Source organism: Coloeus monedula (assembly GCF_965178545.1).
Source record: "Coloeus monedula genome assembly, chromosome: 2".
In the NCBI taxonomy this organism is placed as follows: domain Eukaryota; kingdom Metazoa; phylum Chordata; class Aves; order Passeriformes; family Corvidae; genus Coloeus; species Coloeus monedula.
The window spans coordinates 56,805,166-57,045,939 of NC_138782.1; the positions used below are offsets into that span (position 1 = coordinate 56,805,166).

The 240,774-nt window shown below is 41.7% G+C and overlaps 1 protein-coding gene across 3 annotated transcripts; it reads right to left on the minus strand.

Moving 5' to 3' along the window:
- Positions 1-80,130: 80,130 nt before the first annotated feature.
- On the minus strand, positions 80,131-217,355 carry HIVEP2 (HIVEP zinc finger 2). Of its 3 annotated transcripts, XM_082303476.1 has the most exons (11): positions 216,948-217,355; positions 185,223-185,328; positions 155,787-155,848; positions 131,919-132,016; positions 105,671-105,715; positions 98,784-104,406; positions 97,874-98,028; positions 92,603-92,778; positions 89,907-90,008; positions 88,460-89,370; positions 80,131-81,741 (listed from the first exon to the last, which is right to left on the minus strand). In XM_082303476.1, exons 6-11 carry the CDS (start codon positions 104,193-104,195, stop codon positions 80,923-80,925), a joined length of 7,575 nt encoding a protein of 2,524 aa, XP_082159602.1. In that variant the 5' UTR covers positions 104,196-104,406; positions 105,671-105,715; positions 131,919-132,016; positions 155,787-155,848; positions 185,223-185,328; positions 216,948-217,355; the 3' UTR covers positions 80,131-80,922. The 3 variants fall into 3 exon arrangements, with proteins under 3 accessions (XP_082159602.1, XP_082159601.1, XP_082159603.1); XM_082303475.1 differs by lacking the exon at positions 155,787-155,848; XM_082303477.1 differs by lacking the exons at positions 155,787-155,848; positions 185,223-185,328; positions 216,948-217,355 and adding an exon at positions 165,045-165,089.
- Between the last annotated feature and the right edge of the window lie 23,419 nt (positions 217,356-240,774).

Consider the following 240,774-nt stretch of genomic DNA (forward strand, 5'->3'; position numbering starts at 1 on the left):
ATTCTCCAGCACCTTTTTTCAATTTAAAACAAAAACTGTATATACAAAAAGCCTTCAGACACTGACAGATGTTTTCCTTTTACATATTTATGTTTCTAAAAAGAAAGCCACTGTGGGAAATAGTGGTCAGAACAACTTTTTGGTTTTTGTCAGAAATCACTTTTTGTTCCACACTGGTTTCAAGCCTGTGCTTTCCTGAGTTCAGAGGAGCCCATCTGTGCCTGAGCAGTGCCACCTGACTGCAAGCAGTGCTGAGGATAACACATTTTCCTGTTCTGGAAATTTTTCCTGCTTAATAGAGGGAAAATCCATTGCAATGAGAATTTCCAGCAGAGGATCTAATAACTTAAGGCACTAGCATAAATTTTTTCTGAACTCACCCAGTGGAGAGATCCAACAATTGAGGACGTTGCAGGCTGGGGTGTATGGCTTAATTTAAAATAGTTTTACTGTCCTTTGAGTGGACAAGTAAGGCTGCAGTAGTCAGTTTCAGAGCTGCCTCTACCTCCTGCCATCCCCTCAGGCAGCTTCCTGAGCAGTCTTATCTATTTTATAGGGTTTCATATGGCTCTTTTCATGTATGAATATTGTCTCACCTAGTATCAGCAGAGTTACTGAGTTACATGTTGTACATGCAAAACTCGATTCCCAACACATCTGCAAAACCACTGCCTGCATCCAACTTCCACACAGCATTAGGGTTGCAGGGAAGACACCTAGCATCTGTAGCAGTGTGACCTGCAAGTCACTCTTCAAACTTGTCACTCCAAAGTACCCTTTGACTTGTAGGCCATTCCTTGGGGCACTATTCTTTGGTGTTGAGGGGGTGAGTCAACTCTCTAGATGCTACCTCCTGTTGGATTCAGAAAAATTGGAACATCCTCAAGAAAAAGCAGGGAAAAAAAGAAATCCATGTGGTGGAACTGAATAATAAACAGCTGCAGCAGAAATGCCTCTTTAGTTGCAACTGTGAGGTCCCCCAGTTCTGGAGCACCTGGCCATGAACTGAACGGGCCTATAGCTACCTCAGAGTCAGTATGGGGCTTTTTTTTTTTTTTCAATTCTCCAATAATATTAGGCAAATAAGAAGTTTTAGATGTCTTTGTGATGTTATCACTCATCTGTAACAATTTTTGCCATTTCACTGACTGTTTTTTTACATTTGCATTGGTGTCTGGGGCTTTTTAGCGTGCCAGGTAGACTGCTCTGTGAAGACAGGTTTCCCATGATAGCATGGTACACAGAGATGCAGAGCAAAGCTGCTGTACTCCCCACCTCCCATCCAAGCTCTTCACTGAGTTCACCCTCCTTCAGGTTTACATTCTTTGAAAAGGATGAGAAAATAATTGCTTCTCCTCCTTAATAGTAGTTATCAACAGCATTCTCATTTCAAGTTCAAAACACAGCACTGTAATAGCTACTGAAAAGAAATTAACTCTACCATATCTCAAACCAGGACAGGAGCCCAGAAAAAACATCCCTAGGAAATAGACATTTGTTATAGTCTGACTCAGCAGCAAAAGCAGTAACTCACTGAACGCTGGCAGAGCACCACCTAAGACAAGCCATAGAAGTAAGAAAAGGTTTGGTTGACTGCACGTGCTGCTTCTTGCTCTGTATCTGGCTGGTGAATGGTGAATTCAGACTCTGGTATGGCCAAACCAGCACATAATACAGTGCATTCTAAATTGCTTGGAAAAAACATCCTCCTGAAAATAATTAAAAGTTTGCAACTAATTTCAATGTGGTCACGCATTTAAGTTATTTTCTTTTTGGCCATTTGGTCCAAAGAGGTTTCAAATGTTTGGTGTCAAATTCTGAGAAATACATTTGCAAATTCTAGAGTCAAAAATTCCTGGGTATTTGTACAGGATGCAACCAATTAATTTCTCCAGATAAGGACAGCATAATTCATGTACTACATTCACTAGATCTGCTTCTGTCAAACTGGCCTAATTTTTATGCTAAAGATTGCTTACCTTAAGTGATGTTTGCTGCCTTTTGACACTGTTTGAAAGATGCACCAAAAAAATGAGGGGAAAGTAGCATTATACAAAACTCCAATCAAATTCTCAAAATAGTCTGATCAAAAATAGGAATAATTTTCTCTAAGTACCACAAGATTAAATAATAATACCACTAGGTTGTCTTATAATTGCATTCTGCTTCTTTGAACAATTAGATGCACTACACTTTCAAGCACTTCTCTGCAAACATGAGGGTTAGAAATTAATGCTTTACTTTTTAAATGCAATTAAGACAGGCAAACAAACAATCTCAGCTTCAGCTGGCATAAACCAGCATAGTCACACTGGTGGAATTACATTCTATGCTGAAGTGTTTCAGTTAATAATCACAGGTTCTTCCCATACATCTTTCTGCCACTTCATTTATCTCGCATGCTGCTTCTTTCCCAGTCCTGTAATGAATTCTAAAGAATTAAGATATGAATTGTTGCAAAGCAACATGTTTCTGTTGGGACAGCCTGAACCCTTTGTTTTGAACAATAACTGATGCAGCTACAGGCCAGAACATTTGTCCCTGCAAGAAGTCTTCTCTTAGTGTCTATAACTACTTCTAGTAAACATTCACAAAAGCTTGAGCGGTTAACTTAGGGTCTCTCTGCGGTCTTGCAACGTGCCACAACCAATTGCAGCATAACAGTAGTGCCATAAGACCTCAGATTAGGTCAGGCTCCAGTGACCTGATATGCACCTACATGGGGAAACCAACACAGCTGTAGAAGTGCAAGCACATCTATTTCTACCTCTCTGCTAATTCTGCCTTGGTTTCGGTTGTCTTGCTCTTCTTGCTACTTTTCTTTTATGGGTCACTTAGGAGGTCAAGGTGGGAGGTGGGGACAGTGCTGGATCCCAGCCTGGGAAAGCTGCTGTTCCTTTCGTGTATACTTGTTTGGACCCACTGGTTCCCAACAGGCTTTGAGGGCTCTGTGTGCTCTTTTCTTGCTGGAATCCAGACCTATTTATTCCTTCTTCTCTCAGAATAAAAAAAACCAGCCCAGACCCAAGATTGGAAGAACTGAAGATAAATTGAAGAGTCACAGATTTTTGTGGCCTTGGCACTCTGTTTTCCCCCATTTTAGGGAGCTTGTTCTTGTTTTCCTTTCTCTATCACCATTCTTGGGGCAGGAGCAAGTCTAAGTGGCATAAGAAGACTCCTCAAGAGGTTTGATTTCTCAGCTTTTTAGTCCTGTAACATGACTTTGCTCATAGCATTTTATAGCCACAAATAATGTATTTTGGTGCCTGGTTGCCAAAGCAGCAAAGAAGTGCTAAGTGAAAGGCCTATTTTACATTAGCCATAATCCCTTTTAAACTGAGTGCTTCAATTTGTGATTTCCTGCCCTAAACTACTGGTGTTTCTTTTTGTTTAACTTCTATGTTGAAAATACCTCATTTCAGATATTTTAACACAGTAATGTTTCTACGTAAGTTTAAAAATTCCAATTATAATATAATTTTAGAGTCCAAAACTGTTTTATGGGCTGGCTCACTGCATCTTTTTTTTCTTCTTTTATTCTTTTATAAAAAGTAAATTCCAGTTGTGAGTTCATGAGCTGTAATAGAAAGAACATGCATATCTGGGCTCAATAGACTACAAGTACAATCTACAGTTTATGAAGGGGAATTCTTTCCATAGACTTTTTTTCCTAGTTCACCAGACAGAAACAATTTTCTGGTTTATTCTTCACGCCTTTCCAGAGGTTCTGTTTCAGCAATAGACCAGGTTCCACTCACTGCCACACAAGGATTGCAAAATGCTGGCAACCCTTGAGCTTATGATAATGCTTCTCAAACGTGTGCAGCCCATTCCAGCATAGAACTGATGGCATTCAGGGGAAGAGCACAGAGGAGAAACAAAAATCAAGAAACAGGAGAGAAGCTGATGCTCACCTCATGGTGCTTCCAGCCAGACTAAACAGTATCTGTTCCACTGTGGCTTTTCACATGCAGAGAGTGGTCTAGGGAGAACCTAGAATTTCTCTGTCTCTGAGAGTAAATACCACTCTTTGATGTCACCCTTCCACCCAGTGCTGTGCATGGACTACAACAGAGGGAAAGGGAAAGCTAGGACTTTTGTAGAAGACAGCCTGAGTGAGGACTGAGGTCCTGGAGTGGCCAGTCCCTCCCACACTCCTGCTCCTTTCACCGTCAGTGTTGGTGCATAAAGGCCACAGCCAGATGGGGTTTGGTGTATGACAGATTGACAGCATCAGACTGAAAGGCCCTGAACAAGTCACTGATGATGATGTTTTTCACTCTTGCTATCCAGAGAACCTTGATCCTTCTCAAATAGCACAGAAAGGAACCCCTTAAAGCAGCAGGGGAATATAAAAATGGCAAGTTCAATATAGCTTCTTCAGAGGAACACATAAGAGTACTCTAAGGAAAAAAATAAAGACAAAGAAAAAAGGTTAAAACTTTATTTGCATAAATAGAATATAATTATCCATGCTAGATTTAGCCATGCCAGTATTAAAATTAATTTCTTGTACAAAGCATAATATTTTGCCTATGTTTCACAAGTTCAGAAGTGAATTCTCAGGAGATTTAAACCTTTTTTTTGTCTTACATAAAACAGAAGCATTCAAGTATTTATATATACTTGAATCTTATTATCTTTGCAACACATCTGAGTTTCCTCTGTTTTTTGATTGCATGATGAGAATGACACAATTTATATGTATTGGCCTGTAAGTCTGTCTTCTGTCATTATTACAGTAGCAATGGTTCAAATATTTTAAGATAAAATTCATCATTGCAGAGAGATTAAGAAAGCAGAAGACATCTAAAGTAGATTCATGAATTCTGCATCTCTTCCCAATATTTCCATTAAAATTTCTAACCACAACAAAATGCCACATTGGTTCAGACTGACAATTCATCCATCCGTTTTCTGGCCAACAGAAGATATGTACAGGTACTTTGGGAAAAAGTATAAAAAACAAGCCATATCTGAAGTGAGTGCTGGTATCCCCCCTCCTCCCCACACCCTGTGTGCAGTACTCTACATTACATTTCCTCTATAATTTTATTCCTCTGTTGCCTCATACTATCACACTCCAGTTTCTTACTGTCATCTTTCCCCCGAGTATCCCAAATCACCTTCAGGCTTCACCACCTCTCTGTTCTGCTCACAAATTGTGCATGGGTTTATTTAACAGTACAGCCTGCAGTAATGTCTCTCTCATGGGGCTGCATTAGTAACCTCATTCCATTGCTAAAAGTTTTCATTCTCTATCTTTTAGCAGTTATTTGCTCCAAAGGGGATTCTTTCCTAGTCTGAGGGGGGTTTAAGAGTTTTTAGGGTTTTTAAGACCTCTGGCTAATGATCTTGCTGAAAGCTTGTAGAAGGTCCATATATACTACACGGATCCACATACATTACTTACTAAAAACTCTGTGAGGCATAACTGCCTTGATAATATCCATATTGTCTACTCCTTTTTGTAATGTATTATTCAATATCTGTTTGTTCTACTCTTTAGGAAGCTGTTTTACAGATTTTCCAGAATGAAAAATTAGACCAACTTGTCTACGTATTCCAAGACCACTCTTCAGTGACTGAAGTCATCTTTGTCAGCTTTCCCTTTCATGGTATTGCTGAAGGTTTAAACTGTATGCTATTCCCATGTGCAATAGTTTAGTAATTTTATGTTTGAGATTCTTAAGAACTCATGGCACCATTACTATCTAGTCCTGGTGATCTGTAAAGTTTGTCCTTCACCACCCAAAAGCCTGAAATGGAAATACCTGTAAGAAATTCTGTTATGGTTTGTAGGGTAGCCTGACCTGAAAAATATGTGGGGTTTTCTGCTTTGACAAAGTCTTTCTTATCGTTTATGAGTAATGCATTCTCCTGCCAATAAAAGGAAAAGGCACCATGTCTTTTTCTGGGATCCTCCCTTCCTTCGGGCTGTGCCTCCATACACAGACAGCATCACCCAGGCAGCAGCTGGCTACAAGTGATGCACAGCAGCAGTTCACCTCTGGGCCCCTCACAGAGCCTGGCCAGCCTTCTCTCAGTGGCTGTTACCTCATGGCACCAGGAGAAAAATGGTTTAATGACCTTCTCTATTCATCTAATTGCTTTTTGTTTGTGGCTACTAGGTACCCCAGGCAGAGTCAGCCATTTAGCATTACACCCCTAAAAATCTATATATAATCTATAAATGCTGCCACTCCAGCCTCAGCATTAACTGTAATGTCAAGAAAGTCAGTGCCCATTGAGGTCTGGTACTGCTGCTGCCCCACAGGTGTCTCACAGCTAATTGGGTACTGAAGGAATCTTGCAAGAGCTTATCAGAAAAAAACGTGATTTAGGCGTGTTTTATGGAGTATTTAAGGTATGAGACATAAAAAATTAAGACATTTGAGGAGCAGGAGAAAAAACAATTCATTTTTAAATGACAAAGGAGAAGGGAGCATTCTGCTGGAGCTGAGCTATGCATTCTGATGCAATAAATATCCACTTCTTAGCAGTTAAGCCTGGATTCCCACTTTCCATTATTATGATTCCTAAAAAGCAAGAGGAAGTAATAACCTCATAGATATGAATTTAAGTGGGGCTAGATGAGTCACTAGAAATGTCATGAGAGAGCCTTCCTGGAGTGATAAGTCTGAATTAGATGGATTAACAGGATCTTTCTAGCTCCAACTTCCATGCTAAGATTTTTCATAGTTTATGAAGAGTGCTAATTCACATCTTTCCCCCACATGCACACTTTTCTTTAGAAAATCTAATATTGGCTATGTCAGGAGAATGGATATACATTTTCCCAAGTCTTTGTCCTCATCCAGGTTCATCCACTCCCTCTTCCTCAGAGGTGTGTAGAGCAGTCCGTAGCTTGACTATAGATGACAAATGTGCATGATTTTTAACAACACAGGGGAGCTAATTTCTCAGCTCTTTCAGTATTTTCCTCAACTTTCTTATCATTCCCACTCCACGATAATTTGGTTTTATTTTTAATTGCCCTGAAAACCCCCTTACTCGAGGAGAAGAAATAATATGGCTGGTACCTTCCTCAGTGCCTTTGCCAATCAAAACATAGAGCTTGCCTTTTCCTGGCAGCATGGTTATCATGATTCAAGCCACTTGGCTCTTCGGTTAGCTCTCTGGCATGTAAAGGAAAATTCACACCAATGAAGAAGAGAACCATCGAGCCATTAAATATATTTATTTGAATATTTAGGTCTTTGGCTGCAGAGAAGCGTCTAGGGAGAGCTCCATATTTAACAAGGGGGTTTACTGAAACCACGCCCACAGACAGGACTTCTGCAATTTGCTGACACCTTTGCTGAACACCCCTCTGTAAAAGAAAGGGGCAAATCTGTATTGCAAGAGACACTAAGAGATAAAACCAATCCTTTCTAATGCAGGACTGCAAGGTGTTACTGCTAGAACAGGAAATCCAATTCCCAGCAATACCACATGTATTATATATAATGAGGAAATTATTCTCCTCTTAGAGAGACTCCAGGTAATAAGCCGGAAGTCAAATACAACAATCCAGGGAAGTCTCACACATCAAGCACTTCCAGACTTAGACAACCCATCCTCTTTGGAATCTTTAGGCTTGAGCTGAACCTTGCCATTGCTAAAGAAACTGTTTGGAGCACAGGCTAAGAAGCTGAAAGACCACTTGGCCACAGTGTTGAAAGAGTTGTAGCACAAACTAGGAGCTCTACTTGTCACAGGTGCTGCGTGGGAACATGGTCCCTCCTCATTCCTGTAACTGCAATGGGCCAAGGCACCATCCCTTAGGTACCCTTTCCTGTCATTAAACAGAAGAAACCTTACAGGTCTATAAATGAGATTAAAATGAGAAAGACAAAATCAAGATCATCCATAAGACATGCAGAGCAAAGAAAACTTTTTTTTTTTTTCTTCTTCTTCTTCTTCTTCTTCTTCTTCTTCCAAATGAAATCTGTTGTACCAATAATAGAATTACTGCAACATTAAAAAGAGAACTTAGATAAAATCAAAACACAGACAGGAAAGACAATAGAGGAATAATTTTTGATCCTTCCAAATGATTTCGCTTTGGATGACGTTTTAAACACAAAAGGGCAGGCAAAACCCCAACAATTTTACAGTTGTAATTTTTTTAGCAAATCAAATGGACAAAACTCCTAAAAATAATATGTTCCTAAGGGATGATGAAATAAATCTGTCAAATGTCTGGGAAAGGAGGTAGTTTATTAAGAATTGGGAAAGTCCTCTCAGGAAGACTCCACTGGACTGTCTAGATGAGAAAGAAAAGTACTGTGATGACATAAAATCCTTTCTTTTTTCCTTCTGTACACATGTAATTTCCGAGGGAAAATGTGTTTCTTCCATGACAATGTTTATAAATTTGTCTATACAAATCTGAACTGGCATGAGTGACAGCTGTCAAGGTTCAAATCCATTTTCCTAATGAGGCTTATTAATCACAAGGAAGCAAGTCTAACAGGAGAGACCCATTCCCTAAAACAATCTATCACAACTGGTTAAAGTGCTCAGCTGTTCTTAGAAAATTAATCCTGATTTTCTAAGAAAATACACAAGATGTTGGTCACTGACACCACTGAGTTCTTGGTCTCCGAGCTCACATTGCCCACAGGAATTGTCACCTTTGTGCTAGACTAACTGGTAAAAAAAACCCCAAATGCACTATGTTCAAGGACTCATCACCCACACACTTTTTCATATTTATAAAGCCATCTGTGTACTAATGGAAATAATGCCTTTTGAAAACTAAGTTAAAAGTAAAATATCCCTAACTCAACAGAAGAAATACTATTTATTTATTTGTTTTATCATTGGCCAAGGTCTAGCCTTTAGCAGGCCAGCAAATAAGTAAGTTTATGTAAGTAAAATAAGCTTCCAGGATCTACCTATTTTCTTCATCATTAAAGGGCAAAACATATTAAATTTGGAAATATTCCCCCATGCCCTAAAACACAGACTTGTATTTGTGTTGACATCTTTTTCTTTTCCCTCCAAAGAAAGGAAGTTGGCTAAGCAGAACATCTGCCTAGAGCCAATCTTTTCCCCTAAGCAATCTGGTGCTTGTTTGAGTGAGATGAAACTACCAGTTTCCAACAAATATTTGTGAGAGGGGAATAGGAAAAAAAGCATTAAAAAGAATTGCTTGGTCAATTTAAACTTGCAGAAGCAGAACTTCTCTTTCTCCAAAATGGCAATAATAATAACTGTAGGCCTCTTGATAGCAAATCTTTCTCCTTGATGCCTCACAATTCAGTCTAGGGCTACAAATATATTTATTATATGTTCAACATATGTCATGAAAAACTCCATTGCTGAAAAGAATTTTCAGACACTGAGGGACCCAACTTGAAGAAAATGAGAAAAATAGATAGGAAGGAGACATATTTGTGTCATTTCTGTTACCCATTCACATGAAAGAGAAGTAAACTCAGTTGGGGAAGGGAAGGCTTATGATGGACGACTGTATAATGGCATCTAGCTGATTTGAAGGACCAAACCTGCTTTGTGACTTAGAATCCTAAACCTTACGGTATTCTTCTGTAATGTGTTTTTAGAGTTAATAAAAGAATATAAAGTAAAAAATTTAGATAAGAACAAATCAGGAATATGATACGTCCATTTTTGTGCAGGAAAACGCTAAACAGTCAATTAAAAATCTTTTTCAGTTGCTCCTTTGAGAAAAGATAGGAAGTATTTGCAGGTAGCACTGAGCACAGGTGAGAGACATAGAGAAACATAGGCTCTGTCTGTCATTCTGCATTTCTTAGCTTTTGCCAGTTACCACCACAGCCTCTAAGTATTTGCCTCTGGGTAATTCCATGCTTCCCAAGCCTTGGTCATATTGAGCTTCCCAGCACCCACCTCATCCCCAAGCCTTCTAGGGTCCACAAAAGGCTGACTCTGGCCATGCAAGCAAATTCAGTTTGGCAGTTCAAGCACATGGGAAACATGGGCTTCAAGGTCCTCTTGGCTTGGACAAAGCGAAGACCATTTCTCTTCATCTGAATTCAGGCCCCATGTGAGCTGTCCTCCTGTTGGCCCAGGCTGGGAAGTCTGAGGGTTCTGTACCTGTTCCTACACCCTCCCCATCCGACCTATTAAACTGGTTCATGTGCCACTGCCTCCCTCCTTTTTTCTTTTTCTCAAATCTGTTCCCTTGCTCCATTTGTCTTTTCTCAGTCTCTGGCTATTGTCATGGGTTGCAGCTCCACTCATGACCACTGGTTTAGTTTCAGCATAGAGAGCTGAGGAGTGACAGGGGATGAGGAGGGACAGAGATGTTCTCTGCTGCTGCTGTCAGCAGTCCAGTCCGTGCTTTCTTCTCACTCTGCCCTACCATTGTCACCTCCATTCCTTCAGGCCTTGCCCTGGAAATCCACTCTAATGGAATGACTATGAGGGAGCTGACATGGTATTCAGGCTGTCACTTACAAACCGAGGGCCCCATGAACATCTTGTATTTAAACGTTTTGCCTGCAGACCTTCTGAAGACTGATGTACAGAGGATTCGGTGAGGTTTGCCTACTGTGTAAAGTGAGAGCAACCAGCACTAGTCAGATACCAGAATTTTGAAAACAAGCACATCTCTGGCCACTAATAAGCCTACTGGGAAGTTCCCCTCCACATTTCAATAAAAAGCTCATCATTTCTATGGCTAAGGCTTTGAACAACATTATGCTACCTTTTTAATTTGGTAACACAGGGGCCACCCCACTGCTTTGGGACCTGAGGAGGCTCACCATGGCATTGCTCAGACCAAAGGAGGTTAGTCTCACTGAAGAGATCCACAGTAGTGAACAAAAATTGTTTCAGACATAAATGAGCTGTCCTACCCACAATCCAAAAGACATCTATATTTTTTGTCTTTTCAAGGCCATATCCATTTTGTTATGCAGGGAGCGTTATCACTTCTGGTGTGGTTTGACTGAGAGGAGATGTATGAAGTGATCATAGATAGCTGAAGGAAACCTGAAGGCACACAGTTGTACCTTGCACTTCAGAGCTGCTCTGGTATTTGAATACTCATGTCTGTCTCTCTAGGGCACTCACCAGAACCATTATTCCTGTCAGGGAATACATCCAGACATCTCTCTAGACAGGCAAGCCGTCAAGGCAAAAGTATGAGTGGGTCAGTGCTCAGATAACTGTTCCACCATGTGGTTTCATACCCTGATCATTAATCCTGCATGAGTAAAGGTTTGCTGAGCTGTATGTGCAGCATATGACCTTGCCAGTGTCAGCTGAGATGAGATTTCCATCCTTATGATCCAGAGCAGGTGAAAAGTGGCTGCTTTTCTGGCTGTGTTTTAAGCCAGGTTTGCTCTTCTATTTGGACAACTTTCTTACTTCAGAATTGAACACTGACCATACTTGCCTGTGCATTCCTTCATGTCTTTAAGTAGCACCTCTTCTAACCTCCCAGGATGCACGACAACTTTGTTGGGTTCAGACCATAAGTGCAAATAATGTCATCATGTGATCTTTTTTGGGCCAAGTTGAAATACAGAAAAATCCACTGAAAAATAAGAAAATCTTGGGTTTTACTGTGTGGCTGTCAGAACATGGGAAGACACCCAGAGAGGTTGTGGCATTTTCACCCTTGTGGAAACTCAAAATGCAACTGATCATGGCCCTGAGCTCCCTGCTCCAGCTGACCCTGCTCTGAGCAGGGAGGTTCAACTAGATTGTCTCCAGAGGTCCCTTCCCACCTCAGCTGTTCTGAGATTCTGTTTTGCATGAGCCATTTCACATACATAGGAGACAAGAAAACCTTGTGATAGCCTCTCACACTCTATGATGGTCATTAAGAGTCCCAGTGAAGGCTTTACCTCATGCTTGGTGTTGGAAATGAGGTCTCAGCTGGAGTTAGATGCCAGAAAAAGCTTCTCAAGGGGCAGTGAGGGAGGGCTGTGTGACAGAATTGTAATGAAAACTTTAAAAGATGTGATGTAATGATTTTGAAGTCTCAAATGCATCAGAATGCAAAGCATATGTCAAAGAAGTTTCAAATTAAAAAAACTTACAGATATTCAGTACTTTAAAAAAAGCTTGATTTGTTTTTTTCCAGACAAAAAAATGTTTTCCCTACTGCCATCAGTGAAGAACACGTTAATGAAAACAAATTTCCAATGGACCTTTGATGTCATCTGAAAGTAAGATGAGAAATTTCTGTTCCCATTTAGACTTCAGTTTTCATGACGCAAGATATCGCTAGCAATGATGTCATACCACCACTTCCACGGTCTATATTTATCCAGCACTCATATCCTGACTGGGTTGTAAAATCTGATTGATTCCTTCTGCATCCCCCACTAAAATGTCAGCATCACTTCCATTATGAGGACACAATGATGATTTCTTGCACATTGAAGTCAAGTCAGGTTTCAAAAAGACATTTGTAAGTAATTTATATAAGTTCATGCTCATCGCAGTAGCATAAAAGTTGAGAAAAACTGATAAAATATACTTTGATAAATAATCACCTTATTTTCCCACAGCTGTATTTTTTATTCTTACCTACTATTTTTAATGGCTCTGGAAAATATTTCCCTTCGCTATTTATTTGCATCCTCAACTGTAAACCAGAATTGCTGATGATATCAGGATAGACTTTGGAACAAAGCTCATTAAATATTGTTAGCCTAATTCTGCAGTCCCTAAACGGCTAAAGTTTCTTTTAAAATTAATGTGAGGTTGCTCTGTAAGAGAACTTAGCATTATTATTGTACTGCACTATGCTTCATTGTTCCAGACATCATTAAGTACAGTGCACAAACATATGGTGAAAAACTCACATGAGGAGCAAGTGCTGGAAAGCCACAAAAACACTTATTGCTAGCAATGCATAACTATACAACACTAATAATCATTATAATGATAAGTACTTGTTAGAAATTTTGGGTTATGGTTTTTATTGCTAGATTTAGCACACATGTAATGAAGAGCAATTTCTCCTTCTTAAAGGAAATAATTACAAAAACAAAAGTAAAAAAGAAATGCTATGATTTTAGCTACAGAGAGAAATAGTCCTTTGCCTCACCATAGCAGAAAGGTGGCATTGACGAGACTGACCCTGCAGAGTGCTGTTACAAGTTGAAAATATGGAAGTATGAAGGGCGTGGATATGTCTTTACCTGGAGTGCTCACAGCCTGCAGCCTGCCTTCTCCAGCAAAGCAGAAACAGATCTTTTGGTAGGCTTCTAGAGATAAGATGCAGACATTTACACAAACAGCCTGTGCAGTGCCTTAGATAGGATAAGCTTTAAGATCAGACAGTCCTGATGTGCCAAGGTTTAAATTGTTTGGATGCTATTTAGGCCTGGAGAATCTGGGCCACTTTAGCCAGCCATATGTTACATGATAAGCAGTGCATAATAAGAAACCAGAATTATTTATGAGAAGAACAACTTGAAGTTTGTTTTATTTCATGGTGCTTTTATAAAATGTCAGGTTTTCATGTTTTAAATAACTAGAAGTATTTCAGGTAAAGAAATTACAGGACTTACTTATTCAATAAATAATCCTGGAACTTCTCTTCTAAAATGAGGATGGGTTGAAAACATCTCTAATCTAGAGTGGGCCTGTCAGTTCCTGGCATTGTGCATTAAAAACTAATTCTAAACCAAAGGAATTTGTATCCCCATTCATAAACTAAATTTCCACCTTATGATTGCACAGCTCTGGAGTTCCTGAATGCCAGACTTTGAGCTACACAGAAACATGAGTTTCTGAGTCACAATCTTAATTGACTGTGAGGTATCACAGTGTCACAAAATGTCATATCATAATTAAACTTGGTTTATCTCAATATATTCTTTTAAATGTAAAAGTCTAAAGAATCAATAGACATAGGAATCCACGCCAGTTTTGATAAGAAAATACTCTATGTTAAGAATATTGGCTTTTTAAATTACTAGTTGTCATATGTACCACCACTAAACAGAGATATCTTCCAGTGACTTGTGTATCAAATTTTATCTGGAAAACAATGTTATTTTGTCCTGATTGCCTACATCCTTTATATTCTACTGATTAATTAACATTAATTATATAATAAAAACAAAGGGTGGGGTTGTTTCTAGAATTATATTTGCCATGGAATATGGCTGATTCAATAGGTTTAGTATTCAGTAAAAAATCTCAGAAATCTGCACCAAAGTAATCCTTAAAAGTAATCCTCAAACAAGGATAATTTAAGGATAAAATCTTTAAACTTACATAATCCTTAAACTAAAGTCAAGAAAGACAAATAACTTTCTGGTTAATCATTTGAGCTTCTGCTTAGTTCAACATTATCATAGGTGCTGCTTTACAGTATATGTCACGATGGGTTTCAAGCCCTGTTGGAAAGTATTAAAGGTTTATTCTGAAATGTCCTACTGACATAAAGGGTCCAAGATACAAGACAGGAATTTAGCATTCAATATTTTCCCAAGTAAAAGTTTTTGGAGATGACCCAGAGTTGGTGAAGGCATTTTATGTTCTTCCTCTGACTGCATAGGAGATTGGATCAGCTTTTAAGAGTGTCTTAGAGGTCCTCAGAGCTAAGATTTCTTTCAACTGAAAAATAACAGACTATGTATTTAAAAGCCTACAATAATTTGACTCTGTTGGGATTTTTTAAATATTGAAATAGGAAAATGCTATTAATAAATTTTTGGTTTTGCATCATATTTTTGCATAATATTCGATTTCTATAATTTTTTTCACTTGAAAATTTCAAACTGCTAGGAATATATTAATCAATATTAAAGAATAAATAATACAGAATCTCACTGTCTGAACTGAAGCCAAATATCTGATTGCAAAAATGGAGAGAAAGAGTTGTAAGTAATTTTCTTCCAAGTTCTCGAACAGATCTCTATCACATTTTGGACATTGACATTACAATTTTGAAAAGGTTTGAGGTTATGGTTACATAAGTATGTTAAAAGAAAAGAAAATGCCCACTCTGCTTAAAAAGGCTGTAGACAGATTGAAAAATTGGATGGAAAGTTGCCAAATAATAAAGCCTTGGTCCTTTTCTGGTTTACAAGCTCACACATAATGTAAATTGATTTTTATCTGTTTGGAACAATTTTAGTTATTATCGGTTTTAACGGTCACCTTACTACACAGATCAATTTACCAATACCAAAAGCCACTCGTGTTTGTGCATAGAGCATTTACTTGACCTCACTTTCAAAGATCTTCTAAGAAGACACTAATGAAAGTCATCATATTATGCAGGTACCCCACAGCTGGACCTGACAGCAAAAGAAAGTGAATTTCCAGGCCCTGTGGCACTAGGATAACCAGCAGCACCAGGGCTCCTGGGCACTCTGCCATGAAGATAGGTACCTGCAAGCCCACAGAGCTTCCTGCTAGCTGGAAAATCCACATTTGGAAAAAAACAACCTTCTCCTTTTGGCCAACTACTTAAAATAAAGATTGGCCACAAGAGAAATTATTCTGGAGGAAATTTCTCTCTAGAGGAACGAAGTTTTAGCAGGAAGAGTGAAAAGGATGAGGTGTAAAGACCCAGAAAAACACACTTGATCCATCCCTTCAAACTTAGAAAATATGATCTTACATCTTTACCCGTCCATGTATTTGGTCTTGTACATCACAATCTGCCATGTGATTTCTGATCTGTGGTTTGAGAAAAATAGATTTGATAAAAAACAAAGCATATGATTCAGTGGTTTCAGGGTGGTCTTGGTTTTTTGTTGTTTTTTTTTTTTTAAGTGATTGCTGCTGGCAAGATATCAATGCCTATTTGGAGAAACTGTTTTGAATATTCTTTAGGAAATCTAACACTTCCAAGATAATGGATCCCCATGTATCTCTTTTCTTCACAGAAAATAAGAGACTGGTAAGGAGTGATATGAAAATTATTGATTAGCCAGCAATAGCAGAATCAAATGACCCAGTCGTAGAAGCCATATGGGACACATAAGGGTGATAAAATAATATTTAACAACCATGTGCTACTGCAATTTCCCTCCAAACAACTTTCTCAGTGAGCTGGCTCACTGGAAAAGAATGCAAAAAGAACTGGGCACAGGTTTCCAAAGAAAAACTTGCTGTTGCCAGTGGAAAACCTGGCTGGTGGGAGCTTTCCCTGGCTGAACCTCTCTGGGTGTACTCTGGCAAAGAGTATCTCCAGAAACCAGAACTTCCTGTGTAACTTCAGTGTGTAATATCCCACTCACTACAAAATGCCTCTTCTGATTTCCCTGGAGTTACTGCAGATTTTAAAAAATGTAAATGCTATGAGAAGCCATCTGAGCCTACTGGCATGGTGCTTCAGAGAGATAATTTTGTGGTTTAAGATGTTTGTTCCAGGAGGAAAATGTGTATGAAAAATTGTTTAGCATTTTAATCTCCTGAGCAATTTCCATGAGATTATTGATTGCTGTGTCTCACTGAGCATTGTAAAAAGAAAAAAAAAAAAAAAAAAAAAAAAACAAACAACAAACCAAAAGGAAGTGGAAATTGCCCTGAGAAAACATAATGCAGACCCAGGGATGATTAGAAAATACACCTGGGTTCTAATATCTGTCAAAAGCAAGTGAAATGTAAGTAACAGGTGATTCTTCAGTCTTCCAGCAGATGTAAATGTTGAGTGTTGAGTCAGAGAAAGGAAAATAGAAATGCATTTTCTACTGCTTCATCTGTAATAATTAGAGTGGCAGCCTGGATCATTAAATAACTCAACATTATGAGAATTTATGCAACGGGCAGTTAAAGTGGGTCTTGAACAGTCACTGCAGCAAGTAATGTGTTTTGAGCCAGAACAAAACAAACTGTTCTCAAGCGTTTTCTTGTGTTCACCTGCCACAATTTCCTATTACCTTTTCCCTACTCCAGGCAAGTTTCCCAATAGATTCATTGCATAAATATAGATACTAGTGGTAGAATTCTGTCTATCAAATGCAAACAAAGTTTTACCCTTCACTTCAAAGTAATTGAGATTTTCTCCTAGAAGTGATGTTTGGATTACTGCTGAAGTTTGCATTTTTGGGTTGACCTGAGATGGCTGCTCCTTTATTTTGTCTGCCCAGGGAAAATATTTGCATTTAAAAATGCTTTCATTTTTATTGAAAGTACATCCTGCATTATTGCCTCCTAAAGTAGGTCTTAACTTGAAAAAGTGCACTAGCAAACTGAGCTGCAGAAAACCACACTGGCAATGCAGCACTTTGATCTGGCCCATGATAATACACACAGCAGGTCACTGTGCAGATGCTGAACTGAATGGGGCAAGAAAACTCCACACATTCACAAGGCAATTATTTGTGCCTGACTGATTTCAGCTGACTACAAAGTGCCTCTGTCAAGCTCTCTGTCAAGACTGAGTACTGGTGCTGAAAAATAAAGGATGAAATGTGAATAATGACAAGAAGCTTGATTAAGAAGAATAAACACAGAAATAAGAGATGAAAACTCCTAATTCCCATTTGGCCTTGAATTTCTGTATCACTTTTGGCAGATTTCTTCAGTCCAGGCCTTGACTTCTCTAACTGCAATGCAGAGGTAACATTTTGCACCTATTCTATTCCCCTATTTGTCCCAAGGAACACTTGATGCTTGTATCACACTTGGGAAGCATACTTGTTTTCTTTATCCTTTTCTTTTTCTAATAAATTTTATGCCCAGCCACACTGTGCAGTACAGAATTTTTGAGAACCTTCTTGCCATAACACCAAATACATAGACAAGACATCAGACAGCCCCCAGAAATCGGCCCAAATTTGGTCATAACATCAGCTCTCGAGAACCAACTGCACTACGTGGGAGGCAGCCTGAAAGGGACTTACCATGTTGCACTGCAAAGCTGCACAAAGTGAATGGGCCCCTCCTCCCAGGGTGTCCCAGTTTCTGTGGCTCAGAGAATGCTATGGGAACTGCACAAGAAGATTGGTGCCTCTGCCTTGCACAGGACTTATGTGATGATCACAGCACACATCTTAAAAATCTTATAAATGCACTTACCTGACTGCATGTCTGACTGTGTGCCTGTATGGCAAGAGAGAGCATCGATCAGTGTTTCTGAGGCACTAATTTTCTTAAGCACACGGAGCAAAAATCTACCAGGAAATGTATAGTCCTACATTAAGGTTGTGTCTTCACGAGCTTTGCACACACTCTAAAGAAGGAGAACAATCTTAGATACTTACTAGGATACCACTGCTGAACATATCCATGGAAAAATCTTATCTGAACTTCTGGCAGCCTTCTAATGCAATCATAACATGGCAGATATTAGAGGACTTGAACTGAAGCAGAATGGTTCATCTTAGTTCTACCATTTCCTAAATTTTGCATGCTTGGCATGGCAGTCTTAGTGTTTCTAAAGAAGTTTTCTTGTTTGAAATGAATTATTTGCTTAGATAATGTTATCTAGATGATTCATAGCAACAGAGCCATCATCCACATTTGCACTCAACATGTTGCCACAAGCGCTAGTTACAGGCAGCCCTCAATGCCTTAGACTCTTACTTAAAGGTCAGAACAGAAGGAAGAGCATTATAATGGTCTTGCTGGCTGAAGCCAGATTTTATACTTTGCAGCTTCATTAGCTGGAATTACATCACAGGATACAGACAAGCAAAGCCCAAATTGATCCTACTTGACTGAATTCTAAATGAATGGAAAATGACTGCATGGTTTGCTAAGGAGCAGCAATAATGGCATAAGAAAGTTATGATTTCTATGAAGATTTATATCTTTATAGCACTTCTTTTCAGTTTATGTGTTTCAGCTGTGGTCATGGGACTTGAAAAATGAAGACCCTTTTGCAAGATGTTTTTCAAGCAAATGAAAAAAATGTATTGATTTTTCAGTGTGTAATTTTAGAGTTCTTTCATTTCACTTAAAGCATCTTGCCGTATCCCAAGCACGGAACCCTCGTGATATTTTGGAAGCTTATTTCATTGCATTGATTACTAGTTACCAAAACATCCTCATCTATCCCCCTCCTGAAAGAGATTGGAGCAGAAAAATAAATGGGCCTATATGCTGTAGGAATGTATCTAGAGGTGACAAATCCTTTAATGAGCTGATATTCAGTACAAAGGGTTGGTAATCTGGTTTTGTGGACTTTTCTTCACAGTGATTTTGAGGAGTTCATCCCACCTCACTGGTTTTACACTTCCTCAGAAATTCTCGTAAGGAGGATACACTTACAAAAACGTCTTCAGAAAACCAAACAAACCAGTTTATTCCAAGGATGTAGAGAAAATACGACATCTCCATCTCTTCCATTTTCTGCCATGTTATAGTAGGCAGATTCTGATCACACAGACTGAAAACAGTGTCCTGAATGAAACCAGTTTCATTAAACACCCTAACTGGGATGTTCACTTGCAGAGAGTCATCTAAATACCATCTCAAACCAAGACAACAGGTCGCACTACAGAAGGGCAAAATTACTCTCTCTTTTGACAAGACTCATTCCCAGATAAAATCCCATCTTTTTCTCTCAAAGCAAAGAATAATTCATTTATGAATTCAGGAAGCAATACTTGTCAACCACTTGCCATGGCAGAGGATGGTTTGGTAAGAATAAGGTGTTAAGGAACTCTTCCGTTGCCAAGATGAGTGTGCTTTCACATGCTGGGATTTGAAGCTCTACATTTTCTTTGCTGGTCTCTCTTAAAATATGTTTTGATTGGACAGGGTGAAAAGAAGGAACAAAATGTCATTTTGTCATGTCCTGTGGGTGTGTTGTGAGTACTGTAGGGTTTTAGAAAGTTTATGTTATGTCCTGTATTAAACTTTCCTATTTTTTCTATTTAAGATTTGTCCATCTCCAGAGCATTACTCAATTATCCAGACAAGTCTAAGCAGATTAAGTAAGAATCTGAATCCACAGATCTGACTCTGACTTACAAAGTTTGTGTCCAAGAGTATGGAAGAGTAGGAGTTACATATTAGTAGGGGTTCACACAAGGATGAAGGAATAGGCAGAGTAATTTTGATTAAAAAGCAGATTGCAAATTTCAGACTGATTGTATTAATTATTTTGGCCATCTTTTTCAGCACTCTTCTGGTATTATAATTCAATTACATGCATTACCAGAGCCTATTTCTGTGGCATTTGGCTGGCTGTTTGTCAAAATGCATCTGCAGCAAAGAAGTCTTGAAAGGTTTGGGGACTGGATTTGCTTCAAGCAACCATCCAAACAGCTGAAAGATTATCCAATTTTTCTGCATATTTCATTTCTTGAAAAAGAGAAAAAGACACTGGAAATTTCACAAAAACAACCCTTTACTGAGATTTCTACCACTTCTGATTCTACTCTCAAATGAAAAACTGGAGGAAGAAACATTCATGTCAAACACATCAGAAATATATAAAAGTTTGTTTCTTTACTTTTTCTGTATTAATTCAAGTGGATGTATTTTCAGTATTGAAGACATGAGCAGATGAAATAGAAAAAACAACTGTAATAATGAGGCTGGGCTCTTTGCTGTTCTTCCTCCACTGACAGCAAAGAAGCTCTGCCTCATAAAGACTACTCTGCTAAACCATTTCCTGATAGAGAAGTCTCTGGCCACCCCTTCCCCTCCTCCTCCTTTCATAAGCGATTCCTCTGTGTTCCCTATCCCTACTCAGAACCTCCTTTCCACTTTCTGAATATACCTCAAACCCTGATTACCAGACATCCCCTTTCACTCCACTGCATAGATACCAGATGGGCCTCTGGACGTCATCATGCTGACATCCAGGTATCCCACTGATCTCCTTTATTTCTGTCCAGCCTCTCTATAACCTATCTTCTACAGCCATTTATTTTTTTAAAAATCTTTGTGTAATATCTTTTTTCTATGTCTGAGTCTGGGATGAAAAAAATCCTTGGCTGTTTGTCCATAAGAAACATTTCTCCTGAGATGCCCTATAATGCCCCACAGGGTATTAAGCACGCATCCCTTCAGTGAGTTCCTGCAAAGCCCAGGGAAACAAGGAATGGGGTGAACAGAGAGTCTGCACCTCAACCTCTGTTACCATGTACTCTGCATCTTCTTATGAAATCATGTGCCCTTTCCTTCTGCAGGATGCAAAACTCTTGTCTCTAAACACAAAGATGCAGCACAACGCAGCACAAGGCAAGAGTCCTTATGGAGTACTAAAAATATCTGGCATTACATGGTGAGTCTGTATGATACCTGAACTAGTTTTTTTACCTATTTCATTTCTGATTCTATAGTGATGTCAAATCTAAGAGTTAGTCTTTTGGGAATTTTCATCTAAAACATCTTTTTTTTTTTTAAGACAGTGTTTCCTTGACAGTGACCAGGACTCCTGCCAGAATAAACATGGACTTTCTTTTTCACTGAACCATCTGTATGTGATTCAGGGAAATTGATGCTGTAGTCCAGAGAGATGTTTAATACTTCAGCTATTGTGCTTCTGGCATTTTATTATTCTTTCAAAAGAAGCAACCTCAGACTTAGTAGGCTATGGCCTAATTGCAAATTCTGGGCAGAGAATAATGCAGAAATTTCTTGCCGATTTTTGAAAGAATTTTTTAAGTTACAAGTCCTTCAATTCTACAGGAAATAAGAAATATTGAGTACAAACAAGTGTCAGCTTCAAAGGCAGGTGGCTCAAGGTACTTCCAGTTCCATCCATCTCAAAATGTTCTGGTGATTCTGGTGCAATAAGATTCACAGAGCTCAGTTTGGTAAAAGACTGTCTACAGAATGTGTAACAACAGCGAAGTCGATATATTAATATTCAATATTGATTGATTCAATGATTACTGCATCTTTCCTGTTCAGGGCAGAAAAAAAAAAAAATATATATATATATACACACACACACTGCAAATTCAAAACCTCTGCTATGACACAGAACTAACCACATTATCTGGTAGGAATACAGTCAGGGACTTTTTCACTGAGCAAAATGTAGTAAATATAGACCAAAAGAATTACTAAGGGAATGCATCTGGAAAATAAAACCAACAGGGGTGCAGGAGGGGGCATTAAGGAAACCATTTATTGAAACCTAACCCAATCCATATAGGTTAAGAAGAGGTTTACTCTTCCCATGCTTTACAGAGCTTATTGATTCACTGATTCAGGTCAGAAAATATATTGTTAAAATTCTTCTTCTTTGTTTTGTATCTCAATAAAGAGCATGCATGTATTTCTTCTACCTACCACGTTTATTTGAGCAGAGATTTTTCTGTCACATTAATTTATGAACAAAGCTCCCATTCAATTTACAAACAAAGCACTTATGTTAATTGGCTTAACTTCATCTTTGTGTGGCATTTGAGCTTATCAAGGATTTTTAAAAAAATTAACAACCTTTCTTTGGATTAGTCAGAGATGATTTATGCATTTTGCACTTTTACACATCTGTTTTTAAAATTTGCCAGACAAATACTAATTATGAAGATCTCTGTGTGTCCTGGGTTCAGCTGGGATAGATTTAATTCTTTCTCATAGTAGATGGTACAGTGCTGTGTATTTAGAATGAAAATAATGTGGATAACACGCTGAAGCTTTGGTTTTTGCCAAGTTCAGTTTTTCCTAAGTCAAGGAGTATTTTTTTTTATGTCTCATGCTCATGACAGTGAGGAGGTACACAAAATCAAAAAATTTGGAGAGCCCATAGCCAGGACAGGTGGCGCAAACTGGCCAAAGGGATTATTTCGTATCACAGAATGTCATGCCCAGTACACAAACTGGGGGAGTTACCTGGAAGAGGGATTGGTCTGGGTTTTGGAATGGGACATGGCATTGGTCAGAGGATGGTGAGCAATTGTATGGTTTTTTATAATAATACTATTATTATTATCATTATTATATTTTACTTTGTTTTCAATTATTAAAATTTTCCTATCTCAACCTACAAATTTTACTTTTGATTCTCCACCCCATTCCACCAGAGTGGGGGGGAGAGGGGAGCTTTGAGGCTGCATGGCTCTTAGTTGAGAGCTGGGCTTAAACCACGACAATGTGTCTGATACTTCAGTACTTCTCCATGCAAGATGAGCAAATGAGATTAGCTCCTTTTTATAATGTGCTATAAACAAGTATGGATATAAACATATACATATATATGCTGAGCTTGCTCCGTTTCAGTTACTAACAATCTGTAAGTCCAGCGAAAGACTTGCCAATATATACTTAATGGGTTATGGACTTCAGGGACAATCAATAATGCAACTGAACTTCACAAGGTTAATTTTCTGGGGTTTTCTTCATATTAGAAATAACAGCCCATGTTACCGTGATCATCCGACCATGGCATATTCAGGTTGTAAAAGGTTTTCCAGCTGAGGGACAGAGACATCTTCCTGAATTTAAAAAAATTATTTTAAAAACTTTAAAAATATTTTAAACACTATTATAATAGAAGGCAAATTTATCACCTGCCTTGATAAACCATCCAAAAGTTTAATCATCTCCATTGATGGGACACATATCTTATTTCAAGACCAAGTGGTTTTTTGGATGACGATCATTGTATGTCACTAACAGTTTATGGTGACAGTGATACCCAAGGGAAACTCATCCATCTCCCAAACTCAGAGCTGTTGTCTATGAATAAAGTTTCAAAGCTTCTTTTTCAGTTTTCATGCAAAAAAGTATATTGTCACCCATGGCTTCAACACAGTGATTAAATTAAACCAAGAACAGGATGGTGACATACAAACACAGATCCAGAGTCTGGAACTCAGCACCCTCTTCAGTGTTTCATTTTTCTGCCTGTAAAATAGAGAAAGAATTTTACAACTGATCATTACCTGTAAGGTAAGATCCACTACAGAGCATTAGTTGTTCAGTACTACAACAGAAGCAGTCATTTAAATATTCAGAGAGTAAAAGAGAAAAAGCAGCAGAATAATTATATTGACTGAGGGGGCATTGTTCCAGCACAAAGATTTGTATAATCATGCAAACCAAGAGACTGGATGAAAACCGAACATGTTGAGCTGCTCTGCAGTGAGGTAGACCCATATCATCCCATAGCTAAAGCAGCTATGACAGATTTGGTGCACAGTTTTAGATGCTCCCAGGTACATATAGCTCAGAACTCATTTGAATAGCCATAGTTTAATTGTAACTTAATACAACTACTGGAGAGAACAAATGTTTTTGCATTTACCCAGGAACCTATGTCAACTGCTACAACTTTGTCCTGCTAAACCATTTCACCATGAATATGCACAAAAAGAAGTAGAGTTTATTTCAAAGGACTCAGCAGTCAGCCAAAGTGACATCTCTCTAGCTGGTGACACATTCCTGCTGGCAGGTTTAGGAAATTTAATATAGTGCGTAAAATATTGTTTGATAGTTATGTAATGTTCACAGCTCCTAAGGGAAAGACTAGAATATCACGCAGAAGGAAAAGTTCTTGTACACATTAAATAAGCCAATATTCAGATTCTGTCAATATAAATGAATTAGTGTCTGTTTCTTATTCTGTTGTAGGAAAGAAAAATTATGCACATAGCCTCTCCTCTGTCATTTCTAGCCCCCGCTTTTCAGCCAGTCAGCAAACCAGTACCATACGCAGTGACCTGGACTAATTATTTATTTATGGCAGTTTGTTAATGTATTAAGCAACCAGAATGTTTAAATGGCAAGGTTGCTTCTTTTCACAACGTATTTACCATCTGAATTAACTGGATTGTAAAGTGAAAAGATAGGAAAAAAAAAAAAAGTAAGCTTACATAATTTCCCCATAACGCTCTGATTCTGAAAAGGCATTTAAGCGTCTAACTCCCAGTGAAGGAAGTGTCTTCCACTATCTACAGATACAGACCAAAGTTTTGGTGCCAGAATCCACACATACCTTTTTGTTCCCTCAGAATAGCTTGCTTTTTAATGTTTTAGTCAATGGCAACAGAGCAGAAGAATTCTGAAGAGCAGTTTGGATGAATCAAAGAGGGATGTTGGTTAAAATACGCTCAGCAGTTCCTGCTGGAGAAAAGCAAGAATTAATAGATTCAAACATTATGTCTTAAAAAATGCCTTCCATATATGATCAAATGTTTTCCTTAAGCTCCAGTTTGTTTCCCATTTCTCACTTCAGCATGGACATGGGATCACTGACTGCTGTCAGGAGGAAGACCTAGAGCTCAGTTTGCTTGTTATTGCAGCTATGGCTTCAAGCATATGATTGAGGGCGCGCTAAGCCAGGAAACAAGAAGCCCAGAGGTCTGGCTGCACCCTCTAAACCCGTGGCTCTCCACACAAAAGGGAGGGGAGCGTGAGCTCCTCACCCAAAGGAGCTTATCCTGAGCTGAGCTGTCGGGGTGCGCAGGTGGAGGCAAAGAAAGAAGGAGGGAACTCTTCGTGTGGGTTCCACTAGCACGTTTACCACAATGAAAATTCTGGGGATGAAGAGCAGGTTTATCAGAGGGTCCAGGGATTTTATACTCTGGGAAAGTAGGGCGGAGTTGAGGTGAACAGCCAATAAGAAAAAGCAAAGGGGGTGGGAACAGCAACAGAGCGACCAATGGGAGTAACATGTAGGAGGGGTTAACAACAGGAGGCCAATGGGATGTCGAGTAGGGGAGAACTTTCTAGAACTGATACATATTTAACTAAGGAAAATTAATATTCACAAACACATAAAACAGGGAGGGAAGAACAAGAACCAACCAGCGTAGAATAGGTAAATCACTAAACCGAGGGGTGATGGGACCAGTGAGGCAGCCTCTAAATACTGGTGCCTGACCATCAAAGGGTGGATTTTGGTGTTCCCTCCGGGGTCAGGATGGCTGTAGCCACTTGCAGTGCCACATAGGTTCAGCATGAAAGGCGGCGTAACTGCTCAGAAATGGTGGCTGACTTGCAGAGTAAGTCACCAAGGTTCAGCTGGGTTCTGGTAGCTAGGAAATCAGAGAGGTCACCCTGGAAAGAACAGTAGCCTGTGTCTTTATTTTCCTAGTCATGTTAGATGTTTTCCATCTATCCAGGCACCACAGTGGTGCTAGATTTCTTAGCATCTCACTAAATGAATCCTAGAATCATCAGGGTTGGAAGAGAACTTTAAAATCAAGTCCAAACATCCACCCAGCGCTGCCGCTGTAGTCCCTAAACCATTAAACCATATCACCCAGTGCCAGATGCGGACACGTCTTGAACGCTTCCAGGGATGGTGTCTCTACCACCTCCCTGAGCAACCTGTTCCAGTGCTTGACCACCTCAACAGTGAATAAAATTTTCCTAATATCTAATTTGAATCTTCTCTGTCTCAGTTTAAGGCCATTTTCTCCAGTCCTCTCACTGCAGGCACAGCAGGAGAGACCAGCCCCCACCTGGCTAAAAGCTCTTTTCAGGGAGTCATAGAGTGATGAGATCACTCATCACCCCAAGCCTCCTCTTCTAGAGATTAAACAAGCCCAACTCCCTCGGACATGTTTTCTAGTCCTTTCACACAGATGCACAGCCAGTTCAGCCCAGCCTGAAGACTGCTGACCAGGACAGTAGGCTAGCTGGTGGGACTGGGATCATCCAGGGCTCAAACTGCACAGATTTCATCTGTGAGAAATACACTGAATTTACAAAGAGTGGTTCTCCAGATCAAAATAATGAGTTCTTAGGCAGGACTAAAGACTGCAATTTTCAGTGATCAAACCAAGCAAAAAAATAAGAGAATCATAGAAAGTAGAGATGTCTGGGTCACTTAGTTCATCCCGTTGACACCCCAGGACATCCGGAACAGAACTGTTGATGTCAATCTCACAATATATTGGAATTAACTCAATACAGGGCAGGCAGATAAGCAGAGAACCAGACTTGGAAGAGTTAAACCTCAGGAACAGCCAGGCACTCAGAAGATTTGCTGTAGGTGGAATTTCATTACACTGAGAAACTCATGGCTAGAATAAGCTGCCAAAGGAAACAACAGAAGCTACTACCTTACTTTAAAGACTTAAGAAAATATTTAAAAGAAATAAATATTTGGTAGTACATCTGCCATCTCAAAGGATACCTATCCTACTTTCATCCCTGCAGCATTCTATGTTCCAGCTGCACTATATTTTCCTCATTGCACAACTAATTTTCTTTTTTTTTTTTTAAGGCTTAAAAGCAGCATCTGCTACATTTTAAGCTAGTTCTCTCTGCTCACCCAAGCTACTGTCATCCCTATCTCAGCAGAATGAATATAAAAGCAGCTTTATTCTGCCTTTTGGCCTCTCCTCAGCTTGAGGACAAAGAAAATGGCTGTGTCACTCCTCAAGTTATATCCCAGCCAGCTCAGAGCTTCTCTACTCACTGCCAGGAAGCTATGGAATATAGGGCACCCCAACATCTGCTCCAGGTTGGATAATACTTGAACACTTAGCCATTTCTTTCTGCTTGCAATTTGACCTGTAACACTGGAGTCTGGCTTATTAGTTCTGCTGATAGGCAGCACATAAGGCACTTCATGGGACCTTGAGGGAAGACTCTCTAAATCTCTAATCTCAGTTGCAACAGCAAAATGAGAGTTTAAAAAAAAAAAAAAGTTCTGAATTTGGAAGTTATGATTAATTTCTGAGTGGGGAAGGAGAATTATATATGTATTAGTTTCACCATGTGAGGAACATATTTTTGCCATTACCGAAGTAATGAAGCTCCAAGGAAAGGAACTTAGAAGCCCTATTTTTCCCATTTTAATCCAGCTGCAGCGGGGGTCGGTGCCTCCTATGTTAGCTTGTTATAATGACGAGTTACAAAGAGGTTTTTCTGCTTGTCAGCTTTCTGACAACTCTTGAATGTGGTAAAGGTGGGCTAGGAGATGATTAGTCACCACCTGCCTCTAACAAACAAGTTCTCTTGAGTAACTCATGTGAAATGTTTAACTGTGAATAAACTCATTTAAAGCAACAGCTCTTTCAATGATCATCTGATGGCCATCAGGCCCTGTTCCTCTTCCCAGGAGGTGTCTTGAGCACTGTCCAACACTACAGCTCCACAGCCACAGCTCCAGTCCTGAGTTCCTCTGGGTGTCCATGGGGAGAAAGCTGGGGAAGAAGCACATAGAGCAGTTTATGCTTCGTGTGTAAAAAGCATTTTGCATTTTGCTCCGTGTCTCACTAGGCATATTTAGACAATACAAGAGCATTAGGTGTAAGGTCCTACACACCGTTCCTTGGCCCGCAGCTGCTTCCCCTGCGAGGGCAGTGTGTGCGCCCTGACAGCAATGCGACAGCCACAGCTGGGACACTGCCTGTGTCTATCAGTTGGTACATCTTGCTCTTTTAATGGTGCAAGAAGCTTCAAGTGCCCTCTCTGCATGTTTTGCCATGATACGTGCCAGATACGTTTCATATATACATACTCTGAATAGGAACAACAAACATAATAATACGTATTGTTCTATTACTCACTGATTCCATTTTACTCACCCTCTCTTCTATCATTTTAATTGAGTTCCCAACCTTGTGCTTTGAATCCGCTACACTTCTTACCTTCTTTCTCCCATCTCCTTTATTTAGGGTCTCCAGCCCCACTGCATGTGGCACGTATATTCTCCCCAAACCCTAACATTAAAGTCATAGTGCACCTGCTCATGTACCCTCTCTTTCACTCACACACAAAACCGTGGAAAGACATAACAAAAAGAAATCTTATGTCTGAAGAAGTCAATGCATGTCTTTAGACTTCACACTGTTTTGGCAGAAAATGGTTTCCTAATTTGTTACAATACTTGTCTAATAGTAGCACACAGTCCAAAAGCCAACCCACACAAATCACCACAGTCTGAGCTGTTGGTACCTGAACTAATCCTTTAGCATTTTGTGCCTTGGGCTGTATTCAAAACAAGTTTGGCATCATCCTTTTGTCATTTAATTTGGAGTGTCTCATTCCTTTTCTCTGCTGGACTTCTAAAACACTTCATAAATACCAAGGGAAAGTTGGCAATATTCATTCAAAAGGCCTGCTTGGAGGGAGAGTGGAAGATGATAATTGATACCTATGTAAGATGATGTAAAAAAGGCTTGAAGAACAAACATGATGATAAGCAGAGGAGTAAATGGACCTAGATGAGGATGCTGAGCAGAAAATCATCTTAGAGGTGCTCATTTCACAGTTCCCAAGGATCACATGGTTCCATTTAGATAAAAAGGCGAGGTGATTTTAAAAGGACAAGCAAGTACAAAACATGACCATGGCACCAATGCCAATTTCTTTTGAAGCATAAAATTCCACAGCTGCTGTTCTAAGTTTTCACACCTGCTCCAGGCTGGGAGAGTGTTCTCAGATCATAAAGGCAAGTGAAACAGCTAAAGAAGAGTAAGTTACATCCTTTGGCAAAGACTACAGGTGCAGGGTGGGTGGAAGCGGGGGCAAGGAGCAAAAAGTGCCATACAAATTTCATTATCAAGCCTGGGGAGATGCCTGTTCCTCTGCCAGACCAGTTCCTGGAACACTTCCCTATGAAACACAGTTTGCCATCCATTTTCTGAGGAGCACACTTCTTTGATTCCTACCAAAGTGTATGCTAAAACCTTGATGATATAATTGTGCCTTTGTGTAAATTGTTATCTCTCCATATAAAAAATATTTTCAGTATTTTCTATATTCAGTTCTACTGTGGAGTGAGGTTCCCAGACTTTGCTGTCAATGTTTTAATTCTGCAGGATGATTTATTTGTGAATAATCCATGTTGCATCTGTTTTATGACATGTGGGGGCAGTTATTCATTTAAAAGTCTTTGGTTCCAGTTTTTCTCCCAGATAAGCAGACACAGATGCCATTGAACTGTAAGAGCACAGGAAAATCAAATGATCCTTACACCTAGTCCCCTGTAATCCATCCCCCATTATCCAATACAGGACAGTCAAATAAGTGCTGAGTCTGCTCTGAGATTATTGCATTCTTGTTCTAATAGGCAGAATAGCCCAAGTAGCTTTTTCCTGAGACTGGACTTTGTATTGTCTCAAACAAACAAAACAAAAACCACCACCACCAACAACAAAAAAATCCATTCTGTTCATAGGAAGTGGATCAAAGAGATAAAGAAATCTTCTTTGCATTGAGTAGAGAAGAAAACTTCATTGCACTGATTAAAACCCTTTAATCTTCTGATTATTTGAAAGATTCACAGATATGCTAGATAACATCCAGGGTCATAGTAAGGGTCTACAGAAACATCTCTGAAAAGATGCATTAAACAAAAAAATGAGGAACTTCCAGTGCAGGTGAGGGGGGAATTATTTTTGCTTCTGAAAGCATGAATAGCTTGCAGAGTGGATGAAAAGGGCAAAGACAGGAAAGAAGAAGTAAATCAAGAAAATCTCATCTACTCTGAATCCACAAATACTGTGCAGTTTATGGACATGTGATGATTGCTACAGAACTTAAAATTATATTCCCTTACCAATGATGCTTTCAACTGTAAAGCCCTCACCTTAGTCCTGGTGTCAGTCCTGTCTCTTTATGACAGAAGGCAAAGAATTTGTTCAGCACAAATATAAACCATCACATTTCCTTTTCCACCAATACTTTCAAGGAAAAGAAGATAACCGAACAATCTGGATAATGTCTTTGCTCTCCTCTGTCACCAAAAGTGGAAACCTTATGGAAGATGTGCAGGTTCTCGACCCCCACAGGTCCTCCTCAGATGGAGGAGAAAGTCCTCGCCAGGAGTAAGAGACAAATGGGGCTTTTGGATCTTCTCGGTCTTCGGATTGTTTGTTTTATCTTATCAGCAATTTACATGACACCCACATAGCATGAAGCAGAGAAAGTACCAAAAGACATGATACAGGAAACTCAAGGCCCTTTTAAAGGTAAATCACCCAATTGTCGCCAAGAACGTACATTATTTTTACTTTTCTACCAATGCCTAATGAACTATTCATTCACGTAGCCTGTACTGCAGCATTTCCAACCAATCATTCTGTGCTACCAACACTGCAGAAAATGGAGTAGAAGAAGAAGGAAGAGACCTGAAAAATTACAGGGATCCTCCATCTTGCCTTCATCTACTCACCATACTGATAAACCTAACGCTCTAAATTTTTCACCCTGTAACAAACTATGTATTATACTACTACCTAACTCACACCCTTGTGATTCTAATTCATCCCAAAGCCTTGGCAGCCCTCTCCATGGACGAAGGTTAAAAATAGTGTTTCCCTGGGAGGATGGGCCCCTCAGGACAGGCAGAGAAACATTCCCTGCACTTTGGGTTCCAACGGAAGACATAACAACTCTTCAGGAAAGTTTGAGAAAGAAATAAAATTTAGAATTTGGGAAGAGAAATGCCATCAGTCCAAATGTCCTCCCCTTCCTCCTTCTTCCCTACACTTTATATACTGAACATGATGTCATATAGTATGGCGTGTTCCTTTGGTCAGTTGGGGTCAGATATCCCAGCTGTGTCTGCTTTCAACTTCCCATGCACCTCCAGCCTCCTCACAATTGTGGCAGTACTAAAAAAAGAAAAGGCCTTGGAGCTGTTGAAGCCCTGCTCTGCAGTAACAAAAACATCCCTGTATTATCAACCCTGTGTTCAGCACAAATCCAGAACACAGCCTCCTACCTGCCACTGGGAAGAAACTTTACTCTACCCCAGCCAAAATCAGCACAGTATTCCATATATAAATTGAACTAGCTGAAGAATAAGAAAAGAGTTGCTTTTATTGAAGGTAAAGGAAGGAAAATGTCTTGCTCTAAGGTAATTATACAGTATAGATTTGAAGTAATTTTCTGATGACCTAAAGTAATTTTGATGTTTCTGACCTAAATTCATACATCTCATCTGGTTGACTGAAACCAATACTACCTCAAACAGAGCCAAAATCTACTATTATTGCTGTTGTTAATTGCCAACTGTTTGTTTAAAAAAGTATGAAATATATTTTCTCCCTTTCTTTACAATTAGAATATCCAAGGGGATTTCTTGCTTCCATTAGAAATTTAATTACCTTCAAATGCTTTTCGTGTCTTAAAAAGTATTGCTGGAATGTAAGAGTAGTCACTAGGTGAGTCCAGGTGTCACAGCTGATATCTGTGAGGAAAACCCAAAGCCACAGACTTCAGCTATTTTCACATCAGGCTGTATTAAAGGACAGATCAGAACTCTAATTTAAACTAAAAGCTAAAGTTCAATGAATGTAACTGCCTCTACAGTCTTACATGCAGGCTTGTGTTGCCATACTTAAAAAAGAAATATAAACAACAATAAGTATACTAGAATTCAAATGTCTCTTTTGTCTTCATGCCGCATGCTGAATGCAGTACACAAAGGTGATGAATCCCTGGTCCTTGATGCTGAGTGTTTTCCCAGCATACTCTTGTGGTTTAGGAATGGTACTCCCCAGTTTAGGGTTCCCACAGAGATGCTCCAAACCATGTGCCGCTCACTCGCACCCCCCTCTGCCCTCACCCTCCCCCTGAGGTAGGATGGAAAGAGGAACTGGAGTCACAAAAGGTAAGGATCACAGGTTGCAAAAAGAACAATTTGCTGGAAAGAGCAATGAGATTAAAAAACCCAACAGTAACAGCAAAAATACTAATAAAAGAATGTACAAGAAAAGACCGATTCACACACAAGTTCTCACCCCTGACAATACCTGACCGCTCTCATCACCATCCTCTGTGACCAGGAAGGAACCCCTTCTCCCAGGAACAGACTTCCTTTCTTCCATCCCCCAAAAATGAAGTGAGGGGGTATAGAATAACCTCTGAGTCCTGGCCATGACCCCTCCTGGCTAGTGCAAAACTAACCATGTCCTGGTTGGGACCGGGACACGTGCCTGCATTAAAAGTGTGCTATTCACCTCAGCACTTCCGAAAATTGCCATAAAAGTGCCCAAAGGCAACAAACACGTAAATGAGTTCATTTTATTTCTTTTCCCAGAAAATCCCTGTGAAGTTGATTCAAAGTGATGTTCTCCACAGGGCCAGCTTGCACAATGAAGTGATCCAAATTATGTGCGGTGGAATTCCTAAAGTTTACACATTTCAAAAAAAGTTACTTTCCGCCTTTTCTGCAGGTATGTGCAGGACGGTGAGGGAAAGATTTCGTGTGCTAGGGGTAAGTAGCTCTGAGGTACAAGCTGATGTGTCTCTGCTGTGGTAAGACATTTCCATGGTATCTCTTTCACTAAGGAAAAAGGAAGATAGATTATTTTTCATTAAAAATCAAAGTGTCCAATCCAAGCCGGGTAAGTAGTGATTGACCAAGTGACAAGTTCTAGGTGGCTTTAAAATAAGTTCAGTTCATTCTTGTGGACACAGCCAATGCAACTGTAGCAAGAGAGGCATTGTCAGATCAAAAGCCAGTTTAATGACCCACAAGGGAAACTCTTTTAGAGGTGAGTTGCTGGCTGGAGGGAACTGGGGAAAGGGGATTAGCAGAGACATCTGTTCTTCCTTCTTCCTTGCTATAACTGTTTTGTGGATCAGTGGAAAACCTGTTTCCAGTTCTGTCAGTTTGTAATTTTTCAACCTAAGGAAACAGATCATTTGAAGAAACGTCATTGCATCGCAGGAGCCCAGGACTCATTCTGTTCTGCTAGCTCTCTCCAATGCCAAGATTAACACCTGCGGTAGGAAAAGTAACATAACCACTAACGCTGTGTGTTGGCATTCTCACCAGACCAGAACAGGCTTTCACTTGGTATAGCCAAGTGCTCTTTCTTTCCCCTCATCTCCTTCCCCCCAGGAAGGAGAGATTTTTGAAGATTCGGAGATAGATAAAGACCTTCAGCTAAGTGCAAACTGGTGCAGCTTCTCTGACTACGTAAGAAGCTGGTGCCAGGAGCAAAGAATTGTTTTATGTAGGGAAGCAGGACAATATCAATGTAATCCTCACACTGTATTCCACTGAAGCTGGCATGAGCAGCCACTGCTGAGTGACTGCTGTTTATATGTCCCACTTCCAGCTGGTTTTATGAGCATATGTTATATCTACAGGAGATATGTGTAGGGAGCGGAAACAAAGATACTATGAAGGAATCTGTCTTCATCGATTGGAGAAATGCTTAAAAAAAGGACTTTTTACACATGAAATCAGAACTGTGCCAGTGCTGAAGAATGAGTTTTACAGGCAAATTTGAAGACCAAGGGGACACCACTAGCTGTGAAACCAGAGCAGTTCTGCTCAGGGTGATATAGCGAAACAGGGATGTCCCAGCTCTGGTCTGTCAGGAGCGTAGGTCCTTCCACGGAAATGTCCTCCCCATCACTTCACTGAAGGCAGAAAGGACCTGGAAGCATGCAGGAGACCTTGAAAGTGCAGGGTCTGCCAGGGGGGAGAGCAGTCTCACCCTGCAGCTTGCTGTGGGAGTGTGCTGCTCCCAGAGCCCATGCAAGCACCAGAGCTCAGACAGTGGCTCTAAGCAACCTCCCCACAGTGCTGCAGATGAGCCTGGAACAAAAAGAAGTTTCACAGTCTCTGGGGTTGTGAGCAGCCAGCAAAGAGGAAGGTATTCTGCCTCTTTCCAATGTCAAAGCTTGTCTGCAGAAAAATCTTAGTCAGACCAACCCTCACAAATCATAACAATCTTTTTTTTTTTTTTCCCCAAGCATTTTGTTAACCTTGCTATTAACAAGATCATTCAAGATTTCAAAATGTTTCATGGAGAAAAAGAACCCTTACGTTTTCAGTTATTTGTCATCTGGCAAGCAGTTACTCTTTACAAAGAGCCTTTGATTTATATTGCGACATCATGAAGCAGTTGATGGAAAATAAGTGACTCACTCAGGATAGTTCATTTTAGATACAAGAGATCCTGCATACCTTGATAAACCCACATCAGCAGTTTCCATATTTCTTTGGTTCTTACTCCCATAAATCAGCTTCACAGGGACACAGAGATAAAGCTTGAAGCAGAAAATTGTATTTATGTTGCATTCAAACAGTGGAAGACCACCACTGTGAAGCTTTACTAAAATAAGGGCTAAATCCTGCTATCTGATATCCAGCAGAATTTAGGAAGAAGCTTAGCTGAACTTACTGACCCAATGAGCAGCTTTAACATTTTTGAGCGGGCACATAAAGCGCATTTTCACCTCTTCTTATCCTCCCTGCCCCCACTAGTGCAAATGCTTTCAAATCTTTTCTCACACTGAGCTAATTCAAGATTTTGAGGAGAGCTAGTGAAATTATTCATTGGGCAAAAACTCAAATGTAAATGCCTTAGTTTAGGACAGATTTACAAATGCAGCCAGGCAACAGCATCCAAATTCCCAAATCAGTGCAGGAAAAGAGTGCAAGGCAAGGAAAAGAAGCAGTTTCTTCTTTCCGACCTTGTTTTCCACTTAGGTAAAAAAAAAATCAATGCTTCTAAAAGACACAGAGCTCCCACTCTCTAGTCAAACAATTAACATAACAACAGTTCTGACATATGTAGAGAAAACTTGCCAGATTTATCTTCTATACCTTACTAGTAACTGCTTCCAGCTATGTAGCATGGCTGCAGTATCTGGTAAGTTAAGTCAAAAGTAACTCTCAATTCAGCAAAAAGTATTCTCTATTTAAAATGGCTTGTTACAGAATCCTCTTGCAGGAAGATTCACATGTCATTTAGTATCAACTCAGATAACTGAAAACCCTGATCCAGGACTTGAAATCCTATAGTCAGGCCCTTTCAGTCTGAAATACATTCCCATATTCAGCGTATTTTCCTTCTTCATAGGAACAACTGTAGTATTTCTGTCTATGCCTACAATTAACTGAAATAAAGTTCAACATGGAAAACTCACCTAGGGGGGAACTATGTGTTTAAAATATTTAACTTATGTCATTGCCAAATTTATGTTCTCTAGTATAATTATATAGTCACAGGGGATAAGACTTTTAAACTACTTTTAGGTATTTACAGATCAAAAGATATGTTGGTAAACATCATTTGGCATCCAAATGCCTCTGAAACTGAATTCTGGAATCTACTTTTCTGTGAGCATGGAGGTGATGCTTTTGCATAGGAGGTGGAGTAAGTGTTATCCAAGATCTTGATTTTCTAGTGCACATGACTGACTTTTTCCAATGAAATCCATCTGAGCCAGAGATTTGCAGTGGCAAAAACCACCTATCAGCCTCTGATACATCAGCATTAGACTGCAGCTCAGAAGAGCTTAACTCTGAAAGACTATACATCTGTTAAACATCTTGGCATTTCTGAAAAGCTGGCTGAGATTGCATTCCTTGAATCCATTTCTAGGGACTTGTCTTGAAGCTCATTTAACCCAATCTCGGCAGTGCTCTGAATACAGCAAATCTTAGTAAGATATGCTCAGATATTCAGGAACCTGATGGCAAGATGTGGGCCAAAAAAAATAACTGAACCTGCATTTCTCAGTAATTTCCAGGAGGGAAAATGAAATACATTTGAACTCTAGTGTTCATGTGCTTCCATTTTGTTGCTTTTTCACATAAAACTTGCATGCAAAAGTGTCATTCCCTAAGCTTCAGGATATGAATCACCTGCTGATAGACTTGGAAAGTTTCTCTAACAGTTATATGTAAATAATCTCTGTCAGGTTCCTTGTGCTGTGATTTGAATGGTCTTGTTAAAAACAGGTGAAGGGAAAACTTCCTGCTGGCAGGACTGGTGCTGGTGCAAGTGTATATCGGTAGGTGATGGATCAGCAGCTAGATATTGGCTGGTGATCGATCTTTGCAGACCCCTTGTAGATCCACTTGTGCTGGTAGGACTCTTTTCAATGCATTGCTCATCAAATCTTTAAGCACAAACTTGTGGTTTATTCTCCTTGAGAGAGAAAATAAAAGTTCCCCAGTAGATGGACACAGGGCTTGTTCAGTTTCACATCTCACATCTTGCTGCTCAGCTGGTAACCCTCTGACCCAGCAATGCCCTTCTTTGCACCCCCTTCCACACTCTGATGGAAAACCAGTTTTGCTCAGTCTTTGTGAAGCTGTCTATATTGAAACCTTACTCCATTCCAAGTATTCTTCTGGTGCTTATTTAAAGCAATAACTGGAAAAAGCTTTCTGGATGAAAAATATGGGAAACTCAATAGGTTATAACTGTCAGCCTTTTCAATTTTCCAGGTATAAAATACTCTGTTGTTCATTTCTCCAGAACAGAACTTGAGTTGAAAGCCCTTGAACAAGCAACTTGCAGAAAACAGGTGGAATTGTTGTCCTGTAACCTAAGCAGGACTTCCCTGTCAGGGTAGCTGGAAAGTTACCTTTTATCTCAGCTTCTATAAAGCCACCAGTCAACAAGTCCTTTTTTTCACTCTGTATTGGAGATTTTTAGCCTGATTTTCAGTACTGTGCCTTTAAAATTCAGGGCAGAAAATTATAGAGCGTTAACTAAGGGGAATTTACACTACAATAAAGACTCTGTACTTCCCAATGTCACTGCTCTCAGACCTGTCCTAGGAAGAATTAAATACCACCTAATCACATATCTTCAGTCTGTTGAAAAGGCCAAGAACCACAGAGGTATGTGTCAAGGAAACTGCACTAACACCATAAAGGGAGGTACTTAGGTTCAGTCAGTAGGAAGCACCAGGCAAGCCTGCTGGTGGAGTTTAGAATATCTGAATATGGCCTAAGCTAGAAGTTGCCTAATTGACCTTCAAAGGGAGTAAACAAGGGTAGGTCTCCCTTGTCTAGGTCTGACTCTGATTCACAGATCAGCTTGCTCATTTGAATTTTGTGACAGAAACAGGCCCTCAGCCTTTGAGAGCTGGGACTAGTGAAAGCTCTGTTACCCACATAGTCACTCTCAACACCTGTCTGCCACATCTGCTCTGGAACTGTGCAGAAGAGGCAGCAAGCAGGCTGTTAGGTCTGTCCCCAGTAGAACTACTGCTGGTGCACTGCACATGCTTTTCAGAGGCAACAAAAACATGGATAGGTTGAAGAGGTGTTAAAGATACTCTTAAACACGAATGTATAAACCAAAATTGGAAGACTCATAGGTGTTTCAAACTAAGTATTTCAAAGCTTTGGAGAAGGCCATCCACTAAGCATCTCCTGTGCACAAAAGGGTAATTTTGGTTGAATCCTTTGCATAGAACTAACATCTTAAGCCTATCACTTACAACTCCTACTGGTGTGCTGGTTGATGCTTGCCTTGTCCGTACCTCCTTCGCAGAACCAGACACCTGCCTTGCAGTTAATGGTCTTGCCTGGTTGGAGGGAGAGCATGCTGTGCAATAACACTTGTACTACGCAGTGACTGCCTTGCCATACAGGGACACTGGATTAGCAACTGGGGAGCTGAACTAATAAACTGTGGCTAATGTTCCCCCATAGGCCTACTAATTTGAGTTAAAAATACCACTTTGTTCTCATTAAGGGGCTTGTGTGCAGGAGGGATTTGCGATGGTATCAACACACAGGTTATAAACAGCAAGAAACTCTCTGACAGTTATTATGACCTTTGAAGCTCTGAGATAAAAAATCTATTAATAAATTAAATAAGCCTATAAAATTACCTGAAGTGAAAGAGATGATGGGGTACACTTTTCTGTGTCACTCAGAATCAAGGAGAACAAAGGAGAAAATGTCTTCATGCTCTTGTTAGACCTCTCCAGATAAGCTCTCTTCTTGGGAAAGAAAGGGAACTTTGTAACCTCTCTCAGAGAAGCACCAGCCCATCTGTACCAGCCTTTCTGTCCCAAACACTGCAGAACCATGGTGACAGCCACTACCTCCTTCTTACGTGCCTCAGACATGAGAAGCCTGAAGATGAGAGCCACAGGATTACCCTTTTGGTCTTTTCCTGCCCTAGAAACTCCACACTCATACACAACCACAAAGAGGCTTTTTCAAAAGCCTGTTTCAAGGCTTTTGAATTGATGCCAACTGAGTCCGCAACAGAAGCAAGCAGGATACCTGTGGAGGCCAGCCCCACTCCCCCTCTGACAGCACAATGCTGCACTAGCACAGCAGCTTCTAACCAACCTGGCAGTGACCTTTGGGCCAGGATCAGGATGCAAAGAGTGCGAAAGGTTCAAAGGATGCAAAGGGTGCAAAGGATGCAGGATCAAGCCCACTGTTTAGGTCACTTTTGGAAGAACTTTACCAGAAATGTTCCTAAATATTCCTGTTTTTTTCTTCAGATACTGTATCTTGCTACACCTGGAATTGATACTGCATCTGTTTGCAATTAGAAGATACTGTGCAAAACTACAGTTTTTATAGAATTAGGCCATGTAGGGAAAGTGTTTATGATCTTGAGTGAGGCATATGTTGTTTCTAGATTGTGATTAAAGCACAGAACTGTTTAAGAACAGGAGAAAGGCCAGCTATCTTGGTATGTCTATCCTTCTTTTGCTAAATTTCTCTTTCTCTTTCTTGCTTTTCACCATAACCCTCACCTCATATTTTGTTCATAAATAAACCAAGGTGATTCTTAAGATATTTGTGCTCTGTGCTTCAATTTCCTTTCTTGGCAATTTATTCCAAATGACAATTGAAATTTTTGAAGTTTCTCAGCTTTTTGAGACAGTTTATAAAATTCAGATGTGGCCACAGTAGTAGAAGTCTCATCTGAAAAGGGAAAGCAGGATTTGACAGAACCCCAAATTATGATTTTTAATTTGACCTCTTTCCCTTTTGTTCTCCAATATATGAAACTTTTTCAATAGCTATTGTCTAGGATGGGCCTATAGCTTTTTCTAAAGCCTCCTGACTGGTCAGATGGAAAAACAATTTGGTAGTGAGACCAAGTGGTCTCCATGTGGAGACCAAGCTCACATTTTTCATTGCAGACAGTCTTGGGATACTGTTCATGCTTCCCAGAGTAAAATGTAGGTGCTACTACCACTTTCTCATGAAACTGTTGTCAAATCAATGTTATTTAGAGGCAGCTTCCTCTAAAGGGAATGTAAGATTAGGATTTGAAGATCTTTTAACTTTCCATTCCTCCAGGTCTAATCTCTTAAAGTTGACTCTTGGGTTCTCAATACAGCTAATCCAAGTATTTTCAGTGATATTTTTATTTCCAGAATTGACATTCTTCCAAACACAGAATATTTTGTGAATCAGAAAGATTTCCTAGAGCCTATCACAGAAGAATGCAGAATAGCTGAAAGTGTAATTTATAAAGTCTTCACCTTACCAGGAGATGTACCAGCTGTTGTTTTCCCACATGTCAGGTTAATGCCAGATTCATCTTTTTGCTGTTTTCTCTCTCCTGATTCTTCCCTGAGCAATTCGTTATTCCTAAAAAAACTCTGAAATTCCAATTTTCATTCCACCACATGTGGACCAAAATCAAATTTCAAAACCTCAGAAGTACTCACCAAAAGAAAATGCTGTTTTCTGGCTGGGGTAATCAACACTTAACTACAAATAAGCTTAGCACAATAACCCAGTAGGAAAGAAGGGGAACGCTCACATTGAGCGTAAATGATCTGATGCTTGCAAAACAGTCCCAAATGTATTTTCAAATATATTCCTTCGTCATTGCTCAGGATGCTGCCTAATGAGTTGACAGTAAGCCAGTGACAGTCTAGCACAGCAAAAGTTTAGTGCTTCCTTTTTTGTAGATTCGAGTATTCCCTATTGTTTTGAAACTGTTAGCAGTGCTGCTGCTTTGCCTTTGCCATCAAACAAGCCCTTCTCCAGCAGTGACTCATTCAGGTTCTGGCACTGCGTAAGATAAAGGAGAAGTGTTAATAGAAAATGCTTGGTGACATAGATAGGAGGAGAAGGGGAGGAAATATGCAAAGCAGAGTTCTGGCTCTGTCATGTTTTCTCTAATTTGCAGAGTTTTCCACTCTTTTTGGAAACTGCATGCTGGGGGTCACCACACTGCATTCCCTGGATATGCAGAATGCTGAAATCCCAAGGAGCATAAGTTAGTGAACACCACATGATTCCATGCTGTTCCTATTAAAAACATCATTTATTTCAATGGTCTGTGTTACTTTTGTTCTCCACAATGCATGTTGGGTTACTTTGCTGTCTCCTGAAGCTTCCCAGCTATGGAACACTGTGGCTCCTAAGTAACACTGCTCTTCCAGGGATCTATCAGTTAGTAGACTGTGATTGGGATGGGCAAGAACAAGAACATTATTCTTCAAATGAGACATGACCATAGCACGCCATAGCATCTACACTTTGCATATATCTTCTCACACAAGAAGCAAGAGATAACTCCTGCTGCCTTCATCTGTGCCAGTATTTAACTCCAAAAATGTTATTTCTTTAGAACTTCATGGAGTAACTGTCCTCTGCAATTTCAGAGCCTTCAGCAAGATAAAGGGGTATGACTAGGAACACAAACTGACTTTGGGTGTTTACCTTCTTTTCTTCTCCTCTCATTTTCACTATGTCATTTTAGAATTTAGCCCATCATCTTCTGTTCCCATTTAAATTTCATGCAGGACTAACAGTTCTGTGTTACAGAGATACCTCTAATCTGCACATTGAAGGAGTTCCCAAAATGCTAGTAGGGCAGAATTCTTCAGGTAACATGGACATAGTTCTCCTTCTTGATGGAGTGCCGACATTTTAATGGAGTTCTGTAGCTAATGGAGTACTGTAACCCTGACATTGCCAATATAAAATTGATGCAAGAGGAGAGTCAGGGTCTATTTTTTATTAGCTCTTAAAAGTAAAACAGTAAAAGAGAAGAGGTGAAGAGTTGATCTCCTTCTGAGAGGAAACTAAGTTCAGTTTATTTGCAATGTATTTCTTGACTATATGTCACCTTGAACTCTTATGAAAAGCATGCTTTTCTGTACTGTTGTACTTTTCTCATTTCGGCTTTACGGTCGCTTGGGACACCCACTAAAAGCATGCCAAAGGGGTGGTAGAAGGGTGGGGACTTAAATATTTTAAATCTATTAAATAAAATGACACTTTTGAAATACCCAAAAACATATGAAAATGTGTTTCCCCTCATGTGGGAATTCAGCTGTTCCCAGGAACAGCCTGGGTGTCAGGAGACCAGAGCAGCATATGAGGAATGTATTAAACAAATGATGGAAGAAGGACTGAATAGCTTGGGGAGCTGGAAAAATAATACATAACTTTTCATCTTGAGTCTACCCTGGACTGACAGAGCAAATGAAAATCATTACACTCTGAAGACGGTTTGGTGGTCCATGTGGAATCACTTGGTGGTTTCTCTGGAGTTACTAATAGACAGCTTTCTACATCACAGAAACTTCCATACATTTATCACCCTTTTCAGCAGTCCTAGTGGAAGCCAAGAATAAGGGTTTAAGAGAGAAAAACATTTAAGCATATGCTTAAAATTAGGCACCTGCTCAAGTACTTTTCTGGATGAGAACCTTAAAAACTGCACTGTTAATATATGTGGTAAAAATATGAAGAGCAGAAAGGAAAAGGGGCTGTTCATATGGTACCTGTTCTGGAAAAGATTTTATTTTCATTAAATAGCTTTTAGCAACACCACATTGTACTTTAAAAAAAGGAAAAAAAGAAAAATACTCAAGGCTGTATTTCAAAGGCCATCTCTAATGGACAATCAGAAAGGAGCAAGTGTATCAGTATTCTGTGCTCTCTCACCAGAGGCTGAGAATGTTAAGTCCTCTCACGTGCTCGCATTTCAGTGTGGAATTAATTAACAGATGCCATCATATTTTCCATTTCTCTGCACTAGAAAATGTTAGAAATACTGAAGCAACTTCCAGGTAAGTCAGTAGAAGTACCCAGCAAAGTGCAATACCAAAAATCTCACTGGAGCCCTACCAATCTACACAGTTGTGTTAGTACAGTTTAGGCACATCCATGTTGCTTCCGGGTTTGAAGCCAGCTGATGGATCCCAGATTAGTGCGGCATTGCATGGGACCAACAGCCTTCCTCAGCTCAGTGCAGGCAGTGAAGCATAGGAGGTGACTGTGCAGGGCCTCCCCATAAGTGACAGAAGCAGAGTCTCATTTTACAGACACACCTTTTTCCATTTGTTTATCACATAAATGTAAGGGAGGCTGAATGCACCAATCCATTCTCAACAGGTTGATCGGACCTGCTTCCAGTGCAGAATTTACTCTAATACCAAGCTGAGAAAAAAATCCTAACAATAAATCAAAATGAAAAGTTTTGTCCTTCTTATCTTGTGCAAAGACTACACTTGATTACACTCCTGAAATAAAACTGAAGAAAAAGAATTAATTGGCTCATGATTATTTTTGACTGCAATGAAGCTGCATCAGGAATATTTGAAAAATATAAAAACTGTTTTGTAGTAATATGGTTTTAATTTTGCAATTAGATGCAAACTTCGTACTAGCAATGTTCATTGTGGCAGACCATTCCCCTGCCTGAACTCTCTTCTTGCTACAAATTAACTAGAAACTGAGGAGGTATATTTGCTTCCACATGACCAGCAAGTTCATACACTACACTACACAGGTAAATACACTTGTGATAAGACAACTTTGGATCACCTTTCCTTTCTTTACCTGACAAAAGGATTTAAAAGTCACAGGAGCCACCACATTTTATCATTGTGAAATGCATGGAAATACTGAAGCATGTCTGGATCGACTTTTTATCTGTGCCAGCTGCTAGAGATTTCAATAAGAAAAAAATATCTCCTACAATTTAAAAATTATTTAAGAATGGTAAAAATTGGTAAGATAAAGCAAGAGAGCACATTTAACTTTATTCAATAATGTGCTATTTCTATATTATATCTTTCTAAAATTAATCTATACTCAAATATTTTCTGAAATTTATAGACTCATGGATTCATTACATGGCAGATTAAGGAACTGATGACAAATTCTTTGGCCATAAAATGTGATTTTTACTTAAAAATACATCATGACAAAGCAGAAAAAAAATACACAAATTTGTTTCCATATATCATGGCTCACCTTCCTGAGTTCACTTTTCAGCCTACCTAGAAAAGTTATTCTACACCATTTCGGCAAAATTCTCAAAAAATTCACGAAAGAAGCTGAAAGCATGCTCTTGCATCTTCTCTCAAAGAACAGGTCTGAGAAGTATTTGCAGACAGTGGTGGAGTCAACACACAGCCCTCTTGGGTCTCATTCCAGCTCTGGAGGCTAGACCACACTTGGGCACGTGCATGGTTTTCTGTCTCTGTTCCATCCCAGTACAAAGTCCTTCAACTTTTTCCTCCTGCTCTGTTTCCTGACCCCTTTCCTGACCAGTGCCATGATCCACTTGCCAGGTTTCTAGACCCTGTCCTCTTCCCAAACCTGAGACAAGCCCAACCCCAGAATAAGACTTTCTCTCTGGTCCCCATCTAATCTCAGCCTCTCCACACCCTCTCTTCCTGGCTTCATCTCCCAGTTTCTTTGCCAAGTCCACATGTCCCGCCCCCACCCCTCCATCCCCAATGACATTCCTCAGTCCTTAGGTCAGCTTCCCACTTCCCCTGATTCCAACTACTCATTTCATTACTCTGTGTCCTTATCTGCTCCCTTCCTCTCAACTTAAATCACACGAATCCCTCCTGTCCTACTGCCCAGACTGACCACAGCAGGGGAATACAGGGGCAAAGGGCCAATGCTCAGGGTAATTCAGTGCAGCCTCCTTGGCAGGGAGCCGTGGGAAGCCGCCTTCCAGAGGAAAGCCCAGTTTCTTTGCTCAGCTGCAGGCGAGGCCTTTCCCGGCTGCACTGTGCAGCCACGACGTGAGCAGCCACAGGCACGGAGAGGCTCACACCTGCTTCCTGCAGCTGCGCTTTTCAAAGCGCTTGCTTGAATTGTGGAGGTCTGTAATGATCAGGCGTACAGAATATTTCTTCCCCCAAACCTGTAACTTCTTTGGTTTTCAAGGGCAATGCCATTTTTTCACTTGGCATTGGGAATGAGCACATTGTGAGAGGTTATGCACTGCTGACATGAGAGTCGTGTAACAGGAGGTGATGCTACTGCTAACCCATGGCTGTTCCAGGTTGGCTGGTTATACTCTGCTTTAAAAATGTTTCCTAAGTCTAGAGGAACTCTATCAACCTGTCTCCTGCTACATGGTTCCATGTGTCCAAGTGTTCACATAGGTATACAGCCCCAGTCCTTGTCATTCTGCAATCAAGGAGATACCTAGAATGAAAATTGTGAGACCATCATCATCATTTTCCACAAACACTGCAACAGAGGCATTATAGATTCAATTATAAAGCCTGAAACAAACCAAACAAAGCTTAGCCATTGCAGAATATTGTGGAGGGGCAAGCTGAAAATGGGAAGTTGCAAATTTAGTGTAGCATTAGAAAAAGTGTAAGAAATCTAAAAAACACCTTCATTATCAACCCTCAATTCTCTTGATTCACTGAAATTACTGCCCATTTATGCATGGCAGGAACAATGGAGCAGGCAACTGTGCTACCAACCTAGCAAGAGACCCATAAATTTGCAGCACTGCCCTCTGTGCTACAGGTCCTCTATGCATGTGATCAACAGGTCTTCCATCTCCAAGGGTTAATAGATATCATAAACCATGCTGATAATACATTCTTTTATTTTAGGATTTTGTTCAGTACAGGGAGGTATATATCCCAACTTCTACCTTCTCCGTTCTCCCTCTGTTTGATGTTAATCTTTGCTGACCTGAACCCGCAGACCTTTCTCAAAGTGGACTAGAGTTCTCAGGAGGAAGATATTGAAACAATAGGGAAAAGATTTTTGTTTACAGGCAGATGTTTAGAGCACTTTAACTGATAGTCATACCAGTTAGCCTACCCTTTCTTTCCTTGCTCCAGGTTTTGCCTAAGGGAACAAAGAGGCAGGGCAAGACCCAGGTGCATCAGTTGTGAATACCTTCTACCAATCTGACATTTTCCTCAAGGACAGCAGTCCTAGTACGGATTAGTAGCTTCTGCAGGGAGCTAATGAGGAAGCTGAGAACCTGGTCTCCCCAGCCCCATACCCCTTCCCCACCTCCCTGAGCAAACCAAAGCCCCCTTCGACCCCAGAGTTTCAGCAGCAAAAAGACACATTCTGAGAAATGCAGCCCGGGCTTCAGAGAAATACAGGATGGTAATTACAGGCCATTCAGGAAAGGATTAAACACCAAATACAAGAGTGCCCCTACTTTCAGCCAGGACACTTGTGATTTTATCACAGTCTTCTCTGAAAGCTGACAGGCTGCATGCCAAGCACTTTTTGATTTGATTTTATTTTTGTTTTACTTTCTCACACACAGAAACTGTCCTCAAAACCTCTTACTTTTAAGCTAAGTGCCAAAAAATGCTCGAGTGCCAGCCAATGACTCATCTTTTAAAAGCCTGGCTTTTGGAAGGTGGTTTTCATTTCAGGAACTTAGGATTGCTTCCTGGATACTAAACATTGTGGGATCAATAATTAGACTAGAAAAATGTTGAAAAAGAAGGATTTTAAATATTTAAACATCACTCATCTTTGGGGGTTCTGTTAACTAGAGATACGTGGGAGTTCCAAGCGAAGGAGAAACCAGGAAGGTCAAGAGTTTGGCTGATGACTCAAAATGGCCAACATCCACCTCTTTTTTTTTAATACTGAAATGTATTTTAAATCATTTTAATCTTTTTTTAATAATGGAACCAGACACATACATCACATTGCTTTGGAAAGCATAGAAACACTATCCCTTTTTTCTTTTTTTTCACATGGGTGCAAATGGAAAGCATATGATGACATTCCATCTATTCCTCCCCTGTGCTGTGTTTCACCCATTTCTCAACACACAAGGTAGACATGCAGCCCTTATTAGTGCTGTAGTTACGTGTCATCATTTTGCCATCATGCAAGCCAAACTTCTGAAGTGCTCTTTTGCTTCTAGGGATTTCCTTGTTTACACAACACATAAAACCTTGCTTGCACCACAGTAAAGGCATGTGGGAACACAGAAGCCTGTACACAGGTGAGGGCATCTAGCAGGAGTCAGGGTGGAGGAAGGGCACAGATCTTCCCTTAAGCCTGGCTCGTTCCTGTTTGGAGGCAATAGTGTTTATCAGCTCCAGCAAGATAGTGACTGGATGATTCAAACAGCTATTTGCCTAGAGGGAATAAACAAAGTGATAAAAGAAAAACTAGAAAGCTGAGAAAAAAAATGAGATATTTATTATGTCCAAAACTAAGCATGAACTACCTCTTCCTATGCTTGATGCAGGCTCCAGCACAGTTATTCAGGGTAACTGTCTTTTTCTTAATTCTGCTGAGATCATTTGTTCTTTATATATCAAGGCTAGCAACTATGACTCTCAAAACTTGCACATAAACACACTTCACATCTTACGGGTAGGACAATCTGTCAGTGTGCAGATGCCCTTGTCCATGGGTGTTGGGTGAAATACATAAATAAGTATATATCTATAGCTATCTGGTTATTCTGGGATTGGTAATATCCTGGATTGACATTGCAGTCTGTTAAGAAGCAGTTTTGAACAAGTCTAATGAGATGGTATAGATTTTCTGGGAGCGTCAAAGGCTATCAAAATTTTCTGCCACCTATTATGACCTTCTGAATGTTTCAAAGGTCAAGCATCCTTGGTTTAGCCTTTAGTCCACTAGTTACACCAGTAACTGGCACTAGAGAAAAGTATTTCTAACCACTCAGCTGAAGCATATATATGTTTACAAATTAGACAGCTCACCACAACTTTGGGCCCTTTCTTAGCCATTGGCATGTTTTGGAGTATTAATGGAAACAAAAAATATTTTCTCCTTACACAAATCAGCCACAAACCAGAAATTTCTCTGTCCTCTTGAAAACAAACAAACAAAACAAATCAAAAAACAAAACCATCCCTCCGACTTTACCCAATATCCACTTACGGTTATAGTCACAGAACAGTTTTAGTCACAGAAATGAAGACTCAAACCACTTTACTAAGTGTCAGAATGCAAACATCCCATGCTATCTTTATCTTCCTAGCACGCTGAGAGCTGCAAGTTAGGTAACCTTACTCTGTTTCAGTTAAAACATAAAAATACAAGCTGCACCATTCTCTCTAAAACTTTGAGTGTGTCACAATGCAAACACAGCCAAGCAGCAAGCATCACTTGCTGCCGTGCTACTGGAAGCAGGTTTTTACCCGCATCGGTGGGATGGTTTATACAGTGGCAGACTTCTGATCCTCACTTAATTTCCTGCTTAATCACCCTTGCTTGCGGAGCCCAGCCTGGCTGGACGAGCAGGTCGTGGAGTTGCTGCCAAGAGCAGGGAGCTGCTCAGCTTCCTACACTAGGTGGCATGGAAGGACCAAGTTTCGCCACCCCCACCACTGTCCCATGGCGAAAGACGCTGCTGTTCCGTGTCTTGCAATCTCTTTTCCTTGTGCTCTGCAGAAATATTTATTTATTAATTTAATCACCTGGAAGAATTTTATCCGGATAAATGCTGAAGTTCTTCTTGGAGGGGTTCGCTTGTGGTTTTTCCATTCCAACAGACTGGGAGCTCTTCGATGTCCTTGGTGACTTTCCCTCTCAACTTTCCCATACGGACTTTCAGCACTTTTATACACCCTAACTCTGTACCTTACTCAGTTAAGACTCGGGTTTCCCATTAGTTCTTCTCATGTCCCCATTACTCTGGGGAAAAAAGCAGCACTTTGAAATTTTGCAATTCACAGGGCAGGAACTTGGCGCCCTATGTCTAAAAACATATTTTTAGCTCTGCAGACCACTTTGATGTCTGAAATAATCAGGATTCTCGAAGAGGTCAGTTTGATTCTTACCTTGCTCAACTTCTGAAATGATTACTGTCAGTTATTGACCCTGTAGAACAACCAAGCTGGATCCATCAGTGCTGTCACTGGGAAAGGTAGCATTGCTCAACACTGGGATTGCACTAACAGCACAGCATGTGCAGCTACAGTCCTGCTGCAGCCCTCCTAATCCTTACTCCTATCCCACCACGGATACAGATGTGCAATGAAGAACATCCCAGTCAGCTCAGGATGCCTACATGGCCCTAAATCATGTGGATGAGAACACTTAGAGCATAGTCATTAACCTGTATTATTGCCTCTCCACTGTGACCACAAAGTACCTCATTTCTACCTGGCAGTTTCCAATACTGCCTGGATGAAACACCATTCCCATTACCTCACCATTCTCCCAGCACGTTACTTAACAGCTTTCCAGCAAATAAACCCTGCCCATGCACCCATCTCCCCACGCCCCAGCCCATATATGTAATTTGCCTTCCACTGCCTGGGGCAACAACAGGGGGTATCTTATCTCTTGAGGTGTTTTCCAGCTCTGTTTTCTGTGATTCCCTGGGGACAGGCTTATCTCTAAAGTAACATCTTGCAGGATTCCAGGGATACACTGATGAACGTGTTAAGGCCAGAAACAGGGAGGGAGATTCGTGGTATTAGTGGCAGAGACATGGCTTTTCAAAGTGGAAGATTTTCCCATTATGTGAATGAGGCTGACTAAGTCAGAGTTTTTTCAGCTTGAGATTCAGAGGTTAGGTCTCAAGATTATTTACTATATTTTTTCAATCTGATTCTGCAGAGCTATTTAACTCTGTCTTGCTCTGCTTCCTGCTCTCATGTCCTTACTGAGGTGACTTTTCTGCCCTCTTCCTCCCTGATGTACTGAGCTGGCACCCTCCCCCTTCTTCTCTGCCTGTCCTGATCCTCCATGGCCCTTGCCAAGATACCAGGAGAACCAGAGAGACCACCTGTATCAGGAGTAGAAAAAGAAAATACTAAAAAACACCCAGAAGCAGATTGAAAGGAAGGTTAGGGACAGCCACAAAGCTCAAAAGTATGTTTAAACCTAGTTTTGGTTCAAGGAGATGTCCAAAAAATATACCCTCTGGCCATTACAAACATCTGTATTTCATCCCTTGTCATACAGCGGTAAGCACCACAGATACATTTCAGTTTCCATGGCATCTACAAAGTATACTGACTGGAGGATAAGAGTTCCTATGAGGAGCTATAGACTACAGCACTGTCAGTACTTGTGCACTGTGCAACACGAAAGGAAGAAGGCAATACTACCACACAGTTCCCTCTGGGCTCCATACCTCCCTGTGTTTCAAAATAACATATAAAACCTCCAAGTAGCTTCAAGGAAGACCCATGAACGAACTAAATGAAATCATGCCTTTTGGGTGACTGTACAGCAACATGTACTGTCCTCAGTTTCACCAGTGCAGGTGTAAACAAGAGATAAAAATTACACACAGGGCACAAACACATGACAATGTGAAACACTATAAAGTTTTAATTGCCACTTATTTGGTTAAGCCTTTCACAGCTTTCTGCTGGTGAGTCTTGAGCAATGTGGTCATTCCATTCTCAGGCTCATAAAAATTTACTGCACGCCTTCACGTGTTCTCCCTATATAGCTCCACTTTATTTCACTGGCAAAATACGGCCAGCTGGAGCTGCAGCTCTGATTAGCTGAATGCTTGGGATGCAGAATGCAGTCCCCAGAATACATCATATTCATGGTAATATTCTGACTGTAAAAAAGGCTTGACTTTTTAAGCTTCTCCAGAGATGCAGATAAATGTAATGTGTCAGAAATAGAGACCACCTACACATCAGATCACACTTACAAGGATAATGTATGCAGGCATATAAAATTGCCAAGGAACACGAAGCCACACAGAAAGGGGTACTTCCCCAGGCTACTGACTGGTTTATTCCACATTTCACTGATTTTATAAGGCAGCTGAGTGACATTTGGTATCATCAGAACCACCTGAAGGGATGAAATTGCACTGTTCTTGGACAGTCAGCACCAGGGACATTATGATTTTAAAATATGCCAAAAGACAAAGTCACAAGCAAACAGCATTGCACATTCATACCTGCTTATTTCCAAATCATAATCGAAACTAGTGAATGTAAGTTTCCTAGTAGAGACACTGAAACAGCTCCATTAATTGTTAAGATGTCAGTTCTTAATATTGCCAAAGCACTTGTAGAGGGAAGAATTTGAAACATTTTTCTAAAGGGAAAGAAAAGAAGGAAGAAATGCAGCTCTGTGACTCAGAGGTGCAATTGAAATAAAAATCTAAACACTGTCACAAGTGGCATCGCTGAAGCCCAAAGCAAAACACTACATCTTGGAAATTTCCAGAGGATCCTGGGAAAATTCAGGGCTTTTAAACAAAGAGCCACAAAGTGAAAAGAAAGTCAAAAAAAGAACTTGAAGATGAAAAAAATCGAGTAGTTAAAGCTAAACCATTACTATTTCTACAGCCCAGAGAGCACCAAAAATTGACTGACACACAGCTCGGTGTTGCAAACTTTTATTTCACTCTTACTGCACTTATTCTACACAGATAAAGAGCAGAAGAGCAGAACAGTGTGGGGCTTCCCATCATTAATGTGCCTGGAAATTTCTCACTTTCCTCAATAGACCTTAACAAGGTTCTTGTTTGGGTTCCCAGAGTTCATCTGAAGAGCCCTCAAACAAAAGTAGCCAGCTTTGCTTAATCCTGATATGATCCTGTTGTAAGCCTTTGGAAAAAGCAGGAACAGAAAAGGTGTAGTGGCACCCCAGCTCCCACCTCAGACACATTTGTCCACAACCATGGACTGTTCTGTTCAGATGCACCACATTCCCAAGTTATTATGGTGACTGAAACCTTGGGCAGTACAAGGTCAAGCTTCAGCCCTGCCTGCACTGCAGTGTGCCTGCACATCCCAGGTGAGTGCTGCAGTCCCCTGGGCATTACTCTCAGTCCTGTTCTCAGTACCCAGTACCTGGCGGTGCTTCAAGGTGCTGCCTACGGCACAGGGTTGCCTAGTGGCTTGGACTCTGCTGGGGAGCACTGGGTGGCCACTCAAAGCTCTGGTGCATCCTTTATAGGCAGATTGACCTTGCAGATGAATGTCCTATAAATTCCTATCCTGTTCTTGAGTCTCCTTAGGTATTCCATTTAAAGCCATTCTACTTGGAATAAAATACTTTTAACAGGAGCTGAAGCAGAAAACAAATCTGAAAATGATTCATGCTTCTGGGAAGTGGCTGTCTGGCTTCTAGAGCATGTGGCAGTGAATGTAAAATGCTGCACACAGAGTGGCTTTCTCATCAGGAGAGACCAAGGAGCAGTGCTTCAAGCCTTGCACATGCACAACCAGTTTGCAGGCTGCTAGTGAAAACACTGTCCTGTTGTTCTCAAGTTTCTTTAGAGATGGAAACTGAACTAGCTCTCCTAAAGCTTGATGCATGCTCAAGGCTACAGGGTAATATATCCTCCCATTGCAGCTTTTGTGAATCTAGCATTTCTTTTTCTTGGTCTGCAAGAACCTCCATCAAAATCTTTTGAATGCTTTAGATGTTCTGAGATTTTCCTTCACCAAGACACAAAGTTTTTTACAATTTTTTAAAAGTTTTTTTTGTCTTAGAATGAGGGCGTGAGTTGGCATCTGAGCCAAAAAAATCAGTGAAATGCACAGCTCTTCTGGTGGCAGATTGTTCCCTGTAGGAGGTCTCTGGTTGTTCTTCACATCTTATGAGTGTTACAGAAGTAGTTCTCAGGGAACTATAAAAAAGGAGAAAGGAAGGTTGTTTGGCATATTCAGAATAGAGTGTTCATGTAATCAGAAGAAGATATTGCATTGAGTTCTGTGAATGGTACACAGATACTATGGGCAATTGGAGCCTTATCCATTTATGTAACTTGTAATTAATTAATTCAATTATTCAAAGAAAATTACTTCACACCCCCACAAAGTACCCTGTATCTTACTAAAGAGACAGATATGCCTGGTTTTACACTCAAGTAATGTCACTTCCAGCAGAAGCTCATTTATTAAAATACCAGAATACTGCTGTATGATGCCTATCGTAACACCCACCTCCCACACACACAGGGCAGCATGCATCTTATAACAAAGGAGGCATTCATAGCTATTATCTTGAAAGGTAGTAGGGGCGATGAATGCATTAAAGGGACCAGAGAAAGGTTCACTTCACCAAAGAAAAGCTGAATAGCTTAGGGGTGTTTTCAGTGGAAGTTGTGGTGCCTCCATGCTTGCTATCCCAGGACCAACTTTCCCTCTCATTGCCAAGAACTTCATTGAGCTTGGAACTTCTTGATCTTTGCAGATACCGAGAACTCCGAACCCAAACACTGCACTCTGTGCTTTCAAAAGGTCCAAAACTAAATTTGGATCTCACCTCTTTGTCTAGGGTCCTTTGGCTAAATTTCTTTGGAGCTTCAGCTGGACTAGTTACCCTTGGGACATTTGCTGCTGGTTTGAGCTCTGTTGCAGGCAGGAGCAGGAGAGGGCTCCTGAGAGCCCCTTTGGTTTGGGTTAGACAGGTTTGGTGACTGGATTGCCTGCCCCTCTGCAGCAGGGTGCTAGCTGCATGGCATTTTTGTTTTATTATCACTACAGCAGCCCTGAATCTATTAATACGTATTTTGTGCAAAAAAGAGTCTGGCACTTTAAAAAAGGAAAAGGTGGTAATGAAGAGGCTCTTAAGCTTCTAAACACACTCCAAACTATTACAAAAATTATACTGAGAGCTGCAAATTCTTGAGACAGAATTAAATAAAAAAATGAAAAAGCAAAATCAACCTGAGTACTGTCAGGTCACCCTAGCCAAAGTGAAATCTCCAATTTTACCATTTTCTATTGCTTCTGTTGAATATTTTTAAAAGATTTTCATTGAAGCAACCTGACAAGTTATGCTTTGGTTTAGGGGTCAGGTCTCCACAGTGGCCACCTGAAGTTGGCAACAACCTGTTTGCCCAGCTGGTAGCAGAGGGTGCTCAACAGGTTTGGCTGCAAAGGGGACAGCTCTGCTTTCTTAGCTCTGACAGTGCTATTTAGAGCAACCGGCCCTGCCTCTGGTGTTGAAACTCACTAGGGCCCCTGGGAGCCAGCCCGGGCGCAAGTGGTTTCCAAGCCGGAACAGCCAGATTGGGGGTTTTTGCATTAGTCACAGGACAGAGATCAGCGGCCATGGGGTTTGTGTAGGTTACACCTTCACCTTCCTTTCCGTGAGTTTAACTCCTGAAGCACAGCAGACGCTTGCTTCGTCTTAACGCCTTGTCCCTAGCAGTGCTTGAAGGAAGCAGGAAAACTTAACGCATGCTATATAAAGCAGCAGAAAGACACACATTGTGTAACAGATGTCTGTTGAAAGGAGATAAAGAGACAGCCTGATTTCTTTCCTTTTTTTTTTTTTTTTTTTTTGTTTGCCTGTGTCCTCATTCCCCTCCGCCTGCCCGCCTTGCTGTCTGGGGGAGGTTTCAGATTGCATTAGTGTTACCTCCCATGCCTTGGCCGGCCGTCACGGAGGCTTCTCTGCCAAGCCACTGCCGCTGGCTGCCTGGCAGCTGGTGCAGGGCCAGCCTCCAACAGGCAGGACAGGGACCTCTCAGTGACAGACCCTGAGCCTGAGGGGTGGCAAAGTGTCTAGAGCCAGATCTGCTGCGGAGCAGAGCAGCTACACAGCGTCACAGCTCTTCCTATCTCTACCTGCCACTTACAGCTGCCATAGGTAGGGTAGCTTTAATAGCTCTCAAAGCCTACTGTTTTAACACTGATTACCCCCAGTTAGACCTCAATTCTCAGCAGGGAAAAGGTATCCTTCTTTTTTTTTTTCCCTCAGGGAACTTCACCGTACTGCGCAATGCCTCTGGTATCTAACCTCATTAAAGGAGCTCATCTAATTCCACCACACTGAGGAAACTCTCACCTCCCTCAAAGGCAATGACTCAAGATACTAATCAGTGCAATGAGGATGTCTGAGGGTTTTTCTATCTACTACTTCAGTCTGGGCTATACTTTTCCTTCCCCCTTTACTGTAGCCACAAACACTCTGCTCGCCTTGCAGAGTAAAGCATCCAGTCTCTTCTTGCATACAATGCCTCGGGTATACTTAAATTTAAGCCTAGTGCCAAATAATTAAAAGGGGCCCTGAGCACACCCAGAAGAGACTATTTTCTGCTTTTCCATGCTCTTCCTTCTTTACTGCTCTCTGTTAGTGCTTTCTCTGGTTTCTGTCATCATTTTCCTCTGCAGCCTTTTGGGGTCTGGGCAGAGGAAGACACCTCTTCTGAAGAAGAACCTTACAAGAGATACATTTGGCCCTGAGTCACAGATGCTGACCATCATGTCTTCATGCCTGGCTGTTGAAGGGATGAGATAGGATCACCCTCAAGATTCAGGGTATGTCTTAATAAGGTCTGACCTAACAATACCACGCTGGCTAAAGTCACTCTGTTCACATCTCTGGAGATAAAGTAAGGAAGCTCAGATCTTCCTGAAATTATGAGTCATGAAAGGACTGACAGTAACCACACACAGAACATGGAGATTTTCTGAAAAACTGAGGACACTCCCACTCCCACTTACTTTCCCTGATGGTGCCTGTCCCAGTCCTTCAGGCTGGTACAGCAAACCCTTGTCAAGACCAGTGAAAGGTCTGGAGAGTAAGTCCTATGAAAAGTGGCTGAGGGAGCTGGGATTGTTTATCCTGGGCTCAGGGGAGACCTTATCACTCTCTACACCTGCCTGAAAGGAGGGTATAGCCAGGTGGATGTTGGTCTCTTCTCCCAGTCAACCAGAGACAGGATGAGACAAAATGGCCTCAAGAGGCTCTAGGGGAACTTCAAGTTGGACATCAAGAAGATCCTTCACTGGAAGGGTGGTGAGGTATTGGAATGGGCTGCCCAGGAAGGTTGTGGAGTCACCGTCCCTGGAGGTGTTCAAGAAGCAGCTGGTCACGGCACTGAGTGCTGTGGTTTAGTTGACATGGTGGTGTTTGGTCAAAGATTGGACTTGATGATCCTGAAGGTCTTTTCCAGCCTAATGATTCTATGATTCTATGACTTACTGCTAACAACACTGAACCACCTCCAAAAGGTTATTATTAAAAGTCATTCATTACATTAATTTGCAACCCTCATTTAACGTCAGCAGACCTTTATCTTTCAGCCTAGGGGGTTATGCTAGCTCCTGCAAGCCAAAGCCCAATCATAACAAGTGTTTCAGGTTGTAATTACACGGTGATTTCCAATGATACCAACTGCCTATTTTGCCTCCATACATTTTCAAGTCCAAAGGTTACTTCACTATTTCAATTCCTGTATGTCTGCACAGGGAAAAAAAGTCTAATAAACAGATAAATTAATGGAAAGAAAATAATAAATTTTGAATAATAAACTGAACAGCTTGTGTCTGTACTCAATGCAAAGGAAGAAATAGGGGCTGGCTGAGATGGGCCCAGAGAGTGCTCTTGACAGCAGCAGGATGTTCTCTCTTTTGTTAGGAGGGGAAAGGAGCAGCACAGTTTCAGACTTCATTCCTCATTTCTTTGAGGCTGATAAGTTGAATTCAGTTCATATTCCTCCCACATTTCTCCTCCTCCACGGTGTGTTAAACTTTCTTGACTCAAAAAATTATGCCTGCTACTCCCCCGGCTCCATCCAGCACCCTTCAGAGGAGGGGGAAGACAGCTCAGTGAGCCACTTAGGCAGAGGCTTAAAGCTAAATAAGCAGCTAAGTGCTTGGCTGGGTCAGGGACCTCTTAGCTTTGATAAACATGCTTTTGCAAGGGTTGTTTTAAAAGATATGGGATACTGTCTTGACCAAGTTCCTCCATAATTCCTGAGAACAGAGCTAGAATCTCTGAAAATACCATTATTAGGTTCTTTTTTTATTGTTATTTCTAAAAATAAATCGTGGTGAAATTATATTTCAAGAAGCAAGCAGAGGAACTAAGATATATTTATATTCTTATTTACACAACAGTTAATGAGAAGCAACATAATGAAATCCTAGGTTAATGGAGGAGGGCACCGTGGTGAATATAAGCGCTGCTGAAATATTTTTTATGTATGTTTTCTGATCAGTATGAACAGTTACATTTAACCCAAGACAAATTTCAGGAATGAAATAATTTCCATTGAAAATAGCATTGTGCTTCACATTATTTTTTTAATAGTTATGTAATTTTTTGACAAATACACTGTTGAAGGACTACCAGAAAGACAATGTTATACCTAGAGGAGGGTTGACCCTAAGCAACCACAAGAGACAATGAATTATTATGTCAGAGAATAATTACTTTTCTTGGCTATATACTAAGAAATATTATTTTTTCTAAAACCTGTCACATATGTTCCTGTATTCATATCAACTACAAGATAAATAACTAATTTTTTTTAACCCAAGCTCTAAGGAAAAAATTAAATTGCCTAGAAAGTGGAAATAATTGCAAGAAATTTTAGTTAACTATAGGCATAAGGAATGTGGTCAGATGTAGGAAACACATCCGACAAGACGGTCCCAGCCTATTTAAAGGTTGTGGAATGCATCTCTCCCTTAGAGAAACTGTTGACAAGCTGCCAAAACTCTGAATTGCAAATCCTCCAGCCATGAATAAATCAAAGGAAATTCCAAGAAATAACTTAAGGCAGCTTAAATGACTTATTTTGCTATAGTAACTGCAAATTCTTTATGAAGATATATGGGATCTGCCACAAGTCAAAGGCATTTAAGCCACCCTCGGTGGGTATTACGGCTCTGCTGGTAAAAACATGTTGTATTGAAACCAAGTATGTCTGCATGGATCTGATGAGGTTCCCGCTGGAGACTGAGTTTTGCTGGAGACTCAACGAGCTAATTAGAGTGAAATGGCCAGTAGGCTGCACTGTTGATCTGGGAACACCAGGTAATTTTATTTCAGGGGAATTTATGTGGCTGGGGAAAATCTTTTCCTCCTAGGGAAGGGGCCTTGGGAGTGCATTGAAGGAAATGCATTCCTTGGAGTAGCACACCCATTAAGCAGGCTTTAGCAAGCCAACCTAACCACTACAACCTTGGAGGGGCTCTGCTTTGCTCTGAGCAGTTAGTGCCTGAAGCCATGCAGGGAGCTTCGGCTAGGAGGGCTGGCTGGTAAAAGCCAAGTGTTTCCTGAGCACTGACTGTTTCATTTACAAAGAAGGTGCAAAGATCTGTTTAACCGAATGGGGAGAGAGCAGTCTGGAAAGCCTTGTAACTTATGAGAAGAAGTGGGATATGCCCAGTCCCAAAATCACAGTGGTTCACTCTGAAGATAGACAGGCTTCAATGAACTCTGCCCCCATCCCATGAGATGCTGCAGTGGGTGGGTTGCCTAGTCCTTGTAAACTCATGGAATAACTGTAGGTTCAAAACCGTCTCTGAAAATGCCTTTGTCAGATCTGGTCAAAAATTTTATTACTCTCAGAGTCTCTTGTCTCCTTCATGGAAAAGCTTCCAACCATTTTGTAAGTAGTTGGCTGCTGACAGCAAATATTGATTGCCTACTTCTGCCTCGAGCACAGGTTTACACACATCAAAACTAAACCAAAACAAAGCAAAACCATGATCCATTGATGGTCCCATGAGATACGACTGCACGCGGGCCACTCTTGTCTTACACATATCCTTTTCTGTAACACAAACACCACTTCTTCTGTGCCAATGCTCTTTACCCTGTCTGCATTTTACACAGTTCTTTATGTGATGGCAAATCACTAAGTGACTGCATTGAGTTTGTGGTTGTTGGGGTCTTTTTAACCAGAATGCTGAGGGAAGCTGAGGGGCAGGGTGAAGTTAGGCCACTTCCTATTTTGAAGGGAGACATTTTCATCTCTTTGAACTTTGTGGCTGTCTTATAACTGGTGATCTATGAAATCTACTGACTGTCTTTTTCTTTTGGGCTTGTCATAGTTGTCTTTTATAAAACACATAAAATGTTTGTGTGGATCAAAGATATTGCAGAAACAAGTAGGAATCCATAAACAGTGAGACCCTCTGATAGTTAAAATTTAAAATTCATCCTAACCTGGACTTCAAAATCAGATTCAGTTGATGACTGCTTTTTTCTTTTTCCACTCTTTGTTAGAACGTTATTTCAGTATACAGTTAATTATATCTTCTGCTTTGTGAGGCAAAGCCACTTTACCACAGCAGCCCATTTGCCTACAAACTATTTACTTAATGTTTTCACATAGAAGTCCTATTTTCTGCCATTTATGACATAAATCAACAGCAAAGGAATCTGCTGTCCCAGTTATTTAGAGATTATTTTTCAAACTTCAAAACTCCACTTTCTAAATTTCTATAATTTCCACAGATCTGAACAGCTGCACAACTCCATGTGACATTCTGCACCTAAGACTAATATGAGGCTTATTCTGGGTCTCTTATCTTCTAGTATTGCTCTGCATGACATTTGTCACTATAGTTATATCACAGGTGAGCCAGTACTCATATTCCTGTGCAATTCCCAGGAGTTACAACTGCATTTCAGCCCTCAAATTCTCATTCTCAGAGTGTCTCACATCTTCCTTCTTTGCCCATTGTATTGGGGTACAATTCCCTCAAGTGGCCTTCACTAAGCTTTTGGGATGTTCTGTTGCAAACATCCTCAACCTTGTGGAAGTCCTTTCATGATCTTTTTGTTTCCTCATCCTCCCAATTGTTCCCCTTGCTTCAAGTTTCTGAAGCATTGCCAGTTTCCATGGGTTTACTGAGCAAATATAGATTCAAAAATAAAGTCTTCACAATATGACAGCTCAATTTTACATCCTTCTTTCCCTCATGTTTATTTGATAGAAAGTTGCCCTTGCCAAGTTTGCAATGACGAGCTGCTGTCTGACCAGGGGCTCCTTCCACTTCCCCTGGGCTGCTGTGGGGATCCATTGGAGCATTGCACATACTCACAGCAACTCCATTCATCCCATTCTCACTGCCTTTGCTCTGAAAGGCAAAATCTAGCTCAATACCTGATAATTGTCCAGAGTCTGTTTATCCTGCAAATCACTGCTAAAATGGATAATATTCCACCTAATACAGTTTCATGAGAAGTGAGACCCACAGGAAAACTGCCTGTTCCTGGGTCCAGACAGACCTCACAGAGTTTCACTTTCCCAGAGTTTTAGGGGAGAAGCAAGCATTCTGGTTTATGTATTAACTCTTCAAGAACACAAATATGGTGTGTAACCAAGCATGCAAAAATTAGCAGATACATACACATAATTTTCCTGGGTTTTTTTTTTACCTTTTTTTTCTTAAGCTTCAACTGAATTCCAAGGACAAACATCTTCACTAAACAGCTTTTGTCTCTAGCCTCTTGTCTCATCCACTCTCTTGGGTCTCCTTGGTAATTCATGTGCATTTAACAGTGCTGGGATTTCCCAGTCTTAAGGATTTCCTCCTGCAGGCTGTTCCTCAACTGTATGAGCTGATCGAGTCTTAACATGATTCAAGAGGGTAAATTCTCCATCCTTTGTCAGTTCAGTTTTTGATTCACCACGTTTGATGACAACAGTCCCTTGCCAGGTGACAGCATTGCCAAACTGAGTTATGCAGCGATGAACCAGTTTGACTCGCCATTGCTCAGCATGTGTGCATTGCAAAGCATCACTAATTATCAGTGCAAGCCCTGGGCCAGCTCCTCCTAGGAACGTTAGCTAGTCCGAGTCAGAGGGTGAAAGGTAGTAGCAACACAAAGATCAGCCTTCTGATAAACAGAGTTTTCCATATCACACAAATTTACAAAATCCATAACTCGTAAACTTTTCTCAGACAAACCCCCCAAATCATCACATCTGCCACTGATACCTGCTGCCTCCAGCATAACAAAATATTACAGTACTTAATCTCTTGTATGTCCTGACTAATATACCTCACTTGGCTCACTAGAGTGCACTGGATATTAATGTGCCACAAGTACAATGCAGAGAAGAATCCAGCAAAATAAATATTCAGTACCATGGAAGCAACCTATCCTCCCATGATATCAAGAATTCCATGGGAGAGCAAAGACTTACACCTGTTACCCATGACATGGATACTTTAGGATATTCTTTTAAATGAATTCATCTTCTCACTCAGAATACATAAAACTAAAGGCTGAATTTTCTATTTTTCTCCTGTTTCACATATCTCATTTTATCCCTGAAATTTGAATTCTTCCCCTAGTGAGTTAGTCTTAAATTAAACATTCTAAACAAAGGCTTGGAAGTTTTCTTGCTTTTGAGCAGTTGAGTTCTTTCAGGAATATTCAATATACCCAAAGATTCCAAAAAGAAATTCACTAGAAGTCAGAAGTTGGTTTCAAATGTTCTACCTGGCCTCATTCTCAGCAGCAGCCAGCTGCTCACATACAGATTTTTGTTAAAATATCTCTTCACAAGTTTGAATATTTGAACTTGGTCTCCACATAGACCTGCTGTAATTTCGCTGTTCCAAGGATGGACAGATACCTGAATGGGAACATCACAAAATGATAATAGGAATAGGAAGTGTAACCTGCTATATGAAAAGATACTTCCAGCCCTTTCAGGGCTTTGTGCTGTTTCCTTTTACTGTTATCTTTCCCTCTTTTGGTTATCAATTTGCACTTTAAAAGACCAGTGTCCTACCCCTTACTCTAGGAAACGATGAACTTTGTCCTTTTTTCAAGCCTTCCTCCAGCCCGGGCATTAGTTGCCTGGGGCTTTGTCCCCCCAGGCCACCCGGAACGGCCTGCAGATTTCTGTGCTGATGGGAACAAACATGCCAAAGCTGGTGGATTTTCCTTGTATGTTACTGTCAGCTGTCAGTAAGCTGTCACTAGGCTGGTGATGAAGGGCAACCATGAAAAACTGTACCACTAAGACAACAGGGAACTGTTTAAAAAGCTTATGCTTGCTGTGGCACCAGAGTTTGCAGCACTGAGGGTTATGATAGCAACCATAATCATGATTTTATATTCAGTGGGGGGGAACAAATAGATTTCTAAATACAACTGTCTACGGTTTGGTGTAGCCACGTGTAGTCTAAGGATGTAAATATTCGGTCCGCAAAAGTACATCTCTGGTTTTGATTGCTATTAATACATTTTGTACTCACCTGGAAACCTCAGAAAGTCAAAGCAAAACTCAGCTCCAGGCATTTCTTTTTCCATCCAGCTGCTCATGAAAATCAGGCAAAATTAAAAGCCAAATCCTCTGTAGAATTAAAGCAGGGTGTCTCTGTTATTGGATCTACACCAGCAGAGATGAGGCACTCTAGAGGGCTGCCTGTGTACTAGGGACAGGCTCAGTCTCCCCAGGGGCCAGGACACATGCTCCAGGAGGAATTTTGGCCTCCAGTGCATGCTGAAGGGTTATCTAACCCTCGAGCATGGAAAAACTGCTGGGTTTCCTGTGCTTAAGAAATAGGGTTACCCATTACACTGCCACAAGTGTTGTGCTTGGAAGGATGCTCTGTCTGAAACAAAATCTTGGCCAAAGAGGCAGACAAAATCTGTGACTAAAAGAGCTTACAAGTTAAGGCACAGACCATACAATGATTTTAAATGTATTTAATCAATGGGGCCTCTCTGGGTGTGTTAAGCACATACCTCTCTCCTGGTAGGACCAACCCCCTTGCAATTTCTCTCTGTGGGAGTTTGCTTCAGAGACAGACTTTTTCCATTCTCTTGGTCTTTTCTTCTTATGGAGCATTTGCACACAAACCTCCCACAGTTCTTCCTGAGGTAGGAAGCCTTTGGAGGGTATGCTGGAGAGCTCAGTTTTTCCTTCACAATGAGCAAGACTAATACAATTAATGCACAGAAAGTAAAGCCTTCCCCCCCCCAGGAGCTGGAAGCTCCTTTGCTGGCACTCCCAGCTCTTCTTAGCAAGCACCAAGAATTAGTCATGAACATGAACTCCCAAACCCCCAGCCCAAGTGGGGTGCATTTAATGCTACATAGCACAGCTCTTATTCATGTTTAATAAACACCCATTCACTTAAGTAATCCCATTGATGTCATCAGCATGAGAAAGAGTTGCAAAATCTATCTGCTTTTAAGTAGTATTGTGTGTCATGAGGTTGGTTTTAGCGTGGGTATAAATTTTGATCCATTCAGCTTACACAGCCTGTCTCGTTGTCCAGCTGAACTCTGGGTTCCCAACCAAGGTGACAGATTCTTGTTCTTCCCAGAGGCCAGTGCAGTCTTCTGAAATTCCCTCTACCTTCCCAGAGGATTTCTTTGCATACAAAGCAGCAGTTTTACTAGTAATTCTCTCCTTAGCTTCAGTCCCTGATATCACTTTAAAAATGATTGACACCCAGCTCTCCTCCATCATGATCCCAGACACCAGCAGAAACCAGGTACAAAAGAAGGAAATAGTATTTCCAACTCAGATATGCAATCTGAATTCCTAAAATGCAAAGGCTTGCACATATGCTGTAATGCAAACACTGGGAGGTAATGCTTGCCTGTAGTTTGACTTTTTACTAAGATAAGAGGGAGCAAGCACACACCTAAGTTATGAGTTGAGCCAGTTCCCCCCCCTTTAGCTCACCCAGCCTGCTCATATGTCAGATTATGCTGTAGCTGGGCAGTAGCTTGTACTGCAGGGAGAGAGGCTGGACTGTGACTGGACATTTTGGGCAGGCTATAGGCACACACACTGACTCCAAATGCATTTCCACTCAGAGAAGCAGGTGACTCACCAACCTTGCAGATCAAATAAGGTGAGATGCTGTGGTATCAGATAGCCACTTAGTCAATACAATAGTCTTTTTTTCTCAGGATGAAGAATGCCTGCCAAGAAAAGGGCAGTGGTTCAAGCTGTGGTTTAAGCACTGAGTTTTCCAGGTGGGGGACATAGGCAGATCTTGTACATCCTGCTGGAAGAGACCACACACAAAGCAGGTGCTTCACAAGCTCTTCAGGGGCCTTGTCCACCACCGTGCAGGACTACACATCTGAAGTGACTTGTCAGAGCTGAGCCATAGGACATCCCTGTGTTGCCCTGTTGTTACAGGGACTGTGCCAACAGGCCCACATTGGAGGAGCATTGGCAGGGGGATGCAGGATGAGCCGGGGCTGGGAGAACACATGCAACAGGACAACATGTTCCAGTGGGGTGTTCGCTGTTTACTCATCATCTGGTGTCCACCACTGAGTGAAGGAGATTGATTTATAGCTATACTAGTTTGAAAACAAACCAGTGGGAGGCACCAAGTCAGAATAACAATTTAATGGGGAAGTTTAAAGAAAAGGAAAGAAAAAAAAAACAACTAAAAGAAAACACTGGTTCAAACTGACAGAGTCAAGATACAACCTGAGTCCCTGTTAGGCAGGGTGGTGGTAGCAGTCTGCTAGAATTATGGCTGCAGTCCTCTGAAGCGGTGATCCTGTAGAAAAGGGTCTGCTCTTCCTCAGAAGGTCCGGTGGCTGTGTAGCTCCTGTCCTCTGGAAATCCAGTGGAAAGGTCCCCTCTCTGGTTTTCAACCTCAGCTTATATCCACGCTGGGATGCTTGGTTCCTCCCTCTGGGTGGAGCATCTCACAATGGGGTAATGAGTCATAAGGCCAGGTGTTGATTGGGCTCATTAACAGATGATAGTCCAGAGGGAGTTATCTATGAGTCATGCGGCAGGACAATGATGGGCCATTAACAGCAAGATAGTCTGGGGGGAGGAGGCAAGGAAACACTGCCCCACCTGATTTCAACGGCTGATGGGGATGGTAATAGAATACACTGCAACCCAGGACATTATCCACCCCTTATTCTATTACCATCTACATCATCCCAAATCAATACCTTCTTTAAACTCTACACATACATATGTGTGTATATATATATATATATATATATATATATACACACAATGAAACCCTACGCACCGTTCTCACCTAAGATTAGGTCTCCTTGCGGTACACAATGGGTTTCCCCATCTTTTTGCATTACCCACCAAGTGCAACCAGGTCCTTGAGCAAAGACAATCCCACGGATGGGTTTGCCTTTGCCTGAGGTGGGATTGATCCAAACAGTCTTTCCTAAAATACCCCTCAGGTGTACCGCAGGGACTCTATCTCCATCCACTGTGTGCAAGGGTTCAGACTCGGCGGGACCAGCTCGATTGATGGACCCTCGGGTATTGACCATCCAGGTGGCCTTTGCTAAGTTCACTTCCCAATTTTTGAAGGTCCCCCCACCAAGTGCCTTTAGGGTGGTTTTAAGTAGTCCATTGCAGCGTTCAACTTTTCCGGCAGCTGGTGCATGATAAGGAATATGATATATCCATTCAATACCGTGTTCTCTGGCCCAGGTGTTGATGAGGCTGTTCTTAAAATGAGTCCCGTTGTCCGACTCGATCCTGTCAGGGGTGCCATGTCTCCACAGGACTTGCTTTTCCAGGCCCAGGATGGTGTTCCGGGCTGTAGCATGAGGCACAGGGTAGGTCTCCAGCCATCCAGTTGTCGCTTCAACCATGGTCAACACGTAGCGCTTGCCTTGGCGGGTTTGGGGAAGGGTGATGTAATCAACCTGCCAGGCTTCCCCATACCTGTACTTTGACCATCGTCCACCGTACCACAGAGGCTTCACCCGCTTGGCCTGTTTGATTGCAGCACAGGTCTCACAACTGTGGATGACCTGTGAGATGCTGTCCATGGAAAGGTCCACCCCTCGGTCACGGGCCCATCGGTATGTTGCATCTCTCCCCTGATGACCAGAGGCATCATGGGCCCAACGAGCTAGGAATAATTCTCCCTTGTGCTGCCAGTCCAGATCCACCTGAGATACTTTCACCTTAGCAGCTCGGTCCACCTGCTCGTTGTTGCGATGCTCTTCATTAGCCCGACTCTTGGGTACGTGCGCATCCACGTGTCGAACCTTCACGGTCAGCTTCTCTACTCGGGTGGCGATGTCCTGCCAAATCTCAGCGGCCCAGATGGGTTTCCCTCTGCGCTGCCAGTTGGCCTTTCTCCAGCGATCCAGCCATCCCCACAGAGCATTAGCTACCATCCACGAGTCGGTGTAGAGATAGAGCCTCGGCCACTTCTCTCGTTCAGCAATATCCAAAGCCAGCTGGACGGCTTTAAGCTCTGCAACCTGACTCGATCCACCTTGTCCCTCGGTAGCTTGTGCAACTCGTCGTGTGGGGCTCCATACTGCAGCTTTCCACTTTCGGTTAGCGCCTACAATTCGGCAGGAACCATCAGTGAAGAGGGCATAACGTCTTTCAGTCTCCGGTAGCTCATTATATGGTGGGGCTTCCTCAGCACGAGTCACTTGCTCTTCCTCTTCTTCAGAAGATAATCCAAAAGTCTCACCTTCAGGCCAGTTTGTTATAATTTCTAGAATCCCAGGGCGATTCGGGTTTCCAATACGGGCACGCTGTGTGATGAGGGCGATCCATTTGCTCCATGTGGTGTCGGTGGCGTGATGCGTGGAAGGAACCTTTCCCTTGAACATCCAACCCAGCACCGGTAGTCGGGGTGCCAGAAGCAACTGTGCTTCAGTGCCAATTACCTCAGAGGCAGCTTGGACTCCTTCATAGGCTGCCAAGATTTCCTTCTCTGTGGGAGTGTAGTTGGCTTCAGACCCTCTGTAGCTTCGGCTCCAGAATCCCAGTGGTCGGCCACGAGTCTCACCAGGCACCTTCTGCCAGAGGCTCCAGGACAGACCATTGTTCCCGGCTGCAGAGTAGAGCACGTTCTTCACCTCTGGTCCTGTCCTGACTGGGCCAAGGGCTACCGCATGAGCGATTTCCTGCTTGATCTGGGCGAAGGCTTGCTGCTGTTCAGGGCCCCAGTGGAAATCGTTCTTCTTGCGGGTAACCAGGTAGAGAGGACTCACGATCTGGCTGTACTCGGGAATGTGCATCCTCCAGAAACCTATGGCGCCTAGGAAAGCTTGTGTTTCCTTCTTGTTGGTCGGTGGAGACATCGCAGTGATCTTATTGATGACCTCAGTGGGAATCTGACGCCGTCCATCTTGCCACTTTACTCCCAGGAACTGGATCTCTTGAGCAGGTCCCTTGACTTTGCTCCTTTTGATGGCAAAGCCAGCTTCCAGGAGAATCTGGATGATTTTCTCTCCTTTCTCAAACACTTCCTTTGCTGTGTTTCCCCACACAATGATGTCATCGATGTATTGCAGATGTTCTGGAGCCTCACCCTTTTCCAATGCAGTCTGGATCAGTCCGTGGCAAATGGTGGGACTGTGCTTCCACCCCTGGGGCAGTCGATTCCAGGTGTATTGCACACCCTTCCAGGTAAAAGCAAACTGGGGCCTGCATTCTGCTGCCAAAGGAATGGAGAAGAAGGCATTGGCAATGTCAATAGTAGAGTACCACTTCGCTGCTTTGGACTCCAGCTCGTACTGAAGTTCCAACATGTCCGGCACAGCGGCGCTCAATGGTGGCGTGACCTCATTCAGGCCACGGTAATCCACCGTCAGCCTCCATTCTCCACTGGACTTACGCACTGGCCATATAGGGCTGTTGAAAGGTGAATGGGCCTTGCTGACCACCCCTTGGCTCTCCAGTTTGCGAATCATCTCATGGATGGGAACCACAGAGTCTCTGTCGGTGCGGTATTGCCGACGGTGCACTGTTGCTGTGGCGATTGGCACCTGTTGTTCTTCAACTCTCAGCAGTCCCACAGCAGAGGGGTCATCTGAGAGGCCAGGCAGTGTACTCAGTTGTCTGATATCTTCTGTCTCCACAGCGGCTATCCCAAAAGCCCAACGATGTCCTTTTGGGTCCTTGAAATACCCATTTCTGAGATAGTCTATGCCGAGAATGCACGGGGCCTCCGGGCCAGTCACGATGGGGTGTTTCTGCCACTCATTCCCAGTTAAACTCACTTCAGCTTCCAGTACAGTCAGCTGCTGGGATCCTCCTGTCACTCCGGAAATAGAAATGGGTTCTGCTCCCACATACCTTGATGGCATCAGAGTACATTGAGCACCGGTGTCAACCAAAGCCGTGTATTTTTGTGGGTCAGATGTGCCAGGCCATCGGACCCACACAGTCCAAAAGACCCGATTCTCCCTTTCCTCTACCTGGCTAGAGGCAGGGCCCCTCTATTCCTGGTCATGTTGCATGTTGCTCCCTTCCGGTGAATACGTTCCTGAGGTCCCTTCAAGAGGATCGGTCATATTATCATTCCGGTACCGTCTGGAGTTCTGTGTGCGAGAGACCGGAGCAATATTGACTCTAGATGCGCTTCTTGTGGTAGTTGTCCCTCTTTTTAGTTCACGTACCCGAGCTGCTAAGGAGGAGGTGGGTTTTCCATCCCACTTACTCATGTCTTCTCCATGTTCCTGAAGGAAAAACCAGAGGTTACCTCGTGGGGTGTATCCTCTCTCCCTGGTTGGGGGACGCCGGCTCCTAATGGCAGAGACTCTTGTTGGTTCTGGCGAGATCGGGTAAATCTCTTCCTTAAGTTCCTTTTTCAGTTTCTGATGGCCTTCTTCAATCAAGCTCCGGACTTGCTCAGCCAAAAGACTTGTTTCCACGGATGAGACATGGGTGCGAAACGGGGCTGTGACGGTGTCCTCGTAAATCCTCAGCTTGTTCACCAAGACGCCCACCCTGTCCTCGCCTTCCCTCCATTGCAGCGTTGCCAGGTAACGGGAGTATATCTCTGGTCCAAGGCGTGCGAACCTCAACCACATCTGTGACGTGCACTGGACACCATCTGGGCTCTTAGGAAATCTCTCGTCTTCTGAGAAAATGATCTCCAGCACAGCCAATTCCCTCAGGCACCGGATACCTTGTTCCATTGTGCTCCATTTCCCTTGGTGCACCTGGAGGTCTTCTTTACAAAGGTACCTGTCCCTTACACTTGTAAGCAGTCGCCGCCAGAGGCTGAGAGCTTCTTGGGTTCTCCCGATCCCCTGGTCAATGACCACATCCCGGGACAGAGATCCCAGCTGCCTGGCCTCACTTCCGTCCAGAATGGTGTCATTGGCTGCAGCGTCCCAGATGCGGAGCAGCCAGGTCAGGATAGACTCGTTCGTCTGGCGGGTGAATTCCCTCCGCAGGTCACGCAGCTCACCCAGGGATAGCGACCGAGTGATGATCTCTGGCTCTGCCTCTTCTGCTGGGTGCGAAGGTCCTGCTGCATCCTCGTCAGTCACAATGCGGGCTGATTTGCTTTTTGATTTCTTCTTCTGAACGGGGGCAACTGCAATTGGTTTAGGCTGTTCTGGTTCGGTGACGGTTTGCATGGGGACACTGAGAGTGCTTTTGGTTCCCTTCTCCTCGGTGTCAGTCTGCGTGGACATGGACGCTGTTGTCTTGCATCTGGGTCCTTTCTCCTCGGTGTCAGTCTGCGTAGACATGGACGCTGTTGCTTTGCATTTGGTTTCTTTCTCCTCTGTGTCAGTCTGCGTAGACATGGACGCTGTTGCTTTGCATTTGGTTCCCTTCTCCTCGGTGTCAGTCTGCGTAGACATGGACGCCGTTGTCTTGCATCTGAGTTCTTTCTCCTCGGTGACAGTCTGAGTAGACATGGACGCTGTTGCTTTGCATTTGGTTCCTTTCTCCTCTGTGTCAGTCTGCGTAGGCATGATGTTTGTTGCTCTGCTCTTTTTCCCTCCCTCATCCTGAGGATGCTGTGCCATGGCTCTGATCCTAAGCATGGTGTACATGGTGCAGGCTGTACAGAGAAGACAAAGCAGAACTGACAGCAAGTTTATGCCGTCTTTGACATCCAGAGGGAATTCAATATTTTCAAAAACTGCTGTGCCTGGCCTGAAAGGCTGGAAGAAACCACTCTCTACTCCTCCCACCAGGGGCTGGGTGCGATTGTTGAGGAGATCCCAGACATAGGAGCCCAGACTAGGACAGCCAAACAAAACTGAGTATATACTCCGAATGGTATTCATCGCCTCGCAGGTTATCATGCTGTAGACATAATAAACCATTAAAGCAATTCTCATACCATTCCCTGGTTTTAACAGGAGTAATACTACAGGCAGGTAGTTCCCCATGTGAGGAAAAATATAGAGAGCAAGATACAGTACCCACGTAGACAAGCTGAGCACCATGGTGAATAGGTTTCTGTTAACACAAAATTGTAATTCTGACTTTCTCTCAGAGCTGCCCCACGTTGGGCGCCAAATTATATACTAGTTTGAAAACAAACCAGTGGGAGGCACCAAGTCAGAATAACAATTTAATGGGGAAGTTTAAAGAAAAGGAAAGAAAAAAAAACAACTAAAAGAAAACACTGGTTCAAACTGACAGAGTCAAGATACAACCTGAGTCCCTGTTAGGCAGGGTGGTGGTAGCAGTCTGCTAGAATTATGGCTGCAGTCCTCTGAAGCGGTGATCCTGTAGAAAAGGGTCTGCTCTTCCTCAGAAGGTCCGGTGGCTGTGTAGCTCCTGTCCTCTGGAAATCCAGTGGAAAGGTCCCCTCTCTGGTTTTCAACCTCAGCTTATATCCACGCTGGGATGCTTGGTTCCTCCCTCTGGGTGGAGCATCTCACAATGGGGTAATGAGTCATAAGGCCAGGTGTTGATTGGGCTCATTAACAGATGATAGTCCAGAGGGAGTTATCTATGAGTCATGCGGCAGGACAATGATGGGCCATTAACAGCAAGATAGTCTGGGGGGAGGAGGCAAGGAAACACTGCCCCACCTGATTTCAACGGCTGATGGGGATGGTAATAGAATACACTGCAACCCAGGACAATAGCCTACCCAATCACCTGTTGTTTGCACCTGCACTGTTTGCACCATGTGGATTGTGTCACTGTTCTGGGGTACATGACCATTTTCTTCTACAGGACTTGAGCATGTAAGACATTACTTCCTTTTAGACCAGGGCTAGTTAGGCTTTGCCCAGCAAGGAGACACAGAGAATCTGTTTTACCTGTAGCATGAGAGGATTTTGTGTGGGAAGGAAGGGGATCTTGATGAGTTAAACTTGGACAAAGTTCTTGACATCCTTCATGGGAAATGTAGAGTGAAGGGCTGGAGAAATTAGGAGAAAAACAACAGGAACATGGTGCAATATGACTCTGGCAAAAAGAAAATGGTATCTAGGGCCCAAGAGTCAAACTCTTGGGCCCCTGTGCTAGAGGCACACCTATGCTCTGGGTAGGCAACACAGCAGTGGGTGCACAGACAGGTAGTTCTTTATGGTTGCAGAGAGTCCTTGACAGCACTCCTACACCAGCAGCTGTCAGGCAAAGCTGGGGGCCCTACTAATGGTACCAAGATGCACCCAGGCTGCTCACCCCATCATCACTGCTCTGGTTGTCCCCATGTTTACCTGCTGCCTTGCTGCAGGCAGCCAAAGCTGTTGGCAGAAGACAGCCCCTGATGGCTCCCCTCCCCTGTTGGTTGTCATTTTCTTGGCACTTGGGTTGGCTCTGTGTGTGCAGGCATATGCACACACGCCCTCCCCGCAGATATGCACAGGGTGTGGTTACAAAGCATCCGTAGGGTTTCTTCCTAAGCAAGGACATACTTCTATTAGCCTGTATTTACACAGGACTTGGAGAACAAACTAAAGGCCAACCCTGCATATGTTAAGAAACACCCTGAAACCAGGAGAAGAAACAAACAGTACTGGGAAACGTGTTCTAATAGCTTGCAAGAAGAAAACAGCTTGTGTAAGGTATGAAGTAGCTGCATGAGCAGAGCGGGTGGACCTACACCACTGAAGAGCTTTGAAACAGGCAGCAGTCCACGCTGAAAAAAAAAATTGTTCACCAATATGCATGCAAAAATTTTTCACAATGAGGTGGAAACATCAGAAATAACAATAGCAGCATCTGTCTGAGGACAGTTGCTACCTTCTTATAACTTCTTTTTTTTTTTTTTTTTTTTTGCATCTGGTTCCATTTATGACTCATACTTCCCAAACAAGCCATATGTTGCTGCAGAAGGCCTTTAACTTTGCTTGATTTGTATTGAGCTGTATTCCTGGCTGTCAGCCAAGTGAATGTAATAAAACCACTTTTTCCATCAAAAAATAAAAATGAAATCCCATTTGCAGTGAGATTTAATTAGCAGCCAGTAAGTCATTTTGGTGTTGAAAGCATGCACACTCATGTTTTGTTATAGCCTGATTTGCACCTTCAAACCCCATTGTAGCATTTTATTTGTTATAATACAAAAAGGTTTCCTCTTCCCCTGCCTCAGCCTTCATTCCAACTGCAGGAACTATAAGATTTGAATGATGGCAATTTTTTGAAAAATGTTGCACCCTCTGAGCTCTTCTCTTCAGATGTCACATTGTGCATCATCTGTTTAGAACACTGGGGCATGTATTGGATCTACAAGGCAAGGTTTTGGTAGCAGGAGGGGCTACAGGGCTGTCTTCTGTGAGAAGCTGACAGAAGCTTCCCCTATGCCCAATGGAGCCAATGCCATCTGGCTAGAAGATGGACGTGCTGCTGGTCATGACTGAACCCATCAGCAGCAGTGGTAGTGCCTCTGGAATACCAGATTTAAGAAGTGGGGGGAAAAAGTCTCTGGGATAACAGATTTAAGAAGGAGGAGAAAAAATATGTGCATCTAAAGCTGGAGAAGAGCAATAGAATATGTGAGAGAAACATCTCTGCAGACACCAAGATCAGTGGAGAAGGAGGGGCAGGATGTGCTCCAGGTGCCTGAGCTGGGATTCATCTGCAGCCCGCGGTGCAGACCATGGTGAGGCAGCTGTGCTCTTGCAGCCCATGGAGGTCCAGGGTGGAGCAGAGATCCACCTGCAGCCTGTGGAGGACCCCACACTGGAGCAGGTGGATGCCTGAAGGTGGCTGTGACCCTCTGGGAAGCCAGCACTGGAGCAGGCTCCTGGCAGGACCTGTGGCCCCAAGGACAGAGGAGCTCACACTGGAGCAGGTTTGCTGGCAGGAACTGTGATCCCACAGGGCACGAGCACTGGAGCAGCCTATTCCTGAGGGACTGCACCCTGTGGAAGGGACCCACATTGGAGCAGGGGAAGAGCGTGAGGAGTCCTCCCCATGAGGAGGAAGGAGCAGCACAGACAGTGTGTGATGAACTGATCACAGCCCCCATTTCCCATCCCCCTGCACCACTGGGGGAGAGGAGGGAAAATAGGGAGTAAAATTAAGCCTAGGGAGAAGAGAGAGGTAGGGAGAGGTGTTTTTAAGATCTGATTTTATTTTTCAGTATCTTACTCTGATTTGATTGGTAATAAAAACAATTTCCCCAAGTCAAGTCTGTTTTGCCCATAACTGGTGAGTGATCTCTCCCTGTCCTTATCTCAACCCATGAGCCTTCCATCATAGTTTTTCTCCCCTGCCTGGCTAAGGAGGGGGGTGACAGAGTGGCTTTGGTGGGCACCTGGTGTCCAGCCAGGGTCGACCCACCTCATGACACTGATAATTTTAAGACCCCGAGCACCAAAAAGAAAACAGTAATTTCTGCTGAAATAGGCAGTTGATCATAAAAACTTGTGCATAAAATCAGGAGCTGGCATCCCATTAAAACATGCAGAATACAGATGACTGAATCAGCATCACTGCTGATGTTTCTGGAGCTAACTGACTAAAGTTAGAGAAGGAAAGAAACTCTATCCTATCTATTTAAAACAGTCAGGACATTTCTTATTCACTGCTCTTTTTAATTTGATGAAATTCTTAGGTAGTGTGCATTGTGACAACATATTTTTGGTTCCTGTCTCATATTCCCTCAGGGAGGAGCAATGTTTGACACCATCAGCATTATTTTGAATACCTTAATTTTAAAAAAAACAGAAACCAAACCATTGGAGGGTTTAGCTTCTCCCCTTTCCTGGAAAATCAAGACTGCAGGAGCCAGGAAACTTTGTAAGCTCTAGTATACAGAATTTCCAAGTGCTTTTTGGGAGCTCCTGGGACACTGACCAGCCAGAGCAGCCTCAAGCAGAGCATACTCCAAGGCCAGCAGCTCTGGAGCCTCCACCAGCTCCCTGGCCTGCCCCACTCAACTGAGGCCCCCAGGCAGCCCTGCGCCACCAGTGGCTTTCATAGCAGTGGCCAAGGCAGCCCACGGCTGTGCAGTAGCAGCTAGAGAGCAAACCAAGCCAAAGTTTAGCCTGCGTAACCCAGCATTAACTCTCACTTGGATTTCTGCACGCACAAAAATCCAGCAGGTTAGTGCAAGGCAAAGCTCTAGACAGTGGCTGATCCTTTGCTCCCACAGTCTGGCAGGAATCCAGTTCTGCAGAGAGCCAGCAAAAACGTTTCACAGGATCCTCCAGAACAGAGGCAACACCACAGGGGCATTATCCCCCTCAGCTTCTTCCCACTGCCTGTGTTAATTGATGGACCAGGCAGCAGGACTCAGCTTATAATATCAGCCAGTTCCCTTCACCCCCCACCCTCACAGATCAGCTGGATCTAAATCCCTTTTGCTCATAGTAAGGCCAGAGGAAATGCAGATGGAAAAAACTATTAGACTACTTAGCTCATCTTCTGCCAGAGAAGGTCTGCTCCCTGCAGAACTCCATCTCTTTGCCTTTCTGATTTTTCTTTTTTTTCCTCCAGAGTTAAAAGACCCCCTCTCTTCTGTCTGTCCAAGGAAAATTTCTGAAAGATTAAAAATTAGTCCAAGATGTCTCTTTATGCCAGCCCCATGTGTTAAAATGTCATCAAGAAATATGAAATGGAGAGGAAAAATTTTGTCACAAAACTGGTCAAAGCCTCTGCTTTATCATTTACATTTTTCCTGGCAGTAAAAAAGAACAGGGTATTTCAGCCATGAATATTGGCTCATTGTTTAATTCATTTTGTTTTTTCCTCCTTTTCTTTTGGCTAAATAAAGATGTTGTGGAAGAAAGAAAGGTTGTGGAAAATAACAAATGGAGGTGAAGTGCCAGACTTCGTTAAGTTAGTCATTAAGTTTTTAAGGGCCCAGAATTCACATGTGCCCAGAATCCAGCAGTTTCTGCTGATAACAAATGCTCAGCACTTCTGAAAACTCTGACCACTTCATCTAAGTGCCTCAGTCAAAGTCCAGCTCTTCAGAAAACCTGGCTTTTCTAAGAGTCACTCTTTCAAAGTAACCATTTAGAGGTTTTAAGTGTATACCTGTTTAGGAAGAATAAGCACACGAGTTCTTCCCAAGCCTTCCTTTGCCTTGCAGACTACTGCTAATGGGCTAATGTGCTCAGAGGATTCAGGGCATTTATACCACAAACAAGGACATTCAGGGACCACCTCCTCCCATGGCCCACAGCTGCCCCCCAAGGCCCTGGCAGAGCACAGCTGAACCCGGCAAAGACCTTTGATTCTCTAGGAACAGATGGGAGCGAAAGAGGCTGAAACGGCAAAATGCCAAGTACTCTGACATTCCTCTGCAACTTTAGCAGCAAGATTTCTCATCACCTCATGGAAACAAGCCTTCAGAGACTACACCTCCTGCTGTTAAAATGAATGTGGAAACTCCATTAATTTCTATGGCAGAGTGTCAGCCTCTCCTTATATTCTGGCAGGAGAGGGGGAAAAGAAATGCTGTTCTTCAGTACAGAGCTGGATCTGCCTCCAGTGGCTTTCTCCAGCTCACTGGGTGCTCGTGGGGCTGTGTGCTGCCATGCATATTCATCCCGGCTCTTTTGCTTTGCAGCGCTCCTGTCAGTTCAGAGATGTCACTCATCAGGAAGGTATGCGAAAAGGCAGTTTATATAGTAATATTGTTTGGCTTTTTTTTTATTAAGCCTCCTGCTGACCAAGCTCCCCTCGACATGTCAGCTTCAAAATGAATATTCATACAATGCAGAAAAGCAAGGAAACTCACTAGAGCAGAACATTTTTCTGGTTTTCAGAAAGCTGTTGTTTTCTTCTACCACTGCTCCCACCAGCCTGCAGTCCAGCCTGCAAGCATCCATGGTCTCGTAGGCTGTTTGTATGCTTCAACAGACCTTGGAGGTGTTAAGCTCCCAGAGTCCCTTGGCTGCCCTACAGCAGAGGTGCACCAGTGCCTGATGTGCCATGGGTGAGAAGCTTGCCTGTAGGACGTGATTTTGCAACCTATACAGCAATGCACAGTGCAATAGAAGACCATCCATATTTCTTAAAGCGCAGGGAAAATGACACCAAGACACCTTGTGCAGACATTTGCCAGCATGGAGAGACAGCAGTCCTGAATGCCAGTTCATCCTTTAGAGGGAGTCTTGTGGTTCATGGTTTTTGCTCCCAAAGGTGAGTTTCATTCAGTTCTGCCTCCACTTATGATCATCTTGTATGAAAAGTTAGAGACATTTCCTTAATTTCTATCATATGCCTACTAAAGCCCTTCACATATGTACAGGCCACCTCTACACTCACAAATTAAAGAAACTCTTAGAAAGAGTTTTTGTCACCAAGCACAATCATTTGGAAAAGACTTATGTACACACAACAAATCAGCTTATTATATCTCATGTAGGCATCATCACAGGGGCAAAAGCCAAACATTTTGCAATGAAAACTGTCTCCCACATTCCTGGTGCTATGAGTGGTTCCGAAGCCAGTTAAAAGCGGGCATATTAAAGATAGTTGCAAACACACGTGACAGATGTAGCATATGTAAAAACCCCAAGAATAATTGCAGAACAAGTCAAACCATCCAGCATTTTCCTCTTTAATTGACCTTACAGTAAGCATATGTTCTGGGTCTGTGTTTAGTGTGCGTAATCTGCATTTGAGAAAAGGGCACAGTAACATTGTCACTGTAATAAACTCAATTAGTACACAGACTGCTGATTTTTTCATGTAGGCTTTTTAACTGAAAAAAAAAAAAAAAAAAACCCACCACCAAAATAGTCACTAGACTAAAATATATGATGTGCTGTGCAGGTTTTGCATTGAATATCCTGGATTTACTTTAAGGACATTTTTTAGAGAATATTGATTGAGATTTTCAGGGGTGGCTAAATTGCTTAAAAGGATAACTCCCATTGACTTGTTCCACTGGACAATGAAATAAATCAATAAGGCTTGTTCTCCCTAAGCTATTTAGGGCAAAACCCAATAAAGGATTCATGCAATGTAACACCTAACTTTTGGTATTTGTTCCTCACTCTGAAGCCCAGAATTTTAAGTCTTGGCCTGCCTCCATTGGACATAGGAGAGTCAGCCACCTCAGAAAGCAGCTGGATGCTAAGTATGAAGCATGTTTGGAAACTGTGCTCTCCAAGCTGTCTAGAAGACTTCAGGCAAGGAGCTGCTTGAACTCAGTCCTTGTCCTTCTAAGTGTCTGTCACACCACTCTACTCACCAGCCTCCCAGGCAGCTCTGTTCCTGCTGAGCAGGACACATCCAAACAGCTTGGGGACAACAGGCTACTGTATTGATGACCCAATGTATCTTGAATATTTTGTTTCACAGTGGCAGAACTTCAGTGGGAAAGAAAAAACTTCTACTTCTCATGGGGCACTTTAGGGCACTCTCCTAGGAGACTGGAGATGTTGATCTATCCAGTTTAAACATAGATTTGGTTTTGGGGGCTTTTTTAGGTACCCAGAAATGGGGACAAAATCATTAAAATAATCTGTAAGAGGTGACAGCACTCGCCAAAAGTATAATGCAAGAGGGAAGCACATTTCATCATATGTCGGGTATTTTCAAAGACCCACTCAGTAGGGCAGGTCCCTTGGAGGATCTAGAGCAAGAAATACATACTTTCTGGTCTCCAGGTCAGTGTGGGAGTGGACGAGGCATGAAGCAGTTCCAAGAAGAGAAGTTCAACTCATGCCCAAAAGCAGGAAACAGCTTCAAACAAGGCGGGGCACCTTGTAAACTGAGGTGCCACTAGGGTTAAATGGGAGTTGACTGCAGCATTCCTGAATTGAAATTTTTGTACTTAAGTCCCTTGACTCCGTTTGGGTCTGTTATAACTAATGATGCCCTTTATTGGTGCTAATTTTTATCCGCTGCTTGCAGTGTGTCCTGTAGTGGGGAAGTCCACATAGAAGTATTTAACCTGCAGTGGAGTTACTACCCTGAATCAGAATCTAAAGCTTCGTGAGAGGATTGTGCAGGCAGTTACATGAGACTGATACACCCTCTGTCTTGCTGACACGAGTAAGTCCTGAAGTGACTCTGGTGACAGTATTCTGAGAGAAGGAAATAAAGAGAGCTTGCCAGAGCATCTGTATTTCCCTTGTACTTTACAGAAAAGACATATGGATCTTCATAGAAAATTATAACCTCCTTGAACAATATAATAGGCAATTATATTCCTGACGTAGAATTTTTTTAGCACATTGCATATAAGGATCCTTGTTCGGTTCTGCAGTTTTCTAGATCACCCTGTTAAATCTTTTCTTTTCATCCCTTTTAAAAACACAGAACGTTTACATCAGGGAGCTCAGGGTTACACTTTTTGGTCCTAACAGACCTCCGTGCATCCATTGCCCTGAGTATTGTGGAGGAACCCCCTCCCGTCACCCTCAGAGGGGGTGTCTCACACAGGCAACTCCGGTCTTGCCCGGAGACCAACATTCCCGGCAGGGAGCCGTGCAGCTGCATTCCCGCAGCACGGAGGCTGAGCCCGTGGGCTCATCACAGCGGGGCACAAACAGCCCCACACAGTCATCTCCGCAGGCAGCTTGGAGGGCGCTGCACTGGGAAGAGTAGGCAGAGCACTCATGGAATTATTTGCCCCCCAGTCCCAGTTGCTGTGCTTGCTATGTTGATTCTGAAAATTGCTCATGCCTGGGAAAATTTTGTCAGACATGTTTGCCATCCCTCCCCCACACCCTTTCCAAAGCATGAAAAGTCACCATTGATGCCTAGGCTTTGTATAAGGATATGGTTTTTTTCAAAGCACTGTATACACATTAGCTCATTAAGAAAACACAATTAAGACTGTAAGTACCTGAAACCTCTTCAGCATTGCTCCATTGTAACCCAAAAATATCACATGCAATTTCAGAGATATTGCTCACCGATTATAAAAAAACATGCCCCAAGGCTGAGAAGGTGGATGGCAAATTGCAGCTGCAAATTAATTAAAATAATCAAACAAGCCAGAGGTAACTCCCACAGTAAGAGGTTGCTTACAAAGGCAATGTTAATAGAGCATTTACCATCAGGGGTTGCCTGGTTCCCCTTTAATGAAATATCTATGATTACCTGATTAGCTGATCATTGTGCACAGCATTTTGTTCTCAATACAGCCATGAAGCCCAGGAGGAGAGAGGCTTTTATCAGATGGAGCTTGTTTATTTAAAATGTATAATTGAGTCCTCCTTTTTTTATGGAAGCATGATCCAACAGGCTGCTCATCTCCTACTACATATACTGCTTCTCCTCTCTCCAGTCTGAGATGAGCCAGTTTTCTGGCACATGCTTATCTTGGCAAGGGTATCGCAATGATCTGGAATAAAGTCAGAACATTGCAATGGGTATGAGAAGCTAACCTTTAATGTTTAGAAGTGGTCATGGTTCATTATGGTATTACACTAGTTATATGCCATCATGCTAGAATTATGACAATATGCCACCTGTGGCTCTCTCCCCACACAGTATTACTGGAGAAATAAACTGGTTTAGTTTGATAATATGCGAGAAAGCCAAAATATGATCCACATTTTTCACTACCACTCACATTTTTAAGGGTGCTTCTTGTGCAGGATGCTGAACACCAAGAAACTTGGAAAACTCGAAGAACATATGAAAACTAGACACCTCATGCATGTAACTGTATATTTATTTCTTTTTAAAGAACACTCCTTAGATGTATTTTCAATATACAAACTTGTTTTCACAGATTTATAATCCACTAAATAGCACAAAATATAATCCAGGTCGTTGGTTTCTTTCATCTGTGCGTATGCATGCGTGTGTTTGAGTGTGTGTGTGTGTGCGTGCGTGCGTGCACGCATGCTGCTGGTGGTAGTGGTAACCCACCACACGTCTTCAAACACAAGCCCGGGCTCCTCCTCCCTTCCCTCTGGAGCAAACCTTGCCCAGATGGAGACCCTACACTGGAAGACTGTGACTTTCTTGCCCATGAAACCCATTTCAGAAGAGGCTGGGGTGGTGGTGCTCTCTGCCTCACCGGCAGGGCCACACACCTCTGTCCACAGGACAGGACAGAACAGGACAGAACGGGAGCCTCCCCGAAGCTGACACAGGTATTGCAGTAGGGAGTGGCCAGCTGTGGAGTTCAAGTGCAAGGAAACACCTTTTTCTCCTCTTCAAACCCCTCTCTGACACTTCAGAGCACTTCTTCATGACACCTATGCCTCTTGCTCAGCCCTCAGGAGCAGGGGACTGCCAGGCTCGGCAGGGCGCCGTGTGTGCAGCCAGCAGGCCAGCTCCTCGCCCAGCCCCATGCGGCCATAGGGGCCTTGCCACCCTGCGGCTGGAGGCCAGGGAGTGGGTCAGGACGCTGCTCGGCTCTGCCTCCCGGCAGTCAGCAGTGCCCCAGTCCCGCTCCGGGAAGCACCAGCATAGCAAATCCTGCCGGTCCCGGTGAGCTACACAGATGGCACCAGGGATGCACGTATTTACATGGGGTGGAATGTTTTCCCATAGCTTTTTAAGGAGTGTATAGATCAACATGTTCACATAAGACCAAATACTTTTAATATATTTATAACTGTTTTATAAAGCTTTGAAAAAACTCACAATAGCACATTGTTTTACTTTAATGCTTTACGGTACTATCAGTTTAAAATCACAATCAGCACTTAAGTTATAGTCAATCCGGCAAACAAGAGACAAAAAAAAATTACAAGAGTTAAGAACTGACTGATACATCTTTTATCTTTTTTTTTTTAACTAATGCATAAGTGCAGAATAAGATAAGATACTCTAGTTTAAATATCTTGTTTTACAATATACATTTTGTTCTAATTACGCAACAGTAAATCCCATGCTTCACATAGAAAAGCAATCCACAACATTAAGAAAAAAATTTACAATTTATGAAACAAAGTAAATAAATATTAGTATTACAGAATCAGAGCTGTACATAAAAGCTGTTCAGTTTTAATCATATAAAAATATGTTTTAGTGCAACCTCACATATATTGATGCTGTTCTGTTTTACATCATTTAGATCCAAGTGTCCAAAAAAGGAAAGAAATTACATTTATTACAAAGCAGATACACAAATTCTAAAATATGTACAAATTACTGCTAAAAAAATGCTTATAAGAATATAAGCAAAGTAAAGAAAAGGCACAAACATCTGTACAATTTAAAAGTACCAGACCCAATAAGAATTTCAAATTTAGTTTTGGTCAGGCTCATGATGACTTGTTACTTTATCTAATTCTTTTGATATAACAAAAGTATATATAATAGCAAACTACTGTAACTTAGAACAGGCATGCTGTAAAGTTGAATACTTTTTCTATCTCTAGAAAAAAAAAAAAAAAGTGGGGTAAATGTATGGGTTAAAGTCTCCATGCATCTCAGATCAATGTGGCTTGCTCTTCTCAGATGACGGATCTTTCCTTTCCTGTGTGCTTGATGGGGGGTCGCTCCTGCTGTGAAAGCCCAGCTGCTGGACACCCACAAAGCTCTTGCTGTAAAAGGTGGGATGGGCTAGCGCAGTCTGTGATGTACCAAAACTGTCCTGTTCACCACCGTGCAAGTCCGGATGGGTGGCTGAGGCACAGGGCTGGCCCGGCTCAGATCCACTAAAGTGTTTAATGCTAAAATGTGCACTTTCTAAGGGTTTCTGGTGAGGCTCAGAAGGCCTCTGCAGCTGCTCCGCCCCGTGCAGAACGGCTTCTTCTGTGGCGATTCGCAGAGAGGCTATGGCTTTTGTACAAGTCTGTATGTTCTCCTCCTGCTCCCTCTCAGTAGCCACGACACTGTCCTCGGATGTGCTCTGCGCCAGCAACAGCAGCGGCGAGGAGGGGGCGCTGGGGGGAGCAGCGGGGTGCAAGCTGTGCGGAGAGGTACGTTTCTCATGGTGCTTAGAAATACTATACGATTCTTTTGTAAGGGTTTCCGCAGTTCCTCTTTGCTTCTCCTCAGAGAGCTCCCTCTGTAGGGCCAGAGTGGACGGAGAATGTAAACCTGAAAGGGCCACGGGGACTGAATGGACCATCTGGATACCCCCAATAGGCATCATGGGGATAGGTGCTCGGATCTGTTGCTGGGAGTGTAGTGGAAGATGACTGAAGACGTAGTCGCTCGGACCTTCGGGGAACAGACTAGACCTGCGGTGCTCCATGCCTCCTTTTTCTCCATATATGTTGAAGTAAGGTGCCTGAGACAACCCCCTTCTCTGTAAGCAAAAGAAAAAAAGAGATGTCAGTGCTGCTACTAGCAGAATTCTTGTCCGGCTGCCAAACCACCTATCTGCTTTCCTGTCTAACTCAACCTCCCATTCACGAAGCACCTTTCATCCAGATGGATCCCAAAGCATTTGGAAAACTCCACTAATTGCATATCCAAACAACCGAGGAGGTTCTGCTTAGCTCAGCCCTAGAGGGCTCATGCCTCTGAGGGGAAAGGCAGTGGCTAGTTAAGAGAGTTCAGCAACACAACGCAGCAATTTAGGTCAGGAAGTGGATGATATTATATTCAACTGAAACTTTGAACAGAATTTGGGGTAGATAGATTTTCATTCCTCAGGAGAAATTTACCCTCTCTTTTGGAAAACTACGCTGGTATTTGGACTTTGTTGCAGAGAAATACACATCTGAACATCGCCTGCTCACCACCACTGCTTGGTGTAACAGGGAATATCTGACAGCATGTATGATTTTCTGCCTTCTGAAAAATCGGCTCTTGAGCCCCAGAGAAGACACTTGCTCCCTGGGAGCTTTACCCAATCCTTCGTGAAAGCAGATGGGTATTTCCATGCAAGTTTAAGTGTCTCTCTGCAATGAAGACACAAATTTTTCTAGTCATTGAGACAATGGAACACCCCTCTGGCTTATCTGCAGTGTAAACAATAAATAATAACAAAAGCACAGGCATCAGCTGTGAGCAAAAGTGATGATTCTGTCCCAGGGAGACTCGCCCACTCATAATGGGATGGAGAAGAATGGGGGATTTTGTGACGGCTAATAAAAGCCAATCTCGCAATATTGACATTTTCATTGCCTTCCCATTAGTTCTCGCCTTAGAAGAATGAATAGCTCCATCTCCACTCAGTATTAAATATGCCCTGGGCTTTTGGTTCCTTTTTCTTTCATTCTTAAGTTTTAAAATTTGTTTGCTATCTGATGATTAAGTATCATTTACTGCTGACCAGAGGAGTAGTGATGACACAAGTACGGGATGACATTTTTATAATTATGTGTGGGATTTGGCCACACAACTCTCAGGGACTCTCATATGAAATTAAATGAATGAAAATGCTCATGTCTGCTCTGTAAATTGACCAAACACAGATCAATTGCCCCAGAGCTGTGGTGCTACCGCAGCCTTGGCGTGGCAGCCCGAGGACTGTGCTGCTAAATGCCAATGCATTGAAGTGGCAGCACTTCACTGCTGGGAAATCCTAGCTCTCAAGGCATTAAGCAACCTCTTGATCCCATCCCAGGGAGCTGGTTTAGGGGGCAATTAAAGATTCAGTTTCTGTGCTACCCAAGGGCTCAATCTCACTGTGCTCAGATGCTTTGTCCTGTTTAATATAAATCAATGTCGAGACACGAAAGGGTGACCCATGATCATCAGACTCGAACTTCAGAGATATTATTCAGAGACTAATCTATGTTGGGAATTTTCCTATTCAGAAAGTGAGACGCTTGAGTCTCATAAAAGAGAAACTGTCATAAGAAAGCACAGTGACAGCACATTATATTGCTGAATGGGGAAAACTTTACAAAATAAACTGCAATTGACAAGCCACAAGACAGTTCACCTACCCTGTCAGTCCTCCCTATTGCTAACCTCACCTCTGCACAGCTGCTTGCCCCCTATTTTTTTTTCCATCTTTGGTCTGTCAACCAGTTTCTCAGTCATATTGTGCTTTTGAATGTTTCCTACACCATGACATTTATCACTATTACATCTGATGTGAACTTGGGCTAAGGGAAATGGAGCAAAAAAAGAGTAGAACTCATCAAAGAATAAACCTAGTCACACACGTCTCTAACTGAGAAAGACACTGGCTTCATGTTTTACCCTGCCAGAGTTTCATAAGGGAATAGAGCAAGAGTCTGTCCTTGTCGGATAGAGGTGTCTAACATGACAGAAACTGCTATGTGCTTTAAGATTAGCAGCATCATCCAATATATGTCTCGTAGTCCCGATTTTAACATAGACAGTGACAGTGTGTGCATGTCACTGGATACCTTTCAAGCCTGGCTGGGCACATACTGGATTATTTTTCTCTAGCTCTGGCAGGTAAGTTTAGAAACAGATAATATAAATGGTTACAGTCACTAGTAACTGTTTCTTCCTCTTACCCTGCTTTTATTTCCTTTACCAATATCTAGCATTTTCATACCTACGAGCACACACACATATACATATTCATGGCAAAAAACTTTTTTCATCAAGCATCCTGAAAATCCAAAGACTTTATTCAGTTGACAGGGCAAGTATTAGATCACAGAGCACAGTGCAGGAAGTTACGGTATCTTTTTGCAGTGCAGTCAGAATGTGTTGCTGCCAGTGCTGCAAGATGAGCTCCTCTCTTTGTCAGGTGATGGGAATCCAGTTTGTTTCCCATTAATTCTCATTTGTTACGGTTTAGCATATTTCCCTTCAACTCCAGGTGACATATAATTTCCCGAGCAACAGTATTCTGTAGCAGCTTTTCACTAAATGCTTTGACCTGGTCACAAAGCTAGACTGCCACATCACACCCCTGAGCAAAGCTATATCCAGCTTCACAAGTCCCCCAGAATGCCTCAGGGATGAGATAGGGTTTACCCCGTATCTGGTACATCACCCAAATCAGGCTGTGGGAGATTAAGAGGAAGATCACATTTCAAAGCCAAGCACCCTTCACAGACATCCTCTGGGCAGCCTCAGACCACAGCTTGCAAAAAGATGTTGGGTGGAAAACAGTCTCTTTGATTACCATGTCACAATGTACTTAAGGTTTTTTAAAGTTAAAAACCAGACTACACTGAACTCTATAGTGAAATTCAGTAACAGAGCATATTACCAATGTGCTTTCTGAAAGGCATGATGTGTAGAAAAGTGATTATAACTCCGTGTGGCCTTAGGTTTCAGGATCAACTCAATTTGCAGCCCTACAGAGAATGCACCACAGCAGCCCACATACACCAGTGAACCTATTTACAGTTTACCTGGAGTTCAGAAGTTTCTGGCTCTCTGTACAAGAAAGCATTTCACTCAAGATGATAAAGTAGTGAGTGTTTGGGAAGGGATTTAATATCTGTGTCTGGGATGATCAAAGGACCTTAAGTCCCATCAACTTTCAAGCAGTCACAGAAGTGCCTAATTCCCTTCAGCCCTTCTGAATGTATCAAGACAGACTTCAGACTTCAAAATGAATGAGATGAGAAACAAAATGGCAACACAAGCAAAATCCACTACTGCCTAGAAGCTAAAATAGTAGTGAGAGACAAGTCTGTACCACTCACAGCAAGATACCTTCTCAATTTCATTGTGTCTATCCTGGGACTGGAAAGAAGAGACAAAGGTTCTGGTCTGCACTAGGAAGCAGCAGGGTGTACTAAGGGTTGGGACAAACAGGAACGGAGTGAAATTGTGCTGGATCCCATATTCACAATGCAAGTGTTGTGGGATTGGCAGGGAAGGTTGCTTCAGATTAGCCCTATGTTGTCTCTCTGGAGTCACTTGAATGGCCACTCACAGTTCAAGTGCATCCGGTGCCCTCCCGGTGCACATTTTTTCAGTTTAATTCCATCTGACAACAATCCAGGTCACTTACTCCAAGACTGATCTGAAAATGTGAGTCAAAGCACAAAAAATGTGACAACAGAGACATACGCCTGATCCAAACTAAAACGCTAAGGGAGATTCACTCAGGGTGAACAAATGAAGCCTTCCTATTCCTTCTCTTTCTCTCAGGACTGGCAGAAGATGACTGGGAAGAAGAATCTGAGCCCTTTGATAATGGCATCAGCCTCCTCAGAAAGGAAAGAAACCTCTGGCATTGACAGAAGAGAAGATGCCAAATGAATTTAGAGAGCAGAAGGTATCTGGCTTTAATTTTAAAGACACCAATTTAACTTGTCAAAGCCAAGGGGGACCCAGCACACACTAGAGACTTAGGCTACTTTGGAGAGTGTATTCTGTTGCAAGAGTGTATCCTGTTGTTAACAGCCAAAGGAAAAAAAAAGTGTGTATTTTTCTGTATTTTTATACAATCTAAAAAAATAGTTACTTTCACCATGCTCTTTTCCACTTCCTAAAGAAATAATTTCAATTGCTTTCTATATGGTGCTTTCAATGCCAGAGCACTTTACAGGCCCTTTGCACAAGATGACCAAAGTGCATGGACATTCAACAGGAAGCAACAATGAAGGGCAACTAGACCAGCACTGGCCAAAGAGACTAGAGCAAATACATCAATTTCAGTTAAGAAGAAAGAAAACTGGCCTCTTCTGCGAACTGCAGGCACTAGAAGCACAAAACTGCCCTTATTCCTGCGAGGACTGGGAAGCCAATGCAGCTGTTAAAGTATTTTAAGGATTGTAAGCTGACATGGGCATCACCAATGCAGCTGCTAATGATGTTCTGGTTTGCTGGATTTCACTAGTCTAAAAGTGAAAAACAACCTTTATTTCATTTTCTCCTCTGACAGCTTTAATTTATAGCAAGCTCAGGTGTTATTTGTCTTCCCATTTGCTGAGTATAATAACTTGTGTTTCACTTAAACTACTCTACTGTTTGGCTAAAGTACATCTTCCAGAAAGGTATCAAGAGAGGAGGAATCCATCTTTCCTTTCTTGCAGTCACTTGTTGTGATGGGCAATCATCCTCACTTGTCATTTTTTCATTTAAGTTTGCCTGGGCTCTGCTTCCAGTAATGCCTCCTGTACTCAGGTTGTAGTGAGTCTACTGAGGTCTGGCCTTCTCTCTCAAAACACTCAGCATGCCACCAAGTTACTGATGCCTTCTGTAAGACAACTGATATTTTACATTGTGTTTTTCACTGCCACATGCCTGACTCTAGCTCAGAAATAAGGTAAGCTTTAGAACTCCATCTGGCATGGTGGACTTTTCAAAAGAAGGAGCTAGCAGTGCTAAGAGAGTCCTTACAATGTGCTAAATGCCTTACTGGAAGGTCTGCATAACAAACAAGGAAAATACTACAGCAAGAACTGTCAGATGGCCAAGGATGACTGTTAACATATGCTTTTGGTAGCATCATTTTACATCCAAAATCTTTACTACAGGATGCCAGTGTGTCTCATGTGGGACACGAGGGACCAGGGCACCCTGCACAATGTCAGCTGTAGAATCCCATATGATCCCATTCATTTGATACTAAGACATCATGACTGGTTAAACTGGTGACTCTTCACCCACTTGTGATTCCTCACTTAGTCAGTAAAACCGCTGGTGGGATTTGTATCCTCTCTCAGCTGTGCAGTGATCATTCCTGTGAGAGTGCAGCAGAGTTTCAGCATGCCCTTTCTCAGGGACCATCTAATCAGCCACCCCTCTCTTCTGCTCTTCTCAACAACTTACCAGGCCATGGGGCCATGTCTGAGATGTAGGAGAAGTACCTGTGCTGCTCTTTCCTATAAATATGGCCACTCACATTGCAGCTTTCCCTTATACCCCTGAAATGCTGGGAAATCACTTTTGGATCTGCCAGGATGGCAGCATCTCAGCTCTTTTTGGTCCACTCCTGCTCCAGCCATCTTTGCCCAGGTGCATCCCTCACTTCATTCCTGGGAGCAGATAACACATCAGCCTGACTCTACAGAGAAAATCACACCAGAGCTCAGAAATGCTGACTGTATGAGCTCAGGGTTCAATTCTTCTCCTCCACAGAGGAACACCACAAAGACTACATGGAGAGCCAAGAAGACTGGGAATGGGGAACCAGGGAGAAGAGGCCAGCCAGGAGAAGAGCAGGGAGCAAGGAACTCTGAGGTAATCTGAGACTGCTACCACTTGCCCAGGTTGAACACACACACAGGCAGGCAGGGAGAGAGGGCAGCTACAACATCAACATGGCAAGGGAAGCATTGTAGATAAATAAGTGAATTCACACATAGCAAGGCCATTCCTTACCTCTGAAGACGTGATCTATTTGTGGAGGGAGTGCTTTGTGAATGCTAGGGCTGGTCAAAAGTGCCAATCTGGCAGTTTCTGAGAGCTGATTTACCAAAAGGAAAGAGCACAGACAGCAGCTGTGCAAGTTTTGCATATTTCCACACAGACGGCTGCATCCCTGCCGGAACAGCCAGTTGTAACAGCACTTTCTGTAGGGCAGACAGCTGCCTGCTCCTCTCACACAATAATGTCCTTTAAATTCCATCCACAGATTCTGATTTCAATGTGCACTCTGCTTTTCCAAGAGGTTCCATTATCTTAGCATTTTTATTCCATTAAACAATACTCAGTGATGGGCACCATACCTCAGGTACAGGCCTTTAAGCCTTAAGCTTGGCTTGATCCCATTTGACAGTCTGGGAATTAGGAGATTTTTTACACTGCAGAAGCAAGCCTCACATACCATGTAAGCTCCCTCAACCATTTAAAAAATTATATATATATATATAATACATATAAAATAAATGCAATGAATATGGAGGCAGAAAATGCAAACCAGCCTAATTTCATTGAAATTAATGGGACTACTCAGGGTTGTACCAAGTGAAGATTTGCCCTTCAGGCTGATTCTAGTGCATCTAACTGAATCAGCATCCTGACTTGGTCCCTGTCTATTCCAAATTTCTTGCATTTAATCCAGGACTTCCCTCTAAGGCTCAAAGTTTATGCTGCCTTCCACAAAGCTGCAAAGATTTTTGAAATGCACAGATTTAATAAGAGTACTGTTTTTGACAAAAGGAATGAAAATATTCTTTCATACTTACTGAGTGTCCCACTGGAATAGATTCAGACTGTAAATATTGACCCATGGACAATGCTGGATTATGGTACAAGCCCCTCCGGGGAGATGCCGCTCTAACGGAGGCCATGTATCTCCTCTCTCGCCTGGGAGACAAATCTCTTCGAACAGACACATCTTTCCCTGGTGACATTGGTCTCCTTGGCGATAGGTGACGTCTTGGTGACATGTCCCGTCTTGGTGATAACTCTCTCCTCAGCACAGCCTCCTTCCGCGGGGAAAGGTGCCTCATGGGTGAAATATCTCGGCGGGGTGACAGATGCCTTCTGGGTGACAAATCCCCTTTTGGCATTAAATACCTCTTTGGTGAGTTATCTCTGTAGGGTGAAGAATCGTAGCCAGGTGACGATTGTCGACTGGAAGGTGAGAGGTCCCTCGGAGAAGAACTGGGATCTAACGAAAGCGTGCAATCCTCATCCATGCAGCTGGGTATGTCCAATCTGTCTTTATCAGGCTCTGAATCTGTACTCTTACTCTGGAAAAACCTCTGGTATTCTGTCATTTGTGTGTCTTCACAGGAGTCACTTGGTGTTACCAGCTGAGTAACCTGAATGCTAGGTAAGGTGACCAAGTAACTGATGAGGGAAGTGTGTCCCACTGAAAGGGAGCCCTCGGGGGAAGCCCCCTGTGACGCTGAAGCTGAGTTCACTGAAAGGGAGGAGAATCGAGGGGGCTGCGGGCTGGTGCTTCTTGATCTGGTTTTTGGTGTCGAGTCTCCCTGAGTATCATCAAAATCATCCTCATCCTCATCATCATCATCATTGTCATCGCCATCCTCGCCATCCGATTCCTCCGCATCAGAAAACTGGTGCTCTGCTGACAGCCCTGCCAGGTTGCTGCTCTTCTCTGCCTCCTGCTGCATGTCCTCCATGTTTTCTGCAACAGCCACAGGAAGTCCAAATGGTGAGCACATACCCCGCCTCTCACGCCACATCCATTCCCCACCCAGCACACTCATTGCTGTCGCTGGACGCTCTTCATCCGGGATGGCTGCATAAAGCCATTCCTCACTGATAAAACCATATTTTTTTCAAAGTAATTCTTTAAAACTCTATACTTGAAGTAGGAAAGCAAATTCATCCTATGCTACCTTCACTAAATGTTGCCATCTCTCACATCTTAAGTGGAAAGATTGGGAACCTCGTACGAGACAGATGACAACAGGCCATACTTTTATTTCTAGCTCCTCTTTATGTAAAAAAATATTACTCAGACAACTGGATAGGATTTTCTTTTTACTTCCTGTTTATTAAAAAGTTAACTCCCAATTAAAAAATGCCCCAAATACTCTTACTATATTTTCCCATGCCCATCACTGTGCTAAAGTGCAATGAGTCATTTGCAGACTCCATACTTTCCATACTTTAGTTGGAATGAGGCCATTATGACTGAATTAAATCATTTTGACATACCTGCTTCTTCAGTTTCAGCATCATCTACAGATGTCATTGATACTCCAAGCTCCAAGCATTTTTTCATGTGTGCTTTAGACTTCATATGTTTTGTCAGATTTCCTATGGATCAGAGATTAATGTAATTAACGCACAACAACAAAGATCACTGTTCAAGTAAGGTTTTGGTGTATCTTAACTCCATTATGCGGCAGATGATGAGTTTCAGCTTTAAAAAACACCACAACAGACAGGGCTGACTCATCTAGACCATTGCCCTCAGAGCCTGTTTTAATGAGAGCGGGTTTTTATATCTTAAGAAAATAAAAAATTTGAATAAACTGAGGGCCTGAGAGGTACACAGGCATCTCTCCAATTTTCCACATGGCATTTAGGCACCCCTAAAAAACTCACTTTTGGATGTGATCTATTCCTGGACTCACTGTCCATGATACATACAGACTGCCTAGACATCGAAGTAAGTCCACTTCAGAGCAGCCATCCAGGGCTCATGCTCCTATTTACATTGTGGCACCTTCAAGATAAGGGCTCTCCCATTTACTTCACACATAATTTCCAAATGCTCCATGTATTTGAAACACTTTGAAGCAAAAGTACCCCACAAAAAACAGACAGTTATGGGAGACTTCTCTATGCAAGTTTACCATCTAGCTGCAGTCTCTGAACTGAGAGGAGCTGTATTTACAACACCCACCTGGGATGTGGGAAATCCAGGTTCAGCTCCCAGATTTAGAGTACAGATCTAAGCCAGATACAGCAGAGATTTGAAAGCAAATCTCCTATTCCCCTGAGGGAGAAATCTAACACTAGACTATTGACTTTCTGGAGTGCCTGTCTTGGTCTGTTTCTTCATAGATAAAAAAACTGGGTTGAGATTGGCCCCAAGAGACATTTCATGACAAAGAAACTTGAGCACAAAGCACAAACTGGAGAATATCGCTCTAATCCATTTGCCACTTCAGTCTCATTTGCAACACCCAAAAGGGAAAGCATGGCACAAGCAAACCCAACCCATGACCAAGACATGGTGTGTCTCAGCTCAAGGAAAGCCCTCTAGAAATGCATTTATGCTGCTTCCAGGACCCCAACCAGCATCTCCAGATGGTGTTGTGGCACATGCCATCTTGGGGCAGGAACACTGCACCCCTCTTCTGGATAGTGCAGGTGTGCTTAGAAACTCACAAGCCAAGCTCTTCTTCTCTGACTTTCAGTTCCAGCCAGTTCAAATAATTCCCTTCTCAGTAGGAGTTTCTTGTGCCTGTGCACTGCATGAAAAGGCTAACTTGGCCATTGATGCTTCTGGATGGCTAAGTACTCAGAAAAACTGAAAACCTAAGTACCTCTGAAAGTACTACTACTGCTCTCAGCAAAATACCAACAACAGCTATGAGGCTGACGACCGCTTATGATCAGTAATACACCAGTTAAGCACTTCTTGTACTTCAAAGGTTAACTTAGTTTCTTCTTACTGATGCCCTTCTTGTACAATAGCAAATCACGTCCTTCATGTTTCTTCTCCTCTGTCAGAAATGCCAGCCTCAGCAAGCAATTTCACTTTTTTTTTCCATGCCACCTCTTCCTCCTGGAATGTCCTCTCTGAACACAGCTGTAAAACCACAATACTGTCAAGTACTTCAAGTCCCTCCTCAAGACCCATTCCTACAGTAATGTCAAATGTAAGCAATGATACGAGAACAGATGGTCTACTGGGACTACAAACAAGCAGCTCCTTGTCTTTGTCTCTATATGCCCATTAAAGTTCTCATCTTAAATTAGGTTGATGGGTCTACTACCATCCATCAGCTATTCCCATCTTTGGCACAGGAAGAAGTGCTGGAGTCATGGAAACTATTACAGTCCTCAATCCTCAAAACAGCCATGAAGCTGCACTGGTATCTTGGGAGAAAATTTCTTCAGCTTCCTTTCTCCCCATTTGAGTTAAGTTCACTGCACTGGGACCAGAATCCATTTCTTTTGTCTGCCAAAGGGAAGCTAAGAAACTGAGAATGTAAGGCTCATTTGGGCTGTGCTACAAAGGAATGCTACCAAGGAGAGGATTTTTTTCTTTCGAGGAGATAGTTGCATCACAAATCTGAATTGCACAGAATATAATTATCTGTGGCCTCAGGGTGACAAATGGAAGCTTTTTTCTGTGCTGATAAATACATGTGAACAGAAGCTATCAGATCTCTATTCATAATTAATGCCACAGTGGATGGAGTGGCCCATCTTGGAGACATACATTATTTATAAACTTGAAACTGACCCACTATAGAGCTTGTGAAGGCATGTATTCCTCAGCAGCTGATGCTCTGCTTCTACATTATGTCATAAGAAGTGTAGTCTCCTGGTAGCATTTAAGTGTTGCTGCAATTAAAATTTGCACCATGTAACAATGTTAGCAGAGTATTATTTTTCAGGGTATTTCTTATGCTACTAGATCTTCTCTGCAGACAGAAGGACCAGCCAAAAGCCTATAGGTCTTAATGAAGCTATCCAAGGAGTCTGAGAGTCTTACAAAATCCCTGGATCAAACAGAAGAGAACAAACTCTCTTATACAGTCCTGTATACATAAAAACACAACAATTTTATTCTGAAGAAAATTGGCAATGTCCTTGATTGAAATGGGCGATTGGATCCCAGAGGGCAAAACAGCTCCAGAAGTGGCAAGAGCTCAGCAAAAAAGATCAAGTACCTTTAGTTTTGAAGGCAAAATTGCACAACTTGCATACGTAAGGCCGGACATCAGTGTGAGTGCGGATATGTTTTTTGAGCATGCTTGGCTTTTTGCAGCGAATGCCACATTCTTCACAAATGTACTTTCCTCGGCCACGACCTCTGACATAGACATAATCCTCATTTGATTTATACCTGTTGGAAGAGAGCAAGTATTTAAGTCATACAGACTCTAGGTCTCATACATGTACAAACATCACTTCTATGCATCTCATCCTCATCATCAAAGCAAACTCACAGAAGTCCAAAGGAACTACTGAATTCTCACTCTGGAACTCATAAAGTATTTGGCTTTCAGTTAATGTACTGGTCCCAGTGTATTTAAACAATATGAGACCAACAGGTTGCAGTATGAGAACAGTATAAACACCTTGTCAGGAAACCAATGAAAAACCATTCCTGTAGACACAACTCCAAATATAAGCCTGCAGGTTGGATTTATTTCAGCTCACTGTAGTCTCGTACAGCACAGACATTTACCAACCAGCGTTGTTTTGCAGCACGGTTCATTTAACTATTTTAGTGCATTTATCCCTTGGGATCAGATAAATCACATCCTGGAAATGCCTGCTTCTTCCCATTAAGTATAAAGGGAATGCAGATGACGAGCAAGGATGTATGCATTTACATCACAGATGCCTGACATTCCCAAAGATAAATCGTTCCCTAAAGAGACACTGAGTTGAGTTCACTCAGGTATGTGATGCTTTAGAAATAAAAGGGTAAACGTCACACGTGGATACTTTGAAGAAAGCTATTATGGGAATTTTTCTTAGCACAGACATAAGCTTTCCATGCTATTTTTGCTGATCACATAGTGTGTGGTTAGAAAATAAGTAAGATATGAAAATCTATGTAAAGCTGTACATTGCCTTTATTATTGTGCTAAATTGTTAATACTGAAATCTAAAAGAGTCCAGGGAATCTACTCAGGCTGTTCTGAGGTTTGAAGACTGCTGGGCATTCCTTTGGGGAAGAATTCCATCATCATTCATCCAAAGTAAAATCCAGGAAGTGCAAGAACTGAGAAATAATATTTTTTCTGCCCTCTGTCCTCCATTGCCCTCTTCCTGAGCAGAACAAAGTATTTTCAGTCACTCTGTGGATGCACAGCCCACAAAATATCGTTGCTACTGACATTCAGTACTTCAAATAAAAGAGGGACTGTGTGAAAGATTCTGTTAATATGATGATAACTCTACAAGAAAAAAGTGGCAATTTTTGGGTTACAGAGCTGAAACATTTTTCAAGTGTGCTTTTCTTAGATGAACACTTTCGCATATGTTTAGCTATATCATGGGCAATATAAATACTGAAGTTAATACCTTAGAAAAACATAAAACAGTGTCCTGTTCTCAAGTCCATCTTCTTATCTATTAAACACATCAGCTCCTCTTTCAAATGTGGATGCCTACATTCAGGTTTTTTCATCTAATTTTCAGCAAAGTTGTCCTTCTCCTATTTCTTTTGTTGTCCCTGGCAGCATGGGCAAAACTGCCATAGTCTAATGTAATTTAATATTTACTGATCTCTCTAGCAGGTTTTCTGTACAACATTTCTGGGATCTTGCTTGTCTGGCTGCCCCATTTCCCAGGTTCTCCTTCATATACACATGCCAATGACTGCTAGTCATTTCTCTATCCACTGCTTCATCAACTAACTCCAGGCTTTCTCCCACAGACAAAAAAAAATGCCCATTATTATTTAAAATACTGCCATTTTATCTTCTCTTCATCTCTCTTTACAGTCTGATTTTGCTGGGATGGAGTCTACCATATCACCCCTGATTGATACTGGTAAGATAAATGCTGTGCTATTACATGTGCTTTTCTGTTGCTCCATCTCTGCTCTTCTTCTGCTTGACCTCATTCCACTGGCTTCTGTCACCTGTCAGATCCCATTGGACACAAAGACAATGATAATACATGTGTCTCTTCATCATTCATATAGATGGTTTTTGGCCACAACTGACCTTGACTCTTTAAGTATGCTTCATCATAACAATGACTGTAAGAGAAATGACACACACAAACTTGACATTTAAAGACGGGCTGGTGCAAAAACTAAAAGACCAGAAGTCTGAGTCTATTGAGATTGCCTTTAAGACCCCAGGAATATTAGATCTAACTGCTAACTTGTGCGTCTCTCAAAGCTTTGAGTAATTTCCCCCTTCCTACTATGTAACATGCACTTAAGGACTTCAGTCACTGCCTCTCTGAGTTTGACTTGGATGGGACTCTTGAGTTAAAAGGCATTAACAAGTCTCAGAGTCCTGCAATTTCTACCCAAAATGTTATTTTATTTGGGTTTTTCAATTTGAGTCTATTACTGATAGATATAAAAGAATGAACATAAGCAAACTGTGAATTCTTGCTGTCGGCTGACAATGTCATTAAGCTAGGTGTCAGACAGGCAGGCATGCTTGTCCTGTCCTTCCTTTCTTTGCACACCATTAGTAACTAGCTGTACTGCAGCAAGTACTGAGCTTTAAATTACTGCTTTTCTTTGAGGAATACTGCTTCATATCCCATCAGCCACATCTGCAGTCACAGATGATGGAAAGCAGATTTTGTGACTTGGATAATTTCACTTGAATCAAACCACTTGCCAGTGGTAATAATGCAGTGGTAAGTTTCTTCCTTCCAAACTCCCTCTGCTATGATGCTTACAAAATGCTCTTGATGGGCTTTATGCAGCAAGGTGGTGATGTGCTCTGACATCTGGTTATACTGGCTGATGGTTGGACTTGATGATCTTAGAGCTCTTTTCCAACCATAACAACTCTATGATTCTATGATCTACTTTTTGCCTCAGTTCTGATTCTGTTCCTTCAGCTTCTCACTCATCCCCAGCCTCAGCTGGTTTTTGCCCAGCTGCCATACAAATGCCCCACCCCACTGGCACAAGGCAGCTCCAGAGCTGCACTTCCCTGCCAGGTGGACAGGTGTTCCCACAAACCAAAAGCAGACAACCACAGATCTTTCTCAGCTAATTACCTTCTTCACAGCTGTGAAACAAAAGCAATCACAAAGCCTAAGGAAACCCGTTCCCCATGACAACTGAAAACCAAATATCCTGCTGAAACAAGATATGACCATCCATGCTTGTCTGTCCAGGGGAGAAAATGTGACACGAAAACAACAGACATTTGCTATATCGTTCATTGCACTATGTGCTAAGAGGAGATGAAGATGTGCTTGAAGAAAGAAGAACAAAAAGCTCAATAAACAGCCAAGAACAAGCAAGCACAGAAACCCACCCATGTCAAAAACTAGCTTTCAGAATTCATAAACAATAACTCGAAGAGGACAAATTCAATAATGAGGACAGAAAGCAATGCAAGACATGACAATAATATCTAAAGTATTACATTGATTTAATAAATAGGCAAGTGAATGTCTAGAATGGAAAGAACGAATCTATTCTTCCACAAATAATTCTTGTAAAATGCAAAATAAAGTTACGATGCATGAGTAAAGAGTGAACCTACTAACACTGCATCATCTCATTTGTTGTAGTTTTGCAGGTTACATGTTTCTAATGAGGAAGCCCCAGTCTATTGCACAGACTTTGTTCTCCCCACTCCAGAAATTAATGTGCACATTTAATGTGCATTTATATAACACAAATTAATGTGTTTTGTTTCACTCAAAGGGTATCTAAACATAGCCAAATATTACTAGGAGACATTTCTAGGTGAAGTGTGAATTATATGATTTTACTCAAATAGTTTCATAAACCTTCCTGGTGTACAGGAAAACTTAAGGAAGTGCAAGTAACACACAAAATTTCCTAAAGAAAGTACTAGATAGTAGAGGCTTTTTATAGAGTGATCTGCTGCAGCTCACACTCAAATGAATCCTCCTTTGAGTTGCTTTTCTTAACACACTTTTACTTTTCTGACCTCTCATCATGAAGCTTACATCAAGGTAGACTGTCTTCAGCTGGGTCATCCAAATTCAGAAATGCTACATAGTGGGAAGCAGGAAAATTTTATACTTCAAAGTGGGTGTGAGTTGAAGCAACAGCTCTTTAAATTTCCTGTAAACTTGGGCTCACTGCTGAATTTGGGTCACTCTTGTAAAGCCAGCCTACTGGCTCAGGTACTAGGACAAGGTACAACTACAGAGAACAGACAGGACAAGGGTGTCTGGGCCAGCACACCTAAAAAAATCTCCAGAATAACTTTTTCAGTCTTTCAGGCAAGATGTAGGCTATACTCCTTCAGTGTTGCATACTACAGAGAAATGGTAATGGTAACTTCATGGAGACTATTCAATCTCAGACAAAAACATGAAGTCAGTGAAGGACAACTGTAATTTTAAAAGGAACAAACTGACAGGAGAAGGAAATGGATGTATGAATTTCTCACATCTCCCTCCTGACCTATTTAGTTACCCCAATAAAACAGTGCTGTGAGACCATCTGAATTTGGTAAGACTGAAAAACACATCTTGTTTAGCCACCTGACTATGCAGTACCAAAAACTGGCAAACTAATTGCATTGTGTCAGAATTCTGTAAAAGAAACAAAACAGTATCTTCCATTTTAGAGTGAACAGCAGAGACAAACAAGTGTCTATTTAATTTTCTTTTCTTAACAAATTTCGTAAGCCTCAAACCAGTTAATTGGCTTTCCCCGCTTTGTTATTTGTTTCTGTTATCACTTGAGTGATAGATTGCCACAGTAAAATTAAACATTATTTTATCAACCATACATGACAGATCTATGGATTAGGCTTAGATGCCATAGATTTCATTGGCATCTTATGTTTTATCTCCAAAATCCAACCTCGGTAAATAATACAATATTACAAGAATAAGACTAAGCATGCCTGGTCAATCCGTTTAACTGAGTGGAAGTACACAGTGCCTAAAAATGGAAAGACATCCTCATGGAAGTCACTAAATACAAAGAAATGGTACAGAAAATATCAAAATGGTAACAGTTCATCCATTTCCCTATGACTTAAAGAATTAAAGTAACAATTTTGAGTGAGTGCTCTCACACAGAATGGAAACAATTGTCTTAATAGCAAAGTAGAGCCCAAAGTGAGTATACAGGTACACTGCAGTGCATTTTAAGACTGACACAAAAAAGAAGAGACTTGGGAGCTACAAGACATGGCAAGAGTACAGGAGACTGTTCACATCCTAATTCATTCATACTCATTTTCAAATGTCTTTAAAATGACAGGCTGAGCTTGAAATTTCCAGTTATATTTTCTTACCCTCCTTCAAAGATTTTAATTCGTATCGGCTCAGTTTGTTTGGATGTAATGTCTTTATCTCCATGAATGTCTCCTTTTACTCTTTCTTTTATAATATTCCCCACTACTTTCTTTTCAAGCTTGCTGCCAAACAAGAAGAATGGCTCGTGTTTCATCTGTAGAACAAAGTCAAGGAAGGGTGTTACTGCTGGAGCACACAATAAACACACACTTCATTTCAAATACTTTTAACATACCAGGTCAAAACCAAACTCTCATTTTGGTGCAACTCTATACGGTGAATTAATCTGTCCCATTTAATTTGACAGAGAATAAGAGAGGAGGCAACACGGACAAATTTTTACGAGAGTCTCGACAGAAAAGACAATACTTATCTTTCCTCAGAAAAAAAAAAAAGTCATGGAAAATAGATATGGAAAAGCCTCATAAGGTAATTTAGTGCCATTACAGAATTTTCCCTGGCACCATTAGCAAATGCTTAATCTGTGAGGAAGAGTCAGTATGTAAAAGACATTAAATGGATCTGAAGATCCTTACTCAATTTTAGCTTAATCTTTTCTTACAAATGCATGCGGATGTTTGTGTCTGACACTGTTTAAATCAGGAAAAACCAAGGGCAAAATAAAAGGAGATAATGTATCAGGCTCTGGCACACATGAAAGGAGGGCTTTAAACCCCTCACTTTTTACATCTGATTTTGAAAATGGAGACAGAGAGAGAGACAGCAGAAGCAGCAGAGCTTGCAGAAGGATAAACTGAGTCTCAAAAGTTGTTTTGGGAAGATGTCACTGGCTGATTTCCCAATGGGGAATCTTTTAAAAAAAAAATCATTTAACTTGGATTTTATAGTTACTAGAAATTTGTCATATAAACATATATGAATTTAATTTTATTAAAATTTCTTATTTACCTGAGCAAACTGCTTCCATGCACTTGATGATGTCAGTTTACCAGCTCCAGGTCTGTGCATAGCAGCCAGGGTGTAGATCTCCGTGGTGGTTTTTTGCTTGGACCTCAGAAGTGCTAAAGTGGTCTTTGTACTTAGCCCAGATGGGTTTGGGTTACATGAACTTATACACCATGAAGCATAAACAGAAGCTTTGAGGGTTGGTTGCTGAGTGTAATTAGGTTTTGTATAGTTTAAGAAACACCAGCTCACAGTAGTCGTAGTACGCAGACTTGGGAACTGAAGGATCTGATGAAAATCTGCTACATCTGTCAGGAGAATGGTTGAGGCTGTGACTTTCCCAACAGTATTAGATGACATCTGGACTAACATCCCAAGAGGCAATTTTTGATGTTTCAGTTGGTCTTCTGTCTGAATTTCTCCTGGTGGCAATGAAGACCTCTGTGGACTCATGCTCATATCTGAGGCTGTTTCATCCACATCCAACTCTTCTGGTGAGTCTCTTCCTTCAGATGGGCCACTGGACTTCTGTCCCGGTGATGTGGAATCAAAACTGGAAAGTTTCTCTCTGCTCGATGGGAATGCATCAGCTCCTGCCATGCTGACAGGGGGGAAATCTTGAGATGATGAGGATGACAGCGATGAAGAGGATGACATGGATGGCAGACTTTCTTTTGGCTCAGTAGCACAGCTCTGCCTTACTAGTTGAGGCTTCTGCATTCTTGGAAAATCTTTCTTTATATCTGAGTTAGTTAACTCAACTGCACTTAGCTCCTCAACTATCTGCCCATACATTTTTTCTTCTTTGACTCGTTTCTGCTGCTTGGTCTCCATGAAGAGCTCCAAGCTGCTGGCAGGGGAAAGCATTCTTTTGCTTCCTCCCAAGGTAGAAGCCATGTCAGAAGTAGAAGGCAAACACAAAGGAATTGGTGGCTCCAGTCCAAGTGGAAGCGTCTGCGGCACTTTCCATAAAGGATATTTTTCTAGTCCTCCATGATGACCCAACATCTGAGCAATGTTAAATCCAATTCCTTGCATGGCTGCATTAGTTGCCAATGTTCTTTGAGAAACTGTCTCATCAACTTTACAAATTACAATTGCAGGACTGTTGCTCTGTCCAAGGATCTGGGAAATGCTTGTGTACATGACACTACCATAAGACGGCACATGGGTTTGAATCCTAACAGGAACAACTGTTCCTGGCAAAGGCTGTACAGATCCATCACTTGGGGAGTCAAAATCTGTCTGAAGATGCTGCTCAGAGGAGGTATCTGTTGGTTTAATGCTATGGTCTGACTGGTACTTAGCAAGAGTATTTTTTGAATAGGGCCCAGATGTTCCTGAGTAATGCTGGTATGTTTGCTCTTTAGCATGCACATAATCAGCTGCTTTCTTTCCAATAAGCTCTGGTGCATGTTCCAGGTGATAACTTGGAGGAACGTCTGTTTGGAAAGGCTGTTTGATGTAAGATTTCTGCAGCTGTTGTACAAATTGATGCTGGAAGTGCAGAGGTTCTGTGCAGGACTGCCACAAGATAGGCTGCTGAGATGGTGGTAAGTGAACCATGCAGACAGCTGGATAGGGGAACTGAAACAAGGTGCTATGAATAGGAGGAAATGGGACCTTTTCCTGATGTGCAAATAGCTGCTGCTGCTCTGATGGATGTTTGTTAGGAATATAAGGTGCTTGTTGGATTAAGGGAGTCCTTAACATTTCCGGGCTGTCTGCAACAAGAGCCTGTTGCTGGGCAAGGTGGGATGAGCTATTACTAAGCTGAGCACAAGAGCCAATAGCCTGTTTTCCAGAGTCATCTACCTGAATGGGCTGAAGTACAGAGGAAGGGGAGTGATGCCAGGCAAGCTGGGAAGAGCGAAGACCAACCTGTGAATGTTCCATCTGCTCCTGCTTTATACTTTGTTCTGTGCTCTGATCAGTCTGGGAAATCTCTGGAAAACCACTGAAGGAAGCTTGGCGAACCAAGAAGCATTTCTTTCTTTCTCGGGATGGAGACAATGCCACAGTAGGTGTTCCAGCTGAAGAGGCATGAGACAGGTTCCCATAGTCAAAGGATTTACTTCGGATCTCTGGGATTTCAGCAGCATGAGGACAGGGCATCTGTTCAGATGAGCAGCGTCTCATTTCCCTCTGATGGTGATGCCCAGGGACGGAAAGTGAGTAAGCACCTGCTGGAACTGTTAAAAACTCAGACTGTTTTCCAAATTCATCTTGTTTGGGAGGTGTGATGAACTTCACATTCTCTTCTCTTTCAAAGGACATTGAAAAACTTGAACTGTGAGACAAATTACTTTCTTGGCTAGGGCTGCGAGAGAGGCTTGTACCTGTAGAGTCAAAGCTAGATTCTCCAGAGGAGTGCTCCATGTCAGCCAGTCTTAAACGCTTCTTTTTGGGTGGTAGCTTTTCAGCTGGAAGTTGAGAAAGGGTTTCACTTCTTTGGGGCCACTGGAATTCTTCAGCAGGTCTCTCCTGCTCTTTACTCTGCACTTCTTTATCTTTTTCAGGCTTATCTGGCTCCTCTGTGACACGAATTTCAGGTACCTGTATGTTGTGCTGGCGAACCAACCTGGGTTGCATATGACATGGCTGAGGCTGCTGGGATGGGGATGGCTTAACGGTGTCAACATTTTCCATTTGTGGAGCTCGGTCTGGGCTCATCGGGGACTCACAAATCTCGCTCTCACATGTTTCAGATGGTGAATAGATCTTTTCCTGCTGACATGCAATATGTTCTGTAGATTCAGACCTTTCAAATGAGTTTGGCCTACTCAATGAATTTGTGTGCTGAATGACAGAGATGACATTTCCAGGGGGCCTTCTAACCAGTGATTCTGCAGTCTTTTCTTGCTCTGCAGTTAGGGATGAGTCTTCCAGAGAAGCTGCTGGACTTCCAGACTGCAAGTAAGGCCTGCACATTTCAAAACGCTCCACATGGCAATGGGGAGCATTGTCCAGGCCTTGAAGGGCAAATCCACTTCTTGGCACTTCCTGAATTTGGGATTTGGGATCCAAGTCCAAAGGTTGAATTCCTCCAGGGGTGCCAGTTGTACTGCTGCAAATCATAGGACTGTCTTCCTCATCTCCAACACTCTCCTCTTTCCTGCGCTTCCTGTTTTCAAAAGTTGTTCCAAGCATGGATGGCACTGACTGAGATTGTCCAAGTGGATCAATAAAAAACTCTCCCCCCTTGTTCATCCCACCTAAGGATGGCGAGTCCCTGTAGTTCTGTTTCTGAGCTTCAAATTCTTCCCACTTTCTGTAGTGCTTTCCACTGGCATCATAGTCATAAAAGGTCTTGTCTCCTTTCTTCTCTTTCAAGGATGGTCCTTTGTCGCCTGCTGTCTGTCTGCTGGAAGCAATAATGATATTTTTCCCTGGTCTTCCATGATAGTCTGAATCTGAGTGTCCTTCCTGCACAGATGGCAGTTCAAAGGCACCCTGCCTTCTCAACATCCTTTGGTGGGGTATCCCCACTGTCCCAGGATAAAATACATCATCAGAGCCAGTCATCTTCTCATCAAATGAATGGCTTCCTCTCAGAGATGGGGGAATACTTAGGCTGTTTGCAGAAGAGGTTGGCATGGAGTTACTTCTGATAAGAGGAGAGGAATCTACTGGGGGCTCTAGAAGGACAGGCACATCACCCTGCTGATTGACTTGGTACAAGTTGGATTCACTTTTGATAGATGATGTGGTCTGGGATTGTCTACATTCTGTATTGCTGCCTGGATAAACTTGTGTAGATTTAATAGAGCTCAAATTACTGGAGTCGATGAGTTCCTCTTTATTTGGAGTCAGGTGAGAAATATGTTCCTCAAGCATCTTGATATCTAATCTGTTATTTAAAAGAGGTGATGGGTCTGTTTTGCCCTTTCTACCCATTAAACTGTGTTCCTGATTTGTTGTGGCTACAGTTAGTGCTGTCCTCTGATTAATCCTATAGAACTTCCCAAAAATTATCTCTTCGTAAGACTTTGCATTAGTATTTGGTGGGCTAATTTGCTGCTCAGCGCTTTCTGAGCGGGAAAAATAGCCAGAGTCAGTGCTTCCTTTACTGTGGGGGCTCAGGAGGTTTAATGACTGTTCAGAATCTTGTCCTTTCTTCTCTGACAGTCTTAGTGCAAGTCGCTGTTTAACTGTATGAGAGTCATCAGACTTGGTACTTAAGGATGGGGTTTGCAACATATCAGAGCTAATATATGGTGAACTCTCACTCGGTAACTGGATCCCACTTTTAGGGATAATCAAAATGGGGACTTTCATCGGCCCCACCAAGGACTCGTCCATGGAGGAGTGAAAACCACTCCTGCTAGCAATGTCCAGTGGGAGCTGCGAGATGGGGCTCAGTTTGTCAGATGCTTCCACTAGGAGTGAGGTCTCCTCATCAGTGTCTGTGCTCTGCTCACCATCTGAATGAATTTCAGCTTCCACATCGATGTAACTGGCATCAAGGTCCAATTTAGAGACTGCTGACTCTGTGAAAGGTACCAATCCTGCCTTAATTGCATGGGCATGTGACTTCCGGTGTTTGTAAAGGTTGCTTTTTGTCTTGAAGGAGAAACCACAAGGAACACAAGGGTATGGTCGCTCACCAGTATGAGACCTAATATGCTTTTTAAGTACACTAGGTTTGGCACAGGCCCGATTACAGTAAGGACAAATATACTTGCCAGGCTTTTTGGGTTTGTGCTCTTTTTTGTGAGCATCTTCTGATTGTTCTAAAGATTTCTGCGAATATTGGCTGTATGCAGGGTTCAAACTTGAAATCTTCTTCCTGGAGAAACCTCCACTATGGCTATGCATATGAAAAGGAAACAAGTCCTCTGAGGCAACTGATTGCAAATGGCTAGGAAACTGCCATGGAGGGCCTTCCAAGCTCTGATGTGGCTTTATGTTGTGCAAGAAGCCTTGTGGCAACGAATGCTGTGGAAAGGAAAGTGAATGTTGACATGAGTAAGGGCTTGGACAATGCTGAGGATATTGCTTCTCTGTGACTTGCTGTACAGCTTCACTTGATGATACCAGTTTCCCAGAACTAAAAAGTTGTGCTGATGCTGTGTTTCCTATTTGCTCGTGATCTATTTGTGGTTGCCGCTGTACTTCTTGACTGCCGAAAGTGCTCATCTTAATAACAGCTGAATGTTCTTGCCTCCATCTACTTGGTACTTTAGCAGTTTCTCCAGACCTTGAGGTAGCTTTTTGCCCTATAGCTGTGTCCCCAGAGTCCATTTTGTTACACAAGGTCTTAAGTGCTAGTTCACTTGAAAGCTGTGCAGACACATGAAGTGTGCCCAAAGCTGTGCTTTTTAAAGTTTTGTTGCTCCCATTTTTCCAGGGCTGTTGCAAGTTCACAGACTTTTCTTTCTCTTTGGAACTTTCCACGCAGTAGTCTATAGGCATGAGATTTGTGTCTGTACACTAATGAGAGTATTATACAGTTCTGTTCATGGCATGAACTCTCCTAAACAGTTTATTATACATTTGCAAAGACTTGTTATAGCATTTGGACATGTTCCATTGTTACTAAATAATGAGATGCAGAATGATCCAGAGATACTTATGATCTCCTAGAGCAAAGTTCTCTTCATCTCTTCCATGGTGACACGGCTATCTGTACAGAAGTATAAAATAAAAAAAAAAAAAAAACACACACACACCAGTTAGTACAGCCATACTAAACAACACTTTCAGTGCAGTCAGTTGCACTTCTATTTAGCCTTACATGGAAATTACTGAGGGACTTAAGCAAAGGTAACTACATTTCACAAAACTCCCTTTTGTGAGCAGACACAGTAAAGACTGGCTCCAGAGACTGCGCACAAGCATAATCACTACCCAACAGCAGCTCTAGAATAGAAAATAGAGACCTACACTTTCCAAATTAAACAGTAGCTTTGGAAGGCTTTCAGGGGACAGTTTAAAGGCTTTGTATCAGAAAGTCCACCACATACTTTCAAAGCTCTTTCAGCAATCACTGCTGAAAATAGAAGCCTAACACTGTGGGTGGGAATTACCTTATCCAGTATTACTCACCTACGGCTCAGACATGCACTTTAGTCACCTGGCCTTCCTCTAAAGTCAAAGGAGGTTGATCAGAGAAGAAATCTTTCCATATCATGATAGTTGCTTCTGACACAGAGGCTGTCTATGCTCATGGCTCTCCACTATGGAGATGCTTGTTTCTCACAGTCCACTAGGCAGAGTTCCTTGGGGCGTATACTGAATATTGCTAAAAAATTACTGAAGTGAGGTACTTCTTACCTTAGATCATCTAACTGTTTTTATAAGAAGGTGGTGTTCCCCATTCTAAGCTACTTTTAAACAGTTAAAAAAGAGACATCAAAGATGCATTTCAAACACAGCACTACTGGTACTTTTCCCCAACTCCATATTCCAATCACTACGTTAAATTTTAGTGAGAAAGTCTTGCTGGGAGTAAAGGATGTATTAGAGACTGTGTTTATGTGACTTTAGCATTTTAGATTTCACTGATGAAACAACTCCATCCAGGTCTACATGCATTTTTAATGCTTAAATGCAATAGGTTTCCACAGGTCTATTATGAAGACCAAAAGCTCAGAGGTATGATTTTCATAGAAAAGTACAGCATTTGAATTTGAAGCAGAATCTATGCTTTCTGTTTTCATACTATCCAAACACGGGACACTTTCTGGATGAAATAATGAGAATTATAAAGACAGTCATGATTTAACACTAGCAAGGAAAGAGGTAAAAAAATCAGTGTTAGAGATATTGGAATACTTTTCATTCCTACAGTGGAGAAACTGAATTTGGCTCATAGAAACAATAGCGAAGTGCAGGAAAACACACAGGTAATAGGCATCTACAATTTTTTTTCATTATAAAGTAATTACCTGCATCTTCTAAACATCTAATAGGCATGACTATCTTCAAACTTCCTGTGGGAAAAAAAATACAGTTATAAGAAATTTTTGATATTAGGTATAGATGATGATGAAAATCTTCTATTCTTTACAGTAGAGGCCTGAAAATTTCATTTACCCATCCACTAGAAAATTTCATGTTGTATCTTGGAGATCTGAGCAATTACATTTGAAGACTATAACCATGAACAGTTTTAAAGGACTTAGGTATCTAATGTGTAGATGAATAACAGCAAGTCTAAATTAATAAAGTCTCACCTTCCTGAATCAGTGAAAAGAGAGCTGCCAATGTACCTCTTCATTCCTATGCCTTTGTTAAGCCCAGATTATCCCTGAATCCTCTTGGCAAATCCCCTTTCAATGCCTCTCTCCAGCTAATACTTTTAGACTCCAGGCCTCTCATTAAATGTTTCAGGGACCAGCACAAACTCCTGGTCAGGGTGTCATCACTCAGGGACAAGAAAATGTAGTGAAACTGGAGTAGGTGTCCAAATTAGTTAACACTTGTGTGATACTGCTAAAGAATATATGGGTGCCTTCTCAAAGAAAAAACTTACAGAAGAAAATTACAGAATACATGACTAAAATACTTTTGTGACTGCCATGATTTGCCACCTCTCTGACTGTCATCGCACTGCAGGCTACTCCGTATTGTTGAAAAGACCAGCTCGGAGAAGAGGGAGCCTGAACATCATCTCATTGCCTTAAGACCATTTCTCCCATCGAGGAAGGACTCTCAGTTTTCAACAAATCTTTCCTCAAAACCAGATTTTTTGCCTTTGTTTCATTAAAACGGATGTTTGCTCAATTGTGATAACAAAAGCAACAATGGCAGAATTTCTTATGGTTTTTATTTATGCCAAAAGTCAGAGCATCTCTAAAGAACAGATCTTTAGAAACAGCTGGAACACTGGTTTCAGAGTAGGGGATATAGACTATTGTAATGATCCTCAATTAGCAGCTGTCACAAGGAAGCTAGAACACTCATGTTTTCTCCATTAAATGACACCAAAAGATGACTAAAAAAATAAAGTCTATAAAGGAAAAAAAATCAACAAAAATTGAAAAATACTTTTTAATTCTTTGTAATTAATAACACTTTCCAAGAACAAATGGACATTAACAAAGCCTGATAACTTGACACAAATAGAATCACTACCATGCCACCTTTTATGAATTAATTATTTAGTAGTATAAATAATATATCAGTAGTTAGGCCAGCAATAACCGATGGAATGCTGGTTTAGTCAACTATTTTTAAATTTTAACTATAGAGAAATCCCCTGTAGTACAAAGTAACAGCAAGCTATCAAATGTAAACCAGAATATTTTAGGTCCTAATGCCATTCAACTTTGATGTGCTAACGGCTTTTTTAAATAACTCTTTTGTCTGATTCTTTAAAATAAAAAAGAAAAAATGCAATCCAGGTATTTTTTTTTTTTTTAATTCCTAATCAACTTCCTCAAATAAAAAGTGTCAGTCCAAATGGAAAAAGAAATCCTTGTGCACGAGGTACAATGTACAGAAGCAGTTAAGACAGAGCAGCTCAGCAGGGGCTCACGAGGAAGTGGCAGGTAAGTGGCAACCACTTTCAGCAGGTGAGCTACACTCAATTGCAGGCCACTGATGAGGCCAATATATGAGCACAGATGTAAAGGAAAATGTGTGGCTTGGGAGAAGGCAGAAACAGGGACAAGAGTGAACGTTCCTCACTGAAAGAGCATAAAGTTAGTATCCATCTTCAAAGAAAAATATTCTTCTCCTTATTAGGCAATTTTGCAAACGGTGAAGGAGAAATTTCTAGAAGATGGGAGTATCCTTTCTTTGCCATACTCCTTTTACTGAGAGTACCTTTATAGAAGTAATCTGCCAGTCACAGCAATGTGACAGCAATGGTTTTATTTCAGCAAAAAGATGATGCTAATATATATCCAAAACTTTTCTGTTCTGGACTGAGACCTCTGTTACAGAGTTAAAGCCACTCTGCAGTCCCGCAATTTCAGAACATTCTGTACAATTTTTTAACCTACACTATGAAACAGGTATAGACTAATTACAGAGATTATTGACGGTGTAAATTTGGCCAGAGCCACTCTCCTGCGGAAAATAAATCCCTTTCCAGAACGAACGTAATCACTTCTGGTTTGGTTTGAGCTGCCATCCATCCTGTGTCAAAGATGGCTTTAATACTATTTCTCTTGTTCTTTTTCCCCTCCCTAATGGGAGACTGGCCTAACTGGAGAAATGTAAGACACTGCAAAGCTAGCTGGCATTCTGTCTGTTTTATCCAGTCAAGACTCTATCTAATCTGGCTGCATCCACAGCCAAAGGTATTAAACCAACAACAGACTTCCATTTTTCCAAGTGACTAACATTTCTCCTTTAGAAAAAATTGTAAGTATACTTTTAAATATTGCTTTTCATCAAACATATACTATTCGATAGACAGAAACTCTTTATATTTCAAGTACTACCTACTTAAAACCAAGGAACTAAGGATGATAAAAGTGCACAATTTTTTAATACCTTTGGCACGGCTCAGCTCTGCTGGAGTGAATAAGAGTAGCCCACCTACACGGATCAGAAGCCGTATGGGAGTTGCACAGAGCACATTGTTTGACAGGAGCTGCAAAGTCCTTCCTGGCTGGGGGCCAAGCCAGGTTTCCTGATAGGAATGTGGCTTGAGAGCCAGCTCCCCCAGTCACATTAGCTGTGCTATCTGCCTGCTTCAAAACAGGACATTTGACTTCTATGAAAACTTTGAACATGAGAAGATTATTTGGAAACCAGGAGCTGTATTTTTGTCAGATGCACCTACTAAATCAAGATTTTCAAAACTTTGTAGAAAGGAACATTATCCTATTGCTCCTTTAACTAGGGTGCCTTTGTGAGCTGTATGCAGGGGATGTGTATCTGATTGACTGCAGAGCTCCAAGATTATTCCTGTTTTTTACTCTTTTTTTTTCAGACCATTAAAATGGTTACACTCAACAGCTTTAAAATAAAATTTGGCAAAATATTACTTTTACTGCTTCTCAATTTGTAGCTCATATTACAGTTCTTGCAAGTGAACAAATTGGAAGCTTATGTCTTCCAGGCTAAATCCTGAGTACACCATACAGAATAAATATTGACTCTAGGGTAAGGACTAAGGGTCAGATCCAGCCCTGTTTTAAATCTTTTCTCTCCAGCTCTGCCAGCACAAAGCCAGCCTAAAACCACAGTAACTGGCCCCTGAAGAATTTGTATTCTATAGGACAAGTGTTAGCACAGATAAACTGCAGTGGTTCCTATGAAATCCTTACATTCATGCACAGACCACTGCCAAGACCCTTATTAGGCAAGTCTAGTTTCTGTCTGGGATAAGCCCAGCAGCCTTACAAGAAAGGCCACCTCTGAGCTCTTCCTCACCTGCAACTGAGAAGAAAATTGCCTTGGCCTTTCAGGAAGAAAGACAGCACACTTTCAGCTTGCTGTCCTACGTCTCCCTCTGTCCTGCTAATGAGATTCCCCAAAGAACTGCTTGGTGTTGATATCCCAGTGAAAAAAAAGACTGGGATTCCTAGTAAAACATGGATTTATAGTTTCTTCTACATAGGTAAGGTCATAGGTGGGCTAAATCTGAAGAACAGCTCTCAACCAGCATCCAGTGTGCACCTCTGAACTGAAAGATTTAACTGGCATGAAGATAGGTAAGCATTTGTTCATCCTTCTTTCCAAGGTTATATATTTATTCATGGGCTGAGGATGTTATGTAGCAACATAACAAAAAGAATGCAGCCCTTGGGGTGTATAGTTTTGGCATTTTACACAAATGAAAAAAAAAAGATGACCAACTGCAAGCTTTTTTATACTACTTGACATCACACTTGCTGTCATTGAATCGTACTAACTAAAAAGAAAAGGAAAAAGAAACAATTTAATTTTCCAGTTTAGCAAAAAGACATCCCATTCCTGACCAGAGAGATTCCCTTTGCATTTCCAACAGCCCCTGGTTAGGGGGCTAAGCTGACCATCTGACTGTGGTTTTGTACCTATCTATTTGAACACCTCTAGGAATGACTGTAAATTCCTATGCCCACCACTGACACTTGGCAGTCTTGAATTGCTGGGGAATGGGAGGATGCCTGGGCTTTTGCTGTAGTTTGGCAGGAGTTGTAAGACATCATTTCGCACATGCAATTCAAAGAAGGCAGCTCTTTTAAAACAGGTTAGATGTATTTATTTTAATCTACCACTTTCTGTCTTGTAACTGCTGTTGTTACCTCTTCACATTTGAAGACACTCCTCTAATTTGTTAATAAATTCCACCCCAGATGTTCTGCCTGCCCTCTGGACTTCAGTGCTTTATTGAATGTACTGCCACTCTTCAAAACCAGCCAGAGAACCACAGTTTTGGAAAAACCCTGAAATATTTAGAATAATACATATGGGTTTGGGGGGCTTTTTGTTGTTGGGGGTTTTTTTTGTTGTGGTTTTTTTTTTTTTTTTTTTGGGGGGGGGGGGGGGGCAGCCGAACTAATTATTACAATATACTTTTTAAAATGTCATTTAAAAGTACTATCCAATACAAACCCAAACACTGCTCAGCGAGTAAACACAGTACACAATGATCTAACAAACTGTACTAAGCTTACTTGAGGACAAGCTACAGGGCAGGATCTGTTCTACATTGCTATATTGTGCTCACAAGGATTCCCCAAGAAGCCAGAAACTGAGGGGACTCACTGAGAGGATCCAGTTACAAATACATCAAGGGCAGACTGAAGCCTCACTGTGACCAAACACCAGCTTCAGGCTTTTACTCTCATGAGTGCACACTTGTGTCCCTGGTAGTTGCTGGTTTCAAGGGGCAGATTCTGTGCATAAACTAGAAGTGGTATAAAACCTGGAATTTTGATTTGTGTAATTATTATTTCAGTGCTTGAACTAAATCTGGCTTATATTTTGAGAGCTGTTCTAGAATCTCAGCCACTGAGAATTGGCATCTAACACGTCTTAGATAATTGTAGTAGTACTGAGTATTTCATTAATTTTATGCCTTTACCAAATTCACCTTAATCTTAATTAATTCAGACAATTCAAACTATTAGCTGAGACCATTATCAGAGTATGTTGAAGAAAATAACTGGAATCTGTCTGCTAAAAGCACACTGAAACCAACTAAAAAAACAATTAAATCATCAAATCTGTTGTATCCTTACACCTGATAACCTGAACCATAGGATCTTATACCTATTCAGACACTTCATATAAACGTCTGTGTGTTCTTGCTGTGAAGAAGAGCAAGGTTCTCTGAATGTGACCCTACTGAGTCAGAGGTCAGGCACACACTAACAGTAAAATCAGGTATGAAACAAGAGCCTCTCATTTGACTTCAAGAAGCTTTGAACAGATACAAGACTTGACTCGGAGAGACTAAAAGGAGACAAATTATTCTGACAGCAAGAAGGAGAGCCAAATTCTGCTCTACATTAACCTGGTATGAATCTGAGGCAATGAGTTGCAAATCCGAGGACATAATTCCAGATTTACTCCTCATAAAAACAGAGTCAGACCCCTTAGGTTTAGGCTTTTACATCCTACATGCTAAATATCTGAAGTTATTTTCCACAAGGTGAAAATAAACTAATCCAACACCTCTAAGATGTCTACAGAGAAAACTGTAACATATATTGCAAGGAATGTTCAATTACACAATAGTAAAAAAACATGGGCGATTTTCATTAAGAGATGCTGGTTTGTATCATAAATGCTTTGAGTACAGCTGCAGCAAAACACTCAGTTTTTGCTACATTAAGTATCTCAAATATAATTTTAAACTGCTGCTCTCTGTAGAAAAATAGTACCAACCAAAAACCTTAACTTCAAATTTTAGGAAGCCATAGAAGAAGTTTAGAGCAGAAATGCTTTAACACTGACCTTTTAACTACAATGACAAGGATTGCTCACTGAAAAGTAGATCACTATTTCCTGTTTCAGCATCATACACAATGTACACATTACTACCAGATGGAAAAAAATGTATAAAAAAAGCTTTAACGTTGCCAAAAACCAGTTGAACACTTATTTCCACAGGATGAGTATTAGAAGAAAAAAAAAAAAAAAAAAAGAGAGAAAAAAACTGTGGAGGCACCAAATTAATCTTAAACACTTCCTTTATAGGTAGGAATTTGAAAACAAATCACAATTCTTCTCCTTGAACTGAACAGAACCCTGCTATCGAAGAGATGCCAAAACAGCCAACAAGTCAAACAAACTTGTCAATCAATTAGCAGTTAATTGATCCCTCTGATCCCACTGCTTTTAATGGATCGGGTAAATATTTTGTTTCTGGTTGCCTAATCTTGCTGTGCACTTCAAGAGTCTGACAGAGCGTGTTAGATAACGAAAAATCTACCTGTTCTGTCTGACTGCCTTCTGACATGGACATCCTGAATCTGTCTCTATACAAGAGCAAAGGATTGGGATTATTCAGATACGAAACTAAACAAGAAAACTAAAGAACTATGTAAACTGCTAATCATTTCACACTGGTACTTATTTCCTTGGGGAACAAGTTAAAAAATGTAAAGAGTTTAATAAAATACCAATCATTTCCCACGTGGACCTTAAAATGTAATGGCAGAGCAATGGCAGATCTGACAGGCAGTACTCTCAGTATTATTAAAAATTTAGAAGGCAGTGGTTTTGCCCTGCCCACCTCCTCCATCCACTCCCCTCATTTTCCTTTGAATTGTAGTACACAGTGACTTATGAGAGTGAGAACAGCTCCCATGCAGAGAACTGCCAGAAACTGATGCCCATCACTAAGGACCTCTTTAAACACCATTTTGATGGCTGAAACAAGGTTTATATGATGCCTAATCCCATTGGTGCTATCTGCGGAAGAATGAGTGTCTCTCAAAGGTGAATTAAGTAGTAAGCAACAGTATTTACTAAATACACATTAGCAAGGCATAGGAGTATCCAAATCAGTGCCTAGATACAAATGAGCTCTTAAGTCTTGGGCTACTCTCTATCACCAGAAACTCAACTTTGTCTCACTTTCTTCTGAGCCACAGCAGTGGAACATAAGGATACTGTGCCAAACCACAGAAGTGTCAAATAGTTTCCAATGACTGTTTGTAGAATTACTTTTCTTTGCACACCTGCCATTTAGAAAAAGGAGTTTTGGCCCTGCCCAAAAAGGGCTAAAAACTTCTGAAAAGCAAAGGCTCAGACACTAATCAATGATGCTACGTGATGCCACTGGGATTGCAATGAAAGTTTTGCATTTGGAAGAACTGGTGAAAAATTACTGAGATTAAAGAATTTTTTCTCAATTCAACACAAAGAAATGTGTTAATCAGAAAGGGAAATTTCACACCTAATAAAGGACAGATTAAGTAAACTATGAATTTAGCAGCACTTGGAAAGGATGAAGTGTATGCAAAGACCAAGATTCCCATGCGGATGTGGTTTGGAGTCATTTGTAGACTTGTAAAACATCACCTACAATAAGAAGGGTAAGAACATTTTCAGTGGAGAGTTCAAACTGTTAAAGTTTTCAGATATAAGAATTTTCCTAACTGAAAGACATGCAAAGGCTGAAATGCCTCATCATTTTCACACAAGAACTGCAAACGGGCAGCCACTGGGGAGAACACAGCTGTACCAGTAAATCCCTGTTAGGATATCATTCAACTTTCCCCCAAGTTTTCCCAGAAAAAAAAACACAACAAAATTTGTGTAAATATAGCAACATTTTTAGGTACAAAGTAATTATTCTTTTCATGCTAAAAGGAAATAGGAGAAAAACATCAGGCCTTTGCCTAGCATTTTCACCTCAGAGGGAAAATACAACTTAATTTTCTGGGAAGTGAGGTTTTTTAAGTTAAAAAGTTACACAATCCTAATTATGCAACTGCGGCAGATTTTGCGAACAGCCATGCCTCCTTTCACACCGTGTCAGAAGAAACCACTTTCATTTCACATGAAAATATCAGTATCTTTCAAACACCACTTTGAATGAGCAAATGCACTGCCTCCGACTGAAACCCTCGCCCTTGGAAGAATTACATAGGAAGACATTTATAGCATCTGAGCTTGTATTTGTTTTTCTCTCACACAAATTATTATACAAGCGTATTTTAAAACCTGTCACTGTTTACTAAGCTCTGTGGTCATCACATGTCAAAACAAAACCACACACATGCTAAACATCAGCAGCATGTTCCTACTATTTTTTTTCCACTTTTTGCCCCCAAATGGGTCTTCACAGCAGTTTTATTTCAATCCATCCTGAATACTTTGTAAGAGTTCAGCTGAGATCAGCTATTAAGCCTCAAATTCTAAATATCGCACAGATGTCACAACAGTCACTACTCAGCAGCAAAATCTTTCATTTTGACTAATGACTCAATACAGGCATTTTGGTGTAGTAAATCCAGTCACTGAGCATCACCTAAAGATTCTGATCACTATAGTGGTAATGTAGGATACATTAATTAGACTGCATATTTAAGAATGCTGCTTTCTTTACAACCCTTAGGATGGCTAGCAGAGGAAAAAAAGAAAAAAAACTCTTTAAAATTATTCTGGCCATATTTTACAGTACTTTTTTTCTTTTTTACTGTATGAAGCATAGAAAGTCAGTATGTATAATATTCAATTGCATCAGAACACCTCCTAAAATTTCAGCAAAATATGCATATGCTTTTTGCTGCATTTTGTAGGTATACATGAAATTTTACTCTTTGCACTTAAGTTTCTTTCTACAAAACACAAATCAACTGTGTTTATAACATTACCATCGCTCTCCCAAGCAAACACTTCTGAAGAGATGAAGATCTGTCAAAATGCCTGAAACCACATTTAAAATCTCTGTTATTCCAGATCAAGTTGATATTTAAGGGACAAACCAAGCTGATAGCTAAGTTACAGATTCTCAACAAGCACAACACAATAAAACCCAAAACAGTTTTCAGGAAAGACACTGTTCAGGTTTCATGACGACTTTTTATCGGACAAGGTCAGACTAGGGTGCATCACCACAACACCTTAAAAGTTTCATATATGTATCTCACATACCACTAACTTTTGAAACTGCTCCAAGGAAATGGGCAATATGAAACCATTGAGCACCAAAATACTCCTATCCATGTAAAGTTGAAGTAAGGCAGCAAAGAACCCTAATTTCAGCCACCAGGCAAGAGCTCAGCAGGCTCTAAAGAGGACATTCTCAGGACTAATGGTCCATCAAAAGGGAAAGCAACTGCCATTCAGCTTTAAAAAACTCCAGACAACTTCATACAGGGTTCTCCTTCCCCTGCATCCTGCCTGGCTCACTCCACCAAGTTTAGTTTTTCTTTCCATTATCAGAAGTGAAATCACCTAACAGTCTGGCCCAAAAGTTTCCTGGGTGCTTGTGATACACCAAGGACATTTGTACACAACAAACAAAAGAAAGCATCACCAACATGCAAACCAATATTTTGAGTTGGAAGGGACCTTTAAATATGAAGTTCAACTCCCAAACATCCCCGTGTCTAGCTGTCAACATTCCCTTTATAGACAGAGAAATGATCACATAGAGTATATGCACAAGCATGCAGGGCTTCATGTTTGCTAAGCTAAACTTGAACTAATAATTACAAAATGTTCCTTGGGATAGCTCCTAATAATCTGAAATGCTGCATTGCAAACCAAAACCACATGGTTTATTTTCCTTGAGACTACAGCGTGATGTTTTAGCACTCAGAAAACCTAAGATAAATAATCGACTTAATCGACTTGCTTATTCAATTGAACTCTTCCCCCTACTTCTGCCTTCCTCCCCCACCGACAGGGTTTGAGGACACCCTGTTCACCCGGAGATGGTGAATCACTACAAGCCAGCAGGCCCACTCGGTTCCTCAAAAGACACAAAAGGTGTAAAAATAGCTCGTACTAATGAAGCAAGTACAGCGTCAGCAGCCAGATGAGCGTGGGTGATCTGATAAGGGTCTGTTGTTGCAAAGGGCAAATTATTAACAGAATGCTTCTCCCTCTCTCTCTTTTTTATTAAGCTTTGTTCTTCCTTTGCTGAAACCAGCCCTCTGCAATGCCTGATAAATGACACCTGACAAGGCCGGCTGTAATTGCCCGTTTCATACCACCACAGGAAGTGGTGCCTCACTACGAGCTGAAAGTACAGTGGAGGTGTCACTAAAAAAAAAACCAAATAAAGAGAGGCACAAATAAAGCCTAAAAATAGCCAGGACTACCCACTGAGTATGACTGTGTGGGTATATTTAGTCTGTCTAACACCAACTTTTCTTATTAAAAACACATTCTTACCTTTATGCAAAACAGCTTCCTGTTTCTTGAGAAACTTGAGAATACAAGGGGGGTAAAAGTCAGATTTTGAAATCTTCTCCTTTTCACTGACATTATGACAAGAGTAAAGGTGAAAAGACCAGGCAGATCTTCCTCGTGGCTTTTGCATCCTGACATCCCGTAACAAATAGCTGGAAGCTTTCTGTTATGATATCCTAATAAACAGCCCATTGGACTACGGGAATAGGTTCAGAGGCAAAACCAGAGCGGTACCAGCAAACTCTGGGGAGCAGCAGGAGGCGAAGGCAGGGCGCAGATCCCGTGCCATGGAGCCGGCTGTGCCCGGCCAACAGCAGCACTGGGGCCTGGGGGCAGTGGGACACAGCAGCTCTCTCACAGCCTGGTTCTGCATGTCGGCCCTTCCCTGCACCAAGGAGCTGCCAGGAAGGGAAACATTACTTACTCCCATTTCAGGCTGCAGCCAAAGAGTCGCCCCTTGGGCAAGAACAGGAGGGCTTGGCCTACTGCCGGTGCTGGCCAGGCTTGGCTGGGCTGCCACACGGACCATCCCACTGCTCATCCTGACGGGAGCCCTGAGCCTCCCGTGGGTTTGACTGCAACAGGACAAGCCACAGCTGAGCTCAGCTGAGGTGCTCAGATATGTTCAGCCAAGTCTCCTTCCAGGGCAACTCTGTGCTCCTGCAGGCCATGTGCTTCGCTTCTTGCTTCCCAAAGGGAAGGCAGGGACAGTCCCCACAACCCCGTTCAGAACATCTGCAACTATTTAAAGCCTGTGGCTGCAATACCACTACTGGAAGCCACACTCATGCCAAATTCCTAGTGCTGTCTAGTGCCCTGCTGTCTAGTGCTGTGCTAGGATATGGTCTCTCCCACAATTTTGCTTTTTCTATTTGATATCATGACTCGATTGGCTGACGCACACAAGAGGGGTTTGTTTCATCATTATGCAGCCTTCCTGTGCGGCTCCAAATACTGCTCATCAGTTCTGCTGGGGTCAGGGCTAAACAAAAACACACAGGTTTTTACTTTTCCCTCATTTACAACAGGGAAAAATGCCCACTGTAACATATTGCCAACTTCACATGCAAGATTCAATCCAAATGATTATTCTGACATTACAATTTTTATTTTCCTCTGATTTTAACATTAAACAAAAAGTAATTGAAGTTAATAGGATTAAATTTTTAACATTAACTCCAGGGGGAAATTGAGACCATGTTCTTTTCTTGATATGCTGTGATTAATTCCCATTGATGCAAGAGCACTCTTTGTGCAGCATCATGGTTTTGTCTTTTCATTCTGTGCCTTAGTGGTAAATTTAATAATCACTGATTTTTTTACTAGAATAGATAAACATGACGATGCAAGACAAATCAGTTGATGATACTATTCTTCAGACAATTTAATTTTCATCTGAAATGAAGAATAAATGTTATTATATTAGAGGAAATATGGATGTCTAAATAATTATTAGTAGGCTTAAATACCGAAGACCATATTCTGGCAGTACATTTCCATAAAGTTAATAGGAGACAGGACCACATAGCCTCAACCACCTTGGGAATCTTAAGTTATAAAGTTAAAAGCATAGCGATCACAACCTCAGCCTATCCCCCCACTGAGATTTGGAGCAGAAATTCTGTTTAAGCAACAGTAATACATTACCTATCTTTTTAAGATTGCACCTACTTAAAGAAAGATGTACAAAGGAGAAGTTTAAACTAAGAAAACTGCAGAAAAGTGCATTAGAAAAATGAAAAATTATCTTCACTGTACACTTAAGAAAATATAATACTTACTATTACATTCCAAAATTCCAGTATTTTCCAAAATTCTGTAGAACAGACTGAAATCTTAAAATCAGGGAATGAAGTCTTCTTTTTTGGTAAGTTCCTGCTATAGACTTTCTCCTTTGGCCAGTGTTTAAATTATGGGTATTGGAATCTTATTGTCTCAAATGTAGAATCATGGAATCATTTAGATTGGAAAAGACCTTTAATATCATTGAGCCCAGCCATTCACTTAACACTGCCAAGTCCACCACTAAATCATGTCCCAGAGTGCCACATCTACAAGACTTTTACATACCTCCAGGGATGGTGACTCCACCACTTCCCTGAGCAGCCTGTTGCACTGCCTGACTAACCTCTCTATGAAGAAAGTTTTCCTAATACCCAAACTAAATCTTCCCTGGTGCAACTTAAGGCCATTTCATCTTGCCCTAAAATAAGTCCCTAACTCATGCCTTCACAAACACATGGCACAGATGGGGTGGGAGGCCAGATGTAGTGGTGTCCTGCACCTCAGATGGGACAACAGTTCCACAGTGGCATTTCCCACAAAATGAAAGCCTACAGTTGGTTAAAGCACCTCACCCCACCATGGGCAAATGGAGGCAGCGGGCACCAGCACAGGACAGCAGGGGAGGCTGCTACAGGGGAGAGCTACAGGAGGCAGTAAGAAAATACGGCATTAAGTAAAGAGAGTCTGCACTATCTCACATCTTCCTACATCCTGCCGCAGGCTGCTTTTCCTGCCACAGCCTTCTCCCTCCCGCCCCTGCGTGGTGTCATTTTCCCCAGTGTGCACTCCCCTCCCACTCACCAACTCATAAGGCACACCGTGATTTATGTCACCTCTCCAATCTGGCCCAGCGTCTCTGAGGTGCAAGCATGGATGCAGTCTACAAAAGGTTAGGATTAATGCTTTAGTGGCAATTGCAGCAGGCAAGCGGCTCAGCTCACAATGCAATTTTGTCCTCAGGAAGACCTGTAGGAGGTGGGAGCAGGTTGCCACGGGCCCGGTACCTGCTGTGCACTGACATATGTCCTCACTGCTGGGCAAAAGGGCACATCCAATTAGGTGTCTTTTATTATTAACGTTCTGCTGCTTCATCTGTTGATCATGTATCCTCCTCTCGGCCCCTCTGCACCCCAGCTTGTGTAACGCACCGACATCTGCGGAGACACTGCTCTACCTGGGAAAGCTCAAGTGGAAATCTGGTGGTGGAGATCTGGAATCTTCCTTTTGTAGGCACAAGCAAGGGGTGGAACAGACAACAAGTTGAACAAGACCACTAGAACTAGGACCCTCAAGCTAAGAAGATGAGAAATACGAGGTATCTGCCCTGCTGGCAGTAATAATTACAATGTATTATTAACAAAACTCAGGTTTCATCATTAACTTGACTCGGGTTTCAAGAGCTGATCTCACCCTAACGATCCTCCAAATTACGTCCAGCCTTTCCTTCAGAGTGGAACCAGTACCAGCAAGAAAGTCTGCTGGTAACTGTTACACTGAAAAGAAAGCCAGGGTAAAAATGAGCTGTAAATACTACAATCAAACAGGTGCAAAAAATTACAGACATTTTAAGTTGCCCAAACTCAGGGCCATCTCACCACTTGGATCTGATCCTGCCAGAAAGATAGAGACTGTAACTTCAAAGCAGCTGAGAGGAAAGGGCTCACTGTCAGCACGTGCTGCATATGGCACAGCAGACCTGACCTTCCTTCTGCAAAGGATTGACTCCACTCCCCTCAAAGATGTCAGTCAAGTCAGAGCTTCTCTCTCGGATCTCAAAACTTGAGAAAGGCCACCTACATGTTTGCTATAATGAAGTAGCCAACTGTCTCAGACACAACCCAACTCCTCCCACAAAAAACCGTTGTTTGATTTTGTTCCTCTCCCAAGCTCATTAGAGGAATGAAGACCTTCAAAAGCTTTTTCTCAACCCCTAAATGTGAGATAAAAATGCCATTTTAATTGTGGATTGGTGAGGTCTGCTTGAGTAAAATAAACCAAATTGCTCAGATGCAACTGTGTAACAGGGAGCCTAATTGCTTTGCTAGCATCAACAAAGAGCTGCTGGTTCATTAGAGCAAGCTGGAGTAGCTGCTGTTTGCATCTTCACAAGCTGGGAGTATTTGATTGTAAAATCGCTATGGATGTTTGATCCAAAATTCAGCCTCTGATTTCTGATCAGTAAAACTTAAAAGCAAAAAGGCATCACTCTGATATTTTTCTTCACAACTTTCTTCAGGGTAGCAATTCATTTTTCTCCTTGATCTGTTCAAGGACATCAAATCTAATCATAAGATAGGATATGAACTTTTATATTCTGTATAAACTGCTTAGAGAAAGAAGAGAACTGATGTGAACCAAATTGCAGTTTCACATGACAGCTGGAAGATGTTGGCACTTTGGCAGCTATCCTGCAGTCTGACTGCAACAGGACCTTGCCAGAAAGAGCAAAGGGCAGAGGAAGGCCAGGAAAAGGCCAGTGTAGGTCAAAAGCACCCAAATTTCCTGCTGACTGGTCAGAGCAGGTTTGGACAGCAGGCAACCAGGCAGATGGCAGAGGAAGCATACTTCCATCTTATCCAACAGGGAAATAATTCGCTGAATCACACTAAAAGGGGAATGTGGCAGTTAGTGCTGTCAAAATGTCCAGGAGCATCCTCTTCCTGGGGCAGTTCTACACCCCTTTTGGGAGACCACACTGCTCTGCTTCGGTTTGTCTGTCCACCCCCTCCTCATCATAAAGCTCAGATAAACTACAGCCTTGCTTTATGCTTTAGGTAGTTCTTTTTCCATCACAACCATCTTTAGACTTAAAACTTTCTGAATGGAAAACACAAATGTAATCTCAGGCAGATAACTGCCTCAGCAAGTCTATTGAGAACACATTATTTTCTCCAACTCGAACTCCACATGTGAATAGGTCTACATATGGGCTCAGACATATCTGCATAAGGAGGTCCATTTGCCTGACTGTTTACTAATGAACACTTGGCAGTCAGAGGGACACCAGAAGTGCATCCAGTTTTTCTTCATTTTTTAAAGAAAAGGTTGTTTACACCTCTAGGAACAAAGCATTGATGAAGTTGCTCATAAAATGCACCACCCATGGATTCAAATCTGAATCTTTTCTTTTTTCCCCCTTTTTATGCAGCCTGAATCAGCTTGTGAGAAAGTTAATAGAAATATTCCACCAGTGAAATGGAAAGTGGATCAAACCAGTACAACATAAGCCTTAAATAAAGTGGAAAACTCCACATGGGGTGCTCTCAGGAAAATCACTCAAATGCAGAACTACCCATTGTGCTGAGGACTCAGGTAGGTCAGCCCTTTGCATGCTCTGCTTTTCACTCAAGGTGCTCATCCGGAGTGGAAACCAAAACCTTCTTTTCTCACAGGTCATGAATTAAGTAACTACAGCTGGTTTCCCAGATCTCTTACCTGCTGGTAGAAATCTCACATAGAAATAATAAAAGTCCTGATAGAGTAAATTATTTCTAGAGGTATCTTTTTAATCACAGACTGCTGTAAGATACCTCTTCTCCAGTAGCAGTGAGTCCAGGAAGCACAGAGCATCTGCCAGCATTAAAAGGAGAGCACATCTAAAACCACAGCTCCAAGTTGTCAAAATGCTGCTTGTTACAGGAATTTCATCCATGATAACACTCAGCTAGAGCAGTCCAGGTAATAACAGCAATAACAAACAACAAGGAGAAAGTTACAGGCACGCTAATATAAATGGGGCAGCATTGCTCGCAGATATTTTTAAGTCCCAGTAGTGTTGATCCGCCCATGAGCAGGTCTGGATTCACAGAAAAGGAAAGAGTAAGTGGATGACTACCCCACAGGAAGTTTCTATTTTAAAAAGTGCCTGCCTTGACTGAAAATCAAGATAACACCTCTGAAATTCCCACCTGTCGAATACATTCTGTTTCCTCCTTGGTTTTCTTTTTCTCTCTACAGTGAACTGAGCTGCTCTAAAATTATTTTTCTGTGATTTTCACCAAAAGTAGATATGGAAGAAACTGTGGACAAGCACTGAGGGCATTAAGCCCACAAGAGACTTACCCTTTGTTCCCCTTGAGAAATCGATACAGTGCCAGCTTGAGTGGACTCTGAATCCAAGTTTTAACTAGACAGAAGGTGAAATCAGTTGAACCTACCTCTTGCTCAAATACTATTCTTCCCTTAGTATCCCACTGTTCTCCAGAAAAAATGGTCTTCTGACCTGTTGGTCGCCTGTTGGTGACCATTTATGCAGGCACAGGATCCAAACTCTGTCCCACTGTGTCCTCACCATCTGCATGTTGTCTACCTCTCTATCAAGAGCCTCCAACAAAAGCTTCCTATAATAGAATTGTCCTGACTCACAGGTAGGGGAGGAGGGAAGCTGACCTCGCTGCAGCATCAAGAGTCTCTGACGCATTCTGGGAGGCTGTGGTTTCGGGTCTGAAAGAATTCAGCCTTGTTTTCAACTAGATTTTATACAATTAACTTCCAAAATATCACCCTATAGCTCCATGTCCATTTGAAACTTGATATTGTTTAGTGGTTCAGCTTAGCACTATTCAGGGCTTTAGCCGTGCGCTTGACGAATTAGCAGCACTCACCAGCAGAAGAGAGTTTCTCAGAAACGCAGCCACCCAGGCTCCTGACTGGCTCCACCTCTTGTCCGCCCACTCCCAGTTTCAGACATTTCACATTCCAAAACTGGAAGTGTCTATGCAACATAAGGTCACATTATTGCACAACATGCTCTTTTCCTTCTAAGAGCCACTGCATCTTCAAAAGTACATCAACTCTAACAGCAAGAGAGTTGTTTACAGTGAATTTCTATCTGAGTGGGAGTATTTTCTCCATGAATCTTATAACAAGGACGTGACGTGTACGACTCTTCCCTACATTTGGTAAAATTGTTACTGAGATGGCATTTATTCAATACTTCCACATCAGCATGCCTTCCCCTTTAAGCTGCCTTTTGAGAAATTGAGAATTCATTTTTACACTTCCTTAAAGTATTTCTGTGCTGGATAATTTTAGGACACACTAAACAGAACAACTTCTGCCTATCTTATATTTAGAACCAAGGTCTTTGCAATGCAGCCGTGAAATACAACTGATTGTCACCAATGTAGGTTTTGTCAATCGTTTTTTTCTTGCCAAACAGTGTGAACAATTGCTGTGATCATTCCTCCAGTTAGTCTTCAAATTCTAACATGTGAATGAGAACTCCAGTTCCAATTATACTTGAAGAAAACCTTCCATTTTACATAGGGGACTACAAGTGAAGTGGGCTTTACTGTTTTTCCCAATGGACAACACACAGGAGAAAACGGTGGAGATACATTGTGTTATCTTTGAAAATGTGTTCAGCTTTTTGGTACAATTAAGTCTTTGCTATTAGCACAGAAGGCCTATTAGGTGTTTCCTTGAATGCCAGTGACTTAAGTCAGTATCACCTAAACACAACTGTTGACATATTTAAATAAAGAATTAATGACCAGTCCTTATGTGTCCCTTCTTCTTTCTACTCAGATCTGTTACCTTTGTCTTCAGCACCACTGGGGCAGCTAAGCAGTGGGGAAGCAGAAGGGTTTGGGGCTGGGAGGGTTCCCAGCACCATCTGGTAAGAATGGGGATGCTGGCAGGATTAATGACTAAGGCAGCTCTAAAAAATCCTTCCTGATTTCATAGGGTCAAGCAAGCTCTCCACAAGCTGTCAGTCCTATCCTCCCAGAAGGAAGAAGGTTCAGATCAAGCATTCAGAAATCTAATTCAGGCTACCCAGTGAAAATTATGAGGGTCAGAACAAACCAGTGACAGAGTAAGGGGAAATGGGAACTCAAAAGAATCCTGTGAGAGGGGTAGAACAAGGGACAGAGGAGGATGCATCAGATGTGCTGGCACAATGCTCTGCTGTAGGTAAAGGTAGCCCAGGATTTTCACTCTGAGTCATTTATTTGCAAGATATGATTGAGAGTCAACTGCCCTTCATTCAGTGGAAGAGACACCGAAAATGGAGCTAATGGCTTAAAGTTACTTAGCTCCTGGTCAGTCTGCAAGCAAGTAAAAGGTTAGATTGTAATATTTAACCACAACTCCCGTGCCTTTCTGAGAAGCCCAGGGTAAGCTGCCTGAAGGAAAGTCAGACATTGACCATGCTGCTTCCTGTGTGCACCAGGTGAAAAAACCTGCACCTGCCCTCAGCCTCACGTTGATAGAGAGCTTCCTCTGGTGCAGCAGCTGTCACACAGCCCACTTTCTGGTACAGCCCATTTCCTCCTGAGGGAAATTTCCCTCAGGGACAACAGGGGCTAGTACTCTGTGCGTGCCATCAGTCATGACCACCAAAACCGCCAGCTGGTCACCGTGCAATATAACCAAAGTTTTAGTGCTGTGACTAGAACTTGCTCCATGTGTCAACGAGAACAGCAAGAAGAACTGATGAGAGATAGCAAGACAGAGAAAAAGATTGATAGAAGTCTGGAGGCACAGTACCATAAGGAGAACTCAGAACCTACTACAAATATTGGTATTATTCAAACAGTTGGTTTAAAAAGTAAAAGTTAATGTTCATCCATGAGAGGTCACTGTGTGATACGATGAACACTTTGGTGTCAGCAGCATTCCTCTCCCCTCCCATATGCTCAGCACCAGGTGTCCAGTCACCCACAGTAATGTCTCAGCTATTACCCAGCTCCCCTCGGTAGGGGCTGTCAGGCCAGGCATTAAAACAAGATGAGTGGAAGTCCTTCACCTTGATTGTGTAATCTTAGTCAATTTTACAATGACTTTAACATACTTTTTATTCCCCATTAATCTCAAATGGAGTCCAACAGTTTAACAACCCCCATAGACATCTTAAATAACCTGTATAATACACACAAAATTTTGGGAAACTGAGTTTAAACAGCAAATATATAAGCTCACAAATGGACAAGGCTTCTCTGGTTCCCCAGGGTTTGTATTGTCTCTATTGTAGAACCTGTTTCACTTTGACATTGCTTTTTCAGTAGTTAGTAATCTTTTTCACAACACAGTGTGGGACATGAAGACTGTCAAGGTGATCTGCCCACAGGAACTTCTTAAGCATAAAATTCTTGTACTGCCATTCATCATGAGATGAGAGACATAATAAGGCAGATGCAACTTAATGGCAGCTGAAACCATTTTAGCTCAGATCAGCTAATCAAAGGTCTTCTTCATGGAGTAAAGTGACTTAAAGGGAAGTATTTCATTCGGAGATTTCCATGGGAAAACAAAAAAATAAAAATAGCAATATGGAAATTTTCCAGTGGAAAACTTGTTCTTGTGGAAATTCCGCTTTCAATTGACAAATTGTTTTTATGGGAAATTCCTAAGCAGCTGTAGGCACAGCCCTCATGCTGAGAAGTTTAAAAGCAGCTGATGTTTGACCCAGCACCCTCAGATCTCCCACATCAGATAAACTACAAAAGCAAAGCCCTCATCTTTCCCTTACTCCCAAGCACACCCTGCAGCACACAGCAATCTCACTGCAGGCATGAAGTATACTGGCTGCAGTGGCAGCATGCACGTGGTTACAGGTGGGGTGCTTGAAGGATTCATCTTTTAATGTCCCAAATCAAGACTAACTAGAGGCTCTTATATGAGCTGTCTCTAATGCTCTGATAACTCCAATACTGGTAAAGCTGTCACTGACTCCAGCAACAGGTTTACCTGCACTAGGGATTGCAGGCTCAGGAGAATCTTAAATGAAGCTTCTCACAGTGGACTGCATCAGGGAGAGAAAACTTGGGGCTGACTTTTATGTGCTTATGTGAATGGATATAACTCTATCATTATTAATTGTTTTACACTGGCTTAAACCTGTCAATAAGAACTACACACTCTACAGCTACCATTACAGAGAGCAAGACAAACATTTTTAGTGAGTTTGCTAAGGGTCTTCTAAATTTGCAGGAGGAGCATTGAGTAAATGTCTCCTTTACAGAGCAATATTAGGAAAGCATAAACCATTAATTATAGTGCATCTTCTATCCACCACTTCAGCATGAATCATCATACTGTGTAAACAGGCTAGTAATCGTATTTATGGTAGGGCTCAAAGTATCTCAGAAAGTCAGAGGAAGAAAAAAGCTATTACAGGAAGCAGGCTTGTACAAAACCTCGCAGTCCAGAAAGGTACTAGAAAGGTACTGAGCACCTAAATCATTTACCTAAACATTTGCAGTGATTTACAATGTTTCTGTACCAGACCTGGACATTTCACACTAATGCATTTTTAACACAAAATAAAATTTAGAACCCTTTGAGTAAAAAAGCTAATTCTACTGACTGTATAGGACTGGTCTTCACAATTTATTCTCAAGAGTGAAACTGTCTCTTTCCCAACTACCTTCTGCCCCATACAGCCTATTCAAGTGCAGAGAGGATCCAGCATACCCCCAACTGAGTTGGGCCGGAGGAGCTCACGCACAGTGGAGCTTTGGCAGGAGCAGGAGCCCGAAGGTGCCATTGGAGGCGGCTGTCAGCAGCTGGCTGCCTGCCAGGGGCTGCAGGCTACAAGGTGAAGGAGTGGGCAACAGCCACTGCTCAGCTGCTACAGTGACCTTCAGCCATGCTGCTCTGCAACAGGAATGCACCCCCTGGCCATGCTCGTGTTTCCACACACTTCTTGGCTATCTGCAACACCACATACACACGCATGACACTGAGTTCAAACACACAGCCCCTGTCTGTACTGCACACGAGGCCAGTGAGTTCCCGTCTAGCTCTACTGCTGCTCCACACCCAGGCAGCACAGCAACCAGATGTGCTCACCAAGGCATGCTGCACGGCTACAACAACCAGACATGCTGAGGTCAAATTGCAAGTAACTTGAATTTCAGAGATGAGCAAAAAAATCCTCTGTCTCTCCACCTGAAGGAATTAGTCTTTTCTGACATCACAGTAATAAAATTGCAATAAAAACCTTATTAATGCAAGCTTTGTGACTGAAGTGACAAGAAGGGCATTTATTTTCAGAGCCAGACACTCAAAGGAATACCCCACATGGTAGATAGTGTAAGTATCCTGTATTTCCAGTATATAACAGAGCTACTTCTACTACACTGAAGCACATGTGATAAGGGAAGAGGGCCTGGGCCCTTCTCCATATTCTCTGCATACCTGTTACTATCACACAGCTGCTCTCAAGTCTACAGTTTCCTGTGCAGTACAAACTGCATACCACTTCCCCTACGGAAAAAAAAAGGCCTTGCTTGTTCTTAATTGATGATGGAAATACTGTCATATTTTCCACTAGCCAAGCTTGAAACCATTACTGAACGAACCTTCATTAATTTTTCCACAACATTTTGCAGAAATGTCAGGAAACAGCTGCACCAGAATGATTAACTGTCCTTATCACTAGGGCTTCATTGGCCAAATTCAAATTATATAGGTTTTCTTCTTTCAAAACTCTACATTTAGTGAATTTTTTTGTTATTCTTTAGTTGACTGTTTCAGTACAACACTTTCTCTTCAAAAATACCTGATTGCACAGGTTCAGTAGCAGACAGACATTTTATGACCAGTGGAAGAATTTGTATAGTTTGGAGCTGAATACTTCTAGGAAAAGATTGCTTCCTGCAGATTGCTCAGCTGTGTCTTTCTTGGATCAAATTCAATGAAATTCACAACTTGCAGTCAGATTGTATTTGCCAGTCAGGCTGAATTCATTACACTGACATAAACTTCTCTTGCTGCATTTTCTTACTCCTTTCTTTTCCTCTCCTTGTCTTTTCCTTGTCCCTTCTCTCTCCCCACACTCTCTTTCTCACCTCTTCTTTGAGCTATACCATGTGTCAAAACTTATCATACAATGCCCTGTACATTTTCTGGCAAAAACAAGTGGAACAGTACACATCACCATCCCAAACATGCAAAGGCTGAGATGCTAGAAGGCTTAGTACCAAATCAAAGTGCAGCCATCTGGAAGTAACTGCTAGCGTGGATCTGAGCTTCCCAACTGGCTGAAACTTTGCAGTCTCAGAACTTTTTAGCGAAGTGTCAGTGAGCAAGAGACTCCACTCAGATTTGCACAGGGCACTGGACTGTAATTTTTCAAAAATGCAAATTCTTCAAATGTTGATAAGAACACAGCAAGGTTCATAGGATTGCTTTTAAAGACTGACATAGTATAGTGTCTTGCTTATATTTTGAAATAATTCAGGGTTACTACAGCATGGTATGTAACAATAATTCTGCATATATGTCACTGGCAGATTTAAAATTGCAATTGTTCACTCATGTCTTAATTGAAGCTGTAAGCCTTGAATCTATAACCTTAAGATATTTTTAGACAGAGGGAAATATAGATGTAAATCGGTATATACATGTCTTGGAAGTTACGTAAAATTAATGCCATCAAATGAGGGGTTCAGTGGTTCAGTGTTCATGCTGCTATGACCCCCTACCCCCAGCAAAAAGTAGGTTACTTGCAGAATTATAAAGAAATGAAACATATAGTGTTTATCCAGGTATTCTAAAGAATCCTTCCTGCTGCCCGTATTCCAAGACTATTTGCATGTCTTGCTTTTTAGAAGTGTCTCTTGCACAGCAGTGTGCATTGCAGCACACCATCCCCACACAGCTCTGCTCAGAGAGAGCCAGCCAGTGATGCCCTCACCCCGTGCTGGGTCAACTCCTGAACTCCTGCACTGCCTTCAGCAGGTATATGGACACCTGGGAGCCCCTGGGCCAGGATGCCTAACACAGGATGGTGGCCTTGTTATTTAATCGGTGCAGTGCTGGCTATGAAAAAAACCAGCTCTGTTTTTAAATTACTCTACCAAGATATCTGCTTAGATGGCAGAAATTGCAGTACACTATATTCTGCTTAAAATACGCATGAATATATATGGGTTCTATTTACAAGATATGAAATACTGCCAAAAGTACGCAGGTTTTTTGAGGATTTGGTCTTATAATACACAACACCAAATTTCTCCTTCACGATATCCTTATCTGTCTCTGCTCTAGTTTGAAAGCAGTAGCTCGCGGTGCCAAAGGATTTCAAGGACCGTGTCCTTCCAATAGGCGGGATGTCAGTGCACTGCCATCTGCGGCTGCACGGGCCACATATTCTGCGTGGGGGAAAATGAAGTTGCTAGATTTCATTAAACAAGCGCTGATTTTTATGGCTTTCGGGGCTGGTTTTGTTTCTTGGGGGGGTGGGGACACTGAAATAAACAGAAGACAAAGTGCGCCTCCCCGCAGGCGCAGCCCGCCGCCAGCAGAAGGGTGCCGGAGCTGCCCGAGGGGACGAGGGCTGGCAGGCGGCAGCTGCGCCAGGCGCGGGCTTTTCCTTCCCCATCCCGCCCGCGCCCGCTGCCCCGCCAGCGCGGCCCTTCGTGCCCGGCAGCTGTGAGGCTGCAGAGCGTAGTGCCCATTTCTGCCTCCTCTGGACGTTCTCGTGTCTCATTCCGCCCCCCCCCCGCCCCGCCACGGGCTGTCAGGGAACTGACGAATGGATCTGCTGTCCAGCCACCCTGCTCGGCCGCCTCCGGGACGTGAAAGAAGAAACGTGGTTTGCCTCTCTCTGGCTACTAGCGGGACCAGAAGCAAGTGCTCTCACTTCCCCGAGTTTGCACATCTTGAGTTCAAACCTACAGGAAGATTCACCCTCCTTCTATTCACACTGTCAGCAATGAGCAGCAGGATCTAGGGGCAATGTCACAGCAAAATCAGAGACCTTGAACTTGCTTCACCCTTTGCATAGTCATTTATATTTGGGCAAAGTGGGTAACAGCTCCTTTAGCACTAGAGTAGTGGCATTTTATGCTCGCTCGGCATTCACTTTACCCAGGTATAAATAGCAAAAGGTTTCAGGCAGTAGAGAACCAGGACCAGTATCTTCAAAGGATTCTCACACAGAATAAAACAGCTAGTCCTCCACACCACAGCTTGTGCAATCTTGCTCAGCTGCAGGAAACATTCCCTGAAGGACGGCTGGGACTGCTGGTTTGGCAGTATTGTATGCTCTGGTCCTTGGAGAAAATGTGCCACACCATTCCTAGTGGTGGAATCAGACTGCAAGCTTTCACCTGTAAAGTGGGCAGTAATAGGGTTCCATTTCTTAATGGGAGCCTTTTACCAGCTCGCACAGCATATTTACTACCCTACCAGTATTAAGCACTTGCCTTAATATCCTTAGCACACAAGGTAATGGTACATATCATCATAGTTACAATAACACTGGTTAGAACTACGTTAATTGAGAGCAACTACTCTAAAATTCAATTGTTCCAAACAAAAAGTGAAGTGTGCCATTACTTGGCTGACACATTATCATGGAGAGTTCTCAGTGTACAAGAGCCACAGCAGTAAGGGCCCAATGCACACAAGTGCCGTTGAGTTACACGCTAACAAAACCTGAAAAATGTATGCTAAAACTCCATTTCAGAGGATGGCCGCCATACTCTTGTGTACCAAAGTTCTCAGTTTTCCACTTAAACCCTTCCTGGTGAGTCAGGACATGGCCAGGTTTCCATACCGCAGCAGTGTTCCATTACTGCTCCTTATAAATTTCACACGCTGTTAATGCTTTCCAAACTGGCAACAGAGCTCAGGGGTGCATGAGGACAGTTTATTTTCCTGCTGAACTTTAAACAGAAATTCCACAGGACCTCTGGCGGGGGTAACAGCCCTGCTGACAGCCATCAGTTCACACCCTCTCACCCACCCAGCTTTGATCCCAGGCTGTGCGGAAGCATCTCAGTTGCCCCAGAGACTGCAGAGGTGGAAGAGAACAACGCAGATACCCACAACTTCCATTGCAGGGACCTCAAGAGGGATCCATAAGAAGACATGTCCTATATAGCACCATCCTGGACTGCAGAATATTTGGGATAAGTTCCAGGGTTGTGCAAAGTTCAAGGGATTGTCCTTCTCAATTTAACCCCTTCTTTCACTGAATTCATAGATAGAATGAAACATAGGTCCAAGACTGTTTCTGAAATACAGGTCTAACACATAGTTCTGAAAAATCTGGTGGGGCTATCTCAAAATATGTTCTGTGTTTTCTTTGAACACCTTCTCCTGTGCTCATAATATCACATAAGAATCTCCAGTGTCTTCCTTATATACCTAGCTCCTATGGCTGAAAATAAATATTGGATAACAGTAATAAAAAAAAAAAGATAGTCAGTGAGAGAGATCAAACTCTTAGGTTTCTTGAAGGTTTCTTAACCTTTCACTCTTTCAAGATAGTCTTATTAAATTCTAAGGGCTAACAATTCTCTGACCATCAAGGATGTGCCTGTACAGAGAAGATGAGAGAAAAGGAGCTTCTCAGTGCTTCAGGTCTCCTACAGCAACAAAAGTAACTGTGTGTACTGCACACAGGCATCGTTTTTGAGACTGTCAGTGTGAAAACTGACCAACTTGTGACTACCAACCCAAATAAACATGGAGCTGCAATCAGTAGTTGAAAATTGACCTTTTCTTGACAAGATAAATTGTCTTCTGAACTATCTGATGCCACAGTAAGACCTCTGTTGGTGATCCACTAACTTTAAGCTATCTTGGGTTTTATTGCGTACAACAACATCAGCATTTTCATAACTGCAGATTCAATGTGCCCAAGTGTTCAAGACCCAGAGGAAAAATTAAACCTTGAACAGTATTGTCCATGGTGCACTTGAAATGGAAAGACTGTCAAGCAGAAATCACCAACTTATATTTTAAGACGAAGTAAATAAAAATCCCCAGACATTTCAGATATAAAAACCTCACCCACGATATCTTCTTATATTTTTACAAGCACAGTTTTCTGCTTGTTTAGTTCAAGAAGTGGGCTTCCTGGATACTTGATACAAGAACTGTGTAAGAGAAGGGAAAGTGGCAAACCAAGTATGTGGACAAAGCAACGACATCACTTCCAAATGAATAAAAACCTGCCCCAAAAGAGAAATGTCTCTGATTTCAGCAAGAGTGGCATTCAGTTGTAACAAAAGGACATTTAATCAGAATATAAATGTGGGTGACTTCCACATGAAGCCTTTTGAGAATGAAAAACTATGCTCCCAGACCCCGTCCCTCAGCTCACACAAAAACGCCCTTCCTTCGCTCTCCTACCTGGCTGCTGCCATCAAAGGTGCAAGTGAGTAATGGTTCCAGTCAAAGCAATTTGGTTCACCACTCCAGAAAATATGGCTGTTGACTCTCTCTTCCACCTGTTTGGAAAACAAATATTAAAGATCTGTGATCAATTCAGCCTGCTGTTTGATTTTATAACCTAATTGACATTATGGTGTTGGCTACATCAATACACGTAAGAACTTCAGAGATTCAGTCACAGTCCTTCTTGCTACCTTCAGAGCAATGTGGCACCAGCAATCAGTAGCTCTCCTGTGGTTTCCAACTCGCTGTGGCCTAGAATACGCATGAACTAATATATGCCAAAGTGAAAACAACAGACATACAAGGCCACTAGGTACATACAATGATGTATTTTCAAACATGATTTATACAAAAAGCAGCCTAAACACAAAGCATGAAGTATCTTTGTAGTCTCTTTACATTTACACCTTGTCATTCCAAGTGTTCTGCCTAATTTCTGTCTAATTTTGAAAATATCATGCCCAAATCCTAACTTAAGAGTATATATTTTTTAATTAAATGCAAATACTTTCCTGTTATTGAACCAGAGCAACATGATGTCTTTCATCCTGCTTCTTTCCCGTTTTAGCACTGTGCTTTAAAAGTGAGATCATCTCTAGGAATTCCCTTTTCCATATGATGCTAGTGTGTTTTAGAAAATAGGTTATTAGCCTACACAGTGAAAAACAGTCATAATCCTTACATCTCTCTTTACATGTGATGGCACTTTGGGAAAGACCACAAAGAAAGTGCTCTCTGCATACAGAAGTCCTGCTGTAGGCATGTTGCAGGAGTGTATGTGCATCCGAGGCACAGAGCACCAGGAGATTTGTTCATTAATGTGTTAGACACGCTAGACAGCCACAGGCTGCCCTGTTTACACCTGCAGGGAGTGGGTTATCAAATACCCTTAACTGGGGCATACAGACAAGGCACCAGGAATTGGAGACTTACATCTAATTTGTACACAGTGGAGCTGACTGAAAATGCCCACTTTGTTAATACTGAGGCAACAAACCTTCAGTGAGCTCCTAGAGACAACATACTCCAATGGGCCTGGCTGTTCTGGTTTTGTGAAGACTGGTGTGAACACACAGACAACCAGAGCATGCATTTTGCTCAGGGCACTTCCTTTCAGGCTTCCCTGCATCCTTGAATGCCCACATATGAGATTCCAGGTGATGTGACAGGGATAGGCAACAAGTGTGAGCATCCCAGGTGGATGTGCCCTGCACAGGGAGAAGCACCCTAGGGGTGCACAGGGTCCCAGCAAGAAGAGCAGCTCATGTTGCCCTTTCTCCTGCTCTTTTGCCCTGGCTGTGTCACTGGGCCCTGGCTGACTACCATCTCAGGTGATCAGGTCACCACAGCAGAAGAAGGTGTGTGCTCTTCAAGGGTTTACACAAGTCATGGCAGAGGAGCATGCCAGAGAACTTGGACAGGAGAATCTCAAACTTAGCACACCGAACTTGCAGATTTGTGCCTGTGGCCTGACCATACCATACCCTGAATCCAACAGCAAGCTTCCCTCTGCTTCCAGTGAGTGCGACGGCTGCCCACACTGCCCATTACAGAGGGAAAGCCTGTCCTCTGTGGGGTAGGTGACACATGGCACTTCCACTGCTAGCAGAGCACAAATGTGAGCTGGTGGAAACAGGGTGCCAAAAGCCAAAAGGTAAAGCAGGCCTGGAACCAGTTGGCAATAGAACGGATATGCTTATGCTTTTTTTCCCTGCAGTGTTTGCTACCAGCAACAGAAACAAATAGCAAATGATAATGTGTTACTGACCAGCAATGTCAACAGCAGTCTATACAAGCATCTGAGTATATAAAATAACATATGCTCTGGCTGCAGCCCCTGGCGCTTTATCACACCAACCTACAGCTTTCTAGGAAATGATCTGGGTGTGAAGCCAGGAACCACTTTTGAACCTTTGAACAGATAGGGCCCAATATGGTTTTAATCTGTTGGTGAAACCTTGGCATGGCTCTACTCAAGGGCAAAACTCTGTATTCAGCAGGGCCAGCATTTCAATTGCTAATTTTACAATTGACCTGAAAAATGCCCCAGCGAAAAAAGCAAAGCAAAGCAATAAAGAAGGCGTGAGTCCTTATTCTCCCATCCTTCAGTAGGACCTAGGGGTGCTCTGGACTGTAGCATCCTCTCCCTGGTGTGGCATGGATATCTTCCAGCCCTAAAGCAGATCGCTCTGTGCTTCCATAGGTCTAACTGGTTTTAGTGATGGCTACATTTGCACAGATATTTTTCATTAATATGCATCATGAACTTGTTTATCCAATCTGCAACTTAAAGACAAGGGTCTTTATTCTCATTTGCACTCAATCCTCTCTGTAGCACCCTGGCAGAAGCAGAGGAGACTTTAATGAAAAGAGAATAAAGCCATAAGTGAAAGTCATCATTTATGGAACAAAATCACACTTCTGCTGCTCCAGCTTCATAGAGAGTGTTTAAATTGAATCCACTAGGAACACTATATTCCATTTTCCTCTCCTTTATTTTAGCTCAAAACTGATGGGATCCAATATCTTCCCTCTTGCTCTGGTAATCTCACTGTCTTCCACATGGTGCCTCAAAGAACACTCTAGCCTCTGATCCATTCAGGGCAGGCTGGATCAGTTTCTTATTTTTTAGAAGCTTCATCATTACTTACAAGTAGGCAAAATATTATCCAAAGCGAGACCTGGTTAAGGACAGTAGGGTTTTGTCCTGGCAGTACTAGTGCATCTCCTTACTAACCTACATCTCACAGCAGCACTGGTTCTAGCAAACAGGACGTGGTCTGAAGGAACAGCCAACCTGCAGAGTCTCTAACAAGCCCAGACAATGCATGTGTCATCAAACAGGATTTTGCTGCCTACTTAAAGCTCCCAGAGTTATTGTTTTGATAGTAAAACCAGGAACTTCTAATTTGTTTTTATCACTGCATCAGTAAAAATTTGAGCAATCCTTTGTTCCTTCGAAGCAGCAAAGGAGCATGCCTCCAAGTGCCTGCCCACCAAAGACAGACAGCAATGCAACCACCACTGCTGAGCATTTTCTAGTATTTCTGGTTTTTCTAGAATTGCTAGCTCTCTTCTTACAACTAACAAATGATTGGAGAAACGGAAATGACCTCAAGTTGCATCAGAGGAGGTTTAGATTGGATATTAGGAAAATCTTCTTTATGGAAAGAGCTGTTGAGCACTGGAACAGGGTACCCAGGGCAGTGGTTGAGTCACCATCCCTGGAGGCATCTAAAAGACATGCAGATGTGGCACTTGGGGACAAGGCCTGGTTGTGGACTTGGCAGTGCTGGTTTAACAGCTGGACTTACAACCTGAATGATTCTGTGATTCTATTTGGTCATACCTGGTCATGATTCTCCTAATCTGCTGCAGTTGTTTGCCAGCCATTGGGACTATGAACAGACAAGTTCATCAGAAGGGAAATGAGAGTATGAAAATCACAGCATGTCTCACTGCTTGGAAGAGTTTTTTTCAATTTGAACTTTGTATCTCAGACTCTCAGGGAATAGCCTTTTACACAGGACCTGGAAACACAGGCAGAAGTGCTCTGATAATGACTCTTACACCATCTGCTTTTGGAACACTGCTAGCAGCCTTGGCAACCTCTGTAATCATTTTCTAGTCATAAAACTACACCTGCAGTGGTGAAAAAAAAATGTAACAGAGACAGCAGCATCATTTGACCATAAGAATTAATTAATTTCATGGATCAAGAATAAAAACTTTGCTTTATATTACTTCTTATATATTTGTTAAAGTGACACTGTAAGGTCAGTTGAGGGTAGGGGGTTGACAGGGAAATTCCTGTGCACCTTCCAAAGCAAAAAAAGTCAGAAATCTCATGTGTATTTTAATCAGAAACTAAAATTTTAGGAAAGCAACTGGATAATATTTTACTGCTAATTATTCAAAGATTCTGAAATAGTACAGTAAACAGGTGAAATTGCTTCAAGAGTACAAAGGGCAAATAAAGCCATGCCTGTGTTACTCCTTAACTGACTGGCAGCAGATAGCATTCCAGCACAGACTGTATGTAACTTACCATGGTTTGCGAATTTACCTAAAGCCTCACTTTGACCAGGTCTGTAAGGTACCCTTAAACTGCAGCAAGATTCCAGGATTATACAGAATAATTTGTACTAAAGAAGAGCCAGGCAATATGGGTAGAAAAATGTGCACACTTCTGCAGTGCATCAACAAACAACTTGAATTAATGGCTGGTAACCCAGAACAGTGGGGCTATATGCATATCTCCCACTCCAAACCATCTTGCATGAGTTCTCTCTTTATAGATGTTTTCTTACTTAATGCAGTCAATTGACCATAAAAGCTTTTGTACTGTAATATGTTAGAGTGTGAAGCCAGTCCGTGTGGATTTTCTAATATTTTAATTTTTTAATTTTCCAATTTTTCTCTTTGTACTCCTTTTCTCCTTCTCAGACACAGACGGTCCATAGAACTCTGTGAATTATCGTCTGTAATGGGAGAAATAAGAAGTCTAAAATTTGCTTGATTGCAGCTATGATGCATTAAGCTCCAGGCATCAATCTCAATCGCAGCACTTTTTCTCCAAATGGGCAATATTTTACAGTTATCGCTCTCTAAACAAAACACAATTTATTATACACACAATTTGATAGCTACGGCAGCTAAGACTAGAAGCAAAAAAGTATTCTGACATGAGGAAGGTAAAAGCAATGTCATACTTTAAATTGACTTCATATAATCAATGCCAGAAGACAATCATCTGTGAAATGATGTTCATGCCATGATCAAATGCAATCACACCATATGCAATTGAATTTGGAAAAAGTGGAAGAAAATTATTCCCATTAGTTTACTGGTATTCTTCATGTGTTCACACAAATCATCTTTGAACAGATGAATTAAAATACTTAAAGCAACTCTACCTTTGCCCTCTTAATTCCAGGTCATTCTGGCAGCTCCTGATACTGCAGAAATATGTTTTCTATAATCAGTTTGATGAAATTAATGGATCAAATCTTGAACTACTTCCAAAGTAAAAGGTATATAATTTAGTTTTTGAATCAAATGTCTCTATGCTGTAAACATTTTTGTCTTCATTACTAAAACAGCAAGAGCTTTGAAGCCTGCTTTATTTTTCAGTATATATGCTTTTTTGTTTTCCATGATTTTCTCAATAGGAGTGTGATAGCCCATTTAAATTTGGTTTATAGACAGCTTTTCTTCATTTTGGTATCCTGCTAACACCATGTTGCAGATCTCAATGCAAAGAGCACCAAGAAATCTTCGTAAAATTTCAGTTTGTTCAAATTTGTACATGCATAAATTTATGTGCGTACATAAGTGTTTATATACATAAATATATTTATAAATCCATATGTGTATAGTATACATATTATATAAATATAAACAGACTTATTTACTAATGCATGTGTGTTACTGGAGGTGGTTTTATTGTCTCTCAGGCTCTGCAACACAAACAAAATTTAACTATACACATAGGTGATTCACTTTATTAAAACCAGGAACATAATTTCTTCTTGGGAGCCTCTCTACGTTATCTCCTCTATCTTCAGAGCCCAATCTGCACAGGAGCTTATTTTGCTGCCACCACTGGAGCTATGATTTTGGGTTACTTTTTTTCACTTCAGCCAGGAGCTAAATTAGCAAGAGTGCATCCCCCTAAGTATAGGTCCATAACCTCACTACAAATAATGGTTTAGGCACTGCCAGCTGAGACCAGCACCCTCACTAACCAGGCTTGATGCTTTTAGACAATGGTCAAGCTGACAATTGACACAGTGTCCTCAAACACACATTGCTCAACCCATTTGCCTAGCCTGCTGCTGCCAAGAGGGCTGTTTGTGCAGGCAGCTGGCAGGAAGATGGGAGTACATCTGGCGATCCTCCTAGAGTGGGCAGGGAAAATGAAAACACCAGATCTCAGCCAAGCCCAAGATAGGATTCTAGGTAAAGCTCATGCTCTATGGGATCCAAACAGACTTTGGCAAAATCATCACGAGGAACCTCCCACACAGAGTGGCCTTGGCTTCCATTCTCTCTTTGAAATTACTACCCTGCTATGACACCCATGTATTGGGGAAAACCAATACAGCAAGGTGTACGACGAAGAAATTGAGGCAGAGACACTAAGTGGCCATTAAGGCCACTAAGCAGGCACCTTGCAATATGGGAGATATCCCACGAGACCATGGCAATTACTTGAGCTGTCAAAACTATCTCCATCTCCATGGAAAGGCCATTGCAAGATCAAGCCCATGGCAGAGTAACAGCAGAGTAGTGCTGGACAACCTCAGCAGTAGGTGACAGCTAACTTGTCCCTGAAAAGCTGGCAACTAGTCAGCCATGCAGGATACCAGGAGGGAAGTGGGATGCCTGTGAGCAGCAGAAATTTGTCAGCAGGGAAAATGATCTAAGGACTTAGGGTCTGTTTGCAGAGTTTTGGTTGTTAACTGCAAAATCTAAGCCAAGGTTCCCTATAACATAAAACTAACAGCTCAGTGAGTCTGGTGTTAATTAAAAGTATAGACTTCACTCAAGGCACTCTGAATTTAGACCAGATAAGCTGAGATCAGTCTCGGACAGTTGCAGAGACAGCTTGTACAGCACAGGATTACACAACTGTTGCTGCAGGTTGGCAGTCCCAGTGTAACACCATCACTGGCAGCTGATCATTTGTCTTGAAAATCTGAACAGGCCACCAAACCATCTCTGAGCACACACTTTTATAGCACTTCTGCTGGACCTCATGTGACCTCTTCACAGGGAAACAAGCGCTCTATCCCACTACCCCTTGTTACTGCCACATCTAGAGAAAGACTGTTTAAACTGTCCTCCCTCCCAGTCCCTCCATGCCTTAAGACTACCAAGAGAAAGGCAGCAGTGAAGTCTTTGGTCCTTCTCAGGTCCTCAGGCAAGATCCCTCTGCACTGATGTCACTGTGCTCTTGGCGTGTGCTCAGTAAGTCAGTAATTTGTCATGAGCGTGGGCCCTATCCATACATGGCAGGCTGGAGGAGGAATGACCTCAAACTCCACTTCTAATCCAGGGGGTGTTGCCAAAGCTCAGTGTTTGAGTTTGATGCATGAAGCGCAGAGATATTTTCAGCTACTGAATCACACTTTTGGCTCCATGGCTAACTTGAACCCCTCCTTGTTTGCAATTTTTTGTGTTCTGCGATCACCATTGACTCTCAGAAAAAGAAAATTAGGTGGTGTTTTAAAGAAAAAAACCCTACATAATCATAAATTTGAAGATTATTTTGAAAAATCAATTTTATTTGAATAACTTCTATTTTATTCTCATGCATGTGTGCAGGAGTGGTGTTAAACAAATTACTAATAGATTATGGTGCATCACCTATGTCTGGCTTCTTTATTTCAGGTTCTAAATATATGCTATTAAATGCTGCCAGTGAATGTTTTCTAATGATTTTTGTGTCCAACACAAGAATGAAACAGTTTGAAAAACAAGGTGGTGCAACAGCAGATAGCTTGGACATAGCTACACAAGAGGTCTTAGCTATATATTCCTATAGCTGAAGCAAAAATATTTTGCTTAACTTGTCCCATGAAACTATATTCATTTGACCACAACTCACAACTATAATTTGAAACTGGCAGTAATGAAAAAGCAAAACCTCATTTTACAATACAAAGGGCATAAGGCTTAATTGGCTTATCCTTCCCATTACAACCACATCATCTCTCTGCCACTGCAGCCTGAGCCTACTCTCACTGATTTGGGAGGAAAGCCCCAGCAGAGAAATTATGCAACCTCATTCACAGCTAAGCAAGTCATTTAAGCATATGCTTAATTCCATCTCTAATCAGTAGTCAATTCAGCAAAGCAAAGCATGTGCTCAAGTCAAAAGTGAATATGTAGTGTGCACCTTTTTGAATATGGGTTTTTCACAGAGTGAGGATGTTGCTCGAAACTTCCCTTGATTTCCTTTGGAACTCATCAGGCTGGGAGAAGGTAGAATTCAGCTGTTAATCAAACTGTCACTCATGCATGTAAAGCACTAGTCTTTTTAACTCATCCATAGATCAGTTAAGCAAAAACAAATTTTAAAAAAAGCCACGGGACACATCCTTGGAGTGGACACAGATATATATATATATATATATATATACACATACTACCCATGAATTGCAGGGATCACATAGGCAGGAGTCAATACAAAAAAATGACGTAAGTAGGTACCATAGGAAATTCTGTACATCCAGAATTGCTGATGAGCCTCACTGAGCCTTTTCATGGAGGGAATTGGGAGCTTTTCTTATCTACTGGAAGAAGAGTGAAAAATAATGGGCATTTCGACTCTTCATTTACATTTCTCTCATGGGGGAATGAGGAAAGAGTGGGGATAATAAACACACTACTTTGATAAGGAATGTGGCTCTTCCCCTGATGGACTGAAGTTAACAAGACAGCCTCTAACATCATCTGAAACCTATTCTTTTCCTTTAAATTACCTTTAGTCTTAGCAAGCAACATTAATCTAACAGAGACGACTTCCAGCCGAGCACAGATCCCCAGGAGCATTCCTCGACTGCAGACAAGTGGGAAAGGAAAAGCCTCTTGCAAAGAGCAGGGCTGGAACTAGTCATGGGGAATTTATGCCCAGCAGCAGGCTGCACCATTTGCCTGCCTCTGCCCTTCGCCCCAGTAGAAGGAGCCTTATCTACCTTTGCAGATATCAGAATCAATTACAAACACCATGGGGCTGCCCTAAATTATGCTCTGCTGCCGGAGGCTGCTTTCTGCCAAGCTCCCAAGCAAGTCCCCATAGATAAAGGCTGTGGGGAATGTGGGAAGGGAGCACTGAGGGCCAGGCTCTACCTGTTCTTCAGCTCCTCCAGCTGCTGTCAATGCACTGACTTGTTCTCTGTTTGAGATTGCAATCTGTCCCTGCCCCAAAGGTGCTGCCAACTGTGGAGTATAAATGTTTTCAGAAATTAAACAACTCCAGAAAAACACACATTATGCAAACATCTTCTCTCTTCCCAGATGACACAACATGGAGCACCAAGCACAAACAAAAATGGACCAAACAAAGCACAAAGGTGTTGTGGAAAAACACTCATTTAGTGAAGGGCTTCTCTGCTCTCTTTACAGCCATTAGGACAGTGATAATGCTGAACTGGCTGGTCAGCCACAAAAATTGGATAAATTGAGACACGGAAGAGACAATTGAAAGCAAGGAGACAAACAGCAAAAATAAGTGAGACAACAGATGGAAAGCAGAAATGCAAAATCTAAACTGCAGCTGTAATTCTGCTGGTAACAGTCACATTTAAGAGTAGTTCAGTTTGCTTTCCAGTTTTGGAGAGGAAAAGAGTTTTCTTATTAAAAAACCCCAGCTTGTTAGCTGAACTGCTGTGGGTTTTCCCCAGATATTTTGTGGGACAGGAAAATTATTTTTCTCCAAGCCTAGGAATGAAGAAACACTTCTAAGAAAGGGCAAAATTCTGACAACCCTCTGGTGTTGTCCTAGTACTGTTGGGAGGGGAGAGGAAGGTCACATCAATAAAATCTATAGCCACAAGTGAAAAAGCTGTGTTTTAGCTGCTGCTGGCCAGGGCTCAGTCCCTGGCACTGTTCAGAGCTCTCCCATGGTAGCACAACTTCCTTAGTCTTTCTCCTTTACTAGCATGACTGTTACAATTAGGCAGGAAAAGGGTAGTTATTGTTGTAGCAATGTTTTTGTAGGTTTATTTGGCAGCTTTTCTAGCAGGATTTTAGTATAGTTTTGATAACATGCAAGTATGGGAAAGAAGGATTTCCACATTGGCCAAAGAAATAGTTGTGGCAAGACTACCTATTTTTAACATGGTTTATTCCTAGCACTATTTCAGACACAGTATTTTCTCTCCCATCTGTTGACACAGTTGTTTTGTTTCTCTAAAGACATAGTTGTCTGTCTCTTGGAGAAAAAAACGAACACCAACCATGAATAGTTGCAGAGAAAAACATGAGACCAAAACCCAATCAAACAGTGATCTGGTCAAAAGGTAACGCTGGCAAAGCTTTGTGACTGAAATGTTGAGCAATTCTTCAGATGCCTCTTAAAATTTACATCAAGTATTTTAAGTGTGACTGTGAATCTTTAAAATTCAGATCTGGTATACTCAACAACTAAGTTTATTGATCTAAAGAGTCTGACTGCAAAGCTGCTCTTGGAGCAATCTACCAGTCTGTTCAGGAGGAATGCAGACACAGAGTAAGGTGCAAATACTTTCTTTAATAAAGGAAGGAAAATGTAATGAGAGCACCAAGGGGAAAAACATAAACCCCAAAGGCTGATAAAAATTAGACTGGTAAAACAGGACAAAACATTAAGCAATCTTTCTAACACTTGGGTTGCCAGGCTGTTTTCTCTGATTTTAATGATAATTTTTTTTGCCTTGTTGGACTGCTGGAGTTCATGGTTATGATCTCCCAGGCAATCTGAAAACCTTATCTCCTCTCAAAGGCATTTCAGGCAGCTTGAGAGTTTGTAGGTGGAAGCAAATAAAACTGAAGCATGGCTAAGGTAGGACCTCTGCAGATCACTAAAGCACCTCTGTTCTTGTAGGACAGCCTATTTGCTGGAAAAGCTGCAATATGAAAACCTGATATATTAAAGGTCAAGACTCCAATACAGAGCAGACTCATCTGTATTGCGTTTTAATTTCTTTTTATGCCGAGAGGTGCCAAGGGTTCTGAAGAGGTGACAGAAAGATAAATCATGCATGATAAACTGGAACAGAAGACAAGGCTGTATTCAGAATAGGATAGCTCTGCTGGTGCAGCTGTCCTAGCACACTGTACTGACAGCGTTCCCAGCACAGCCTTCATTCGTACCGGCAAAATCATGTTATTTGCTGGCACAGCTTTTTCCTGAGGTCCCTATTCCCAACACACTAACTGTTTCAGTAAAAGTAAAGGTTTGTTCTAAGTGTATCCACAGTGAGAGCTTTTGTGTGTGTCAGAGATCAAGTCACAGATCATGCCTCTTTACACCTTTGACCAAGACAGTAGAGACATCAAAAATCTGTAAAATAGGCATGTTCTTCATTTGACTGGAGAAAGAAGTCCTTTGTAAAGACTTCAATACTGGCTTCTGCTCCTGCTGGGAATCTTACCTTCTCATGTGCTTTTGCAGAAATGCAGAGATAAAATATCTCACCACACATGCCCTTATCATAAAGATTTTGGTATTTCCACAAGCAAAAGAAGTTTCCAGGACTCCTATGAGTGACCCCAGCTCCTGCTCCACCCCTGTTCTGTAGAAGGCTCACCCACCTGGCCCTGCCCACATCAGCAAGGCTGAGCCTGGGCTAAGCACCCTTACCCAGAGCCACAGAAAGGGGGAAGCAGACAGTGGGCTTGGTGCTGCTGCCTGTTGCAGGCACAGCTTTCTCCCAGGATGGAGAAGGGAGGACCATGATGTACAGCGACACGGGGGAAAATTATGCCAAATCAAGTGCCTGGTACTATGTGGGCAGTTTAAGAAAACTACCAAATTCACCAAAATGATGAAAACCACAACTCATTTAAGATGTATTTTAAAAATAATTTTATTAGAAAGCTTTCAGAAGCTGTGTGTAAAGTTATTTTCCAGGTGTCCTACATGGTATGACCTACTGATCCCAATCATTTAACTGATTTAAGATTTTAAGACTGTTGTCTGTGATTTTCATAAGTGAATGGGCAGTGACTTCAACATGCCTTTGAAGAAATTAGGACCAGCAAAGGATATTCATACTTGGTTTACATATTCATATTCTGGCAGCATATTCATACATGGTTTTCAGCCTGTTAAAAGGTCTTACCTGCTTACCTCCCTTTGGTTTGACAATGTCTACAGCTGTGGTCACTGGCCACCCAGTATTACCTAATTTTTTTACAAAACATACAGTACCTATTTCTGGAAGGCTGGACTTACTCCAGGCTACTGTGGTTTCCATAGACAAGAAGCTTGAAGGTTTGGGATTAAAACAGTGGGAGGTTGAGAAGAAAATTGAGGACCTGGAAATAACAACTGATAGTCCTGACGCAATCATCGCTGAGAACGCTGCAGCTCTGAAAAATGTAATCAACAGCCTGGAGAATAACCTCAGATAAAATGCTAGGCTTTGGAGGCCAGTGGAAAGCTCCTGCAAGGACAGTTACAAGACAGGTTCTGGTACACTTTTCCATATAAGTTTCAAGAATTTCTCCTCAGCATCATATAGGAAAACATGATATAAAAGCTTGTAGCTATCCAAGCTACCCCAGCACGTCTCATTTAAAGGAAAACTGTTGTTAGCTAAGAGCTACGACAGCACAGCTTCCCCTAGCTATGGAAGCTGAAGGTCCTTCTGTCCCCACTTGTTCCATGCTAGCTGAAGGCTCACATTTCCTGCCTCATTCAGTGTGAGCCCTCCACTGACCTTCAGCTAAAGCCAACCCAGACAGCTTTGCCTGGAGTAAGAAACAGCACTTCCGACAAGTAGGATGGTGGAGTAGTCATCTCCAGTCTATAAGCAATGATGATCCATGGGCAGAGGGTCTTCTTTAACCTGTGCAGTCCCTTGCAATTCCTGTCCACTATGTGAGATCTGATGCATAGATGAACAGTTATAAAAAAGCCAAGACGGGAAGTTTAACTTGCTGTATCACTAAAGTATTAGCTGAAGAAATAAGCTTACCAGACATGCTACTGAATTTAAAGCATTAAGTAAAAATTATCTATGATGTGGTACTTGAGAGAAGATTCATTACTTCAGAGCAGACACACAGGTTTTATCCTGAATTTTCAGAGCTCATGAATGTTTTTGTAGACAAAGTACCCCCCTTGAATATCCTTTTGTGATAGTCATGACAAGAAAGTCAGAATAAAATACAGATTCCAAATAGTGTACTAACCCAATCCCTCTCTAAATTGCCTTTTTTTTTTTTTACTATGCACAGAAAACTCATTAAAAAGCATTATATTCTAAAGAAAAAAAATATTGACCTTTGAAACACAAATGACAATGCAGGTGAGCAGAGCCTCCGCTAAATTTGATGCCTGTGTTCCAAAAGCCAGGTGCCAGCTCAAATGGATACCACAACACTAAATGGCAGAAAGAGACTGGCTGACTGAAAGAGAGTGGCAGGGATTAGCTAAACCTGGTTTCTGAGGATGTTTCATATTAATATATGGTATCTTTGAGGCCTGGTTTCCCCAAGAACCAGACAAATGGAAAACCAGGTTTTTAGGCTACTTTTGCTTTCTGTGCTGCATTCAGCTGAGCTTTGGTGCAGCTGCAAGCAAAATACTAAGGAGTGTAAGGTGGCAATTTCACCAATACTTGTCCCCTTAAACCCTCATGGTTTAATTTTATATTAGGGCTCCTGCTCAAAAATTAGTAAAACCAGAAGCCTGGTGAGAGGCCACTCTGACTGTAGAAGCTCCAATCAAGGAAAAACTGCCCTAGTAAAGGAGACAAGAAAAGTGCACGGGACTTAAAAATGCTTTTGGTAACAGACTCAACACATTAGGCCCAAAAAAATGTTTCTACCAGGAAAATATAATGCCACTACAAAGAAACATAAGAAATAAAGCTAAAGGCTTCTCATGAAGAATAAAAAACACAATAAACTATAGTGATCACTCAGAAACTCCGATACAATGAATGGTTAAGAAAAGTGATAAAGTAAGAAAAAAAGGACAAAACAGATCCCTACTGAGTTCTACATCTCCAAAGAATTATTCTAATTCCCACTTGAGTGTTTCCAAAGATTAAAACCATCAATTCTGATTCAGGAAGTTACAACAGATATATTAAAATTCAGTCAATTATGTCCCAAACCACTATTGCACTGTTCTAGAACCTTTGAGATCACCAGAAACTGCTTACATGATAAAAGAGCAAGCACTCAAAGAAAAGAAGCTATGTTTTTCTGTCAGGACTACTTCATGGGAGACAAGAAGAATTATGAGATCCCAGGAAGAGTCTCCAGGCAGAGCCTGCTGAACCTTGCATGACCTTAGGACGGGTAAAGCACTTCTCACCACTTCTCTAAGGATTGCTTACTAATACACCAATCCTACAGCAGTTTCGACATGATTAAAAGAGGATAAGTAAATGGAGTCAGAATTAACTTTGCTGGGGCTACTCCATTTCTTCCATTCTGACAAGTCAAAGAAATTCTTAACTTGAACTGCAGATGTAGGTTTTGGCACCTATGTTCCAATGCTTTTCATACCATTTCATTACAGCTAGTCCTGGCAATGAACAATGAAGTCCTCAGTGGGTTTGCAGATCATCACAGCAACATGATCAGAAAACTTGCATCCAAATATCGTAAAAGTCAATGGAACTTGGATTGAGACCAAAGAGTAATGCTCTTCCCTGCTAGGGGTGATCAGTTATATATCATGTTGCTTCTGTGGATGAAAGTGAATCTTTGCCCATGCACCAATTTTAATTACTTAACAATAGAGCCTGCTTTTGAACAACGTAGTGTGTTTTCTTTTATGAAAGAAAACACAACCTGGCACAGAGAAAACATGTCTTCGATTAAAAATTCCACTGACTACAGTCACTATGAGTAAGACTCTCACACTATTACCTAAGTGAATGCACATACATATGTACACACACATGCACCAGCTTCCTGATCTAGAGGTCTTCTAAACCCTTCCCTGGGAACCTGCACCACGACAGATATTTGTAGCAGGAGAGATGTCGTTCACGTCGTCATGGGGACACAGATTGTATCTCACCTCTCATGTGAGATTATTCTCTAAAATTTTATACATTTCCTATCTTTAAAATATGGAGACATTTCTGTGAAAAAAAAAGAGCATAATTTTAAGGAAGAAAACAAAATGTTTTAAGTACAGCCTAAATATTTATAAGATATTTTACTTTTAACACCAATTTCCAGAGATTATCCATAAACACAAACACACTATTGAATTTATGTAATAATTATTTGGCATGTTACATCTGCAATAAATGCAAAGTAATATTGGTCATATTTCTATCTTACATGCTGTTCTTAGTGCAGAGGGCTTTTTTGCCAATAGGGCTGTAATAATTCACATACCAACTGGAAGAACAAGTCAATCTGACAAGAGTTGGATCTGAAGAGAACAAAAATCACAGAAACATTTGGGATGGAAGCCACCTCTAAACAGGTCATCCTAGGTCACCTATAATAGTCACTTACCTAGTTGAGGCATGACTGACTCCACACTCTCCCGTGGCAGTTTGCTCCACTGACCTAAATGTTGCATAGTAGTAACCCCTTTCCAATATCGAACTGTCTAGCAAAGTACTCCCTTCTGTAGCTTAACCACAGTATTTCCCCCCCACTTTTCTCTTTAGCAACTTATGAAAATATCTTGCCTTGCTCGTTCCAGCCCTTGCAGATACATATGTGCACCTAAAGCTCTCGCTTAGGCTCTCTCCAGACCCAATGTACCTAGATTTCTTCTCTCAAATACACTTTCAGCTTGACTTTGAGGTTTTCCATCTTCCTGAAGAGTCCTGTGAATTGAGGTTGCCCTTTGGCTCTTTGATTTTGTGGGCTGAAGAGGACTTTAAATATTTGCACCAAGTCTAGTCAGGAATTTAATTTATGAGGCTTGAAGTTACAAATATGTCCTTGCACAACTCCCTGCTTTATAGTGGCATTTGTTCTTTCAAATTTAATATTGTTCTCCCAAGAGATACCTCAAGAAAATCCCACATACAAGATCAATACTTACATTAATGAGACAGCTGGAATTTAATACCACTCTTCTTCAGGATATTCCCTGTAATTCCAGAGAACTTCCACTCAAACACAAACAAAGTGTTACCTCCCTGCAGAAACTTATGTCACCTCCATTAGGGATTGCTCATAGTGAAGCCACATCAGCACCAAGATTACCTGAACACTAACACAGAACATCCGGAGGCTGTTGAGGCCACACTAAATTCCAGTAGCAGAAACACAAAAGCTACTTCTGATATGCCTGGTCTGAAATCATGACCCATATACTTTGATTATTAAGTAACACCCTTCACCTGATATATGTGACACACCTGTGCTCCCAGCACAGAGGAGGTCCAGGAGCACAGGAGAAGCTGGTGGCCTCCTCATGCTTACAGAGAGAGTCTTTGGCTGAGCTGTCTGGAGTCACACACTGTGTGTGCAAGGCATGTGCCACCAAACATCCACCTGTCCCAGCCCTGCCAACGCCCACCACAGATCCCTCTGAGTGATGTCTGAGCAACCCATAAAGACAGACTAGGGTGGTCAAGTTTTCCATCTGTGACAGAACATCTGTGCTGGTTTTGATACCTGAGAAAAGGCAGTTTCCACAACTGTGGATTTAAAATACAGTATTCATTTGGTGTATCATTGTGTATCACAATATCTGGGACTTAAAATCAAATGCCTGTAACATAAAACAGGTCCATGCTCCCAGTGAAAACACATCCCTAAAGAAAGTGCTAAAGACACATGAAGAGGACACTTATTTTCCTCTGTTTAGACATGAAGATTGGCAAAACGTATCTGAATGGCTCTGCTCCACTGTTACTTCAAAGGGCCACAGTGTATGACTCATCCAACTTGTTTTCAGAATCAATATATGGAAGGTTTGGGTTTCTTAGTTTTTCACTGTTTCAACAAAGAGAGGACACCACTGCTGGGACTGCCTTTGCCTAACGCCAGCATGAGAAGCTGAAAACAGATTACAAGAGCATGGCATGAGCAATTTCTGTATTAAAGAGAGAGCTGTAAAGTCTGATACAAACAGACAAGCATTAGGTTTTCCAACATGCAGCTCAGAAGACAGGCTTATTGACCATAAAATGAATTATATAACCCAACTAGTATTATGTCATCTGAGACATTGGTTGGGCCACTACCTTTGATATATATGAGATATATATAATATATATATATATAATATGTATAATTATTTTCCCCAGACAACTGTCAAGTTACATTCCTTATATAACACCGCTGCAGTGCCAACCTAAAGCATAATGACTGTGCTCATTATAGGGTTATTATGAGTTCTGAGATGAAGAGCTGTCAATAATTAAATTTTCTCCATATAAGGTAAAACACTGTCTTTGTTGCAAAGGGAATCCCAGTTTTATCTGTTTGAAACATTAATTACAGTAATAAACAGGTTAAGAGCAGTAAGCACAGGTCTCCCTCCAGCAAGACATGCAAGCCTGTATCTCAGGGAGTGTGCAGGAAAAGGAAAAGGGATGCTGCAATCTCAGCTGCTGGATCTGGCCTTAGTATACAGTCTTCTTCATCTTGTACTAAAGAAGGTGGTACAAAATCCTGCAGTGCTTATGGCCAAACAGACTCAATGGTTTTTTTATAAAACATATAATACCTATATGCAGTAAATTTTCTTGATAGTTCAGTCTAGCCTCTTTTTTTTTTTTTTGTCATTTTTGCTGTCAATTCAGTGCAGCCTATTAAAGACTGTGAAAAGAAATGGCCTTCAGCAGGGATTTCTATTCCAATCACACAATCTCAATTTCTTTCAGAAAAAGAGCTACTGAACTGGTTCTTCACTTTTCAGGTAAGTCAGGTCCAACTTTCAGATGCTGCCCTCATGTTGTGATTAGGTTTTGCCAACGACTTCCTATTTAATATACTGCAAGATAAACTGATACCTGTGCAGTTAGGTTCCAAATGTGTTAAATCAATTTGATAATGACAGGGCAAGCAGGTAAGTCGCTAACTCCTTCCTGTCCATTTATATTGTAGTGGGATTTTTGGTCATCTTTTCTTTTAAAGACCTGTGATCTAAAGGTCTTTTAAAGGCCCCATCTCTAGTGAACCAGCTTTCTTGTAGTAAAAAAGCATAGGTGTTCCTTTCCAAGGATTCCACTGTATCCCTTACCATCAATATCCAATTGAGTTGCAAAGTATACTTTGGATTCTGTCAAAACCCTTACTGGGGCTTGTCCTGGTTTGTTACTGATGTTTGCTTGCATTGGTGTTCCCAAGAACCAGCTAGGCTTTGGTCACTGCAGGCTGATGGATCAGCAGGAGATCATGGACCACTGCAGTGCTCCCAGCAGCTGCCCTGCCTGCTCAGTCTCTCTCTCCCCTAAAGCCTGTGGTCTGCTTCAGTGCGGCCAGGGCTCAGGGCCTGGGCTGATGGATCAGACTCCCCTGCTATCTAAAAGAGAAGTTTCAATGACTAATGTTCAGGCGTAAAGGTCACTGAGGCTGAAATGAAAATCCTGGAAACAACATGGAATTCAGGCAAGTTTATTTTAGTGTGTGTGTTACCAGAGTTTTGAATTTTTAACAAACTAGGAAAAGAGAAGAAATCCTAACTTTAGGACTTCTGCTCCATCCATTCATCTAATGCAGCAAAGTACAAATCAGACACAGTGAGACAGCCCTGTTTCACAAGCTCACTAATATAATGCACTTCCATTTCTTGGGCTCCAGCCCACAGTCTGCACCTTGCAGTGCCTCCTCCTGACCCCAGTCCCGCAGGCTGAGCCAGCATTTCATACCCTCCACTGTCGGACAAGTGACATGGATTTGCAGCTGGAGGTGAGAGAACAGTTGCAAAGAAAAGTGCAAACCTTGTCATGCCCATGTTGTCTCTACATATCCCTGCCCTCTCCTAGTGCCACTCACAGCCTGCCCTTTTGGGCTCAGCCCCTACCTCCAGTGGCCCCCAAACCCTTTTTCTGGGACCAGCACAGGCTCCACTCCCCGCCTGAGATGCCGAGGAGTGACGACCTCGAGTCTGCTCCTGCACAATCCATCCCAAACCATAACTCTAAATGTATCTTCCAATTCTGCTCATGTATTTATAGGCCCCTGCATGGGGACAAATTATGCTTTCAAAAATATTACAGGAAAATGCTGCAAGTGATTGTCATAAAAAAAACCCCATCATAATTTCATTAAAAATTAACAAAAAGAAAGCATTAGTGTTGTCCTGCCAGCTGGGGGTTGGGGGTGTCTCACATTATTAAATTGAGAAGGCCAGCAATGGAAAGCCTTTTTAGATTGGTGTTTCCATTCCTTCCTCTTTCGCTTGGTTCAAAAGTCCTGCATAATTAATACTGTAGTACTTAATAAATGCTTATGAACCTACTACCCCTCTGCTTTTTCCATTTAATTAGGTGATTGACTTCAGGCATACTATAAATTATAATGACAATTTAATTACTTTTTTAATGTGCACACTTAAAAGATTTATAAACAGGAATAGGGTAATACAGTGCACTCAAAATTAGAAATACCATGAACTGGAGAACAGCACAAAGTAATGACATCTAAAGTATCTCCTCAGTGACTGAGCAGCTGCAGTGACTGGGAGGTAGAGTATTTAAAGTGGCTGGTACAACTACAGAGAATTGTATATTTCTATCCAAATGCCCATGTACACCTCTTGTAACTTTTCCTTCGCTGCATTTGTGCATCTCACTTGACTTCATGGCAGAAACATAAAGGAATTCCAAGGAAAAGTCAGGCTGTGGACTACAATGTCTCTTAGGTAAAGCATTCACAAGAAGTGGAAGACCCTTTCTCGTCTTTTAAACAAATCATAAAACTTCTGCATCACTTCCTCATAATACAGTCACTGTTAAAATTTGCAGGGGGCCAAAATCTCCTACAATATTCCAGCTGGCACAGGCAAACTGCCAAAGACCATGGATTTCATCATCTCATGAACAGACCCTTCCCAGTCAGGAGGCAGAAATGCCTGAGAATATTTCACAGCATCAGCACCACATCCAACAACAATCCAAGTTAACTCTTCTGATATTGTTGTTATGCCACCTAGGACTCATTCCCCTGCCACTTACAGGAACATAAAAGCTAAGAGGATTGCATATATAACACAGCAAGTAAGAATCACATCCTTCAAACTAGTGCTCAAAGAAAGTACATTTGCCAAACTAAAAATTATCTTTTTAAATTTAAATAGTTTAAGGTAATAAAAGAAGAGTTAACCTACTTAGTTAGCCTACCTAAATGTGCAGACATTTCCAAGCCTTGGTTGGTCATTGAAAACAAAGAAAGCTCTATTTTCTACAAGTTACCTGTCACCTGTCAACAGAGAGAGACGACAGCATTTGGTTTAAATCACACAGTATGGTACATTGGCGAAAATTTCTCATGTAAAAAAGTCATTAAAATTTGGGCTAGAGAAGATGCTTTCCATCTGGGAGCTGAATCTGGTTTGGTGTGACTATTGCTGTCTGTTAATTTAGCAGTACAAAGCATAACTCTACATTCTTAGCATACTTACTGGGGATGCTGGCATCTCTGTAACCAGAACTGCTTACAGAGAGGGAAAAAAAAGACTGGGCAATTCACAGTGTGCTAGAAAAATTACAGGCAATTCCACGTTTTAAGCATCATCTATCAACAGTGTTGAATAGTCAAAATGGGAATAAATTTAAATGCATTGCCAAGGCAAATGCTGTGATAATTGTATCTGGTTTTCCTTTCTAATATAGAAAAAAAATCCCAGACGCTCATCTCATTTGCGCCCAGTGAAGCTGAGTGGAAAGCGGATCAATCCCACAGCTTCACCACGTGCCTGCCTGTCCACTTTGGCCAGCACAGAGCAGGACCAGAAGAGGTATAGGTAAAAGAAAAAACACCAGGAGGCTGAGCAGCGTGGTGAATCACAGGGAGCCGCTTTGTCTGCAGCTTCCGTTCTCTGCGGAACTGTGCAGGGCTGAAACAATGGCTCTCCTATGGAGCTGCATCTCATCTACCTCATCTACAGCCAGTGATGAATGATGGGTCAAGAGGGCAGCAGACTTTGGGTGCACAACCCTTAAATACTTTATCAAAGATGGCAAAAGGCCATGTGCTTCAATAATACAGCAAATACTTCCTTTTGCTGTATAGCAGACAAATTCCTTCCTCTCTGCTGGCTCAGTCTGAAGCTTTTGGTTCACAGCTCAGAGCGTGTGCAAGTTCTATATTCGCAAAACATACACGCAAAAAAGCTTCAGTTTTATTCCTGAGACCATTCAACTGTAAACATTCTCACAGAAATGAAAAGTCAGCCCTATCTGTGCTGAAATCCCATGCTTTCATAAATATGTAATTCTAGGGATTTTTAGAGTTTTTAGACAATAAAAGAAGGAATATTTTGCTCATTTTAAAAAGTGAAACTGAATAGTAAGAATTGAAAAAAATTCTAAAACTGCAACTCATCCAAACTTTTCATACTGGGGTTTCCTGAAAGAAAAACATACTGATTTGATAGAAATGAAAAGTTCCATAAAATATAGGACTTTTGTCCCCTGTTTAAATAAAGATTAATGAAAATAATAGGCCTTGTGATATAACAAGATACTTCAATACTAACAGTTTGACAGTATTGTGCTACTCCGAGAACTACAATTTAACAAGACATACAAGATGAGTTGGAATACCTTCACGACATAAAAATATCTTTATGCAAAATAAAACTGAAGCAACATTTAAAATGGTCTGAAGTAAAATGTCTTACTGCTTAAGAGTTGTCAAGGGTTTGTCCCAGTACCTCTTTAGAGAAGAGGTAAAGTATTTCAGAACCTTCTGCCATCTAAATTTTCTTTCGACCACTTTTGTCTTCTGTTCCCCCTTAGCTGTTTCTTTGTCTTTTTATTCCTCTAGGTATCTTTAAAACTTGATCTAACTGCTCTGAATTTGACAACAAAACTTAATGTTCTAAGAGGACAGAAAGCTGTGGGCTCATGTTTGGTCTCTAAAGGAGGTGGCAGAAAGCAGTCTTGGAAAAAAACTCCAAATCAGCTGTGATCATTTCAGCTCCCTTACGAAAAACATCAGCAACAGAAGAAGTCCACTTGGGATCCCACCCACCCAGCACCGAGGTAACCCTGTAATTTTGGGTCATCATTTAATGGCACCAACACCTGATACTGGATCATAACTTCCCCATTTTGGTGGCTTTGAGAAGTTGATTGACACCAAAATGCTGATGTGAGCAGTGTGAGGCACCAGCAGTGCCACGTGGGCAGTGAGGCAGCAAGCTGTGCCATCCCACCGCCCACCCTGCAGTGACATGGGAAACCTGCTCCTTTTGCCTCCAGACACGTTAGGGCAGAAGAAATGCGTGTTTTCCCTCCCAAAGATCTCTCATCATTTTACACTACAGCAATGGATTTGCACAATTTTGATCAAATGATGTATTACAAATCTCACCGTAGATTTTGAATTTAAACACTCCAGAACTGAGAAAAACAAATGGTTCTTATGCTCAGAAAATGGACGGTCTTGGAGTGGAGGTATCTCAACTTCCTTATAGCCCTGTTGAACAGATTACAAGCAGGCCTGTCATCTCTACTTCAGTCAAGTGTAAATTTCAGATTAAAAAAATAAGTGATTTTAATTGATAGCCATAATGTGTACTGAAAAGCTTCTAAAGCAATAATAGCTTTTACACAACCACTGCTGTCCAGAAAGCAAATCAGCACATAAGTAACTCACCCTCTGAGTATTTTCATTCTTTTTTGAGAGTGTGAAACTAAGATTGGCATCAAACTGCATCACTTTTTTAATGCATTTTCCATCCAAACTGAGAGGCACTTGAGGAGCAACAGTGATGTCCCAGAGAAAAACATATTCAGTGTAACTTTTCTGCTACACCCACCTTCACTTCATGGCCCAGCACTCTGCTCCCTTTTATTCATCCAGGTGAGGAGAAGCTGACAGCTGGGGGAGGGAAGAGATTGGGAGCCATATGGAGCTACAGTCAATTTTTGGTATGAATTTGTGAATAGATACAAAAGAGATAAATGCTGGCATGCATAAATTCATATTTTATCAATACCTATTTTGGTACTCACTGTCAGAGTAATTTATTCCAAAAAAGGCTTTTAAAAACGAACACTAGTTTAAAGAAAATTCTAATCCTGACTTATTTCTTGCCACAGCAAATCCAGGATCCCGACGGCATGAAGCAGGAGGCAGAAGCCCACTCAGTAGGGTTTACCTCACAATGCCAAAAGGGAAAGTGGTGCAAATAACCAAGAACCCAAGAGAGAGATTGTTCAGGTCACTGCTCAGGACAAGCTCCCTGGGAATAGAGCTGCTCAAGCAGGGGTGGGCAATCAGCCTTGGCACAAGGAAGCATTGAGGGTCCATGTCCGAGCTGCTCACACAGAGGGCAAGCAGAGCTGACTGTTTTGCATGCAGCATCTTGTAATAATGAAGGTTTTCAAAAGTACAAGATTCACTAGATTGGCTGTCTGTAATTGCTGCACCCACAACTGTTCAGTTTCACTTCTCAGACTTATTCAAATAATCCAGCCCCCATGGGCCTGCAAACCTGAGCTGCAAGTCTGAATGTGGAAGGGGATTTATTAAAAGACTGCGGGTGCATCTGACCATGACAGAATGCTAAAAAAATGAAAAAGTAATGAAACACACAGAACATTTCTGAGTCCCAGATTATGTTTGGCCTGGATCCAGTGGCCACGTTTGATTTCCACTGACTCCCCTATTACAGACTGTTATCTCCCCAAACTTTGATCTAAGGCCACTGCAAGAGCAGAGAGCAGCAGAGCAAAAGTATCTGTGAGAGTCACTTATTCCATTAGTCAGAAATCAAAAATCAAAAGAGCCACTTGAAACACTAACAAAATGCAAAAACTCATCACTTCCTTCCAGAGAAGGGCAAAAGACCTTATTTGTAATTTTTGATTAGAACACGTGCCATGGCAGAAAATTTCTGGACTCCATTCCCAGCCCTTAAATAGTTCTGTGGCTGGACTTGAGCAAATGGTTTGAATTCTCTATGCTTTTTCAAAATTGTAATAAAAAACACATACCCACCTCACAGAATAGAGGCTTCATCAATGTTCCTAACTCACTCTCAGCTTCTTAAGTAGACAGTCCTGCAAAAGTGCAGAGTACCATTACTTAGATTTGATTCGCTTTAAAAAAATTTAATCCTGTCTATTACTTGGTTGGGGGTTTTTTATTATTATTTTCCAGGTAGGAACAATTTTGGATGCAAAATAAGAGTCTCTGCCTGGAGACTGGCCTCAGGCTTCTGCCTCATGCGTATGTGTACATCATATTCCTACATCTTCCACAAAAGAGGTGAGTCTGTGAATAAGGTCAGTAGGACACAAGCCAAGCAATGTACAACTAAATCTGAATGCAGAACAAACAAAAAAAGTGGGTATTTTTAAGAACAAAACTCTTTCCGAAGAATTTTGTTTCTTCATGGTCACACAGTCTGGGTGCAATGTGTAAAAAGTGGCTTTCTGAGGCACCATGGTGTCTTCTGAATCACTGCCATTACCCAAGAAGACCCCAGGAAGTGGTTTGGATGAGAAGCTGGACCCAACTTGCATAGGTATCAGCTGATCTCAGAGTACACACAGCACAAAACCCTAACAATATGGACACTGTAAAACTAGGAATAACCTTATCTCCTGCAGTTTGGGAAACCATTTCTAACCCGGTGACTACAGAGCTTAGGAACAAGTCAAACAGTTAATTATTCACTATGCTTCCTAATTAATCTCCATTTCAGGCCAAATCTTTGTATGCCCATAAAAACATGAAGATCTCCAGTGAGGGAAACAACAGCATGAGTTTTTGGACCTCCTTCTGCAAAGCAATTCATTTTTCCATAAACAGTTACTATTAAGCAAGGACAAAGCAACAAACCAGACAGCCATCTGTGTAAACCAATTTAAAAGGATGGTGACCTCATAAAACATTTCAAACTAATGTTCTCCGTTTAACTTCTGCCACCCCGTCCTGCCCCAGAAGATGCTGGGTTCGAGCAGGTCCTCGGGTGAGCACGGTGCTTTTGCTTTAGGGAAAGCTGGTACTTTAAAACCACAGTGATTTCAAACCCATGAAAAGAGCATGGCAATGAAAATACCTCGGCATATATGGAAGCAGGATAACCTTAGCGGCTGCCCACGCTCCCAGAGGGTGCTGCCACAAAGGTCTGTGCTATGTTTGCCAGCTGAGCTTCCTAGAGGTATGAGGTCAAGCGAGCACAAAGGTTCAGGCCACTGACGGTAACGCAATCCCTGCTGAACTGTGTTCTTTCTTACGACCCAGAGAGAAGCCAGAACAAGCACAGATGGCAACCACATTAGAAAAGAGGACAAACTTGATAGCCTTAGAGCAAAACTTATGAATCCACATACAGCACAGCTATGCTGTGTGCACCCAAGATGGCAACAGCATCCCCAGCTCATTCTGCCTACTTAGATTTGAATCGAATGAAGAAGCTTCAGGCAAAATATCTGAAATAAAAGTAGAACACCTACAAAGAAGTGCAAGTAATAAACAAGGACATGTTGTGCATGTCTTGCACAAGGAGACTTGCAGAACTGCCCTTTATTCCATTTACTGAAGTCAGTCAGAGCCACACAAGAGCTGAGAGCAGAGTGCATCAGATGGTGGTGACATCAGACCATTGGTAGCAGAACAGAAGGAAGTGCACAAACTCATTTACAAGGGCATGTGGACTACAAGCATTCCAGTATCAAAGAAGGTAACTGAAAGAAATGTATATTCTGTATATTCTCTTCACATTTCCAAGCATCAGAACAACATAACAGTATATAAATTGTATTTAAAGTGGTGGAAGGAACCATTTGCTTCTCCATGATATAAAGATGATGTTTCTAATCCACCTAGTGCAGACACGGTAAAAATTACCTCCCACAATGCCAAGGCTTGTTACATGGACTCTTTCTTCTTTAGCCTGCATTTTCAAAGTCATTACTTTACTGTTCCCCTGCCACAGCGCCTGATGTTTGTGTGCCCGGTATTTGTGTTTGCTTTAAAGTAATGGCTGTGAGGTGAAGGTAACTTGCCCTTCTGACCCAGCGCGTAATTGTACAAGTGTTTGTGCAGTAATAACCCATTGTACACATAAAGTGACATTTCTCTAATTGGCATTTGCTGAACACAAGGGCACCCTCTGCAAATACAGTGGCTTTTTTATTGGCAACCTCTTTAATTATTTCACTTTTCCTAACACAGAATCTCCTTTCTGTCATTAGAGAAGAACAAACCATTCCTCACCACAGCCACAGTAACACTATATATTTCTTAATACATATTACTGAATACTACTAAAGATTAGCCTTAAAAGACAGAGCAGTATTAACAGCTGTCCTGGGAATTTGTTCCAGAAAAGGGAATACTTCTGACCTTTGAGTCCATGTTTCAGTGCCTTTTGAGATGCTTCAGAACAAAAGTTCAAGCGGCATCTCCTTTCAGTTTGTCTCATGTTGTTGCGTGCAAAAGTGAGGACAGAAATTCAAGAGCAGCCCGGCTGGTGCTGCTTTCCCTTGCCTTCAGTTCCGCTGTGTCAGCTGATGCTGGCACATGCAGCATATTTCTCTGTTTCCTTTGGTTTTGTCTTTCCTTGGTTGCTGCTTTGAGTTCCTACCCATCCATCTCCACTGCTCTCCTGTCACTGCCATGTTACGTAAAAACTCAGAAATGGCTTAGGAAACATTTAAATCTGCGCTATCTTGGCAAGCAGCTAATCCTTGAAGCAAATGCTACTTACACAACAGAGTGCCTGTGTTTCCTACCCTGTCGTGGAGATGTCATGCCTCATCTCCTAAGGCTGGAAGGAATGCACAACGCTTCATAAAATAGCTCTGACTTTCCATTTCTACTATATAAGCATCTTGTTATCTGTTTTTATAGGGAGGGAAAATGGGAAAGGGAATTCCTGGAAGAGATTACAATTGTCAGACTAGCTTTTGATATCTTTTAAACAGCTGGAGCGTCAATTTTTTGGCGGCACTGCCGAAAGTCTATGAGGGCTTCCTGACTGAAGTGGAGGAATTAGTACATTTAGTTCAACTACAAGATGTACTTTTTAAAAAATCCATATGAAAACAGACTCATTATTCATTTTTCTGTTAATATGTGGTTTTGCCCTGCAGTTTCAGTAATTTTTTTTGTAAAACCTGGCAGTCTCAAAAAAGAACTGTAACTTAGAGCTAATGTTTTAATAAACTCTTGTTTACACTACAGTCAAACCAGAACAAACAAAATAAAGCTACAAATGACGTTTTTATAGGAAGTCAAGAAAGAGATTCATGTGTCTGAATATTTTAGTTACAGTGTGGTAGGCACGACAATTATTTCCTGTAAAGCCAAATTGTAGCTTTAAAGAACTGGAAGAAGGCTACCATGGGAATAGAGCATGGATATGACTCGGGCCTCTAAAGAGCAGCTGGATAAAAATACCTTACAATTTAATGCAAAAATCTCATCAAGTATTCTGAGCATTTTACAATGGAGCAATGGCAAGATATGGCCATGAGAAACCTGTCTGGAATCTTCAAAACACAACCATGCTGGATTACTGCAAATGCCTCCCTCTGTGGGGTAAAACTAACAAAAAATTTCATGAAGAAGGTTTGCAGTGAGATAGGCAAGAAAATGACCTTTTTTTGAAAGTGATCATAGAATCCCAGAAATTAGATCAAAAAAGGAAATGACCAAAGTCTATTAGATCATATTGTATCCAAGTAAGAAAAATCTATGTAGTATATTTTTCAGCATTTTGTCCAGGTCAGCATTTTGTCTTTTGAGTTGTTCAAACTAATCAGCTCCTCTAGTTTCCATCAAAGGAACAGACTTTCACCACAGTTATTTTTTTCCTAGAAGTTAAACTAATACTCCTTTTTTCCATTTTGATACTTTATAGCTCTTTGAGACAGTTATTCCCTTCTAGGTGATCTTGGCTCTGATACCACTGTGGTATCTAATTTAATAGCAATCGAGGTATAAAATGCTAAACTAAAAAGAGCAGCTGACCTTCTGATTTGCAGCCTTGCTCCCTCTGTAACCAGAGGCAAGCTTCTGCTTGCATGAGACCTGTGCTCATGGTCAAGAGTCAAGAGGGTTGAAAATCACTATCTCACTTCTAAAGACAGGCTGTATTTCATCAATGCATGGCTCTGAGCTTTATGGAAGATGGAGAGCTAAGAGCAAAGGAGCCTCAAAAGGCGCCTATTTTCTTTAGTCAATGTGATCCTCCATGTTTTGGTTAGACTGAGAAAATTTGGTTACTATCACTTTTCCCTGCAAATTAGTGAAAGGGGGTTCAATGAGTTTTCTGTTCCTTAGTTGTAATAATCCCATTTCTTTTTCATTCCCAAATTACAGTCTTCCAGATGAGGATATCTGGCTGGCCTTTGTAAGCAGAAACAGAATTCCTTGGAGGCGGGAAAGGAGTTTCACAGTGCAGATTGCTATCCTACCTCCCAGGCAAGGGACAGAAGATGTCATGACCTCATGGACTGACTTTGTATCTCCTCGGTCTCTGAACAAAGATGGTCCCAAGCAGCACACAGAGAAATCCCCAAACATTCATTCCCTTCACAGCCCAAAAGGATAAACAAGTGTACAAAAAGAAAAGAGAGTCCATCCTTGAGGATGCTGGAATAAGTTTATGAAAACAAAATGACTACCTGGTAAGGAATTCAATTTTTTAACTTTGTTGTTATTATTTTTAACTAGGAGGGTAGCAACTGGCAACTGTACTTGAGAAAGACTGGATGAGTTTTTGGAAAACTCATCAATGCTAAAGGCCTGCCTGCAGAGGGACAAAGTCATGTCATGAAACTACAGACACTTGGCACAGTCCTCAGCAATCCTGAGTAAGCACCTTGTGTCCTTGTGCTATTAGCTATTGCAGTATCATGAAAATCCTTCACAACAGTGCCATTTTTGAAGTGCTGCTGTACTGTCAGGTGTCCTGACATTATCAAGGCTCCTGGGGATGCCAGTGTGTGGCATCTCTTTCTTGCCTCCTTTACAGCAAGTTTCCAAACCAGGATGTGCAAAAGGCCAGGATGTGCTTCAGAAAAAATTTAACTTGTTTTAGGAGGAAGCTTCTTCCCTCACTGTCTCCTTGGAGTACAGGATCTCTTTCCCCAGGATAATCCTGTCCCTTACCCACTCCTGTTCCAGGATTCACGCCTGGCTTTGCATCTGAGAACAGGAGGCTGGTAGGGAGTGCTGGTGGCTGCAAGCAGATGGACAGGGATGCTGGGCTGAATCACTGGCAGCTCACCACTTGTTGAGCTGTTTGAGGTCCTGCAGGAAAAATGCTCACTTTGTGGCACTAAAGAGAAATACTGCTAAGAGCAAAAATCACTACAAGAACTACTGCTCCGTGTATATACAGGAAACAAGACAGGAGACGAGGAAAAGACTTTGCCACAGTTTACAGGAGTTGGTGCCAGACTACTGACATAAAGGAGGTACCCTCCTGTCTGCCATAGTACACAGCCTTCACCTGCAGTATGTTCCTTTTCTCTTCTTCCCCACGTGCCAACAAATGGGTGGATTTCAATCAAATTAACTGTTTGATGCCAGGGCAACATCTATAAATCTATAAACTTACTGACAGCCTAGTCCTGGATCTCCAACAACCTTATGAAAGTTGCTGGCCGCTTGCAGGAAGGACTGAGATGATGACGAAAGGTCTCAGGACCAAGGTCATCAGGCACAGAACAGACAGGAAGTGCTGAAGTGTATCTGACTCCATTCACTCACATTACTGTACAAAGTAACATCAAAAAGATGGAAGGCTCTTCATTCATTGTATCAGTTGGATTTAAGAAATTATATTCACAAAAATGAAATAACTTTTTTCACTGTTCCAACTTTACACTGTGCTTTTCTTGTATTATTTCACTGCATTATTTTTCTTCCTCACTTTTGTTACTCTGATCACTACAAATATGAGCAATGTTGATGAGTAACTCCTTATTTTTCCCTACAGCAAAGTAATGCCTAAATGACGTGATTATTATTTCTTCCAGGATACCTGAAGGAACAAAACCCAAAGCAAACCAAAGAAACTAAGCTCTTCCTCCAGGCTCTCCCTCACACAAGCTGACCAAAACTGCAGTTTCCAAGTACCTGGGAATTGGTTCAGTGGCTTCAACTGGACTTTATGGAAACACAAAGATCACCTTGAGAGATCAAGTATTTATAACTATAATAGACGATTTTGAACTAAAACAAACAAAATATACCATGTCCCCTGAAAATGTCAAATAACTACTCTGCCTCATATTTCAGACTATTTTTACAACGTATAGCCAGCTCACAGTAATAACATATATTTACTTGTGTTTATGATTTCATTAATGACTGTGCAGCACTGCCTGCTCCACACAGTCACTCTTCAAACAAAATAGTGCTGTCAAAACAGTGGGCCATGGGGAGGTGAGCTTTCTAATTTTTTTGCTCTTCTTTCTATCTCAGAGCACCTCTTTACTCTCAAGAGTATTTAAGCACTGAGAGTACTTTGTGTAAAAATGACACAAAACTATTAAATACCAATTCATTTTTATGACCCTCAACAAATACCGATCACTACAGCAGCTGTACAGAGTGTACAGTCATAGATTTAACAGGTGGGAAGGGTGGAAGAGAAAAGAATTGTATTTAATCTTTAAAAAGATTTCAGAATGAAGCCCCTGATATTCCTGTGTCAGATTCAGCCTCTGTTTTCACCTCCCATATATGGTCATTACAATTCTGTGCCCACTGGGAACTAGTTGCACATTGAAACACCAATACGCTTCACTGGAGGAGGGAGAGGTTTGCTGATGGAGATACTACAAGATGCTGCAGTGAATACTTCGACTTTCGTTGAATATGCAGTATCCCTGGCTCCAACACCTAATTATTTTAACTAAACAGATTAATATCTGGTTAGGCACTGTGCAGGGTGACTTTCAAGATTTTAAAGGTGACCATTGAATAAGTGAAGGCTCTTCTGGAAAAACAAGGTTTTAGTACTTCGGTTATCATTCCTCCATTCAAGCTGTGCCAGCAGAACTTTGTGCCTGCACTTAGTCACTGAAGGCAACAGGGTGTAGGCATACAGACCCAGGCATCCACAGGGTGTGACTTCACTGCAGGGTCAGCACCTAAATTAAGTTTGTCCCCAACGCGACATCTCTGTCACAGCACACAGGGAGGTACCTACACACCCTGCCACATGCCAGTTTGGATTTCATCCCTCTGCCTTGGCCTCAGTGCCAAGCATCAGGAAACAGCAGGCAACTTGCCAACATTTTTTCTTAGAAAACGGCAACCCTTTCTGGAAATGTTCTCCAGTTTCTGCAGAGTCTTTCTGGAAAGGTGGTAATGCTGAGCTTTTGCACAAACACTGTAAATGAAAGCTACCCTAAAATACTATCATTACCCAAAACATGACACCCCTAAAAATGAGGGCAAATGAGGTCAATATTAGCCAAAAATATTACTGTGTAGCCAGGCATTTTGATTCCTAGAAAGCTGAGGTAAATGACACATATAGTAGCATCAACCAGTTAGCAAACTTTACATTTTCAAAACACACACCACGAAAATCCACTGATTTTTAATGTAAATGACTCAAGATTCATCAAACATTTTTGTGCTCAACCTTTTACAGATTTTGAATTATATAACCAGTTTGCCATGAATCCCAAAGTCTTATTGAAGTGACTGAAAAAAAACCAAACCCAAAAATAAAAGAAGAGTAAAATCACAGCTCGATGAAGACCTTTCCACTCCCTCATCTCCCTCTCATGATTTTCCAAGCCTCTTTTTAATTGCTGCTTCTCTTCCTACTACTTCTGCCAAATGCAATTCTTAACCAGCACTCAGCTAGCTAGCCAGAGCAGATGAGGAAATTCACTTCAGATCCAGTGCATGTGTTGGAGCAGGCACCTGTCTGAAAGGAGCAGAAAGGTACACACAGCCCATATTGCTCAGAGTGAGGGCATCCACACCACGACAGTGCACACCTGTAAGCATTGTGTCAACAAAGGCACAGCCAGGGGTTAACTGGCTTCTGCAGGAAGCCTGGTTTCATTCATTAACTACGACCTCTGGGCTAGTACATGCGGAGGAGGGAACATACAGGCGAGTTCAAACAAAGCTCCTGTTTTCCCTCTGAAACTTTTCAAGTCTCAAAATCTCACACAAAACCCAATCCGCTGTCACCTGAATGAAAAGCAATAGTAGGCACTCGAATAAGTAAGACCCGCGTGAGAGTTTGCAAGCCCAGCCTGTGCGGAAGGCCACCTGCCAACAGGAAGAAGTGGTAAGAAGGAATTTGGATCCAGCTGCTATCCTCCCTCAGCCAAACAATGCCGCGTGATAAACAGCATTAAGGATTTTTTTTTTTTTTTTTTTTTTTTTTTTTTTTTTTTTATATCCTCAATCACACTGGGAGCAGCTATATCTGTCATTTTTACTCCCTGGTTACCAGGAGAAGGGCATGAGAGATTTCTGTGCACAAGTTCACAGAGAGCCAATCTGCTTCCTACCATAGCTTCATCAAAAGGATTGAGACAGGAAGAACAGGAGGGAAAGAAGAAGAAATGACAAAGCGCCTCGCCGTAGGGCTGACTCAAGCTGCTGAATTCATCACAGGTAACACAGAAAATCTTGTAGCTGTCTTGCAGCCCCATTTCGCATGTCAGCTTCTGACAGAAAGGCAGAATGGACACAGAAAGAGGAGATAACTCAGTATCTGCAGTCCTTATTTCCTTAATATGAAGTACTGAACACCAGGAAATGAACTACGACTGTGCGCTCAGTGGGTCACTGTGGCAGGTGCAACTTCACCTTAAGACCACGTAGCCTACTGCACCTTCAGATTTAGCCCAGGCAGCACCTGGGTGAAGCATGCCAATAAATCCACTCGCTGCTGATGGTAATAAAAAGGGTTAAAAACCAACCAGACTGCAGCTGAAAATTCCACAGCCTTTCCCTCCACAGAGCTGCAAACTGCGTGTCTCCCTGGGATGAAATGAACGGACCAACTGCCCTAAAGATCAGCCAGCTAAAGACATTGAAACGCCAGAGCCACCGGCGGACACGGATGGCTGGAGAGCTCGGGGAGCTGGAGCATCACGGCCGCTCGGCGATCCTCCGGCGCGGCCACTTCCCGGCGTCCGGGGACGCGCAACTCGCGGCTACGCGTCGGCGCCGGATTCACCGCCTTGCAGCCGAGGAACCCCCCTCTCCTTCCTCCCCGCCTCAGCCCCCGGTGAACACCCAGGATCTGGGTACTACCTGCGTTTATCAGCAGAGCCATCCCGTGTCTTCAGTCATTCAAGGAATTTAACAGCCTGGAAATTCCTGTTGTCCATTATTTGAGGTCACAGATAAAAGCTAAACAGCAGCCGTGACTCCCATCAATCATAAGTCACTCACTGATAGAGCGTATGGTAGGAGACCTACTGATGTAAGCTAGTCACCAGAGAAAATACCCACTGATGACGCATATCCAGGCACAAAAATAGTTACAGGGCCCCCAAAGGGATTATTCAACAGCCTACATTTAGATATTCCTTCAAGAGACCCGCAGTCGATTTGCTGCTATTAGATGGCTGGGGAACATTGAAGTTTAAGTTTCCTCAGCAGACATAACCACAAATAGCTGGTTTAAATAAGCTACTGCAATTACAAGCTGTTTTGTAAATTTTAACACTGCATTATAGCGATTAAGTCTAAACAGAACCACTGGCTAAAAAATGCTGTACAGCCTTCGCTCTCAATATTTACCAATTCCTCCTGCATATTAGCCAGCAATGAAAAGAACAATTTAAAATTAATTCACAGATGTTTAAACTAAGCCCCTTGTGCTACCCTAGAGCAATGTTCTTGAATCTTAAAAAACCAAAACAATATATGCAAAATGGTATGGGACATTTTGGTGCTGCTTAAATGCTATCTGGATCAACTTTTGCCTTAATTTTTATCCTTCTTTGGTATTTGTCTCTCTACTACACAAAAAGAAAAATACCCAAATAGTTAATCTTTCTTGAACAAATCAAAACCATGTAAAGGTAAGTTATTGCAACATGCAAAACCATGTACCGTGCACTCCCTTTGAGCAGGGGCTAGAAAGAGGATCCCTAGATATCCCTTCCAGCCTAAATTATTCCGCAATTCTCTGCAACTGGATTTTTTGGCATTAAAACCATAATCCTCTAAATTAACCAATCAACTGGTAATCCTACAATACTCCTGCCCCCTTCAACAGTTTCAGGATCCTTTTCATGCCCAGACAGCAACAAAACTTACTAGGATATAGCTGAGCCTACTAACACCACTGAGCACGAAACACTGACTGTGCATTTCTGGCAATATTAAAACCTTTATTTTTTTAGAAGATCAGATTTTAACATCCAAACCCTCTTTTTAGAAGGAATATTGGTGCTTAGGAGTCTAAACTGTAATGACTTTTTACTGCACATTTAGAATCTAAATACAGGAAAATATTTTATCGCTCTGATGCCTATTTCATTGACATAGTTTTGGAAAGCATTACCTAGCCAAACAAACACTCAAGGATTTATAGTGCTTACCCTGTAAAGCAGGAGAAAGAATTGTCCCAGGCTATGAACTTCTACCTCACTTTCTTCATCTGTGATAACATTATTAAAAATAACACCAAAAATTATTTTTAGCACAACTGTTTCATAGAGCCCTCATGTTTCTCTCATGCATCCATATGCTGCCAGTCCACATGGCCTAATTTAACAGCCCTAAGAAGAAATATTGGTGCCCTCTAGCTGATTTTCCTTACCAATTTCCTGCAGACACTGAGCAGCAGTCTCTTTTCTCCTGACATTCCTGGGTCTTTCACTGGTGCCCCCAAAATGCAATGTCCTGGAATAAAACAAGCCACTTCCTACAGAAGATACAGGAATCAAAACACTCAAATCCCCTAGGGCTCTCAACTGTGGGAGCTCTTAAAATAGCTTAAGTGCCATGAAAAACAGGAGAGGTGTTCAATACCACCTTACCAAGAACTGCTGAAGCACCCAAATATACTTTGTAGTAAGTCTGCAAATTCCATGGGAAAATACAACCTACAATTTTGCATGAAACACCAGAAGCCCCTTACCCGTTCAGAAGTAGTGCAATTTCCCCTTCATCAGGAGCCTTTAAAATGCTTATAAGCCGTTAATTATGTTCTGCCACACATTCTGAAGTTAAGTCAGTGATGGATCAGACGATTTCACGGCTCAGAGCCCAGGATCTCCCTTTTGCCATGACACAAGCCTCAGCAAGCAGGAAGAGCTGTCCTCTCCTTTCACTCTGATGTCTGTCAAAGGGACGGACTCCCTATTCCATCCTCCACGTTCCCATTCCCTCTCACTCCAGCCCTTCTCCTGGAGGCTGCATCGGGTACCACTGAGGCACAGGGCCAAATCACCTTATGCTGCACATGGCTATGGCAGGGACACAGCTGGAGCATACCTTCAAAGCTAGGAAAGCCAGGAGGTGGGGATGCTGACACATATTTTGGGCACCATCTCCAGCGTGACAGGTGAGGTCAACAAAACAGTGTCCAAATCCCAAACAGGAGACCTCTCTTGGCTGGAGGAAAACCCCCACTGAGGAAGAGCAGTCCCAGGAAATGCTGACCCTGTGGTGACAGACAGCTGCCTGGCAGCTGCCAGAACAGCTCTTTGGCACCTTTGAGTGAGTGCATCTGCTCTAAGCCACACCAGTGGCCACTGGCTGCCCAAAGGATGCAAGAGAATGGGAGGCTGTGTGGAAAGCAGGGTTAAAGCTCTGTTCTTTTCCTCTTTTTCCAGCTAAAAGAGGCAGAGGTTAGCTGGAGCTGGCTGTTTCTCTGCATTTAATTAAAGACATAAACCTCTGTGGACAACTCTGGATGGCCCTATTAACCATTAATCAAATTAAACATAGAACAGAGATCAGGATCTGAAGCTCAAAATAAATACTGTGAAACAGACTAACTTTTAGGGTTGCATTCATAATCCTCAAAAGGTCTGTTTAAACCTGGATTGGGAAAAAGGAAGCCACAGCATATACTGCATATTTCTGCGTTTGAACAGCAATTTTCAAGCAGAAACTGCTCAAATGTTTGGGAGGCATCAGGCTGATCCTGCAACTTCCAGCTGTCTTTGGAAAGTTAACTTCCCATGTGCCATCTGCCCGTTGGAAGACAGAATGTGTTAATCACAGCGGCCAGGCATTTTGGAAGGGTCCTAGGGCTCCATTTCTCTAGCACCTTACTACAACATTCCAGCTAATGTTCCTTTCACACACATCTCCAGGAAAAGGATGCTACAGACTCAGTCAATACTCACTAAGCAGTTGTAATCCAAATCTCTACATCAATTAAAAGACAAAGGGCTTATTTGAACACGGAACTGTCAAAACCCTTTGCTCACATAAAACAGGCATTTTAGTCCATTTGGAAAGTGAAATCTTTGGCACAGTTCATTTTTCTGCTTGCCTTTTTTTTTTTTTTCAACCAGCTGTCGGTTCTGCCACTTCTCACACAGGAGACCTAGAACAAGGCTGGTTTGTGCAACTTCTTTTCTGGAAGGCAACAGACTTTTCAAAAGCCTGACTTCTTGCAACAGAGAAGAACCCAGCAAACCCTGCAGAGGATAGGTACAGATGTGGTAATGTAACAGATGGGCAGTGAAGGTGGTATCTGTGGGATAAAAGGAGATATGGTGGAAAAACTAAGATCTGGCAGGAGCAGCTTTTGCTGTTTCCAGTAGCAAAAATGTGTTGCTTTTAAATACAGAGAAAATATAATGAAAACAGGACAGGTAAAGGACAGAACAGGGATCATGGTTACAGTGCTAACTAAGTATACCCATCTAAGTAAGTATTAAAGAGTGCAGAGATGTTCTATTACAACACAACTTCATGATAGTTTTAAAAATGCTGTATTTGAAGTAGGAAGCTCATGAATTCTCTCTTACTGGCCCAGGAGCATCCAATTTGGAATATACATTAATGTAGTGTAGGAACATTGTTTATGAAAAGTAAAGAGACTATGAGATTTCCAAATAGACAGTAGGAGAACAACTCACATTAGCAAATTATTATTTGAAATTTCTACAATTTTTGAAACAAGGGGCAGTATTAGAAAATGTTGGCTCACTGAGGATGGGATAGTATCGAGCATTTAGTCAGCATATCATACAACATTAGATAAACCAGGACACTGATGTCAGAAACACAAATATAGTTCATGCTATTCTCAGTCTGCCTGCACATCAATGTCTTAGGGCCTTTCTCTGCTAGCATTGGCAAAACAGGTAATATTGATCATAACTGAAAAACAAAATTAAAATACTATAGAAGCACAGGCTTCTAAGACTACATATTGATTTTTCTCTATTTGGAAGCAGGACTCTGATACATCCCCTTGCATTCAAACACCCCTGAAGAAATCTAAGATGAGTAACAATGGATGATGGTGGTGGGACTTGTGCTTATTTTAGATATATAACACAAAAATCAACACTTTTATTTATGGAAATAAGTATACTTGAAGTTACATTTCAAATTAACACTACCTATGATATAGTCTAAACTGGATACATTTGGTAGCACAGTTAACAGTAAACTACAGTTTATGTCAAAGCTCTAAAGTAAATCACACCATAAAACTAAAGAAAGCTATTGCCTGAGCACCTGAAACCAGATTTTCTTGAAATAAGAAACTAGCATGTGATAGCAATAGCCTTGTCTGTGTACAACCCTATTCCAAGATAATAACTAAAATACTTTAAGATCTAGTCTTTTCCAAAATTCCTTTGAAGTGTTTCTAGAATATGGTGATGAAAAATAATAGCGGTCTCAGTGGTCGGTACACATTGTATGTATGGCACTTGACTTGAAGGGACCAAATAAAGTTAATCATCAAAACATGACCGATTTATTCTATACATTATTCTACAGTGACTGCACTGGTGGATAAGGAAAGAGAAACTGATGGCATTATCTTGACTTCTTTAAGGTCTCTGATACAGTCTCACACAACACCTCTGTCTCTCTACATTGAGGAGATAAGGATTTGATGGCTGGGCCATTCAATAGATAGGGAACTGGCTGGATGGCCATAGCCAGAGAGTTGCAGTCAACCTCTCAATGTCCAAATGGATCTGTATCAAGTGGTGTTCCTCGTGGAACCTTATTGGGACTGATTCTGTTCAACACCTTAGTTAATGACACAGTGGAATTGAGTGCACCCTTAGCAAGTTTGCGGGTGACACTGAGCCCAGTGGTGCAATTGATACACTTGGTGGACAGGATGCCATCTCTGGGGACCTTAACAGGCTTGAGAAGTGGGCCAGTGTGAACCTCATTAAATTCAACATGGCCAAGGCCAAGGACCTGCACATGGGTCGGGGCAACCCCCAGTATCAGGACAGACAGGGGGTGAATGGATTAAGAGCAGCCCCATGGAGGACTTGGGGGTATTGTGTGGTGGGTTGACTTGACAGGACACTAGGTGCCCACCACAGCTGCTCTGTTGCTCCCTTCCTCAAATGGACATGGGAGAGAAAACACAACAAAAGAGAAAAGGATGGGGGAGATCACGCACCAGTTGCCATTACACAAATAGACAAAATAGACTTGATGGGGCAAATAAGTTTAATTTCTTGCCAAAAAAGTCGGCATAGAACAATGAGAAATAAAACCAAACCTTAAAAAAACTTCCCCTCACCCTTCCCTTCTTGCCAAGCTTAACTTCACTCAAGACTTTCTCTACCTCCTCTCTGCCAGCAGTGTAGGGGGATGTGGAATGGGGAATGGAGTTGTATTCAGACACATTGTCTCTGCTGCTTCTTCCTCCTCAAGGGGAGCACTCCTCACACTCATTTCCCTGCTCCCATGTGGGGTCCCCCGCACAGGAGAGAGCACAGGCTTCCCATGGGATCACAGCCTCTTTCAGGTATCCCCATGCTCTAGTGCAGGGTCCTCCACAGGCTGCAGGTGGATCTCTGCTCCACCCTGGACCTCCATGGGCTGCAGGGGCACAGCTGCCTCACCATGGTCTGCACCGCGGGCTGCAGGGGACTCTCCGTTCCCATGCCTGGAGCACATCCTGCCCCTGCTTATTCACTGGCCTTGGTGTCTGCAGGGCTGTTGCCCTCACAGGTTCTCACCCTGCTCTTCTCTGGATGCAATTGCTGCTGTGCAGCAACTTCTTTTCCTTCTTAAATCTGTTATTCCAGAGGTGCCACCTCTGTTGCTGATGGGCCCACCCTTGGCCAGCAGCATGTCCACCTTGGAGCCAGCTGCCATTGGCTCCACTGAACATAGGGGAAGCTTCTGGAAGCTTTTCACAGAAGCCACAACTGTAGTTCCCTGCTACCAAAACCTTGCTACACCAATCCAATACATATTGGTAGATGAAAAATTAGATATGACCCAGTAATGTGCACTTGCAGCACAGAAAGCCAACTGCATCTTGGGCTGCATCAAAAGCAGTGTGGCCAGCAGGTCAAGGGATGTGATTCTGCCCCTTTACTGGGCTCCTGCAAGACCCCACCTGGATATCATACACAGCTCTGGTAACAACCACAAGTCAAACACAGATCTGTTGGAGTGGATCCAGAAAGAGCCACAAAGATGATCAGAGGGCTGGAGCACCTCTCCTGTGAAGCCAGGCTGCGAGAGCTGGGGGTATTCAGCCTGGAGAAGAAAGAGAAAGCTTTGGGGAGACCTTATAGCAGCCTTTCAGTACCTACAGGGGTCCTATAAGAGAGGGATTTCTTACCAGGGCCTGCAGTGATAGGACAAGGGGCAACGGTTTTGAATTGAAAGAGGGTAGATTAGATTTAAAGAAGAAATCCTTTATTATGAGAATGGTGAAGCACACGAATAGCTTTCCCAGAGAAGATGTGGATGCCCTATCCCTGGAGGTGTTCAAGGCCAGACTGGATGGGGGTCTGAGCAATCTGGTTTAGTGGAAGGTGCCCCTGCCCACGACAGGGTGGAGAACTAGATAATCTTTATAGGTCCCTTCCAACCCAGACCATTCCGTGACTGTAATTCCAGCGCACAGAACTAGGAGTACCTCAAAGATACTGTAAAGCAAAAATAAAAACAGTGACTGCCAAGAGACTATTCTGAAATGACATTCATTTCAGTTTGATGTTTGATCACAAATCAGTAAAAACAGTCTTCATCCACAGGTACGGCCAATAAAAAATTAATTCAGAATGTACACCCATTTCTAACCCCATCTGGAAAGGGAAACACACAGAGAGCAACTAGGGGTCACCAAAACTGGGGAGTGAAAAAGGGCAGCATAGGAAACTCCACTGTCTTCACTTTCTCCATCCCTGAGCACTGTGATAATGTAACATCGTATTTAAGTGATAACAACCTCAGACGTACATGATCTGACCTGCCCTTGAGGATGAAGTTTCATGCTTCAGTGAGGTCAGTCCACTGGTGAGCTGCCACCCAAGAGGGGAGGACGCCACTTTGCTTCTTCCTCTCAATGCCAGCTGTGTGCTCCTGCCACCTCTGCAGTTTGCCTGTGACCATGGGGAGCCAATCCAAAGTGCTCACCCATCAGAAATCCCTGGCTGCCCAACAGCTCACTGCCTGCCCAGCTGCCCAAACTAGCCCAGTGTGGGCTGAGGCAACTGGCTGCATAGGACAGGTAGCAAGAGCAGCCCCTCTGAGACATAAAAGCACAGCCAGGACAGTGGGAAACCTTTCCTCAATCTCCAACCACCTGCCCACTTGCTTCCAGCTTTGGCAGCACTGGAGATTCCTGGCCAAGGAAAAGCTGACCTCTCAAAGTTGAGAGGTGCTTCAGACATTGATGCCAACAGCTTCAGCAGGGACCATCACAGAGCCAGCAACGTCTTGAAGGAACTGCAGGGGGAAGAAAGGAGAATGTCCAAACCACCCTATGCAAAGGAGATAGCCCCAGCTTGGCTGCAGCCTCCTGGCTGGTCCCCACCCCCAATGCCAAAAGGGGAGATCACCCCAGAAGGTGTATTTAGCTCTATGTTGATTTGCTTATTAGGCCCATTAAAAACCAAGTGTGTCTGATGTTTCAGAAATGCCCACTTGTGATATTTTTCAAAACCTTTGTCCATTTTTTTCCCTTTGTGGCAAACTGAACAGCTTAAATCCATGAGTATTTTCCTATAAAAGAGGTGGTTTCTTTTCCTCTTGCAAGGTTTTTTCCTGTTGCTCAACAACCAAGGAAAGAACGCAAGGATCAAACTCATAAAGCATTCTTAAAAATCCGATTTATTGAAAAAAGTACAATTACCAAATCACATTGCTTCATCTTTTATATTTGTTACACAACACAGAAAAAAAAAATCGCATAAAGACTCTTCAGGGATTTCTCCTCAAACGACAGTTTCACTTGTTAGTTATACCCAAATTCCTCTCTTCCTGGACTCTCTCAAACCACCAGCTCTTATCTCTTATCTCTGGAATATGTTAAATTACAAAAAAAGCATTATCTTGCCAACTTGGCATAAGAAGAGGGGGGTTCCTCTCCTTGCTCTTATGGGAATGCCTACTGAAATGAAAGTTTTTGGGTTGCTCCAGCTTACGCACTGATAAATTTGACTCTTCTCTTACTGACAATCTGCTCTTCCTATGAAAAGTTCAAAAGTTCAGTTAGCAACAATGTGATGTCTTAGCTTGCTGCACAAGCCTCTGGGTGATTTAATCAAGAAATTAGATTTCTACAATGTATGGCAGTACACTCACCACAGTCAGTACTATGAACTGTGCTAATTAACAAAAATGCCAACATACAATTATTTATTATATTAATTAATGAAAGTATATATAAGCAGCCTATCTGTAAGAAGTTAGATGCAATCTCTAACAGACTTCCTGCTGCTGTGCTGCCAGTTTCTCAGTGCAACTGCGGCCATTCTTAATTAAATAAATAATTTACCCTGGAAGATTTCATTGAGTGCCAGACACAAGCACCAAGGCTGGGTGAAAATAAATCACTGCCGGCAGCATGCCAGTACTCGTTCCTAGAATCTATGGAAAACGGCTATTTCCCTACAGCAAACATTTTGCATAACCATTCTGCACAGTTTAATTCATCTCTGCAATAGCATGATAGAAAAACCCCCTCCATTTCTATGTATGTTAAGACAGTACCTCTTGTCCTTTTGATTTCATTCTCCTCATATTTGGCTGGATTTTTGCATCAGTTGTGCAGCTTCTTGTACAGAATCATCTTTTCAAAAATTTATTTCTTTACGGTTAAAGTCTTCCTCAATATCACCTCTCAGTATGACGCTGACCCAAATCCATCCCTTAAAGTCACCATGTTACTGCTCTGAGTCTATAACAAACCCCTGCTTTAACTTCCACCATACTGCTCTCAAACTCAAATTACTTCCTTCTCTACCAACATCCTCTTATCAGTACACATAAACCCTGCTTTTAGTGTTTAACATTTACTGTGCTACACTGCTATTTAAGCATTTTCATAACCACAGAAAAAATTAGGAAAATTTCCACTTTGTACTGTGATGTCAATCTATTTTAAAACCTACTGCAAGATACCGCAACAAGTATTATGGTGTGACTTCAATACCTGACAGCAGTGTAAACATCAGCAAGTTTTCCTGGGTAATCACAGGCATTTCAATTATCTGGATACTTTCTCAGCAAAAGGGCAGCCTGACTTACCGTATGGTCAATGACTTTCGATGCGCTAGTGATTTTAGAAAACCTAGATGGGAAAAAGAGTCCTTGGTTGCTCCTTCATAGAAAATTTCTCCTCACATTTTTGTGGTGAATTGATTTTTCCTGTTCACAAGAGTTCAGGCATTCTGGGGGCCTGTGCCTACCACTGCCTGCCCCATGCACCAGATCCAAAAGGTGAGCTTCTGGTCTCTCTGCCAGGTCAGGTTTCAGTTGCTATTTCCCAGTCTTCCAAAGAATTTGCTCTTTCTTGCAAAGTTTGGCAGTCATCATGTGACACTTCTAATACAAGAAAAACCACACCGGCATTTCAAGAAAAAGCCAACCACCTTGAGGGGGCCACTCCCCTGAGGAAACAAGGAAGGGAACACATTCTTCTCTGCATACAATTTACCCTAAGGCACATAACCTCCCAAGTGCCTCCAGTGTTTCACAGCTCTCAAAACTCTGCTCGACCACCTACCCACTTTTTGGCCAAGTGGCTGACCCAGAAAAGCAGCAGAGAAGCAGCAGCCACTGCAGGGAGGAAGAAGCAAGGACAGCTTGCAAAGCAGCACCGCGTGGGAAGGAGCCACTCGCTGGGCACAAAGAGGGTCGGCTACGGCTTGCCCTGGAATGAGCAATGCAACGGGGATTGGACCACAGAGGTCATGAGAAGAAAGGATAGGGAAGAAAGAGCACACCAAGGGAAAGAGCTTTCTACTTCTACTGCAGTTAACTCCCCTAAATTTCTTCCCTCCTCCTGGTTCCCCAATTTCCAAAAATAACCTATACAAAGGCAAAAACTGCAGCAGCAGGGAGCCTTAAAAGAGCTGCAGTCGGAAAATACAAAAAGGTGGCAAGAGAATTTATCTAAAAGAAAAAAGCCTGAGAAAAAAAGACACATTCTTTTCGGAAAAGAACAGTGACATCTTTTAGTGTGAAGCCATTTCAGCAGGGATGTAGGTCAATAGCTGAAACCAGCACCTGTGGGGTCTGAGGTCCTGGGGGCTGCTGTGGACAGCCATAGCAGCAAAGCAGCCAGGGGGGCCTGGGCGTTGTTTGGCCTCTCCCCAGCAGACTGGAGAAGGCGTGGGCTGGTCTTGGTCCCTCCTGCCCTCACATGCTGCAGCTCAGCAAATGGTTCCTCTTTAGGCAGCCACACATTTCATGTTTCTGGTATCAGAAGGATGCTTGACATTTTCCCTTAAAAGTAAAGGCACCTTAATGTGGAAAACATCTCTTAATGACTAAGAGAGTCAACAGCAAATATTTGCACCCAAAGAATTCAGTTCCTCCCACATCAAAGCAACCTCCTAGAAAACGGATTATAAACAAATTAACAAACAACTAGTGTGCCTATCAAAAATAATTGTTTTGATGCTGGCAACGAATTAAAGACTCAGAGGGCCTGAAACAAACACTGAGGGTTAAATTTGATTCCTATTTGCTTGGACAACAAGGTGAGAGAAGGGAAAAAAACTCCTCCTGTTGTGTAGAAATGGCTGTCCTGTTCACATGGCATCTGTGGGAAGGATGGTTTTCCTCTAAGAACTGAGAAGTAAATTCAGGTACAGGTTGAGAGATTTGGGGTTACACAAACATCAGCCATCATAATTTTCACATCAAACTGGCTTTGATTTCAGGTGTATTACAGCACTCCAAAGCAACATGAAATTTTTTTGTCTCTGCATTTCAGCTCTGATCAAAATAAGCAAGTATCAGCACATCTCTGCATCACTACAGTGAGATACAGGAATGTCTCTACTCAGGCCACCAAAAGCAGCAAGACCACGCTCACTGTCAAAAGGTCTGTTTTCACTAACATCTCCTTCTTGTGCCTTTTCACCACTTGCTTTCTCTATAGTAGGAAAAATTATTAAGGTTTCCAGGTCTCTCCTGTCCCCATGCTTTTAACATGAAATACTACCACACACTGTAGAGTATCTCAGAGATGAGTGCCCAGAGAACCCTTCCTCTTCTTGTATAACAAACCCACTGTTTTGAATGCACATTTCTCCACCTCTGCAGACATTTGTTACCTTCTTGCATTTCAGTAATGACATTCTAAAAAGTCTGGGGAAAACTGGTAGCTGGCTCTGAGAAGGAATTCTAGACTGATGCCCCAAGATCAGCCATGGTGTTGCATGGCCACTGTGGCGGCAAGCCAGGGTGTAAGCCTCAGCCTGGCAGCAACATACACAAGGTGGTCGACAAGTCTTGGTGGGAAAAGGGCCACAGAGAACACACACTGGTACCACTGCCCACAAAACAAACTATTTCAGAGAAAGGATGTTTCTCACCTTGGTGGTTCTGGAGAAAAGTGTAAAAATATAAAGCAAATACAGTCTAAGTGTAAGCAGCAGAAATGGCAGAAATTATTGGGAGGTTTGGAGCTTCAGATAGGGTTTTAATCTCATAATTTCTGATCTCTTTCTTCCCTTTTGTGCTTAAATAACCATTTTCAAATGACACAGATAGCGATGCCAATGACTTGTTCCACAACAACCTTCTTCAGCCTCCTATCATGATGGAACTCACCACCATCTGAGAAAACATCCCCTGGCAAGTGATGGCACTAAGTGGGCCAAGCCATGCCTCCTTCAGAGAAGCAGCAAAGCTGTTGAGAGAGCAGCATTTTTAGGAGTGAAGTTTAGGAGAGTGGGAAGAAGACAGCTTCACACAGCCTTAGCTGCTTTTCCCAGAAGAGCAGAGATTGAGAAGGAAAAACACCACAAGCCTCTCATCTTCTCTGGCTTGCCACAAAACAGGGGTGTATTTTTCAGCAGGATCCTGTGAGTCTGACACCAAACTTAGCTCAACTGACATGAAATGTTAATGTTTAGGAACAAGGTAGGTGGAGAGGAGGAGGAAAGAAGACATTCATTATTTGATGCAGAATTCATTCAAAAGCTTCTTTTTCACAGCCAGAACTGAAATTTCCATTCAGCTCTTTATTTCTGGTAGCCTAGATAGCTCGAACAACTGGAAGAGGGATCTAGAGGAAGCCCTTATCCCTGGTTTGCATGGCAACAGCCCTTCCTCAGATACCTTCAGAGAGAAGGAGGCACATTTTTATGACTGTCAGTCTTCAGATGCAGGATGAGCAATTTTCTTTGGGGATATTCCTACTGGCTTTAGGCTTCCAGACACAGTGCACAGAAAAGATCTGCCTCCAACCACCCATTCTGGTGCCTGCAGCAGCCTCCCAACATGGCCCTACTGCTCCTCACCAGCCTCCAAAACCTCCACATGAAGGTCACAAGTTCTTGATGCTACAAACTTAGCAACTACTATTTAAATAAAATAGGCTGCACGATGGTACGAAATTCATCCATGTATTTTATGTATTTTCTCCTCTTCATGTCAATCTGAATTCTCCTCCCTCCGGTGTCTTCTCCCACTTTGTGTACTTTAATTTTCTCGCTCTCTTTTTTGTTTGGTTTGGTTTTGCCTACATTACACCTGAAAACCAGGTTTTCCCTCACAGGCACCAGAGGAACATCTCTTTCCTTTGCTGCACTCTTCCCAGCCCCCTTTTTTTTTCTCTGATCACCCTTCTGCCTTTGCTCTGTTTCCTCACTCTTCCCATCCTTGATTCCTCTCCTCCTTTTCTTCTTTCTTTGATGTTCCTCTTGGTGCTTTCTCTTCATCCTTCCTGGCAAGCTGACTGAGGTATTCCCCTGGGAAGGTGCTGACAAATAGCAGCTGGGCTGTTCAGAGGGTTGTATCGGGCAGGGACACCTACAAGGGAATCCTTCACCTCTCTTGCTACATTGTTGGCTGGAGCAGTTCCTCCTCTTCATTTAGGGTTGCATACCCAGCTCCTTTGTCAAAACTCAGGAGAATGAAGGTGTGACATAATTTGGGAAGCATATGCTAGTATTTAGTGAGCTACTTCTGCTTCCTTGTTTTGGGGGGCTGTACAGAAATCAGAAGCCACAACAACAACAGAGAAACTGGGAGAATGTCAAGTGCAGCATCAGCAAGGGACCTGGTCTTACCAGTGCTGCTCTGCCTAAGAAAGAGAACATTTAGAAATGACAGCTTCTTACTTTGCAGCTCTACTGCCTGGAGGGTGAAATCCAGCCCTTTGTGGAATGCCAAGACAGGATCATTTCAATGCTATTTATTCCCCTAGAAAAGATTTACCCACATTGCACTGGTCTCCTGAAGAGGGTGAAATTTCCTCCAAACAGAATCTCAAAGACAAGGTTCCCACTGCAATGGAAGCAAGGCTTGTTTTTAAGAAAAAATACATTCCTGCTGCTATTTAACAACAAACAAACAAAAACCCCAAACCAAAACAAATTAAAAAAAAAAAAGGAGAAAAGGATACAAATTAAAAGAGAGATGAATTTTATTTCTCCTCTCCTCTTGCACAGCGTAACTGCAGTTCAAAGTTGGTGAACTGCTCTCTTGTTGCACAGCAACTTCCAACTGCAGAGCTGTATTTTTCCCCATTAGACAGAGAAACCTTGCTGAAATCTATAGGGTAGATCCACTGGTATGTTCTGGCTGCTTTGCCTGTTTTAGCAATATAGAGCAGCTGTAAATCCAGTTTAACTTGCCACTTCTATCAGCTTTACCACGCCAGATTAGCACTGCTGTTAGCCTCACAAATACCAACATCTGGAGGTTCTCCTACTGCACAGTCTGACTTTAAACCTTGCAAATCTGCAATTCACCCACCCATCAGCACAGCTGGCAGGATCAGCCTGAGGTAGTTCTTCACCCTGAGAAAAATATATTTATCACAATCCCCCATCCTACATTCTTGCAGTCAACCAAGCAGATCAAACAAAATTCCCGTAATGATCAGCTCTCAGTTATTCCCTGGCCGATTGCCCAGTTGTTCTGGAGGGTGACTCCTGACCCTCTGGGAGCAGGTGCCTTTCTAGTGCAGGTCTGTGAATCCAAGTCAGCTGGGAAAACAAAATACACTGTTTCCTTGTACTTTTATATTTCTTTGGATGTCAGGAAACAGAGCTTGTTTCCTGCTCCTCAGCCAGCGGAGGTAGGGGAAACTGGAAGTAGATGTAGAGAAAGGCAGAAAGAGGGCAGATCAAAAGGATCAAGGAAAATAATAATAATAAAAAAACCACCAAACAAACAAAAACCAACCAACCACCCACTGCTTCACTTAGCTCTGTAAAGCACTACATCTTGGAAACAATATGCCACTCCACCCCCATCCCAAGTCTTTCTCTCTACAGATATACCACTGTCTCAGGGATTAATATTATTTTCTGGCAACATTCAGGTGCTGCTGCACTTACGGTCTTATAAAAAACCCTCACAAAAACAGCTTCTTTATTTACTTTTTGCCTGAGAAAAATGTATGTAAAAAAGAATCAGAGAGAATTGGTGGGGGGAGCAGGTGTATTCATGTCAGCTTTGATTTTCTAAGAACAAAGGCTTTACTTTATACATAAATAAGTCAACAGGAAAAATTTCGGTGCATTTTATTTTTGCCCAGCTCCATCCCAACCCCTCACTCTGAATGCATTAATACATACACCTTCAGCACAGTCAGGCCTTCGTGTTGCCATGGAACTGAAACCTTTGCAGTTTGGATGGCGACGTACGCCAGGAAGCATACTGTTCTTACACTTCCTATAACAGAAGCAGAATCACTGCATAGCATTAACTCCTTTAGTATTTACGGCATTCAGTGTCTTTCTTGCCTGCTCGTCTTCACACAGAGTTTGCTTTTTCTATCTTGCCACATGCAAATGAAACACATTTGACACAGCTATTCTCGTCTTCATGTACTCAATAGCTCACACACTGAGCACAGTACAGAAGGTCCACAGGACTATGGTCTTTCCCTCTTTAATAGGAGACTGCTTTCAGGCATGCAGCAGCTGAGATGAGGCCTGCAGAAAGCATAAATGTATGAGATAGATGTGGATACAGAAAAGGATTATCTTTCAAGGTAGCATTTAAGCAGACTTTTGAAACCTAGTAAACATATTTATTGCTAATGCTCTTGACACTGCTGAATATTCTTTTGTACCCATTTGTCCGGACAAACAAATTACACTATAAAGATCCTGCAGTAGGTACCATATCTTTCAATACCTTTCTTTCATAACTTAGGCTGGCAGGATATCAGTGATGAGCACAGCTTTGGGCACTTCAGTTAAAAAAAAAAAGTCAGTACAATTGTGTCATCCTAAAGATTCAGCCTACAGTGATTATCTTCAGCAGATCTGAGCCTTTTGCCAAAGCTTCTGAAAATGCCTGTACACGAATTGCAAATATAAAGATTTTTATATTCAAAGCAAAAGCAGAGTACAAAAATATCCAAGTTCTTTATTAAAAAAATCACCATAGTAAATAAACAAACAAACAAACAGCCATTCGTGTACGTAAACATAAGATCTGTACCTGCAGAAACAACTGAAAGCCAATCCATGTTGTGAAGCCAGCTTGAGGCTTTTTTTGTCCCAAGTTAAATATTTGCATAGTATTAAGCTTAAAATTAAAAGTGTTTGCTGAAGAAACTTGCTGACTTGTGTGTATGGAAAAACAAGAGGGAATTTACTGTCCCTGCACACTGGGGCAGATTCTTGGGATGCCTTCTCCTTCCCATGAATTCCTGGACAGCAGAGAGACAGACAGACTACCGACCGGGGAATTCCCCTCTTGGTTTCCGGAGCATTTTGTGCACAGGCTGGACAGAGAGGCAATAACCCAGGTAGTGACTTTATGAAGGCAGCATTTGTTGCCTTGGTGCCTGCCCCTCGACCACCTGGTAACACTCCTTCCTTTTAGTGTTGTCCCCAGCTCAGAAAAGCCCCATTCACCCAGCACCTCTACCCGTGCAGGTTTGACTGGTCCCTGTGCCGCTCCCAGCCCCCCCATTCCTGGTGGCTGGGCCAGCAAGCTGGCTGCTGGCAGGCTCCGGCCACTCTCTGCCCCAGGGATGTGGGCTGGGGGCTGAGCACAGAGGGGCCTTCTGAGGCTGGATTGGCCCCTGGTGCCCACTTGCCAAAATAAGACACAAAATCACTGCTGTCTCTGTGCCTCTGTTTGGGCCAGAGCAAGGCAGCTGATCCCCTGTCCCCAGGTGCTAGGGGATGCACACGAGCCCCTGTGAGTGCCTGTGCTTTCGGGTTCCCTCTTCTGCCCTCCACAGAGGGCAGAGCCGTGCTGGCAGCATAAGCTTCCTCGCCTCCTTCCACCGTCAGCAAGCATCTGACAGTCGCACGTCCCCATCGCAGCGTCCATTACCTCGAGTTTACGTAAGGCTCTTGCCACCAGTTTTCTAGTTACAGGGAAACGTATATTGTGCCGTGATGAAAGGCCAGTGCAATGTCAAGAGCAGTAAAAGGACTCCAGGGACTGATTAGAGTCAAAAAGGAAAGGATTTATGATGGTTAATAAAGTTAAATCTGCCAGAGCCCTGCTTACTCTTTCCAACTGCAGGTAACCAGATCTTAAAAGGAAAAATTATTAAGGTGTTGTAAGTTATTACCATCCCCTCTGAAAGAAAACCTATGTTTTGCTGTGAAGCACCTGGCCAGGAGAGAGTCAGGCTCACTGTGGCACCTACGCTGACCCCAAGGAAGAGAGGAAAAGGAGACACATCACATGCAACCCTGTGCCTTGGGTTAGCAGCAAGGGCCTCAGTACCAGCCATGTATGTCACCTGAACAATCCCCAGTGGGTCCACACGACACCTGTGACCCCAGCTGGCAGCTGGGACAGGGCTAGGCCTTCCACAGACCATGGAGCACCATGCTGCACCTCAGCAACAGGGGCAGACAGGGAAGAAAAGCCTCCCCCTTCTGTTGGCACTGCACATCCACAAGGGAAAAGGACAAAGCAAAGAGGAAGCTCTTGCCTCTCCCAGTCTGGTGCCACATAGGCACCTTCTGCTGAAGAGTGCAATCTACCTGGATAACATAAGACTGCTCTGGAACTTGACTTACATGCTTTAAAATCTAATGTGCCTAAAAGTTAACACAATTTTATGAGACAGTGGAACAGGTTTCCCAGAGCAGCTGTGGATGCCCCATCCCTGGAAGTGTTCCAGGCCAAGCTGGATGGTGCTCTGAGCAACCTGGTCTAGTGGAAAGTGTTCCTGCCCATGACAGGGGTGTTGGAACTAGATGATCTTTAAAAGTCCTTTCCAACCCAAGCCATTCTATGATTCTAAGAAGTTAAGGATACATTGAAATAACAACACTGAGAGAAGGCAAAGCAAAGTAGACGGCCAAAGTTTAAAAAAACTATTGGAAATCTTCTGTCCATATCTAAATTACATGCACTTTATTGGATCTCAAGTTTTCATTTTTCTACTGCTTAATAATCACAAATATGTTATATATACCCTTTCTATTTTGTCATTCTTTCACTATATTACATCAAATTTAATTTCCTGTGGAAGTGTGCAATCTTTCCAGCTGTCACTGTCTCAGAAGCTTTTCTGTAATAAGCAGAGCCTCATCCTCTGGCAGGTCGATCTTTTATGAGCTGTGGTCCTGCAGATTAGTTTACTGAAATGTCTGCAATGCCATATGAGAACCAGCAAAAGAGGAGAACCAAAATAACACCCAAAATAAAAAATAAACATGAAAACCTTCATTTCTTTCTGACTCTTGTGTTCACCAGTCAAAGGAGATTTCACTTTGATTTGGGTAGATGGCAAACCCGTGAAGGTTATTGCCGCATATCAGAGGCTTCATGAGATGGGAGACACAGCTTCCCTTGCCCTACAGCTCATTAAAAGTACAGCTGTGAGATGGCTGCTTGCTCTTTGTGCTGGGAACACTGAGATCTGCAAGTGGTCACCACTCTGACAGCTGCCTCTCCCCACCACCTGCCCTCAGCACACCAAGAGGTCCCCTGCACTGGCAGAAAGCTACATTCCACCAGAAAAGTGAAACTGTCAACCAAGACGCATTCACGCTTTTCATGATGAGATACCTGTGATGGCAGGAAGACAGACTAGCTGGTCTGCTGGGTCCTTTCCAGACCTCTGCCCCTGCCGGACATGAAACTCATCTTCTTCAAACCAGCTTTCCATTACCAATGCTTACACACACACCAAAACAAATTATTAACAAAAACATGTACCAACAAATAATTCTGGATGTTTAAAAATTAATCAACTCAGAAGAAACATGAGCAGCAGAATGATTATTCCTGTATCTCTCCTGAAAAGGTGCTTAGATATGGACGACAGATGAGATATCTGAACAAATACAGTCTGCAAGGGTCATGTTAATGGTGTTTGGCCAGCAGAGATTACTGAGGGTGGCTACTGAGGAAGCCCTGCCAGCAGAAGCAGGTGCAATGCTCTCTCACTTCAGTGGTAGATGTCATCTCTGGGAGCTTCTCTTTGAACTTGTCCAGCCAGATGTGGAAACCTTCACCATCCAACACACAGGCTACCCAAGTTGTGAACTGCTCTCCCAAAGCACACTGCATTGATCAACAAAGCAAGAGCTCTCTCTTCCTGCTCTCTGTAAGACTTCTACCTTGCTTTCCCTCTCTCACTGCTGTAGCAGAAGATCATCCACATTTCTGACAAACATTGCCTTCAAAATTACATATAAAAATACAGTGCATTAAACCCAGATATATACTTTCAGAGAGAACAGTCATCTCTCCTTATCACTTATAACAAGCATTTCACTAATTGAGTTCTCTTCTGGTTATTTTGTCTATCCATTTCCTTGTAATTCTGTTTTACATTTGTATCTTTAATACTTAATCTCTAAGAAATGTCAAATGTTAAAAAAAAAAAAAATCCAAGCAGGGAACATTACTTCAACAGAAGTCTCAGGTGTTACATGCAGCGCAATTCCACACCCATCAGCATGAAGAAACTTTTTTCTGCCAGCTTTGGTGGGAGTTGCATTGGGGCCATAAATCAGATGAAGATGTTCCATGCCAACAGCTACATGGTGTGCTATGAATTGCTTTAGAACCTAAAACAACAATGTAATCACTCTCATAAAACCATTTTGCCATAGTCTTACAGAACTTGAGTGTGTTAACAATTTCAAGCTGGAATCGTAAAAAAGAAAAACATGCCAGCTATCAGTGACCTTAGATTTTTTGCCTTGTAGGCCAGAAATTGAATAGCCTCCCTTTACCAGATGTGGATCTCAGTCTCCATTTCCTTATACAGGGTGAGGAAAACAGGCTCAAATATGAATTTACTCCCTATTGAAATCTTGGCCAAAGATGGTGGGTGATGTAAAGATAAACATCAAGGGAATAACTGCCATCATCTGGCTGAGTTTGGTAAAATGGAGTTAATTTACACTTCTTTAGGGATTCACTGGTGTGTGAAATTAATCTAATTTAGACTGACCAGAAATTGAAAATGGAATGAAGAAAGCAAACAATTGAAGACCTTTCCTAAATGCAAAAAAAGTACTGCTGTAAGTGCAGGAATACAGTTAAAACACAGAACCCTTCACGCTACTGCTTACCACTCCCTCCTTCTTGAGGGAGAGAATAAACATCTGTATATCTACATATCATCACTGTACCAGTATAACCTCATCCAAAGGAAACATCAGTAGAATGCTTCTACCAATATCTGTGAACAAAAACCTGTTCAAGTTAAATCAGTTCACCATTCTGCATACAGAGTAGGCCTAGCAGATAAACATCTCCTGGAACAGCTCCATGTAACTGGTTGTACATGTGGCTTAACGTGTACTTCAGTGACTTTTAGCACCTTCTTGTTATTGTTTCTGTGTTGTTCCAACAAGCAATGGTTAATGTAAGATGCAGACGTTCACATACCATGTACTTGTGAATAACTGGTTCCCAGAGATGTGGCAGTGATAACATTGTCATCGTAGGAGTCAAAGGAGCTCACTGTAGATCACATGTCAGGAGAGGGTCCCACCTGAAAATATAACAAATCCAGATACTAAGTTCATCATATTCAGAGGTTTACAGCAAGCTCTGCCAATACGTTTGTGCATTTCACACATTCATCCTGTGCATTAACAGGGTCTGAGCTCTTTCCAGGCTCACAGAAAACATTTTGCCATTCACAATGGCAAGCAAAACTTCCCTGCTGTAGCCAAACTGTTCTGGCCCACTGCTCCAGACCAGATTCCAGGCATACTATCAAAGCAATGAAAACTAGTTTTCAATGTTAAAGCAGGTGGTGTTACTGTCTGGTGGACAGATAAAGAATTTCAGATTTCCTATTTGTCAGGTCCTTGAAAAGCATGCAGTTCTTTTCACCAGTGCACCAGTGCATTGGCAGTTTGGCTTTACCTTTCCTTTTCTTTTTCCCGTAACATTGTCAACTGATGGTTTGGAAGAAGACGCACCACTGGAGCTCTCTTGCAATGTATTTTTTTGAGATCAAGGGATTGTAAGAAAGCATTTATTTCCTACTGGTGACTACAATTTTCTTATTTATAATAATTTGCCTTTTTAAAATTACCTGATGGGTGAGTCTGTTTTTAAATATTTTGGCAGGTAACCAATGCAGATATGGAAAATGAGCTTGTATTAGCAGCATTATCTGCATTGACAAGACACACTGCAGCAAACAAACAATCCAATTTTTTAATCAAGCCTCCCCAAACAGAAGCTGATCTTCCTTCTACTCTACAAGCTGCATCTTATCCTAGGGTAAGTGGTTTTCAAGAAGAAAATCAAATTTCAAAAGCAAAATTTTTCTCAACCCATTGAAGGCTTAAAAAGAATCTTCCTTCCCAGAGAAATCATTTGTGACATACCCCACACAGAAGGAGAAACATGGACAACTGCCTTCAACAGAAAAGTACAGTAAGACATGCAACACATTCTTTTTCTGCTTGCAGATTTATTTTGAGTCATTTAATTAATCTGTCCCCAGTCACTGCATCTAATCATTTGCCTTGCAAACTACCAGGCCTTTTCAGGTGAATAATTAATTTAAACTTTTTTTTTTTTTTCCCCTTGATGTCTGTTAACAGTACTGCTAGAAAATGAAAACTCTCATGAATACTTTCATTTTGAAGTCCTAAATCACCATATGAATTTAAAATAAAGACCACCAGATAGCTACATCATGAACAGAAATATACAGCATACATGGAACCAAGTGTCTATCATCTCTAGTGAATCAGTTCAAACCTAACTCAAGTTGCTAGCTGTCACCAGCTACCACTGGCTTCTTGCTCTTCAGTATCCTGCAGGAAATCCGTTTGTAATTCTCCATTTGACTCTCTTTTGCTCATATTTCTTCACTGAGTCTTTATCCTCTTCCTTGGCCAGGTCCAGATTTTCAAGGCCACAAGTCATGCCTCATTTCAGAGCTTGCTGCCTCTCTGCTCACAGTTGAGATGGAGGGATCTCAGAGACCATATAGAGAAAAGCCAAAACTGCTCAAAACAAACAACTTCTAGTGGATCCAGAGGCTCTGACAAGCAACAGGTAAGAACTGATGTAATTACTCATGACCCTGACAACTTTCAAGATCTTTTACAAAGATCTATCAGAGGCCTCCTAGTTCCTTACCTGTGGTGAGAAACAAACACCAAAGTCCCAAAACTACACTTAAAAATTTCAAGTCCTAGAAGAGCCTCTTCAAGGCAAAAGCAAAGTCTTTCTAGGTGAAGCAGAAGCATGGAAGCTGTTGTGAAATGAAACAGAAATGGAAATTATATGGGAGGTATTTCAGTACATGGTTCTAGCAATTACAGAAATAGTTAGTGTTGACAGAAATCCACTGGGGACCCAGCACTCAAAATCTCAGTGGGAGAAAGACTAGGAACTGAACATACAAATCAATATAGTCTCTACAGAAAGAGAGACTAGTAAGAAAATAAATACAGTTCTTGTCCAAACTGTTTATTTTCTATAGCTAGACAGTGATAATCTCTAGTGCTATCAATTAAAACCTTCATTTTCACAAGCAATGTGTTAAGGAAATGCAGTATTAGGCACACTTAGAAAAATTAAGGGAAGCTGAAATTAAATTTTTGCTTCCAACTTAATTCTACATACGTGTGCCATCACCTCCTAAAGCTGAGTCTACAGGGCTTAGGACTACCCTAAAACTGCATTTATACATACTAAACTACAGATAAATTACCCTCTTGCCTCCAAGCACTCCTTTCTTACAAGGAACTACAGCACTGAAGAAGCAAATATGTGATCTTTTGTATTAAAAATATTCATATCAATGCACACAGTGTAGTCACACCAACAGAGCTACAGAGGCCCAACAAACACAGGTATTTAGAAAATCCCTATAAAACCATTGCTGTGCTCTAGGACTTACCAGAGGTTTAGCAATTCTTTCTCCACCTGCTCATTTAAATAATGAACAAGGACTTTAGAAATAGACAAAGCAGCTAAACCAAATGCTTACATTGGTTATATACAAGCATTGAACAGTTTACTAAACTCGGGTCAGGAGGTATCAATACTCAAAAACTCTCCAGATACATATAATAGAATATGTTTTATTATGAATTTCATTAAAAACTACAGCTTCTAATTAAAAAAAAATATACCTCTTAATAGGCTTTCAGAAAAGTAGAGTTTAAAATTAAATTTAAAATGTAATTAATGATCTGAAAAAAGCTTTTCTGTCCTTTCCTCTCAATAAACTTAAGTCTCAAGTATTACTTTCCTGGCACCTGTTTTCTATTTTACAGCTTCAGCAGGATTTCAGTAAAAGTGAGAAAGTTGGTATTTAGTTCTCTCTGCCATCAGAAGCTGCATTACAGACACAACTGCTGTATGCTTTACTATGCAACACAAAAAATGGATGAATGAATGAAGTGACAGTAAAATATATCAGACTGACATCCACACAGACTGAAGCCCTCTTCTCCACGCAGAAGAGGCATGGTGCTTGACAATGACACAGGCTTTTCCCCAGACCATGTCTCCACATACACTGCAGCTGCACTCTGGGAGGAAAACAGAAGCAGTAGTTTCTCAGTAACTGGGAATTACACTGCTGATAGCGACTATTCAGTTCTGCCTTTGTAATGTCTGAACATAAACAGGTCAACAAGTGGGAGGGCAAGTGGGAAGAGAATGAGAGAAAGGAAATGCAGCTGCAAACAGGGGGTAAGCTGCAGCGGGGGTTCCACGGTGATGCACAATAATCTGCTGCCCAATGGCATGGGGGAATTTAGAAACCGGAAATTGGAGGCACTCCCTGGCACAAAGCTGCACAAAAGGAGTGAGGGACGTGCCAGAGCCGTACAAAAAATAAAGCATGAAAATCTCCAGACAAACTATTTTTTCTTTGACTTTCTTTGATAACGTGCAGAGATTGCCTCTAAAACTTAAAAACACTTGTTAGACTGTCCCTGGCATAATATATTCCACCAGCACTACTTTATTAATCACGTATATTGTTCTTTGTCATTTTGTCACTCTATGACTTGCTTTGCCTTTTCTCTCTTTCAGATGAATCCTTTTTTCTTTCTTTTAATTCTGCCCCTTATTTTCATGAATGTTTGTAATAAAAAAATATATTAATAGTGACAGACAGTAAACATTACTGGAGGCTGTTGCACTCGGACTGTGACTTGGACTGTGACGTGGATGATCATCCAGAGGTGGGTATAAGAGCTCAGAGTTAGAAGGTCACTCCAGTGACCATCCCTCCACAGATCAACACTTTTGAAAAACAACCTCTAAAATCAAGATCTAGCACCAGGAGAATTTCACAGTAATTCCTATTTCTATTCCAGCCATAGTAATGAAACTCATTTCAGAGAACAAAAGTCATTAAACGAAGGATGTTGTCAAATATGACAGAGGATGCTGGGGATATAAAAGCACAGGAGCAAACATCCCATTCCCTAACATCCCAAGTACTGATGAGAGACATGCAGAAAAAGACAGCCAGAGCCAGTCTAGAGAAGCACAAAGAGATTTGATCACTAATCAGAGACAGAAACCCGTCTGAAAGTCACAACTGTCTCTGCAGACTCTGAAAGACAGAATTAAATTGGCTTAGTACTATATTCAAAAATGAATTTAATTAGCTGACATTAAGCAGGATAAGTTTGTGGTACCATGTTGCTCTGACAAGCTGTCTCCAGCAGGGTAAGTGGAAGGTAAAATCTTATTTTTCAGGATGAGATTACGGCCGTGCACTGAGACAGAAGGTAATGGCATGTCTGCTGAGGGCAGCTGAAACTTGGTGCTGGACATTTCATCTCGCACTATAAAAGGATGGTATGTCATAGACGAGCCAGAAGTGCAAGTTTCAGATTCTGCACATTTATTCATGTGGCTGTGCAGCTTCATCTCCTTCTGCTGTTGCCACTTACATGAAGAAGAGAGCCTTGGTGTATAACCTCTGCCAGGACCTTTTTCTCCAGTTTCTCTCAGTCAGAGCTGCCCCCTGGAAAGGCTACAATACCCTAGGTGCAATTCATTTATTTTTGTTTATAAGAGAGCATGTTGGTCCCTGGTTGGAAGAATGAGGTCTGTGCAGGAGGTAGTTTCTGTGCTAACTGGGCAGGCTGACACATCTGTCAGCTGCTGCACATCTGTTGTGTGTTTTATGGGGTCACCCACAGCACCCCTGCCCTGCTCTACCAAGACTTCTCTACATGGACTACAACCTGCACACCACACTGCAGCCTGCAAGCAGAGTGGTGGTGTTTGGCAGCGAATAAAAGTAAACAAACTATGACAAAAATCTAGCAGCAGATAGTGACAAATGAAGAATCAATGGTAAAACGCATGCTCAATCCAAATTGTTTCCCCAAGGAACACTCGGAGGAAATGGAATAACACATTTCAAAGGAAAAGTCCCATGCATATGGGACATAACAAGCCTTGCCTTCTCTTGCCTCCTTGTATTGATAAATTTAGTTCTGGAGAAAGGCATCTCACTGTCAGTGCTAGAAATTCTGCTTATTTTCAAAGCAGGCACATGCATCCCAGTGTGTGACCATGAAAGCTACTGTTCACATCACTCATACAAATATCTCAGCTCCGTCACACCAGAACCAAGCCAGATTTACCAGGCAAGGCAAGACGGAGGAGCTTCATCCATCCCATTAGCAAGTCATTAAGAAGGTGTTCTTCCATCACCTGACAAAACTGCACAGTGATATGAGATTTTAATTTAGGCTGGCACTGCCCTTCTTCCTCCCGCAACTCCTCTCACCAGGACTGTATTTAGGCTGTGTGACCTTGTGTGGCAGCTCACACAGATTTTAAGTGAGAGCACAACACACTGCATGCCCTTCTCTGGCACCACATTAATCACCCTACTTTAATGACTTCTGCCGATAAACCACCCTGTGTACCCAGCCATCCTCCCCAGCGGCTGCATCTACAGCAATAAACTAAACATGCCCTTTCCCCATACCCTGCCACCGTGTCATTCACCAGTACAAAAAAAGCCACTAAGAATCCCAGCTGGCAGTCAGGGGTGAAAACCCCAGTTTTACTAGTCAAGAGACCCCAGTTTTACTAGCCATTTGAGAGGTGACCCTGAATTTCTCTGTGTTCTTTTCATACAGAAGAATCCTATTTCTTTTCAGCTACAGTCAGAACCGCAGATAGAACATACCACTTATTAGTGGGAAGTATCTACACCACCCATTGCTCTACATAACTACAGATCAGAACTACCTTCAACTAAACAAACATAGCTACAGGGAATATATGATTTTGTAGTATTATTTCTTAATTATTTCACTCTCTTCCAGGAAACTCAAGTCCACAGCTGAGCATGAATAAAGACACAAGATCTTTATGATAAGGAAAGCAAAACAATGGCCTGACATGACCTAACGAAAGCACAGGATACTAATCCCCCAGGGTAGAAATCTCCTTATTCCAAAACTTCCTTTCAAATGTTTTGAATATGTTGCTAAACAAAGAAACAAGACATTCACTTTTGCAAGGCGGTAACATTTTTTAAAATAGTGGCATCCGACATTATTCCATAAATCATCCACAAAATCAATGTGCTTTATGTCAGATGGGATCTTTAAACTTAAGGATGAAACAAATTCAGGTCTGAATCACAACGCAAAGATAGATGTAATAAACTAAATATGTCAAAAGCTTCAGCAGAAAAAGGGTTGCTGAAGGTTTAACACGGAGCGAAAGGCACACAGATTGACCTCTGTGATTTTAAGTGATGTATGGTGCTGGGAGTGCTACCAAGTCATAGGACTTGAGAAACAGACTGAGCTCTTAGCTGCCAGTGATTTCTTATCTGACCATGGAGGGCATCTCACAATCTGTCTCCATCTTTGATCCCTGTGACAACATTTCTTTCCTCTCCTCATCTGTCAGATATTTACATTGTAGATTCAGTGAGTCTGAAGATGTAAAAACAGGGAAGCCTACATCCTTATAGAAGCCTTTAGATATTACCACATGGAAAATAATAGTCATAGTAATAAAAAAATCACTTGTATCATGCAGTTATAACATTTTACCATTTTCACATAGCTTCCTATCCAGAAAGCATTCTCAAAGGAATTAATTCGGCCTTCCACCCAAGATCTCTTTTTCCGTGTTTCCTATGTAAAAAAAAATTTTTCCTTGTCTCCTACTTGTTTCCTATGTAAAAAATGCCCCTGCAATCACAAACTGTGTGCAATGTCATGCCTGTGTCTGCCCATCTTCTCCTAATAATTTCTCTAAAGACATTCAACAAAGAAATAGCAGTCTCAAAATTACTCAGTTGCTAGAAGTTCCTTCCAATTCCAACTTATGCTTAGACAAGAGAGAGATGGTCAGTGTTCATGTTAAGGGAAAAATCTTCCATGTTGAGTCAAAGAGAACGCAGAATTTGCATATAAAACAGATGTACTGAGATGCAAAACTGTGTCAAAAGCTGAAGCTCACAACTACAGGTGCACCCATATGGCTAAATAAAAGTGAGAAAGGAAGCAAGTTCATGCACTGGAGCACACTGCTCCATAACTTGCCCTCAGCATGTTTTTGGACTACCCCAACCTCCTCTTCACAAGACAAGCCCACTGCAGGAGGGTTGCCTAAGCACCAAGGATGTGACCTAGGCATTGCGACCTGGCATCCAGCTCAAGGGCCAGACCTTTGCCTCATTCTACACAGCAGCTCAAACACAGCCAGGGCCCGCCTTCAAAAGACGGGCACTAACAGGAAGCTGAGGTTTATGATTTCTGCTGCATACTGAAAAATTGGAGGCATTTCCTTAGTGCATCTGGCGGGTGCAGTACTGAAGGAGCAGAAACCAGAGGTGTGGGAAGGTTCTCTAACACATACACATAGAGCATTGCCTCACAGCAATGCCTCGACGACCTTCTGTCCGGCCACACAGGCCTACGGCCCGGCTACCCAACCATCCTGAATGGACAGTTTGTATCTGAGGTCTGCAAATCACTGGGAAAAACCTACAAAGCTCCCATCACCTGAGGGTATCCCATGGAGTTTTCTAGAGAGGACACAGTGCAGCATTTGAAAACTCCTGAAGCTCTGAGTTAGAAGATACTGCTTTAAAAATGGTGAGAGAAAAGCCTGGGAGCTGTTGCAGAAGAAAATACACATACACACACCCCTGAGTACTCATTACTGTTGCAAAGACAAACTTCCAAACCCAAAATAATACAATACTGTCTCTCTCTTTCTGTCACAATTGGCTGTTTCAGCAAAATGTAACAACAAAATGAAAATAAACACCACCGATTAACTTCATTGCTGTCCTCTTGAAAAGCAGTCTGCCAATAATTACATTCATGCTACGGCCACTGCAACACAGGAAAGTTGGATCAGTAGCAGGTGAATTATAAAATTATAACCAGCAGCACTGAAATTATAATCTTATTTTGCTTTAAAAACTAAAAAAATAATAATTTTTAAAGGCTGTATTTTGTTATGCATATTTGTGTCATGAATTATATCAAAACGTAGATGTTGATGATACTTCAAATATACTGTGTAATGAAAAATATGATGAAACAACTTTTGAAGTAATTTATTACTCATTTCCATACTTGATAAGAAAACAAATATTATACTTATTTATTTTATGCTATCAAAAGCATCATATTTTGAAAGCAGTCATTTCTTTCCACTACCAGTTTGTAGCATCCTGCTTCCATCTCTGCAGTTTAGGTAACTCAGAGTTTCATCTGCTGGTTTAAGGGAAAAGATTTGAGTAGCTACAAGTAAGTGCAACTACAAGAAATGGCTTGTAGTTGAAAGACAGATGACAGCAGGATGGAACACATAACCAGAATATTTTAGAAGTCTAAAATTTTTCTTCCTATTGATATAATATGGACAACAGATGGGTTTTTAAATGCAGCTCTCGATACAACTTTGCATGTGAGAAGGAAAATAATTTGGAGTTCACGGGAACAGGAGCAGATTGTTCTGTGAATCCAGTTGGTGTCATTCTACACCCTTAAATTCTCCTGCAAAACACTGTAAGCAGAACAGCAGGAGTCCCAAAATTCCCCACACTGGCTCCAGCTCAATAAGCCATTTCTATTCACAAAGTATATAACCGTATACTTAACTTCAGAAGAATGTGTAGGACCCAGTGATTTCACTATGACTTAGGAATCTGCCTGAAATTAAAGTTTCTCTTAGGGGCTTTGCTAATCAAGCACCAGATTCATCTGGCAGATATTTGTGCTGCATTTCTCTCATGCCTTGGCTGCTGACTGCACCTTAGTTAGGCTATTTTTCCTCTTAAGTAAAGGAGATAGAACTGGACTCCAAAGCCACATGTAGCCTGACTTTTGCAGTGACTTCTATGTTTAATACCATGAATACCATGAGCAGACGTGCCCATAGTAAATGGTACAGCTATCGGTCACTCTGAGAATGGTCACTTAAAAACAGACACAAACAAACTAACTAAAATTAAGACTCAAACCCTGCAGCCCCTACTGGCTCCCCATGGATCAATGGCAGAATACAGCATCTGTCTACAGGACATCTCTGTAAGATAAGGAAGCAGAACTGACGTAAAGAGAACACTGGAGAACAGTGATATTGCTGTGCGTCACTCATATTTATGAATATAACTCACATGAAAATCAGTGTAAGGTGGTGTGACTCTTGCCCCAAACTCATGAACTGTGTAGCAGAACCAGGAATTGAAGCTGTAGGTACTGATTCCCCACCCAGCCTGCTAGTCACTAGACTGTACTTCCTTAGGTAGAGAATTACAGTAAATACATCAAATCAGCTGTGTACTGCTGAGCTTGTGTGATCACATGTCACAGACAGGAAAATGCCACCATAAACTTAAAGGTCTACTCCATGCATGTGATGTCATTTCTAGTTCTGATGCAAAGCATTGAAATTACAAGTGCAAACACATGTATTTAAAGCGGTTTTTCAGATGGAATAAAATATACATTGAAGCAGTGAGCATTATTCTAGTTTTCAGAGTATCTTTGCAAAATGGTTATAAAAAAATAGTCGTTACCATTTTGAATCTACTAGAGTGACACATCAGCAGAAGCAAAATATTTTCTTTCTCACTAATGCAACCAGGCACCTTACTGCACGCAGTATGCCAGGAAAATGGACTTGCTGCAGAAGGAATTGAACTGGCACAAGCACAACAGAAAGGATTTTAATCTACTAGCACTACACCGTGGAAGGCAACTGCACAAGGAAGCATGCTCCATGCAGATAAACCAACTCTTTCATGATGCACTCAAAAAAACAACTGCATTCACAAAGTAAACCTTGCTACAGACATCTCTGAAGTTTGGGGAGGTTCAAAACCAGAGCTTGCCAAGGTAAAGAAAGACAGCACACATATTTTTGCAGGGTGAAACCCATTCTCTGCAATAGAGAAAGGTGTTATATTGGTGCTTTGAAAGAAACATGCACCATGGCAACACCACTACGGTGTTGAACTCGCCTTGGTGAGACTGCTGGTGCAATCAACACAATCCCATGGCCAGCCTTGTCTACAACTGAACAAAAGCTTTTGCTTCTCATCCCCAAGAACAGTGGAACCATCGTGACTCGTGATCTGCCTCTCCCAAAGCAGTGACAGGTTCACATGGGACTGGCTGAGGAGCAGCAGGACTGCAACAAGCACAATCACAGGAACCAGGCAAACGCACTCAAATCCATTCCTGTGACAAGGAGCTAAGACCGTGCACCCACTCAGGTTACACATTATACAAATTTCAGGACTACCTAGGGTCCAATTTTACACACACAGCAGCTCCAGGGAGGTAGTGTTGCAGCAACAAAATGTGGAAAAAGGGTGGCCTTTGCATGACTCCAGACACCCTACCCAGGCACGCAGCACAACCAGAGTTAAGAGAAAATAAGCCTGCAATAATGAGAAGGTTTGTTTAAAACTCTCCCGTCTTAATGTATTCTTTATTTGTATCAGTCTTACTGTAAATTTGTTTTGAGGTTTTTTTAAATCCTTCAATGTGCTAAGAAAAGTCTTCTTGCAGATGGACTGGTAATGAAATACAAATAGAATGCTTAATACGAAAAATGTAATGCGCAGCGTATTTTTTTCCTTTACTTACTTCATCTTAATTTGCACCTGGTCATTTTCATGCTGAGCATCTCATTTGGTTAAATAATTAGTGTAAATTAAATTTCACCTTTTTTTAACAGGCAAAAATGGTGAAACTGAGTTGGTAATTGTTTCAAGTTTTGCCACAATATGGGAACAACTTGATAACCTGACAACACTTAAGCGTTTGAATGAATAAGAAACACAAAAGCAAGAAAAATGAAACTGTGTACAGCAACTTGCAGGGCAAAAAATCCCTCTGTGCAGAGCCTTATGACCTGGAGTAGTAACCTCTGAAGATCTATTCAAAGACCTCGGGATGTGAGAGTTTACACCTAAGCAAGCTGCTGCCTGCTCATGCACAGAGATACACCCCCTCCTTGTTCCTGCATCAATGACACTTGTGGCAACCAACTTTTATCTATCCAGCAGCCACATGCTTACCCTACTCTGCTCACTCACAGATTTCAACAGAAATTGCACCAGAATCAAGGCCAGCCCAAACCTCCCACAGCACATGGTGAACGATCCTCGCTCCCCGCGGGCACTGATCCATGGGCCATGCTCATCTGCCATGGCACCATCCTGTGCCTGCACAGCCCAGCTCACCCGCCAGCTCATCCCCCAGCCCACCCCTGGTTGCCCCTCAGCAAAAGCCAGCAGGCACAGGCTCTCACCTGACAAGATAAGGCAGCAGGAAGCCACAACAAGCCCCTCAGCAGCCATGCTCATCTCATCGACTCTACCGAAACACGGGTGGAAACTCCCATGGGTCCCATGATGCTCCCTCTGGCCCTCCTGGCTTTACAAGTCTTGGTTCTTAACAAAGCCACAAGGAGTTCTCATCCAAAAGAGTACGGGAAACTCAAGTAAAGTACACTCAAGTAAAGGACACTTGAACCCTCCTAAGTAACCACAACAGAAAAGTGCACCAACAAAAATTTCAATAATTTTATACAATGTCCCTGTAAAATGTTCATCTGCATCAAGTAAATCATGGAGCTGCAAAAGGACATAACTATTGGTCAGACAAAACTCACTATGGAGTCAGAAGTAGTAACTATTGGAGTTGATAGAAACAGAAAGCATTTGATGAACTCTAATTTTGGTTTTTATCATGCAGGTTCAGGAAAACATCTTTCTCCACCTACAAGGTCTTGGTGTCCTCATGTGCCGCTATTTAGATTCCCAGCTCTAAGCTTCTGCTGCTGTAACGGTAAAGTGACTACACAAAACTAAGTCAATTCAGTACAATAAACAAAAGTTCTCCAGAAGGCTGAAATTTAAGTTTTCATAAAAAAGCAAGTTTCTTCTGAAGGATGTTGCACAGACGGTCCAAGAGAAATCCTGCATTTGTTTGGAAAATAAGGATATACCAAGAGCAACATGGTCCACTTCCCTATAGCACTTTTTAGACATCCCTTGGCCATGACCTGGATGGCCTCCTGTGTGAGAAAATACTTATTTCCGTCTGTGCTTGTTCATCCCCTCATCTCTGTGCTGAGGTTATCAGCACGGGTGCTGGCTACAGCAGCAGCTTACAGAGGCAACTGCTTGTCACTGTAACATCTCAGCTGTCACCTGTACCAAGGCGCCATCAGCCACTGTGCTCATATGCACACATGGCAGTGTAGAATACCATTAATATCAGCACTCATTTTTGACCATCTGTTGTTAATAACAATAAAGTTTAAAAATACAGGACTTTATAACCCTGTGCCACAGTTTATAGCTGTTTCATTTATAGATAAGACAAAGGAAAAATACAGAATTATTTGGTCAAAATGAGAGGGAGCAAGACAGTTTGAAGGGAAATTCAGGAGCGCTAAACCATTCCTTTCCAAAATAGTCATTATTCCTACTCCTTACCTGAAAACCTGTTATTCTTGCACCTTTATTTCCTGACAGTACTATTATTTAATATTTGTACCCATACCTTTGAAGTAAAAAGTCAGCCCAGGCTTAAGAACTCAGCCTGACTGTGAAGATCAAGCCTAAGTAACAGCAGAGAAAATTGTCAAGGAAACATTATTAAAGGAAAAATTAACTTAAAATCAACTGCTTTTATTCTAATGCATTCATATAATCACTTTCCATAAACTGGTCATAAAATCTCTTGAGACAGAGGACTGTTGTGTTGCACACATGGCTAATGATACTACAAGGGCATATTAAAAAAAGGAAGGAAAAAGATTTATATAACACTTTACGGGGCAATCACAGCTCATCAAGTTATTTTCTTTTACATGTGTAATCAGGCCCATTTAAGGGAATTTTCCCATTTATTATCCCAGAGGAAAATGAAGGCAGGGGGTTGGAGTGGGGGGAATTTGGCATCCATGTATACAAAACCCTCCAAGAACTGCTCATGCCTGAGCAAATTCACTCTTCCATCTGTTAAACATTCCCATCCCAAGACTTTGTTTCAAGACACATCCTCCTAATGAATAGCTGGACCTTGTCTGTACAGCTGGGAGTACCAATACACAGCATTTCATCACAAAACCTGGTCATATCCTATTCCGCAAAAGATTGAGTGCCGTTATTTCTTTTCCTATCTTGCTTTTTCCTGCTCACAAGCGTCTCGCCAGGCATGATTCATGTTACATAACTCCAGCTTGTTAAAAACAACAGTTATGTAGCTAGGTAGTACAAAAGATTAATGAGGTAAAGCCAGAAGTTGCTTATTACAGAACCCAGACAAAAGCTGCTCCTTAAATAATATGCCTATGCAACATTAAACAAATGAATAAGCTACTGCACCAGCACTGTTTACATTCAAAGTTAATTAAATTTTTCAAATTCAGGATACCATACTCTTGACTACTCAGTGTCTCTTCTCATGCCACAATATGCAAACTCCCTAGTTCACATGTATTTTATTTTTTAAAAAGTGACCCACTCCCCCCGCAATCATTAGAGAATAACAGTTGAATACTGAATCAGTCAATTTCACTCACAAAAATGCTGTATTGCTTTAATGTTCTGGATGACTATGCTGAGATAAAATCCTCCTCCCTGAGTCAGCTGCAAAATGCTTGTGTTTTGCAAATAACCATTTTTACTCATATCCCTGCTTTGGTTATGAAGTGTAAAAGCAGCAGCCAGAGAGGGTTAAACAGGCTTCCTGTCAATGCTCTGCAAGAAGCCAGCCTCTGTACTGCAGCAAGGCAAAGAAATCTGTTCAGGCCTGTATATTCAGCATTATACAGCACTATTGGGACCATATTCCAGGATCCTTCAATGCCCACCTGACAGTGGGTCCTCTACATTAAGGTAGTGATATGGTCTCCCCAAGGTAAATCATCACCTGACCATCCTGGTCTTTGCAGCTCAGCCGTGTCCAGTGACATGCTCCGTGGAGCAAGGCATTGCCACATAACTATATTCTCTTCTCAGTCACTTCTCCAGGAGGGAAAAAAAAAAGAAGAACAAAAAAGAAAATGACAAAGCTCATATTTCTGGCATCACCACCACAGCAGAGCAATAGGGAGGCAACTGGCTGCCCTGGGGAGGAGGCAGCAGCAGTGGGGGCCTGTGCAAGCACCAGCTGGCTGCGGAGCCCAGACCTGAAACTAGGTCTCAGCCCACTCGACTGCAGGGGAAGGGAGGGGAAAAAAAAAAAAAAGGCAGCAGCACTTTCTCAGAGCAGGAAGAAGGGGAGGCCACGAGCGTTTCCTGTTGTGCAGCTGAAACAAGCAAAGACGTCATTACACTTACGCTCCCTCAGGGTGTCAGCAGATTGAGGGCCAAAGTTCAGTCATTTCCAATGCACTGCAAGGAGGTAGGTTTTGGAGGAGAAACCAGCAGTGGCTTTATTGCTAACAGTGTTCTCTGCACTTGCATAGCAAAACAGCTAAGCAGCGTGTTACCAAGCTCAGCTGCAAAGTATCGTATGTGACTAGAAACAATATTTGCTCAGGAGCCGTGCTGCTCTTGTTTTTCTTGTACAGCTTGTGTAAGAATATTACTGCAATATAGAAGTAGAATAAAATATTATTACAATATCAAAATGCACTAAGCTTTTTCTGCAGCCCATACTCCTGCAAGCATCTGGAAATCGAGCCTTACATTGCTTTGGATCCCATGAAGTAAAACATGTTTTATAAATGCATCAGAGGCACAACTCGCGGGTAAAACTCCAGGATTCCTTTGTCAGATATGGCTGACAACCTGGCAGAGTGAACAGAGATGCTCCTTTTCAAATTTGCCTCTGTCTTTCTGAAGCAGGTAAGGTCCCAGCTTAAGGAAAAGGGTGAGGATGCAGGAGTTGGGTAGTGGCACATGGATGTCCAACATTTGGCAACTGTTTGTCACCTAGGCTGTCCATAAGATCAGTATAGCTGGCAAGCACAGAGGGAATCTGGACTGCAGTCCTACCCACCATTACTACCTTCTTAAGTTAAACATTAGAAAGACTTTTTAAATTGAAAGTGTTGTCAAGAATCCAAATGAGACCATTCGGGAGGTTTCAGAGTCTCCACACACCACTGGAAGCTTTAAAGTGCACTCTGAACAACCACCTGTAGGAAATGCTTTGGTTATAGCTGATCTTGTACTGGGGCAGAGGGATGCACAGGCTTACAGTACACTCTCATTCATGAGACACACTCTAGACCCATTTTTGATAGTCTCTGAACAACATGTTAAAACACAATGATAAATACAGTCATTCCACAATAAGCACGTCCCAGCATACACTGAACATGACAGATTGGGTAGCAGTGCTCCACTTGATAGAAGGTATTTTTCAAATAGAGGTACTTAACAAACCTCAGCGAAAAAGGTTACAAGGAGTTTGGAAAATGCTCTTCTGAGTTCTCTTCTCATACTACCATCACTGGCTGAAGAGAGTATTTTTGCCTTATTTCTGCAATAACCACCCTGTGGTCACACCGGGAACTGAAGCCAGTCTTTCAGCCCTAGTAATTCAGCGTAACAGAGCTGAAACTAGGGAATCACCAGACTGTATCTTGGATATATTGTATCTTTCATGGAATATAAACAGTGTCACTAGCTAACCAAAACTGCTTGTTTTACTAAAAGAAGGTCAAATATAGTATTTTAATTACTTATAAACTAAACATTTTGCATATACTTTCAAAAACATTATTCTACAAGGCTACGAGCTGGTTTGGTTATTTTCTACCCCTTCACTTAGAGGCAAATTTTTCAAAGATAACTTATCTCTAGGATTCACTGCCCAGGTAGCACGATAAAACCTCTATTGCTTCTTGTTCTGACATTAGCTTGAAGACTGTAACCTGAAGGTTGTAAACCTTGGACTAATAATCGAGACTCTTTTCAATATAAAAAAATAAGCAGACAATTAGTCTTTGGTGTTGACAATGATTTGCAGTACACAGGCATTAACTGCAGCAAAGACAGTTTGGATTGGCTCAATCAGAGTAGCGTGGTCAGAATCTGGCCCTTAAAACTGTGGTTGCTGTAACAGAATCCAGCCCATATTATACAAAGCAATGGTGCGAGTAGTGACATTCTCCTGAGAGAAGGAAAAAAGGGCTGACACCTTCAAAAGTACTGTAAGAAAGCTTCCACTGTGCAGAGCATCCTAAACAACACATAAAAGAGCCATTCGACTGTCTGAAATCTGACCACTTGGTACCGCACTCACTCAGAATAAACTTGGCCAACTATTTTTAGACCCATATCCAAGAATGAAGGAAATGCACCAACAATTTGTACTTCTGACCATACTGAGACAACTGGCGCATGGCACAGCAGCAGCACAGGGCCAGGCTGTGTAACCACCAGGCACCGCCGTGCCGTATCACAACAGGCATTGCCCACATGTCTATGGCTGCCTCTGGCAACACAGTGTCTGCTAAAGAACACAGAATATAACAAGCAACAGCAGTGGAGTCACACACCCATCCACATCCTGAGAGTTAATTTTCATGTAATTACATCTTACTGTTCCATTAGTTGACAAAAATATTAAGCCAACCCCGCCATGGTTTGAGGTGAGAAAGTGCAATATGGTCTCTGCAATATCCAAATACAACCCTAATATTTTTAAAAGAACTGCAGCTGTTGTGCTGAGTTTTATTCATTAAAAATTTGAAACTTAAAGAGACAGAAGCAAACTGTGACCTGGTCTCATTGACAATGCCCTTGCTACGCTGATGAAAACACGTGCCTTTCCACTCCAAAACAGATATTGGTTGTGGTAGGTACAAATACATATGGAAAACAACCCTTAAAGTTAGCTACTTACAAAATATCTAACACCTTTACTGATCCCCACAAACTCAGTTACACTTTTACCCTTTACAACCCATCCGTGCAATACTTTTGACAAAGCCACTACAGTGTGGGGAATTCAAATTATGTTCCAGGTTTTTATAATTCTTTCACTTCCATTTGAAGAGAAGCGCAAGTGGAAAAGCCACTATCTTGAAATTTTTTGTTGTTGAATCGTCACATCACTAAGGGAATTCTCTCAAATGATCCTACAAGCAGATAACTAAAATATCCTGCACCAAAGGCAAACAAAGATGACAAAATCCAAGCTGCCAAAACACCTGATAGAAGGTCATTATTTATCTTCAAAATCTGTGTGGCAAAAAACATAAGGGGTGGGGGGGATGGACAACTTGTTTTTCAATGTGAACTTGGTGGTCAGCCTAAATACAGCAGTACACAGAATGCAGGAGGAGAGCCTGCCCATTGCTGAAGGACACGATCCAACCACCAGTGCAGTGGCAGCAATTAGAAATTCCCAAAGTATTCCCCATCATTTTGTCTTCTCATTTACTGCACTCAGCTGCCCCGTGCCATGCTCTCCTGCCCCAGGAGGACACTGCCACCAGCACTGGTCTCTCATGCCAGGTACCCAAGGGGGTCCTCAGGCACAGGGACGAGCAGCCTCCCATCCAGAAGCTACAGGGAAAATTCCACATTGCCAAGAGTAATGTTCTCATGATACAGTAAGGATTGGGTTTAGGATGAGAACACTAAACTTGAAATGGGATGATCCCATGTGGTGCAGATGTGTGTGAGTGTCCGCAGAGACGTAGTGTGGGAGTGTATATGTATGTGTCTGTGGCGTGTCTATATGTATTTATATACATACGCTTGGGCACGCGTGAGTGTATAGATACAAAATAATAGGGACATCTAGATGTATAATAATATATATTCACATTAGCGGTTAATAAATAAAAGTGATTTGGCTAAGTGGTACCAAAACCCTGTGATTGTAACTATCTTTTGTAAGTAATGGCTTATGGAGATTCTTTAGGGAAAACACATTAAGTACTGGAAGCTAAGTAAGGGAAAAGGGAACCCTTATTTTGTGGCTTCCTCAAGTATTTATGTTTTATTTCAAATGTCTAATCAAGACAAAGCAGATCTGAAACCCATGTATAAGAACCTGAAGTTTTCAACAATAGGTAACCTAATTTCTAGAAACCAAAAGCAATTGCTAAAATACTTATTTAAACTGCTTTCATGGAAACAAAGAGAAAACACTTTAAAAATGTTAAAAATATTAAATCAACTTGACTGGTCCTGTACCTCATGAATTCAACAAGATCCTAGGCAACAATAATATTTAGAATAAATATTTTTCTTATGGGAATAGCATTTTCACTCAAATTGACCAGATGATATCAATTAAAAAAACAAAGATTAGATACAGAAAACACATCTACTGACTTAAAAACTAAACCTACTTCAATGAGTACAAAGCTTATTTAAGAAGATATTGACTTTTTCTTTTAAAGATCTTCTTACTTTTAAGGGAAAAATGCTTTTTTCCCCTTGCAGTATTTTGAACTGATTTCAATCCAAATGATGAAAATCTGTTCACTAAAACTTCAGAGGGCACACTCTACTCAGTGTAAAATACTGCACTCACACACAAATATAATGTTGAATATATCCAAGGCAAATCCAGTACTGATTCCAAGTTCAGCACTTGCCCTATATGCACACCTTAAAAAAAAGAAAGGAAGATGAAGAGCGACATAAATAAATACAAACCAGTGATATGAAAATACAGTAACTTTCTACGCAATATACCATCTGTTCCTGCAGAAAAGCATGCTGCATCAAGCCACAGGGGCTACAGCTATGAAAAGCCCCTGTAGAAGAGCCAAGTTCTGTAATGAGCAGTTTCAGAAGCTGTGGAAAACTGTACCAGCCACCACAGTAAGGAGGCAGCCTGTGACACGCTCAGTGGGAATTGCTGTCCCCCCACGCTGTGGGCTGGGGTTACCCGAGAAGCCACAACGTCCTCAGAGAGATCCCCAAATCTTGCAAACCCAGGGTCAGAGGTTTACAGCGTACCAGGAAAGCTGGGCCACACTGCAGAGCAAGTGCTAGTTGTTAGAGGATGTGGTGTTTTGCCATGACTTTTTACGGGAAAGTTTTGTCTCCAGAGTTACAGACACAGTAAACTGGATTTCCCCGACTACACCACAGACCACACCTCCACTCCTGCTGCTCCCTTCTCTTGTACTGTGGATCTAGGATCGGAAGACAGAAGTAGTTTCCACAACATGGGAATAGGCACCCTGGTACGCCTGCTGCCCCTGAGGCACATGAAAAGTAGGAGCTGCTGCTGCACGCCAGATGCTTGCTCACCGTTTTGTGCCTTACAGCAAATGAAGTGAGCGTCTTCCAGCCACTTGGGCAAAGAGGCAGACCCAGATCAAAGAAGTACTATGGGGTGCTCTGTTATGGTTAAGAAGGCCAAGCAAGGTGTGCAGCCCTCTCCTTCCAGCTGGCAAAGTCTCAGGTACTCAGGATTATGTAGTAAGAATTTCCTTCTGCCGCTTCTATTGTTATTCATTACGTGCGTGTTAAACTCAGGCTTTAGGGCGGGGTCTGAGTTTGGTGAACCATGCTTGTAAAGTATTTGCTTGTGTTCCCCATCACCATCCCCAGAACAAATGACGGAATCGCAGAACCCTGGGCAATTAGGAGACCATACCTGGACTGGAGGGAATTCATGAGCCAACACATTATCACAGCTCTCATTAATAAAATAATAAACTCTGCAATTACAGTGGGTTGTACACATACCTTAGGGTATGCAATAAGGCACAAATTTAGAAATGGAGTATTTCCAACAACCAACAACTTAAACAGGCAAGGATCCTTATCAAACAATTAGGTTACTCAAGAACTACTCCAATAACTGGCCCTTTTTGCCCAGGGTTATGCATTCTAGAATCACGTCATAAAGCTTTCGTTGAACTAGGCTTTTTCCTCTTCTTTTTTTATTTTGTTTGTACTATTTAAAAAAAAAAAAAAAAAAAAAAGCGCTCATCTCTCCTCTAATCCACCCATCAGAGGAGTTGCAAGATTTTTTTTTTTAAATTACATCCAAAAATGGGGAAGTACAAAGAAAAACTCCATTATCAGGGATAACCCAATTCAGTTTGGCACTACTGGGCTACAGATGGAGAAGTAGATACATAGGACAGGTAGATTACACCAGAATGAAATATCCCAGCAGAACCATGCAAACCTTTTGTATATATTGTTTTATCTTTCTTTCTATGCTGAACTATACTGGAAACAGAAAAAAAAACAAACAAAAACCTGTGAAATTATGCCACTTGAAATAAGCAGGCATCAGACCTCATTAAAAAAAATAAAAAAGGACATCATACACAAACTGAAATTAAATGCAAGTTTCTCACATCTTAGTAATTCCAAAACCAAATAATGGGATTTCACATTTCACAGCAAAGAGGACAAGTAAGATACAGCCCTGGCTCCAAGCAAGTTCCTTTTTCAGCTGGGTTATAACTACAAATAATAACAAAAAAAAAAGCTAAAACCACAGCTCTAAGCCACTGTCAGTTGCAACACTTGCACCCAACACTTCATATCCTTTATATTCAAATCATAATGAAAGCGCCTTGGGGTACATAATGTATCTTTTTTTTTTTTTTTCTCCTAAATTACCTTATACCATCTGGCAATGTAAAGATCACTTCCGTTGAGAATGCCTTTTGTTGTAGGTCTTCTCTGCCTGAAGTATCCAGAGGCTGTTTCCATGTAGACAGTTTTTTCCAACATGCTCACCTATATTCAGTGAAAAGCAAACCTCGCATGCTGAAGGTTTCCATTCATAGGCTGAGACAGTCATGAGGAGCACTATTTCAGCAGTGCAAGTCCTATCTACAGCTGATGGCAAAATCCTGGCCTCATGAAAAAAAAAATTAAAATCAATAACAACTTCCCATTCTGCACTTTTATTGGTCAGGACACGATCCAAAATGACAGAATTTTCATTATATTCACAAGAGACAAGGCAGTTCACATGGTGTCATAAGCTGTGCCGGGCACAGTTAGGTGTCATCTTCTCAGATGTGGGGCACTGATTAGAAAACTGTGAGATGAGGGCAAGATGGTTTTTTGTTGGCTCCAGAGAAAGTGAAGGTCCAGCAATGAGATCCGTGTTGGCACAATGCAAGTGCCTTTTAGGATAGCTTTCGTTTCCATCATCTATTTGCACAGGTAGTCTGCTCATGGATTGACTTTTCTGGTCCTTTCCCTAAAACCATGAGAGCTGGCAGCACTAGTTCAGCCGTAGTGTGGAGGTGGGTGTCCCACCAGCGGAGCAAGGCTCAGTGAGCACCATGCACAAGGGGAATGTCAGGCACCATCGATGATGACAGGGTGTCGGGAATGACCCTTTCACCTTCTGAGCAGACTGAGAGTGATGTGACTATGTCCTTCTGAAACATGAGGATGTAAAAGGAATTCAAAGTGCTTCAGCTTAAAGGCAAACGTCTTTCTTCATGGTCCAACAAGACGTGACCTTGGCTGAGTCAGTCACAGGCAGCTAAATGGGCCATGCTCACTTACTGATCCTGATTCATCCTCCTAGCAGCAGAGCACCAGGAACAGTGGATAACATTTTAGAAAGATACCCTGGGCAGATTCGGATACACGCTCACCAAAGGGAGACCACAGCAGTTCATCACTGAGAACTAATAAGATTTTTACCTATTCAACAAAATGTGGCTGTGTATATGCATCTATATAGACACCTGTGAAATAAATGCTAACGGTCACACATAAATAATTCAAACAAATGTATTTATTTAAAATATTTTCTTTGATAGTTAAGCAAACAGAAGTTGAACCTACATGGAATCTAGGACAAATCTTCCTCCCAGTGACAAACAACCCAGACCTCCAACCATGGGCTCTCATGAAATTATATCTCAGGTATATTGTACTATGAAGGTGACAGAACATGACTAAAGGTAAAAGCTACAATCACATGTATGCACATAAGTCTAGATGTATATACTTAAACATGCATTCTTAAATATTTCTTCACACAATATGGCAAACCCCCTCCATTTTCTGCGGTAATATGTTAATTTTTATGGGAAAGCATCAAAGCAGGAGCCAAAAAAATGCATTTTTGGCAGAGATAAAAGGACAGGTATAATCCCATCACCTGCATCTGACACTGTCTGAATTAGGCAATGAAACTGAAACACCACTCTCTGTTTTCTAGTGCATGAATCTGTAAATTGCCATCAAAGACAAACATATTTATTACACTTTTGGCTCACCAGACAACCCACTTGACTGAGAAAGAGAGAGTTAAAACTAGTTTCATTTATTCCCCTGGTTGCTAGTTAAGTGGGTCGAACTATTGACCGGGATGAAATGATACTGCAAATAAATTAAATCAAAACTGTGCATAAGCAAATATAAAAATAAATACCTTCAAGCACTGAGCAAGATAAGAAGCATCATATTCTGTGTGCAAGCTATCTGTGGAGATGTCAAAGTTAGAGGATGTTACCACTGTATCCTTGAATGTACCTTCTGTAGAATCTTAGTTACTCATCAACACACGCTTGTATGACTTGAGATTGGGATTCTAAAGAATGTATTACTAAAATTCTGTAGGTTGGGGACAACATTAGAGGGAGACTTGATCTGAGAAAAATAACTTCCTGCAGGCATTTATAATCCACTGTCAGTCACATTCAAACCTCCCCTCCTTATCTTATTGATCTTCCCTTCTAAGCCTCATCCTCAACCAGCATACAACCAAATTTGTGTATTTAACATCCCAGTTTTCTTCTTTAATTAATAAGGTAGTGACTGAGAAAGAAAATTTAAAGGTTTCTCTCATATTCACTCAATTTGTGAAAAATATACTGCACTGAATTTTTGGAGAGGTGCGCATAAAGGAACTCCATCGTCCCATGTGTCCTTCTCTTTCCTGCTGTGCAGAGGCTCATCTGGGGAGCAAGGGAAGGAAAGTCAGGGTACATCTACTGCAAGCTACTTCACTGTTCTTACAGAACAATGAGCAAAGACCCCAGACACACCACTATAAAGCATCACACAGAGGACACAGACCAAAACTAAAGCAAAGGTTCTTCCTGTACTCTCATCTTTTCCAAGTGAATGTGCCCTCCCATCATGGAGGGCTCAGGTTTATCAACCTTGGATGAGGAAATCTGTACAACCCAGAAGCAAAACAAGCATTTCCGAAGTGACATGTAAACACATTTTGTGCTTGCTCCAAAAGAAAAATTTGGAAGGCCCGATATGCTTCCATTCCCTTCTCCATTACTTCCTCACCTCTCCTTCAAGCCTGTTCATAAAGGTAAGATACAGAGTGATTACATTTTTTCCAAGAGGATATCACTAATTTAATAGAATCACTGAACAACCATATGAGCTAAGCTAAAAACAAAGCAGAGAAAATGAATGTACTGTACGCCATCCTTTTGCCTCCCAACATTTCACAGACCAAAGTCCTGTCAGACCAAAGAAAGGTGCTGTCATACTACTGTATATCAGTTCCAATTTATGACCTTACTTGTTTAGAAAAAAATAGCTGATTCAAAATTGTCCTACTAATTACTCCAAATCATGTAGCAGTTTTACTAATGCATGGCTGACTATGACGTTCTTCACTAATAATTAACATTACTCATTACAATGAATTAGGTCAAAGATGAGCACAATTTGTATATTTAATTAGTAATTAAGTAAATCAGAGATTAAAAATATATGACATATCAAATACGACAGATATCTTACTGGACCAACTTCACTGTCCTCTTGATCCCAACATTTTCCACCATACCAACCAACTGCAGAGGTAGCAACACTGTACTTGGTATCACTCTAGCTCTAAAACAAATACCTTTCTGTCAGTTTGTATTTCACTAACAGCATTTCCTCTTAAGCATATCATACAAACAACTCCTACCCTTACACTTATCACAAATTTCTTCAGATGTATCAGTAACATCTTGCTAAGCCTGTATCAAAATTCAACTGTACCTCACAAATTAAATACATGCAGCTTATGCATTATTTAAGCCTTAAGAAATCAAATATTCTAGCCAAGCAGCATGGTGAAAATATTCACTAACTTTTAAAGGGATTTTGCTACTATTGCAGGACCAAGCACAAAATAATGGAACAGACTGCAAGTTTTATTTTACACAAATTTACTAAGAATGTTGGAAGAAATTATATTCACATAGCTTTGCAGAGATTTTAAAGCAAAATCTCTTTACTCAAAGAGCCTAGTATCACAGCCTCACCTGGTGATCAAAACAATTATCATATCAAGACAGCATCAAGATGTCCAACTTTATAGTCTCATAGTTGATAGTTTAATCCTATTTTTACCAAACTGTAGAAACTTCTATTGACTTACACAGGACAGGGAACTTCGCTGTAGGAGTCTATGAATGTCCTGACAAAGATAAATGCCTTTTTCACTAAAGAACTATTTTACCTCAGACAAATGCACTTAAAAGGCTTTTCATAGGCAGCTTCAGAAATTGCATCCATAAATATAACTGTTTTTAAATGGGGAAAAGTCAAAATCGGTCCATCTCTATTGTTACAGAAGACCATGAATTGTACTTGATTTTCTTTTCTAGAACATTAACAAAATAGTTTTCGAAATCGAACTCTCAAGATGAATCAGAGTTTCACAGGTGTCACACAGGACTCAGCTGAACACTGTCAGCGTGCAGAGGTGTCAGTGAACCATGGGCCTGCACTCCACTCTAGGGCGTCTCCTTTTCATTGCTAATGCTTGTGCGGAAAGAAGGAAAATCACATCCAGTCCTCACAAAAATTGACAAAAGCTAAGAGCAAATAACGGTACTATTTTTCAGCCAACTGAACTACTTATTTTAGCTGTCTTTGAAAGACAAGAAATGTAAAACTCCACATACTTCTAGAACATCTGTAAGCAGACTACACTCAAAATGAACTACACTAACCTATGAAGACTGCTAATAGATGCCAGCAACTTAAGTTTCTGTTGAATACTGACTTTGGTCTAAACTAAATAGTTTTTGCTCTAACTAAATAGTGTCATGTCTTGTTGTCAAGGAAGGATAACCTCAGTTATTATTTCATACTATTCTTTCTTGACACACTACACATGTTTCGTTTTAATGCAAGCCACAAACACAAAATACATAAATACAGAGATTGGGACATTTATCTTATTTAAACAAACAAAAACACCAATATGCAAGAAAACCCCACTGTCTAATAAGACTAATTTTGATAATCCTGATCCTGTGCCATTAGATTTTTTAAACTTAGAGCTCCTTTCTGCCTAAGCACAGATATTGCACTATGGAAAAACTGCTCAATAAATAATATTGTTTCAACAAAATTCTCTGATGTTATATCATATCTTACACTGTGCAGTTAGAATTTTCTTTCAGCTTTTTACACTTCTTTAGCAATACTAGTCTCTGTTGCCACAAAAGTCTAAACCTCACCATAAATTACAGAAAACAACTTGGGATTTTTCTGCTTCATTTTTTATGATTATTTTCTTACGAAGAGGGTCAAACTCTACTTCACTGCATTACTTTTAAAATGTCACCTGACACTGTAATTTCAATTCCCATTGGCTCCTCTAGTTTTCACTTTTCTATTAAACTGAACTATACATGCAAACTACCTAACTGCTTTTCTTTGTATGGAATTTCCAATAAACTACTACCTGAAAAAGAAACTTTCTGTAGCAGTCAAATCTTGAATTTCTCCTGTATGACACAACAGCAGTTAAGCCATGCCTTTCAAAAAATAATGTACATCCTTTTTCTCTCCTTTCTTCCAACTTACACAAATGAAGTATTTTAGCCAGAGCTTCAGCAGTTTATTACAACTTACCTAAGTTGCAATTAAGTGAACTTATACATTTAAGAACAGAAGTATTCTTTACTATTCTTTTTTAGGTGTGCATGATCAAATTTCTTGTATATGAGTTGCATTTTTCAGACTCTTTAAGTGTATTAGGGCAGAACTATCAACTAATAGAAAAAAACAAATCAAGAAAATAATTTCCTTTAAAAATTGAGGTGCAACAAAACAAACCAATGTGTATATGAGGTGGCCATAAACTCATTACCCACTACATTATTACATTACTTGTGGTTTCCATGGCACATTTAGAAAGAACTTTTCTGCTGAGACCAAGTTTACACTGACAGCGATAGAACGTGCATAAACAAACTCAGAAGAAAGGGATATTATCACTATACAAACTGGTCATATCAGTATAACCATGTACCAGGGGAATTTACATCAGATAATTAAATCCGTATTTGTGCACTGTATTACTTCAAGAAAACCACCCAAGTGGTACATTTTTGGGTAGGTATGCCCTGAGACTCCCGTCCAGAGAAAGTGGAGTGGAGGGAAAAAAGCATGCAAAGGTTTTTGCTTATAGAAGTAAAAGGCAATATCCAGGTTCAAAAAACAGTAAAAGAGACACATCCAGGGCAGAAAAAGGAAATATGGAAACACAAGCAATATTGTGACCAAAACCAGTGGGTCCACACTCCACTGCTGTTACCCTGGCACGCAGAGAACAGAGTGACCATTTTGCAGATGTACAGAATGAGCCTGAAAGACGAGTGAAAACAAGTCCCCAGAATCCACAATACTTCCTCCAAGCAAGAAGAAGCTCTTATGTTTAGATCATACCAATGATGGCGAGAATTTAATCACAAGACAATAAAAAAAGGCAAGAGATTCCTGACAGACAAAATTGCATGTGGCACATTAATGTCTTCTTCTTATTCTACATGGGGGATTTTGAAACACTGTATAAGATTGTTGCCCCTACCCATATCCTCTCACTCCTTTTCCACGCTCATACCTTCGCGAGAGAGATTCCTCGGGGACAAACCCTCCTACTACAAATGAGTAGGGAGGGCAAAGCCAATTGTTTAATCTATGAACAAAGCAGAATAGTGAAGTAAGATGTTCACGGTACCTCCCACTTGTTATTTCAATAAAAAGAAAAAAAAAATTTAAAAACCCTAGATGTTTCCAGACATTAACATATTCTTTAATTTCTCTAATGATTTCTTAAGGTCCAAATAGGGGCTTGCTACTTGGTTGTCACAGAAAAATTTCTAATATTTCTATTTACAGTAGATTTTTTCTCTCAGGCTGTCAGACCACCACTTTCACAAGTCCTAATTCCACTAGAGAATGAAAAATATGGCCCGAATGTACTGCTTTTTAACATTTCCTGCTGAAATAGGGGAGTTGTTGCAAGGTCTTATAAAAACTGTTTAAGCAGCCAAAAGAGAAACAAGGAAACAAGAGAAACAAAGCTGCTATTTCCTATCAGAATGCCACAACCAGCTTGAAACATCCATTGTTCTATGAAAATTCTGTGCTACTTTATCTAAATGCAGCATCCCAAACTACTCATTAAATTTGTGAAATATACTATTGTCCATTTTCAATGTAGCTTTCACTTCCCTTTGCTGTTTCTTCACTTCTTTAGCAACTGCTAGATATTCTCTTGAAGGGAAAACAAAAACAAACAAAAAAACCAACCAACCAACCCCCAAAATCACCCAACCAAACAAAAAACCTCAAACAAACAAATAGTTAAACTAGAGGAGAAAGCCAAATAACTTTAAAAAAATTAAATCTGTAACATATTACTTCAGACATGCTGTTTAAGAAAACTGAAGAAAAAAATAACCTGCCTCTTTAAAAAAAAAAGAACTTTTAAAGCAGTCCTCATAACTTATCAGACCTTTTTCAAATAGTATTTTCAAATAATAAAAGTATGCAGCCTCTGCACTCAACAGTCCTGTTCAACTCCCAGAAGTATTAGCAATTAACTCTTTCTGAAGCCTTTAACCCATAAGATTAATAATAATTATGCACTCCTCCTGCTTGGAGGACCAATAATTTAAAACCACACGCTGTCTGAGATAAAATGGATAGAACATTTTCTCTTTACCCTGTGTGAAGACCATTGACACGAAGAACCAACTTTTCATGGGCTTGATTTATGATGGGACCTAAGACAGAGGAAGCCAGTACTCAGCTCTGGCAATTTACCTGCAATTCTTAGGCAGAATCAACTACAAGAAAGTAGTACTTGCTGGAGCTGCACTTACAGAGTTGGATAGATAACTATCAATATAACCAACCACAGCTTATTACAAACCCCATCACACTCAAATTTGAAAGATGGCGTGCCATATTTCATAATCCAAGTCACATTACTGTGACTTATACCTTAGTATGACTTGTATACTCTACAGGAATACTCTTAAATAGCAAGCATTCTTCCCTTTGATGGGTAAGTATTGCAGCATTTCACAAAGCAAACCACTTCTGCCAGGCACACAGCTCCTATATTCCCACTGCCTTACCCAATACGGTTAAATTACAAAAGCAGTAACAGTAACCACCCCTGCTGCTGACAAAAAATGATGAGCAGAGGGACATACAAAATGGTACTCATTACTTTCACTTCTGTTTAAATCCAATTCACCTTGCTTCTTTTAAAAACAAGCACCTAAATAGATGAATAAGCAAAGAAGTTTGGCAAAATGCTCAACAATAAATGTCCTGCTTTAAAAACGTTCAGCTTAGTTACAAACATGTGGACCGGGGTCATAAATTTGCTCACACAACTGAGTACAGCCAATGGTATTAGAAATAGTTAAAAGTCAAAAAAGAATAGCCTTGTAGGGTGCCACCACATAAACTAAACATGATATACTGCCAAACACTCAAGTAGACACATGTACCATTATTCAGCAAGGACCACATGAATGCATATGGCTCTCTGTTTTGTCTTCATAGTAACAAGAAGGTTTGTAAACAGATCTCACATATGAGGCAATCTAGTCACTTGAGAATCTAAAAATCTGCCTTTATAAAGAAGCATTCTGCGCTGTTGCCACACAATTGGACTTAGATACACAATTAAAAGTCCTCTACGTTTGTGCTTTGGGACAAGTGCTGCTCGATTTTATTCTAATCCATAGCAGTGAGGTTTTAACAAGTCACCTCAGTCAGGATGTATAGAACTGCTATGCCCAACAGCCATTAGAAAATAACATCAACACAACAGACTACAATACATTAAAAATGTGGATTGTTCGATCAACAAAAGTAATGACATACTGACTTCGTACTGTATCACTGCTGCCTTTGCAGCTTTGCTGAAAGCCACAGTAATCTTAAACACATCCACAGATGCCAGCAGTAACTTCTTAAAACTCACATGAAAAAACCTCTCAGCCTATTCTACAATACTTAACTTTTTGAAAAGTGAGACAAAGAAAAAAAAAAAATGAAGAAAGTTTCAGATAATCCATACCTGAAGTTTCAGAAATATCTCCTGAGTGGAAGGATCAGGAAAGATTTAACATCTAAGTGTAAATAAATATAACCCCCAGGTTACACTGCATCTATCTAAATATGTCCACGCACTGCAAATCTAACAGGCAGAGACTCTCCTATCTTTGAAAAACAGATGCACTTTTTCAGCATGTCTGCATATCATCTTCACTATCAAAATACTGAGGATTCCACACTGTGTCCTGACAACCTGAGGATCAAATTCCTCTGGTAGTCAGTGGTAATCCACAACAACAAGAGAATTTAAAACTGGACCCACTGAATTTGTACCTCGTTAGACCAGTAGTTCTTTTAATCTACTAATTACTCTAATTACCCGGTGTCCCCAGAACTCCTGATGATGACCGGAGCCCCCTTGCGCTGGGAGCCGCACGAACACACGCCTCACCCGCAGCTCCGGGAAGCAGAGAAACACAGACCTAGCCAGCAATGTTTCTCTTTTGCCACCCTGACCACTTTGTTTACTTCTTTCGTAATAATTCTCAGTATAAATTCATTAGAAGAAAAAAAACAAAGAAAAAGTAACACCCTTGACTTAACATAAAATGTTTAGTGCCCCCTCTATTATTTAAGAATGTACAAATCCAGACAGGTTTAATATTAAAACAGGCTTCACTTTAAAATGAGACAAGGGAAACTATTTAGCTAAGTATTTCTGCTGAAACTCGTTAGCATTTCGATTACTTTAACTTTAAAAAGTATTTAAAAATTATTCCCTAAAAAAACCCGACTCTTTAGTGTTTGAGCAGAAGTTTCATTTCTGCAACTATCATATAAAAAAAAAAAACTCAAAAAAAAAAAAAAAAAAGTTTGACCATTAGTGCCAACTAATAAGAAAAACAGAACCCTTTTCCGGGAAATTAAGCTCTGAAGAGGTTTATCGTTGTCCCGGGGCGAGCCCCGGCCGCCTGCCCACGGAGACAAGACGTGCTTGCCGGCGGCCGGCCGGGACCCCGGGCCAGGCGTGCTGGAGCGGCGGGGCCTCCCGCCGGCTTCCCCACCCGTGGGCCGGAGCTCCTGGGGACACCCACCACCGGGAGCACGGACATCATCACCCTCCGTCCCCTCCGCCTCGGGCTCCCTCTCACGAGGGGAAGGCCGTGCAGCGCCAGCCCCCGGCAGGAAGGTCGGGGCGGGCTGCGGGGCATGACCCGGGATAACCCGGGGCTTTCCCCCGCCTCCCCCGCGCCACTTGACCCCGACGGCGGGGACGCGGCGGGGCAGCCCGCCGTCCCTCGGCGCGGAGCCGGCGTGCGGTGGTGTATCCTATGCGATATCCTATGCGACAGGCGCGGACATACCGCTTACATAATCCCCGCCGGCCGCACACGTACCCCGCATTACATAAGGGATCGTGCCCCCGCCGGCCCCCGCGGCAGCCCCGCCGGCGGGCGGGGGGACCGAGGGAGGGAGACAGGGAGGGACCCGGCGGCGGCCCCGGCCGAGCCCCTCGTTAACCCCCTTCCTGTGGCGTTTACACGTCATGGAACATTCCCGGAACGGGCCAACGTCCCACCCACTTCAGGGAACAGTCACCGCGGCGCAGCGCGCACACGCACTCTCGCACACGCACCCCGGCGCGGTGCCGGGTGTCCCCGCACACACACGCACGCCCCCCGTGTCCGGCACCCCCGCGGGGACGCGCTGGCAGCCGGGGCACATCCCCTCCCTCCCTCTCTCCGCTCCCTCCAGCGCCCTGCCCGCCGCCGCGCAGGGTGGCCCCGGGCGCCCCCCCTGCCTTGGTGCCCCCCCATCCGATCCCGGGGCGCCGGAGGCCGCGGTGAGAGCCCCGTCGGGTCGGCCCCCCCGAGGGCGCCTCTCCCCGGCGGTGACCATGCCCATTCCCCGCCGCAGGAGGGGATTACGCAAGGCAGCCTTCTCCTCATCTGCATACACTTACAAGCCGGGTATTCCCCACATTTCCTAACGGCGTGTCACCGACAAAGGCCTGTCCCCGCCGTGTCCCCCTCCTGCGCCGGCTCAGCGGGAAGGGCCGCCGGCCGTGGTGCCCCGGGGACGGTGCCGGTGCCTGACAGCGCCCGGAGCCGCGGCCACAGAGGTGACTTACCGGTCCGGCGGTTTTACAGCCCCGCCGGCTTCCCCCGCCGGCGCCCTCCCGCCGCCTTGCCCTCCATTTACCCCTGCAGCACCGGGCGGCACTCGGAGCGCCGGCCACAGACTCTCCGCTCAGCCGAGCGCCCTGCCTGCCGCGGCCCGACCCCAGCCCCGCGGCGCCCCGCACCCGAGCCCCGCAGCCCCGGCGCGGCTGTCAGCTGGTGCCGGTGACAGGGGACGAGCGGCGGGCAGGGAGGAGGGGGCTGCCCGCAGCAGCCAGTGCTGCTCACCTGGGAAGTCACCGAGGAGGAAGGAGGGAAGCCCTCCCGGTGCCCTTGTTGTTGTTGCTGCTGCTGCTGATCCCGCCGGGCGCTCGTGTTGCTCCTTTGCTAAGGGCTCGCCCGGAGTGAGGCGGCTCGCGGTGCTTCTTTATATATAAAGACAGACAGATATTCCAGCGGCCAAGGGGCGCCCGCTTCACGCGTTTATCTTAAGGCAGGTCATTCCTCTCCCTCTTTTTGGAAAGGCTCATCACCATCTCCCTGACAGTGGCGGAGGGGCTGGTGTTGCACGGGGGAGAGGCGGAGGCCCGGGAGCCGCAGCCCGCCCTGGCCGCGGCGGGAGGGAGCGCTCCGCGCTGCAGGCGGCTCCGCCGGGCTATTCCTGGCACCACTTCCCAGAACAGAAGTTACAGGGCGGCGAGCGCGGAGCGAGCGCGGGGAGCGCGCCGCCCGTGACGTCACCGGGTCCCCCCGCGCGGCGGCGGGAGCGCTCCCGGGCGCGGTGCTGGGCGCTGCCCGCCCTGGGAGCCTGTGCTGGGTGGGAGCCGCGGGAGCTCCGCGCGGGGAGGGCACGCACCGAGGAGGCAGGGCCTCGCAGGGCGAAGCCGCGGCCTCTCCCCGCCGGCGGAGATCGCCGCTCCCCTCCCCCTCCCCGCCGAGGGAACTCCCAGGAGAGCCAGTCCCGGCTTGCCGTGCGCAAGCCGCGCGTCCTCCCGGCCTGAGAATTTCCTCCGAGGACGCGGGATCCTCCTGCCCTCTCCCCTCCCTCCGCTTCCTTTCTCTCCTTCCCCCGGGCCCTCCGCCCCCTCGCTCTCGCCTAGCCAAGATCACGTTATCTGTCACGGAGAACAATACATCGCCGGGGCTTCCCGTGCCGGCCGCCGGCCCCGGCTTCACAGCCGGGTCTCCCCCGGGCGGGGACCACCCCGACCCTCGCTCACCCCTCAGCACGTAGCCCCGGAGGAGGGGGCGCGCATCAGGCCGGCCCGGCGGGTCCGGAGGGCAGAGGGAGCCCGCCCCGGGCTGTGCCGCAGACACACGCATTTATTACAACACCCGCTCGCCGCCAGCGCCGCGGCCGAGCGGAGCGAAGCGCCGGCCCAGGAGCGGCCCGCGCCGCCGGGAGGGCGGGCGGGGGACACGGGCGACCGCCGCGCCGCGTAACGGGGCTCGCATCCCCCCGCCGCCGCTCCCGGGGCCGCCCGCGGCCAATGGGGGCCCGCAGCGCCCGGCGGCGGCGGGGCGGGGTTCGGCCAGGCCGGTGCCGGGCCGCTCTCCCGCAGCAGCGCCTGGCCCTGGGGCAGAGGCGCTGCAGGGGGAATACCCTCCCGGCCGGGCGAGGCGGTGCTCGTGCTTCCTGGGAACTTCCCACAGCCCTTCCGCGGTGGTCGGGAACCCGCCACTGGTTTTCGGAACCTTCGCCGAAGCAGCCCCCGGCCCTGGTCCCGCACCGACACACGCCCCGGGTCCTGACGCTGACACTGGCTTTGAGTTAGTTAAGTCTGAGTGCGGTTCCGGCGAACATCGTATTTGTAATCCTGAGATTTGCCACGGCTGCTCGGAGAGTGAAGCTCAACCAGCTGGTTCCCTCTCCCCGTCGCTCCGGCAGCGGGGGGTCCCTTGCCTGGCCTCGGCTGGCTAGGCTTTGCCGTGGCACCGGTGCCCGCTGTGGTTCTGACAGCAGGTCTTCACTTACTTTTCAGAGCAAATTTTCTTTTGGGGAAGCCATTCAGCTGCGTTTACAGACTACCGTAAGTTGATTCGAAGTGATGCCAACTCGCAGCACCGTCACGGTGACATGGGAAGTCATACTGGCATCTGAGAAAATTCTTTTGACTGCAGTCAAGAAAAAAATCAGCCTCGTGGATGAAAAGGAAAAAAATTTATACATAAATCTTGAAAGCAGTGGTTCTTATGTTAGATGCCAGGGTAAACAAAACCATTATTTCATAATTTTAGTAGCTAAGAATTTTAAGTTGTTCCTGCATCTTTTAGGGACTAATAACAATTCAGTGCTCAGAGCTGGAAATACAGGGACATAGAAGGGCATAGAATCTATAAATAAAAATCTTGTCATCCTACTGTGGTCCTTGGGCCCTGTTGACTGCTGATCTCTGAGTCAGATTCATAGTGCTTCATTTTCCTCAATCCAGGAGGTGCTGGAGAGTCTTGGGATTTCTTGGGGTTTCCCTCAAGTGATATGGGCACAAGATCATATGACCATAATTTCATAATAAATTATGACTTCTTTTACAAAAAAAAGCTTGCTGCTACAAGAATGCTCAATAGTAAGAGGGCTGAACAAAGAGTTTTTTCTCTTTGTTAGGTCCATGAGCATCTCTGTTTTCCTGAGTTTGGTGTAAGTGATACCGTCATTCCTAACACCAAGTATTGTTTGACTGGAATTATTCTGTCTGAACAGACATATTGACTTTGGACTTGTGATCTCTATTTGATGTCATGTCAGAATAAGTCAATAGGAGATGGGAGTGCTTAGGATTTGTTTCAAATTGAGGTTTTCCCATCCTGCTGTTTTCTACAACAGCAGCGTTTATCTCTGCCCCCAAATGACGGCTGCCAGTATCTTCCTGTCTGGGACGCTGCAGACTCCTGACCAGCACCCTTGACTTCTTTGTGTATACTCAGCATTGTCACCCTCTCTCCTCCCTCTCGCAAGACTTCAGAAGTTCCTTTTTACTGTCACAGACACCAGCCCACAGAAGGTATTGCAACAAGGTTCAGTGTTCAAAATAGGAGTTTATTTACATTCATTCACAAAGCAAAATAAAAAAATGTTTCTCCATAATGCCTTTCAAAATAAGGGTCTTCTTCCAATTATGATGGTTGTCTCAAGAAGCTATACTGTGTGTGCCTTCCCACATTCTCTCAGTATCACATCGTCTGAGCCACAGCCATTTCCTTTCACTGTGGTTCTACAAGGTGTGTGCTGGAGCTACAACTCTTTGGAGCTTTGGTGTTCCCAGGGAAGAGAGTGAAGCTACACCCGTGCTCAGAGACCCTGACTGTTGTACAAAATTTGTTTGGCTCAAGCCTCAGAGCAGGTTTTGACAAGCTGCACAACTTACAGCTGCAAGGGTACTTGGAGGAGACCTCCCCAGCCAAAGAGATGAGGAAGTCTTCACATGGTTCCTTCAGCCCTCTCCCCCTTTGTGCACAGTTGTAGGGGAATGGGTGTAACTGAGTACAGACTAAACCTTCATCCCCAACCGATGTCCCTTCCCACAGGGAGCATGAGGCAGAAGCACTGTCCCACAGAAGGACTGAAGCTGGGACGCTGGGGTAGTTTTTCTTCCCAAACTCCTGCCAGTGACTCCACAGAGAGGCAGCAGACATATGAATCACTTTCTCTCACCTACTCGTGGCAACACCATAACTTAATGATGATGTCCTTGCATCATACCATCCTATCGTTTCCCTCTAGGATTTTTTTTTTAGCATTTACACCCAGCATTTAATAAAACTATCACTCTAACAAAGACAAGAACTAAGGGAGCTCTCAGATGTAAGATTTTACAGCTGTTATTTAAATACAGATTTTGCAGATTCATCAAAAAAGAAGTCATTCTTGCTTCTTCGAAAGCACCTTGGCCATCACAGCTGCAGCTCACAGCAAACACATCACAGAATAATAATATTCAGCAATGATGTTCACAGATTATTAAATGCTATAAATTATTCTGAAAATTTGGCTTGATCTCAGAACACACAGAATCCATCAGTTTTGTAAACTGTGCTGTTCTCAAAGTAGGTAAGAGAAAGCATTATATAATTTTGCTATAATAGTGCAGTTGAATTGAAATGTTAAACAACCATTCCTAAAAGAGCTAATGATTTTAAAGCAATTCATACTTTCTTAAGAAAAAATTACTTGGTCCCCAAACCTGTACCCACAAGCTCATTACTATTCTTCAAAAAGTTGTTACAGATAGAACTGCAGCAAAAGGGATAATTCCTTTATATAAGGCATTGATACCTATCTATTGATTTAACTGTGAGCAGTGCAAAGCAAAATGGATCAAATGTATCCAATTTTCTGAAAGTCTCAGAAGGTAGGAGTGCAAAACAAAATTAGTGGTGTTATTTTGCTGTTTAGATCCTCTTTCTTAAGGTTTGATTAAGTGAGAAAATCTGTGGGAAACTGCCTGTGAATGGCTTTCCTCATAAATAAACAAATACTAGTAGTTTCCTATCAATGATGTTTAAAACACATTGCCCTTATTTATACAGGAGCTTCCTCCCATGTTCCTTCTCTAATGTTTCTGACTGTCTGGTGCCCCTACTGGCCCCACCACTGCCCTCATCACATTCAGTGCTCTTTGTGCTTACTAGAAAATATGCAAGATACTCAGGGCTGGCTTTCCAATGCTGGAAGAGGTGGGCATACTCCCTCTTCTGTTCTCTTTGGAAGACCTGCTCTTTCTCCGCTCCTCAGAGAGAGAAGGGCCCTTGGCTGGTTGCTGGGCAATGAACGGCCTGCAAGGGTGAGGGTCTCAGGCACCAGTCCCTCTCAGGGATGTATGGAGAGCCTGAGAGGGCATGCCCAGTGACTCTGGGGCCAGCAAGGAGGGTGAGAAGGGAGACCGAGGTGGATCAGAAGAGGTGGCAAGAGTACTGAAAGGGCTGCATTTGCATCCAGTTTTACTTTGGATGTCAAATGCATCACAAAATCAGTTTGAAGAGCAGTATCAATTCAGGTAACTGATTTTTTATTTTGAGAGATACCTACCTTCTACTGACCATTTCAAACTCTTCTCAGAGATAAGTAGCAGCTTTGAGTTTCACATATCCTTTAATCATTTAATACCATAAAATGTATTTCCAGCCACAGCATTCCTCTTTCTCATTTGTACATATCGCTTTCATTTTGTTCAAGTGCCATCTTATTGCATGAGAAAAGAGAAAAAGACACTGCCAGTTCACCCTCTCAACATCTCATCCTATGTGTTCCTTGAATCCAGGCTGCTGTATCTTGTTTGTCTACTCTCCTACGTAAACAAGGGTAATCTTTCCTCATAGGGGAGTGTACCCATGACTCCTCCACAGAACACAAAGGAGTCACGGTGAAGCACTTCTTTATCCACAACAGCTCCAATCTCATATGGTATCAAATGGTGTGAAGGAGCACGAAGCCAAGGTGGTTAGCTTGAAAAAGCCTGTGTGTAAATAACCCTGGCAGAGGGCCCAAAGGAAGGGGAGTCCTATTTGCCTGGTAATGATCAAATGGCTTTATTTCCTGAAGGAAAAGTATTTTTCTGCTATCTTGAGATTTCCGTAAAAAAAAAAAAAAAAGTGATTTTCTCCACATAAAGTATTTCCAGATGCAGAACTAACATGCTGTGTGCATCAACAGCTTGATAATAACATGTCATCACTTGACCTTGGAAGAGGGTGAAAAATGAAAAAGGCAGAATTTTCTGAAATTATGCCCTTTCATGGGAATATTTTTTTAAAGCCCATGGATCCTGGGAAAATGTTTTTAAATAAAGTTTGATTACTTTTACTCATTTTCATTTTTTTCATAGCTAATTGACTAGCTGAATAGGAAAATCTACAGTGCTGACTAGAAATTCAGGCAAGGGATTATGTGCACTTCTCATGTGAGATAAATAAAGCTTGTAAGTACTATAGCCAGGTTCTCTATGATCATCCCTTTTAACAAACAACCCAGTTAAGTTTTTGAAAGACTTGTAGGCATTTGGTAAAAATACTTTGCCTTGCTGACAAAGTGGAATATGTTACCAGGCACTGGTTATTTCTCCTTAAATATAAAGTATTAGCTCCTACAGACGTTGTATACTGTACTCAGTTCTCCCCCTCCCCCTGCCCCATTTTTTCTAGGAACAACTGAAGTAAGAGCCTGCCAAAGGCATGGCATGATTTAGCAACTTCTGAGTTATATATAACCTGAACTATTAAGTGACTTAATTTTCTAAAAGCTTGCCTATTTATATTCCCATTAGCCCTGATAGCCTTTCATTTAGCGTTCTTCTCAAATAGGCAACCCTTTTGCATCATCTTCCATGTCAAAGAAACCTCCAGTGCTTCATGCATAGAGAAGTTCATGTAAGGGCTGGAGAGAGCAGAGGGGTAGACCACTCATAACAGAGTAATGACAACTCGAAAACAGAGTAAAAAAGACATCTCAAAATGGATGGGGGCACTTTGGATAAGAAAAATGGCATTAACTAAGTTGCAGCTACCTAGAATTTGACCATATTATCCTATCTCCTCTACTCCTCTGGCACATGTCATGGGAACCTTCCTAACCACATTGGTTGCCTTCCTGGTTTTGCATCTCTGGAATCTTCCCACAGGCAAGCGCCCCAAGCATCCTGCAAATACTTTCCTTCACAACTGATTGAGAGGGAAGTGTGCCACCTACTGAAGGACCTCAGCCACTTTCTATATGTCTTGGACTTAAGTTCTTTCCCATTTCTGAACTTTCCAGGCTTTCACAGTACTGATTTGAATTAGAAATTAGTGTTTGGTTTATGAAAGTTTGTAAACTCAGGAACTGGAAGGTCGTGAATATGGACATGAGCAAATGTGATACAGGCTGGTTCCATCTAATTCACGTGTAAGTGGCATAATTTGATAAATCTTCTGTCTGAAGGCAGGTGTGTTACTCCTACATCACCACTTTGTGCCAGAAGTGGGATAAATATCAAGAATTATCTCTAAAAATGTAAGAAAATACTAGATTTGTAGATAATCAGTAAAACACGCAGATGAGTTGGCAGTACTGATACACATGGTATTTGCAGTTTAGGTGTTAGGCATTTTTAACCAATGAGTGAACAGCTTCACTGCCAGGCAGTAGTTGCCTTTGACAGTGTGCTTTGTTCAGTTAATCATTTGGTTGAACAAGCTCAAAGGAAACTTTACACAGCTGTTGTCACAACTTGTTGTTTGACACACCTAGAGAGTGTCCTTTGGTTACCTGTGTCTCACACTACTGAGCTATTCATGCACAACAATGCATTATTTTGGCTATCAATAAGGTTGAAACAGATGTCAGTGTTGTTTCAAGTGTTGCAATAGTGGATCATAAATAGATAATTTAGGAGGACCGATTTCTTTTACTAATACCTGTGAATCTGCTTAACTGAAAAGTTTTCAGCTTTGAGGTTCATCAGAGCCTTTCACTTTTGAGTCAGCAATTTAAATCCTGTTATGTACATTACAGTAGATGATCAAAACTTCTAAAATTGTGATTCACTGAAATTAACAGGTAATATATGATTTAAAAGTATCTCACACTTCTGTATTGAGCTGATTTGTTCCTAAAAAATATTGTTCTCAATAATTCTCAGTAAGAATGTCATCAAAACTTCTGCTGGAATGTAAGAAATAAAATAATGTGGTTAGAATAAACATCTTAATGGATTAGCAGTTTGAGGATGTGTATACTAAAAGTTCGAAGTGTTTCTACCAGTTTTGTCAGTCTTAACCAGCTTGTCATACAGTACATTAAAATCTCTGTAATACCTGAAACTGTATCATTCAAGGTTTCAAATGTGTAGGACATAGAAGGGAAATAAAATTCTTTGTCAGCAAGCACAAAACAGAGAGAAATCTAACTCTAGACTCACCATCATGTCTATACCTAATACCAGTAAGTAAAAGAAGTCCTGCACGTCATTGCAGACAGTCCTGCAAAACTATGAGGCCAGTGACCAATGAAAGCACCATTACCAGGAGTAACTCCAAAACAAAAGGGATAAAGAGGTGTTACACCTGTATAGATCTAGGTGACACACACCAAATACTCTTCTGCTCAGGCACAGTCTGAAAAATAACATGGTGCCATGCCCTCCTCCCATCAAGAAAATGACGAGGTCTAGCAGATTTAAAACAGGCAAAAAACCCCCTACTTAACTACTACTTAGCACAGCACATGGTTAAGGTGTAGACCTGACACAGAAGAATGCTACGGGGTGCCAGACTATGAATGTATTGAAAACAAGATTCACCTCATTAGGTGCTGTGAGACAGTCCATTAGTGCCTATTAAAACAAGCTCATATATATGCAGATGATTAGGGGTCAGTCCCTGAGCCCTAAACGACTCACTGACTGGCAGGAGGGGGTGTAGCATAGGAAAAAGTATAGGAGACAAAAAGACGAAGTTCTTTCCCTAAGCGATGTAACTGGCTGCACTTTGAGGACAACAGATTACATTAAGTTCTCATCTGGCTGCAGTAATGGCAGCTCTTATCTTCCTACTGATTTATGGTGGGTTGTTTTTTGGGGCTTTTTCCAGTCACAACTGGCCTCTCTGCAAATGTCTGACAACTTTTGGGGTTTTTTAATTATTTTCAGTTTCAAACATTATATGGAGAAGCATTCAATGAAAATTTCAGTTCATCCTTGAATTATTTTTCTTCTTCATGATGGAAGAGACATTGCAAAGCATGTTATATTTTCTGCTTTAAAAATAAAAATGCTTTAAAAGATCTCCAGCAAAATACTGATTTGTCATAATGTAATCAATTCTAATAGGTAACATATCAATATAAACTGTATTTCCTGAATACCACAGGTTTATAAACATGAAATATCCAGGCAACAAACTTTGTATTACCTGAGTTTTTGAGCTTATAATATTTTTGAGCCATTGGCAGCCCAATTAGGTGTTCAGCATATGCCTTGCATATCAGAATCCATATACCATTCATCTGGAATTAAGAAATATGAGGGGGATGTGAGTCATTAATCATATTCAAGAAACAGGTTTCTGAAAAATTAATACATGACCAGTTGCCAGTAAGTAGCCATCTGCTACATATATGAAAAAAAGTATGTTCTAAAGCTACATATTTTAATGACACTTTTCAGATGTTAAGATTGTAAACTGTAACAGAAACAATGTTTCTCTAATGGAACATCTAATATCATTTAAGACCCACTAAGGGCAGCACTATGATCCTGGTCAATGGGAGCTGGGTAAAGTTTCATAGTCAGTATAATACAGACAAGTCTGAAGTCAAGCTGGTGTGTAAAGGCATAATTACTGTTAAGTGCAGGAATAAACCTAGTGATTTCAGTGATGTTCTCTTGGGCTTAAAAGTTAAACAAATGCTTAAGTGTTCTAGACTTTTACAATCCTGTGCCCTCCATCCTTACAGAGTCACATTTCTTGCACATGTCTAGGAGAAGATGTACAATTTGGCCCCATCTCTAGCTGACTAGTGTGCAAGTACAGGGTTTTCTTACTTTTTGAGACTTTTTGGGTTTTTCAAGTGGGTGGACACTATTAAATTCAAACAGGTTACATTTGTTGGATGCTGTTTGTTAACAATTTCAGTTGTAATCTCAGTATGAGTAATTACTGCTGGGGTGGGGGGAAAGGAGTCAAATTGTCTTCTTGGTCAATAAGGACACTGTCAGACTGTTTAAGAAGCATATTTACCCTAAAATTAAGAATGGAAATTGCCGGTGCAATTACAATGTTTTGGCAAGGAACTAGCATGATGAAACCTGGGGAAAGTGTGTTGGTGGATACCAACATGTATAAAAAGAGATTCACTCCTGGGCTCACAGCATGGCCAGCAGTGTTCCTGGCTCAAGGTCTCTGGACTGTAGAAATTACTAAAAGAGCAAATTACAAGTTCTGTGGCATCTTCACTTAAACCATAATTATATTTCAACAATCCAGAAACTTTTGAAACTGCAGAAAAGCTGGCAGCAGCTAACCCTGTGTGCTGAGAGCAATAGGCACTCACAGCCATATAACAAATTAAAAGCAACCTTCTCTGCTGCAGGTAGGTGTAAAGGTCTGTTAAATAATTTAGGTGAAATTATTTTCTTTCAAAAGATCAAAATTGCATCTTCATTTTCTGAGCACAAACCAAAATATGGCTAAACACAGATGATGACTGTAGGCAACTGATGTTCTGAAGTGTAATTTAACTCTGATTTTGGTCAAAAGATACAATGTAAAAAATATTCTAGAAGCCAGATACAATAAAAAGTGGGAGATACCGTGGGGGGAAAAAAAATCACTGAAATCAACCTAAGAGATCATCTTCAGTCCTCTTCAGTGCCGGTCATCCATTATCATCCCAACAGGACTTCAGAGACTGATAGGTATTACCCATTTAGATGAATAAAACAAGATATTGCCTACATACTCTGTACTGTTCAAGATCCCACAGCTGAAGAAGAACATTTGTGGAATGCCTGACAAACTTGTAAGTACTGAAAAAATAGAAAGTTTCAAGTTTGGCTTCAGTGAAATGCTGTCAGTGCAATCATGAATAAAATTTTCTGGTTAAAGAAATATTTGGGATCAACAAATCAGGTAGCTGATGAACTTAACTTGCCTAGAGTTTGGGATCTTTACTTGCACTGTCTTGGACCTATCACCTGACTTACAGTGCAGTACTCACAAGCTTTTTTATATCCCTTATCTGCCTCTCCAAGGCTACAGGAGACAGGACAGCAATGAGAAATGGTGTAGAACTAGATTTTTCCTCCATACCCTAGGTTCTGACAACAGAACAGGTTGGTATGGAAATCTGAATCCAAACTTATTTAAAGATATTTAGGCTTTTTAATTAAGCTCTCTTTAATTTTCCACGGGACTCATAGAACACAGAAGACAACAAAGCTATAGCTATAGTAGTCAATGAACCAGGGCCCATTCCTGATCCCTGAGGATTTGTATCTTTATTGTCTTGTATCTTTAATGCCTTCCCAAAATAGTGCAGCACACACACACACTCCACCTAAGAGAATGAAAAGATGCCAGCCAGCAAGTTGAGGGCTGGCTGGCAATGTGCAGAGGGAAACGAAGTACATATTGGCAGGAAGTGAAAAAATAAAGTTATGCTGGATGGGAAGAGAAATACTGAGAAGGAAATTATCTCAATTCAGGAAGCTCTTAATAACGTGTTTAAAAATAAAGCATATGCTTCAGTATTTTCTTACCAATAGCCTGTATGCCTCAAGTTAGGCATGTATTTGAGCATCTTGCTGAGCTGGGGCTCTGCAGTGAAGTTCCACAAGCTGCTTAAAGTGACATAAGTCCGTGGTGTCACTGAGAGATGTGAACCTCCCCTTCCCAATGTCCCTAGCCCTGTTCCACCACCTCTCCTCTCCTGGCACTAGTACCTGTGGGAGCTGCACTGTCAGCAGCATCAGCAGTGCACTTGCAATGGGGGCTGGAGGACAGGAGCAGGTGGGGAGAGGGCAAGACTTGCTTTTTCAGCACATGCAAGTGAGCTGGACACAAACTGAAGACACCTGTCAAACGGCACTCTGTGTGTCCCCAGCCACTCAGATCCTCTTTTAGCAAAGCTGAACAGAGAATTCAAGTGTATCTTGGATGGCCTGCCTGGGCCTTCACAACCTTTTTCTGAAGTAGTTAAATAGGCACCGTATCTCCATGCAGACATGTTGTAAGATACATATCCATCAACGTGACTTGAAAGAAATTTAAAAGTACTGATTTGCATTTGCAGAACAAACATTTCTAAAAATTGTGTTTGTTTTTTTTATACTGAAGAAGTAAGTGCCTGACAGATGGTTTGAGTGAGGAGTGGTGAGGCACTTAAACCAATTTCCCAGTGTTCTATCAGCTATTTACAGTTTCTGTTGCACACATTAAAAATGGAGAGCACTTCTCTTTCATAAACTGCAACTTTACCTTTCAATGTATAAGGAAAAAAATGTTCAGATGTCCCACACTGATATCACTGTATGATACTGTTTAAGTTATTGGTCTCCATCATTCAATGTACAGTGCAGATATAGACTAGTTCATTAGTCAGGATGAGACAATAAAATAGCACTAACTATTTAAAACCTATTAATCTGGATAGCACCATTAGCATAAGCAATATTTTAGTATTACCAAATTAAATCCATTATAAGTATCTTGAGTGTCCAATCAGGTTAGTAATAAACTGACTAAAGCTATCTACCCAAATGTCTGTACTCCTTGATGAAATGCTTTTGGGATTGCTATGCATTAATCTGACTTTTAGTGGGCTGTACTATTACTTATAGCTCTTATAAAATGACTTTTATAACATGTAGAACAGCTAAACATTTTAGAATACTTAGAATGTTTTCATAGGCTCTGTGATCAATATTTTTTTTCTCTCTCTTTAGGGGATAAAAGGCATTTTCACAGTTCCATCAGTTAGATAATCCCTAATCAATGTGAAACCTAACTATGTATTTTTTCCTTCAGATCTTTCAGGACTTATGTTAAAGAAAACAGGAATGTTTTCTTATGACAAAACATAAAATACCAGAAAAAACCAGGATGCTAAATGGATATTCCAGATGACAAGACTAACGTGTTCTCATTGTTCCCAGAGAGCTGGAGCCCTGCTAGCACTCACTGAGCACGGTTGTGCTAGTCTGTTGGGACACACTAGGATTGAGACTGCTCCTCAAAAAAATTTTAGTTATTTAGAAGTGACCAAATAAAGTCACAGATTCACTAAGGAGAATTTTAAGAAGAGATGTACGGGGTTTTAACTATTTGACGGAAATGTGTTAAATAGTTACCTTGTCTTGCTAAGGACATGGGTACTATTTTTTGCCCATTAATTTAAAATTATTTGTCTGACTATTTTAGAAACCTGCTATTTCTTGTAAATGCTACATATGCTAAATATTGTGTATATGGATATGTAATGCATGGTAAAATGTAGGAGTCAGTTAAAAGGGAACTCGAGGCTCCCCCAAAGACTTTGCCAGTGGAGGCTGTCTCTTTATTGCAGTTACTCTTGCTCTAGTATGTGACTGCTTCTAAAAAGATTATTCTCCTCAGCCTCCTGTATAAGCAAGAAAATACACCTCTTTTACAGAGGGGAAGCTGAAGGTAAAAGATTATTACTTCACGTTGCACTGGCAGGCAAGAAAAACTGGAAGACCAGACCTCCCTGGTGGTTTCTGTGACCTTTTTTGTAGAGTGGATACAATGTCCTCCCTTTTGGTGCATTTCCACCACACATTTTGGTGGGGTTTGTATATAGGACAGGAAGAGGAATTAAGAACTTGATTCTATTTATCAGAAGTCAGATGTTAAGCAATTACTGTCATTGTCAGCAATTGCATCCTATATATTTTGAGATATATAGATATAAAAAATTATTTCCCAACGCTCTTCCTCATGCAGTAGAGCTATGCTTTTACAGGTGCAAAGGTGGGATAAGCTGTTTGAATCCCACTAATGAGTGATTTTTATCACTGCCTTGAGCTTTTCTAATGCCATTGGAAATGAATGTGGTAGGATCAGCATCAAGTTTAGCTGGTTCCTAATTTCAGTCCAATACCTTACTCCATTATTTATGGGTAAGAAACCAGAACAAATACCCAAGTTCACAGGGTATCAGGAGTCCACTGGGATAAACTAAGCTGTGGCACTGATGGGCAGGCATGAGAATGGGGCTCTGTTGCTTTCATTTTCCTGTTGCTTCCATTTTTCTGTTATCTGCCACATCTTGGTACTCAGCACAAGTTTTTTCTTGAGGCTGTTGTGATCTTCCCCTGAAGACAATATATGACTCGGTCCTTTCTGACAAGCTGACAGGGCAATAACTTTTATACATGAATCAGATTAGTTGACAGTAAAGATACATGGGATGTGTTATTTGAAGGACGTGAATAGTTGTTGTTATTTTTCAGCCTGAAACAACTTTGCTCTCCTGAATGCAAAAACCTCCAAGTAAAGTAGAGTGAACATAGCTCAGTGTTATAAAGCTGACAATAAGATATGTCTAGTATTTTAAGCTGGCCTCTTATTCCTTTTTCCAAGGTTCACCCATAACAATCATTCTTCTGAAAGTCAGATTGTTTTGTGTGATTTTTCCAATGTAGAATGGCTCAGTTGCTTAAAAGTCTTTGAAATTCAAGAAGGAAATAACCTAATGGAATCAGAAGCAAAACCTACTGAATTTTAAATCACAGGGCATCTCTCAGGCTCACTGTTTTTCCCTCATGCATGGGTAAATAAATTTAATTTGAGGATAAGAGATGTAGCTTTCTCCCACAAAATGAATAGATTAAACAGAAGTGAATTCTTTTCTGACAGTCCTTTGAGGAAACAGCTTTTGTTGGTTAAACTGAACGGGCTTGCATTCTGATCTTTTTTGGCTGTGTTTTCACTACAGTCAAAGCAGTTTATGCATCCATAAAGACAGAGTCATGCCTACTTCATTTACTGTTCCTCTTTTAGTCTTCTTTTAAAGCAGGAGAATATTCAGTGAGCAACTGAATTACATTATTTAAATATGTTTTATGATGTATGCAGCAAAGCTAAATATGTTCCCTGATTTCCTTCAGTGAGGTTTCTGTGAGGTTGAGCAGGAACCCTGCAGCTGTGGCTCAGTGTGATCTTGCACCTCTTTCCCTCCCGAATGAAAGGGAGAAAGCTGAGGGGACAGTGGGACCACTAGCTTTCTCCTGATCTACCACAGGCAGGGTCTTGACTCCTGTGACTTACTCTGAGGCTCACCCCAGACCCAGACTCCCAGGGAAGAGGAGCTGCTCTGGAGGAAGCCAGGCTTCCAGCCAGGCATGCAGGACCACAGTTGAGGGAGTAGGAACCTAGGCAGGGGCAGACCCAGCCAGCTGGACATAGGCCTGACCTGATGGTGAGGAAACATCTTTTGCAGGAGAATTTGCTGCAACCAGACCAGGGACCTTCTGGCTCATCTGAACAGGCAGAAATTTTGCTCTTGGTTCTGTCAACAGCCTTGATGTGGCATATTTTCCAGTTAATCCACTCTATATTTTCATGAGAAGGGAAACTTTATGTAGACAAGGAGGTTTTTGTTACCAAGGGAGGAGATAGTGTCAATTCCCCTGGCCATGTCTGGGGACTCCTCCTAACCAAGGAAGAACACATTATTATTAATGGGAACCCAAATCTTTGCTCCCAGGCTTAATGCAAGTGACCAGTATGACTAACATGACACGAGGCAGAGAGTAGATTCACACTTGCTCCCTCACTATCATCCCATGAGTGCCTTTAATGGCTAAGCTAAAGCATAGTTAAATTTTCTACAGATGACACTTTTCCCTTTGCATAAAACAAGCTGTCAGCAGCCAAGGTCACAATAAACCCCCAGTCCTGCTTCAGAGGTGAAACCTGAATATTAATCTCCAAAACAAAGTATTTTATTATTTATGCAAAATATACAGTCACCAAAAATAATTAGAACCCTTCCCCACCCAAGCATATCCTCTAAGATGTTAGAGTGAACAAGAAGTGGAAGTTGCAGATTATAGTCTGTTCTGCTACTGGGCAGAACTAAAACAAACTTTCTCATATACTTCGTGATTTCTTTAACTCCTCGATTATTTGAGGAAAAATGTTCCTCTTTCAGTTTCTTGTGTCCATTCTTTCCTCTGCTCTCTCTCACCCATCTTTCCCACAGTATAATGTTTCAGGTCAAATAAAAAAGGTTTTTCACATATAAGTATTTGCATATTCCCTTACAGACAAACAGTTAGATGGCAATTTGCAGCCACAGACCTCTCACTTTGAACACCAGGAACTGGGGGAACCATGCAAAACAGGATAGCAGGACTTGAATATTGTATAACCCATAAAAAGGTTAAATGCAATGGGCTATCAAAAATAAGAAGGATCTTAGAAGCATCAAAGTGAAAACAAAGGCATTATGTAAGGACAAATAACTCATCAATTAGATTGATAGAACCTACAGTGGAAGAATTGTATTCCCCTGAACCATAGACATGTATTTGTAACAAACCTATATGTAAATACTGTTGATCAGTACATAATCTCCCTCATGTACTGATGAATTACAATCACAAATTTCTACCTGTGGGTGGAAGTTTCACTGGCAATCTGGCACAGTGGCCATTTCTATAGATTTGTGAGACAACTTGGCCAGCAGTTCTGCAATCACACATTTGAGTTCCTTCAAAATCTTGGTTGAATGCCAACCTGCCCTGGTGACTTACAGATATCTGTCTATTTGATTTAATTCCATTTTGATGCCTGTTCCTATAGCTGAAGGAAATGGGAGCAGGGACTTGAAGTAAACTGTCTTTGTCTCAGCCACGTAGCAAAAGCAGTAGTGATTTGTTAAAATGGAAATCTGTGGAAAGAAATCAGGTCTACTGATTCTATCCAGTCACCCAAATGCAATCTGCATTGTGCTAGAAACACTGGGCAGGGTAATCACAGCAATCATAAAGGTATTAGTGAGGCACCTTTTGATTTGCACATCTGTCAGAGCAATGCCAGCCTACTTATGAGAAAATAAAATGAGCTAAATTAAGAATGATCAGGGAACCCCCTTCACATTATTGAAACATCATAGAGTAAGTACAAGAGACAGGTGGCATAAGTGCTAAAACAAGGATGGAGAGTGTGTGCTGCAGGGAATCAATCTACTGCATTAACGGCTAATGGCACACTCAGTATTTATCCATTATTTATCACATAAATGAGTATGTACTGTCTAGACTGCAGAGGTGCTTTCATAACTAGAGTGACACTGATTACTGAAAATTAAAAAATGAGAGCTGATCTTAATAAATGAATTGAAAAATAGTAAATGGTAACAAACTTCACATGGTATATCTGCCCAAACTAATAACAGTGGGGTTTGTTTTGGTTTTATGAAAATGATTTGGTCCATCACAATTTTATAGTTTAAAGAATAAAGCAAAATCTGGAAAAAAGGCAGAAGACTTAGGATGCAATCACTTCCTGCCACTATCACATATTTTCATTTGCATGCACGCTTTTCATTCTGAGATGCTTTTTGTTTTGCTTTAATATTCTGCTCATTTATTTCTTTCCCCTCTCAAATTACTGGCACATTAGTGAAAACTAAGAATATCTGCTCATACTGAGAGAAGAATTATGTTACTCACAATGTACTATGTTCCAGCTGTGGCATAGGAACCATGCTCTGTGCATTGTTTTTAATGTTTTAACGATACCAGAACACTGGCCTCGAATAAGTCAGTTACATGAGCTCAGGCTTGATCATGTATCATTATCAGTGGAAGTTGTATCATTACATTCAGAAGAAGCAGCAGGTGTTAAAATTGGACAAAAAATTTAGATGGTTACTTGAATCAGAAAACTTTAGAGATTAATTCTAATAAAAGTAGCACAAGGTTTTTTAGGCATGCTAATTTATTAATGAAGGATAGAAGAATGATATCAAATAAGTGGAAAAGAAGCCCTTAACTGTTCCAACTATATTAAACATCTTAGAAAGATGACTTCTACATTAAGAGAATTTCTTTCCGAGAGACTTGGGTAACCATTTAAAATTCATACTAATGGTAAATGTTAGCCATTTGCATTCACCCACATTACACCTTATCCTCACCACACACCAGGAATTCCCATGAGACAAATCATTATATCTCACAATTCATAAGGTTTTTAACTAGTTATGTTGGCCCTGAAAGAAACTTTTGTACTTCTTCCGTGTGAATCCATCATAGCTGGTCAGTTCTTTCACAAGCAGCAAACTAATGTCTGCAGTGAATCCCTTACAAGGAAAATAGACACACTCAGGTATGTTTTCTGTGACAAGGTGACAAACGTAAAATTTCCTCAGCTGCCATCAGAAATGTCTGAAATTTAAAAAATCCCTCTCTCCAATCATTTCTGGAAATATTCATGATATAATTTACTCTGATAAGAAGGATATCTCTTACATTAGGATGCCAACAAACAAACAAACAAACCAAAACAAAAATAAAAAACCCTCTCAAACCTTGGATTGCTTAGGTTCAGAAAACATAGAGAGGACAGTTTTGTGATTAATATAAATCAGCCAAAATTAAATGGACTCTTACAAAGATTTAGATTGTGTTCTGAATCATAGTGTACCATCTGGGCTGCTCATAAATTATAAAGCTGCTAGGCCAGTGGCTGCATAAGTTCATGCAAGGCTTGAAGATGCTTGGGAATAGATTATATTTTTTGCAAAATGTTCATAAGCAGGATTTCTTTCACCCTAATTCACACAAATATTTTGGTTAAAAAATTGCAGTCCTGTGCATTTTCAATTAACCCTAGCAGTTGCATATTACTAGCACAACTAGTCAGATTTACCAGTTCATATACTCCAAAAAGGCACCTAAAGGCTTTCAAAGGTATTCTAATTATCATATTTACAGTCTCCAGGGTTACTTCCAGCAAAGACATCCTAATTCAGCCTCTTCTGGTTCATTCAATTGCACTTTATTAGCTAGTAATCATACTGCTAAGCCTTATAGTAACGCTGCTCCGCATCTGCTTAAACTGCTGTCTCTTCAGGATGCATCTGTGAATTGTGTTCCTTCTATAAACAGAAAAAAAAAGGCAAAGTGACTTGTGGTTAGTCTATTCAGTTAGTGAGTCTGAGATTCATGTGCAGGAGTTCTGGCAGCCAAACTTTTCCCAAGGATATTAAGTACTAGTTTTTCTTTGCAAACACCCATTTTTACAGTGTGTCCTCTGCAGTGGTTATGAACATTATGTAACACTGCTGTCATCCAGGAAAGCAAGGATTATGATTATCTCATTGACTTGTAGAGAAATTCCCATGATTTAGCTTGAATAGTTTTAAACTGGTTTGATTTTTATTTTTGTTTTAGCAAGTGAGTAGCAATAATCCTAACATGGAAAAAGGTATTTTTAAGAAAGTCTGAAGTAACTGCAGCATGTTCATTTATTCACATTTGTGGCAATTTACCTAAGCACTCAAATATGCAATAGTGTATAACTGGTTTCTTTCTGGAGGCTGGTCTAGACCTCCTGCTTCTCCCTTCGTTTTCTCCTTTAACACATATTATCTTTCCATCCTCTGCAATTAATCTCAAATGATCATCAGACTATAAAAACATACAAAGCTGAACAAACAGTGGAGAAAATTATTCATGGTTGTTTCCCTAAACCCAGTTAGCAATTCACTTTTGGTGTCACATCAGTATGTGTGTTTCCTTCCCTTTTTACTTACATTTTGAGGTTTCTATAGTGGATTTTTTTTTTCAAGCTGATTTTAAGAGAGGGTTTTAGTTATGGAAATACAGACACATGGCAGATTAATAAGTGAGGAAATTACAGGAATAGTTTTCTGTTCACTATTTCCACAGTGGCTTTGTGTGTCTAAGAACAAGATTTGAAAGCAGGCTGGAAGAGTGTAAATTAGTGAACAGGGAAGGAGTTTAATCCATCCACAGACTGAACTAAAAAGGCAGGAAAAAAAAGGATGCTCCCTGTCTGTACCCCAAATTCTCATCCATAAATCTTTATGTCTTGATTCCTGACCGAAAGTTGATCTCTGCAATGAATATACCTTTCCCAAAGATTTCTTGTTCATGTTGTTATTTTCCAGAATACGAAACATTTTTGATACACGGACAAGCAAAACAAAAGAAAACAAAACAAAAAAAGCATCAGTATCCAGGAAAACCATCCTATGGAGCCATCTGTAGTGCAATATCGTCACAGTATGGTAGAGACCCCCTGCCATTGTTAGCCCAGAGAAATGTGAGCCTTCAGCAGCAGCTTCTATCAATGGGAAGGATACACACTGAAAAATTACAGTTTCCACAAGTTGTGTGAAAGATATTTTGAGGGTAAGCACTAGAATAAAAAATTAGATAGAACAAGAGCTTCCAGCTGGTGACAGAGAGAGCTTGGTTGCTGTTGTATTGTCTGGCAGATAGCAAAAAGCCAGAAGTGTGGCATTCTGCTGAGAGTCACTCCTACCAAGAGAGGAGGAATTGGCAAGGATCAGCATCCCCTGCAGGGGGGCTAGCAGATGATGGGAGGCACCTCCAGGTTTGCTTGGCAGCCCAAACACAATAAAAGCTTCTGCAAAATCATCAAAGCAAAACTAGTTAAAAAAACAGGCCATGCCAAATCTTTGAGATGGGTATTCAGTTACTCCTGTCCTTAATAGCCAGTGCTGTCTCTCTGCTACTGAATGAAAACGGTCTCTCTGTGTCCTGGCTTAATCTTACTGCAGCTGAACCAGAAAATCTAGTCATTCACAACAGAAGATATTTTATGCTTACTCTATTTTCCAGTGCTGCCTGTGAGTTGCTTGTCACAGAAAATAATGTTGTTCATTTAAGAAAATTCTGTATTTTTTAGTGTTTCAGTTTCCTCAGAAGTCCAGGATGCAACTGGGTGAAGTAAAATTACATATTTATAATTTCAAAATAAATTAAGAAATAGCTCTTGCTGAGATGAACTTACAGTCAGGACATAAGACATAAAATTTTACTAGTCCAGATTTATGGATGAGAATTTGGGGTACAGACAGGGTGCAGACAAATAATTCTGTAACTTTTGATGGGCAATTTCAGGGTAGGGATTTGTTCCAATTCAATTAATCAAATGCACATATTAAGTCTCCAGCACAAATTAACAATTATGTAACTTTTTTTTAAGCAAGCAGTGCTACAGAAGTGGTGTGGTGTGGAGCACCACTCCCATTTCTTCTTATCCTACTAACTCCTTTGCCCAGGAGTTCAGAGGAGGTAGCATGGTGATGTACTTCAGGGATTTAAGCCATTAGAGAAATTATTTTAAAAATCAACAATTTAATTTATTGTTAATTTTTAAACTTATGAATGTAAATTAATTTTTAAAGTTAGCAATTTAAATTAATTGTTAAAATTACAGTTTAACAACTTCTAATCTAGAAGGTTCAGGCAGACTTGGTGAGCTATGCATTAGTCACATATGTATCTCCATTTACACTAACACATCACAGAACGCTGAGGTTGGAAAGGACCTTTTGAGAACATATCATTGAATCCCCCTGCTCAAGCTGGGTCAGCTACAGCAGGTTGCCCAGGACCATGTCTAGATGGATTTTGAATATCGCCACAGATGTAGAATCTATCTGGGCAACCTGTTCCCATGTGCAACCAATCTGAGAGTAAACAGCATTTTCTTACGTTCAGGTGGGATTTCTTGTGTTTCAAAGGTACCTAGTAAAAATTCTTATGCCAGGATTGTCTTCTATCAAAAGAAGAGAAGGCAGACCCCTAGTGTGCAGCTCCACACAGGGTTAATTTCTCTGGCTTTACAATTATTTATGGAAAATTGGTTTGTCTTCTTTTGTACATTTTTAATGAATAAGAAGCTGACTCATATTTTCCCCTGGCAAACAGTTCTGCTTTTTTACTGTTCATTGATATTCCTAAACAACAATGCATATCCACCAAGGTTAATTAACACCAAGGGTGTTAATCAACAGGTTCAATCCCTGTATGGGCCATTTACTCAAGAGCTGGACTCGATGATCCCTGTGGGTCTTTTCCAACTCAGAATATTCAGTGAATCTTTCAACCCCGAGATTAGCTCAGCTGGTTAGAGCACGGTGCTAACATCCAGCCTGTTCCAAGAACTTGACAATAGGTAGATGTAGTGTAAGGAATAAGCTCTTAAAACAGGACAGCAGATAATTTGTAACTGTGCACTACATGTTCCTAAACCATTTCCCAAAAGCCACATCCTGTGAGACTGCATGCTACAGCAGCAGAACATTTGCTCTGGTTTACAGAGGGCCATATGATCTGTGGGCAGATGGAATAGTCCCAGTCAGCGGAACAGTTCTGTGCCTCAGGGCCTGTTACCTGCCATCTTTCTGCCCTAACACTGTCCGATGTACTCAGCAGAAAGCATCTGAAACTGAGATATTAAATCCCAACCGGTTAACAGCTTTGTTGCACACAAACTATCTGATCCAAATGTGGAGAAAAGTTAATCTGCTTACACAGTTCCCGCATCACTAACATATTCAAAATTCCTGATCTGTACAATAAGGCTTTCTCTTTATAAAATCATCCTTTTGGGGCACTATAATTTAAGAGACAAAATGAACGTAGTGAGTTTTTTCACTCATTTCATCTTTATAGCAAGAAAGTTCATGTTTTTTCAGGATAAAGCCAAGTTTAACTTGCAGAGAGGATGACTCAATTTTCATCTGCCCCTAGCTTAGTTTCACTAATCTCCTGGTCATCTCCACTCCAGCTTTTTTTCCCATTGTTAAATACATGTAGATAGATATATAGTACAATATGCAGTACAAAATATGCCAAATTAGTAACTTCGCTGTAATTCTTAAACCAATTGGTGAAGGTAAATTGGCAATAATCAGTCATCAGAAAACCAACTGATTCCAGAAATTTAATTAAACACTTGTCTCTTCAGGTATGAAAGCAGTCTTTTAATTTTTATTATCTTTTTTCCTCCATCCTTCAATCATTATTATATAGGTAATTTACACATATTCAAAGTAAATGAAGAAATAAAAACTTGCTTAAACTTTATCAGTACTATTAACAACAGGCCTAGTTACAGCAGCTGTCTTTACCAAACATTTTGAGTTGAATCCTCCCCTGATATATGAGGCCATTTCCTACCCAAGTGGCAGTTCATTCACCTGAAGAGCTGGATACTAAACACATACACATTAACTGGGAACATTTCTAAAAACTCTTCTCTTAGGCACTGAGCAGATTTTCAAATAATTTCCTGTTGATTTTAACTTGCAATGTTTCAGTAATTTCACTTATGTTCCTTGCAAGAAAGCTTAACTTTTGCATGTCTGCTTATGTGGGAGTCACACTCCCACACATCCAAGCACTTACCTTTGCACAGTTTGTACACTATGCCTCAGATATTAGAAATTGCAGTATCAGGTGCATCACCATGAGCACATTGTTTTGAGGCAGTATTACCAATTCCCTACCAGTACAACCATTATTATGTTTATTATATTATTATTATTATTATTATTATTATTATTACTGTCATTATTATTGCTTTGGAGGAAACTGTTTGTGGCATAATTCCTTGTAGACAACTAACCTGAATTTAAAGCAACTAAGGAAAGGCACCTTGTGGGTCTCAAAATCTCTCTCATAGATAATTCACTAATATCTTCTGATATTCACAAAATAAAATGCTATTCAGAAATTCATATGTCATTTGTTTAAAAAAATGGAAAGCAAACAAAACCCAAAACTATTTAAAAAAACCCAAACCAAACCAAAACCAAACCAAACAAAAACCCAAACAAACAAACATAACAACAACAACAAACGAAATGAACACCCAACCCCCTCCCTCCTCCCCCGCCAAAAAACCCCCACCAAAAATTCCTTCACCATTCTTATCTGCTAGTCTGCCTAGAAAAGATCAAAACTTGGACTCCAAGACGTTACACTTTAGTCTATCAAGGTGCCAAGCAGCAAGAACACCATGCTATTCATTTTATATAATTGGATGGGACCCCTCCCCCCCCACCTTTTAAAATTTTTTTTCCACTCAGTTCTCTCACAGATTTTTAGGCATCTTGCTTTCTCCCCTTTAGTAGACAGCTCTTAATAACATCTCCCATCCCAAACACACAAGCACTTTGAACTCTCTCTCTAATGCCATCTCTCATCTCAACTGAATGACAACTAGGACCTGTGTCAAAATACTACTTTCAAGTAAATTTACAGTATGTGGCTTATGAAAATTGAGTCTTTTCACAATTTACATGCAAACAAGTATTTAAACATTGGGATCTGAAAAATGACAGGGTAGTTTTGAATATCTGATTTTACACAGTTACAGTCTACCTATGATTTCAGCATTTAATCCAAAACCTGAAATGTAAACATTTTACCAAAGTACAAGAAAGTTGCATTCATACAGCAATGTAAAGAGCAAAGCAGTAAACTTCTAATTTTTACTTTGCTGAAAAATATTTAAGACCAAATCCAAAGGAAAATAAAATCCACTGCAAGCCAACTTCATGACAGTCACAAAAGACTTTGCTGCTTATCCCTCAATAAACAGAGAGTAT

Bases quoted from the DNA above. Each gene is read 5' to 3' on its own strand.
- HIVEP2 (XM_082303475.1), bottom strand. From the start codon at position 104,195: ATGCCTATAGACTACTGCGTGGAAAGTTCCAAAGAGAAAGAAAAGTCT. The intron at 92,779-97,873 runs GTAAGAAAATAT...CTCTTCCAACAG, and splicing joins ATTAAAATCTTTGAAGGAGG to GTATAAATCAAATGAGGATT. The intron at 81,742-88,459 runs GTAAGTATGAAA...TTTTGCTTACAG, and splicing joins CTATTCCAGTGGGACACTCA to AGAAGGGGGTTGTCTCAGGC.